The sequence below is a fragment of the Glycine soja genome, chromosome 11, assembly GCF_004193775.1.
Source record: "Glycine soja cultivar W05 chromosome 11, ASM419377v2, whole genome shotgun sequence".
Taxonomy (NCBI): Eukaryota; Viridiplantae; Streptophyta; class Magnoliopsida; order Fabales; family Fabaceae; genus Glycine; species Glycine soja.
In genome coordinates this window covers 46981114-47267510 of record NC_041012.1, presented here as the reverse complement: position 1 = coordinate 47267510, position 286397 = coordinate 46981114, and the positions used below count along the sequence as shown (strand labels likewise).

The 286397-nt window shown below is 31.6% G+C and overlaps 31 protein-coding genes, 1 long non-coding RNA gene, 1 other non-coding gene and 3 pseudogenes across 47 annotated transcripts; 22 read left to right on the top strand and 14 right to left on the bottom strand.

The window, feature by feature from the left end:
* Window positions 1–444: 444 nt before the first annotated feature.
* LOC114375705 lies at window positions 445–3370 on the top strand. The gene is made up of 4 exons (XM_028333552.1): window positions 445–2185; window positions 2389–2643; window positions 2824–2943; window positions 3039–3370. Exons 1-4 carry the CDS (start codon window positions 1121–1123, stop codon window positions 3099–3101), a joined length of 1503 nt encoding a protein of 500 aa, XP_028189353.1. The 5' UTR covers window positions 445–1120; the 3' UTR covers window positions 3102–3370.
* Window positions 3371–7595: 4225 nt separating this feature from the next.
* LOC114374645 lies at window positions 7596–10261 on the top strand (annotated as a pseudogene).
* A 4569-nt stretch (window positions 10262–14830) lies between these two features.
* Window positions 14831–16989, bottom strand: LOC114377521 (E3 ubiquitin-protein ligase RMA1H1-like). The gene is made up of 2 exons (XM_028336065.1): window positions 16760–16989; window positions 14831–15865 (listed from the first exon to the last, which is right to left on the bottom strand). Exon 2 carries the CDS (start codon window positions 15819–15821, stop codon window positions 15072–15074), a length of 750 nt encoding a protein of 249 aa, XP_028191866.1. The 5' UTR covers window positions 15822–15865; window positions 16760–16989; the 3' UTR covers window positions 14831–15071.
* Window positions 16990–20683: 3694 nt separating this feature from the next.
* Window positions 20684–25328, top strand: LOC114373818. 2 transcript variants are annotated; one of them, XM_028331361.1, is made up of 8 exons: window positions 20684–21070; window positions 21161–21301; window positions 21740–21832; window positions 21925–22051; window positions 22468–22577; window positions 23552–23632; window positions 24496–24578; window positions 24707–25263. In XM_028331361.1, exons 1-8 carry the CDS (start codon window positions 20774–20776, stop codon window positions 24921–24923), a joined length of 1149 nt encoding a protein of 382 aa, XP_028187162.1. In that variant the 5' UTR covers window positions 20684–20773; the 3' UTR covers window positions 24924–25263. The 2 variants fall into 2 exon arrangements, with proteins under 2 accessions (XP_028187162.1, XP_028187161.1); XM_028331360.1 differs by having other exon boundaries at window positions 20705–21070; window positions 23549–23632; window positions 24707–25328.
* A 14731-nt stretch (window positions 25329–40059) lies between these two features.
* LOC114373363 (non-specific lipid-transfer protein 13-like) lies at window positions 40060–40637 on the bottom strand. Its single transcript, XM_028330835.1, has 3 exons — window positions 40455–40637; window positions 40210–40322; window positions 40060–40069 (listed from the first exon to the last, which is right to left on the bottom strand). Exons 1-3 carry the CDS (start codon window positions 40635–40637, stop codon window positions 40060–40062), a joined length of 306 nt encoding a protein of 101 aa, XP_028186636.1.
* A 6339-nt stretch (window positions 40638–46976) lies between these two features.
* LOC114376995 lies at window positions 46977–50762 on the top strand. Its single transcript, XM_028335353.1, has 3 exons — window positions 46977–47282; window positions 48478–48765; window positions 49319–50762. The coding sequence occupies exons 1-3, from the start codon at window positions 47142–47144 to the stop codon at window positions 50501–50503; spliced, it is 1614 nt and encodes a 537-aa protein (XP_028191154.1). The 5' UTR covers window positions 46977–47141; the 3' UTR covers window positions 50504–50762.
* A 930-nt stretch (window positions 50763–51692) lies between these two features.
* On the top strand, window positions 51693–57511 carry LOC114373362 (callose synthase 12-like). The gene is made up of 2 exons (XM_028330834.1): window positions 51693–52714; window positions 53191–57511. Exons 1-2 carry the CDS (start codon window positions 51693–51695, stop codon window positions 57395–57397), a joined length of 5229 nt encoding a protein of 1742 aa, XP_028186635.1. The 3' UTR covers window positions 57398–57511.
* On the top strand, window positions 55050–55130 carry LOC114377735. Its single transcript, XR_003659172.1, has one exon. It is a non-coding gene; the product is annotated as a small nucleolar RNA J33 (small nucleolar RNA).
* Window positions 57512–58548: 1037 nt separating the features above from the next.
* Window positions 58549–60393, bottom strand: LOC114373815. The gene is made up of 2 exons (XR_003658467.1): window positions 59983–60393; window positions 58549–58847 (listed from the first exon to the last, which is right to left on the bottom strand). It is a non-coding gene; the product is annotated as an uncharacterized LOC114373815 (long non-coding RNA).
* A 2010-nt stretch (window positions 60394–62403) lies between these two features.
* On the top strand, window positions 62404–81169 carry LOC114376080 (two pore calcium channel protein 1B-like). Of its 2 annotated transcripts, none has more exons than XR_003658902.1 (24): window positions 62404–62945; window positions 63952–64095; window positions 64219–64326; window positions 65037–65132; window positions 66131–66261; window positions 67178–67238; window positions 67450–67616; window positions 67728–67833; window positions 68032–68109; window positions 69543–69604; window positions 71210–71282; window positions 71382–71447; window positions 71557–71697; window positions 72587–72644; window positions 73424–73531; window positions 73866–73932; window positions 76525–76693; window positions 76837–76901; window positions 77466–77556; window positions 78283–78385; window positions 78939–79016; window positions 80156–80193; window positions 80495–80603; window positions 80721–81169. XR_003658902.1 is itself a non-coding variant. In XM_028333999.1 (24 exons), the coding sequence occupies exons 1-23, from the start codon at window positions 62820–62822 to the stop codon at window positions 80589–80591; spliced, it is 2217 nt and encodes a 738-aa protein (XP_028189800.1). In that variant the 5' UTR covers window positions 62407–62819; the 3' UTR covers window positions 80592–80603; window positions 80721–81169. The 2 variants fall into 2 exon arrangements, 1 of the variants encoding a protein (XP_028189800.1); XM_028333999.1 differs by having other exon boundaries at window positions 62407–62945; window positions 78299–78385.
* Window positions 81170–85284: 4115 nt separating this feature from the next.
* Window positions 85285–86197, top strand: LOC114376086. Its single transcript, XM_028334004.1, has one exon. The coding sequence runs from the start codon at window positions 85412–85414 to the stop codon at window positions 86063–86065; it is 654 nt and encodes a 217-aa protein (XP_028189805.1). The 5' UTR covers window positions 85285–85411; the 3' UTR covers window positions 86066–86197.
* Window positions 86198–86529: 332 nt separating this feature from the next.
* On the bottom strand, window positions 86530–90967 carry LOC114376085 (mannan endo-1,4-beta-mannosidase 2-like). The gene is made up of 5 exons (XM_028334003.1): window positions 89993–90967; window positions 88729–88926; window positions 87725–87847; window positions 87202–87413; window positions 86530–86923 (listed from the first exon to the last, which is right to left on the bottom strand). Exons 1-5 carry the CDS (start codon window positions 90350–90352, stop codon window positions 86530–86532), a joined length of 1287 nt encoding a protein of 428 aa, XP_028189804.1. The 5' UTR covers window positions 90353–90967.
* An 8673-nt stretch (window positions 90968–99640) lies between these two features.
* LOC114374916 lies at window positions 99641–100783 on the bottom strand. The gene has a single exon (XM_028332641.1). The coding sequence runs from the start codon at window positions 100401–100403 to the stop codon at window positions 99876–99878; it is 528 nt and encodes a 175-aa protein (XP_028188442.1). The 5' UTR covers window positions 100404–100783; the 3' UTR covers window positions 99641–99875.
* Window positions 100784–106524: 5741 nt separating this feature from the next.
* Window positions 106525–112040, top strand: LOC114377172 (probable serine/threonine-protein kinase At1g54610). Its single transcript, XM_028335578.1, has 8 exons — window positions 106525–107631; window positions 107766–108050; window positions 108501–108818; window positions 109030–109257; window positions 109570–109667; window positions 110055–110169; window positions 110945–111418; window positions 111605–112040. Exons 1-8 carry the CDS (start codon window positions 107209–107211, stop codon window positions 111773–111775), a joined length of 2112 nt encoding a protein of 703 aa, XP_028191379.1. The 5' UTR covers window positions 106525–107208; the 3' UTR covers window positions 111776–112040.
* A 449-nt stretch (window positions 112041–112489) lies between these two features.
* LOC114377171 (probable L-type lectin-domain containing receptor kinase VII.2) lies at window positions 112490–114822 on the bottom strand. Its single transcript, XM_028335577.1, has one exon. It carries the CDS (start codon window positions 114772–114774, stop codon window positions 112648–112650), a length of 2127 nt encoding a protein of 708 aa, XP_028191378.1. The 5' UTR covers window positions 114775–114822; the 3' UTR covers window positions 112490–112647.
* Window positions 114823–115132: 310 nt separating this feature from the next.
* LOC114377173 (probable L-type lectin-domain containing receptor kinase VII.2) lies at window positions 115133–118272 on the bottom strand. Its single transcript, XM_028335579.1, has one exon. It carries the CDS (start codon window positions 117996–117998, stop codon window positions 115926–115928), a length of 2073 nt encoding a protein of 690 aa, XP_028191380.1. The 5' UTR covers window positions 117999–118272; the 3' UTR covers window positions 115133–115925.
* Window positions 118273–128839: 10567 nt separating this feature from the next.
* LOC114373361 (transcription factor bHLH162-like) lies at window positions 128840–129836 on the top strand. The gene is made up of 4 exons (XM_028330833.1): window positions 128840–128980; window positions 129302–129478; window positions 129560–129637; window positions 129747–129836. The coding sequence occupies exons 1-4, from the start codon at window positions 128840–128842 to the stop codon at window positions 129834–129836; spliced, it is 486 nt and encodes a 161-aa protein (XP_028186634.1).
* A 6579-nt stretch (window positions 129837–136415) lies between these two features.
* On the top strand, window positions 136416–138099 carry LOC114373360 (annotated as a pseudogene).
* Window positions 138100–141299: 3200 nt separating this feature from the next.
* Window positions 141300–144127, top strand: LOC114375351 (proton pump-interactor 1-like). Its single transcript, XM_028333128.1, has 8 exons — window positions 141300–141374; window positions 141706–142003; window positions 142270–142461; window positions 142763–142888; window positions 143009–143170; window positions 143257–143451; window positions 143706–143804; window positions 143907–144127. Exons 1-8 carry the CDS (start codon window positions 141370–141372, stop codon window positions 144039–144041), a joined length of 1212 nt encoding a protein of 403 aa, XP_028188929.1. The 5' UTR covers window positions 141300–141369; the 3' UTR covers window positions 144042–144127.
* On the bottom strand, window positions 144060–148260 carry LOC114375350 (O-acyltransferase WSD1-like). Its single transcript, XM_028333127.1, has 5 exons — window positions 148021–148260; window positions 147313–147882; window positions 146305–146658; window positions 144688–144825; window positions 144060–144528 (listed from the first exon to the last, which is right to left on the bottom strand). Exons 1-5 carry the CDS (start codon window positions 148204–148206, stop codon window positions 144370–144372), a joined length of 1407 nt encoding a protein of 468 aa, XP_028188928.1. The 5' UTR covers window positions 148207–148260; the 3' UTR covers window positions 144060–144369.
* Window positions 148261–152726: 4466 nt separating this feature from the next.
* LOC114373359 (early nodulin-like protein 2) lies at window positions 152727–154136 on the bottom strand. The gene is made up of 2 exons (XM_028330832.1): window positions 153944–154136; window positions 152727–153317 (listed from the first exon to the last, which is right to left on the bottom strand). Exons 1-2 carry the CDS (start codon window positions 154134–154136, stop codon window positions 152902–152904), a joined length of 609 nt encoding a protein of 202 aa, XP_028186633.1. The 3' UTR covers window positions 152727–152901.
* A 5017-nt stretch (window positions 154137–159153) lies between these two features.
* On the top strand, window positions 159154–169743 carry LOC114376906 (transmembrane E3 ubiquitin-protein ligase FLY1-like). The gene is made up of 15 exons (XM_028335227.1): window positions 159154–159333; window positions 159512–159767; window positions 160999–161071; window positions 162122–162249; window positions 163488–163603; window positions 164823–164883; window positions 165551–165617; window positions 165735–165812; window positions 166304–166461; window positions 166548–166607; window positions 166804–166897; window positions 167154–167321; window positions 168104–168432; window positions 168893–169009; window positions 169321–169743. The coding sequence occupies exons 2-15, from the start codon at window positions 159606–159608 to the stop codon at window positions 169420–169422; spliced, it is 1713 nt and encodes a 570-aa protein (XP_028191028.1). The 5' UTR covers window positions 159154–159333; window positions 159512–159605; the 3' UTR covers window positions 169423–169743.
* A 1228-nt stretch (window positions 169744–170971) lies between these two features.
* On the bottom strand, window positions 170972–174004 carry LOC114376203 (ADP,ATP carrier protein 3, mitochondrial-like). The gene is made up of 4 exons (XM_028334193.1): window positions 173850–174004; window positions 172749–173198; window positions 171857–172228; window positions 170972–171579 (listed from the first exon to the last, which is right to left on the bottom strand). The coding sequence occupies exons 2-4, from the start codon at window positions 173178–173180 to the stop codon at window positions 171280–171282; spliced, it is 1104 nt and encodes a 367-aa protein (XP_028189994.1). The 5' UTR covers window positions 173181–173198; window positions 173850–174004; the 3' UTR covers window positions 170972–171279.
* A 2205-nt stretch (window positions 174005–176209) lies between these two features.
* Window positions 176210–178017, top strand: LOC114373358 (squamosa promoter-binding-like protein 3). Its single transcript, XM_028330831.1, has 3 exons — window positions 176210–176308; window positions 176353–176492; window positions 177552–178017. The coding sequence occupies exons 1-3, from the start codon at window positions 176210–176212 to the stop codon at window positions 177787–177789; spliced, it is 477 nt and encodes a 158-aa protein (XP_028186632.1). The 3' UTR covers window positions 177790–178017.
* A 6314-nt stretch (window positions 178018–184331) lies between these two features.
* Window positions 184332–190934, top strand: LOC114374653 (putative E3 ubiquitin-protein ligase RING1a). The gene is made up of 10 exons (XM_028332320.1): window positions 184332–184696; window positions 184843–184885; window positions 187261–187319; window positions 188527–188608; window positions 188760–188880; window positions 188978–189019; window positions 189297–189800; window positions 189884–189991; window positions 190295–190522; window positions 190607–190934. Exons 1-10 carry the CDS (start codon window positions 184423–184425, stop codon window positions 190637–190639), a joined length of 1494 nt encoding a protein of 497 aa, XP_028188121.1. The 5' UTR covers window positions 184332–184422; the 3' UTR covers window positions 190640–190934.
* Window positions 190935–198837: 7903 nt separating this feature from the next.
* Window positions 198838–200361, top strand: LOC114375235 (zinc finger CCCH domain-containing protein 2-like). The gene has a single exon (XM_028333007.1). It carries the CDS (start codon window positions 198948–198950, stop codon window positions 200121–200123), a length of 1176 nt encoding a protein of 391 aa, XP_028188808.1. The 5' UTR covers window positions 198838–198947; the 3' UTR covers window positions 200124–200361.
* A 3542-nt stretch (window positions 200362–203903) lies between these two features.
* Window positions 203904–219039, bottom strand: LOC114374596 (phospholipid-transporting ATPase 2-like). Its single transcript, XM_028332257.1, has 25 exons — window positions 218863–219039; window positions 217526–217749; window positions 216832–217045; window positions 215234–215350; window positions 214982–215074; window positions 214688–214862; window positions 214424–214590; window positions 213774–213878; window positions 213440–213537; window positions 213195–213337; window positions 212205–212301; window positions 211957–212066; window positions 211708–211872; window positions 210392–210546; window positions 210234–210314; window positions 209954–210074; window positions 209185–209291; window positions 208751–208882; window positions 208308–208461; window positions 206339–206456; window positions 205865–206038; window positions 205740–205791; window positions 205373–205500; window positions 204909–205059; window positions 203904–204476 (listed from the first exon to the last, which is right to left on the bottom strand). Exons 2-25 carry the CDS (start codon window positions 217648–217650, stop codon window positions 204138–204140), a joined length of 3321 nt encoding a protein of 1106 aa, XP_028188058.1. The 5' UTR covers window positions 217651–217749; window positions 218863–219039; the 3' UTR covers window positions 203904–204137.
* A 2823-nt stretch (window positions 219040–221862) lies between these two features.
* LOC114374634 (probable aminotransferase TAT2) lies at window positions 221863–225016 on the top strand. 2 transcript variants are annotated; one of them, XM_028332302.1, is made up of 7 exons: window positions 221863–222217; window positions 222915–223257; window positions 223350–223466; window positions 223891–223950; window positions 224141–224296; window positions 224407–224500; window positions 224605–225016. In XM_028332302.1, the coding sequence occupies exons 1-7, from the start codon at window positions 221952–221954 to the stop codon at window positions 224721–224723; spliced, it is 1155 nt and encodes a 384-aa protein (XP_028188103.1). In that variant the 5' UTR covers window positions 221863–221951; the 3' UTR covers window positions 224724–225016. The 2 variants fall into 2 exon arrangements, with proteins under 2 accessions (XP_028188103.1, XP_028188102.1); XM_028332301.1 differs by having other exon boundaries at window positions 221864–222217; window positions 223350–223568.
* A 1275-nt stretch (window positions 225017–226291) lies between these two features.
* On the top strand, window positions 226292–229099 carry LOC114373357 (annotated as a pseudogene).
* A 1707-nt stretch (window positions 229100–230806) lies between these two features.
* On the top strand, window positions 230807–233651 carry LOC114375086 (reticulon-like protein B17). Its single transcript, XM_028332836.1, has 8 exons — window positions 230807–231380; window positions 231473–231626; window positions 231707–231781; window positions 231867–232008; window positions 232359–232428; window positions 232522–232587; window positions 232672–232794; window positions 233222–233651. The coding sequence occupies exons 1-8, from the start codon at window positions 230993–230995 to the stop codon at window positions 233395–233397; spliced, it is 1194 nt and encodes a 397-aa protein (XP_028188637.1). The 5' UTR covers window positions 230807–230992; the 3' UTR covers window positions 233398–233651.
* Window positions 233652–242207: 8556 nt separating this feature from the next.
* On the top strand, window positions 242208–243858 carry LOC114374774 (uncharacterized protein At4g28440-like). Its single transcript, XM_028332446.1, has 2 exons — window positions 242208–242560; window positions 243491–243858. Exons 1-2 carry the CDS (start codon window positions 242326–242328, stop codon window positions 243679–243681), a joined length of 426 nt encoding a protein of 141 aa, XP_028188247.1. The 5' UTR covers window positions 242208–242325; the 3' UTR covers window positions 243682–243858.
* A 713-nt stretch (window positions 243859–244571) lies between these two features.
* Window positions 244572–247733, bottom strand: LOC114374775 (protein NUCLEAR FUSION DEFECTIVE 6, chloroplastic/mitochondrial-like). 11 transcript variants are annotated; one of them, XM_028332456.1, is made up of 4 exons: window positions 247104–247731; window positions 246653–246774; window positions 246168–246220; window positions 244572–244756 (listed from the first exon to the last, which is right to left on the bottom strand). In XM_028332456.1, the coding sequence occupies exons 1-3, from the start codon at window positions 247334–247336 to the stop codon at window positions 246213–246215; spliced, it is 363 nt and encodes a 120-aa protein (XP_028188257.1). In that variant the 5' UTR covers window positions 247337–247731; the 3' UTR covers window positions 244572–244756; window positions 246168–246212. The 11 variants fall into 11 exon arrangements, with proteins under 11 accessions (XP_028188257.1, XP_028188248.1, XP_028188253.1 ...); XM_028332447.1 differs by lacking the exon at window positions 246168–246220 and adding an exon at window positions 245864–245898 and having other exon boundaries at window positions 247104–247730; XM_028332451.1 differs by lacking the exons at window positions 244572–244756; window positions 246168–246220 and adding exons at window positions 244839–245135; window positions 245247–245309 and having other exon boundaries at window positions 247104–247733.
* Window positions 247734–248535: 802 nt separating this feature from the next.
* LOC114374773 (nuclear cap-binding protein subunit 2-like) lies at window positions 248536–252339 on the top strand. The gene is made up of 8 exons (XM_028332445.1): window positions 248536–248671; window positions 248766–248989; window positions 249089–249227; window positions 249313–249346; window positions 249778–249888; window positions 251504–251563; window positions 251700–251806; window positions 252014–252339. The coding sequence occupies exons 1-8, from the start codon at window positions 248654–248656 to the stop codon at window positions 252086–252088; spliced, it is 768 nt and encodes a 255-aa protein (XP_028188246.1). The 5' UTR covers window positions 248536–248653; the 3' UTR covers window positions 252089–252339.
* Window positions 252340–254604: 2265 nt separating this feature from the next.
* Window positions 254605–255858, bottom strand: LOC114374472 (protein E6-like). The gene has a single exon (XM_028332113.1). The coding sequence runs from the start codon at window positions 255805–255807 to the stop codon at window positions 254914–254916; it is 894 nt and encodes a 297-aa protein (XP_028187914.1). The 5' UTR covers window positions 255808–255858; the 3' UTR covers window positions 254605–254913.
* Window positions 255859–262580: 6722 nt separating this feature from the next.
* LOC114376958 (transcription activator GLK1-like) lies at window positions 262581–267016 on the bottom strand. 2 transcript variants are annotated; one of them, XM_028335299.1, is made up of 6 exons: window positions 266165–267013; window positions 265697–265837; window positions 264909–265247; window positions 264269–264325; window positions 263991–264113; window positions 262581–263122 (listed from the first exon to the last, which is right to left on the bottom strand). In XM_028335299.1, exons 1-6 carry the CDS (start codon window positions 266663–266665, stop codon window positions 262973–262975), a joined length of 1311 nt encoding a protein of 436 aa, XP_028191100.1. In that variant the 5' UTR covers window positions 266666–267013; the 3' UTR covers window positions 262581–262972. The 2 variants fall into 2 exon arrangements, with proteins under 2 accessions (XP_028191100.1, XP_028191101.1); XM_028335300.1 differs by lacking the exon at window positions 265697–265837 and having other exon boundaries at window positions 266165–267016.
* Window positions 267017–274756: 7740 nt separating this feature from the next.
* LOC114375072 (signaling peptide TAXIMIN 2-like) lies at window positions 274757–275522 on the top strand. The gene is made up of 2 exons (XM_028332820.1): window positions 274757–274960; window positions 275176–275522. The coding sequence occupies exons 1-2, from the start codon at window positions 274848–274850 to the stop codon at window positions 275297–275299; spliced, it is 237 nt and encodes a 78-aa protein (XP_028188621.1). The 5' UTR covers window positions 274757–274847; the 3' UTR covers window positions 275300–275522.
* Window positions 275523–286397: the final 10875 nt, after the last annotated feature.

Genomic DNA, 286397 nt, shown 5'->3' with positions numbered 1-286397 from the left:
TTATACATCGAAATGCACCATTATTTAAATTTCTTTCTAAGAATAAATAATTTTCAGAAACAAATTCAGTTCATATAAATGAATCACACGCGATGTTTAATTTTGATTTAATTGTTATCGAGTTAGCATCATCGTTATTATTAATATTTTTTGGTACAACATCGTTATTGATGATTGATAACAATATGTAATTAAAATAGAGTAGTAGGCTTTACTCGAAGAAAAAGAAAAGAAAAGAAAAGGCCAGGAATCTCCGTTCAAAATTCGAATCTACCCAATACATTTCGCTCTCGCTCCCACCTTATCCAAATAGCTTCAACTGGACTCCATCATCACCGTTAATCATAAAACAATCAACGGCCAGAAATGAACTTCACACACCGTTGCGGAGAGCCTTATTTACAATGATCAGTTAATTAATTAAAACTAATAAATGACCTGTGTTAAAGAAAAAGAGTCTCAAATTTCTGTTAATTTTAGTTTTCGTTTCGTATCACGCTTTTCATCTTCCTTCTTCCCTCACTTTCTCTCCCTCCAAACAGCGTGCAATTCTTCTTCTTTCTCTGCGATACATGGAGATGTCGTCAATGGAGGATTCGCGCTCCTACGAGATTCTCTCCACGGTTCTCGACGCTTTCCTCCGACGCGGACGATCTCCACGATTACCGAACAGTTCTATACCGATTGCCCCACGAATATCTCCTTTTACGCCCTCGTTTTAAGGTCCTTTCTTCGCTCTCCATATCTATTCGTTTATTTCGCTGTTTATGCTCGGAATTCCAACAGTAGGATATCGTTGACTCGTGATTTCCGTTTCATTCGTCAATCATGTGTTGTTAGTGACTTAGATTGGTTATTTGTCTCTGTGCGAAGTTTGGATATAGGAGAATTTTTAGTTTAAGTTAGTCTCGGAAAATGTTCTGTTATGCTATTTTAGGGTTTGGAACCAAGTCCGCAATGTCTCTGAAACCTTGATCTGGAATTTTAGAGAGATTCCTGTTAGGAGTTTCGTGGTTTTGGAATTTAAGAGAGACTCCTGTTGTGTTTGTGTTTTAATTTGGTTGTTGGAGATTGTTCGGTGTTGAATTTTGCGTTTGAGTGTTTGGTTGGGGAAATTTTAATGGCTGGAAAGTTGGAATTGGGGCCTCCGAAGTCCGATATTTCCAATCCGAAGGAACAAGCAGCGAGGAAGATACTGAAAATTGTTAGATCTCAAGGACATCCGTATGTTGAGTTGCGCGAGAACGGGAAAAAATTCATTTATTTCTGCACTTTGTGTCTTGCGCCGTGTTACAGTGATGATGTTCTGTTTGATCACTTGAAAGGTAATCTTCACAGGGAGAGACTATCTGCTGCTAAGGTTACTCTGCTTGGACCAAAACCGTGGCCTTTCAACGATGGTCTTGTTTTCTTTGATACTTCAACTGAAAGTGATAAAGAGTTGGAAGTTGCAGATAGTTACCGAAACAGGTTGTTGAAGTTTAACGACGATGACAGCAGTCTTGCGATTGTGAAGTTTGGTGAAGGGGTTCAGTCAAATGCTAAACCATGTTCGATTGAGGGTATGCAAGATGATGAGTGTGCATTAGTGATTCCTAATTTGCTGATTGGAGATGAAATATTTGATCTAAAAGTTAAAGAAGTTGGCTTGGGGAAGATTGCCGCAAGATTCCTTGAGAAGTGTCATGCTTTGAATGGGATTAAAAGAATATGGTGTGAATGGTTAGGCAAAGAAAGTAATGGTGAACGAGATGGTGTTGAGGTTCTAGAGCATGATTTTGCAGTTGTGATTTTTGCTTATAATTATGATCTGGGTCGGTCTGGTTTGCTTGATGATGTCAAGACATTGCTCCCTGTTTCTGCTGGCCAAAAGGGAAAGACTTCATTGTCTGACTCTGATGATGTTAGCGATTTTTTATGCAATCAGTATGATTCATCTGCAGAAGAGTCTTCTGATTCAAACAACTCCAGCTCACGATTGACACTAGATCAATTCAACAATCATCTTTGCACAAGGTTCATTTCAAGCAAGGCTTTGAGGAAAGAATTGAGACGGAAACAGCGGCTGGCAGCAGAGAAAGTGTGTAACATCTGTCAACAAAAAATGCTTCCTGGTAAAGATGTAGCAGCTCTTTTGAATTTGAAGACTAGAAGAGTAGCATGCAGCAGTCGGAATAGAACTGGGGTAAAGACAATTTTATTAATGTTCTGAATTCTGATTTTGTTTTTTATGTTAGTTTGTTGATAGTGAGGCTTGTATGGAATCTTAACATATTGAAACTTCATTGTATTCATATCATGCATATTCTGAACTTAATATATTGAAACTTCATTATATTCATGTTTCATTTACCGATTTACACAAGTTACATTGGCATTTATATGCAGGCATTTCACGTGTTCCATACATCATGTCTTATACACTGGATAATCTTGTGTGAATTTGAGATAATCATAAATCATTTAGTCCGTCCAAATATTAGACGAGTAGTGAAGAGAAAGGTTGCGTCAGATGGCGACAAAATGGGAAAAGAAAAAGATATAGGAAAACATATAAGAACTGTATTCTGCCCAGAGTGCCAAGGTACTGGTATGATCATTGATGGAGATGGGGTGGAGCAGCCAGAATTTTCTTTGTCGCAGGTTTGTTTATTACATCGATAATTCTTTGTTAATCATCAAGCTTATCTAGTATATAATCAATCCCTTTTCTCTTTTCATTTTTTTAGCACAAATACTTTTATTCCTGGTAAATATACTCGTCTTATGTTCAGAAAACAAGTTTATTTGGAATTTATCGGATATTACCTAATCTTCTTGCAGATGTTCAAATTCAAAATAAAGGCATGTGATGCACGCAGAGATTGGATCAAGAGTCCTGAAGTTTTGCAGAATTGCTCAACTGGGTTTCACTTCCCTTCACAATCTGAAGAGATATTTGAGGTCTTTAACATTTCTGCACTTATTACATTTAAATTAGATTTTCAATTGTATAATATCTTCTAATAAATTTATTGTGATTATTGCTTTGATTTCAGGAAAAAGTGGAACCCATAAATTTACTGCATTTTTATCGTGCTGATGATCAGAGTGGGGCATAACAACCGGGCAAACGTTTCGTATACATCTGAGTATATTGGTCTTATATTTTTAAGAGTTATGTGTAACTTTTTAGGTAAATGTTGGTCGATAGACTGGGTTATATAGCCTCATAGATAGTGACCAGATTAAATTGTGTATACCTGTTGCTAATGAGTGTGTGTAAGTGCACATTGCTTGATGCTGACATAGTGACCTATGTGTACATGGTAAAGAACAGATAACGTTCAAGAATGCCACCATTGTTGCCTCACTTTTTATTTCTGGATTATTTTTTTGCCAATATTGTAGTTATTCCTTGGTAAACACTGGATTGCAAGCAAGTATTAAACAATAGAGATTCCGTGTTTGAATGAAGGGTTTGTCTAATTAATCCTATGTAAAAATGGAGTTAAACAACATTTTGAATAATCAAATAGAATTTTGACAATTATTAAAATTCTATCATTAATGTTAGGACTATGACATTTAATGCATTATTTAAAAAAAAATTCATGTTATTTATGTGTAAAAATTTAAATTTTATATTTTTTAATTAAAAGTTAATAATTAAAATTATAATAAAATTATAAATATTAAAATCTTAATGATTATTTTTTAATTCAGCTTAGGTAAATAGTTTTCATTTATTTTACAACTTCTAAGTATAATACTTCAAATATTTTTTCAACATTTTCATTATAATTTTTAATTAAAATTTATAGATCGTAAAAAGTATAACTTTTAATTAAAAGGTATAGATAAAAATTATAAACGTTAAAATTATAGCCATATATATTTTTCCTTAGGTGAATAAAGAATATAATGATTAAAAAAATAATTGTTAAGATTTTAATATTATATAATTTTGTTAGATATATATTTATGTACATAAATGATATGAAAAAGAAATTAAAGATGAAATATTAGATGTCATAGTTATAAAATTAATGATTGAATTTAAAATAAGACAATTTTCTAAATCCTATTGATTATTAAAATCAGGATTGCTTAATTTCATTTTTATTTGAAGATAGAATTTGTTTTTAAGATGAAAATTATACAATTTATGTACAACTAATTTTTATTTAAATTGAAAGAAGTTATTTTCATGTCCCTTTAGCTAGGGTGTATGTTAATAATGTTATTTGAGAAAGAAAAGGATGGGAACGGAAGAGTGAAAAAATCTTAGATGTAAATGCGTCATACCACAAGAAACAAGACAACTTACCAAGGTTGGTTTAGTTGGAGGGGCAATAGTTTGGAGAATTTAAACCATTTTGGTCCTTCAAGTATCACTTTCTCTCCTAAATATTTTTAAAGTAATAAAATTGTATAAAATGTTTTTAAAGTATTGAATGTCTATACTTTAATCCTTGAATTGGTATATTTTACTAATATTCAGGGATTAGTATAAAGAATTTTTTAATATTTAGAATGCTAATTAGCTTGATTCTTATATTTGAGGAATTTATTTAGGATAAAGAATAATATTTTAATGATGAAATTGATCCCTTATTCTAGTTTTTTGCTGCTGTTTATTCTAGTTTGGATAATGTCTTAGGTTCAAATTCCATTATTATTAATTTCTAGTATAAAAAATGAAAAGATAAAAAAAGAGAGGCATTAACAAAGAGTGATATTAAGCGGAAATGGAAATTGTCTATCATCAGACAAAAGTATATGCTCCATTAAGGTTCTGACAACATGGAAAAAAGAGGAAATGGATTCTTAAAAACGCAACCAAGAAGCGAGTATTTTGCTTGCACGTTTGATACGTGCACTTATTTGTCAGTATATATATTCACGTCAAGTCCCAAATTTATGCACAAGCAACTACCCATGCAAAATCTACATGAATCAAGTAAAGGTGTTTGGATGCACGTTTTCCCCCTCCTATTTTAGCTAGTCTATCATGGATCAAGTCCCAAATTTATGCAGAAGCTAGCTACCATATATGTAATATGTTGGTTTTGCAAGAAGTCTATCATATATGACATGAATTTACACTTAGCTGACGATAAACCGAGTAAAATAAATTACAAATTAAGAAGTCTATCATATGATACTCCAAATCAAACAAATGGCAAAGCGTGCAGATTGAGAATTTTATAACTATATATGTTGACTTTTAAACATTCCAGGATGCAGATGAATCATATGCCGGCAAGTACAAGAAAATATTAGCTGCATGCATGCAATCCCAGTTCACAAAGCCGGCGGGCACAGTTAATTTGGTGCATGGTGACTTTGTTCCAAGCTTCAATTATATGTATATATAAGTCATAGGCACAATACAATTACAAATACAATGGCATATTATTCTTATTACAGGCACCAAAGCAAGAAGTTGATATGGTTCTTAATGTTTGTGTTTCTGGTTTTTTCTCTCATGGAAACTTCATTGACAGAAGGAAGGGAAGTTTATCGCTTGAAAGATATAGGAAGATCAAGAAGTCAAGTTGAAAATGGAGGACAAATGAAAAGGCTCGAAACCCTTGCAGAGTTGCTTCCAAGAGGCCCTGTGCCACCTTCAGCACCAAGTCCTGACATTAACTGATCCATGCTAGTGTCCCATTTGTCTATCTGCATTGTTGGCTGTTACAATTTACATAAATTTTGAACTTGTCTTTATCAGTTTTTTTTTTTTTTTACAATGTCTTTATTGTTGTGTTGTGTATACAATAATTTAATATTTTGTGTTAATCTCTCTCTATTTCATCATTTATTACATTTATCTGGAGCTAACTTAATTGATTCAACATGTGAGGGTTATAAATTTTTTATATCATATTTAATTATCATGGATAAAAAAATCTTTTATAATATTTCATATTTTTGTTCCCCTTTTTTTCATTAGTTGTAAAATTTCGTATACCGTACGTACAAATTATTGTTCAAATAATATTTTTCTGAATTTATCAATAATAGTTTATGTGGACCAGTTAAAAAATGGATACAGGTACTTAGTTAACCAAGAAAGGATAACACGAGTAAAAAATTTCCCAGGGGAATTTTGGGAATTGCTATTTTCACTCCCTTTCATACTAAAGCACTCCCCTTTTCAATTTTTGTCCCCAATCTACCCCACACTAAACACTAAACACACCCCTCCTCTCCCTCTCGTGTAATTCTAAAAAGAAGAAAAAACTCCCGCACCTGCACCAGATCTACACTCTTGTATTCACACATACGATGCTACATTAATATTAATAAGTATAACAAGAAAAATCAGAAAAGTATTTTTTCATAGGGTCTTACTCAATGATCATGACGATATATATTAGCGTATGTCTTTTTTTAGGCAAAGGAATAACTTTATTAATGAAAGTAAACCTGGAATAGATGACCCAACCATGAAACAGATACATCATACATGATAGAGGTTACAAAACATATACCAGTATCACCCCTCAAGCTGCAATATTACATATTCCAAATTCTCCGCTGCTACTTAAAATATTACAGTTAGCATAAACAAATTCCCCCATCAAAACTCGCATGCACCAGGCCAACTATCCCCTATTCACGTTAACGTTGCAGCAATAGCATGTTTATAACATCTCTTAAAAGCTTCATGTATCAGACCCCGAAAACCACACCACTACATCGAATACAAACTCAGAGAAAAACACTTTTTTCTGTTGGATCGATATCACTTTTGGTAGCCAATACACAACAGCCCGAGCTTGTAATTGTCGCCGTTTGTTTATTCTTTAAGTGAATAATTGTTGTCGTTTTGTTGCCTTCTCGTGATTATTCTTTAAATGAATAATTGTTGCAGTTCTTTAAATGAAGTCAATTTTGGGCAGTGGTTATTCTTTGGGTAGTTCAATTGGGGTTTTAGAGTTTGAATGTTGTCACAGCTGCAACAGTACTGTTTGGAAAAACATCGCAGATGAGAGGGAGTGTGTGTTTTGTTTTATATATTTATGGAAAATAATCTGCGAGGGGAGTGTGTTTTGCAGGATAATTTGGAAAAAGAATGATAGAAAGGGAGTGGATTATTATAAAGAGAGAGTGGATACAGCAGCAGCCAGAATTTTTGTTAAAAAAAAAAATCTCAGTTAGATATTGTTGGTAAAGCCATGTACCCCAAAATAGAATGTCATTAATTAACACGATCATTTCTATGAAATATAATATCATAATGTTATAAATCTAATAAATAAAAATAAAACACCACTACTTAACATTCAAAATACACAAAAATTTAAATTAAATATATCATAATATATACTTAGACTTAAGTTTCAATGATATACAAAAATATTCATGAATAATAACAAATTCACTTCTAAAAAAGATATTACGAAATACCTTAAATCAATTTTTCATTTTTTTGTAAAAATTAAAATGATATCATACTAAATATTTGTTATTACCTTGTGAATCGATTTTTGGCTGATATCTCTGATTGTTTTTTACTAGTTATTTTAATATCGGTTTGTGGTTGTTCAATAGCCTGGGCCTGCAGCCCATTTCCTAAATAAATAAAAAAATCCAAGAGAAAAATAAAATTCGTGCTCTGCCCTCTGCATACTGAAGCAAGTGTTGAGTGGTGATGACTGATGAGAGTTGAGAGCGGCGAGCAATAACAAGAAAAATGATGCTAATCCGATCAAAATGCAAACTTGTGAAAATGTGTGGTGTTTCTGTTTGTGGGTCTCTCGGAATGTGCATGTACTCGACGGAAAGCGTGGTGGCGAGTCTCGAAAATGGCGTGTTTAAGAATGGGGACCCATTGAGTTCAGTGAGTCCCATTCTAAATCAATGGGTGGAAGAAGGCAGAGAAGTCACCAAACTTCAGCTCGAAGATCTCGCTTACCGCCTCACTCAATCTCGTCGCTTCACACATGCCCTTCAGGTAATTTCACATTTGCCCTTTTTCATGGACTAATTTCCACTATTAAATGTGTATTTGGTGTCCATGTAGTGATTTTCATCATTCATGGATTAATGGAATGTTTATTTAGGTTGTGTTTGGATTGAGGTAAAGTGGTGGAATGGATGGAGTGAATTGGAATAGAATGATGCCATGCCAGGTTTTGATGTTTTGTTTTGAGGAAACTTTTTTACTGTATAAAATTTTGCTACAATTACACAGCCTCAAAATTTTACGTACAGTTTTTTCATGAGGAACTAAAACTTACGTGAGAACAACCATAAGAACCAAATGAATATAGTTTACCTTAGTTTTGTTTTTGCCGTTTCGTGGATACAATACAATGAAATGGTAATTTTATTCCATTTCATTCTATTTCACTTACTATTAGATATCCAAACATAACCTTAGCCTTTTAGTCTTGGTGGTTTTTAATGATAGAGAACTAAGAGAAGCTGATAGAGAGAGGTAGAATTAGAAATCCAAGTTGTGTTGAACTCTATTTCAAGTTGCTTGGATCCTTGTGTGCTTAGTTGGTTACTGAAGTGTGTTTAGTTCTGTGGTGCGGTGAAAGAGATGCAATTATTTTTTCATGTTCGTGGGCACTGAAACTCATTGTAGCTTTCAGATTTCTATGTAAGAAAATGTGATTTTTGTGGTGCCACTACGGAACCAAACTCACATTAAGTTTGCTGTATTGCATTTGATCCCCTTAAAATCAAGGGTCAAGGAAATATGCTTTTAGTTACTTAGTTGGTGATATTGCACTTGACCCCTTAAAATCTAGAGTCAAGGAAATATGGTTTTTGTAAGGTGTTGGAGTGGATGAGCAATGAAAGGAACTATGAGTTGTCTCCGGGAAGCATTGCTAAACAGATCAACCTGATATCAAAAGTCCATGGCCTTGAACAAGCAGAGAGATATTTTAGAGGCATCCCTGATGATAAAATTGAGTTCAAGATCTATGCTGCTCTTTTGAGATGCTATGCGGAACATAATCTGTGGAGGAAGCGGAGGCTGTCATGAAATAAATTAAGGATTTACATCCTGTGAATATAACTCCATGTTGTAATATGATGTTGGAACTCTATGCTAAGAAGGGTAAATACGAGAAATTGGATAGGTTGATGCAAGAAATGAAAGAGAAAGATATCTGCAATGCTAGTACATACACGATTCGGTTAAATGCATATGTGGTCGTCACAGACATAAAGGGGATGGAGAAGTTACTTATGCAAATGGAAGCTGATCCCGTGGCAACTGTGGACTGGTATACATACATGACTGCAGCTAATGGTTATCGGAGAGTTCACAATTTTGAGAAGGTCGCGGAAATGTTAAAGAAATCTGAGCATTTAGCCAGAGGCAATACTAGGAGGCTTGCTTTTGAATCTATTCAAACTATGTATGCTATTATTGGGAATAAGGATGAGGTTTATCGACTTTGGAATATGTGCACAAGTCTTAAGAAACCCAACAACTCAAGTTACATACGTATGTTAAGCTCATTAGCGAAGCTGGATGAAATCGATGGGGCTGAAAAGATTTTGGAAGAATGGGAATCCAAATATGCAAATTTTGATGTCAGAATTCCACATTTGATGATCAGTGCTTATTGTAAATGGGGTCAGTTTGATAAGGCTGAGGCCTATATCAGGAGGCTTTTGGATGGTGGCAAGCAATTAGATGGAAGAACATGGGACCGATTGGCATGTGGCTATAAAGCAGGTAATGATATGGAGAAAGCAGTTCAGGCAATGAAGAAAGCAGTCTCGAAAAATCTAGGAGGAAGGAGGCCAGACCCCTTTACTCTGGTTGCGTGTGTTAAATACCTGAAAGAAAAAGGAGACTTGGATTTAGCCCTTGAGATTCTTAAGTTATGCATAGAGAACAGCCATATCTCAGTCACTTCCTATGGTGGACTGTCAAGTTATGTGCATAGTGAAACCCAAGGTGGGAAGAACTGCATTATTTGTAAAGGATTTGTCAAATTGTTCCCAGGAAAATAATTTATCTAACTCTAGCACTAGCCATAGCTGATAGCTCTGTTTTATTTTCCTTTTAAGTGTTTTTAGAGGCTCGGTTGCTACTTTCATCATTACGTTCCAGTGATTGAATTAGCATCCTAATATATTCACTGTCATAATATTATCATTTAACCAACTTAGATTGTGGCTCAATAGGAGGATTATATTTGTTAGCTTGTAGAATTATTTCATTAATCTATGCAAGCTCTCTACCTCTTCCTCTTCCTCTTGTGAACTCTATTTTCTCATGCAAATTAGATTTCATTAAGCATTAGGAAATTTAATTTCTTATAAATAAAAAAGTTTTGATGCATAAATTTTCGGTATCCTGAAGCAAGAGCTTCATCACTTATATGCTTACCGAGACTCTTCGTTTTAAGCAGTATGGAGAGTATTCCCTCTCAACTGAGAAATTGGATTTGGGTTCGGTAAAATATGCGTTGAAAGATCGTTGTTTGCATAAATGAAATTTAATAGCTCAACTCATGTAAATCGAGCCGTAAAGTGAATTGGATTATAAGGTTTTGTTTAATTCTCTTTTCATTCATTTTTTTAAAACTGTTTCAGTTGTTTGATTTCCTTCTCACTTTTTTTTTGGTCTTAAAAACTACTACTTTTTTTGAAATAGTTCTGTACTGCTAAACAATTAATTTCTCATATAAAATCTATTAGGTTTTTAAAATTGTTTCCAAAATAACTGTTTTAAAAGCCAAAAAACAAAAATAGTTAGAGTTGGCCTGTTTATTCATCAATTAATTTAATTGACATTTTAATTGTGCTCGATTATTTTTCTTCTTCTTTGGTAAATGAAAATAATTGTATCTATCTGTCGAGTAATTTCGCTGATGGATCCTACTGTGCAAATTTTACTTGTTACTTGTTATATCTTTTTCTTTCTACAATATAAGAGATTAAGAAGAAGAAAAAGACTAACAATAAACGGAGCTGGAAATGGTTTTAACAACTTAACTTATTTATTATATCTTTATCATTATTTAATTGGAGAATTGTATGCATTCTCAACCAGAGCAAGTATTTCAACGAAATAGGATGTAGGGGAGACTTGTGGGTTAGTGTAGTGCTATTTGAACAATGATGAATAAGATGATATTAAATATTTAAATGTGAAGAATCAATTAACTGCACGTGAATCTAAAAGGAAAATGTTTCTGTGATACCGCGTAACCTTGAAAGTCAAAACCTATTAGTGTTATGAAAAAATTTCGACACAGATTAAGTGATTTTGTTTAAAGTCAAAATCTTCTATATTAAGTGACAAAATCTGAATTCTCAAATTGATTTAAGGGCTAAAGTAAGTGGCTTCATAGACAACATCCATATCTCAGTAACTTCATATGATAGAATGGTAAGTTATGTTGATAATGAAATTCAGGATACATAACCCCTTGATTTTATTAAAGGAGATTATCAAGTGGATGAAAATGAAAACACGTAGCTTCTTTTAAATTGGAAAAGTGATGGTTGAATCTAAAAGGTAGGCACAACTGCATTATTTGTACAGGATGTGTTAAAATTTTCCAAGAAAGAATAAATTGTGTAGCTCTAGCACTAGGCATATAGCTTATGGCTCTGTTTCTTTTACTCTGATTGTTTTTAGAGGCTCAGTTCCCACTTTCATCATTATGTTCCAGTGATTGAATTAACATCCTAATTAACCAATTTAGATTGTGGCTGGATAGGAGGATTTTAATAGTTAGCTTGTAGCCATTATTCCATTAATCTATGCTAGCTAAGACTAGCTCTTTATTACCTCTTTCTCTTGTGAACTCTATTTTTCCAAGCAAATTGTATTTTATTAAGCATTAGTAAATTTAATTAACTACAAATAATATAAGTTTTTGGGGCCTAAAATTTTGGCTTCATCAGTTTAAAGTAGTAGTCCTTCTCGAGCAAGAAATTGGATTTGGGTTTGGTAAAATAAGCGTTGAAAGATCTTTGTTTTCTTAAATGAATTTACACAGCTCAACTCAAATTAAACGAGATCATGAATAATTCGGGCTTAATTGATTTTCTTCTCACTTTTAAAGACTGTTTTTAAAAATAATTTTCCAATATTCAATAATTAATTCTTCATCTAAAATTTATAAGATTTAGAAAATTATTTTCAAAAAACAAGTGTTTTAAAAACCAATAATAATAATAATTAGAGGAAGTCTCCTCATTTTTAACTATAACAGAGTTGTTTCTTCCATTAAATTTTTTTCATAAGCAAGAATCAAATTACAAACCTCTGATGACTTGTTTAAGGAATATAATTAAGTACTCAAACCAAATGATTATTGGAAAGAAAGTTAAATTTGAAAATGGTCACGGTTAGGTAATTAAACTCCATCCTTTAGTTCTTAATGATTTATGGAATCCAGTTTCATAACCAAAAGATGAGTTTAGAAGTGGGGTGGTGGTGGAGGCAATAAAAAGATGTAGCAACTTCATTTCAACATTTAGCAAATATATGCACACACCTTCTCCGTGTGGCTTTCCAGATGGTGATGGCAGGTAATTAATCGCCATCCATAATCCAGTGTAAGTTTGAAAAAGATTTTGCAATAATACGTAACCACCCTTTTAACAAAACCTATTCTAGAAGCAGTTTACGTAATAAAAAAATAAAAATATCTGTATGCCCAGTGGACACTCCAATTTCAGCCTTTAATTTGAAGTTTAAATGAAGGAGACTGCTTTATGAGTCTACGAGTCTTTCTGCTAATTAGAAGTTATTCCTCAACCACTTTAATAATTAGGCCAAGGAGTCACTTTCATTTAACAAAACAATCTTTATGATGATTTCCAATTTAAGTCCCATGTCCCATGGCCAGCATTTATAAATCATAATGTTATGTTTTTAAGGACCAAAATTGGGAAGGCTTCATAAATCATTAATCTTTGCGTCTGGTTTGGTTTGGGAACATCCTATTCTCTGCTTCACCCAAATTTATTTTCTGTTGCTGATTCAACTCATTTGGCGTTTCCTATATTGTATATACATATTGCTTTCTTTCCTCCTCGATTTTTATTAAATAAAAGGTAAAATTTAACATCAAATACATCTCACTTCTAATTGATTAAAACATATTAACAAGTGCATTTTTCCTTACTCACTTTATAGATAATAGGTCTGTCTGGTTATTTTGAGTTCTGACAGAGAATTTTAAAAGAATTGATGTTGAAAATGAAAACATTGATTTTTTAAAAAGTGATTCTAGAATAATTATTTTTTGTTTGGATAATACAGTGAAAAAAATTGAATTCTACTCACTAAACCAACTCTATTTACTACAAAATTGATGCTGATAATCAAGAAAACTTACTAAACATACATTGTTACTATTGTAAAACCTGATTTTAAAGGTTGGAAATCTGAATTTTATCTGCAACCAACTTGAATTTAAAAACTAGAAACGTAAGTGGACTTCATCCATTTTCCCCATTCCCTTATCATCTTTTTCTCTCTCTTCTGTAAAGTAGAAAGAAAAGTGATTTTCTTGCAACAAAAGCAGAGTAAAGAAGTGTTTTAAAAGGCTTACTTGGACAGGCGAACTCCTAATTTTTTAAAATTTATCTTAATAAAATTTACAAATAAACTCTCATTTGATAAAAACTTAATAAATAAACACAAAATTCAATTGTTTATTCAAAGGTAGCATAAATATCACCTAGAGAGTCTTTCTTTTTCAAAAATAAATATTCATTAAAATATTAACAAAATTCATTTTGGTTAACATTAATTTTAAAATGACATGAATTATGTTTAAATGATTTTATTATAAAAATGGATTAGTAGTAAAACTATAATTTTTTCTATTGAACGCTAAAGCTTCTTAAACTCATTAAGAGGAATCACAATTGAAATATTAAAATTGTTCCTTATTAACTTTTGAAAATCACATGTGAAATGTTGAATCAAACATGTTATTAAAATTACTTTAAATTAGAATCAATTTTTTATCATAAAACTAAACATGTAAAATGTTAAGAAGTCGGACATTATCACCTGACTTAATTTTTAAGATACAATTTATATATATGTTAGACAATTTCTTTTAATATTAATTAGTTTTAAGATGATAACTAAGTATCAAAACCTATATAGCATCTTAATTCTTCTTGCCTATTCAGGTAAGTTTGTCTATTCTAGCACAACACTGTAAAGGGGTATTAGGAAATACGACAAACATCATTCTAAAAAGTCCAACATAAACCAAACACGCATTAACTCCTTTAGGATGACTACAATGGGCTAGAAGAAAAATATATTACAATAAAATCACGTTAGGATCTCATTATAAGTATTTTAATCCTGCGACACGGAACTCTTGAATTTATTAAGACATCCAATTCCTGCCTTCACTCATAAGCAAAGCCGACCTACGCTGAATCCAAGTAAAGCATGCAAGCTAATATAACTTCCCTCTTCTGCTATACAGAACTTTGGACAGTATATCCCAACAAAAAAGAAATCTGGAAATGTAAATGTAAATGCAAACTTAGGGCGAACATAAATTTCAGAGCTTATAAAAATAATATATGAACCAAGAAGGTCCAGCACAGTATCAGTTAGAAGATGGCTAAGTTGTTTAAGCATGCTAATGAGGTTTGGTTCTTTGGTCATGTGTGTGAAAAAGATTTTGTTAAAAGAAACAAAACTCATTTTGGTGACCTCTACCTTCAAGGGTTTGTCTCATGTTTCTGGCTATGAGGATACCTTGCTTCAAGCAAAAAGAAAATAACATGATCTGTCCATAAATTTTCTGTACATATTTCAATAAACTCTTCAGAATAACTAACGAAAACAAACAGCTTATAATTTATATGACAGATTGACAATAGTTTAACCTTATTTTTTCTTCGATTATAGAAACAATTTATACGGAAACGATTATCGTATGATAAGCATTTACTCAATATGTCCTTAATTAAGCCATGTACCCAAAAGGGCCTATTAGTTACAGATATCTCTCTCATTATCAAACAACTTCTGAGTATATGATGCATCTGGCAGAATCTGCATACTGCTTGTATTCTATACAGGGATGTATTGCACAAAAAATATGCAATAGCAGTCAGAATAAGAGAAGGCACAAAACAATGCAACAAAGAAGGAAAAAAGTGATTCTATTGAGTGACCTATCAACTTGCATTAAATGCCTTCTGATCCTCGGATTACTGTTCCTTGAAAGATCATAAGAATTCGGGTATGTATATGTGTTAGTCATCTGGTTCCCAAAGACCCTTGCATATATCATCTCACCGAAGACTCCATATGTTGTATCAAAAGCATTTGCTAGTGAACCACCTGTGTTGAACATTGAAGTGTAACTGCCAGGAATTGAGTTGAATTGTTGAGGATGATTCGGATAATGGCGATGATAAACGTGAGAAATAGGTGGGGAAACAGTTGCGGAATCAAGTGTAGGACCAAGGGGTCTTCTTGGTATGACAACCCCTACTTGGTGGTCTTTGCCTTTAGAAGGTAACACGGTTTGGCCGCGGCCGTATAGTGGAACAAGGGACGACTGTGAGATTTCTGATTTGCAGACTGGACATTGTTGCTTCTCTTCTTCATTTTCAGAAGAGGCAGTTTGTAAATTAAGCCATTTGTAAATACAGGGCCAGCAGTAGAGATGGCCACAAAGAGTGACCACTGGATCTTGCACACACTCCAGGCAGATGTTGCAATCAAAGCCACCAGAGGCATTTCTATCAGAATCTGCAATATCGTCACTGCCACATTTCCATGTTTCGAGAGACGATTTATCTTCCAAGGAATCCAACTGGGGCACCGCCTCATCAAAATACTGGTCTAAGGCCATTTCTCTTTTTATCTTACAAAGTGTTCTCTGAAGAGTGCCAGATTCTGAAAAACAAAGTGTGAGAATTGTAAGTGTCTGCTAATAGATAATCCCTCCTCCATAAAGAAGTTTCATCAACACAATAAGATCTAAAAAGTTTTAAAATAACTAAATAAGTAAACAATTTAATAAGGGAAAAAAATCCTAGAAACTGTGTAAATAAAAACAAAATTGCATTCAGAACAAGACATTCATGCTTTATTATAAAGCTCTATACAACACCGCTAGACAATCAGTGTGAATTTTGTTTTGACATCTTCAATTCCCAGAAACTCTTCAGCAAATTCTAATATAAAACCATTGGCTAAATCGTTCCAGTGGAAATTTTCAGAAATTCCAATGGCGATTAAATCTCTCTCCAATAATCATTATTGAATAATCAACGAACAATGGACCCTATACTGAAAAACAAAGACCAGGGTGCAATCCACTGAAACAATTTAAGCATCAAATCAAACTTGTTGAATTGAGAAAAATAAAATCATGAGAAGGGTAAAAAAGCAACGGTGACCAGCCAAAAAAAATACCTTAATAGGCACAAAAAAGTGAACAATAACAAACGTTGATGGCAGAAAGAAAAAGAAGGGTCAATAACTCCATGATTTTGAATATAAAGGGTCAGAAAAAGTGAATACTAGGTTTCAGTTTTCAACATAAACCTCTGCAAACGCCATTAAAAAAGATGCAACAAACAAACCGTGATTGAAAATAATAGGCAGACGATCGAGTAAAAGACAAAGCTTTCCCTGATAATTATGAAAAAGAAACATTTTTTTATTGAAGATTTGAATACCCAGATGAACCAAAGAGCCAAAGGAAAAAAAAACACAACCCAATTGAAAGCACCCCATGACAGTAGCAGAGAGAGAGAGGGGGGGAGAAGGGTATGAGATACTTACACGGATATGAGAATTGGGGAAGAGGAGGAGTTGTATGTTGAAGGGTGGAACAAGTGCAGGCTCTGAAGAAAGCGTGGAATGTGAATGAATGAATGGAAGAAGGAAGAAGGAAGAAGGAAGAAGGAAGAGAATGCTATTTTTATTTTATAGGAAATATTGGAGTCAGAGCAAGAGAAGAGAAACTTCAACAATCAACAGTAGCTTCCATCAAGCTTCTACCACTGGTACGGATTAATCATTTTTTATAAGAGAAAATAAAAAATAAAAAACCCAACGCCGCGGCTTGCCCACCGGTTTACCAATTTCTCTGATGCCTAATCCTAAATTTCTGGTTTCTTTTAACATGTAATAGTAGTATATGATACGGTGAGAAAAATAAGTTTAAAGTAATACCAGTATATATTTAAAGAGTGTAACTCATTTTACAACACAATTTATATGAAAATTATTAAAAAAATCTGAGTTGGATTTTTTTATAACACATTCTTAGTGAGAGTATTATACAAATATATGTTCTATAAGGTTATGATTGAAACTTAGGAGTGACAAAACACGAGTTAGACCTACTAGGTTAACTTGTTTTGATCTTTTCTTGAAAGTTGGATTGGGATTTTTAATTCATCAATCCTCTTTAATTCATTCTGTTTTGATCCGGTAAAAATAAGTTAAAAGAAAAATTTAGGCGGGTCAATATGTTAATCAGATTTTTATCTTTTAAAAAATTAATATTTATTTTAATATTTTATACATACATTATTAATTTTTAATTAGTTTTTTTATTTAAATAAAATATTATTCAAAATTTAAGGTAATGCATTTAATTATTTCAGTAAGTATGTATTATTTAATATTTATAAAATTTAAAATGAATTAAAGTCAATTAAAATATTATTTATTTATTTATTCTTAATATTTTAGATTTGATGGATCAAACCGCTAATCCGACCAAAAATAGAATAGATGGTTACTTTTAATTCATATATAAAATGTGAAGTAAAATACTATTTATTTTATTAAAATAAAAGTTTTTTTAACTTAAAAAATTTAAACAAATTGTTTCTTTTTATCAAAAGGTACGAGTTAATCTATAAAATTGTGTATTTTGTTTGTTTGGATATGAAATTAAGGCTCAAGGTTTTTCTTTATTTGTATGCATAGAAAATTAAAGAAAATTTTATTATAGAATAATTGTTTCTTTGTATCAAAAGGTGTAAGTTGATTTATAAAATGGTCTACTTTATTAAAGAAAATTGTGTACTAGTTACGTAAATATTATATGGAAATCAACTAAAAAAAAGTGCCTAATTGAAAAATGAAAATATTGGAAATTCTACTCTATAAACTATGTATTCTAATTCATCCTAAAAAATTATAATACTTTTTAACTTAATCATAATCTTAGAAAATCCTAATACATGGTGATATGATCACTATGTTCTCGTACTTCATTTTCTTTATTTAATTGAAATACTACTTACCTTATTCAATTAATTCTAATTGCTGTATAATGAAAATAAATTCTCATAAGAATACTAATTAAGGTCATCTCTAACGTCAATATTTCGAATTAAGCAACATATTTCAACTAAATATATCAGTGGAGTAAGTGATTTGACATTCTTTATACAAGCACTTGTTTATATAAACAACATATTGCTTGATAAATTTTAAGGAAAAAATGTTTTCTTATGTACCTTAGGATTCATAAAATTAAATTAAGTAATTTTTTTTGGCAATCTTAATACTGAAATAAATTTTCTGTATAATGCTAAAATCTATATGACATTATTATAGGATCACAAAATTAAAATAAGTAACCAATTTAAGAATCCATGCATTATAAATGCTTAAAAAGAGACATTACATTTAAATAAATCATATCATCGTTATTCATTAGTACCAAACAAAATCCCAAGGGCCTAATTTAATAGAATTTAGAGCATGGCAAGATTACGATTAATTAAACCATATTTTGTATTTATCATCTAATATTTGTCTTTAGACAAAATATTTGTAATATATAAAAGTAAATTATAAGTGTACAATATTATATTTATTTTAAATATAATTTCAAAAGTTATAAATATACAAAGTAGGTTATGATTTTAAAGCACACATAATTTGCTGCAAACATTTAAAAAATATTAATTATCTCTATTTGAATAATCAATTTTTAATTACCTTAAAACATATATATTGACCATAATTTCCTTAAATAATTCAAAATTAGAATATATATATATATATATATATATATATATATAGGCATGTTTTATGAATTAAGAAATAAAATAAAAATTTATTATAATCACCTAAATTATTATAGATATGTTTTATGAATTAAGAAATAAAATAAAAATTCAATTGTATTTCGGTAGAAAAAAATGAATGTGAACAAAAAAAATCAATTTGCAAATGGTCTAAAGTTAAATCATGTGACATACGATTCGGCCTTAAAAAATGAGAACAAAAAGGAACAACAACCGAAGACTTATCCAAGACGCAAAAACAAATTATTCTAAACAGAACATCGAATAAAGATTGGTTATCGTCGTTATCCACAGAGAAATATAAATAATACAGCAGATGATGATATACCTAACCTCACAAGTCACACCGACAAAGTTATTTTTATTAACATCAAGGTAAAAATGGTTTCATTTCGCATCATCCACGTTCTCCTCACAAAGAAATTATATTTGCGTTTCTGCTCCAATTTTTTTAAAAGTCAACTGAAACGTGCATGCTACTTAAATTTAATATTATTTTCTTCTGTTAGAGAAAAGTAAAAAAATGAAAAAAATAATCTTTTATTTGGGTAAATAGTCACTTTTTTTCTCGAATGTATAAATAAATGCGTCCCTTAAAGATAAAAATATAAAATTTAATTATCGAAAGTATAAAAAGTGTGACAAATATATCTGATTATTAACTTTCATCCGTCACAGTTAATAATAAAATAATCTACCTGACACAAATGAAAACATTTGTTACTCAAATTACATTATTATCAACATGATCAATTCTAATTGTCAGTATAGGGACATATTTATCATATATTTTTTTAATTTTTCATCTTCTCACTCAGCTAACAAATGCATCTTTGAAGGATGAAAATGTAAAATTTAAGTTCCAAAAGTTTAAAAAATGTAAAAAATATATCATAATAAACATTAATAATAGATTTTGACTAATTATTATAATTTTGAAAAATTTATAATGGTTGTAACAAAATTATGACAAAGCTATATCATACCATTGAAACAATGAAAGTGAATTTTTATTGCTTTGACGGATTTTTTTATTTTTCTAGGATTAAATTTTATACTTGTCAACAAATTACACATTCAAAGAGAAAAATAATTATTTACCGTTTAAATTTTCTTTTGTTTTCCTCCCTCACTTTCTTTCCGCATAATCTCATTATAAAAACTCACTAAAGTAAATTTTGTAGAGAATTTGAGTAATTTATATAACATTTTAAGTTTAAGTCTCGTTATGATCGTTATAAAACTTTGGAAGAAATATACTAAAACTATTAGCATTCCTCTTACTTAAAACTTATTGTTTAATTTACATCATCGCATCTTTATAAATATATCAATAAAAAGAAAAAAAAATCTTAAAATGATTTATTCAGCAAAAAAATTAAACAAAGTACGAAGGTCATGTATTATAAATATAAAATAGTTTTACATTATATTCAATCACAATTTTTGTTGATATAATTTTTAAAACAATTATCATAAAAGTAAAAAAAAAATTAACATACACAGTAATTAAATAACGACTTAAAATTATATCATAGTCCTATTTTTTCATTTCATTAGAATATTATGAAGAATTTTGGCCAAACATATCAGAAAAGATTTTAACTCACTTATTTTTCTGACCTTCCTTCAACTGTGTTAAAATTATTGAGATTTCATATGGGCCATAATCTTAATTCTTAAACTTGGGCTGCTTCGGATAGTGTGCAGTGACAACACATCCTAGAAGTGAAGCGGAATACGAATGAGCATAAACATGGTATCATCGGTTCCTTGGACAAAGTCCTTCTTCCCGTTGTGGTTCTGGAACAAAACCCGCGTTCTACTCACACACCATTACCGTTACCATCACCGTCATTCGCCACTCTCTGACACAGACATGACCGAAGAAGGGGTTGTTGTCTCGTTGCAGGAATGGCAGGGTTGGGGCACCAACTCCCCACTCCCCACCATGGTTTCCCAAATCGTTGAGGATTTGAAGGTTCTGGAAGAAGATTTGGATGCCCACATGAATTTTGGAGGCAATGGTGGAAAATTACAGGTAAGTTAGGTAACCCATCATCACTCATTGTGTTCGTGTGCTCTAAGTTTTTTTCGGTCTTAATTGATTGAGGTTTTGGGTGCTTATTAGGGGAATTTCAGAGTACAAGAAGATAAGAAGCACCGTGCCACGTATCAGGCTTTGGGTGATTCAGAAAAGAAGCTCCAGTTTTATTCGGCTAGACAGATTGCTTGTCGCATACTAGGTAGCAGGGGTTACCTTTGTCAAAAGGTTTGTAATTTTTAAGAGAAATGTTAACAACACACTTTGTTACCCACTCTATTGGTTCAAATTTGTAGGAAATCACTAAATTGTCTGAGCCTCACTTGTTTTTGGAGTTTTCAATAAATTTTAATCAGAGAGTATGACGAGAGGAGAAATTATTAGGCGGTACAGGACTACGAGGGTCCCTACTAATCTCTACATGAATCATAATTGAGTGTTGTTAATTCTTGACAAAACTTAAATACATGCCATGTATAGATTTGTCGGGGCCATAGACCCGTGCCGATTGCAAACCAACTAATTATTTTTCGTTGAGAAAAGTGTCTTAGAGAGTGTGCTGAAAACACTCGTATTTTTAAAGCGGTTTTAGTTTCAGGCATATGATGTTGCTGGATGATAGTGAATGCATTTTTGCATTTTGAACTTCGTTTTCAATCTTTGTAGTGTTGGCTTCCCATGGAGGATTGTATGTGTTCAAAAGTCACATCCTGTTCGCTCTACCCTGGAATCAGATTTTGGCTGTATATGCATCCAAAGGTTTTGATGTAACTTGTCATTTCTTGGTAATTCTCATTTTTTTGGGTTGTTTGCTTATCATAATGCATATACTTTTTGGTCATCACATGCAGGATTTCTTGAGACAGAACAACACTGGAAAGATTTTGTGGCAGGTGTTTGGGGTTGATGCGGCGACTTTGTGCCTTTTTGGTATTCCTGAACATGAGGAAATCATGTGGAATTCCCTTAAAATGGCAGGTCTGTCAGTTTATGTAAATTGGCAGTGAATGTAGATGCTGTTTGTTGATATAGTCAGATTTTGATTCATACTCTAGCATCTATTATTTATACAATTTCTGATGTCTGTTGTTTCTTGGAGAGTTTAATATCGCTGACTCTTGCTGCTTCAAAGATACTCAGAAAAATATATTATTCTATACAAAGTTGATCAGGGGAAATGGTTGTATTTCTTCCTTTCAGATAGCTTTTTATAATGGTAGTAGCATGTTTAAATAATTAAACTGGATTCTTGATATCAATTTAGATACAGGTGCATGATTTAAATTAGTAATTCGCCAGTTATTTTGGATGTAGCTGTTCTGTTTCTTTTGATATCTGAACCTGGTGCTCATTTTGCACTCAATTGCTTTGGTTCTGGATTGTCCTTATTTCAGGAAAAAGTAACGTGTGGTGCCTTTATCCCAACAAGAATGCAGTTTTAAAGTCAGTTCAAAATGTGTTTGGTGAGGAACCAGTTGCAAGAGATGAAGTTGCACCGTCCAAGGTTTTATTTAAACATTATAGTGATTGCTGTATTTTTACTTGTTGATTAACAAATAATGCTAGTGATTTTGTCTGTGCTGAAGAGTTAGGCGAGTGAATACATGAAGCAATATGCACTATTTGTGTATTTAATGTTAATTTGTTTGATACTGGTTCAGAAAACACGTGTTAATGGAAAGGAAAAAGAAATTGTTGAATATACTCCTACTACACTGGATCAGTAGAACCCAAAGTGAAGAAAAGCAAGAATGGTTTACAATAGAAGCTCCCGGGAATTCGAGAGCCTGGCCTCTCCCACCAAAACTATTCCCGACCAACTAACTGCCTCCTCTTCCCTCTCCATCTTCCTCTATTTATAACAACATAACTGATTGACTACTCTAACAGCTTATGAGGTCTACACTTCAAGGACCATCCTTATTTCTCCTTTTGTAAACCTTCCTAATTGGTGATCAGGTGCTAAATTAATTTGCCCACACTAGTTGTAGTATGATCTTTGCTGTATGATAGTGAGTTCATGCAAATGACAGGAAATAAACTTTGGCTGCCAGCATCCTAGTTGCATCTTGTGTTTTGCTTCTAGCAGTTTGTATGACAATGCAAGTCTTTTTAAGAAATTACAAAGTCATGCTTTTAAACTTGTTTTGAATTTACCGCTTGAACGCTGACTAGGAAAACTTAATACAGAATGTACAGCCAATTCATAATCTAAGCCCCAAGTTACATTGCTAGGAGGTGTGACAAAAGTTGCAAATTTATATGGATTTATTGGCACTGCAATGACAACTCATCAGTTACAAGTGTCCTTTTTTTTTTGGAATTCAAGTGTCCGTTCACCCTAAAGAGAGTATTTTTTTGTTTTACACTTGAAATGTAAATATCATTTATTTTTGTTGCTTTTTACATTTTAATTTAGATTTTCCTGTTTTCCATTTGGTGCAATCTGGTAATAGTTTTCTTTTGATTATGAAGCAGTTAAAAGTAGATACAACCCAGCATTTTATTTTGATTGATGGGACATGGAGCAATTCAGCAGCAATGTTTAGGCGCCTTCAGGTTACTTCTGGGTGGCTTTCTTCTTCCTTTTCTTAAGTTGTATATTTTCATAATATGGTTCTAGTTGAACAGCACAAAATTAATCTGCTCCATGTGTTAAGGCAGGATAAAATCTCATTATATGGAATACTCTAATGTTCTAGACTTCTAGTCCTCTTGCACATGTTAGAGCTCTCTGTCGTATTGGTACTGGGCGCATGCGATGTGTGCCAAGGAGAAAGTTAAAATATTACTGATTTAAGTATTTAACATGTTCTTCTGTTACAAGTTCAAGTTGATGACTCAGAAATTGGAAGAAAATAGAAAAGTTCAACTTTTAATGAAGCAGTGCGGACAAAAGCTAGCACTGTTTATGATCAGATACTTGTCTTTTTTGCTGAGAAAATACAGCAATTGTGGCATTAGAATTTCTCATGCCAGGAAAAAATCACCTCTTGAGCAACATTATTATGATGCCCTTTTCTTTTTTGGCATGTGATTAGAACTGTGATGTAGGTAAATATCATGTATTTATGTGAGACTTTGTTTTATCACACCTTTTCACCTTAGGATGAGAATGCCTATTTGGCAGACTGTGTAGCAATTAGTCATAATATGGAATTTTTATCTGGGATGGATCCTTAAAGAGGAAAACATCATTAAGTTCATATTTTTTTTGTTTTTTGTTTTTTTGTGAGTTGATAATGAGGTGGAACAACCACCCAAGAAGAATATAGGCTTTCATTTTTTATGACAACTTCATTGGATCATCAAAACAACATATAAGTATTTAAAGTCAATGGAATGAATTAATTTATGTTGAAACACCATCTACAATTTTTCTATGATAGTTTGTAATTTGGTGTGGAATTTAATTTCAACAGGATAAAGCAAAGTCAGTTTGGGGAGATGAGGACCTTGCCTGTATATCCCTAAATCCTGGTGCTTCTGCTATGCATAAACTTAGGTGAGTAAGAAAATGAAATTATGATTAACTGACACCTGTGCTGCAAAATATATTCTTTCTCTCTTTCTTTATCGATTTTCCATGGCATTTAATGTAATCTATGCCCATCTATTGTATTTCAATGGCAGGCCACAGCCATCTTGGGATCGTACATGTACAGCAGCAGCAGCTGCTGGTCTGCTCTCAGAGCTCCAGCTTCTTCCACAGTTTAGCTCTTTTGAATTGGAAAAACAGGCAGAAGCAGTAGAACATGCTTTAACAGTCCTATTAGATGCCCTCACAAATAGACGTCTTCGCATGGGAAGATCCATAACACGAAAAATGAGGCACACCAACATCCAATAAAAATCTAACCAAGTTTATTCTGACAACTTATACAGTAAGCATATTGCTATTTTTGGAAATGGAGAAAGAGAAATTCTCAACCATGTACATAGACTCTATGAGAAATGATGGTTTTTGGTTATGTGGTCAGGATTTTCCAACTCCTTCACATATTAAACTTTGATAAAGGTTTTAATTTAAGGCTTAAATTTCAGTCTGGAGAATGAGTTATAGATTCTACTTTCCATTTACAACATTGGATGGAAGTGTATTTTTTTGTTTGTTTTTTTTTTTTTTTCTGTTGAAAAGATAGAATTGTACTTCTAATGTAATTCAGTAGTCCATGGTTTGAATCTATCATTATATCCTTGGAAGATGAAATGGAGAAGAATGGAACATAATGGTTTGAATCCATTATTATTAATCTCCCTCGTGTCTCCTTTCTCTTCCTCTCTTTCTCCCAACTATTTTTTTAAGAAAAAACACTTAGTCTTATTATTCGGTACTTCATTGTGTTTCCTCTCATCATTTCAAATGTGGTTAATCATAAAGTAATAACAGTGGATGTAATCAGGTTAAGTAGTAAGGAGGTTATCTATCTTAAGGCGTGCCAAAACCAATCAGGTTCTTCTCATATAGTCAATGAAGAAAAGAGTGAATGGCTTGAAACAGGAATCAACATACTTTGGTATGAATTTTGAACTGCTTACGAGCAACGCATTCCTCTATTATTGAAGGGGTATCCAAGTAGAAGTGTTGACTTAGTGAATGAGAATAATGACATCTACAATATAGGCCTATATTAGTCAAGCAAAGTTATTTTGTGACCCCTTACTCTTTTTCCAATAAAGGAATGGCAAAGTGAAATAATTAATCTGTTCTCTTCCTTTTTTTCAATGTCAAACCTCTGGCTTTTTTCATGATAAAGTTAATCAGCGTAACATGCCTATCTCTTCTAAAGCTTTTGGAGTTGACTTTGAGAACCAGAACTACACAAGCCTCTCAAGCCGGTCCAAGGGACCACAATAACCTTATCCAGCCAAGGTTTTGCTGTGAGGCTTTCAAGCAATTTGGTTGCCCTTGTGCCAATGAGATTAATGACATGACAATTGATTGTGCTTCACTTATGTTTAGCAACGTAAATATCTATGGCACACCCCCTCTAGCCCATATTTGCTCTTCAGTGGAAAGAGGGGGAGGCGTATTATTTTAGTTTTGTCTGTATTCTTTTTTCTGGATTTCAAGTTCTTATATACCCTGTAATGGTAAGTAGTACCATGCTACAATTACTAATAATACACCAGGAATGTAGAGACAATTATTGAATTAACAAATTGAGAAGTGTCAGATTAACATCAACCTTTTTAAGGTGATGATGATGTGAAGTGGGGTTCTGATTTAAAAAGTGCCCACGTAACACACAAGACTCCAAGTAGGCAAAAATTGAAAGAATGGGTTAGCACTACGATTATTTTTTTTGTGTGTAAAATAACAATCTCACATTTCAAGCTTATCACTTTATCCTCTTCCACTGACCAAGCAAAATATTAAACAGACGCTAGGGATGAACGAAGAAAGTCGGCAGTGCAAATCATTCAATGATTGACTAAGCTCAGAAAATTAATTAATAAATAAATGATTGACCATAGAAGTAATAATAAAATAGTTAATAAAGAACAAGAAGAAGAAACAAATTGTTGAGACTTGAGAGTTATTGATGAGTAGTGTGGATCGCTGTTAAGTTTGGCTTCGCATGTTCAAACTTTTCGATTTCTGACGGTCATAGAGATGATGTGTCTTTGTCCATTTCTATACTCTTAAAACAAAATTTACAATATACAAAATGAAAAGTATCTTTCAAATTTTACTTGTACGTTCAAATAGAATTTAAGGCTGATAGATGTTATCCATAAGTTGAATTAGCATCCAAATTCTAAAATTTGCACTATATCAATATCGCTAAGATAACTATCTTGTCCATATTAAAATATAAATGTTGACCATTGATCCCTATATTGCCTAAACTAATGATTCGTTCTAGGAAGGGGCATCGTACTGTTTCTATTATAATTTTCTAATTGGATTCAAACGCATATGGTTTACATTGAAATCTTGAGGTGTGTCTTTTTATCATTATCATTAGAATATAACAAACAAAAAAACTACTCTGTTTTTAGAAAATAATTGTTTGTTTTTAAAATTTAGTTTTTTAAAAATAATTTGACATTTTAAAAATCAAAGAAACCATTAAATGTTTTAGTTTATTTTTTTATGTACTAATTAAACAAATTTACATTATCAATCAATTAAAAACATAATTAATATAACTTTTAAAGTATTTTTTTTATAAAAATTAATTAACTTACTATGATATGATGGTTTGTGATTAAATGGGTGTTAAAATTCTCTCCCTATGAATTTTTTATCCAATTTTTTTTTTTACAACTACAATCTTGATTTTAGTGGGAATTTTTATTAAAAGGGTGTAAAATTTATTTGATTTTTTTTATTTGAGGTCAATTTTAAATCATTATCGAAAATGAGATAAGTTGTAACAAGTGTTACGACTTTTGAGCATGCGCGACGATTTATTATTATTTTTTTTTTACTTTTTTAACTGAAGTAGTAAATTTTTCTACTTCAGTTTAATTTTTTTTACGACCTAAAAGTCCTACATATTTTTTTTTTGAACTTACGAATTTGAATTCATAAGTTTTTTTATGACTTTGAAGTTGTATTTTTATTTTTAATTTTTTTAAAAAAAATTTATATTTAAAGTTTTTAGTTTTAGGATTTTTTATTTACTTGTATTTTTTTTTTGTTTTCAATTTTTTTAAAAAATTGTAAATAATTTTATTTATTTAATTATTAAATAAATATTTTAAATTTTATTTGTTATTAGTTTTATTTAATATCTTGTATATATTTTTTTGTATGGTTTTATTTATTATGTTATATATATATTTTTTAATATTGTTTTATTTTATATATTGTTTGAGTAATATTTTATCTAAAATATTTTGTATATTTAAAATTTAGATAATTTTACATATTTAAGATAATTGCATATAAGTAGACGGTTAATATAATTTCTACATTTTATGTTTCTGTTTAATTTATATTGTTCATTTTATATTAATGTATAATGTTGTTTTTAATTTAATAACTTATTTTATTACTAAATTATTCGATGTTGTTAATAATAAATTCCTTTATACAAAATAAATAATATTATTTCATAAATTATAACTTGATATTAATAATAAAATATTTTAATATTTGTTTTAAAATTTTAGTTTTTTAAAATTTAAGTATTTAAAATAAAACAAATATTTTAAAAAATATTTAATATCATTATGTTAGTTTTTTTATTTCATTCACAGAACAAATCAACTTAAATATCATTATTAAAAATTATATAAATTTTAAATTTTCAAATATAGTAAATTAAAAAATATCAAAAAATATAATATATATATATATATATTTTTTAATATTTGTTTTATTTAATTAAATATATAAAATACATAACATATTAAATAAAACCATATGAAAAATATATACAAGATATTAAATAAAACTAATAACAAGTAAAATTAAAAATATTTATTTAATAATTAAATAAATAAAATTATTTACATTTTTAAAAAAAAATTGAAAACAAAACAAAAAAAAATACAAGTAAATAAAAAATTTTAAAACAAAAAAATTTAAATGTAATTCTTTTTTTTAAAAAATACAACTTCAAAGTGGTAAAAAAAACTAAACTTACAACTTTACTTCAAGATCGTAAGTTAAAAAAAAGACACATATACAACTTTGAAGTTATAAATAATAAAAAAAATTAAACTGAAGTCCTAAATAAATTTAGGACTTCAGTTAAAAAAGAAAAATAATAAGCCACGAAAAATATTACAACTTCTACCTCAAAATTTGTAAAATTTATCACGATTTATCTTTTTTTTTGTAATAATTTAAAATCTACCCCAGATGAAAAAACTGAAATTTTTTTCATCCTTTTTGTAAAAATCCCGTTTTTAGTGTACGTACTTAGTAAAATAAGAAATATTAATGAAATTAGAAGAATGTAATATATATATATATATATATATATATATATATATATATATATATATATATATTGGATAGTGTATTTTCATGGAAATGTATGAAAATTGATTTATTTTTGAAAAAAAAAAGGACCATAAGCTGACATTCTGTTGAAAGACTCTAATAAATTTTTGTGGAGCTGAATAATTGGCACAAGAACCTTTCAGTTAACAAATTATTGGTCCACCCATGCCATCATCGTGTATACCTCCTTCAATGGTTTATTTTGTTTCCAAGATGATAAATTTGCCGTTGCCCCATTGGTATTGGATGACGTTATTACCTTATCCAAACTTTAACCTGCTTGCTTGTTTCATTCTGTAAGGGAATTTTCACAAGCCATGCTAATTCTGTTGGTTCTCATCCTTTTAGGGACGCTACAGTTAGGAATTGGGACCATCATTTCATTCCCTTGTATGCTACGCAGAAACACCTAAAGCATCGATATACAAAAATAATAATGATTATTTGAACACTAACAGTTTAACATTATCTATTATTATTCAGATAAATTCTCGTGCACGTATCATTAATAGAGACTAATTCAAATTATTTAATGATGCGTGTTCTGTCATAAAAAACTTATAAAAACAGCTTGAAGATTGCTTATGATGTTAAATGTTCTTTTATTAATTAGATAAATTATCGGGTAAATATCATAGAACAATTCAAATTGTTTTTAATAATATGTGATCTAGTCACAAATATTTTAAAAAATAATCAAATGTATGAAATTTGAATTTTAAATATGTAATCCTATTAAATATTAGAAGAAAAAACTTTATTATCTATAATGAAAAAAATCTCACTAAGAATAGTTAGTCATCAGATTAATTATCGATAAAATAATATCTTGTATTAATAATATAATGAAAAAAATAATTACAAGAATATTTGCTTAGGTCGAGGACTCGAGGTAAAAAAAGTTATTAAAGAAAAGACAAAAAAAGATAGACACCATATTTTGTTTTGATAAATCAATTTTAAGACAATAAAACATATAACTTGACCTAAAATGGGGAGATTAGAATATCTATTATGAAAAATTATCCAATTAATAATGTGTTGCAAGCAATCATTATTAAGGATGTAAATAGCATAAAGTATTGAAGGGCATCAAGGAAATTCCTACACCGAAAGGAATTGAAGAGTAAAGGCCAAATCGGCTGGAAAGTTGAAGGGATCAAAAGTTGGAAACATCAATTTTGACGCATCAAGCAGCATCATGTACCTGTGGAGATACTATGTGATATGAATATGAACCCACACACACTGCATTTGATTAGGTCAAGTTGTGCGCATACTCCTTGGGTTGTTCACGAATTTCAAACCATGCTTTTTGCTAGTGGAGAATTTCGCATTTTGAAAGTTGAATTGGAATTAAGAAGGTGCTTGACCTGAAAAGGATTTGGTCTCGGGTTCTTAACTTCTTATAGCCCCCCCAAAATGACTCTTCGCTGATTGATGAATATGAGTCAAGATTATGTTACTAGGTTAGGCTTTTTGAGTAAGTGAAGAATAAAAAAGGTATAAGCTCAATGTTAATGAATGTCCGGTTACAAAAACTACAAATATATAGTAAAAGAACTATTTGTTAAAAACCTAAAAAGAAAAAACTATTTATTAAAAATATAAATTATTTTATATTTATTTTAAATAAATTAATTAATATTTAATGAAATATATCAATATTCCTTAATTCAGAAAAAAAAATCAATATTCCTTAATATGTATGCTAAAACACTCTTGTTTTAATAAAAATGACATCTGACTCGTTTATCAATTTATATAACAATGAGTAAATTATCAATTTAATTCCTGAAGTTATAACGTTTAATTAAATTGGTCTTTTAATATAGTAAAATAATAAAATAGGTCATGAAATTATAAATTATTGATTAATTTATTCCTTAAAATTATAACTATTGATTAAATTGGTTCCTAAAATTAAAAATGAATAATAAAAATAATTCATGAAATTATGAATCATCAATCTTTTAATCATCTTATTACTAACTGATGGCATCTAACGTCATTAAAAAATCTTGAATTGACACATTAAGTGTCTAACTATTATTCTGGCACAACATGTAGTTGTCTCATTGCAAGAATAAAAATGATCAAAACATTAGTAAAATCATAATTATTTTTTGTCTTTTTACATCTTTTGATATATTTTAATTGGGGAAATGTCATCATAGTAATTCCTAAAATCAAGTTATATGAAACATGCATAATTAAATGGTGGAACTCAACCTTTTTTAAATTATGCAACCTAATTTTAGGGTTTACTATGACAATATTTCCTAATGGGTATATTAGAAGATTAATGCAAAACTAATGAGCAAAAGACGAATAAAGATTGAGGAATGAAAAAAAAAATCCAATTATTATTTCTTCAATTTGGTCATTTTTATTCATGTAATGCGGTTATACATATGTGCCTAGTTGGCTTTCACTTAGGCTCTTAGCTAATGATAATTCAGCTTATTAACAATATTAAATGACATAATCGAATAAACTAAATTGATGATTAACAAGTTGAGGAATTATTTTGCAACATTTTTAATTTTAGGGACGAATTTGACTGACCATTCATAAACTAAATTAATTATTACAATTTGAGAAATTATTTTATCATTTCATTAATTTTAAGAATTGATTTAAAATACTATTATAATTTCAGGAACTAAATTGGTGAGTCACACTAACAAATAACAAGCTACAATCGCTTATTGGTGCAATATTAACGGCGATCTGTTTGGTTTTCTTTAAGTAAAATATTTTTCTTTTTTGCTTCTTATAGGTATTTTTCATACGGGCAAAGAACCCCCTTGTAAGTTGACTATTATAGCTCACAGGAAATCCTTCATTCAGACTATGGAACATTCCAGTCATACTTTGCTTACACCTTCCTCCTTGTAAACACCTTTTCTCTTTTTTCTTTTTTTTTCTTCCATTTTTCATCTATTTAAGCAAACCATAACCTAACATAATTTTCTAGAAGCTCATATCACACATTCAGACTATGTAAGGGCAACACCAATGAGAGGCCATTTAACCAAATAAGGGCATTCTGGTCCTCAAAGAAACACAGTCATCACAATATCTTTAGACAACGAAGATACAATAAAGTAACTGGGGTTTAATTTCACAATCATGGTCAGATCCACAAATTTTAACAGACAATATTAACGGCTGGCGTAACATGGGCGGTGGCGAAATCCTATAAATGGTTGTATGATTTTTTCTACCACAAGTTGCAAGATATTTATTTATTTCGGAAAGAATATTCCATAGATAACACCACGCAGCCATCACATAAATTTGCAAATAACACAATTTTATTGGAAAGGCAAACATGGCTTAATCCATTTACCGATTCAATTAATCCAACGCGTATATATCATATTCGTTGTTTGCAAATTAATTAAAACAAGATGGCATCTACACCAATCTTCCATCATTCCCTTCAACAAGATGATATCTACACCAAACTTCGATCAAAACAAAAAGGAAAGAGAGAAAAAATACACCCAATTCTTTTTCTTGTTTTCTTCTTTCATTTCCCCCCCTGTATTTTTTTTAATTGACATTAAGGTTAACTGGTACACAAATCCAATTTCGAAAGAATCAACCATTTATGCAAACATCAACATTTAGTGTTAGTGGTACAGGATTTGATTACTTGAATCTCTCCAATAAAATTTTGGGACCAACCAAATTTCATTACGAAAATTAGTCAGTAAAGATGATAAATAATAATAATAAAATATTTATAAGAAAGGATAAGCTATTGACAAATTGAACTTTCTTTGGATGTGTTTGATTTAAATGATGAAAATAAAAAAAATTAAATTTAAATTAAAATAAAGTGTAAAAAAATGTAAATGTCACAAAAAAATTTACAAAATTTCTTTTTAATATTATTTCTCTCATTTTGGGGACTACGAGTAGCCACACCACATTAATATTAAAAAAATCGAGGATTGGTAAAAGACAGAATAATGGGAATAAACAAATACATAATAATAAATAAATAAAACACAAGCAGAAATCTAAAACCTTTTACTTTTTTATTTCCCAGAAAGGGCAATGAAATAATTCCGTAAAATTACAATTTTTTTCTTTCTATAATTCTCCAAAGACTAAGAGGGGGAAAAACAGAAGTAAAAGACTTGAAAATTTTCCCATAGATGATTTTTTTTTCCTAAAGGGCATAACTGAAAGGAAAAAAAAAGGTAAAGGGTAGGGATGAGTTAGAAGGAGTGAGGCCCCAATTGAGTGAGAAGTGGGGAACCTCGAATAATCATCATCTATGGGCAGTTACGAGGGTTTCAATGAAGCGCAATCCATCAAATCTGGGAGCGAATTTCTCCGTAGAAGATGAATTCTGCGACGAAGAGTTCTCACGGCTTCTCTCATCCTGCAAAAAAAAAAACCCACATCAGCCTCACACAGCATAATCAAATCCACCGAAATTTAAAGTGTATGTTTTTTTTTATCCGTAAAAATGAAAGACATACAAAAAAGTTTACAATAACTATCGCTGTTCAACCACCAAATTAGGGTGTATGATTGAATTTAAGTCAAGAACTTTTATTTCCGAAGCAACAAATTCTTCTTTTTTTATTATTTTTGTACATTGAAATTCGCAATTGTGTATTGAAATTTGAAAAATTCTTTCCCAACTTGAATCTAAAGATAGCCAGACGAGCTAGAGGCGAACCTGATGGGAAGAAGAGGAGAGAGATGCCGCGGTGGCTGAAGCGGCGGCGGCGACGGAGGCAGCGAGGACGGACTTCTTCATCTGGAATGGTGAAGAGAGAAGAATCTAGATGAGTTTTGGGAGAAAGTGGTGTTTAGAAAGAGAGAGAAATTTAGCGTTGGGTTTGTTTAGAACGGTTTTGACGGCATATATATAGGCGAACTCTCCGAGATGTTGTGGTGGAAATCACTGAATTATTATGCGGCAAATATACCTTGTTTTGCTTTTTTTTTTTCTTTCTCGCAACTTACGTATTTGCCCTTCCATCATACGTGTTGTTTTTGTGTTTGCAATTTCAACTCGTCAAACTCGTGTTTCACATCTTTTGTCTTTCCTCAACTTTTATAGCCTTCTTTTTTTCTGTTAATACTTTTTACATAATAAAAAATTAAGATGATTATGTAAAAGGTTTGAATTAGATATGCGACTCAATTCGACTTTTTATAAAAATATTTCATATCTTTGTTTTTCTGAAATTTTTACCTCAACAAATTTTTAGATTCAAAATGACTCCCTTCTTCTGAGATTAATTCTACAATCATGGTTCTTATCCCTAAAAATTAAAACCCAACCACCATGAGAGACTTTAACTCATTTTCTTATGCAATGTCATTTATAAAATCATCTCTAAAACATTGGACAGCAGAGTCAAACTTATTATTGGAAAGTGTATTTCCTTTGGAGAGACAAGATCCATTTTTGATAATGCTCTTGTTGGCACATAAATCATTCACCATATGAAGTGTGAGAATAAGGAAAAATTAGGTGAGATTACCTTGAAAATTGATATCAACGAGGTTTTTTTCACAAAATTGAGTGGAATTACTTATTGAATGTGATGACCCAAATGGGCTTTATCCAAAAATGGATTGATTGGATAGCCTTGTTTAAAATTCATACAATTTTCTATAAGGGTCAATGAAAATTCTATAGGACAAATTTTATCTGAAAGAAGACTTAGATAGGATGCCTCACTGTCACCTTATCTTTTTATTATTTGCACAAAGTGACTATCTTCTCTGCTAAAAAAACATAAGTGTAATGGTGAGCTTCGTGATATAAAAGTGTGTAGAAGGATCAAACCCTCTCACACCTCCTTTTTACTAACTATTGTTTTTTTGTTTTGCAAGACAGATTATTAATTTTTATAAATCTGATTTTTTTTTTTCAATTCCAACACTTATCCGAACCTCAAGCACCTCATCATCTCTGGTCTGAGTGTTATAGAGAGCATTGGAACTGGAAAATATTTGGGTCACCCCTCAATCATTGGAAGGAACAAGAAATCAGTTTTTTGAGTTCATCAAAGACCAATGTGGAAGAGGATAAATCACCGGGGCGGGAGGCACCTCTCTAAAGCGGGTAAGGAGACTCTAATTAAATGCAACATAGACACTGCTATTTTTACGAACCAGAACTTGTTTGGAGCTGCCTTCTGTCTTAGAGATGAACATGGTTCGTTCCTAATAGCCAAAATAATGCACCAGCAGGGAGAATCCAAACCAGAAGTTGCAGAAGCCTGGAGTTTTCTACACGCACTATAAAATGGCTTCATGGAAAGAACTACAACAAAATCGACTTTGAACTCGATTGTAAGCATGTGGTAGATATAATTAATCAGTCCAAACATGGAGTTCTGTTCGGCGACAAGCCAACCACGTCGCTCATTCTCTTGCTGGAACGTCGTAGTTCTATGCTAGTAGCCATGTTTTCCATCAATTACCATCATGTATTCCTTCATCTATTATTAATGATATGAACCAAATATTCCCTTGTAAAAAAAAAAAAAAAAAAAAGAAGATAAGGATGGTTAAAAGATATAAAAATTATTTATTCCTAATAAATTAGAAAAAATAATCCGCATGAAGTTGGTGATGAAAGAGGAAAATTAGTTTAAACTATGAAATAATGAAAAAGATAATAGAACTTAATCAATAAATAGGGGGCTTCGTAAAAAACAAATCAATAGATATGGGAGAGAGAAAAATAAATCTTAAGATGAATTGTTTAGAATGAAAAATAGCTGCATATACCTCAATAGGTGTAGTCTAGTTGGTAACATGTTGAGTTTGTGAAAAAAAATATAGGTTTGATTTCACAAAATGTTTTCTTGAAAAGAAATAAGAAACTTTATGTGATTAAGTTTCAACTAATGATTAATCTTATAATTGATTTAAAAGGCTAAAACTTGTAAAGATATTCATAATTTTAGTAAAAAGTAAAAGATCCTAATTATATTGTTATAAGAAAAAATACATGGAGAAAGAGTATAGTTTGGTTTCACTTGAAAGAAGAAAATTAAAACAAAATCAAAGAGGGTAAAGAAAAAAATGAAACTCTTACAAGTTAGATAGTTATTTCATTACAAACCAATATGAGTTGGATCTATTGATCGATATTGTCTCAAATATAACTATTTTTAAAGGAGAATATAAATAAGCAATAAAAAAATTATTATAAAAATAATATAAAATAACATGATAATTTTTAATTTTACAGTAATATAAAAATTCACACGGCCAGTATATTTAAATTAAATTGTTAATTTATAAAATTAAAATGATTTAAAATTGAATTTATAAACATTCACCTAAAGAATAATTTTATTTAAATTTAAAGCATTGTTATAATATACAAGAAGTTCATATAAAAAATATATATACAAGAAGTTAAAATTAATGGTGTTTTTAATTCCTTAAAATTAATTCGACAAATTAAAATTATTTTTTTAACTTTAAAAATCCCAAATATTGACAAAGAATAAAAAATTATTATTTTTATACCCTAACTTTAATGGTATAAAAATTGTAAACTTATCTTCAAATATAAATAATAAAAATCTCTTACTTTTTATTTTAAATATAAATAATTTTAACTAACGAAATGTTATTTAATAATATTATTCTCAAAAAATATTTTGTTCAATAGGGTGAAAGACTCTTTTTATGTTTGATAACAAATTTCAATGAGAGACAATTTAAGAAAAATATTACTTTTTAATTAAAAATAACACAATTTATTGAAACTAATTAATATCCTTAACAAGAGTAAAAAATATTCCATTTAAGTTTAATGTTTATGGATTGATAGTGTAAAATAATTTTTATACTATAATCCCGTCATAAATTATCGTTTAAATTATTTTATGATAATTATTTTAAAAGTTAATAAATTTACCATACATAATATATCGTGATTGAATTATATTATAAAAAATTTTACACTATCAATATATAATTTTTGTCATTTTTTCTTTTTCTTACCATCCACATCACAATAACTTTCTTTTAAGATGTGAACTTTAACTTTAAAAGTCTGTTTAAAATGAATGAAAATAGAATGAAAGAAGACTAAGAGAAAAAAAAAACAAATGACTTTTCTTTTGTTTGATTAAAAGAAAGTGGAAGGAAAACAAGAAGAAAAATTTAGTTTTAGAAACAATTTTTGTTTCCTTTTACTTTCCCCTAATTTAAATTTCAAATTTTTATTTTCTTCTTTATTTTTTTTTTCTTTAGTGAGTGGAGGGTAGTTTGGTAAATGAAAGACCATAATTTAGAGGTTTTGCGCCGCTCATGGAGGTTGATATTTTGTAGATGACGTTACTTAAAATCAGTCGTCATGGGCCCATTTTTCAGTAACGAATGAATCAAGAAGCGACACGTGGGTGGCACTGTTGAAACAAACGAGGCATCACCGCTGTCCCAAGTTAATTTCCAGGTTCCATTCTTGTTCCATAATTTATGTGGTAGAGGCATTGTGGGGTGGTAGATAGAAAAGGAAACGACAAATTATTGTTCAAGAATAAAATAATTCATCACACATTTATGAAATTATTCTCAAACAATTCCAGTCCCTTTCATTTTACATTTTTATAATTTATTATCATATAATAAATGTGGTTATTTATTTTTAAGGGTGAACTAATTTTTAAAGTTTTTATTCAAGTCTTTGTTTATAAAAGTTTCAATTATGAATTACTTTTAACATGGAAAAGTTTATTTAATTTAATATTTAGTATATCTTTGATCATTTTTATCATTTTTTTATTTGTGCATATATGCAAATGGTAAAGTGTAAGACTTGCACAATAACTCATAAAAGTGGGAGACATTGTTTGATATTTTCATTTTATTAAAAACAAAAGAAAAAAAATGGTTTGATGATAATATTTTTTTACCAAAAATATTGTTTTAAAAAACAATGGTTGTGTTTTTGTTTCTAAAACATAAAAGTAGAGAACATGGGCTCATGAACGCACACCTCTACTTGTTTTTGTTCTCATGTTTTGTTTTTAGTTTCCAAATCAATGAAAAACTTTGGAGGTGTTTGGTTTGGTTGTTTTCTATTTTCATTTTTACTGAAAACAGAAAATAGTGATGAAAATGTGTTTGGTTGGATTTTTAAAAACATTTTTAATGAAAATGAAAACATGAAATAACCAGAAAATGAAAACAATAAAATTTCATTTTCAGTATTTTAACAGAAACTTCATTTAAGGTAAAATGAAACTGCGGTGACAAAGAATATAATTTTAAGTAAATATAAAAATACAAAAAGACAAGAAGTCAATATATCATAAATTTTTTTAGTATTTTTATTTTATGAAAAAAAAAAGTCAAATCAAACATATTTTCAGAATTCTAATCTTTTGAAAATGAAAATAGTTTTCAAAAAATAAAAACAGAAAATGAAAACAGAAAATAAAAAAAGTCAAAGAATTTTTTTATTTTTATTTTTACTGCATTCCGAAAAAGTTTGAACTATACTATATGTGTTTATATACTGTGTTTTTATTTTTTTCTACTTGCATATATTGTGTTAGAGATATAAATGTGGCTTTATATCTACCCGTTTTTAGGAATGTTCAGGTAACAAAAGGATCATGAAGAAGGTTTCACTTGAAGAAAAATAAGGATCATGAAGTGATTGGGGTTTGATGTGCTTGAGATGCATTGTTAACTATGATCAAATTATAGTATAGATTTTGTTTTTTGGACTGAAGACCTCAGGCCTCTTGATGAATGGAGCTTTTAAGACATTGTGAACAAGGAGTGTGATACTTACAAAAAGACAATTCTCAAGTTAATCAGTGGTAATATTTTTGTCATAATAATACCTGTAATAAATGCTTACCTACTATATACAATGATTATATTTATAAAATTTCAGATAAGTTTAATTCCTTAACGCGAAATTAGTTTGAGTAAATTTCTCTAAAAATATTTATAGAAAAAAAAGATTTTTTTTCATAAGTTAAAATAAATTTTTTATTAATTAACTATTAGTTAATTTATAGATATTTTCTTTTTTTTAGAAAAACTATATAAAATAATTTCAACAAATTAACTGATGATTAGTTAATTAAAAATTTATTTTAGTTTACGAATAAACTATTTCTTTCTTCTTATTTTTTTAGAAGTATTTTAAAAAAAAATCCATCTAAATAGACCATTTGTCTTTTTATAGTAGCATAATAACTTTACTCAGTACAAGGATATAATTTGATATAATTTAAAATTTTGCATCTGAAGATTCTATATGTCTGACTTCAATGAGCACTATTTAATTTATAGGCTTGGACCCATTATTAGGATTGAGTCTCAAGTCCATGCTAAAATAGGTTCCAACAAATTAATTAGCATAATATTGTTATGCAACATGTTTTAGTAGGTAAGAAAACGCATGACAAATTTATAGGCTCTATGAAAATTTAATTGTTATTTTTCTTACACCAAAAGGAAAAAGGTAGGAAGGCTCTTATTAAGGTGCAGCGTCGGAAATTGGTGTTCACACGTTTAAATTTTAAATCCACATCATCATCTCCTGGTATTTACCACTAGACTACAAGGGAATTGACTAACCAATAATTTTTTGTTTGAGAAACCAATAATTTAAAGTGATGCAATCTAAGGCGATAAGCACAAAGATTTGAGATAAAAGCTAACTTTTTTTTTCCCCCAAAACATGGATAACTCTATTTTATATTTTTTGTGTATAGGGGCAATGAACCCTGTGTTATTTTGAGGCTACCTTTCCATGAATTATCCTTAGCTTAGCTACATATTGCAGCAAGACATATCTTATCTTTCTTCTACTATTTTTGCTGACGCGACAAATATGTAGCAACATTATCATTCAACTTCACATTCTATTCTAAGGCCTCTAGTAAAATCTTCAATAACCATCAAACAGTGTTTACTAGTAACTTCTACATGTACCCATTCATTTGTCCACTTTCGAACCTCCCTTGATTATTGCACACCATCATAATATAATATCCTAACGAACCCTGCCAAAAGCAGAAGTTCCACCAATCAGTCAATTAAACATAATTGAACACTTTTCTTTTCAATTCAGACAACATAATAAAGATCAAGCCAAAGAAATATTTGTACACTTTTTTTTAATGGTTGGTTTGAATTTGCTTACTTGGAGCAATCGATGCTATCAGAGACGGGAAAGCTGAGGGTGGTGTGGCACATAAGGGGAAGATTTTGTATCTTGGAGGGGACCAATGCTGGTGTCATTCCCTTAACCATAACCTGAATGAGAAGACATAAGATTGATAGAGTGATTAAAAAAAAATCTCAACTTCAATCTCTCTTATTAAAAAAATTAAAAAACTAACTATTAATATTTGACGATAAAAAAAATAAAATATGACCAGAATGCACCAACACAATTATCTTCTTGAGGGCATAGCATAATTTGGATCCCCCCACCAGGAATTCCAAGCAATTGGGGAAGTACTCAAATATACGCTCACAAGCAGAGACAACAGAGGGAAAAAGTTCTTTTGCCTCACCCATGTGTGATACAATAACCAAACACAGTACTAGGATACGAGTCATAGCCATTGTGCTGGACGTACGAGGTTAATGTTTAGATGGTTTTTTTATTAATTTATAATAATTGAAAACTGCTATTATATTGGTGAATTTGAGTAAAGTTCCATCTAGACTTGAAAGTGTAATGGGTTGATATATTAGTCTTTCCCGTTAAGAAAATTTTAAAGAAGTCTTTGAAATTTTTAATTACTTTGTTTGAGCCGTACGAAATAAAATTTTCATATCGGTTCTTAGGAGGGTTCCATTGGTTTACCTTTCGTATGAGTTCCTAAATTTAATTTGTTATTTTAATCCTTAAAATTGTCAATATTATCACTTAAGTTATAACTTTTTGAATTAATGTAAGTGACAAATTATATTTTCAAAAGCATTTAAAGTTTTGTTTGATTTGGGGACTAATGTGACAATGCTATATACTTTTAATAAATAAATTAATTGTCCAAGTTACCAACAATGGTATGATAGCAATTTAGTAGGTAACGTATTCCTTAAACATATGTTCAAGAACAAATTACTAAATGGTCGATGATCACCAATTCATAACTCTAACCAAATTCTGAATAACTTACATTAAAGTTTTTATTCTAATCAAATTTTGATTAATTAGAAATCATGAGATCTAGAATCACCTAATAATTTTACATGGTCAGTTATTTGATATTAAAATCCCTGCGTGTAATGAATATTTTTGAAGAAAAGTAAAGTTTTTAAATGGGTTTCTTAAGCTCGAGATATTAGTCTTTCAGTGTTGACAAAGAGGGTGCAGCCATAGACGATACACATGCCAAATTTATGTTCCTTAAAGTCCTCAAAATCATTGAATTATGCACTTTCCCTCAACGTAAGCAAAATGCCATGTAGGCTGTAGTTTGTGCTATAATGCAAATAAATAAAAGCTCCAATTGCTTGCACCAAATGCAACTGCCACTGCAGATTTTTGTAGATTCCGTTAGCCACTGCGCTTTCCATGATTTCCTGAACTGGGCGGGTGGCACAATTTAGGGGACCATGAAATCATCTTGAACCTGTATCACACGGCAGAGGTATGTGCAGAACATGGAGTCACATATCCCCGAGATTTTGGATCCCAAGCAGCACCAATAATTTAACATTCATACCCAACTTGGCCTATTGTTTGACATTCTTTACTAATAATTCAACGTGAAGACTCAATGATTGAATGCAAGGTAGGCTCATAGGATTTAATAAAACAAAGACAATATTTTGATCTTTACAGGACCAATATTTATATTTATCTTCTTTTCCCTCTTTTGCCATCGCATTGGTTGTGTAGTGGTTATTGTGTTCGGAAGAACAAGACAAGAACCCCTTAACCACTGCATTATGAGTTATATTATAGCGATATGGATATGTATATGTCGGTGATGGTCGGTACACAATAATTCGAGGTTTCTCACTACAAAAACAAGTAGTAATATTTATTACTTTATGTGTGTGCATAAAAAAAAATAGTATTATTCATTATACTTCATCTATATAAAATAAATGATCAAGTTGGAAAAGAATATCGTATTATGTACGATGAGATGGTGAATTCGTTCACGTCAAAGAAACTAATCCGATAACTTCATACTTTACAGATTACTTTGGTATGATATTATTCAACTTGAACAAATGATACTTTCTTATGGCGCATGTATAACTGTAAATAGCACATTTAAAATTGAACTATAATGTCCTTTTCTTTAACATATTACATATTTCACACTAATATGACAAAGAATGTCAGGTAGTAAAACTACTTGGATTAACTAGATACAATTGACCACGGATGATGGCATATGGGCACACATTTAATCGGTAGGTATTATGTCTATAGTCAAATTGTCCATAGCGTTTAGCTGATCAGCATGGAATTAACATAAGATTACATGCATTATTGATGAGACAGAGACAAGACCCGAGATGGAGCTAGACACTATTAAAATACTTCATTCATTGTGACTAGGTAGAAAGAATTATAAATTACTGAAACGTATAGAGTTCATAACTCGATGCAATCCAGCGAAAACTGAAAAATCTATGAAAAGAACCGAAAACCGAAATTTTTTTATTGGATTGGGTCTCTTCATAAGCCAACAAAAGGTTTTTCAAGAAAGGATATGAGCTGACAGAAGCGGAGTAACAAATAATATGCAAGTTTGACATTTGCAGGTGAGGAAGCATCCCGCAGAGATCACAACCTCACTACAAAATGTAAATATCTTGTGGACAAAATAGAACATCATCTGCGTATGTTCCCATTTGTCCAGAAATGAGGGGAAAAAATGTAAGTCCACATCAACATTGAAAATGTCTTAATGATTGATCTAGATGCAACTCCAAAGTGCTCATAGTTGACTATTGAAATATTGTTGAGATATTTAGTATAATAGGGAAACATTGTCCATTTAAGAAAATTTTGTTTTCTTGTTTCTGTAGATAGATTATTCTAATCCTTGATTCTAGTCCCTAGATTTATGAGATTAATTCTCTCAACCTTGTATCTAGATATGATGATGTTGTTATCGAATAAAATCATTCTTTAGTCTCTTCATGTATTGAGATTTCACATTAATTACATATATGAATAAAGAAAAAACAGATACGATTAAAAAAAATAAGGGTTTGGAAACTTTGAAGATTTGAACAATTCTTTTCTCACAAATTAACTTTTAAATTAAATTACGCTCAAATTAAAGATGATATTAAAATTTATCCTAAATTTGATATTGGATCATCTTAGACTTTACTAGATAGATAACAATTAAACTTGTTATTTGCTAATAGTTGTTATCACTCTTAAGTGACTCAATCTTTTTAAGAAAGAGAAATACTAACGACATACATTCTGATACTTTCTTTTGGATTTCTTTTGGATGTTTTTTTTGTAATTGATTATAATTTATTGAAAATCAATAATTTTGATAAATTTTTCTTCTCATTTAATATAAATCAGAAAAAAAAAATAATTGAGAAACAAAACCTATCAAAATTAATAAATTTTAATCAATCACAGAGTTACTAGCATTTCTCTTCTAAAAAATTATGATACGTAAGGGATAGATGCACAGAAATATGATAAAATGTAAGAGATTCAAGTCTTTATATACCATCTTAATCCCATGATTACCACTAAGTTTACACAGCGCAACATCCAATTTTATGCTTGCCTAAAAGCTCACACCAACACAGAATGGATATGAATCCTCTGAAGTTAAAAATGAACTGCATCCAAGGATTATACGAATGAATGTAGCACTGAATTCGGTTTGGTTATCATGGGGCTGTAAAATGACCCAACACTTTAAGCCCAAAATTAAGAGCCCATAGATAAAGTGGGTTCAGTTATAATAGCCCGCATTTAAGTGGGTTGCAAAATAAGTCGACTGGCGTTTCATCAATTTGTAAGTAGTGTATTTTATCTTTTTTGTTTTTATTTTAATAACAACAAGTACTTTAAAAAAAGTTAGTAACACATTATTTAATATACTATAATACACTACTATTAATTAAAATTCATTCAACACTATAAAATTATGAGTGAGACTCAATTAAAAAGTGAGAGTCACAAATTTTTTTATTTTTTAATATATTTTAATTTTATCATAAAAAATTTATAACAACTCACATATTATTTAACTAATTGAGTTAGATTTTTTTTCATAACTAATAACGAAGAGGATGTTAAAAATATGTTAATAACATTTCTTTTTAAATTATTGATTTTTTTATTTAAAAAATTACTTATACCATAAATTAATTTTCAAAAAAAAATTAATCAAATGCTTTTAACCTTTTTTTTTTTTCTTTCCAACACGTTATAGTTGTGAAATGTGAACAAAGAATAAGAAGCAATTCTTGAGTCTCTTTACCTCCCTCAGCCTCACACATATGTTTTCTGTGCACCACATTTTCTTTGAGGAATGAATCCCATGGTCAAGATTCAAGACATGAAGACAACACTATAATCATCTGCCACCTTACCGAAGGTTCTGGCCGCGGCGCTTTCATCTGTCGTTGAAAAAGTGTGTGGTCTATACACTGGCTACTACCTTTTCTTTTTCTTTTCTTTTTTTCGTTTGGTCGTTCATAAAACATAAGTATTTTTTAAATTACAGTAAAAAAATTTCCCCTTCATAAAAAAAATCCCCTAACTTTTTACGCATATAAAATTTATACTATTTAATTTTTAGCATTTGATATAAAATTATGATTTTAAAAGAAATGATTTTTTTTATGAAAATATTAATGAAATAAATTATACAATTTTAACTTTTTTTGTCTTAATACTTTAGTTTATTAAAAAAATGATTAATCCGAAGTTTAAGAAAAGAAAAAATAAAACACGTAATTTGATTATTTGTTGCAGGGATTTCGTTGTTGGTTTATGGGTGTTGTGAATTCAATTTCTAGTGATTTTTAATGGCACGTGGTGACATTTAACAAAAGAATTGCTAGTTGCCAACAAGGAATGATCCTAAGAGATAGGTGGTGTGTCAGTATGATACCGCGTGCCATGCTCAATCAATTCTTCTGACAATTATTATATTTTGGCTTACTCTCATCCAAGCATGAACCAACACACATGCAACACATCTACAAGACTTTTTTTTATTTTATTCAACAAGATATTCCTACGGCCAAAAACCATAAAGTATCATAGCCAGCAATTTTTTTTTTTTTTAAAAAAAAAACTATAGCCAGGAATCAAATATGTTTAAAGAGCTCAAATTATTTATCATTTGTCACACCTTTTTATTAGATTTTTAATTTATATAAGATAATGTCAAAAACATTAAAAAAGAATCACGAAATCTCGTGCCAAAATTAAAGCATAATTACATTTTTCATCTTCTAATTATTAATATAATTTTGAAATTTTAGTGTTTGAATTTTTAATTATATTATTTGAATCACGTGTATCCCCTTATTTGTCATTATGATCATCTGTTCTCAACGATTAAATATCATCTAACCGAATATGTTACTGAGACATTGATCAATGGCGTGATACTTGATATTATGATGACTAATTTAACATATTAATTAATGTAAAAATTATAAATTTAATCTTCCAAGAAGTATTATAACTATGTAATTTTAATATTTCATGTCTCAATTAAAAATATTGACATGATAAACCAAAATGAAAACAAGTTAAGGAAGAGTGTTGAAGGTTAGATTCAAAGTCTCACTTAACACTCCACAGCTTATAGATACATTCATAAATTAGGAATAAAAATCGCACAATTATAAAACTTAAAAAATAAAAAATATTAAATGAGGTCAATTATCATATCATATGTCATAGATCAATATTATATCAACAAATTTTATTAAATTATTAATAATTAACCGTTTGAAGAACTTGATTTTAAATATAAAATATGTAAGCGATTTAAATAATACAATTGAAAACTAAGAGTTAAAATTGCACGATTATAACTTTTGGGAGATTACAAGAACAATGAAATTTACACATTCCATAATGTAGTCGAAATATAGTACTATAATTTACACACAATTTATACAAGACTAATATGTTGTTTAATGATACAATTTATAGATATTATTAATAAAATCTTTGATAAAAAATAAAAGAGAGAAAAATAAAATGTAGAAGCTATTATTAATAGTTTCTGTTAGGCAAATCAAATACCGGCGGTCGGCAGACATTTACACACGTGTATAAGTTAGTTATAACTTTATGTGAACAGATATGACGATAAAATTATTTACTAATTTAGTGTATAATTGAATACTTTTTTCATAAATATAAATTGCCTTAAAATTTAGGGTTGGTTGGATTTGTTTAAAGTATGATAATCGACATGTAAAAAAAATCATATGGAATAAAGACACAAGTTATTAGATATTTTTTATTTGATAAATAATACGAGTAAAATAATATAAAATTTATTAAAATACTTAATATTAATTATCTTAATATAATTTATTAGAATAAAATAGAAAAATTAGAAAAAAAATATAATATTTTATTTTTAAAATGATTACAGTGGTCAATTATTATTTATTTCATTATTAAAAAGATAGAAATATGAATATATTTATCATTTTAATATTTTGTATATTAGATAAAAAAAATTTCTCATAATTTTTGAATAACAAAAATTAAAGATTTTTATATTATTCTTCCGTTTAATTTGTGTTATGTTCTATTTTTTTTTAATTCAAACATAAAAAAATATATTTATCCTCGAGACAATTTCAGACTCAAATTTTAGTTAAGTTGCAAAGTGATGATGATATTAACAGAGATGATACTGTACTTTTCTCAAACTGTGAAAAACTCCATTAATTAATAACAGTGATTCGTCACGTTTTTGTAATTCTCCTCTCACCCAATCTTGCAGATACAAACGAAAGTTCCTTTTTTTAGCAGACAAGTAACATTAACACTCTATCTCAACTCCACAGATTCCTATATCTTTCACATGACACTTCTCTCTCTGCGTCAAACACACCTACCTTCCAGTTTGAGCTCCGGCCATGGCGTCTTTACCTTCGGGTCGCAGCAACGGTGGTTCCAACGGCTTTGATTTGGGTTCCGGTGACATCCTTTATTCGTACGACGAGGAGGACTATACCAACCACGATTCTTCTAACGGCACTCACATCGATCCCACCAAGGTAACATAAACACACCCATGACGACTTTCCTTGTTGACTTCGTGCTTTTCACTCTTTTAAGGCAAATTTCGGATTGGGGTCTGAACAAATGGCGAGGGTTTTGGGAAAGTTTTCATTATTGACTATATGTTTTGATCATGGGTGGACGAATTGGTTTTCTTTGCTTTATTTATTTCTCTGTTGGGTTTTCAGAAGCTTCTTTCGTTCACTGCTGCAAAGGAAATTTGGTTATGTTTTGTTCTTAGTATGTTAGGGAAATGAAGGTCTTTGTTTTTGTTGAGTAGATTTCAGAGCCATTTGGTTGGGTTCTGCATTGATGCATGAGCTGGTTAATTAAGAGCACGAAGAAAAGAAATATATCAACTGGTTGGGTGTGAATAAAATGAAGATTTTTTTTTTCTAACATAGTTTTGGTTTGGGAACGGTGGATTTTCATTTTCCATGTTTCTTCATGTATGCCTCTACTGGAATTTTTTTTCAGTAAAGGTGTTTTAGGCATCGATGCGATATTGATGAGGCTAATGAAAGAGGATTTTGTGTTCAAGTGTAGAAAGGGTAGTTTTTTGCTAATAAAGCTCCTACCCAAGGGTTTGGTAAACTGACCAATGAGGATGAATGGCTGTATGTTTGATAAACACATTGGACTTTTTCTTTTAACTCATTATTGATTGGTCTATAAGGTTTCGTGTGATCCATGTAGCCAATGTTACCCGGTGGATGAGGCTTTTGTTGTTATTCTATTGATTGGTCAATAGAAAATGTAGTATGCTTCTGGCTCATTTAAATGTTAATAGTAGGTCCATGAAATATAATTATATCTAGCAAATTTATTGGCCAAGATCAAAGTAGAAAAAAAGAAAAACAAGTTTAGGAGGGAGACTTGTGTCAACATGCTTATTTTAGTGTGTTTAAAGCAGATGAACTTCTTCGGCGAGGATTGACAAGCATTACTTGTTTCCCTTGAGAAAAACAAAGTGTCACAGGCTAGTTGTGTTTAAGTTGAAATTGTGGATAATTTGAATTTCTATTCGCTTAGAATTGTTCTACTTGCTTTATTCTATATTGTTTTGACCATTCTCAAATTTAACATTTCTTAGATGGGATTTTGTACTTGCAATCATAATGGACCACATGTACTTTTTATGCCTATCATGTGATTCTGGATCTCAAATCTGGAAATTCTACCTTTTTGCAGGATTCTCATGCATCAAGGATGGGAAGAACATCAATAGTTCCTGCTACTGCCTATAGTCCGTCTGAAGATTCTTTGAGCCAGGATGTGATTGCAACTGTCGAGAAGAGTATGAAAACACATGCTGACAACCTTATGCAGTTTCTTGAGGGACTTGGTACTAGGCTGTCACAGTTGGAATTATATTGTTACAATCTGGACAAATCAATTGGGGCAATGCGATCTGATTTAACTTGTGACCACGAGGAAACAGATTCAAAACTGAATTCTCTTGATAAACACCTTCAGGAAGTAAGTTTTATAATTAATTGATAGAATCCGTAATGTCCTTCAAGTTATCTTTGATTTCTCCTTTTTTTTATGTGCTTGATTAATAGCTTTATCTTAAAGTAAGAAATTATATCTCTGGTGGATGAGTAGCTAGAAAATCATGTTCTCATATGTATGGTAAAATTTAAAATGAAGTCCAAGGCTGTTGTTGTTTTTAGTCTGTACTAGAAGCTATTGGAAAATGTCCTCTCAATCTGTTAACCAAAATGTTCATCTTGCGTGATTTTGTCCTTCAAGGTTGTCCATTACAAAACTTTTCTTTTCAGTGTTGTTGTTGCTAAATTGAGAATCATTTATTGCTAGAATAATCTATTTTTCCTTGCTGCTACTCCTATCAACTTGAAAACTATGCTGTTCAGGTAGGCAGCAGTATACTCAGTTGTAAACATTGAGCTCAGAGATCTCCTTTATTAACATGTTGCATGAAGCTGTTCACTTTATGGCTGGTCCACTTATACTTTGAGAGCAGACATCATTTTGCCACGTATTTAATTTTCTTGTGTTGCTTATGTAGGTACACAGGTCTGTGCTAATTTTGAAAGACAGGCAAGAGCTAGCTGAGACTCGGAAAGAATTAGCCATGCTTAAACATGCTCAGAAAGAATCATCTTCCTCAAGCCATTCACAGTCAATTGAGGAGAGATCTTCACCTTCTTCCATGGATCCCAAAAGAATTGATAATGTATCTGACACACAGAACCAAGAGCTAGCTCTTGCCTTGCCTCATCAAGTTACCCCCCGGCAACAGCCTGTGGCATCCTTCTATCAAGTGCCTGCCCCAAATGTGAGACAAGCCACTCAACGACCTCATTATTACTTGATGCCCACCCCTTTGCCCAATCCACAAGCTGTGAACCAGCTTCCTCAGAATCAGTATTGGCCTTCTGATCTACTGTATCGAATTCCACAATCAACATCATCATCTCAGGCAACCCAATCCCCACCCGTGCAACAATTTTTGCAGTATCAGCAGCTACAGCACCAACAACAGCAATGGCTTCCACAGTTACCACCACAGCAGGTGCAAGTGCCACCTCCACAACCACCCTCAGCACAGTCTCAAGTGAGACCCCCCTCGGCAAATGTTTACACTCCATATGCTACCAGCCAAGCTACAAATCCTCTGCCCACAGAAACACTACCAAACAGTGTGCCGATGCAAATGCCTTATTCAGGAATTCCACCCCAAGGATCTAGCCATGGTGGTGGTAGCAGCAGCGGCGATGCCATGCCAAATGGATACAGCGGAGCTGGTAGAACAGTTCCACAGCAACCTCTGCTCCAGCTCATGAGGGGTTCTTTTTCAGCACAGCCAGCTGATGTGTATGGAACTAGTGGGGCCCAGTCCCACACCACGCGTCCTCCGGCTAGTTCCTACGATGTGTATGATGGCGAGAATGCCAGAGCACATTATCCACCCCAGCCTTCTCATTATGCTCAAGCTGGATATCCTCCAACTAGTGCTTCCCATCAGAACCATGCACCACATAATCTTATGGTCGGGAGTACTAGCCAGTCACAATTTATTCGTAGCCATCTCTACAATGATTTGATCGAGAAATTTGTGAGCATGGGATTTAGAGGCGATCATGTAGCAAACATTATCCAGAGGATGGAGGAAACTCAGCTGCCTATAGATTTTAACTCTGTAAATGACCGGTTGGATGTGCATAATCCCCAGAGGGGATGGTCAGGGTAAAGAACTTGTACTGCATATACCGTTTGAACAATGGTGTGCACCAAATTCTGTTTGAACAATGTTATCCAGCATGTCCTGTATGAACAATGTTGTCCAGGACCAGGATGCTCCGTTCAAACTCTCAAATCATTGCGTGTTTTAGTATGCATGTAATAGTAAACCTTGATGTAATGTGCACGGTATACCGTATATAGTGAATGGAATTGGGTACTACACTTGAAATCATTTATTCAAAAGAAGGTTAATCATTTGAAATCAACCTGTGCAAAGTAACACTAGACTATAGCGATGTTAAATTAAAATTGTCCGTGTAAAAAGTGCTTTTCTTTCATTCATACCCCGTTTCTTTTATTCTACTGACTACTTCTTTTTGTTTCTTTTTACATTTGATTCAACTGGTGTGGTATGGTTAACGGAGAATTAGTCTTACGTCATCAAGTTAATTAAGAGTTTAATGTTATAATTTTATATTATTATTTAATTACAAATTACAATTAATATGATTTTTAAAATAAATTTATAAAAATCAACAAATGTTAAATAATAATTTATGAATAAATGACACTATAAAATTATTTTATAGTATTTGGGGTTTGTTTTATTTTTTTCTCTTAATTTTAATTTACTGGGAAAGATTTTTATGCTTTTAATTAGTTATAAATAGGTTAAATTACTTGGTTCATCTTTAAATTATTTGTGATTTTAGGTAGGTTCTTAAATTATTTTTGTAGTCCTTGAACTAAAAAAAGGTTTTTGCAATTAGTTCATGACAACTTAAAACCATAGAAAATGTCAATTTATGAAAAATTTCAAGACTCTAAAAACTTTGTTGAAAATAATTATTATGATCAAAGATTCAATTAAGTTTATTTTTTTAATTTAGAGATTTATTTAAAAATTCTCAAATAGTTAAAGAATGAATTGAGTAATTGAACTTATAAATTATTTTAAATCTCTATGAATTCATTGTAATTAAATTTTATTGGTTCAGTTGACATGTTAATTAAGTGGCAACCACAAGGCATAGGCACAGAAAAGGAAAAAGAAAAAAAAGAATCCAACTTCTTAACTAACTAACTAACCCGCCTTTTTTTCTTTCCAGGCAAAGACAAACCTTGTAGTAGTAAACAAACACCTCCCGGAACCAGCGCAGTGTTCCCTGCTCTTCTGGATCCACATTCCCCATCACATGCCGATCACTAATCGCCACCACCACCACGTTCAGCCCTACAACATCATCCCCCTCCACTCCCCGCTCTCCGACCATCCATCCCTCCGCTTCCCGGAGGTCCGCGCCGCCGCCGCCGCCCTCCACTCCGTCGGGGACCTCCTCCGCCCCCCGAAATGGCAGCCAGGTATGGACCTCCTGGACTGGCTTGCCCTCTTCTTCGGGTTCCAAAACGACAACGTTCGCAACCAGCGCGAGCACCTCGTCCTCCACCTCGCCAACTCCCAGATGCGCCTCTCCCCTCCCCCCGAAACCCTCGACGCCACCGTCCTCCGCTCCTTCCGCACAAAACTCCTCCGCAACTACACCGCCTGGTGCAACCACCTCCCCACCAAACCCTCTGTCTGGCTCTCCAATAACAAAACCAACTCCTCCGATGACGACCGCCGCCGCGAACTTCTCTACGTCGCCCTCTACCTCCTCATTTGGGGCGAGGCCGCCAACCTTCGCTTCCTCCCCGAATGCATCGCTTACATCTTCCATCACATGGCCATCGACCTCAACAAAATACTACAAGACCAATATCATAACCAACCCTCATCAAACAACTTCCTAGAGCGTGTTGTGAAACCGATTTACCAAACCATACTCTCTGAAGTCGAGACTAGCAGGAACGGAACCGCGCCTCACTGTGAATGGCGAAACTACGACGACATAAACGAGTTTTTCTGGAACAAGCGGTGCTTTAAGAAGCTCAAGTGGCCTATTGATGTTGGAAGCGACTTTTTTCTTACCAAACGCGTGGGAAAGACTGGGTTTGTGGAACGGCGGTCGTTTTGGAACTTGTTTAGGAGTTTCGATAGGCTTTGGATCATGCTGGTTTTGTTCCTTCAGGTTGGTTTAATTGTTGCGTGGAAGGATAGGGCTTATCCTTGGCATGCATTGGAGGAACGTGACGTGCAGGTTCGGGTCTTAACCGTTTTCTTCACGTGGAGTGCTCTCCGGTTTCTGCAGTCTTTGCTTGACATAGTCATGCAATGCAGGTCCGGTACGATACACCCATACTTTTATTACTTTCATTGCTTCATGTATCCGTATCCGATGTATATCAGAAACCAATACTCTTAGAAACTTCACCAATGTGTATAGTTATGAGGATTTAATATAACAAGATGTGAGACATAGAAACATATATGTATAATATAAAAATCATAAAAGCAATGTCCCTAATGAAACAAAAAATGGAAATTGTCATCTTTATTTATGATCTCCACAAATGAATGAGATTGATATTATGTTTTGTATATATTCTTTATGTAGAGATAACACAAAGTGATTTACGATGACCATGATTTGTAATTTTTATATTGTTTATACTTTAGAGTAATATCTGAATTATATGTTCCTAATTTTTATTATGTCTTGTATATTCTCTCACATAAAATAGTCTTTATTTTTTATGATAATTGTTTCATCATCGTATGTGATATATATGTACTGTATCTGTGGATCATAGCAGATTGGTTTCAGTGGAGACAATTGGGCTTGGAGTGAGGATGGTGCTGAAAACCATCGTAGCCGCGGCGTGGTTCGTTGTGTTTCTTGTGTTTTATCTGAAGATATGGGAGCAGAGAAATCGTGATGGGAAGTGGTCTGTTGAAGCAAACAAGCGATTGATAACTTTTCTTGAGGTTGCTTTTGTTTTCGTGGTTCCGGAGCTTCTGGCTTTGGTCCTTTTTGTGCTTCCTTGGGTTAGGAATTTTATTGAGAACAGTGACTGGAGGGTCTGTTATATGGTGTCATGGTGGTTTCAGACAAAGACTTTCGTCGGTCGTGGATTGAGAGAAGGTCTTGTGGACAACATTAGGTACACCTTGTTCTGGGTTGTGGTCTTGGCCTCCAAATTTTGTTTCAGCTACTTTTTACAGATTAGGCCAATGGTTGCTCCATCAAAGGCAGTTTTGGACCTTAGGGATGTTAATTATCTGTGGCATGAGTTTTTTCATAATGGTAACGGGTTTGCTCTCGGGCTAATCTGGATTCCTGTTGTTTTGATTTATCTGATGGATATTCAGATATGGTATTCTATATATTCATCTTTGGTTGGGGCAGGTGTGGGGTTGTTTTCACACTTGGGTGAGATTCGGAGTATGCAGCAGTTGAAGTTGAGGTTTCAGTTTTTCGCTAGCGCGGTTCTGTTTAATCTAATGCCAGAGGAGCAGTTGTTGAATGCAAGGAAAACATTGAGTGGCAAAGTTAAGGATGGTATTCATAGGATGAAGCTAAGGTACGGGTTTGGTCAGCCATATATGAAGCTTGAGTTTAATCAAGGTGAGGCTAACAAGTTTTCATTGATATGGAATGAGATAATTATGTGCTTTAGGGAAGAAGATATCATATCTGATCGAGAGGTTGAACTATTAGAGCTGCCAAAGAACCCTTGGAATGTGAGGGTTATTCGATGGCCATGTTTTCTTCTATGTAATGAGTTGTTGCTGGCTCTAAGTCAGGCCAAAGAGCTAGTTGATGCTCCTGATAGGAGGCTATGGAGGAAGATCTGCAAGAATGAGTTTAGGCGATGTGCTGTCATTGAAACATATGACTGCATCAAGCACTTGCTTTTTCAGATTATCAAACCTGACAGTGAAGAGCATTCTATTGTGATGGTTCTGTTTCAAGAAATTGATCACTCTCTCGAGATTGGGAAGTTCACTAAAGTATTCAAAACCACTACACTTCCTCAGCTACACAACAAGTTGATAAAACTCATTGAGTTATTGAACAGAGAAAAAGTAAATTCTAAGCAATTGGTGTACACCCTTCAGGCCATTTATGAGATTGTTGTCCGAGATTTTTTCAAGGAGAAAAGGAATACTGAACAGCTTAGGGAGGACGGTTTGGCTCCACAAAATCCATCTTCTTCTGATGTTCTACTTTTCGAGAATGCGACTCAGTTGCCCGAGGCTATCAATGAGAACTTCTACAGACAGATTCGGCGCTTGCATACTATTCTTACATCTAGAGATTCAATGCAAAACATCCCAGTTAATCTAGAAGCCAGAAGAAGGATTTCTTTCTTCACCAATTCACTTTTTATGAACATGCCCCATGCCCCCCAAGTTGAGAAAATGATGGCTTTCAGTGTTCTAACCCCTTATTACAGTGAAGAAGTAGTTTACAGTAAAGAACAACTCAGAGTTGGGAATGAAGATGGGATATCAACCCTGTACTATTTGCAGACTATATATGATGATGAGTGGAAGAATTTTATGGAGAGGATGAAGAGGGAGGGGATGAACAATGAGAGGGATATATGGACTGATAAACTTAGTGATTTGAGGTCATGGGCATCCTATAGAGGCCAGACACTATCAAGGACTGTTAGAGGAATGATGTACTACTCTAAGGCCCTCAAGCTTTTGGCATTTCTGGATTCTGCATCAGAAATAGAGACCCAAGAAGGCGCACGCGAACTTGTTCCACTGAATCAAGAAAACTCAAATGGTTCTAACTTGGAAAGGTCACCTTCCCCTATGACTTTAAGCAAAGCAAGCAGTTCAGCAAGTTTGTTATTCAAAGGGCATGAATATGGCACTGCTTTAATGAAATTCACGTATGTGATTGCTTGCCAGATATATGGAGCACAGAAGGAAAGAAAGGACCCCCATGCAGATGAAATTTTGTATCTAATGAAAAACAATGAAGCCCTTCGAGTTGCCTATGTTGATGAGGTTCCCACTGGTAGAGATGCGAAAGAGTATTATTCTGTTCTCGTTAAGTTTGACCAACAACTGGACAAGGAAGTGGAAATTTACCGTGTGAAGCTGCCAGGTCCAATAAAACTAGGAGAAGGAAAGCCAGAGAATCAAAACCATGCCATCATCTTCACTCGCGGCGATGCTGTTCAGACCATTGACATGAACCAGGACAACTACTTCGAGGAGGCACTTAAAATGAGGAATCTCTTGGAAGAATACAGACACAACTATGGTCTTAGGAAACCTACTATTTTGGGAGTGAGGGAAAACATTTTTACCGGTTCTGTTTCCTCCTTAGCATGGTTCATGTCGGCTCAGGAAACAAGTTTTGTCACCTTGGGACAGAGGGTTTTGGCAAACCCTCTCAAAGTTCGAATGCATTATGGCCACCCTGATGTGTTTGACAGGTTTTGGTTCATAACTAGAGGTGGCATCAGCAAAGCCTCAAGAGTGATCAACATAAGCGAGGACATCTTTGCCGGCTTTAACTGCACACTTCGTGGGGGTAATGTCACACATCATGAATACATTCAGGTTGGAAAAGGAAGGGATGTTGGATTGAACCAAATATCAATGTTTGAAGCAAAGGTTGCAAGTGGAAATGGGGAGCAAGTACTAAGCAGAGATGTGTATAGATTGGGTCATAGGCTTGATTTTTTTCGTATGTTGTCATTCTTCTACACTACAGTGGGGTTCTTTTTCAACACCATGATGGTGGTTCTTACCGTATATTCATTCTTATGGGGCAGATTGTTGCTTGCTCTTAGTGGCATTGAAGCTGCTATGGAAAGTAACAGCAACAACAACAAAGCACTTAGTATAATCTTGAATCAGCAGTTCATGGTTCAAATTGGACTTTTCACTGCCCTTCCAATGATTGTGGAGAATTCCCTTGAACAAGGGTTCCTTCAAGCCGTTTGGGATTTCTTGACAATGCAGCTCCAACTTTCATCAGTTTTCTACACATTCTCAATGGGCACACGCAGCCACTTCTTTGGAAGAACCATTTTGCATGGCGGAGCAAAATACCGAGCCACGGGGCGCGGTTTCGTTGTAGAGCACAAGAGTTTTGCAGAAAACTATAGACTCTATGCTCGCAGCCATTTTGTGAAAGCAATTGAACTGGGACTAATACTAACAGTTTATGCATCACACAGCACTGTAGCAACTGACACATTTGTTTACATAGCCATGACATTCTCTAGTTGGTTCTTGGTTGCATCATGGATCATGGCGCCGTTTGTGTTCAACCCTTCTGGCTTTGACTGGCTGAAAACTGTGTATGATTTTGAGGACTTCATGAACTGGATTTGGAACCGCCAAAGGGTGTTTGCTAAAGCTGAACAGAGCTGGGAAAAGTGGTGGTACGAAGAGCAAGATCATCTTAAGGTAACTGGCTTTTGGGGAAAGCTTTTGGAGATAATTTTAGACCTTCGGTTCTTCATATTCCAATATGGTATTGTCTATCAGCTAGGCATAGCTGCTAGAAGCACCAGCATTGTTGTTTACTTGCTATCTTGGGTTTATGTGTTTGTTGTATTTGGGATCTATGTGGTGGTAGCTTATGCTCAAAACGAATATGAAGCAAAACACCACATCTATTACCGGTTGGTCCAATCCATGCTCATAGTCATTGCCATACTTGTAATAGTTGCATTGCTGAAATTCACTGAATTCAAATTCATGGACATTTTCACTAGCTTGGTGGCATTCATTCCCACAGGATGGGGCATGATATTGATTGCTCAAGTGTTCAGGCCATGTTTGCAGTGCACCATAGTTTGGAATGTTGTTGTTTGCTTGGCTCGTTTATATGATATATTATTTGGGGTCATTGTTATGACCCCTGTGGCTCTACTATCGTGGTTGCCAGGGTTTCAGCCTATGCAAACAAGGATTCTGTTCAATGAAGCATTCAGTAGGGGACTTCGAATATTCCAGATTGTTACGGGAAAAAAGTCATTGTGATTATTTAAGGGTATCTTTTTGTTCCATATGTTGTATGGTTGTAATTGTTTTTGTATGCCAATCATTTACTGATGGACAAGTTTAACGTGACAAACATAAACCATTTTTTTTTCTGTTGAATGAGATTCTACTACAATTATTACAACATGAACTTTGTGCTTGTCATTTTGTTTAACTGAATTTGTCTGTCTTGTTTTTTTTTTTCGGGGTATTAAGCTGAATGAATATTTGATTGTTGATAACTTTTTTTGTGTGGGCAATTGATAAGATAATGATAATATTTTTATGGGCAAATATTTGGTATATCTTTATCATTTTACAATGCTAAAAATTAACAAAATATAATTTGTCCCAAAAAAATAAAATAAAATTTTATAGATTTTTAACATTCAAAGTACTTTGTCCAAAAATAACATTCAAAGTCCTTTGTCCAAAAAAAAAACATTCAAAGTACACACAAAGGTTCAGATAAAATATATCATAATATTTAGATCTATGTTTCAGTAATACACAACAACATTTATTAATAATAACAATTTTAAATTTAGAATAAAAAATGAAAAACATTTTAGGCTAATCTTTTTTCAAGAAAAAAAACAAAATAATGTTGTAGTATTAAGCATTTTTATTGATTTATTTTGAATTTTTTTTTTGCCCGTTTTTACTAATTTTCTTTTGCCGATTTTCTAGTTCTTAATTTGACGGTTTACCCATTTTTCTCTGGCTCAATTATGTAATTTATTATTTGAGATGGATACTTAACAGCTTAACTGTTTTTTCGGTCTTATTGGCTAGCTTTTTTTTTTTTTTTGAAGATTTATTGACTAGCTAAGTCCAGTTATTGGAACACTACTTTTTGTAACTTTTTTTAAAAAAACTAAATTAATTTCTGAAACGGAAATGGCAGGATGCATTTTCATAGGCGCCTCCCCATGTTGGCTTTGCTTTTTGAATTTGTCATTCTTTTTCTTTAGTGGTTTGCCATTGGTGATTTGAATATTGAAGCATTTGTGGGAAGAATAATGTGTATAATATATATATATATATATTGGATGGAGTCGGGAGCATTTTTTTATTAGAGTCGGGAACATATAATAATAATAAACTAATGAGAAAAAGAGAATGTAAATATAATAGATGATATAATGCAATGAGAAAAAAATAATTATTGTGTATTAATGAGATGGTTTAGAGTGGGTGAATGTTGATGAATCATTATTCATTGTTCAATAATAAATGGGTACTGGCAATTGGAGTGGGGGCAAATTACTAACCTGTGCCGTTACCATTTATCTGTGTCTGTGAGACTCTGAGACAGAATTGGAATGGGCTGATGAGCCTACTACTTCCGGTTGGGGAATAAAGGCAGTACTTCATAATGGGGAGAGCAGCCATCGCTTGTGGTTGCAATTTCATCATAACTATCAAGTTTTTTTTTTTGTTGAATTTTCTGGACAAAGAAACCCCAAACAAAGATTAAAAATTACTTAATCATAAAAACATAAATAAGATGATAAAGATAGTCCCGCTTTAACAAAAGAGTAAGCCAAATTATTTGCTTTCCTCATGATGTGTATCACCCATGATTGTTGAAATTTGTGTTTGTTCTTCACAATCTCACTCACAATTTCCTTAAACTGACCGTCGTAGTTTGTGTCATCTAGTATTTTCACAACATCTAGGCAATCATAATTATTAAGTTTATCTAAGCTATAAGTTACTTAAGTTATAAAATATAATAAACTAATTTATCAAACACTTTTAATTATGTATATTTAATTTCACATTGAGATATTTATTACTATATTATATATTTAACAATAGATATTTACTTATATTTTAAATAATATTTAATCTATCAAAATAAAGTGTAATAAAAGCATTAATTAATTTTTTACTTAAATATATTTTTATTCTTTTAAATTTGAGAGTTTATCATTTTTAATCTATCAAATTTGCAAAATGCATGCATTTTTCGTTCCTTTTGTAGTTAAAATATTGTCACAAATAATGCATCTAAATGGTAAAAATTCTGCCAGAAAATTCTAAAAAAAAATATTTTGAAAATTCGAAGGACTAAATATAAATTTAATTTAAGAGATTAAAAAAATAGACTCTAAATTTGATTGGTCAAAAATATATTTAAATCTCTAATTTTTTTATTTACATATATTTTTTTTCTAAACTTAATATATCTTATTAGAAAACTTTCAATTCAAACGATTAGTCATATTTTATGATAAGTAATAGACCCTGATGCCTCAACTAAGGATAAAGTAGTTTGTCCTTCCTAAAGTTGACATAAATGAGTGTGACAAGAGAGCATTATAAGAATTTTGGCTATTACAAGCGACTAAAAGCCTACTGTAATAACGTACTTAAGTCTACTGTAAATCAACGGCTTATAAACAACTCATTATTCCTTAGTAAAACGCCCGTCGGTAATATATATAGATAAAATGAAGAAAGAATTAATTATGAGACAAAAAATAAAATAATTAAGAATATATAAGTGTATAAATATAATTAGATGAAATTAGGGTGAGCTCAAAAGTCTGATTCTATATAAAGATTGATTTTGATACCTCCGATGATAGCAGCGGCACAATCTGCATGTGCCCCGCAGCCTTGTTCACTTGCAGCCCTTTATATAGCTTTGTTTCTTCGTCTTCTTCCCTCGTGGAATATGCCTTGTCTTCTCTACATAGATATGATCGAAACCTTAAATGTCTCTCATTCATATTTTTTGCTTTAGTTGTTGTCACTGTTAGCTATCTCCACTTTTGTATTGGTTCTCATTCCACTATTCCAGAGATATCAGGAAGCAGAATGGAAGGATTTCCCTTTCAACAACTCAGTCATGCCATGTGGGGAGCAGAGACAAGTTGAGAGTACTGCATGTATGGCGTGGTCATGGCATTTATTTTTTTTATTTATTATTATTTGCCTTCAATCTCACGTCACGTTGTCCACTACAATAAAAATAACATCAAAACTCAAAAGTAATATCTCATCTTGTCATCTTTAAATCCTGGGCCCAATTAGATATGTCTTATTCTTATCCTAATCCCCAAATTTAATAGAATATTGAATTAATGTTCACGTAAACCTTTAATTTTAAGATAGCCTTATTTTGTGAAATTAATTTAATCACAAATTTTTTAAAAAATTATGTCTAAGAACTTAAAGTGAGAATTTTAATATAAAATCAATTTCATTTCCATTTCGACACGCGTTCAAAAGTAAACTTAATTTAACTAAAAATAAAAACAATAGTATATATGTTTTGCGAAATGACGTTTATGATTTGTTATCGTACGATTCAATTATACTAAAAACGCTTCTTCAAGAAATGCAATGTAACAAAAGTCGCATTTCATGACTAGTATATATATATATATATATATATATATATTGTGGAATTAATTTTCCGTCATACACTGCCGACAGGACTTGGATGTAGGAAAAGAAATAAGTCTTTCATAAATTAATGGTGAGCTAGTATTTGAATCTTTATTAAAAGAAAATATCTACATTATATTTGAAATAAAATTATCTCTTAATCAAGCAATATTGACAGAAGTGTTAACGATTTGTGTCACCTAATTAAATAGTCTAAAATTTAAATTCTGATTAATCCTTAAATATAAAATAAATTATGTGAAAAAAAGAATAATTATTTTATATATGCTTATGGTCCCTAAAAAATTACTCACCAAACAAAAACTAATTCGTACCATGATATCATGGTTAAAAAAAATGTCTCTCAAGAGATATTACTCGAACTTTAATCATAGTCCACAACTAAGTTAGTTAAATAGAATATATGGGTTGTTGTAAACTAACTCCTCTTATTAAGTGTGTTTAATTATTACAAATAAACAAATTCAAAACTTAAAAATATTCTGAGTGTCATGAAAATAAATCTCAATTAATTCATTTCTTTAATGTTATTATTTTAAAAATAACATTAAGTTAATTTAAATGTGAGCACCAACTCTTATAAATATCATTAATTTAAGATAGTTTAAAAAATATATTTTTTATATGAAATAAAAAATTAAATGAATTTAACGAACATTTTTAGTCTGTGTTGAAATAAGTATTTTTTTTAATTGAGCCCATATAAATAAAACAACACTACACACATAAATAGTAAAAAATGAATATAATATGGTTTAAAATCTCTTGTTTGCATGTATGAAAACATCTCAATAAATATTTATCATCTTAAGTATTTTGGATAAATTTGAAAAATCATTCTTACTTAAGTTTTTTTTAAAAAAACACCCCAATACAATTTTTTTTAACAGACTTAAAAAGACTCTTACTATTACAATAATTACATGACTTCCATCTCAATTTTTTTTAATCCAATAAAAACTTATTTATTTATACACATTAACTAGAGATCAAATTCATGATCACATACCTAAAAAAAATTATTTATCAACCATATAATGTGATATTGATACATTCATCTCATTTGAGTTAGTGTTTTTTCTTATCACAAAGACTCTTTTTTACAATAGTGATGAATGACTTCATTCACTAATATAACTTAATCTTTACCTATCTCCATATTATGTTACCGTGAATTTTTTAATTTCCAAGTGTCATGCGTGCGACATCCAATGATATGTTTGGAACACTTGTCTCTATTGAGCAAATTACACCCAATCCACTATCACAATGACGCCAGGCATTCTGATAAGGAGAGACATAAAACAATTCTTAATTCTCTTAAATAAAAGACGAACTTATAATTAGTACTACTACTTAATAAAATCAAGGATCTGCCAAATTAGTGTTCTAACATATTTATTATAAAAATCAAAATTATAAAAAAAAACGCAAAGAAAATCGTAAAAAACGTAATTTTATACATTTTTTTATTCAACCAGTTTGAATGGAATAGTATTAGCATCTGCCTAAAATCAATAATAAAAATTCAGGTTTGTGTAATAAATATACTAGCAATCAAAATTCAAACGTGGTAGTAAATGGGCAAAACAAAAAGGACAGGGAAGGTGTGAATTGAAAGAAGGTGGCAGGCACGGTCTTTGACTTTGCAATGTAGAATATCCAGTGTTGAAGCAGGCACGCGATACGTGGAATAATCGTGGACAGCTTGGATCGGAATCAAGGGTGTGATGTGGTCACACCCCAATCACATCACAATCATCACTTGGTTTCTCGATATACTCAAAGAATAGCACTGGTGTATGCAGGATCTTCCTTTCCATATGGTCGTTATTTCGTGTGCAAAGAGCGTGATCCCAAAGCATTCTTCAACTGGATGAGGATCATAAATAGTAGTAGCAGCATATTCAAGATGACATAGTTGTAATAATAGTGTTTTCAGCGCGCATCACTCTTTCTTTCGCTTTCTCTCTCTTCCTCGTTCGCTTCTCTCCCCGAAATGGAGCAGTCTCTGCTGAGAGGCGAAAGCAGTGACCAGAGTAACCGGTCGCGGGGAATATTCCGGCGCTCCGATGCTATCACCTACGGCTCCAACTACGAGAAAGCCGCTGCGTTCATCGATCTGGTTCGTTCACGTTCCTCTTTTGCCTTTTCCCCAAGCTATTTCTGTGAACTCATAGTGACGATATTGTCTTTTGCAAACTGTTTATTATTATGCTTTAATTTAGCTGTTAACTGTTTTGCTTTGCAATTGCGAGCGAGTTTAGTATCAGGCATTGTGCCGGAATCGATTATTGAACTTAGATAACTAGATCTTGTTGTTAATTTGCTTGTTACTGTAATTTATGAATGAAATCTGTGTCCGAATTTCTGTGACGGACTCGTTATTGAAAACATCTTAAGAAATCGCCAATTGAATCTGTTTTGGCGACAATGTCAGTGTTATTTTTGAAGTAGAATCGCATCTTCTCTCAAGTTTTAGCTTGTCTGATTCCGCATTTGAAACCTCACTTACGCGCGTCAACTTGAAGCTACAATTTGTAGCTTCTGCATCCTTTAACTGTATTTGACACAATTTTGTGATAGCATTTTTGGAAATACGCTGAAAATAGGAGATTCACGTTTGAGATGTAGAGGCTATAACTATTAATTTCTGAAAGTCACATTTGAAACGTGGAAAATCACATCCGGAACATGAAACCAAATATGAAACATTTTGCATGAAGCAAAACCAAACACACAGTTTTGTCAGCGTCCTTCGAATTTGGAAAGTCTTGAATTATAGGGGAAGTGGTTCTGTATGTTGAAGGTAGTGTCATTGTTAATATTGCTGGTTCGTAATTCAAGAGCTACAAATTTACGAAGGATATTTGTTTTGAGGGAGATGAATAGAAGTAGGAGATGTCAAAATGAAGAGGAAGATGAAAAATATCAAAAGTAGACGAAGTAAAGTTAAAAAAAAAAACACGTTTCTCTGGGTGGGTAATGATGCTTTCTGGTGATATAATTAACTGAATTATTTCTTGCATATATTCTACTAGCTTCCCCCTTACATTGATATATATTTATTCATGTACTTTCTTTCGGGTCAGTTAACTGCTTGTTTTTCTGGTTGGAAATGCTTTATACAGGCTGAAGATGGTGTTGGTCTCCCTGAGGAAATTCTCGACTCACCAAACTTCCAAAATTACATAAGATTTTACTTTATATTCAATAAATGCAATCTAATCTGGTCTCTTAGTTATTTTGCTTTGATAGTCCTGAATTTCCTGGAGGTTAGTAGTGACAAGCTCCTTATGAACTTTACTTCCTGTTAATTTTATTTGAGGCTTTCAGGCTAAAGAAAATGAAAATAAAATAGAAAGAAGGTATTTCATAATTTACTTTACTTGGTACAGAAACCTCTATGGTGTAAAAAGCTTACCACAAATTCCTGCAACGATAGAGAGTATTTCTATTTGGGACAATTGCCATATCTAACTGATGCAGAATGTCTTATTTATGAGGTAAGAGTTCAGTGCTTCAGACACCATTACTTTTTATTGGGTAAATTATTGACGAACCTTTTAGTTGTTGTTGTCACTTTGAAAATGGTGATTACCTTTGGTAATATTTGTCAATCACAAGGTGAAATTAAGTTACTTATTTGGCTACATTTTGAAATTAAAGTGAAACAGCTAATACTACCTGTCTATGCCATTATCTTATTTACTTAAATGTCTCATTTTGGATATTTTGGTATGTTTAATTGTTAAGTAAGGATTCTGGGGTGATAAAGCAAGTGTAGGCTCCAAATTATCCTTCCACTGTGTACATGAAACATACTACATCATTTTGTTACTTTGATGTTTTTCTTTTGTTATTTATGCATATCTGCTGGGACTTTCTTTTTTCTTTGGTGCTTTGGTACTTGGTAGTAGTTGTTTCAATGGGATTTGTTATTTATGCACATCTGCAAAAACTTTTTCTCATTTTTTAGCCAATTTGGTTTGACGTGTCATTTTTTCCCTTCCTTTTAAGGAGGACTTCTTATCCTCTCATCAGGTGTACATTCTATCTTTCCTTTCTAAGAAGTTTTTCTTCTTTTATTAAGAAAAAATGGGAATGGTATGGGAATATTGGTGTGATCTGTGTGGGGTTGTTGAATTGTCCTTGTATTCATTTCTCAGCTATCTGTATAGTTTATTGCCTTACGTGAGCTTTTTCTGTGTAACAGGGAATAACTCTTGTTTTGCTAATCATACATACATTCTTCCCATTGTTATACGAAGGATCCCACACATATTGGAAAAATACTATTAATCAATTGAAGGTATGTTGCTTCAAGATCCTACTAAAGAATATAATACGGTAGGAGAAAACAAAGCTTTATCAGCTCTATATGTCAACAATGTTACTTTTGAGGACCAAATTTTGAACTAAGGATTTGGCCTTTGGAAGTTAGGGTTGCTCAAGACCTAACCTGTCCCAGGCAAAAGCTATCAGGGCCAGGTTTGGGTTCTGAAATTTAGACTTAACATAGTTTTCTGTCGGGATCAGGTCACACTTTGGGTTGACTTGGCTCGACCAAATGTTACATATTATTTGAAGAGATAATTTCTTGTGTAAATTAAGGATAAATTATAAAACTTCTTGACTTAAATTAATACATTATGCATAACATGATAGTGTTTTTACATTTGATACAATTATATGTTTATAAAATATTTGTTTACACACACATATTTTGAAACATCTCTAGTTTTAGTTCCGTTCTAAATTCTTAAGACACTGCCATGCATAATTTCTAAATTTGTACATTCCATATTTTGGGTCTGCCCTATCCTGACCAGATCACCAGTTGTTTTGGGCCAATATTGACCTGGTCCAATCCAGCCCATGGCACTCCTACTAGTTGGCTTTTCGATGTCCGGACTCCAAAGCTCCAAATTATTTCTCAAGAAGATTTTTTTTCTTCTCAATTTAAAGAATGGGTTGGTTATTGGTGTTAAATTTTCCATATGCATTCTAGAGGAGTAAAGATTCCTAATTCTCCTATTAAATTTGGAAGACAAATTAGTAGAATCAAACATAAATAAACGAGGTTCTAGTTGAGGGGCTTTTCTGTCAAGATTCCTAGGTGGAAGTTCCAGACAGTTCTAAAACCTTGAGTTCAGTTGAATTTTTGTTTTGGGGGTTGGTTAAGAGTAGATAATAAGTAAGAAGGCCTTTGAAAAAGAGGATATCCCTCACCCAAATTTCTTCATAAAATCTAATCCAAGGCACCCATATCTGTAGTTTACTAATAAATTAATTTGTTGGTATTTCCAGGTTTTCTCTCTATTAGTGCTTGTTGCTGATGTGCTGCTCTATGCCCTTTTCTTGTCTCCACTGGCTTTTGATTTTCTACCTTTCAGAATTGCACCTTATATCAGAGTTGTTCTTTTTGTTCTGAATATTAGGTATTGCCTGCCCTATCTCAACTTTTTGTTTTCCTTTGGAGTAAATATACTATTGCTGATTGTATCTTTTGGACCTGTGTTGAAATTTTTAATAATCATTGTTTTACTGCTTCAAATTTATAAACTCTAGTTATTATATTTGCACAAGACAGGACTGGAGGATAATTGAAGGGACAAAGATAGAATTGAGTAGGATATAACATATCTTTCATGTACTCTATCTGTTATGTTGATAATTAAATGTGCCCTTCCACCTAGTAGGTGTTGACTGGCAGCATGTACTGTTGTTTATGATATTGAAGATCCCTTGGCTATCAAACATTTTGGATTTTGGATATTGAAGAGGGTCTTTGTCAATATACATAAGAGTTTGCAGGGTAGATGTATTACAGAATAGAATTTTCCTCAGTGTCTAATTTTATAATTTGTTCTAGTGGGAGAGTCAGTTCAACTTTTTTCTGATATCAATTTTTAAAAAATTCCTGTTACTGAAAATTTTGTTTCTAAAATGGAGGGACATTTTTTACATGATCAGCACAAGAAATTGATCTGTTTTGTGGAGGCTTAGTGGGGAGCTAAAATCTCTGTTTTATGGAGACCAAGTGATCAAAAGTTTGATCCTTGCCACTTTAATTATTTAAACTATAATTTAGGACAAATTGTGCTTGTCTTGTACTTTTTACACACTTCAGTCCTTAAGGGCTTTCACCATTTCGTGTGAGGTGGCAGGTTAAGCTTTAGGTTGATTTGGTTCTCTTTTCAGAACTAACGTTTAATAATTTTTTATTTGATGTTACTTACAATGGTTCACATGTATTACAATTTGAAATTCTTGTATGTTCATTATTCAGCCAAAAGCAAAATTCTGTACAACCTATTTTTGATAGCCAAATTCTTCATTTGAACTTGATGTCAGGGAGCTACGAGAAACCATCACTATCTTGGTTGGGATGCTTGACACATACTTAAATGTCTTGGTTAGTTCACTTTCATGTTGTTCTCCTTGGCCTTGCTCTTTGTTGTTCCTGTTTGCAACTCTTACTATCTTACAACAATGTACATCAGTACATGCCATTTTACATTCAAAATTTATTTTCTTTCACTTGAATGCTACATTAGGATTATTTCAATTTGTTATAATCAACACTCTTATCAGACTGTGTGCTGTCAAATTCTCATGCATTGCAGGCTTTGTGGCTTCTGTTTCTTCTTTTTGCTAGTTGGGTGGCATATGTGTTTTTTGAGGATACAATACAGGGGAAAACAGTATTCACTTCCTATGGTACTACGTTGTATCAGCTATTTCTTTTATTTACCACATCCAATAATCCAGATGTTTGGGTTCCTGCATACAAGTAAGAGTTTGAATTTTATAGTTTGAATCTGCCTGTCTAGATGATTTTTGTTCTTTCTATTTGAGATATCATCAACCATCAATGCTCATAATTTTTTTTTTGGCTTTTAAGGTCGTCACGTTGGTATTGCCTGTTTTTCGTACTCTTTGTGCTGGTGGGAGTTTACTTTGTTACAAACTTGATCCTTGCTGTTGTTTATGACAGTTTCAAGAGTGAGGTAAATTTGTTCATACAATTACTTCTTTTTATATAGATCTAATGATGAAGTTAGGTGAAAGTATTGAACCTGTGTTGATCTTTTTCCTATTTAGCTACCCAACCTAGAATATATTAGAAGAGTTTTGATGTATATCAGGTACTCTAGGATGGGTATTCAAACAAATGACAACAATGCTCAAATATTCTTTTGTTGTAGCTTGTAAAACAAGTTTTTGAGAAGGATCGTTTGAGAAGAACTATGTTGGACAAAGCTTTTGATCTCTTGGATACGCATGTAAGTGTAATTTTCCATGTTTTAGTTGACTATTCCGTTGTCAGACATAGCTACCGCGCAGATGTCAAAACAACTATGTTTTATTTTTTCAATGATTTTGATATGTGATTAGTGATAGCTATAAGAGCATGAAAGTTCTTTATTTTCCCTTATTTCTTCTGGTGGGCTTTGCTTTTATATTCTTTGATATCCAGTAGAAAATTTGTTTTTACTCCCTTTATGTTAAAAGAGAAGAAATATAATATTATTCACACACACACACGCACACACACACGCATATAAGAAGTTCATGGGAGAATAAATTAAATTTATGAAATTAAGATTGACCTTTATCTTTAATAACAACATAATGTTCAATCTTTCTGGTGAGGAGGACCAAATTGTGCATCAGTTGTAGTATATGCAATAACTGAGAAATGTCTCAAGGAGGTTACAACTTGTAAACTGATAACTGTAAATGCTCTCAAGTTTCATTTTAAATGACATGAAAATTAGAGGCATTTATTTGATTTCTACCCATTCCAACTCTGAATAAAATATCATGAGAGATTTTAAAGTGATTTGAAACTTGACTCTTTATATTTGTTATTGTTCAGAGGAGTGAATTCTGGTTTAGATTATAAAATACAAAGAATAAAAGGAGTAAATGCTTTTTTTTCTTTAGTTGATCGAGAAATTAAACATTGTCTGAAAATATTCTTTTTTTTATCTCAGAAGTCAGGATATTTTGTCTGATGTGTGATGACTGATGAGTATCAAGTTGGAATTTACTTTTCTCTTTCAAAGAACCACTGAAATTATAACTATAAATCGTTGAGAGAAGACTGAGGAAATGTTTTGAGCAAACGATCACTCTGGTCCCTGAATTTGAAGGGCATTGTCATATTAGTCCATGGTAGTTGATTCAAATTGTGAATCAAAGGACCTATTTTCCGAATCATGAATCAAATCGTATCTGAATCGTGAGATTCATGATCAATAAAATATAGTATATGCAACTAACAAAGACATAAAAGCACAAATTCATGAAGGAATCAAAATGTAGATGTTTTACGTGTGAGGACTAAAATGAAAAAAAAAAATATCAAGTGTAATGACCAAATTTTTAATTTAACCTTACTAAAATGATAATTGTTTAGATGCTAATGTCTCTACTATTAAATTGATCATGTGTGCTTGCATGCCTATAGTACTCAATATGGTGTTAAATGAGACTATGCTATTAGTATAGCATCAGGAATAAACATTGTTCTAAATAAAGATTTCATTCTATTATATGAGGATGAAAGTAATTGTTCTTATTCAGGTCTTCTTTTGTTCTGAATTTATGACTGCATCTATTGATTCTTTTTCTCTGCTATAGGTTTCTTTTGTGACTGAGCTACTTATTTCTATTGATTCTAAAGCTGTTTGAGATTGTTTTGTGGTCACAGAAAGTTAGTAGTCTCAACAAAAATCAATGCATTAGGCTCTTTGAGGAGCTGAACAAGTACAGGTATTACTTTATTCCCTGATGTCCATTATGCTTTCAGATTTATCATATTATTAGTTTGCCTCTTGCTCATAATGATATTGGAACTATCAGAATCAGTTTGGTATTTGTGAAAATTTATATGTATTTCTAGATAAGAATGAGGAATCTGTCAGATTTTCATGTCTCACCCTTTTATAGGCTCTGTTAATCTTTTTTCTAAACTTGGAAAGCACATGCATAGAGGGTTTTCCAGAATAGCATAGTTTTAGTTGATATATGTATGTCTTCAGTATTTAACACATGTTAGTTTGCCAAGATGGGTAAACTGGGCATCAAGGCTTTGAGGAAAATTAGGAACATTGAAGTTTTCTGTTAGCTTCCCATGCAAATTACTAGGATGACAGCTAGCAGATCGAACCCTTATTTTAAGCAAATCTTACATTGTCTAAGGCTAGAGAAATTCCATGGTTGATTTGGTTACGTTGCAATTGTTGAAGCATGTTGGAAAAACTACCTAAATTGTGGCCACCGGTAGATAGAGGGAGTGTTTTGAAAGTCCCTCATGACGAGTAACTGTGGGCAAAAAGGGACATGTTGAAGTCTCACATCTACTAAAGATAGTGCTGAGATAAACTATATAAGTGAGGAGTAATCCTCACCTTACAAGCCGGTTTTGTAAGGTCGAGTTAGACTCATAACTCATTTTCTAACAAAGTACAAGTGCAAGTAAGAAGTCTCACATTAGATAGAAATGGACATGTTGAACAACATATAAGTGGCAAGGACATATTTATATTAGATGTAGTGTCAAGTTCACTTAAGTGGTTTTTTCATGACCAATTGATAAAAATCTTCTTGGTGTTTTATCCCCATTGTATTCCATATCAAGTGATATCAGAGTCGATGGTGTGACTTGGTGACCGACTCGGACGAGTATTGGGGCAAAGCATACCATGTGAAAGAGATCCCCTCGAGAGGGAGATTGTTGGGATGCAAGTGTGAGTAAAACTTCTCACATTGGATAGGGCTGGACATGTTGAGCAACTAATAAATGGCAAGGACCCATATACCTAATGCCTTAAGGTTTTGAGTTGGATGTGGTGTCAAGTTAACTTGTGTGGATTGCTTGTGGCTGATTCATGAAGATTTTCACTGTGTTTTACTCCCTTGTATTTCCTAATAGTAATATTTCTTTCCCTTTTCCCATTATTCCCTCTCTTGAGTCAAACATGTGCATACAGCACTTCGTATCAATCACAAAATATGTTGTAAAACAACAATTTTTGGTTTAATGATTACGAGAAGAAGATGCTCTGCCTAAATGATGTATTGCTTGATTTGTTTCCATTTCAACTTCATAGTATTGCTGATGAAATTTAAAGAGTTACTCAGTAAGCCACTTGTTTGGCTTTCTGTATATTTGTTAGTAGTGCTGCTTATAGCTTGTCACAGTGGCTTCTGTTTTGGTTAAATGGTAATGAATTTTGTTTTCTTGGTAAACTGGCACTACATATTTTGTGATGCTAGAAGTATCAGTTATTTCACTTGTGGTTCTCAACTTGTAGCTTTCCATTATCTTCCTCCCACTTTATGAAGGTTGAAGCATAAATTTTGTGTTTTCTTTAGGACTTTGCCAAAAATCTCTCGGGAAGACTTTGAATTAATATTTGATGAGCTCGATGATAGTCATGATATAAAGGTAATATTTGTTCTTTTGTGTTTTGGCTATCTTTTATGCACATACTGATGTTTATGTGTGTAGATGCATGTTTTAATGTAAATATATTTTTTCTTTCAGATTAACAAGGATGAATTTGCAGATATTTGCAATGCCATTGCTTTAAAATTTCAGAAGGAAGATGTTGTAAGTTCAAAGACTCCAAATTTAAAATATTTGGAAGTTCATCTAGGTGTACTGTAACTAGGAAGGTGAAGATTTGTAGCTTCTGTAATACTTTCCAATTTGGTTGCAGATGTCTTACTTTGAGTATTTAGCATTCTACCATTCACCCAGCTCAAAGAGATTAAAAGAATTTGTGAGGAGTCCTATGTTTGGATACCTAGTGTCCTTTGTTCTCGTGATAAATCTGGTTGCTGTTATTATTGAGACAACGGTATGGCATGCTTTCCCTGCTAAGCAATTTATTAATTCATGTTAACCGCAGCCTGTTGTTTCGCTTGATGTGACTATATATGTTAAATATACTTGCATTTTTCAATAATGTGGTATGTAGGTGCTATTTTTCTTAAAAATCAGTAAGAATGGTGTTTAATGAATTCATTATGTACTGCAGCTTTAAGTAAAGCCACAGTTCAAATGGATGATTGTTCTACTGATAGCCTGATATCAATCCTAACTTTTTTTCCAGCTTTAGTGGTCATGTGAATATTGTGAATTTTTCTATTCTCTAGTCCTCACACAAATATCAGCGTCCATGAACAAAAATGTTGAATAAGAAGCTTAAGCTGTTGTGTCTATTCAAGACAGTTTATTTTGGATAAAAGAATTAATTCATTAAAGAGAGGAAATATTAGTCTCAAAAAACATTTTCATGTGTAACGCTACTGCATCTGTAATTTTGCCATAAATTTTTGGTAACTTTTTATCTCTTGCTTCTTTTTTTATTACACCATCATTTAACTGTGATATTCAGGTAGATTATATTTGATAAATTTAGTAGTAGCTTATATGGACTCTGGAAACTAAAGAACTGATGGTTTGAATGAAATTAGCAAATGTTGTCTAAGTATGTTTATGAAAGATAATGACACTCTTAATAGATATACAAAATGCACCTTGGTCTTGTGATTTTGAAGCATGAGATTATATTCTATAGCAGATTCTGTTTTGGGGTGTGTGTGTCTGTGCTTGCAAGCATGTGCACAAATGTGTAAAGGCCTCATCTTGTTTTTTCCTAGCTTATGTATGTCGTTATGACTCAAACTTTTGAAGGCATATGTGTATGTACATGTTGATAATTTTGTATTAATTTACAATTCCAGCTTGATATAGAAAACAATTCTGCTCAAAAGGCGTGGCAAGTGGTTGAGTTCGTTTTCGGTAAGGCATCCAAACACTGTATTTTCTTGTTATATCTTAATGTTACAGTGTGAATTCCTTTTTGTACTGTACAAAATATTGCCAATTCTTTAAGCAAAAAATCTTTTCTGATAGCTTGAAGTGAGCAGTTAAGCTCTCCAGACAAAGTTTCTCTGTTTCACTATTTTCATATGCAGAAACAATTTTAAGTATAATTAATTAATTGTATCATTTTGAATATTTAAGTATGAGTTTCATATTAGTGGCAAGAGATATTTAAGAGGCAGGATCTTCAGTATAGTATGGCTTTTTCAAAATTACAGAGTTAATAAAAGACTAGAGAAAATAACGAATTCCAAATTTTGTTGATTGATAACAATGAACTATTTTTTATTGGTTTGGCATACCAAATACTTATGATTTCTGATATAGAATGATGTGTTTTAATATTATTATTTATTTAAAAGTAAAATATGTGAGACAAGGTGAGAAAAAAAGTTAGGATTAGAAGGGGGTTGATAAGAGATATGGGTTCTGAAGTACTGATGGAAAAATGACGACTGGCATGTAGAAATAACTGTAAAAGAAAGTGATGTGAAGGGTTGAGAACTGAGACTATTTTAAATCCTAGTTAATTAATTCCCTTGGTAGTTGGAGATGAAACATCCTTTTATGGAAGAAATGAGCATTCCAAGGTCAAATTACTTGAAAACTAGATAGAGCAAATCTCTCTAACCAATTTAAAATAATTTGTTAAATGCTCTTACTCTCTTAGCTGATCATTCCTTGCTGTTTTTCAGGGTGGATATATGTAATAGAAATGGTTTTAAAGATTTATGCATTTGGATTTGAGAACTATTGGCGAGATGGTCAAAATCGCTTTGATTTTATTGTCACAGTGATAATTGGTAACTAATTTATGCCACTTGTTATTTTCTGTTCTTTAAACAACATATGGTTGAATGCATGCAATTTCTTCTTTTGCCTTTCCCATGAAAAAAGGTATATTTGCAGTTTGGTCTAGTTCAGTTAGAATACAACTTAAATCTGATCCAATCAGATAAAAAGCAGTTTGGATTAGATTGGATTGTTGCTGCTGTATAATCTTAGGTGTCTAGAAGCTGCTATTCTAGTTCATAATGTGTTGCATTCAATTTAGGCCCAAGAATTGTATTTTATATGGAAACTCCAGTTTTTAAGGTCATGCTATGTTGCACTGATTGATAATTCTAAATTTTGCAGCCATTGGAGAAACTGTAACTTTTGCTGTAGCTGATGATGATCTTCCTTTCATCTCAAATGGAGAATGGTATGAACTTTTACTATGAATGTTCATATGTTTCATATTTCTGTTTTTGGTTCATAATTCCAAATTACTGCATGAACATAATGCTTAATGTTACGCATTTTGGGATTTATTTCACCAAACACTCTTTCAGTCACTTTAGTGGTCTATTTCCATTTCAGATGTGAGATTCAATTATTATTACTGAGTTTGTTGAAGATCTCACATTGACTAGTGATATGGCCAAATTAAAGTATATAAGTGAGAGACAACCCTCACCTTATAAGCCAATTTTGTAGGGTTGAGTTAGGTTCAAACCCACATTCTAAGAGAGTTATTGACTAATGTTAGAGAATATTAAAGATGGATTTGTGCATTTACTAAAATTGAAGCTTTAAACAATTTCTATTATTAGTTTAATACCATATAAAACATATAAAGCTGAATATTGGACTCATCTTTTGTCCATTTGTCAAATAGTGTGAATTTTAAATGGTATGACAATATATGTTAAAACATTTAAACTTGGAGTTTTTTTTTGTTGAAAAGTTTTCATATCTTGATTTTTTTTATCATGATTGTGTGGCGTTGAGCTGTTATAATTCTATGGTTTTTCACTTAATTATACAGATTTGATTTGTAACTGTCTTTCCTTTATTTGGATAGATAATTAGGATATCTAGATTTATTCATATAGTTTGGCTTTATTCTGGGAAACTAATTATGAGCCTTAGTTTATAAAATGTATATACTTATTATACAAAGAACTATTCAAAAATAAGATTCCTGATTATTCCTTTCAACTTGCTATAGATATTCCAATTTGAGAGTCTTTTTTTTTCTTCTGCATCGGCCTTAATTTCTTAGTAATCCTTGGTGCCCAGCCTCTATTGTGAGCCAGAACAGCCTTCATTGCAGGTCCCGTTTCTTCCTTTGACTCACCATCAATGTGCACCCGTACTCCATAGAAATCTTGCCTGAGTCAAGCCACCAGCCACCACTGAAACCCCTGACTGGCAATCTATCAGAGACAACCCACCAGAGAGGGCAACCAATCTATAAACCTAATATGAACTAGGAACCAACATTTGGAATAATAATACCCCGGAATTATAAGGGGTACTTTGTAAGGCTGTAAACAGTTCAAATTTTTGAAAAAATTGAACCAAACCGAACCAAATCCCTTTGTGAAAATGGATTGCTAAACCAAACTGTTTTTTTTTATAAAGTGGATCAGTTTGTTTTTTCCAAATGGTTCAGTGTTTTTCTGGGTTCGGCTTGGTTCAGTTTAGTTATCTATTTCACACTCATATATGATTCGGCTTGTTCAATTAACCAAACCAAATGGTTTTTATAAAGCAGTTAAATTCGGCTTTTCCTCAAAATGGCTTTGTTTTTTGTAAAATTGTTCAGTTTGGTTTTGGATTAGTTCAATTCGATTTTTTTTTTTTTTGCACACCACCACACCTCTTACTTTGCCCATGTATCCTATTCCTAATGTTCATCCACTAATTTTATTTTATTTTCCAAACTTCATCTTCTAAGCTGTGCAGCACGAACTTTGGACACGACACGGACACTCTAACAATGCTAATGTCTAAAATATAGGACACGGGGACACATCATACACACACAATGAGAAAACTCTAATAAAAGGAAATATAAGTTCTATAACAAAATATCTAAATTGATAACAAGCCTCAACAAAGGGCTAGAGACATTATTTTTGGTACTACTTTGTATTATATTTTATGTATTTTTTCTAAAAGTTAAAAAGTGAATAATTTTTAATAATATTAATGTGGATCCGAAGGTGTTGGTTTGAGTGTTTGAGCTACGTAAAGATGTCGGCTTAAATATCCAAGCTAACAAAAAATAGTTTTTAATTGGACACTCGATTAAAAGGGCTAGACATGTGTTAGACAAGTGTCAGTGTTGATGTCAGAAATGTGCCCGATACAACGACGCTTCGAACAAGAGAAGTGTTAGTGCTTCATAGGTTCTAAGTGTCCAGTCCTCACACGTGGGGGTGTTGGTAGGATTCCACACCAGCTGGGTATTTGAACAAAGTATCCCTTATATATGTTGAACAATCCCCCCTCTTTGAGTTTACTTTTGGGTTTGAGTTAAGCTTAATCCATTCTTAATTCTAATTATGTCGGTATTTATGTTGCTTTCATTATCATAGTCACGAATTAAATATAATTTTCCATGGCATCATTATTATCTTATGGGAAAGAGGCATTGTTTTCAGGTTCTCATTATTGATCCAACTCTAACACTAATTTCTCATTGTGGATTATCGTTATTATTATTTGTGCTTTCCTTAAAGGACATGGTTTGTCTAAATGTAATAGATGCTAATGTTAACCTATGTATTTTGGTGTGCCATATCAAGTTTCATTTTCTTTAAAAAAAAATAGGATGTAGCAATTCTTAAAGTTAGAATTTAAGAAAAAGAAAAGTTTGATATAGGATCCATTTTCTTTACTAGCACGTCTGAAAGATAGTATATTCATTTGAAGATGGGAAGTTGTGCCAATAATGTTTGGCCATTGGTTTTGTAGCATTTATTTGAAGATGCTATTACACATTGCTTTCCCTGTCCCCTTACAGGATTCGTTACCTTCTTCTTGCAAGAATGTTGAGATTAATAAGGATCCTAATGTATGTCAAGCGATACCGAGCCTTTGTGGCAACTTTCTTGACTCTCATACCAAGTTTGATGCCATACCTAGGGATCATATTTTGTACCTTGTGTATTTATTGTTCAATTGGTGTACAGGTGAGTGAAATGCTAGTAGTGGTTGGTTGATCATTTTCTACATAGATTTACAAGTTAAATTGAGGATTTATTTTCCTTTTCTATGCCAATGATCCAATTCTTTTTTCTAATAAAGTTTCTTCTCTTCTACTTTGTATGTGCAGATTTTTGGTGGAATCGTTAATGCTGGAAACCCCGAATTGGAATTAACAGCTCTTGCTGAAAATGAGTATCCTTTGATAATCTATAAAATTGTCTCCTTTAAGCCTGTCATGGTTGGTTTGATCCAGTAATAGTTACTCCCTCCGGTCTCTATTATAAGCAACAAAAGTCACTTATTTTTTGGTCTCAAATATAAGCAAAAGTTAACTAACTTTGCCTTATTTTATGAGACTATCTTCAAAATGTCCTTCATTTAATAGGGCCAAAGACTTTTTAATGCTTGATATTAAGTTCCAACGAAGGGCAGTTTAGGGAAAAAAAAGCTTATTTTTGTTGTGGGATTAACAGAATTTAATGAAATTAACTAATTTCTTGATAAGTGTGAAATCAATTTTTTTTTTTGCTTATAATAGAGACCGGGGGGAGTTTGTATCTTCCTTCACACCTGAGCAAATTTGAAGCTCATATTTTCATTATGTTCACTAAACATGGCATTTTTTCTTGAGGGTGAAGGTGGGGTTTGGTCAACATCCTGGTGTGAATTTAAATCTTGGCATATATATTGCTTCTGAAATGGAACCATTTCTAGGGTATATATTGTTCTTGGAGTATCATTCTTGACAGAAAATAGCTATTTGGTTTTCAATTTCAATGATTACCCAAATGGAATTGTGACACTTTTCAATTTTCTTGTCACGGCAACCTGGGACGAAGTTATGACGGTATGTGCTCTGTCACCTATCCTTTTTTACTTGCAATGTGATCTTTTGGTTTTTCATAATGGAATAAGTCTATTAGTTGTTGCACTGGCGGCCATTGTTATGCGATATATATTCCTAAGTTTGCATAACAATTTGTCTCGGTTAGTTTTCTGGTCCCGGTAGTATTTTATTGAAAATCAATAACAACAAAGCCTTATCTCACTAGGTGAAGTCGGCTACATGGATCACTAGACGTCATTTGGCTTGGTTAAAGACTAATGTTATCCTTTGACCTCTTCCTGCAATGTTCTTCTTGGCCTCTCTCTCCTCTTCTTCATAGGACTAAAAATAATATGCCAAATATTTGAATTTAATAAATTTAATTCATCAGTAGGTCCCTGAATTTTTGGGAATGTTTAATTAAACTAAAAAAAATTGTAATTATGACCTTGATTTAGTAAAATTTTTGCAATTGAGTCCCTGGAGTTTGTTTATGGCAGCATGAAACTATAAGAAAAATAACAAATTTGTGCATTGTTCATTCGGTGCTGGGTTGTTTGTAAAGCACTATTATTGAAATTAACAACAATCTAAAATACGTATAAATTACTTGCTGCATTTGAGTAGTGTCATATTATAGGATGTTTATTCACTTCCGTTAGTTGTTGCAATCAATTGTTATATGAAATCTTTATCTACGTTATTGTCAAATTATGACTTCAATATGCACTTACCTCATAGATTCAGTGGTTTTCTGTTTCAGAGCTACAAGGAATTAACTGGGACTTCTTGGACTTATTTGTACTTCATTAGCTTCTACTTAATTACTGTTTTGCTGCTTTTGAACTTGGTATGGTTTACTCTGTCCTTATTTGATGCATTATAATTCCATTGTCAATTTTATGGAATACAAATTTTATCTCAGGAATGAAAACATTGTGAAGTTACAGTGTTTCTCATATGGACATGCACAATTCTAATTCTTTACAATTAATACAACTTCTAAAATTTATTTAATAGAAAACAGTAATAAGAAATCTTTTTGTTGAGATCCCACTTAATAACTTATAAAGGCTCAAGACAATTCTTACCTCATGAGCTAGTTTCTAGGATTGAGTTAGGCCCAACCCAAACTCAAGATTGCATATTATGGATCTGATATTGAGCCACCTGAACAGTCCAAAAATCTACATGACTCCACAACTCTTCCAATATCAACTTAGGCAATTCTTTCCTCATGAGCTAACTTATGGGGTTGAGTTAGGCCCAACCCAAACTAAAAAATATTTTTATGAAGGGAATGAAATTGCCTGGATTTTTATACCACAGCCTAAATTGTACCGTCTTAACACATTGTTTATGTTTAATAAGTTAGAAATGATCCTGCCTTTCCTGCATTTCAGATTATTGCTTTTGTCTTGGAGGCATTCTTTGCCGAAATGGAACTTGAGTCATCAGAAACTTGTGAAGGAAATGGCAAGGTTTGTATTTAATCATGAACTCTTACCAATAAGGAATTATAAATTGCGGAGTCTTTTAAACAGCCATGTTTAAGCATTAACTAATAAATGATATGTAGTTCAGTTAGAAAATAAAATTTTAAACGGTTGCACCTAATTGTAGAGTGTTTCATATCAAATGCAATGATTGGAAACAAATACTGTAACCTTTGTAATTCTTATCATGTTTTTAAATCAGTGATTACTTCTTACTACTCCTGGAAAATAGCAAACTTATTTTTCATTGTTAGTTGTGACGAAAAAAAAATCAGCACTTGTGAGTAAAGATACTCACACATGACCACTGACTCCTCTGTCAGCCACATGAAAACAAACTGAGCTTCACTGCAACTTTTTCTGAATTGCTGTAATTATCCTCATGCCTCACCATATGCAACAATCATTATCCTAATATTATCGATGGATGTGTATGAAAGATGCTTTGTTAATTTTCGTGAATAATGGGTATCAATGAAACTTGAATTTGAACTCAGAATATTTTTACTCTTACTTGGATACTGCTTATTACTTGATTCTAAAGCAATGTCCACATTACAAACTTTCAGTGCTCCATAGATAATTTTGTACAGTCTCTTTTTAAATGTAAAAGTAACTTTTTGATTTCTACATGATTTGTTTCTAATGGGAACTGAGATCCAAGTAGTTTAGGAAGGACCCGTTGATGGAATATGAATTGGTGTCAATTATTATTTGGAGTGTGACAGAAAATGACTTATTTTGTGTACGTGATTCTGTAGTAGTTTTGTATTAGAAACTGCATGATAGTAGTTATTCATAGAAAATAACTGATGATTGTTATGTATTAGGATTATTTCTTATAGTAGGGAAAGTGTGTTGTTAACTTGTTATTTGCTGTTTGTGGGCAGAGAAACACTATTTGTAGGAGACTTTTGTCTTTAGAACAGCAAGTGTGTTGTTATGTTATATGTGATTTCTATGTTTAGTATTATACTTTATTGGTTTATTAATTGGTGTTTTATCAGTTTCTGATTGTTCTTAACGCCATTAGTACATACACGTTCAGATTGGTTGTTAACTTTACATAAATAGCTTTAACAAGATGTTCTAAATCTCACTCTATATTTGCCATCTCTGTGCAGGAAGTTGAAGGAGATAAATATCGAAAGCGATCTATTGGGTATGTATATAGCTGTCAATGTTTGTGTGCACAATAAGCTGCTTCTTTTATACTGATCAAAGACTAACTCATCCTAACAGGCTGCCTGAAACAAAAGCCCTTTGGCTTGAAGTGTATTCAACGCACAGGCCATTATACCTTGTGCCTAATTTAATTTTGAGGAATGAATTAATGATTGACTTCCTATCAACTTAATCATGATCTAATACCTTGTGAAAGACAAATTGAACCTAGAAGCTAATGTTAGTTGAAGTCAGATTGATGGTGGTCTTATACTCTTAACAATATTGGTTTGCTGCAGCACAAAAACACGAAGCCAGAGGGTTGATGCTCTTCTTCATCATATGCTGAGTGCTGAATTGTGTCAAAATGAGCCTTCCAGTACACAAACTTCATAAATCATTTTGCAGGTAAAACAGTTAAGCTTCACAATGCCATTCTGTAATCTTTGTTGTTTTATTTATTTTTAATACTAAAAAGTCGGGTGAGTTGAGTTCTGGGACTCATGTAATCTTTGTTGTTAACAGAATGCACGAAGGAGCCCACCTCATTCTGATCTTTCATGTGGTTTGCATCTCGTGTGGGTGTACCGTACGGTAGACAAGAGAGCATGCAAACATATAATAATTTGCATTTCCCTTGTTTGTGGAAAAAGCACGTTATCAATTCTGTGCTGAATGAAATTATTAAATCATAAAGTGGCAGGATGCTATATTCCACGGGACTACTAGATATCTGTCTTTTTTATTTGGTACATCGATATCTATCTTGTTAGTCTGTGTTGTAATGGCAACTTTTTTTTTTTAATCTGCCAGGGTTTGATTTTTGCATTTATATACTATCAATACAGTTTGGTAGCTGCGCAAACTGTTTGTAAGTTATCTTAACGTAGCTGTTTGGTGCAACCGTTCAAGGACATATGTGATATGTGCTTGGATTTGATTTTTCTTAAGTAAATAGTAATAATTTAGTAATATATATAGTGAGAAAGTAAACGTGGTTGTTGATTTAAAGTTAATTAAAATTATAAAATAAAAAATACTTTAATTAAATTAACTATTGATATATCTTTACTTTTTCAATTTATGCATTTGTTCGTTTTGGAGTAGTTGAACGCATTGTCCTCAAAAAAATAGTTAAGCAGTATAGGATTTGAACCTTGTCATGGTCGTGGACATCAAATCTAAGCCTTGGGAATCAGAATTCCTTCACTTTAGGAGTTTGGAATAATATGTATATTTATTTTTTTCATTTAATATTATTTTTATAAAGTAATATGAAGATTTATAAGATTTGTAAGCAAATATAATAATAGTAATAAGGACAAGTATAATACTTGAAGGTAGGAAGAAATTATGTCTAAAATTACAAAGAAAAATTCAAGTTTAAAATGCTAAGAATAAAATATTAAACTCAAATAAGAGAATGACTACATAAAAAGAGCCTAGAGTCTTGAATGTCACTCAAAGGCTTATCTGTGAGCTTTTAGATATTTTTAAGATTTGATAGTCTAAAAAATAAATAAATAGAAAATACATAATGCATTATATCCAAAACTATAAATTATAGTTCTAGAAATATATTTTCAGAATAGATATATTTATTTCTAGAAATATATTTTCGGAAAACAAAAGTGCTGTATATCTTCAAGGAAAAAGGATATAATGAATAATTGGGAAGTAGAATGGGGTTATGGGAGTGTACTTAGCAAAAAGGGGGATAAATAGCAAGAGCCAAAGATTTATTACCAGGGGTTTTATTTGCAACTGCAAGTATATCGGTCCACCAATTAAGCCGAAGCCCATGAGGAAAAGCCACAAAAATTTCAGGGGCACTGCTACTTACCAACAATTTCACAATTTTTCAATTCTACCCTTTCGTGAAAGGATAGGGATCAACTAATCCGTAAGCCTCACATGAATTAGCTTGAGACTTACGGATTAGTTGATCCGTATGAGGCCCAATCCAAAATATTTTTTTAAAAAAAATATGTGTTACAAATTAATTTAAAATTAATGATCCAAGTAAAAATTAAAACAGTAACTTTTAGGTTATTAGCACAATATTTTAACCAGTTAAACTAATAGGTCAATTATGTTTTAAAATAAATAATTTTGTTATACATAACACTAAAAATTTTAATGTATATTTAATACGCATGTAAATTTAAATAATAATTTTTGTGACAATTAATTTTGATATAACTCATAAATTATTTAATTTGTATATTTTTTATAAATAAAAAATATTTACTATTAAAAAATTTAATATATTAATAAATTAAAAAAACATATTTTTGAAAAAAAATACTTACAGATTACGTGATCCATATGAGTATGAGTTAATTCGTATGACTCATACGGATCACGTAATCATATGAGTTAATTCATATGGATTAAATGATTCGTAAGTATTTTTTTTTTCAAAAATATATAATTTTTAATTTATTAATAAATTAATTTTTTTAATAATAAATATTTTTTATTTATAAAAAATATATAAATTAAATAATTCGTATAAGTTATATCAAAATTAATTATCATAAAATTTATTATTTAAATTTATATGTACATTAAATATATATTAAAAATTTTAATATTATATATAATAATATTATTTATTTTAAAATATAATTAACTTATTAATTCAGTTGGTTAGAGTGTTGTGTTAATAACACGAAAGTTATAAGTTTAATTTTTCTTTAATCATTAATTTTAAATTAATTAATAATACATATTTAAAAAAAATGAAATTGGACCTCATCTGGATCAGCTAATCCGGTGCCAGTGCCCAAATTTCAGCCACCCATTGTAGCGCCAACTTGTCCCGCCATGAAGCTACCTCTTTTTCGATCCTATTTACTTCAATGTCTTCTTCTCTTTCTATTCCGATTCCAATTAAACAAACACATCCCCAACCAACCAATCCATTTCTCAGACAATGGTGTCTGTGGGCCTCGGCAAGTTCTACCGCACCAGCCTCCCCCGCCCTCGCATACACCGATGTCAAGTTCAACGACCGCCGTGTCGACCCACCAACTCCCGTCAACGGCCCACTCATGTCATGGGCCGCAGAGGCCCACTGGTCCATGGGCGACCTCAGCTTCTTGATAGGGAAGCTTGGCGGTTGGCGGTGATTTTGATAGGGAAGCTTCTTTGGAGAACGAGGGAGCTGAAATGACGTGGTTGAAGACTCGGAGTAGCAGATTGGTTAAAGGTGTCGAAGCTGTGAAGAAGACGGTGGTTGAAGCGGCAGAGAATTCAAATCGCAAAACGAAGAAGATTACAAGTGAAGCTGCTGAGGAGACGGTGTTAGAACTTCACCCAGATTGGCCAAGCGTGTGTCCAATTAGATGAGAATGAAGATGCTTCAACAATCCATCATATATGAATTATGATGTTTTAAGGAAATTGTGAATATGATCTTATTAGAAAATTGTGTTTTTCTTTCATATCAATCTTATGTATTATTATTTATTGAAATGTCTTTTTTATTTTACCTTTTTTTATCTTTACTTGATTATCATATTATTTCTTGTATTTATTAGTAATTTTCCCGTCTCTGCTTATTTATCCCAAATTTATGACATTTAATAACTATTCAAGAAGAGTTCATTTTCAAAATATAACGTGGATTTCATATTTTTTATTATAATTTAAATATATCTCTTTAATTTTTTTCATTCTTTTTTCTTTTAGACAATTAAAATTAACATTGAACATCGCAAACAAATTTTATTTGACCTAGTTTACTCTTAACTAGTTCGTTTATAATCACTCTGGAGGGGAAAAGGCAGAAGAGAAATAAGTGACAGCAAAAAAAGACGAGAAAAACAACTTTTAGCCACAAAATTTTAAAATACATTTTAAAAACTTCATGCAAGTAAATTTTGTGATTTTCAACCATAACAAAACTAACAGCCACAAAATATAATAAAATTAATATCACATCATTATTTAACAACCAAATAAATAACATAAACTAAATCTTAATAGAAAAAAATTAAGAAATGTTAAGTTCTTAAAAAAAAAAATTAAAAATTTAGAAATTAAAAACCGTCAACCCTTATTTTAATTTTTACATACAAATCATCCAAGTGTATGATACATGTGATATGGGTGTGTCTTGGACACTTAGTGTGTTTGATTCATAACACATGACAAACACTTAATTAAAAGATAAATTTTTTATCATATGAATTATTTGATATCCAATAGACCAGTAAAATAATATTTAAATATCATAATTTATTCATGATTTTTTTATTTTCTAAAATATTATCCCTCCAAAAACAAATAAATGTTCCTATTTCAAAAATAAATTTGAAATAGTAAAAATTATACGAAATACCAAAAATAATTTTCGTTTCCTGTGATTTATTTTTCAGAAATAGGAAAAATATTATTTTTTTGGAGGTAGAATATTATAGGAAATAAAAAGTCCATGAATATAATTATGTTATTTAAATATATATTTTTCAGAAAAAAGAGATTAATTTTTTTAGAGAAAAATATTATAGGAAGGGAATCTATTTAATAAATGAGAGATATTTTTTATTAAAAGTCAATCTATTAATCTAAATAAGAAAAAGATAATAAATAAGTTGAAAGAATCATTAGAAAGTATTTATTTAAATTAGGTAAAATTGAGTAATTAATTACACACACGTTAGAAAGATCGGAAAAATATATTATTAATGCACATTTAAAAAAAAATCTAGAATAATATAAAATATGGGATCATGTTAGGATGATCTAAAATATAATACCATGAAATTATACCTGATTTAAATTTTAAAACTTGAACCCGTAAAAATAATCTTCCAGTTAAGTGAGATGAATAGAGTGATAGACAATTACAATTTACAAGAACAAATCTAGCTGAGTAGAGGAACATTACAAAAAAATTATATAAAAAAAAATGTTTTAACGGCTCCAAAAAAAACCCTCTCTCTTTGGATGAAGAAGCCCAAGCCCATAGCAAAAGGCACCAAATTTTTAGCCGTTGGAGCGCCAACCTATCCCGCCAAGGGTCGTGTTCCCGCCTTCACGACCTCCTCTTTCTCACTCCCCTATTTAATAAACACACCCTTCAGACACTCTTATCTCAACACTTTTTTCGCGTTCTCCAATCCCCATTTCGCAAATTCACAATCGCCACCATTCCCAACCCTAACCCTAACCCTAACCCTAACCCTAACCCTAACCCTTCTCAAACAATGGTAGTTGCTCTGGGCCCCGGGAAATTCTACGGCACCAGCCTTCCCCGCCCTCGCATCTACACCGACGTCAAGTTCAACGACCACCGCGTCGACCCACCCGTTCCCGTCAACGACCCACTCATGTCATGGGCCGAAGAGGCCCACTGGTCCATGGGCGGCCTCAGTTTCAAGCGCCTCCGCCTCCAGGGCAAAATCGAAGGCAACGTCGAAAGGCTCCGCTCCCAGCGCGAGAAGATCCAGGCCCGAAGCCCAAGCCCACCGGCCCGCTCCGATCTTCGCAGATCCAAAAGAGCTGCCTCCCCTCTGACTCCACCGGCTCCGGTCATGACAAAGCGTCGAAGGTACATGGATCTGATCCAAGAGGAAGAAAAGGAAGAGGAACAAGAGGTTGTGGTTCGGAGGAGCCGTTTAGTGAAGAAGCTTGGCGATGATTTCGACAGGGTTGCTCTGGAGAACGATGGGTATGATACGGTGGCGTCGTTGAAGATGACTCGTGGTCGGAAATTGGTTAAGAACGGTGAACCGGTGAAGAAGACGGTGGTTGAAGTGACAGAGAAATCAAACACCAAAGCAAAGAAGAGTGTTGCAAGTGAAGCTGAGAAGAGCCCTGGGGCTAGAACTTCTTCCAGATTGGCTAAGCGCTTCTTGTAATTAGATGTTGCATAAATTGTGGTTTTCCTTTTACTTTGTGTAAGTTTCAAGATTTAGGGTTTGTTCAACAATTGGTACTTTGCAGTAAAGAGAAATACATGAATGAAAGGGCAGATGACATTATATTTGCAATTGTTTCATAGTTCTCTGCATAAAATTCACGGAACAAATTGGATTTTTTTTTATAATAATTTGACTTAATTACATTCATAACTACATGGGTCTTCCTTGTAGATTTTGTTTATCAGTATGACACAATTTGAATTGAACTTTGTTTATAAGAATCTGTAAAATGTAATTCAAGCTATCACATGTACTCAACTAATCACTCCACTCCAATAATTTGGTGATGAAAAAGTTGAAACCAGAAGGATATTGTACAAAACCCTGCCATGTGACCCCCAAGAAATAACCATACAGCGATCTCTATTCCATTATGTATTCTTTGTTTTGCACTGTTTTTGTTAACAATGTTCTTTGAAACCTACATCCAGTTGAGTCCATCCCTTTGCATTGGCCAATCTGCAAGACTGTTCAATAAATATATGGGGAGTTGACGAACTTTCCCAGGGAACCATCCCATATTCATCAGAAAATTCCTTCATTCCCCCAACTAGGAATTGCCAAACCAGAGCACCAGCTCCAGATCTATTTCTCTTAGCAGATTTATAAATTATGTCCAGAACAGCTCTATGCATTTTTTCCCGGTCGGACATGGAAAAGTTCTGATTCGTTTCTGATAGTCCAAATTCAGAGAACAAGACAGGCTTCTTCAATACTTTGTCACCATCTTCAATGTGCGAAAGCATCCACTTGGAGACAAATTTCAGTTGATCTTCGAATACTTGCTCATGAAACCTATGAAAAAGTTAATAAATAAATACATGGCAAAGTACAAAAAATTAGCTACATAAATCTGGGTGTGTAGTCCTAGAATTAGATACAATTTGGAAAACAGATTCTAAAAGGCATATGCATAAATAATAGTTGATCACTTAAACATGACAATCTTATGAGATAACCTTGAAACCTTCCTTCAGAAGGTTGTGCTCTGCAGCATTTCTCTTTAGTCCATTTTTTGAGTAACACTTAGCAAAACCCAAAACTAAAGAACATAGCATTCATGGAATTCTTACCAATGGTCAGGATAGATGTGAACAGAGGCGAAATCAATATTTGATATTTTGGAGTTCCGAATAAAATCAGACCCAAGTCTGGATGCCCAAAGCTCAGGGTTGACAGTTGAACTTTTTGGATCATTTGGACCATAAAAACCTTCGAGACCCACAGTCAACAGATGGTTCTTGTCAATCATTTTGACAAAAGTTGACATTTCGTCTATCCATCCCTGCAATTTTATCACAATTATGTAAGGCGTATACATATGTAAATAAAACAGAATGAACACTGCCTCCTTCCTTTTTCTATGAATTTGAAAGGAAGCCTTGACGCAACTATTAGAATTGCTGCCATGCCACTAGGAAGTCACAGGTTCAAGTTGTGGAATCAGCCACTTGTAAAGGCAAGGTAAGAAACTAAGGATATCGAAGCCTTCGTATCAAACTCAGCCATTATTGTAGTTTTTGAAAGTTATTGATATTGCTAGCATACTTCTTCCATAAATATTTCAAGGGGTTAAAGCACAGGTAAAGGACTTACTTGTAGAGTGTCACCTGAAGGATCAGACATGCAACGAGGTTCATTAATCAATTCCCAACCAAAAATGGTAGGGTCATTTCTATATTCAATTCCAGTGATAGTATTTTTCCTTGTCAAGACAGTCTGCAGAAAAATTCAAAGTATAAATTAATCTTAAGAAAAGATTCAAGGGTCGCAATCATGCAACTATAATCGAAATGATCAGTACAAAAAAATAAATGTTGGTCATACAATTTAGAAGGTAAAGGAAGGGGCAATTTTGATCCAGGGAAGCAGGGAATACATGCTTCATATAAAGTCATGAATCATGGGTTACAGATGAAGCCTCAGAAATAATTTTATTTATTTATTTGTTGAATTAAAAATAAAAGTCTTGGATGGATCATCTGCAGTTTGAAAAAGAACTGCACCCTGTGATTGTTACTAATATCACCATTCATGCAAGTTTTCCCCTCCTTTTAATACTAAAATTAAAGGAATGATTGCGATTATGCAGTTTTTTCAAAACTGTGGAGGTCAGGAGAAACTTGGGTGGAAAAATCAGACATTTAATTAGTACAATGGCATAACAAAATTGTCAAGAACCAATTATTACTTTATGTTATATTTCTAACGCCCCCTCTTACAAGCTCCATATTTATCTTTCCCTCCCTTTCTTTGATACCATGTCATGAATCGCCTATTCCAAAAACTTAAACTATTAGGTGAAAGCACATGAATAGTTTTCTTAATTTATATATTTCTAACAATAACTACTTGTCTAGGGGAGTGTATATGTCTATTGCAATTGCAACTGCTATTCTAATAGTTTTTATTTAAAATACTGTTTTTTTTCTTTGTTAAAATCAAACTATTGATTTAGAAAAAAAAAAGTTTAATTTAATAAGAGTGGCAAAGGTTGCCAGATGACAATTAAAGGCCTTTGTTTGTACCAGAAAGGCAGGATGCAGGGGAAAAAAATAAAGAAAAGAAAGATAGATAAATAGGCATGTGTGTCTTCATACCTTGATGTAATTCTTGAAATAGGTACGGATAGATGGATCAAAGAAGAAAGAATCGTTGGACGAACTTAACCCTACCCCTTCTTGCCATGCCCATTTGACATACTGACTCTTCCCACCATATGCTTGCAAATTATTCACTAAGCTTAGAAGGAGCCTAATTCCATGTTGCCTTGCTTCTGCTATTACATAATCCAAGGCCTGTCACCAATCACCCATCAATCCTCAGCATGATGTTCATTCATAAATAATAATACTGAACAATAAACAACTTGCTTACCAGTTACCGCATGAGCAAAAAGAATTACCAGTTGTAATACAACATAAGGCTTTTTTCATTTAATCAAGGCATAAAGAAAGGGCTGATTAAGTAAGCCATACATCTCCAAAAGCTTCTTTCAGATACCTTTAAATTTTGTCATGTCTCATTAAATGATTTTTTGTCAAAAATCAGAAACACCACCGACACTATTTTTGGGACAATTTCACTGTTCATATAGAAATATCTAGCCAATGAACACTGGTTTTAGGAGCATAAATATAAAAAACTTCGTACCCATTGCCCAGAGGCTCTTCGCTATGCGAAGGTATGGGGGAGGGATGTTGTACGCAGCCTTACCCTTGCATATGCAAAGAGGCTGTTTCCGGATTCGAACCCATGACCAACAAGTCACCAAGGCACAACTTTACCGAAAGAATAATATTTCATTTGATTCTGCTTATTAGATACTAACCAAAAGGGATACTGCGCACTACTTTTTACTTTTTTATTCTATCGCTTCCCAGGATCCATTAACTTGAAAGTTAAAACTATTAATATTCAGCTCTAAAGACACAACTATATCATGATTCGTGTCATATTTTACAACTATCACAACCCAAGACTATTCCTTCCACAAATGAAGCCTAATTTTGTAGCCTCCACCGCAGAATGATACAATTACAACCACACGCTGATCCCCAGTTATGCAAACACCAAGATATACACAATCACAAACATTCAACCCCAATTTCAGGAAGAAAAAAAACAAAAACTGAGAAGGCTGCAAAAAAATTGAAGGGAAAACATAACCCCAAAAACCAAAAAGCAATTTCCTACAACATCAATTCGACACACGCACGCCAAAACTAAACAAAATTGTGTCGGTATCCCACATGAAACTCAAAAAAAAAAAAAAAGAGAGACACAACAAAACACAATAACCAAAATTCTCGTAGCAACATGTTACAAAACTAGAAAACCACGAGGAACATACAAAAAAATTACCTGGAAAGCTTGTTCATCAAAACGACCAGGGGAAGTTTGAAGGGCATTGTAGTCTCCATCATTGAAAGCCCAAGTTCTACACACGGTGAGACCCATCTTAGCACCAGTTTTCATCATTTCCCGAACCTTGGATCTCGAATAAACATCCACGGATTGGACCATTAACCAGTAAGAGTTCCACCCATTGACATAAAACGCTTTTTCATCCAACACAAACTGTGTTCCATTTCTCTCCACAAAGCTCAATTCTGGGCCTTCCTCCAAAAAACTGAACCTTATGCCCCCAAAAGACATGTAAATGAAAACCACAAACGATGCAAAACCCAGAATGGGATAAAAGAGGCTATTTCCAAACACCATTATTTGGGGTCCGAAATTCAACCGATTGGGGAGGTTCCCGGGTAACCCTTTTGGCCCTTTGATCAAAGGGTCACCAATTCAGTGACTCTTGATGAAGATTGCTGAACCTCACACACCCCCACAAGTTAGTTTGATTGTTCTTCACACCCCAAATGGTTAAAGTGTCTAGATCTCTCTATGAGAAACTGACAACAGTGTGAATGGACTTGAAAGGCATTAACTTTAATGAGTTTTACAACAAAAAAGAAAAAACTCTCACTGAACCCAATGAGAATGCGTAAGGAAACTTTGGTGGGTTTTCAAGTTGCCGTAATTCGGGGATTTATATAGGGTGAGCTGAGCAGAGGATAATAACTACTACTACTGTGCATGAAATGATGAAATTGTTATGGTTATGGTTGTGCTCCAAGTTCAACCCCATAGAAGGCAAGGAACTGAAAGAGAATCACATGTTTATCTTCTTTGAAATATAGTCCAAGTTAACAGCGATGATTGGGGTTGGAAAAAAAAACTAGAGTGAGAATGACGGTGAGTGTGTGGTGAAATGTTTGCACTGAGTGAAGGAACCTTATACGGACACAATGTTATGTCCCCACTGTTCTTGACCCAACCTTTATTCGGTATCAGTAACATCCTAATTAAGGAGAAGCATCATTCAATGTCACGTATGGCCGAAGCGTTTTACTACTACCATGTTAATCAATGCAGTCGATAGAATGAACTCAGCAAATTAAAATAAATATTACTTCTCCTTGTTCCCATGTGTCTATATTACAGTTTTTTTAAAAAAATATATATATTTTTTTGGGTTGAAAGATTTCTTCAATGTATTTATTGAGTCTTAATTCTGCATTAATGTGATGTCTTTAAGCTTCTTTAACGTATCCTAGTTATTAATTTGAATTTAAATTTTTCGGCGACCATACGTATTTACGTTTTTTTTTGGGGTACAAATTTACGTTTTTAAATATTAATATTACTTTAATCCTACTCAAACTAGATTTGGATTCTTTATATAAAATGTTACATTGGACTGAAACTAGAAAATTTCATTTAAAATGGGCAATTTAGTTCCCTGTTAAGAATTAATCATTACAAAATTGGTAAATAATTTGCACTTATAATACAATAAAAAAATATCTATGTTTACCCAAATAAAAATAACTTAGTTGATAAATAAAAAACAATATTGTTGACAAGGTAAAATGAAATCATCATATGATGATTTTAACTGGTTAAAGAGCATCTTCAATCAGAGTGCTTGGATGAATTATTTAATTTAAGTAACATTGCTTAAATTTTTTCCCATTAGATGAAACAGATAAAAGTTTGTCTTTATAGCTTCAAATTGTCCTTGACCAAGACATATTTGTCTCGGCCTCAACCAATACATCTTTAACTTAGTCTCAATCGAGACATCTTCAACTCAACATCACCTAGAGCATCTTTGACTCAACCTTAGTTAGGACATTTTTTACTTGGTCTCGACTAGAGCATCTTTGGTTGCATATTTTTGTAGCCCTCAACCAACACATCTTTTACTCAGCATCGATAAGCTCATCTTTAGACCATTCTTGCCCAAGGCATCTTCGACTCAACCTCGTCAAGAGCATTTTTGGCTTGGTCTCAGGAAAGGCGTCTTTCGCTTGTCCTTAGTGAAAGTATATTTAGCTCGATCTCATTCAATGCATTTTCAACTTAGCCTTGGCCAAATTAATTTCAATTTAGCCTTGGGTAAAGTAATTTCAACTTGGCCTCGGTCAAAGTTATTTCACCTTAACCATGGACAAACACATTCTAGCTCAATCTCTAATAAAGTATCTTCAACACACCCTAGGCCAAAACATATTCATCTAAGCCTCTAGTTAAATTTTAAAATTTAAAGCTCATAGGTTGACCTTAATCCAAATGACCTTATGGTCTTTTTTTGTGTGGGCCTTTTTACCCAATGTACTTTTTGGCCTTGATTCACAAAGTCTCAAAGTAAAGTTTTAATATGACATCGGTTAGAGTAATTTAACTTTAACTTTGGACGAAAGTACAAAACATCTCTAACTCAAAAGTATCTTTAGCACACCCTAAGGCAAAACATCTTCATCTTGCCTTGAGTTAAATTTTCAAATTTAAAGCTCATATGTTTGCCCTAACCAAGAGAACCTTATAAGCTTTTTTTATGTTGGCCTCCTATGGACTTTTTAGCCTTGATTGACATGAACTAGGACCAAGTAGGGTAAGTTGATATATTTGAACAACTCTAACTTAAAAAATGCTATTGTCTATTAATATTTCAATATGTATATTTATACACTATTTTTTGTTAATCTGTAGAAATTGAATTCAGTACTAAAGAATTTATAATATGCACACATTTTGTTCGACTAAATAAATTAAATCAATCCTTGATGTATATTTATACACTCTACTTTTAAATTTACCATTTTTACACAAGTTTTTCAAAAGAAAAGTGGTTGAACAAGAAGATATTCTCAATACTCCCATTTTATGTGTATAGAAGCAATATACACGTACATGTTAAGATGCAGTTCTATTCACAAAATATTTCAAAATAAAATTATAAATATTACATGATAAAATTTACTTTTAAATAATTTTTTTTTACTGAAAATGTGATAGTTTCTATAAAAAAAATTATTTATTTCCATCCTTGCATTTAATAATAATACTGTGATTTTTTTTGGGACTTATATATATAAAGATGAAAAATGATTAAAAATATTTTTAAGGTTTAAAATTATTTGTAAAAAAAAAAATTCTATTTTGACATCAATCCTAGTTGAGTTTTTAATATTCGGATGCTGATGAGGTCAGCATATCAAAATCATACTTTTCTTTTGATAGTTACATATGATAGATAGCACGAATTTGCTCCAATTTTTCCTTTTTGGAATGATTAACAAGGGTTCAATTTGAACAGTGTATAGCTTAATTTCTTAAAAGGAAAAGACAAGTATGAAGAAAAGTGTGCACGAAAAGCTCTCAGAGATATGAATAATTGCTTGAAAGTTTTGGGGTATATGCTACGGCTGAAATGTTTGAACCACTTAATTATTTAAATATTTGTTTAGTTTCTGTGCTAGAAATTATGATTGTGTACCTAAACCAAAAAATGCGTCTTTCATTCAAATGCATATACATCTGTTTCTACAGAAACAACGCTGGTGCCCGGCAATCTATAAATTTATGAAAATAAATCTTCATTTTAATTTCTAAATACCAGATATTTTAATTTACAAATTTTGTATTTTAATGTAACTTTATATACCTTTAGTTAATTTAGTGAAAATAATGAAAAATAAAAGGTTTAAATATATTTTTCATTCCTATAATTTAACATTTTTTCATTTTCATTTCTATAATTTTTTTTGTTTAATTCTTATAATTTTTTATTTTACTCATTGCAAAATGTAATTGTTTTATTTTTCCTCTTTAGAATACTTTTGTAAGGATTAAAACAATTTTTTAAAAGAATAAAAATGAAAAAACATTATTAAATTGCATAAAAATGTATTTAAACCAAAATAAAGTGAAAATAATCAATTCTTAAAATGTCAACATAGAAATGCAGGTTTAATCAATTCGATATTATAATCTAACAAGGGAAATGATTTTTTTTCGCCCATTACGTTTTATCACAAAGCCTCGCACATTATGATTATGAACTGTAAATAAATAAGAGAATCATAAAAAAAAAAGAATTTAACATCTATGCACTCATCATATAAAATAACTTTACACCATCATTTCATCATAAATCATATTTAAATTACTTTAACATAATTATTTTAAAAGTTAATAAATTTATTATATTTAATAAATTATGATTCAATAATTATCTAAACCTTTTTACATTGTCAAGTACATAAAAAATTTTCTCATAAAAATTTAGTTGATGTGAAAGATTATTTGTGATTTTTTTTATGAAATTAGTTGCAATTTTTTAAGCACGACTAGTCTTTATCTAGTGAAACTAGTTGACAACTTTCTTTCAGTTTTAAAAAAAAAGTTGAAAACTTTCTTAACAATAGAAAAACTACCTAATTTTTTTTTAAAAAAATGAGAGTTAAAAAGTCTGGAGGTATAAATTGAAAATTAGTGATTAAATTAAAAACATTGATTAAAATTATTTGATTAATTAGCTATATAGTACATAAAATACTGATGTAAAAAACATTTATATGTTTGCATGTATATTTAATGATTAAAATTTTAATAAATTCATTATTAAGTAAAGTAAATTTGATAATAAAAAAAACAAAATGTGTACATGTAATTTATTTAAAATAGATATCATAATTATCGGAAGGTACAAAGTTATTTTTAAAAATTAATAGGATAAAATGAATAAAAAATATAAATCCTAACTTATAAGTCATATATTACTTAATTAATAATTTATTAAATCAAAACTTTTGATCAAATAGTTTTTTTTTAAAAAAAACTTTATAATCAAGCTAATGGTAGTTTTAATATTTTTGTTAAATAAGCTTCTCAAATGGCTTATAAATTACCAAACTGTCCTACTAATCGTGTATGAAACTTTTGTAAATTGCAAGGAACAAAGCTCTGCCTTCACGTATGACCAACCCAGTCGTTCTAAACATGGTCCAGCATCACTATCTTTATTGATTTGGATGAATTTCTTCGAGTTAGCATGTACCAAACTAATAAAGGTGTGATAATTACCAATATAAGTTAGCAAAGTAACATAATAAACAACTAAATCTCAGTATAATGTAATTAACATCAATCTTCGGTTTCATCCTTTTACTATCATGATTAGGTTGTAATAACTAGAAAAGCTAAAAAGTTCTTAATCTTTTTTTTCCCATAGAAATAAAGAAGAAAAGAAAAACGGACAAACGAAACTAAAATGAGAAGTCACACGAAGCTTTTCAATAGACAAGGAATATTATTGTAAAGGCGCCATGTATATATGGGAAGCCAAGGATCGTTCTCAATTTATGTCACTTGTTTAGGTACAATTTATTATATATCTTGGGATGATTTTCAGTTTGAGGTTGAATGCGGGGCACCACTTATCCATCATAAACTAATCAGATTATCAGAAGCCAATATTGATGTTACATGGAATTGGTTAATGTCTTTTCAGTCAAAAAGACGGAGTTAGAAATCATTTTGCATTGACCCAAAAGAAGCATGATTCATTTTTTTTATATAAACTTGAAAATTAATCATATTCATATAGAATCAACCATGATATGGTTCATGCACTTATTATGAACGATTATAATTTCCAATTACCACTTATGCTGAGGTTTTTTTGAGTAAGCTTTTTAGCATTAGTTGAAAGTCCCTGCTATATATATATATATATATATATATATATATATATATAAAATGTGATACAAGAATGATTAATTTTAACGATTTAATTTATGTCATCCTAAAATATTTAAATATATCATCATCTTGATTATTTATGTCATTATTATCATTGTCACTACACAAGTCATACGAAAATGATTATTTTATGTAATTGTCACTACATATAAATGACATATCATAAGAGAATGATCATTTTATGTGAGAATGATTAATCTCAACTATCAGATTAAAAATAAAATATTAAGATTAAAATATTTTAAATTTAAATTTTATTTAATTATAATTTTTTTAAAAAAATTATCAAACATAAAATCAAATATATTAAAGATTTAATTTATACTATATATAGAAGATAAACTCAAGGAATATTCTAATAGAAAATCAAAGATTTTTATAAACAGAGTGATTCTCTCTCTATGTATTTTAACATTCTAAAAAAATGTCATCAACATAAATGTTTATCATATTTAGCAAGAGAAGAATAAATATATACTAATAATATAAAATAATTTTATATAATCATGTTATCATAAATTATTATATATAATAAATTTATTAACTTATAATAATTATTTTAAAAATCATACTAATAACCTTCGAAACAAAATAATCAATAATTAATAATCATGAATATAATTGAGTAAATAACACAGGTTCAATTTTGTAGAGGAGGACATAAGTTTCATTTTCATATAGTAGATCTTTAGAAAAGGGAAAAAAAAGTTAATCAAGTCTGCTACCAAAGGTGGTTAAAAAAATAGTCAATAGTCTATTACAGTATGAAACAAAAGAAAACGTCAATGGTCATCTTCAAAGGATATGGCTATCTGTCTTGACCACATTGTGTTATTTCTTATCAGTTAAGAGTGCAAAGCTAGAACGGTAACCCAAATGAAATGTCTTGCTTTCAACCTCAAGCCACATACCTACCCGCTACGTTTGCATCATCACTCTGGTGATTTGGTCTGATTTATTAGGCATTACTTTGACCATTGGGTCAATCTCTCAACTTCTCATGTCATGTTCAGAGAAATAATATGAAACGTATAACCAAAAAAATAAATTAAACAATTGTGTGTTTTTTTCATTGCCACTAATGAGTAATATCTTTTAATGCAAAATTTATAAATTTAAGTATACGTTTTAATTATATAATGAGTTATATCTTTTAATGATCTAAAATTAATTATTATTACTTCTAAAATAAGTTTTGAACCAACAAAGAAACTTAGTTCTAAGAATAAGATATTGTTTAAAAATTTACAAAAAAACAGATGTTTTTTCGCTGCTTATGAGTTATTTCTCCGCATACTATCCCTCACATCCACTTTTACAGTAAAAAGGAAAAAAAAATAGATATTCAATTTAAGTTTCTTAATCCTTCTTCTTTTTTATAAGTAAAAAAGGAGGTATGAAAGGGTAATTTAAGGAAGAGTTATTATTGTAAATATATATATATATATATATATATATATATATATATATATATATATATATATATATATTCACGTTTTTTGTTCATCTCATTTTTATCTAACAGTAACATTTTTTCTTTTTTCTTCTTACTTACTATTACTTGTCATGTCTGTTTTTTCTTTTCTTTTTTCTTCTTATATTTTTCCTTTCTATTACTCAAATTTATCTCAAAATGAGGTGGAAGTTGATATTTTACCTTTGAAGAAAGATGCATGTGTGTGTGTGTGTTTTCATATTCACATAAAGCTATTCCTTAAAAAAGAAAAAAGAAAGGACTGTAGCAGATTAACGTAACAACCACAGGCAACTAATCTAGAGGTTTAAGTCTGCACCTACTGTTAAAGAGTAGTACATTACTGTAGTTCGTTAAAAAATTGTTAGTTCAATTATATCTAGTAGTGAAAATATGTTTTTAATCTCTTAATTATTTAAAATTTTTGTTTTCAGTTTTTTTAATTAAAATTTGATTGGTTTTGGTTTTAAACTATTTTTCCATTATATATTTTCTAAATTAATTATACAATGAGTTTTTTTATTTATGAAAGTTCTTTCTTATATTCTTTGAGATCTATGATCTTTGGCTCAAATCCAAAATTTTAGACCTAGAAAGAAAAATAATAAACAATGTGATAAATAATACAATAAGTAAAAAGGGATTGAGAAAAATATGAAAATAATTATTAATAAAGTATTTACACTGTTAGGATATAATAAAAATATTGCTCTCTCTTTTTTTATTCATAAAAACAATATTTCTCTTCACATTTCACAAACACCAACCAAGTTACTATCAATGGACACGGGGCAGCAGCTGCAGCATATATATGCTCCACTATGCTATGATGTCGTGCTCGTGCCACTGTCCTTGTAAGTTGTAAGGTACCTCCAGTTTAACAAAGAATACAACAACTAGAACTTGTACAAATGTGCATACTTTTATCTGGTTGACTTTTTGTTCAATAAATAATCTGCACAGATATTTATTCCTTCTAGATACGGATTTTGGTTGTGTATGATTTCATTTCAATTGTAGTTGCGGGTCTGTCTTGCTTACAGAATAATCAAATTGATAAGAAGAAAATATGCAATCTGGTCGGTTGGAAAATGCACAAGAAAATGTCAAAATTCAAATTCCATGTTATTATATAAATGCTTTTTATTTTATTTTGTAATTTTCTCACGAACTCCTAGTTTCAAGGTTCAAACAAGATTTTATGTCCCGGAGGAATAAACAAGCTCCTCCCTTTACAAAGAAAATTAGGGGATTCCATTTTTCCTAAAGGTTGGTATCTAATTGAGAGAAAATATTTATTTATTTTTATAAAGTGTGAGAAAATAATTAAGTGTTGGATGTCTTTCAAAACAAACATTGACCTAAATGTCCAGCGAGCTGAACCCTGCAAGCAACTTAGGAACTTGAGAATTAGGGGGAGAAGAAATTAAGACAGGAATAGGGATGAAATTTGGTATTATTTGGATTTGGATGGGTTGAAAAAAAAAAAGTGTGAAAAGAGGAAATGGTAGTTAATCGGTCTCGCCTCAATTTCCCCATATTTAGTGCCGAGAAAAGGGGAAAGGGAATGCTAGTTTTTTTTTTTTTTTCTTTCAAGTTTTAATAAATAAATTATAAATAATGTTTTATAACATAAAAAGGTGAAATCATAATAATAAAAATAATTTTTTATAAAAAATTATTAGAACAAAAGATTAATTTTTCTAGATTAATTATATAATTTTATTAATTGATTGATTTTTATTTTTCTTCTTATTATTTTATCCCTGGAAACAATAGTTTTTTTTATTCATCCTTAAACTAATGATAGCCGAATAAGTTGTTAATCTAAATGATAATCAACTTGGTATTCTTAAACAAAATATGGCATTTTGTTGATGAGAAAAATATAATTAAAATAAAAGAATTTCATTAAAAATAAAAATAAAATATAATTAAAAGAACATAATCCTACTAAATGACAAATATTAGTTATCAAAAAATCAATAATAACATAGTAAAAAAAGAAATGCAACGGTAACTGTTTGACAATGACTAATTTGATCGCATTGTTGGTGAAATCATGCAACTGAGCGGTCAGAGATGCATACTTGTATGCTATGAATCTATGATTTAGTGATTTGGAAGTAGTTCGATTATTGATTTTGCTTTCCTAAAAAGGATATTACAACTATAACTCCTCTAGTTCAACTTCAATAGGAACTACTGTATTTCTGAATTCTTTATGCTTTATTGCCTACAAACTTCAGTTTATTGATTTGACTTTTGAAGATTGATATATTACCATATTGAAAAGCTCACTAATTTCTTTTTCTTTTTTTATGCTTCAAAGCTTTAAACTTGCAAGCTTCTAGCAAAAATTTGCTAAATTCACTAGAAACAAGACCAACCTCCAGAACACATACCTGGAAAAAACATTGTTTAATTTGAGATAAAGCAAAAGACAAAATAGCTTGTAAAATTAATTAACCATGAATAGATTACACTAACGTACGATTGAATATTGTTAATACGGATCAGCGGGAATTTCACCTACCTAATCTAAATCTCACTAAATGCTAAAAAATAGATCAAGACACTTGACCAAATCACAACAACCACATTCTGCAAATCCCCACATACCAAAATCCTACAAACTAATCACTGCACCAAACTCACACACCCAATTCAGTCAACACCTTTCCCATTCGTCCTCCCAAGAACAAAGTACCCCAAAACAGCACAAACAGCAGCCACAACATTCCCTTCTTTCAGCAAAACCTTCATCACAAAACCAAAAATCTCTTTTGTAATCATTCTCCCCTCCGCAACCAAAGTTCTCTTAGGCTTACCAAAGAAAGCCAACAACACCACTATGGCGATCCACGTGACCAGAACCGCAGGCACCACAACAGCGAGAGCTGCAACCATCCAAAGCACCCCAAAAACCGCACCAAGAAGCACCGAGGCATAAAGTGCTGGCCACCATGAAGTTGTTGATGACTGATCAGCTTGCAACTTGTACCACGAAATCATGGACTTGAGGAAATTCCACGAAGATGTGAAGAGCAAGCCATAAACAAGCACAAAAATGCACACCCAAGTTCTCCTTTTGCTCATGATTTGAAGCAGTAACACATAAGAGGAAGGTGATGATGTGTGAATTGGTGTAGTGGCTTGCTGCTCCTCTTCTTCTTCCACTTTTACCATGGACATGGCAACAAAACAACCTCGGAAACAAAACACCAATCTGGTTTTGTTTTGTTTTCTCTCCCAAATTGAAAACTTTTTCGTACTATTCCATTGTTCTGCGCGTTTTGGTTCTTTTCTGGAATCTGGGTATCTCTCGCTTTTTTTTTTAGCACGCTATCTCTCGCTTTGGAGAACATGAAAATGAAGAGATACTGCAAAAACATTGTCGGTAATTTATTTTCACGCGCGCGTGGAGTACACTTTCTTCTTGGTTGCGTCACGTTAGCGTGGTCCCACGCGCTTGGAGAGTGGGGGAGCATCATGGTTGTTTTTTTGTTTTGGGCTTACGGAGTAAAGCGCATGTCGTTTATAGGGCAGGAGGTCAAGAACGACAGGTGAATCGATTCTCTGATGTCTATTGCTGTGGCGCTTTGTCTCTCCAGCTTTTTCCACTTTTCCATTTTTCATTTTTCAGCATATCGATTTTGGAACACATTTCTTCAGGTAGTATTTAGTTTTTTTAGGTGAGTTTGAGATAAAAATTTTAAAAATTGATGTGAATTTTATATTTTCACCCCCTATTTTAATTTTAAATAGTTTATCTCTTTTCACTTTCGTACATTTTTCATTCATTCAAATAAAGTGATGCCTTGGGGAGGCAAAAATGAAAATCATGTCAAGCATGCCCAATTTCCCTGTATCTTCTCTCTTTGAGGATCTTTTGTTGTTTGCTAGTTGCTACACTACACTGACAGTAATGACATCAAGGACTGTGCTCGATATAGTGAAAAAGGAGGGGGGGAAATACGATTTCGCTAATCAGTATTCTTTAATTGTAAAGATACTGATTAAAAAATATAAAAAATATTATAAAAATTATGAAAAAATAAAAAAAATTATGAAAAATATAATTTTATGTATTTTAATAAATAAAAATTCCTTTAAGTTCTTTAACTATGTTTTGAGTACTGATTTGTATTTGAAAAATAATAATAATCTGCGAATGAAGTATAACACAAGTAACTTTAATTTTTATTATAATTTTTCTTTTTATGGATTCTCTTTTTCTACGGTCTGCAGCGACAGATAATTGATGCCTCAAGGCAGCACAAGCGAGACATGATCTGTCTTCTATATAATGTGATAAACCAATTAATCTACAAGGAACTTAATTAAAAAATTATGTTTATTTGATGGAATGAAACTCAGTTCCAGATTTGGGAATATCAATATCTTAGAAGTTGCATTTGACATAGTGTAAGGTATTATTTTTTTAACATGTTACTGGTATCAATTTATTTTCGCTCAAAGTAATAACAAATCTTTGTGAATTTTTATAGTGTAAGGTGTTATTTAAGTTAAAGTATTAGATTGAAAAATGTCTCCTAAAAAGGATTGAATCATGTAAAATTTCTTATGATATTCTTATTTATGTGCATAAAAAAATGGTTAAAATATATTTTTGTTTATGTAAATATCGAAAAGTTTGAAATTTATTCATGTAGAAATTTATATTTTTTGTTCTTATAAAATTGAAATGTGTTATTTTTTGGTTCGGAGTCAAGCTCGGACGAATCTAATCCTACACAACATTTTTAAAAAATTAAATTATAAACTAAAATATATTTTTCGTCCTTATAAATATTAAAATGTTCGAAATCCGTCCTTGTAAAACTTTGAGTATTTTTTTATCCTCGAAAAATTGAATTATGTTATTTTTTTGCCCGAACCTACATGTCATTATTTCATTGGTTCCATTGATGGCTATGAAATTAGATGTTAACTCGTTGCTAAGTGTACCCATTTGTCACAAGTAGTAAAATAAAATGGAAGTTCGGGTATTGAGTTCACAAGGACTTTGTTTGTATTTAGATTGGTGTAAACCCAATTTTTAAGCAATTAGAAAGAGTAAAAGAGATAAAGAATTGTAAGTGTGAGATTGTAGGACAAAGGTAAAAGATAAGAAAAATAAACAATAATTTGAATGCAAAAAATGAATTCAAAATGCAATTATGTTAGGGTCTAGTATACCAAAACTACTTGTGATGTAGTGTTAATAATTTTTCTCTATCTAATGTTATCACATTTTCCACCCGCATCTACTAAGATACTCTATCTTTGGTTCCTCGCATGAAGAGTCTAATTTATTTTTTTTTTCTCTCAAATTCCTTTGCAAAGATAAAATAGTAAATTGCAATAAGATTAAATATGCATGAAATAGGCTAAACAAATATCACTTTATTCCTAACAATGATTTTATTTAAATGTTCTTTCCCAATTCTTAGAAAATGATCATTTTTCAATGTATTATCTCTTAAACAATACATGAGCATGGGTGATCAGACCATAATTAATAACAATAAAGCAGAGAAAAGAACAATAAAAACTATAATTACATTAAATAGATAATATGAAAGAATTACATTACAAGAGTTTGGTCTGTCAGACTCCCAATAATGGAGGGTTTAACCTCTCATTGCCATGAGAGGTTTTACCCTTTAGGGTTGATGTGGATAGAAGAATGAGATGGATGAATAAAGGAATAGAAGGGAAAATGACTAAAGAAGAAGGACTTGTCCCTATTAGAGATGCTCAGGCTTTGGATTATTCACTAGAGAGTTTTGAGACTCGGTATGTCTTTTTGCTTCCTACTCCTTTTATAGGTCTAAGATAGCTTAAAATTCACACGACCTCACGCTAAGCGTGCCCTTCTAGGCTTAATGGGTATGACGGTGTGATCACGCGTTGAGTGCGACAGCATCTGAGCTTAGTGAGTATGGCGGTGATCACGCGCTTAGCGCAGGATTCGTGCTAAGCGCACCTTTGGGTTTCCTCGTGGGTCTTGTTCTCGCTAAGCTTGAGTTGACCACTAAGCGAGAAGACGCGTTGGGCCTATCTTGTGTGCTAAGTGGGTTGTCCCAATTTTTAACTTTTTTCTTCAAGTTTTTGCATCAATTTTCCTTCAAAGCACTGTAATTTTCTTCTTTTGAATCTTGTTGGTAAAAAATTAACATGATATTAAATTCTTCGTTATTTCATTAAAAACAACAGTAAAGTATAGGAATTATAATCACTATTAGTCCAAATTGACTATCAATTAAACCCAAATTTTACAATTATCAATGGGTAATTTTTTGGAGTTAAAAGCCATCACAAAATGCAAAAAAAAAAAAAAAACCATAAATTTGCAAATTCTTCTTCCTTAACCTTATTCTTCCCTAACTTTTTGCATTTTCTCATCCACTAGGTTTATCCGAGAGAGGTGAATTCGAAAGTTAGGTTGTTGAGTTTGTTGGCGGCATTTTATTCCAATAGAACATTAGAATTGATATTCGTAACATTGAGTTTGAGAGTGAATGTGTAGGTTTTCAGAAGGAAGAGGAATTCAAAGAAGAAGAATAAGATGACAGGGTCAATAAGGTTGTGTTTATCATTGCAGTTGAACAAAACATTTAAAAAAGAAAAATAAAAAAATTATTTATTTGAATTCGAAGAAGATGAAAAAAGTTAAGAAAGAAGGAGATTAGAAAAGAGAGATTTACAAATTTGTGTTTTTTTTTTTTTTGTATTTTGTGGTGATTTTTAACTTCCGAAAGTCACTCACTTCTATAGTCATTCCCATCAATAGAATAAATGAAAGAGTGACACGTAAGTTTGAATACTCAAACCTACATTCGAGCCAAAACGTAATAATTTTCAATTTTTCGATAACGAAAAAAACTCAAAATTTTGCTAGACGAATTCCAAATATTTTGATATTTATAAGGATGAAAAACATATTTTAACTAATAATTTAGTTTTTAAAAAATATTACATAGACTCGGATTGGTTCAAACTTTGCTTTAGGTAAAAAAAACAACACACTTTAATTTTACGAGGACGAAAAACATATAAAAAATTTATAAGGGACAAATTTCAAACTTTTTAAAATTTATAATAATGAAAAATATATTTTAGCCTAAAAAATTAAGACGATGCTCTGTTTGAATAAGTTTCTTTATAAATATTTATGAAAAAAGAAAATAAGAAAAATAAATTTATTTTAACTTATAAGATAAATTTATTTTCTTAATAAGTGCTTGTTAAGAAATTTATTGAAACATAGTCCTAATAGTAATATAAATTATAGAAATATGATAATTCATACAATAATTTATATATTTTTTTTGTTTTTATCTTTTTCCATCGTATCATTTGTTGTATATCATACTTCTCTCTCTTATCATTTATTCCTTTCATTTGATGTAACATCTTTTTCTCTTGTATCAATCTTTAAGAGATAATTATCTGTTGCTTATTTTATGTATTTGTTCATAGACTCAGAGGGGAAGAGGGGATTTGTTGGAACAGAAGTGTGAGTAATAAGTCATAAGTTACGCATTGGTTAGAAATAAATTTATTGAAAGATGTGTAAAAGATGCCTTATGATTTAAGATTCTAAGAGAAGATATGGTGCTTAATTCTCTTGGTCGCCATTGCATAAGCTTGTTAACTCCCTAATAAATGTGATTGATTATTATTAGAGTGTAAGTATAAAATGTGCAAAAAAAAAAAACTCAGATAATAACATTTATGGAATGATAATAATTAAGTGATAAAATATGTAATTAAACCTTTATGTTAAAAAAATAAAGTATTTTTTTATTATCATTTGACAATACCAATAAAGCATTAGATTTTTTTTTCTATTATACCCCTAACCATTTATTATGGAGTGAGAAAATCAAAGAGAAATATAAATGAGAGAGAATATAATTATTATGATAAGATATATATTAGGAATTAAGTAACACTTATCTTGATCTTTTTTATAAAAATCAAAATAGAATTTTAGTTTAATCCTTTAAAAAAAATCTAGAATCTCTCATGCATTAATAATTTTTGTCACAAATATTTTTAACAATGAGTAATTTTTTTTAGTTCAATAAATAGTAAGTAGAATACGTTGATGTTGTAAAACACTTTGAAATCTAACTTTGTCTTGTACAAGGAGAATCTTAGAAACTTTACTTTGATCATTTACATACACAACCAATAAAAATATTAAATGATAAACATATTCATGATGAAAGATTAAATAAATAAAATTAATAAATACATTTTTTAAGAAATAAAAGCATTTTTTTAATAAAACTAACAGAAACATTTGAAAAAAAAAAAGTACACCTAAAAAATATCAGGAATAATTTTGAAAAAATATATAAATTTAAGACAAATTCACTTTTATTTACCAACTTAACTAATTTTTTAATTTTAGTGAATTAGTGAAAGAAGTAATTTTTGAAAAATTTTATTTTTATTTATATGTTATTTTCAAAGTTTAAGACAACATTAATTATCCATTTGTCAATTATACCTTTGTTTTCTACCTAATATGTAATTAATTTACCCTCAAACAATTATTGTAGAGTAAAAATGAAAAAAAAACTCTAAAATTATTTCATCAGAATTAAGAAAATTTATTACATTTATTAGTTTTAGGTAAAAAGTTTGAAAGAGATATTAAAAGAAGTAAGTTTAGTGACAATATTTTAACATTGTCAAATCATTTTACTTTATCATTTAATCTTAAACTATTATTACGAATGTATAATAAATTTGTTAATTTTTATATAATTATTTTATTTTAAAAATTATACCATGTATCATAAGTTGGATTTTATATTAGTTTATATTAAAAAAATTAACATATTAGTTATAAAAAACATTTATGTGTTCTACTTACTGTTTAAATAATTACCTTTGAAATTATACTAATAAATAATAATAATAATACGTAACTGAGTAACAATATAAAATGGTTTTATATTATAAAAAATCTAACATATTAATATTAATATCAATGATTTCTTTGTAAATTTCTTCCTAAACTAAAATATTATTAATTTTTGTTGAATGTTTTTTTCCTCCCTAAACTAAAAAATTACTATTATCAACTGTTTGTTGATTTTTATTTCTTAAAAATCTGTTGAAATTCTTTGAAACTTTATTTGGTTTTTCCTTAAAAATTTGAGTAAATAAAATCTTGAAACAGTTCATGAACTAATATACATATATTAAATATTTTATTATTTTTTATTATATAAATAATATTTTTCTAAGAAAAAAAAAACTAATCCGTCAAAGGGGGAAAAAATGAAAAATTCTTCCTTCCACACCGTCAATGGCAGACTCTTGGCCCTCAGAGAAGAGAGAGAGAGAGAGAGAGAGAGAAAGAGAAAGAGAAAGAGAGAAAAGGGTCTGTTGACTGAGCTTAGTCGGCAAAAGCCGTCGTGTAAGGGAGATAATGTTTCTCTTTAATTTATGAATACGCGTTGAAATTTCATCCTTACACAAGCCCAACACTTTCTTTGTTGTTAAGCTTGTCACCAACCATTCCATTCCATTCTTACCCTTAATCCCTTTCTAACTCAAGTATAAATTTTTCCCCTTACCCATTATTTTTTGTCGATCAATTTAATGATTCATTGTCTTCAAGTGGTAGGATCACCATCACCCTCTATTTTTGAATGTTGACAATTTATTGGGTTAGTGTTAGTGGAGGATTTCTTAATTGCGTCTTTGATTGGAATCGCTGACTCTGTAATTGGGTCAGTTTGAAAGTTTCAAAAGAGGGCAGAGGAAGCGTGGATTTTCTTATTCTTTTGTTTTTAAGGGTTCAAGGAGGAGAAATTCCCAGCTTTGTTATTGGAGGGGGATGATGCATGAATATTAGCTGGTCAGTTGCATGATGGAGTTGTAGGTGGAGGATAGTGATCGTGGTTATTGATTGAAGGATAATAATATATTGCATAGTAGTTGAATTTGTATAATAGCTTTGTGCTGCAACATGGGGTGCATAGCTTCCAAGAGTGCAGCTGTTGAAGACAGCAGGGAAGGTGTGGCAAGGGAATTCACTTCATCCAGCAAAAGGGCGGCCTCGAAGATGAAGGCTTCCGTATTGAATTCGGAGAAAAGGATCGATGGGGTTTGGGGGAAAGATAAGATTTTGGATGGTGCTGATATGAAAGTTTCATTGATTGACAAGGGATCCAGTGGTTCGATGCGGTCGAGTAATAATAAGAACGGGAAGAAGAAAAAGGAGAAACCTGAATTGGCTGTTCTTGATCATCCTGGTCTTGGAAGGGTTCCAAAGGGTTTAGAAGGAGAGCAAGTTGCAGCAGGGTGGCCAACTTGGTTTTCTTCTGTTGCTGGTGAAGCTGTCCAAGGGTGGATACCGCGGAAGGCGGATACTTTTGAGAGGTTTCATAAAGTAAGTTATCACCTTGGCTGCTTAGTTTGTGATTGCATTATAGTTCCACTGTTGTGTAGTTAACTGATTATTACTACCATCATGTGAATGCATTAATGTTGGCGATTGTAATGTAATGGCATTTTACCATGCAGATTGGCCAAGGAACCTACAGTACTGTGTATAAGGCTCGTGATTTGACTGACCAAAAGATCGTTGCGTTGAAGAGGGTACGCTTTGATAATTGTGATGCTGAGAGTGTCAAGTTTATGGCAAGGGAAATCCTTGTTCTGCGTAGGCTTGACCATCCAAATGTAATAAAGTTGGAAGGCTTGATAACATCGAAGACCTCTCGCAGCTTGTACCTTGTTTTTGAATACATGGAACATGATCTTACAGGACTTGCATCAAGTCCTAGCATTAAGTTTTCTGAACCACAGGTAGTGATGATATCTTTTTATTCTTGCGGTCTTATGTTTTATATGGAGTCAAGATTCTTCTTGTTAAAATGTAATAAAAGTATAAAACCATTCATGGGTCTTCACATAACAACTTGAGCTTTAGGGATAATTGGTCATTGACATGGTATCAAAGCTTTCTAAACAAAGTTGTTAGGAATTTGATATTTGCTGCCCATATTCTTCTAAACTGAAAAATTGAATTTCCACACATGGTAAAATTGGGCTTGTGCACTGTCAATAATTCAAGCATGTTAGAGAGGTAATAAAACCAGTAATGAGCCTTTGCCTAATAGCTTAAGCTTTTTGGATAATTGGGCATAGTATGTTGGGAAGCATTTATCCTTATTGGAGTTCTTTTTGAAATAACTGTCCTTGCTCTTGACTATGCTTAGATGTCTAAAACTCTAAGTGATGTTTCTTATACATCAGGTTAAATGCTACATGCAACAGCTTCTTAGTGGATTGGATCATTGTCATAGTCGTGGTGTCCTCCACCGCGACATAAAGGGCTCAAATCTTCTCATTGACAATAATGGCATCTTAAAGATTGCAGATTTTGGTCTGGCAAATTTTATTGACCCCCATCACAAGGTTCCATTGACCAGCCGTGTAGTAACTCTGTGGTATAGACCACCAGAACTCTTACTTGGAGCATCTAATTACGGAGTTGCTGTGGATTTGTGGAGCACTGGTTGCATACTGGGGGAACTGTATCGTAGCAGACCTATATTACCTGGAAAAACAGAGGTATGCAGTATGCTACTTCAGAATCTAGTTTTCATCATTTACTCACAATAACTGCCTTCACTTGGATTTTTCAAGTGGTCTCTTCACTGATATGCACAATTTCAATTGCCAAAGCAATATATTCCATCTTAGACTGGCTGTTAAAATTCTCAAATTGATATCGTACAGTTATAGAGCTAGGTACCTGAAGTTTAACTTCTGTTCATTGTAGGTTGAACAATTGCATAGGATTTTTAAACTTTGTGGCTCACCATCTGAGGACTATTGGTGCAAGCTGCGGACGCCACATTCAACAGTATTCAGGCCTCCTCACCATTATAGGCGTTGTGTTGCTGAAACATTTAAAGAATATCCATCTGCTGCCACAAGGCTTATCGAAACCCTACTTTCTTTAGATCCCACACTTCGAGGAACAGCAGCTGCAGCCCTTAAGAGTGAGGTAAGTGCTTTTATGTTTACAACAAGTGGAGTACTTATGTAACCTGATTGAGATTGGACTTCATCCTTATACAATGTACTTATACTCATTGTGTGAGATTTGAGTACCATTTTCTCAGCTTCATGTGTGTGCTTGTGATCATGAAGCACTTTTTGCTGTTTCCTGCCTTTATGTACCTAATTGAGTAGAAAATAATAATCTAAATTCTTATGCAATGTTGTTATTCAATATATTGAAGGAACTTGTTTCCTTTCTAACCTTCTAGGAGGCCCTTGATTATCCATTTTGATATTCCCCCCCCTTCATTGACAGTTCTTTTCATCGGAACCCCTTCCTTGTGATCCATCAAGCTTACCAAAATATCCTCCCAGCAAAGAGATTGACACTAAATTGTGGGAAGAAGCAACAAGGTACCTGCTGTAGGATGATAGTTTTATATGTAAAAAAATGTTGAGGCAAAGACAATTTAGTTATATTATGTTCAATAACTAATATTATATGACGTGATTTTAACTTTTCTCAGGTAATCAAGTTGATTTTGTATTGATTGTTAAATTTGAATGTTTAAATCTTTGACATGAACCAAAGCAACATCATTGGTCACTCTCGTACATGACAAAAGAAATATGCATATGTTTGATTTCTAAAGCTTTGTAGGCATGCAACTTTAAATTTGTGTTTCATGATTAATGTTGAATTTGCTTTCTGCTCCACGGGCTTCATACGTTTGTGATAGAGGGAGCCTTTGTTACCTAAGACTATTGTTAACAAGTATAGATTTTTGTTTATCATCTTAGGCATGGAGCTGATAGGGAAAAGGAGCAAAAATTTAGACCAGGAGGTCGACAAGAGAAAGAACCTCAGACATTTATATTATCCAAAGACAGTGCCGACTCCTGCATATCAATGCAGGTAATTCAAGCAAGATTAAAACCAGTTTCTCCTTATTCGTTTTAGTTGAAATCAAATTATATGACCTGCATCTGTTGGGTACCTTTGGGCACAGTGTTATAACTTATACCAAATAGTCTACATCTAATGACCATGAAATTGGGGGGGACAAGAAAACGAAAAATCTGGAAGATTTGTACGTCTTTTGATTCAACTTATTGATCAGTTTGTTAATTTTTGGTCTGTAAAGGTTTAATGCTTTGCTTTTCGGTGCTCTTTGAGTATGACCTACAGACCTAGCCCCTGCTAACTATATTATGACGATTTTAGAACACAAACCACAGGAGGCTAGTTCAACTAATTTTTGAGTCAAATGGGCCCTCTTCATATTTAAAAATAAGGTGCAGAGGAGAATAATAAAATAAAGAATCTGAGAGTTAGAATTTTATTAGGGCTGGTAACAAAAGCAGCAAGAAAGATAATATTTTATTGACTCAACATAGGGAAAACTCCCGCTAGAAAGCAATACACTGCTCCAGATGTTTCAAGCAGTCTGGATCCACTCCTTATTTAATTCTAGCATTCACCAAAAGTCCCGTACTTGCATTTACCAAATGTCCCTCTAGTTTCAGTGGTTTAACTGCTTCTTTGCTAGCCATAATTGAGATTCCTTTTATATTTGTGCAATTGAATAGGCCAAAAGGAAAATGCGTCCATCTCCCCCCTTTTGCCTTGTCTACTGCCTTGCATCCTGTCACTTTTTCATCTCAGTATATCATAATTTTATTTGACGCAGCAAGGGCAACGCCTTCCAAACTCAAGGAGCCGGAATGAGTTCTTCAATCCTCACAGAGAACCTGTGTCTGGACATTTGGTTTTTCCACAAAAACAGTCAGAAGATCATAAAGAAACGCTAAATTATTTCTCCGGCCCTCTTTATCAGAGGCCTTTGCATTCAGGTCCATTGGTTCCAGGTTATGGCTGTGAAATGGTTGGAAGGGAAGCCGGTGAACGGCGGCCTCATGTTTCAAACAAAGTCAACCTACCAAAACTATCTGGGTTAGTGGCATCTAGGACTTCTTCATTGTCTGGAGATCAAAAAGAAAATCCAGTTCCTTCGAGGCCCCGGGAAACAATTGAAGTACAAATATCTTTGGAGTCAACTAATGGATCAGAGTCAAGAAGAAGGCATGATACCAAACACCATTCTCAGAGAATTGATCCCAGGAAAATTGAAAATGGAAAAGTTTCAACTGAAACCTTAATTCAGGTTAGTTTTGTCTATTATTATTCTTTCCTTCCCATTTCTTTGTCTTTTTGCTTTCATAATTGTCAGCATTTGTCAGTGAATGGCTTTGCTAGCCATCAACAATTTTTTGTGTCCCTAGTTTGCCACATTTTTGTAATTTGTATTCATTTGTTATTTATCTTGGGATTTTGCTGGTCCCTATTTCAGGATGGGCATGGATCCATGGGAAACAATATCTACCACCTCTCTGGTCCGTTACTGGTTTCTTCAAACAACATAGATCAGATGCTCAAAGAGCGTGATCGAAAGATCCAAGAATATTCAAGACGAGCAAGAATGTACAAGTCTGGTGAGATAGCTCATGCAAAGCAAAATTAGGATGATTCATAGTCAATTACAATTTTTTTTCCAATTACGCAGCTAGTTACATTTTTTAATGACCGTGATATTTATCTCAAAATTATAGAAAGAGAGGTAAAGGGTGGAAAGTGTGTTCATGCACGCTTCTCTTGTTAATTACATATATAGTGTAAATTGCTAATAAGAATTTGATGTTCCTTCCATTATTCATGTTTTATCCTTATGTACATGCGATCCAATTTTGAAAAATTGAATTACTAAAGCTCCATTTGTTTGGTCTCAAGTTTTCAACTGCTTGAATTCCTAATCATTTTCCCAGCCCGGTAGCTTGTTGCGTGTGAAGCTAAGTAATTTAGTTCATGTTGATTTCATCATGATTGTTATTGAATTCTATAATTCTATACTTCCTAACAGTAATGATCAATTTTTTGTTTTGAGTTTTTAATAAAAAAATTTGTTACATTGGATCCCTAACATATTAAAATTTTTGTTTTGAGTTTCTGTTATCAATTAAGTAATAACATGATATCATTTCAATGATTGATATATATTGAGAAGATATATTTAAAGACTAGATGTGTGATAAGTTTTTTCTTTTAAATAGGACCGTTGTTTCAAGAATTTCGTTTCATAGGTAATCAAATTAAAGCAATTGAATACTCATTCATCTAATGAATACCAGACCTTTTTTAGCAGAATTTTATGTGACAAAATCTCATTAACAAACTCTAAGAAATCAAACTCCAAAGTCATTCATCTTTTGTTTTGTTTTGTTTCTTTTTTGGTAATGAACACAGGTTTGATCCAAACAAGCTAGACCTTGAAATTCTCTATTCATTACAACAGGATTTGGATAACCTAAAATCGGCAACTAGTAAAAAGCTGAAACACTATCTGTTTTCTCTGGTGATTTCTGATTCTGATCCTGGAAAGGTACTTGAGCCACTTCCAGATGTCCTAGAATTAAAACTGAACATCTTAACTTCATCAAAAGAAGGGTAACCCCTGTATGGTAAAGCACATTCAGCTCTAGACCACATAGCAGCTGATTTTATTTTTCCAAGAAAACTCATCTCTATGTTTTCTTCATCAGACTCAGTGCTGTCAATTTCCACCTCCAAAATTTTCACAGCCTGCCTCATAGTTGGTCTGATACCAGGGTCTGAATTTGAACATAACAGACCCAAATAAAGCAATCTCTCAGCTTCCTCTATGGTGTATCCGCCTTTAGCCTTCAACCTTTCATCAACAGCACTGTGCAATTGGCCTTGCATCATTAGGGACATCAACCATTCGATTAGCCCCGGTTTATGTTCTTCAATAGGTCTTCTCCCACAAACTACTTCCAACACCAATATTCCAAAACCAAACACATCAGACATAGTTGACGCCGTTCCTGATCGAATCACTTCAGGAGCAATGTATCCTACTGTCCCTATTACTCTTGTTGTGCTGACCACTTGTCCCTGATGATCATGCATACGAGCCAATCCGAAATCTCCCAGCCTTGCATTCATGTCCTTATCAAGTAGAACATTGTTTGCTTTAATGTCCCTATGCAAGACCTTAACTTCCCAACCCTCATGCAGGTATAGAATCCCTGCGGCTACATTTTTCAAAACTTGAATCCTCTCTTCCCATGTCAGCATCAATCTCTCTTCACACTCAAATATCCTTTTGTCTAAACTTCCATTGGTCATGAAGTCATAAACTAGAATCAAGTTTCCCCTTTCTTTTTTGCACCAGCCTCTCAATCCTACTAAATTTCTGTGAGTCATTCTGCCAAGGCTTGAAACCTCTGCCAAAAACTCTCTCATCCCTTCTTCCCTTTCTTGAGGGATTCTCTTGACTGCAACTTCTACTCCATGCAAAACCCCTTTATATACCTTCCCGTTCCCTCCGACAGCAATCACATTCTCTTCAGAAAACCGCCTTGTTGCTGCATCAATTTCATGGAAACCAATCCTGTGAGGCCAATACTCCAATTCCCAATCTTCGACTTCTTCTTGTGACTTTCTTCTGCGGAGAATGAAAAACGCTACATAACCCCAACCAATTATTAACACACACACAATACTGGTGACACCTACAGCTAAAGCTCGTGCTCCAGAAAACCACCTTTTATGATGAACAAATGAAGGCAAATTTTTTGTCACTAATGCATCACCAATTGAAAAATTTGAATTACTAAAACTCCAAGCAAGAATCTTAGCACTGTCTATTATCCTACCTGTTGCTGCGGTGAATCCAACGTATATTTCATCCATAAGAACCCCTGAAAGGTTAACACTACTGCTGATAAGAGGCACTCTAGGCTTCTTTTGTCCTGCCCGAGCCATAGTGATGTTAAGCTGGGAGTGCATAAATTCAATCCATACCTGATAGTTTTCTCCATTTTTTATATCCAACACCTTAAATTCTTTGTCACCTTTTCCACCCCAATAACCAGCCTCATGCGAAGTTGAGGAACAAAGCGAGTTTATGTCAATACCAACATGATTGTCACTTATATCGTTGAACTCTTCTTCATTTTTAACCGGATCAAACTCGACTCCAAGAACGTGGTTCTGAGGATTGCCTTCATTGCTGCGATTGAAAAGACCGATATATTCCGCTGAGGTCGTGCCATTTACACCTCTTGATGGCGTGAATAGGAAGACAAAGCCATGACCAGTGATAAAGTTTTTAATGGGGACAATTGAGAAAATGAAGGAGGTCGCAAAGGGGAGAAAAGTGGAAGAGTTGGCTAGTTTGGTAGGTATTTTGTGAGGGTAAAAAGCACGGCCTATGGAGAAGAAACTTTGATTTGTGAGAGTAAGAATGGAGGTCTGAACAGAGGCATTTCCATATAGGATGATATTTGTGGAGTTGAAGTTTGTGTTATAGACAAATTCGGTAGTGGAAGCTGAACTGAAAATGGTTACAGTGTGAAGAAAAATGAGGAGCTTTAGTGGAGACATTGGCAAGGGACTGAAAATGGAAGAAAAACTTTGCCAAATTGAAATTGGTTGCTGCATATATATGAATCTTCAGCTTTTGTTAACCCTCCAAGAGTATATAGGAAAGGTAACGGTTGATTCCGGCCCACACAGGTCATAAGTCATTGTTATTTATTGCCAGTCAACACATCAATTCATACATGTTCTGGCAATTTTGCATTTATTTCGTAGGCCCACACAGGTCATAAGTCATTGTTATTTATTGCCAGTCAACACATCAATTCAAAAATTTTCTGGCAATTTTGCATTTATTTCGCAGGACCTTTATTAAGGTGAACCACATACGTAACACTAATCGCCAAACCAGCCTTAGATATTTGTCTTATATACATGTGATACATAGGTGTGCTTGGCAAGGAAAAGTAAAGAGAAGGAAGAGTTGAAAGTGGTAATGTATTCACATAAAAGGTTACATATATTGTCATTTTCCAACTCCAATACACTGCTCTTTATTTCACTCTCGGTCAAGAGGCAAAGAAAATGAAGAGAAAAAAAAGTTTGGGTAAAATGAAGAATAGAAAATTATTTTTTCTATGGAAGTGGGTTCCATTAGCTTCATTTTTCTTATCTATCATTAGGACAGCTTAGATCATGATTCTTTGTTACATTACAACACGTGTATCTGTCGTTGAAAACAAAAATCGTCTGACATAATAGTTGCCAAAAGATTTTGTATGCTGTCATCATGTAGAAATGTGTCAGAATATAATGAAATAACTAACTAGCGTACCCCATTGTCCAGAGGCTCTTCGCTATGCGAAGGTATGGGGGAGGGATATTGTACGCAGCCTTACCCTTGCATATGCAAAGAGGCTGTTTCCGGATTCGAACCCATGACCAACAGGTCACCAAGGCACAACTTTACCGCTGCACCAAATTAATTTTTATGTTACATTTAAGATTTATCCAAGAAAGAACTTTGGACATAAGCAGTATTCAAAGAACTAGAACACCAAAGAAAATTTAAAAAAAAAGTTAGCACCCCAAATTTATGTAAACCTTAGCGGCCTCAGTCATGGAGACTTGAAATCACTATTCTAACAAAACTCAAGACTTTTGGAGTGACAAGTGCTTGCACTTTACAAATGGAAATGTTTGTCACTTGACAACAGCAGCCTTGGCTATGTTCAATCTCAACATTAAGAAAGTGATTGAATCAATTTCAGCTCTCACCTTCCTTCTGAGACAAACTCTGGTTCTAGCTGCGGACTGGGACAAGAGATGCTCAAAGATGCAGTAGAGTAAAACTTGGTCTGCAAAATTTCGTCAAAGGTGGGATAATTTACATTGGCAGAACTTGTAGAACTCTTAGACCATGATGCTGCTGAGTTTATTTTTCCAAGCAGAGCCAAATGGATGCAATCTTCGTTACACTCAGTGCATTTTATTCCCTCCAATGTTTTCACCACTTGCCTCATTGTTGGCCTAACACCAGGGTCTGTACTCACACATAACAAACCCAAATGAAGCAGCCTCTCAGCTTCCTCAGCATTGTATCCACTTTGACCCTTCAAACGTTCATCAATAGCACAACTCAATTCCCCATTCTCCATATGGGAAAACAACCAATCAATCAGTGGTGGCTGATCTGCTATGATGGGTCTTCTCCCACACACCACTTCTAAAACCAATACTCCAAAACTATACACATCACACGCAGTTGACGGTCGCCCGATTCGGACTAGTTCCGGAGCCATGTACCCCAGGGTCCCTATCACTCTTGTGTCAGCCACATTTTCCTGGTGATGCAACCTTGCAAGCCCAAAATCCCCCAACCTAGCATTCATGTCCTTGTCAAGTAATACATTACAAGCTTTGATGTCCCTATGCAAGACCTCAACATCCCAACCCTCATGTAGATATAAAATTCCATCAGCTACGTTTTGCAAAACTCTAATTCTTTCTTCCCAACTCAAAAGCATGGTCTCTTCACACTCAAAGATCCTTTTGTCCAAGCTCTCATTCACCATGTAATCATAAACCAATATCAGTTTTCCTCCTTTTCTTTTGCTCCAACCTCTGAAACCCACTAAATTCCTGTGTTTCATTCTGCCTAGGCTTGAAATCTCTGCCAGAAACTCTCTCATTCCGTGCCGTGTCTCGTGATTGATGCTCTTCACCGCAACTTCTACTCCCTTCAAAAGCCCCTTGTACACCTTACCACTTGTTCCAATCCCAATCACCTTCTCTTCAGAGAATCCACTTGTTGCATCACAAATCTCCCGATAGCTAATCCTGTGTGGCCAATACTCCAATTCCCAGTCTTCAAAGTTTTCCTGTTTTTCTCCCCTTCTGTTTCTGAACAAAATGAAGAAAACCACCAAAGCACAAAAGCCACCCACAAAAAAAACACCGAAAGTTACACCTATTATGAAACCATTTGATCTAAACACCAATCTCTTTGGATGCACATACAAGGGCAAATGCTTGGTACTCAAAACATCACCAATTGAGAAATTAGAATTGCTAAAACTCCAAGCCAAGATTCTACAATTGTCCACCATTCTCCCTGTTGCCCCAGAAAACCCCACATACATTTCATCCAAAAGGACCCAAGAAAGGTTCATAGGCTTACTAATCAAAGGCCTATGAGGCTTCTTTCTCCCTGCTGGTGCCATGGTAACATTAATCACTGAGTTCTCAAACTCAATCCAAACCTGATAGTTTCTACCATCAGAAAGCTTCAAATCCTCCAATTCCTCACCTTCTCTCCCACCCCAGAACCCTGCAGGCTCCGAATACACCGAAATCATCGAATTCAAGTCCACACCCACATGGTTATCATTCTCCTCGTTGAACTCCTCGTTCCTAAAATCATCAAACTCAACCGCAAAAACATGGTTGGAGGAGTTACCTGAAGTGGAGCGGTTGAAGAGGCCCAAGTAGTTCCCCGAGAGTGCTCCATTTGCGGACATCACGGGCGTGACAACAAACGCGAAACCATGAGCCACAGGGAAGTTTTCACAAGGAGCAACGGAGAAGATGAAAGAGGTTGCAAAGGGAAGAAGGGTTGAAGAAGAAGAGTTTGGTGGCTTCATGGGTATTTTGTGAGGGTAAAAGGCACGCCCTATGGAGAAGAAAGTTTGGTTTGTGAGTTTGAGAACCGAGTTTTCTATGGTGGCATTCCCATAGAGTTTTACGTTGGTGGAGTTGAAGTTTCTGTTGTAGACAAATTCAGTTGTTGACACAAAACTCAGAAATTGAAGAGTTGAAAGAAGGAAAAACAAAGTACGAGGAGACATTATAGTTGGCCACAACAACAACAGAATTAACGAGAAAAGGGAACAAATACGTCTAAGCCTAGTTTAATGATGCTGAATCTAGCAATATAGTTGGAGTAACATTAATAGAACATCGTGTTGAATATTCGTGAGATTTAGATTCATTGATTTACCAGAACATTTGACACTGATTGGTGGGTGGCGGCGAGAGAAAAAGCTGAAGTGGAATTTTGATGCAATTGCAAAGTGGAAACTTAGCAGTGGCAACATTAACAAAATAATGTACATAAAAGAAAAAAAAATGAAATTAGTTGTGGCCACCAAAGTCCAGGCTAGTAGTAAAATAAGTCAAGTTAGTATATTCTAAAAATAAATAAAAGCACTGACAAAGAGTAAACGGTTCAAATAATATTTTATTTTCGACAAAGATCCAACGACGACCGTCCGACCTATGAAGTCACCTCATGGAAGAGTAATAAGTGGGTTAGTTAAAGGGATTTTTATTTTTCCTTTTTCAAATATGGAGACTTGTTTACCTTTTGGGTTTGTGTTTGCCTTTGGTTGAATTCTTTAGATTATTATTTAATAGTAATATATTTGACAAGTGATTGAAAAAAATCAATTATTTTTAACTATTGTTTTAGAATTTTGTTTTTAAATAGTACTCCATTAACATGTTAATATTGAAAAAAATTTGTATTATAATGGAGTTTAAATTTTTCATGTAGTGTTTTTATAATATTTTAAAGCATCGTAGGAGTTTTGAGTGCTTGATTTTATTACATAAAATAATTTATATGTGGCCCAAAGAAGAAACAAGTAAATATGCAAACTTCAAAATTGCTAATTGTTTTGTTTAAAATGTAATTGATTAAAGAGTTAAAAATACATTTTTTCTCGTTTTTTTTTTCTTTTTAACTTAATTGTTTTTTTTCTCGTTTAAAATGTAATTGATTATGTTTTAAACATGAGAGGCGAAAAGCAAATATTGTGATATTTTGAGAAACAAAAATATATTTAACTTAATATTAATTATATGAATTGAAATATATAACTATTATAAAACATATAATAAAAAACATGCGATGAGTAATTTTTTTTATTGACTAATATTATTGATTTTTGTTATGAGAAAAAATTTAAATCACGACATCACTTCTTTTTTTTTTTCTTTACCATTAAACTAATCTTATAATCCCATACATTATGATGAGTAGTGAAATATGATTTTGATTATAAAAGATTATTCTTATCATTTTGATTATTTCGTACGATGAGATAAGCTTTGAAGAAACCCTCAAATTAACCCAGTGCACAATAACTTGTATGCGTGTTCAATTTCAATATGTAGCTTCGTAGAAAGTGGTTTGGGATCACTTGATATCTGAGTTTGGCAGGCACAGCTCATTCATTTGAGTTTTGAAATAATAATACATGAACAAACATATAGTATTAAAATTTTGGATTTATGAAAACTAATAGTAGCACTACATGTGGTCACAACTCAAAGACATCTTTTTCTTTATTATTTCATAGATAAAGTTTTTGTTGTTTTTTTCTTTATAATTTTTCTTTTTAAAGAATTATTAACAGAAATAAGCTTTTTTCCCCCTGACCTCACTTTTCAGAAATTTGCGGTCATTTTTTAAATAAAGAAACGATTTTCTTTTTCTAAATTAAAGAAACGAAATCTAGCTACACGGCAATGCAAGGTGACGAAAATATTACTCAGCAAAAAAAAGTTGACGAAGATATTTTTTTTTGTGAAGGCAAAAATAATAATAATAAATGGATCAAATATATGGGTCGATGGATTCCAAAAACAGAAAGTTTTAGTCTTGGGTCTACAGCCCATCCTAATAAAAAATAATAAAATAAAATCAGCACATAAATTACCCTCTTAAAGAATTTGAAATAAACGGATTGATCAGTTAAATTTTGTAGTTTAAACAAGGTTTAAATATTTTTTTAATTATTGTAATTTATTTTTTGTTTTTAATTTTTAAAATTTTTAATCTTTATAAATTATGTTTATTTTATTTTTTATTTTTAAAATATTTTAGGTAAGGTTTTTTGTTCAAGAACAAAAAACAAAAACACTAAATTATAAAAACTAAAAAGATATTTAATCTTAAAAAAAATGTATGAAATTTTATCTATTAAAAAGTATTTTATTTTTTTATTAAAATAAATAGTACAAAACAGGCTTTTATTCTTCAAAACATTTAAATGTTTTCGTAAAAAAAAAAACATTTAAATGTTGGTTTTATAAAAATTTAACACATTTTTGTCTCTACATTTATCCCAAGATACATGCTTTTGTCTCTAATAAAGGATTAATTAAAATGACACAACTTTTGATAAATGTAGATGTATTTATACTGTAATTAAATAATTTTAAAATAAATTAAAACAATTTATAATTAGAGGTATTTAAAAATAATCTTAAATTTACGAATACAAATTAGAGGTATTAAAAATATATATTAGGTGTCTCGTGGCAGGGGCTGTGCACAATCAAAGAGGGGCTTGCTGACTTCACTATGACCTTCCCCACCTAATCTTCCTCCATATAGGAGAAGCCCCAGAACTACGCTTGAAGCTTCATTCAGATCGATTCCAGTCGCCGCTACGCCACATCAATCCGTTATGGCTCGACCCTCTTAGCAGCTACGGATTCTCCGGGCAGCCATATTTGCGTGGAATTACATTAGTACATTAGTTCGGGCATGGAGAAAGCTCCAAGGATTGACCCGCTCATCTTATCACATGTTCCCATCTCGTTAATAAGGTTCACTTGATGATAAAAGTAAGATAAAAAGAATAAATCCAGTTTAAGTCTTTTTGTTAACAAAAATTAATATATTAACAACTAATATTTATTGATATGTGTTGTGATTGGATCTATGGTGTTTGCTAGCTCAGTCTTGCAGCCGTAGTGTGTACTATGATTGTAGGCTGGAGATGATATATAATGGACTCTTTTAGTTGCTAAAAATGGAAGATTAGGTCAATGCCAAGGGAGTAGTATACTACACGAGGCATAAGTTCGGGCTTTCCATACCCTCACTTGCATGAGAAAGATATTGAAGTTGGTATATATAATACACACTAAAGAGTAAAGAGGAAGATAAGGAAAAGTAACTCTTCATAAATGGAGATGAAGCCATGGTAGTTCTTTATAGGCAAAGGACATGGAGGTGAGGCCCCACACCAGCACATGGCTAGAGTTATTAATAAAGTTAGCTGAAAAAAAATAAGTTAGAGAATCTAAGTATTGATTTCACCAAAACTAGAAATACGATGTAACAAACTTCAACCACCTTAATTCTCTCTCTCTCTCTCTCTTTTTAAACTATAGAGGATTCCAATCCAAAATAAACAAAATCATAGTTAATCAACAATTATTTTTTAGCACTTCCTTAGGATTTTTCTACTGTCTTTATCTTTCTATAATGGTTTTTCATCCTCAGCTCCTCTACTCCTTCCACTCAAATGTGGTGCAAACTTCCGAATTTAGTCTAACACTCTTGATACGACAAATGACCTTAGATCTTGATAAATTTATATTAAGTAAACTCATTTAAAGGAGTACATCTATTCTAATCCTCTCTCTCTCTCTCTCTCTCTTAATTCACTTGGATTTGAAATCATACATGAAAGAGATTTGGAAGAACCTATATTGTCTAATCAGTATGCTTTATTTTATTTAATTTATTATTTTGGGTGGGGTCTTTCACTTTAACTTTCTTATCTGCCCTCATAACTTTTTTGTATTTTAGTCCAACCCCTCACAGAACATTTAACTTTAAGTATGAGGAACGTGTAACATGATCCACTGAAAAAAAGACAATAATGAGGTAACTGACCTTGTACCCTTAAGTATAATATAAAATAAACATGTGGCTATTATTCAAGTTTTCAACACCTCTAATTTAGTTAGATGGTTGCACTCATAATTTTAGTTATTTATAAATTAGCCGTTAGATAAAAGGAGTCATTTGTTGAAGTTTGGCTGAAAATTAGCACGAGAATCGTCAAAACCTTCACACCATTTGACCACAGCCTTCCACAGGGTCTATAATAAAATTCACACAATTCTCCCCCAAAAGAAAATTTCAAAAACTGAGGAGCGTATAATTACAGTTTCACAATTGATTTGGGCACCCAAAATTTTTTTACACCCAATATATTTCATTATTTTTAAAATTACTCCCGGAAAATTTACGAATTTGTAATTCATATGGATCCATTATGGATTTGCAATCCATATGGACTCACACGGATTATCAATCTGTATGGGATCATATGAATTATTAACACGACGTTTTAACCAATTGAGTTAAAATGCCAATTATGTTATTAAAATAATTAATGTAACTATATATAACAGTAAAATTTCTAATATATATTTAATGCACATGTAAATTTACATAATAAATTTTGTGACAATTAATTTTGGTGCATTAAATATATTAGAACAAAATTAATTGTCATAAAATTTATTATGTAAATTATCATGTGCATTAAATATACATTTGAAATTTTAGTGTTATATATAGTGACATGAATTATTTTATAACATAATTGACCTATTAGTTCAGTTGGTTAGAGTGTGTGAAAGTCATAGGTTTGAATCCTACATGAGTCATTACGTTGTAAAACATTTTAAAAAACAGTAAACCGTACACCACAATCCGTATGTTCATAAGGATTTCCATGCGTATGCTTGCGGATTACGAATTTACAAGTTTATGGATTATGAATCCATAAGTTTGCCAGGGGTAATTTTGGAAAAAATGAAAAAGTGCTGGGTGCACAAGCAATTTGCTGGTTATGCAAAGCAATTCCCTTACAGTTTTGGCGGTGGTTGCATATGGACCATTTAGCCCATATCCTTCACTTTTCAGTCCAAATGATATGAACAAGAATTAAGGCCCAGGAAGAAAAACAAATAGATATATGAATACCGTAACTTCCATGTCAGTAAAGCACTAGTGGTCTAGTGGTAGAATAGGACCCTGCCACGGTACGGTTCTTTTATTATCCTTCTTTTTTCTATAGAATTATGGTTTGTGAATAAAAATAATGTAAGGTAGAATTTAGGAAAAAATAAAAATTATTTTTAGAAGATCCATATGACATGAAAAATAAAAAACAACTGTCGGTTAAGTGGCGAATTATGTAAGGTCTTGTTCCCATATGAGACGAAAGATGTATAGGTAGAAAGTGGGATCAATGTAGCTTTGGCCTAGAGAAAATAAAGGGTATAAAACAAAATAAATTGTGAGGTATATCCGGATACTGGTTCTGTCAGCACAAGCATGACCTTTGTTATTATTATTGTATTCTTTTATGGTTTAGATATATACCAAATACCAATAAGCGCTTGCCAATGTATGACAGGTTTGAACGACAGCCACAAGTTCATTATTACATATTAGCATAATCAACTTATAAAATAATTAATCAAGTTGGATTTTAATATTGTTCGTTCTTTTGCACGAAATTATTTCAGGGGAGCATACTTATCTGGAAGTGTTGGATAGCTCAAAAGTCTTAAACACTAAAAGAGGAGAAGTAAAAGTGGTAATTGAATTGAATTGAATTTTCGAGCCGAATTTGAGATGGCACGGGCCAGTGAAGAATACAACAAGTTAATTAATCGTTACCCGAAGTATTTGTTGGAAAATCAGAGAGGTTACAAGTCATAATTAATATTATGTGCTTAGCTCCTAGAAAAAGCACGAGGAAAAAGAAAATGCACTTAACACCTTGGAGGAAACAGAGGTACATGCAAGCTAAGTGGCTCGGTATGGCTGACAGCCATAACGACGCCACTGCCTATGGTTTACTCTTCACAAACACGAAAACCTAATGCTTCAATGCTCACTTGCGATATACTATAAAATATTCCTGGCCTTCACTGTGATGCACGTTGCTGAGGTTGTGTGATTGGAGATCATGAACAATTTTGCCCTCACTAGAAATTTTTTCATATATCATAGCATATATATATATATATATATATATAAAAGACTATGTCAACGTTTGATGTGAAAAGTAATAAGATTGAATTTGAGGAAGGTGAATTTGAAATTGGGAGTATGATGGAAGCTAAAGAAGATTTTTCATCAAATTATTGATGATTTTTTTTAATCAGCCAAATAATATTTTAATATTGGTACAAGGATACCATAACCCATATACAAAACAGAAAGAAAAAAAAAGGAAGAAAGAAGACCCCTGCTAATTATGGATAGTTGCCATTTACACCCAATGCGAATATATAGAGACTATCCACAGTAATTTGCCTTTAACTACTCCCTGGCAACCGTGCGGTGACACAGCCCCAATTGAATTTCCATTCAAAAATTCAGTGAATTGAATTCTATCTACCAAGAAAGACTATAATGAAGCCAACCAGATCCGTACGTTCTACTCACTTAATATCATAATCAAATTGAGTCTTGGCATCAGTCATTGATGAGCTCATAATATTGATTGATGCTACCATATATAGGCATTAGCCTCCTAATTGACATAGCAAAATGCGGAAATTCCAGCCTCACTTCAGTATGATAAAGTGCCCTCCCAGATACATGCATGCATACCTTTTGCTTGCAACCTCAACAGTAAAACCAGTGTACCACTGTAAGAGAGAGTTTCAGTATATCAGCTTCCTACAAAAACCTAAAGTCTTGCTACAATTCTTACAATGCATGCACAATCGTATCACCCCCTCTTTTGCATAACAGATCTCACATTATTAGACCAATCTTATAATGAGAAGTGAAACCCCTTCAGCTTTGCTTTGTTCCATTGCCATGACCTCACACCTTCACCAATTCCATCATCTTCACACTACAGCATTGGCCACCATTGAAAACCACATCATTTCTCTGCTTCCAGATAGTCCACAGCGTTGCCAACCAAACTTTTGACCACATCAAATTTTATTATATATTTGTTTGATGAGGTTTAGGGTTTATATTTGACCTCCCCTCCCCTGATTATGGAGAATGGTTCTCGCACCCTTTCCGACACCTACGTTCCCTTTTCAACCTTCTGCCCAATTCTTCCACGTTCGTAATATACGTTGAAGAACTTCAATGTCAACTTGTCAAACGCAGAAAAGCCATGCATTGCGAGAAATTATCAGGTGTTCTTACTTGTTCTTTATTTCTCAATGATAGATTAAAAACTAATACTTGTTCATATTTTTTATTAATTTTTATGTGACATGCATTAAGTTTTTTTAATTTATGAAAAAGTTAATAATATTTGATTATGTGTCAAGTAAAGATTAATGAAAATTATAAATTAAGTGTTTGTCCTACGATTGTCAAGTAAAGATTATGTGTCTAAGACCATCTAATAATTTTAATTTTAATAGTAGACTGGTGACCTTTAATATGATTAAGGTGAGCCATTGCGCTAGTATATTATATTTACTCTATTCTTATTTATAAAATATAATATGATTAAGGTGAGTCATTTGCGTTAGTATATTATATTTACTCTATTCTTATTTATAAAATATAATTTTAAGTTTTTTATTTTTTTATTAAGATTTCATTTTAATTATTTTGTACTTTAATTATTAATTATTAAAATATTTTGAATTATTCTTTTCTTTTTCGTATAAAAAATGAAAGAAGATGAATAAATGATGTAATCTTACTTTTTTTAAGATATTGGATAGAAAATTTCAAGAAAATTAGATAAATTTTAAACTATGCAACATTTGATTATATATATATATATATAAAAAAAAGATAAAGATTGGATAGATTTTAAGTGATGAATAAGTGATGCAATCCTACACTTTTCTACCCTTCCAGAGGCCTAAGAAACATAAAAGGATAAAAGGGAAGTGATCATATATATATATAAGATAAAGATCTCGTTTTAACCGGTTACCGGTTTCTGTTTCGGTGTTTATCAAAGAAACTAACGACGCACGTGTATGTTTCTCTTGCATTGAATGCGTTTCACAAATAACCGGTCCGTGACTGTCTTACTTTTTCAATTAAGAGATCAAGTCAATGTTTGACGCTACCTATTAGCAAGGTCACGCCATGCCCACCAAAAGCAAAAGTGTGCTTGTCTTACTTTTAGCATGCATAGTTTTTCAAGTGGTGGATTACATATTTATTCTTAATTTTAATTGAATGAATGAAATTAATTTTAGTTTATAGGAATTTTTAAGTAAAATGATTTATGATTGTGTCTGATCATATTGATGTAGTTGGCTATGCAAGGGAGGGGTAAATTTGATCAAGGTACGTAAGAGAAGTTTGTAGGTGCAGGTTTCAGACTTGATATTGAATGCAGGAGTGGGATATTCAGGCAATGCTGCAGTGACCTTCAATAATCGCATGCAGAATGTAGGGTCTGAGGATATATTGACTTTTATGTAGGGTCTGAGGACTTTCTTTGTATACAGCCTAATTATGCAGAGGCTAGGCTATTCATGTAGATGGGCTAGGCTATTTTATGCGTCAGAAAAGGTGAAGATATCTATTTAAATGCTTGAATTCAACCAAGGATATTCAATAAATATTTTTTCACATGTTCGAACTTAAAATTAAATTTTTAATTATATATTTAAAAGATAAAATTATTTATTAATTATACTGCATTATGCAGGTAGGTATAATCAATTTTACTTGACAATAACTAAATATTTATATTTTTATAAAATCAAATTTGACTGTAGCAAAAAGTAATGGGTAAATGATCAAATTCTTTCTCACAACGTGTAAGATGCTGCCAATTAATTTAATTCTTAAGAGTAATTAAATGACAAAAAAGTATCTGAAAGGATAATTTAGTGATTGAATTTTTATTCTTAAGCATGAGAGGATGGTTATGCTAGGAATATATAACTTGATTGAATATTCATAGTCAAGCATGCATGGGAGGATGGTTTAGGGAAATAAAATCCCAATAATTTTCATTTATATTGTTAAAACCGTTTTCCGCATTCTTGTGTTCCGTAAAAAGTACCCAAATAGAATTTCATTGTTTATTTGTTTAATCACTTTGTTTAATTCAATTATATCATTTATATTTTCCTTTATCAAACCAATCATCATTCCATTTAGCTTAGATATTAACATTTGAAATTTTAGCTAATATTACGTAAGTCTCTCAAGAGACGATTTAATACAGTACTTGTCAAAGATGAAATAATAATAATAAAGTTAAAAATAGTTACATGTATGAATAAAAAGTATAGTAAAAATAATTTATTAATTTTATTGAAGATTAGTGTTTCACCAAAAAATTTAATTGACAATTTTTAGTGATGTCTCATCTTATAATAATGTATTTTTATCCCTAAAATTCAAATCACAAATCTTACTTAAGAATTTTAGTACAATTTCATTTAGACATTGTAAAAAAAAACGACATATATATAAATTAATGTTAAATAGAAGTCTAATATTTACGAGTTAAATAAAAAGAGAACATAAAAATTAAAAGAAAGAATTCAACTAGGTCAACTTCACTCTAACTCCACATATTAAATTATTCGGGTTAAAATAAGCCAAGTAGAAAATAACTCACTTTTGTAATAATCCAATCCATGAATGAATTAATCATTGAGTAGTGATACATATACATATTATTTTTGTGGTATTTTTTTTATCGTATCAAATCATTTTTGTGTTATATGAGTTCAAGTAAAGAGAGATAAAAAGAAAAATGTAAAAAAAGTATGACAAATGATACCATTTTAATTAATTTATTTATTTTTGTTCATTATATGAAAAACAATATACTAAAAAATGAAAAAAAAACTAAGAGAAAATAATAATAAACATATAATGATACAAGTTGACTCACCAATTGGAACTCCGGTTTATAACCTCGGATTCTTCTACATTATGTTAATTATCAACAAACACATAAATCTTAACCTTTCAAATTGAAGCACGGATTTTTCTTTTGAAATTAATCACCGTTGGATTCAAAACTGCACCTCATGCAGTTCAATTGTATGGACTATAGGGGATCCAGTTTCTTACGCCTCTAGTTGTGTTTCAAAATTTCGTACACACAGTGTTTCTCTGTGGGGTGCCTGCAAAAAACTATGAAGCCATTCGTCATGCGGATTCAAAACCGGTGCACTGCTCAGAAATGACGTTTTCAATTTGGTCTCTCCGATCTATCGTACACAAAATTTATGTAATTAATGACTTTTGAAACATTATTTATAGGAAAATGATTTTTGGGCATCCTTTAAGTATTTATATAAAGAAAGATAAGCGATTATATATAATTAGATATGTAATGTATGAAGGAGAGAAATATAAAGAAATTAGAAGACTTGATGATGCTAATGTTTGTAATTCGTGAGATTTTAAAATTGAAAATCAAATCTGATTATTATGATTAGTGATAAATTAAAAAAAATATTATATTGATTAGTAGTATTTAGAAGAGGACCCAGAAACTTGATAAAAAAAATTAAGAGATTTCAAACCGGAACCCATTTTCCAAGGAAAGGATTTTTTACACACACCGCCTTTTGAATAAGACAGTGATAAAAAAAACAAGAATAAAATAATATGATAAATGTTTGGATAAAAAAAAGAAAAAAAACAAATAATGATACTTAAAAAGAAACATAAAAGGAAGTGATCATATATATATAAGATAAAAATATTAAAAGTTTCTTTCAAACTAGCGTATATATACAGAAATTAAGGAACTGAAGAAGTACCTTAGGTTAGCCAGCTAGAGTAGAACGCCGGAAACTCACCTCCCTGATCTGTTATGCCATCTATTGCTGAACCCCAGATACTAATAAAATTGGTCGCGAACAAAATCTTAGAGTATCAGCAGTTTCAATGGCTGATCATCAGCAGGGAGATCAACCTTCTTCAACCAAAGGGATCGAAAGAAGGATTGTAGAAAAAAACAGGAGAAACCATATGAAGAACCTCTGTTCCATGCTTAACTCTCTTCTCCCTAACAACAATAACACCAGGGCATGCTCTCTCTCTCTCTCTCTCCCTCTCTTAATTTGAAACATGCATGGATGGATTTATATATTCGAGGAAATAAAAAAAAAGTAGTGCTTTTCTTAAAATATCATGTGTGTTGATTGAGCATGATTTTGTATTGTGAACACATAAATCAATTGATATAAAATTGTTTTAACTTGATTAGTTGTAATCAGTTTTAGTCCAGAGAACTTTACTTATTGGAATAGGATTGTCTCTTGTAAACAAATATTCATCATCATAATCCTAAAAAAGGAATTTTTTTGTTGTATTGATTGAGGGTAACTTTCATTTGATTTGATGCAGGGAAGAGAATTATCACGTGTTGATCAAATAGACGAGGCTATCAACTACATCAAGAACCTAGAGACAAAGGTGAAGATGGCGCAGGAGAAGAAAGAAAGCTTAATATTGCAAAGGAAAAGATCTCGCAGTGGCGGTTCGAGTAGTACTTCTGAAGCACCGAAGATTGAGATTCATGAAGTGGGTTCCTCGCTACAAATCATTCTGACGTGTGGGCTTGATAACCAGATCATTTTCAGTGAAATTATTCGTATACTGCAGGAAGAAAACATAGTGGTCAAGAGTGTCCATTCTTCATCATTCGCTGGAAACTCAATGTTGAATGTTGTGCATGCAGAAGTAAGTTTGGTTTACAAAGAAATTAATTAATTAATTAGACCTTCAAATATTAATTAATTAAGGAATTAATATTGATTTTACCATTTTTGTTTATTATGGTTTTGTGTAGATTCAGCAATATTCATTTCTTCTAGAAACAACCGCAATGAGTATTGAGAAATTGAGAAGGATTGTGGACATGCATGGAGGAAATTTTTAGGCCATCCCTCATTTTATTTCGTACTAGTTAATGCACTATTATTGAAATATATTATCATCAAATGTTTTTGGTAATTTCCCTTTTGATCATTAGTTAAATTTGTGGGGTTTGAATTTTTTTTTATCTGTTAGAACACGTACACACCGGCTGAATCAACTGAGTTAGTTCCCTTACTTCATATTTGTGCTTTGAATCTTGAATTATTGATATGATTAAGTGTATTGCTGGTAAGACATATGGAACTGAGTCACTATTCATGCAATCATATGCATTGTCTGCTATAATCGGTTGAAATTTTGGAGCACCAATGCTCGTAATTAAATTAAATTTACAATAGACGTACTACTGGCTACAACCTAGGCCACCATGATATTACGGTAAATTGCAACCGGTTATACATGTAAGTAAAATTTTAAATATTATCAAATAGTAAATAACACATATTGAAAAGGATATTCTAATTGTGTTTTTGGTAGAAAGGAAAAAAATAAGTAAAAAAAATAAAATATATGAGATCTAGAAAACGGGGAAATAGAAACAAGGAAGATCAGAAATATGAAAGACAGAAATAAAAAATTAATAAAAAAAATCATTTGACATCATTTTGTTTAACAAACAATTCATTTTTTTAAAAAAATTAAACCATCAATTTGTCTTCTTCGAACACATATACCATTTGGCCTATAAAGTTATAGACAATCGATTGTCTTCTTCCAGAGTATGATTGCACTATTACAAATGCTCTTAGGTCACATCCAACAAAGGTACTTATATAGTTATACTCTTTTTGCTTATTAAGAGCTAGTGCCTATTAAGCATGTGTGTCAAGGTGTTTATATAAGCGTCAGTGCTAAATTTTTATTATGGCTCATGCAATATACTTCTTATGAATAAAAATAATAAGTCTTTAATTGAGATTAGTAATTAATATTGATGAAATATAAGCATATGGAGATATTTGTATGATCTATTAATTTAGTAAAAAAAAATTGTTAGATTGGAAAGAAGACTTAAATTATAAAAAATAAAAATAAGTGATATATAACGATAGGACCTGGTTAAGATGTATAAAAAGCAGTGCTATTCTTTCCAAAACAAAACAAAGTGCTATATAAAAATTAGACCAAACCGACTGATTAGACTAGGTAGAAAACTTGTGAATTGGCCAAGTGTTCAATTTAAATAAACGATTGAACCAACTCAGACAAGTCAAAGAATAAAAAAATTGGCCAAATTAAACTTGACAAAAAAAATCGATTCATAACGGTTCAATGAAAAATGTTTAGTATAATGCTTAAAAAGTAAAAATAAAACTAAAGTATTTATCATTTTATTTTTTATTCTAGATATAAAGTGGACATTGTTAATAAATATTATTGTCTACAGTTGATATTTTGACCCAAGTATTGTGATATATTTTATTTGATTTTTCTTTTATGTATTCTGAATATTTAAAAGCTAAAAAATTATGTTTTTAATTTTTTGTGTTATAAAGTTACGATATTGAGTTTTTAATAATATGTTATATATTATTTCATTGAATAAATACCTTGACCAGTTTAATTACATGTACAATTTTAAAAACATTGGTAAAATCTAAATAAGATAGACGGTGTAATAAATATGTTCTTAGGGAAACTCCAATAAAAGTTTCTCGATCTCCTAATTAATATTTCAACCGTAGATAGCAACTTAAATAGAGAATTGTATCATTAGAAAGTAAGCAACGTACTACATGTGACCCGCTTATTCAGGGTTTGCTCTATGAAGCAACAAGTTCTCTCATAGAAAAAGAAATGTGGGATCATTTTTTTATACCTTGATATCATTTTCCAATCGTGCAGAAATTATAACCAAACAAATGCGCTTCATTCGTAGAAGATGACCTAATTACATAACTAAACGTAGGTGGCAATACATGGCATATTCTAAATAAGGAGCAAGATATGCAGGTTCTGGACTCTGGAGTGGGGTCCTCACGGCCCTTAAAAAAGTAACAGGACAACGACCTATCAAGTTGAGCCGTTAAGTTAATTATATATGCACATTTGCCCAATTTTAATGCTACATGTGATAGATATATTCATGCATGGACTTGGACCACCCAATTCTTTTAAGGGGAACATGCATGCATGAAAACGCAGATTTACAATTATATATAGCACGTGTTTCACTTGGAGGGAGCGTGTTTCACTTGACAGAAATAACAACCTGTATATAGTGTTCAAGCAAAATGAAGTCAATGTTTCACTTGGACTAGTCCAAACCCACATCGACCTTTAATTTATTTGATTCACTGGATCCCTGGATTGACTAAGCAACCTAATGAAGTTAGGCCATCGAGCTTCAAGAAAGAAGGAGAAGAGATTAACACTCTGTGTTGTTACATAGCCATGGGCTGTTACATGTACAGTGTAGGGAGTCCCAGGGTGCATATATGGTTAGGCAAGGAAAAGAAAAACAAAATAACTAGAGCTAATTACTAGAGTGGGCTAGGCGTGTCAACAAGGGTCAGGAAGAAAGAAAATAATTTAAAAATTAATCAATCATCGCCCAAATTAATACATAACACATAAAATATTATGATTATAATATTAAGAACAATAGGTTAGAATAAATCAAATAAAACACTCAAGTTCTTAGAAGATTTCTTGCTTAAGATCAAATTTTTTTAATAACCAAACTTTCCACTTCACGATCTTAGGATCCTAAATAAAAATTCTTAATATTTTATGAGTAATTTTTTTCCAAAAATTTCCTAATTTTGTGAATTAAAACTTTGGACATTACAGTTGCAAATAACATAATTTTTTTTATTAATTTTTATCAATAAATTGTTATTTTTTTATTAATTTCTTTACTTTAAATAATTAAAAATCATATAAAAATATATTCAAATTTTTATTCAGATAAATGGATTTACCCGTAATTCACTAACCAAACTCAATTAACTTGCGTATTAAACGGATCAATCCAAATAGGTCTCTTTTTCTCAATTGATGATTAATGACTTCTACAAAGTAATTAAACCTACAATTAACTTTTGTTTATGTAGTTAAGTTTTATTTGATCTATTCTCCTAGATGATTAAGCATTAAGTGTAGTTTCTGGTTAATGGTATAATTTTTCTTTTGCCCAGATTGGTCTTGGTGATTGATTACTCTCACATTTGAGGATTTCTAGCACTAGTTTGGTTACAGCTTTTGAACTGTATTTCTTGCTTATTAATTTGATTATATTTATTTTGTTTGATATATATGACTCATCTTAAGCTATAGATGGTTGGTTAATACGCATATTTTATAAGAGATATAAAATTGAGTTGGTGACGTAAGATAAAAAGAAAAAATGATATACTTTGTAGATTCAAATCTTCCACAAATAAAAAATAATAAAATAACAATTAATATTTTTGATAAAAAAATATGTGTATCTTTCATCTTGTGGCAGATGTTGTTGTTAATTAGTTATTTAAGAATAGTTAGCTTGTTTATTTATTAGTTTAATTGGTTAATTTGCTAATCATTAGTTACTACTACTAATAAACTTCATAAATTAATCATGTATATATCACACTATATTTTATATTTTTATTTTCTTCATTTTTAATCAATTCTAATAAAACCTTGCTATTTTCCCTAACGTCTGTTCGTTCCATTTTATGCGATGTAAATTTTATTAGCATCGTGTACATCGTGTCCCTTGACCTCATAAAGAGCTTACTAAATTTGTTGGCATAGCAATTTCCAGGAAAGGAAGAGGAAAACTCTGTGATGAAAGTGAACGTCGAAATACTCTTGGCATTTTGCAAAGAAGCCTCATAACGTTTCGACATGAAAACGACAATTCGAAAAAGAGGCAGCGTATCAATTCGAATCAGCCATGGAAGTGAAGGGTTGAGTGGTCAATTATGAATGGACAAACTAATATGCAGACAGCTACATACCTACAAAAAATAAAGTCTTTCACGTCAAAATGGAAGTAGGATATTTAGTTTTTCTGGAATGATTGTTAAAAAATATTATTCATTACGGTTTAAATACTTTTTTTTTTCCATAACAATACAATGAGTTTAATATTTATATATTGATATTCTAAAATAATTTTATATTATCATTTAATTATAATTATTTTTTGTATAAATTTTAAAATAATTTTCATAAAAAATAATAATTTGTGATTAAATAATTATATGAAGATAGAAACAATTATTCTTGTCTATCCTATCTTTCTTTGTTTTTAGAGAGGAATGATTCCCTGGTCTGAGAATCGCCATTCACGCACTATTCCTCCTTAATTTGTTCAATGTTCGTTTTAAGTGAACAATCCAGGTAAACTTTCTTCTAGATTAACTCCTACTCGATGGAGACCATTCATTGAATTCATGTTATTAAGTCATCATTAAAATGGTCCCTACTCCCTAATTGCTTCGAAGCTGAGTTGTTTGACTTTTTGGCTTTTAGGGCGGCGAGTGTTCTCACGTAGCTGGAAAACATTTTATTTTACTACATAGTTGAAAAACATGAAAATTATTATTATTGGGGTCGGGGTCAAAGTAAAAATAAAGATATTTGATTGTAGAAATAGATAAAAGAAAAGGATTAAAATTTTATTCAGATACATGCATAAAAATAAGCCGAGAAAACCATGCACTACTAAAAAAGTGAGTAAATATTAATAATCACCGGACAAAGTTGGTTTCACACTAATACTCGCACGTAATGGTGTTTAAATCTAAATTAATATAAAATAAAAATAAAAAACTGTTCAAAAAATTGAAAACCAAACCAAATCATTTTTTCATTTGTTTTGATAATTTTTTTCTCAAATTGATTGATTCGATTACGATTTGTGTTTTTGAAATTGATTAAATCAAATCAAATCATAACACTTGTATTATTATTTATATTATTTTAATGTTATTCTTTTATGTATGTAGCAAGTTTTACAATTTTTTTAGTATTATATATAAAAAACTTATATAATGCATACTATACTATTTCTCTTTCATGATTTTTTTAATAATGTTTGATTTAAAATAGATGAAAATTTACCAATTTTTATTATAGAAGATTTAACATATTAATAAATTTGATAGGTTGTTATCAACAATTTTTTTAGTTTAATTTTATTTAAAATATGAAAAGAAAGTATATAAAATTTAATAAATTAAATAATATTTTAGTAAAAATCATAAAAACTAAACCAAATCAAATCATAAAATATTGATTTGATTTAAATTTTATTTTAAATAAAAATTAAACCAAACAAAATCACATATTTTTTAAGTTTAATTTAGGTAACTTTTCGATAAAAAATTAAAATAAATTGAGCCACAAACACTACTAGGGAGAAAATAAAAAAGTTACACACACGTTTTAATTTTTTTTAAACTACAGTTCTAACTGTTTTTATGACTTCACTTATTTTTTTTATTTATGACTTTTAAGTCATCAGATATTTTTTTTATAACTTTTAAGTCGTTTATAGTTTATTTAATGTAAATAATTTTTTTAACTTAATTATGTAATCAATAAATTTTTTATTTTTACTTTTTTTAGTTTTATTTAATATTATATATATTTTTATATGGTTTTATTTAATTTCTTATATGTTTTTTGAATATTGTTTCATTTAAGATTTTATATATGTTTTTAATAATTTTTTTATTTAATATATTTTATTTATTTAATATTTTTTATGTTTTCCCTAATGTTAAGAATTTTTATTTGTTTTATAAATAAAATAAAATAATGCAAAAGTATAAAAATATCTTAATTTACAATATCATTGATCATCACCATCATCAATTACATTTCTTAATTTAATTCTTTTGTATTATTTTTTTAATTTATAAAATAAATAAAATTCTTAACATTAGTAAAAAAAATATAAAAAATAAGAAAAAAAATCAAATATAAAAATATATTAAATAAAATAACATACAATTTTTTTTTAAATAAAACCATTTAAAAAATATATAAATATACTAAATAAAAAATATTTGGAAAATATATAAAATATTAAATAAAATCATATAAAAATATATAGAAAATATTAAATAAAACTAAAAAAACATTTATTTATTAAATAATTAAATCAAAAAATTATTTATAATTTAACAAAATAGGAAAAGTTAGAATCGTAAATTTACGACTTTTATATATAAAAAAAAAAAAAAAACAAACAACTTTAAATCATAACAAAGGAACTTACATGAAAAAAATTAAAAAAATGTAACTTAAAAATATTTACGGCGAATTCCGTTAAATAAAAATAAAAGTCGTAACATTAATTATAATTTTCAATTAAAAATTTATAAAAAATGTTACTACTTACCCCACCCAAATGATAATATAGAAAAAAAAACCTTAAATCGTTTTGCCCAAATGTGAATATAAACTTTTAACTTCGCCGCAACGAGTCCCACCTCAAGCATACGCCAAAACCTGCGAAGTGACGTTTATGTTTTTCACTGAATCATATAACAACATTATTATTATGTCTAAGTACTATAAATAGTTAAATACATAATTGTCTTATCATCAGAATCCTAAGAATTTCAATATTAATTGTCAAATGGATCAACAACAACGGGGAAGCCAACCTACCAAAGTCGAAAGAAAGATTGTGGAGAGAAACAGGAGAAACCAGATGAAGATCAACCTCCATTCCAAACTCTACTCTATTCTTCCTAGCTATAATCCCAAGGTCTGCTTTCTCTCTTTCTCTCCATATATATGCATTGCATGCATGGAAGGAAATCACGTAACTGTTTGTCTTTTCTTCTTTTTTCTTTGTGAAAACAAAATATATATATAGGAGTGGTCGAAGGATTTGTGAGACCTAAAACAAATTTAAGAATGAGATTTTTTATTTACTCATAAGATAATTTATTAAAATTATCATTCTTTAATTTAAAATTAATTTTTTAGACTTTTTGTATTGTAAAATTATCCATTAAATTGTGAAAGTGAAATCATAATCAAATAAACTAAAGAAGCAGGTGAAAACACAAAAATATAAGAGACGATAAAAAAAGAAGAATTAGAATTGAATAGGAAGATAATATAAATAAAAAAAAATTAAGTTTCTTTAACTATTAACTATTAATTTTTTTTCTAAACTAAATTTCTTATTTCAAATATAATTTTACAATAAATATTTTTAGGTATATTAGTACTAAAAAAAATTTTAAGTCATTTTTTTTTTGGTTTAAAGTCCTTACTTGTGCTGCTCTATATATATATATAAAGAGAGAAATTTGCATACAGTTGCAATGATATGACAAAATCTTTGTAAAAAATTGTGGACAGATTAACGTGTGTAGCTACTTACAATGCAGCAAAGGTTTTCAGCCGTAGAGTCAAAGTTTTAAGAGTCATGGCAATGTATTACATATTAATCGCATATATGTATAATTTTCCACAATATTAAAGATCAGAGATCAAAATTACAAATTTACAATCACAACTGCCAAAATCTTGGATACAACTATAAAGCCTTAAAATACTTGATATTGTATTGCAATTACAAGGATGGATCACAATTTAAAATTAATCATGAATATATATATTAATATGATGTAATATTTTTGTTTAATTCAGGTAACGAAACGATCGATTGCCTGATCAAGTAGATGAAGCAAGAAACTATATCAAAAGCTTAGAAACAAAAGTGAAGATGGCGCAGGAGAAGAAAGAAAGGTTAATGGAAAGGAAGAGAACTCGTAGTGGCTGCTCGAGTGCTTCTGAAGTACATGGAAGCCTAAAACCGCCTAAAATTGAGATTCATGAAACGGGTTCTTCGCTTGAAGTCATTCTAACATGTGGGGTCGATGAGCAGTTCATTTTTTGTGAAACTATTCGAATATTGCATGAATTCAATGGCTGGAGATTCAGTGCTTCATTTTGTGCGAGGGGAGGTATATATATATATATGTATTATTATATATTAAAATTAATGTTCTGCGAAAAATTCAATTAGCCCATACATATTGAGAAATTTATAAACATTTTGCTCTCTTTGCTTGTACTTGATACAGGTTAGGCAATTTTTGTTTCAATTTGGAGCGACCAATGTGAGTGAGAGACTGAAAAAGTTTATATACGGATCCATCAGTGATGTGGAAATAGAGCCTCAATTGTGGGATTTTGAAATGGGTACTGAGGTGTGGGAGCTTCTAGGTCCTATAATAGACGACGGTTTAATTATCACCAATTCTGTTGTAAAAGAAGGAGAGATTAACATCAGCAACAATTAAGGCTAGGGTAATGCTCTGATATGTAAGAATACAGTATTGTTCTATATTAAGTGCATGACAGTATTGGCCCTAATAATTATATTTCCCAACAAAATTAATGGCATAAACAGCATTTTTCCCCCTCTTTCCTCTATTTCAAACATCGTATTAGGTGTCAATATTTAATTATCATCATCAGATTTCCAAATTAAGTACATTAACTACCAGTTCTCGTTGTTTTTTACTTTAGTTTTAAACTTTAATCAGTACTGTTTTAGAACCCAAACAACCCACCTAAAATTAATATAGGACTCTCGATCTTAATTATATTAGCTATCCAATAAAGAGATGCTATGAACTCAGTCTCAAAGACTAAGGCTTATAATATCAATCATGCATCTCATCACTAGCTATATATCATAAACAAATATCTATGAATATTTTTGGTTCAAACCTCGAAGAATGAAACTACTATATGCTCGAGTTAGTACTACCTATATATCCTGAAAGAGTGACAGGTGATGCCAAACATGCTAGAGTTTTGTAAAATTTGGATTTTCATTCATTAATTTCATTTGTCAACAAATAATAACAACATAATATATATATATATATATATATATATATATATATATATATATATATATATATATATATCGAGGTGGTGATGATATCGACAATGATAACGATGATTATCATGATGATAGTGATAATAACAACAATTATGATGATAATTTGTTATGGTAGTTATAATAAGGACAATGACAATAATAAAAATCATGATAACAGTGATGGTGATGATTGATAATGGTAACATAATTATAGTGATAATTATAAAAGTGGTCATAGTGGTGGTAACAATAATTATAATGATGATGAGTTAATTAAAATATTTTAGGAAATGATAATTAAATTTTTTATATATTTATATATTGTTTGATTAATTTTTTTTAGAGATTTAATGATATTTTAAATTTTAAATATTTTAATCTCAATCCTTTGTTATTTTTTAATCTTAATCCGGTGATTATTATTAATTATTTTTATATTCTCACAAAAGTTGTATTATATATATATATATAGTGTTCACTGGTTCACTAAAAAAAACACATACATATTTTTCTTCTAAAAAATAAAGCATGACATATACTATTGTTGTTGCTACTGCATGCTCCTCTACATGCTTACTACTACTATTACTGCTGCTGCCAGTAATTTCATACTCGAGATAGAGAAATAAAAAGTAAAACTTAATAAGACAAATTAATATGCAATTTCAACAAAAATGGTTCGAGCTTATTAATGATGCCACAAGAGATATATAATAACAAGTGATATAATCAAACTACATATCTCATTTAGAACAATAAACAATGCACTATCTCAAACTCTCACTAACCTAAAACATCAAAATGTTTAGGTTAAATTAGTTCCTCTATTTTTTTTTTTGATAGGATCCTCTAGGTTTTTTCAAATTTAATTAAATCCTTTAATTTTTAAAATAAATTCAATTAAGTCTTGACCATCAATTCTATCTAAATTGCTAACAACATTTGATTACAAGGAGACGTTCATAACCTAATTAAACTTATTTTGAAAATGAAAAATATTAATCAGTGTCTTTATAAAATATTAGTCAAAAAACTAAAAGAAAAAATATTTTTATTGAAATGTGTAAAATTATATTATTTATGATTTTTTTATACTCTCATATGATTTCACAAAAAAATAAATTTTCCTTAATTTTAGTTTCTTAATCAATGTCTTAAAGACACTGGTTAATAAAATACTTTAAAATTTAGATGACCTAATTAAACCTGAAGAAAAAAAATTAGAGAATCAAATCATAAAAAATAAATTAGAGAAAAAGAAAACTAATCTGACCATAGACTTAAACGAACTCATATAGGCTGCAAAATTCTAAAAAAATATCTAATAGTTAAGTCTTTAGTTAGTCGTTTTACAAATATAAACTTTATAGCAATGTCCTTAATTCAAATATGAAACTCAATAATTTTTGCTGTGTCTATTTCACACTCTTTCAAGAATCCGCATTCCTCTTGTCATAAAAAAATTAAGTCAATTTAATATTTAAGGGTCGAGTTTAATTTTTAGGTATTGTTAGTGTAAATTTTTTACAGTAAAAAATTATGATTAATATAATTCTTAAATTAGATTATTATATAATCTAACAGATTTACTATACAGTCAATTTGTAATGGGATGATAATATAAAACATTGCATATATTATTCTACCTAAATATAGGAATAACGATCTGTTGTGTCAACTTTGGCAACGTATTGTTTCATTTTCATATATTGAATATACTAATTAACCAAACCTTTGTTTTGTATTGTTCTAACTTATGAGTCTTTCCCCGTATGCAATGCATTTTCTTTTTCTAATTTTAAAATCATATTTTGGTACGGAAAGTAAGGGAGAAGAAACACAAAATGAAGAAATTAACATCGTGTGAACAAACAGAATTGAAGATTACCAGGTGGTAAATATCACAAGTCTTGAGCAATATTAATAGTCTTTAAACCCCGTCACGCCCTTAATGCCACTTTCTTGGGAAGGAAACTCCCAAAATAAGATTCCTAAGAAAGTGTACAAAATATGTAGTTGTATTTACTTGTATATTATGCAATATTCTTAAGAATAATATTCATCATGAATTACTTTAAGAAAAAAAAAACTTTATACATAATTATCGTATGCGAGAGTTTTATTCTTACTTATAACGATGGGGAAGTTTTATTATATATTCCCACTTATTAATAAATTAATATTTCCAACAATCTTTTATTTTCAAGAAATTAAATATATTTATTCTTTATTATTAAATATGAGAAAATTTTATTTTTGTGTCACTTTCTCAAAAATATTTAAAATTTCTTATACCAAACCGTCAAATTGTGTTCTAGCTAGAAGTAAATATTGTCGCTCTTTATTTAAACCCCCACTACCTGTATCTTAGATGACTACAGTTGCAAGGCATCCAATATTAATAGAGTCAAAAGTTTATTAAAAAAAGAAAGTCAAAAGTTTGGCTGTTGGAGATTTTATTTCGTAAAGAAGTTTATAATTTATATTAATTTGAGAAGGGATAAGTAATACAAGAACATTGAGATGTTGATTTTTCTTGGCGTGGGGTGCAAGTGCCTTGACCACATGTAGCTAATAGTACTTAAATGGCCAGGAGCACCACTTCAAGTCCTTATCAGCTTTTGTATCCATAAAATCAATTATCCATTGAAAGTCCTGAGAAGTGAAAGCCAAATCCCTCATGAGGTGAGTCTCTTTCCTGTGAGTAATGTTGCTTTTCATTAAGAATCATGATTTTTTTACAGCATCTTTGTAGAAATTGAGAAGTCTTTAGTTCAATGATATATACTTTTTTTCATCTCTAGTACACTTTTATTTAGGACAATTCTTTTTTTTTTTATCTGTCGAAATTAAATTCTGATATCAGGATGTTCACAGTAACTCATACACACTGAGGTATGTTCGTTTAGTATTTAGAGCAAATTAATAAAGCTATTCTTGACACTTTGCCAAGTTTAGTTAAACTTCTTTAGGATTAACCATAAGTTACCTTTAACCTTTATTACATCTAAACCAGGAAACCTAACATCATGGAGGAAATGGAAAGTATGTCAGATCCAAACCCATCACTGGAAAGTGATGAACAAAACGATTTCTTCCCAAGTAGTGAGTTTGAACTGGGACCAGAACTTGATGGAAGAACACATCTCATTGACGATTCTGGGCATGTTTCCAAACTCGTTCATCGGTTCTACTTTGTCAAGCATTGGCCAACAGACCCCTATTCAATATCTTTAATAAAAAAGAAAGAGAGCGTGATTGAGAAAATGAATCAGGATATTCGTGAAATGAATGAAAGGATGGAAGAAAAAATGGTATGAAAGAAGGACAAAATTTAGATGCAATTTTTTAAAGTGTTTTTTGTGCAGTTTTTCAATCAGAATATTAATTTTATCTTAGTAATTCACATAATAAAAGATTTTCATTAAAAGTCAACATAAATTATTAAGATAAAGCTCTAATTCTTATTCTTATTAGAAAGTCAACATCAAAGAATTAGTATACATTCCTGATCGTTGTCTTCTATGCGTGTTTGTGGAGATAACAATGATGTCAACAAATTTATTCTGTTTTGTAACAGTCAGAAAGGAACCATATATGCTTTAGGTTGGAACACTTAAGACATTGGCAAAGGGAATGGAGAAACTGTATGGACAGAAAAGGGAAGATACTAAACCAGTTGCATGTCGCTCTTGATGATTTGTGTTTTGTAAGCCACTCACCAACGACAACATCTAACAAGACATGCTTTATGGGGGAGCTTGACAATCATGTAGGAATAATTAATAAATCCATTTACACACTACAAGTAAAAAATTATGCAATCTCGATCAATCTGTATATGATAGGTTGTTAACTCTTTTTCAGAAATTATTACATAGTTTGGGACTGTATTTTTTTTTTGTCACAATTTCCATATGATATTTATATATAATCACATTTTCAATTTACAAAAAAGAGTCAACATATCATATAAAGATTGACCGGATTCCAGTCTTTGTTCATGTGATAATTTCTTGTACGTCACCTTCTTGTTCTGATTTTCTACTCTTGATGACAATGCATATGTGCAGATGCTGATTTCCTTGATGCTACACGGGAACAAAAATTTTGCGGAGGAAAAACAAATTCTGAGGAATGTAAACATTCAAGAGAGAGATGGTGCTTCATTTAAGTCACTAGAAATGCTTAAGGAAACTGTAATTTAAAGAACATTCCATTTTTCTTCCAACAAATATCTTTTACTAAAATAAGTATTGAAGTTGGGGCATTCCTTTAGTACTTATGGTTCTTCTTGGAATGTTGAACACTTGAAACAGGTTAGATGCAATGATTACTTGAATAACTGGCAGAAGCTCCTGAGAGAAATTGAACAATTCGAAATCCAATGCCAAAGAGCTTCTGGTTCTGGTAATGCTTATGTGAAGGGAAAGATTTCAAACTCTGAATCCTTGAGAAAAACTATAAAGGATGAAATTAAGGTAGTTTATAATTAGCTTTGACTTGAAAGAAACTTGTTTGTGTCATAAAGGTGTTACCTCTGACAAATATTTTCCATTTTCCCTAGCATTTATGTGATGACTCTTCGGAAAACAAAAGAAAAATGATAGCACCTGGAATCGAAGTTATGCATTCAGAAAAAGAATTAGAGGCCATAGACAGGCTAATAAATTCTCTGGAAACAAAGTTGACAGAGAGGCGCCAGAAAAAGGGTCAAGCATATCAATCAATTTCAAAATTGAAAGAGTTTCATGATGGGGAGGTATGGTGTTAATATAGACACATTAATCTATGCCTTGAATATCCTGTAACATTTTACATAAGCCAATGTAATCCGCATATTTTTACCTTTATATATAACAATATGATCAGAATTTAGGTAGAAAAGGAAGTCCGTATCTCTGATTGAAATTTTAAGTTAGTTCTATTGGTTAGTATTACCTATGAAGCTTCTCCATAAATGTAAAGTTTGTTTTCTTAAACAATTTATCTTATATGTTAGCTCGCTAATTTCAGGTTATCCACTATTACCAGTATAGTTCGCTCATTAATAAAGTCCATCAGCTGGCTAAAGAGAAAGATGTAGCAGCCCTTGATGAATTCTCACGTTCAGAGGTTGGTATACTATTATTGTATTCCCAATATGTTATTGCATTATATATGCTTATTCAAACAAGCTTTTGTTTGATTGTGCATTGGTTGCTTTTGACGTGTTAGGTTAGAAAATTTATGTTGGAATGGAACAGTAATAAAGCTTTCCGAGAAGATTATGAGAAGAAAGTTGTGCAATCACTCGAGAGACGACAACTAAGCAGCGATGGGCGAAGGAGACAGGATAAAAACAGTACATAATTCACAATACATTTGCAGTAAAAAAGAAGTCACCATACATTTCCTCTTAAAAAAAAACACCATACATTTATTATTGTCACACGTCACACCAATTTTTTTTCCTACTCCTTTCACACCAGAGAAAAGGGTAAATTACTGTTTTTCAATCTGCAACACTCTTTTTCTCTTAAACGCAACCAAGACGGCGTTTTTATTGAAACCAAGATCGGTAGGACGATAATAAACCTTTTTTTTAAGAACGACATCAAACCTATGTAGGCTATAAAACATATATTTCAAATTAAATACGCGACAACATTGTAGTACGAGATGACTTCCATGCTTTGATCTATAATCTAGTTTTCGCAACATTTTTTGCTGCTTTCAGTATCATCTCCAGAGAGGTTTCGAAACATGACTTGAGCTGGTATTCGTCTATGAAGCCTTCCTCTACTCCAAATCCAACTCGCAAATATCCCATGTAACTTGTTATAGTCACTGTGATGCTCTGTAAGCCAATTAGAAGAAATATATCGCTACATCAGTATTACTATATATAGGCAGTAAATTTACATATAACAAGTGCTTAATCATGCACTAAATTTTATTATAATGTGTTTGACAACAAGGAACATGAACAACAAGATCATGAGATCTGCGCACACACCTGAGATAAACCAACAGTCATGAAGTATAAGCCTTTGATAGGATGGTTAGCCAAAGCCACTTTTTCCATTGGTCCAACCATGTGTGAGATGCTTAAACTTGTATTATTCAATATCTTGTACACGTAGTTTGTAGCAGCCTGCAACACCAAGTAATACAAAAAATGACAAATTTTTGTTATCAGTGATTTTAACTAAATAAAAAAAATATAGAAGTTATAAAGTTATAAGGTTGGTTTAGTCCGAGCTCGGCCCTCAAGTTTTTTCTGATGGGATCGCTCAAGGCCCATAACTAAAAGGGCCTAAAATTTTCTAGATAGTTATAGAGTGAGGAGGAGAAAAAAATTCAATTCCTTTTAGTGACAACTCTATCTTGTTTGCTTTTTTAAAACTCCTTTAATTCTTAAGTATTAACTTTTAAAAGCATTAAAGTTAAAAAAATTAATTTTTACAAAAAATAAATCTTTATTCGCTTGTAATATTTTATATTTGTATGTATTGATGAGTGGATGAAATATTTTTTATATAATAAAATGTGAGTTCAATAGTCATGCACTAATGTTATAAAATGATTTTATAATATTATTCAATTACAAATAATTTTTGATATAACTTTGAGGATAATTATCATAAAAGTAAATAAATTTATATGAGGTAATCTAAATGCTCCCGAGTAAAAATGGAATTAAGTAATCTCATCCTAAGTGGCTTAATGAAATTACATAAAATTTTTTGCATAAAAAAATCTAAACAAATGGGTGCAATTTTATTGAGGTGCATAGTATGAGGTTGTTTAATCACATTTGTAGCTGGAGTTAGTTAAACAATTCAATTTATCATATATGTTGGATTGAGATTAAATGATATTATAAAATTATTTCATAATCTTAGTGCATAACCTATTATTTCATAAATTAAAATATATTATTTTTAATGAAATTGTGTTTATATTTTTATGAAATATATTATTATCATGTTTGTACAAAAGGAGCCGTGTCTATTATTTAGCCATGGGCCCATAAAATGTAAAAGACTAGCTTTGGGCTTTTTGGTTGGAGGGAGTAGGGAGATAGAGAGGTTCTAAGTTCAAATACATCTTACAAAATGAAAACTAATAACTAATATTGGACAATAAAAAAATTAAATGAAAATATGGCTTAATTGCATTTTTACCTCCTGACTTTTTTTATTTATTATTATTGTACTTTTTATTCCTAATTTATTATTTTTTAACAAATTTTAATCATAACTTTTTAATTTTTGGACAAATTTTATTCCTAATTTCTTATCTTTTGGCAAATTTTACCTTCAACTTTTTATGCTTATTAATAGATAAATGATGAGATAAAATTCGTAAAATTCTAAAAAGTTGAGAATAAAATATACTAAATTAAAAAATTAGGATAAAATTCATCAAATATTAAAAAAAATTGGAAATAAAAAATACAATTAACATAACCTACAACATAAATTCACCTTAATTTTTAGCTTATCTTACTTGTAAACCAGAAAGAATATTAAAAGACTATAATTTGTTAATTAGTTCGTAAAAATTACTAGTTTTTTTTTCAGCTCGTAAAAATTACTAGTAATAATAGAAAAATCATGATCCTTCAGACCTGTGGGCCTCTGATTTTGTTCAACAAGCGCAAAAGCACTCCGGTCAACGGTACGGCCAAAGAATTTCTCTTCCTGTTGATATTTTTGTTGGCTTCTAACACATACTCAAGTGGGTTCAAGTAATTGGTATCACTTAACATAGGCATGGGAACATGCATGAAGTGGAATCTATTCCCCCAAGGTGCCTCGGAATTGGTATGATCCATCATCTCCGCAGATTTGTAAGCTCTAATTTTCCTGGTATTGAGCAGCACCAATGCTGTACTCTCTGCTCTGCTTGATTTATGGTTCTTTGCACTCATGTATAGTTGAATGCCAAGGAAAATTACCCCAACCAAGACATCATTTACGCTCTACAATTAACAGGGAAATTAAATTAAATTAATTAATGATATATTTTTTCGAAGAAATACTACATACATCACGAGTTTATATTGTTTTTAAAATTTTGGGCAAGAAAAGGACCAGTTACGAAAGAAAAAAACAAATTGTCAGCTTATTACTTTTATTTCAGATCTTGGCCATGTAACATCATATAAATCATCGCAAAACAAAAATATCCTACTAAAATATATGTTTTTTTAAAATTATCTTATTGATGTAAAGATGATTAATGTTAGTGTACATGGGAATTGAGCTCAAATTGATTCAAACTAACAAAGTATAAGTTATTAAAATAAAATATCAACCAAAATTTCCTTATATGTTTATTTTTAAAAAAATTGTTACGTATTACAAAAAAAAAAACTTAATAGTCACAAAAATTATAAATAGTGACAAAAAAATTGTCAATAATGTTTTAACTTCTTGTAATATACTTAATCTTATTTAAAATAAAGGTGAAGGAAATGTTGAAAGGGAATTTAAATTTATTGATAATATATCTTATTTTAATGCTCAAAAAGGTCTGTGTAATTAAAGGCAAAAAAAAATCACTGATACCATTCTTCTAATTGAAACGTTCAAAGTGACATTTAAAGCATAAAAAACAATTACGTTGAACGTACCACTTTGAGTTTATCTTTAACTTCTTTGATGTTACCCAGAGAGAGAGAAACATCTGTGACACTCATAGGTCGAAACCCTACATCTTTATGACCTGACCTTATTGGTGTTTGATCATCTGGAATCAGGCTATCTTTTAACAGACTCCATCCAAAATCGAATGCACTCTTAAACACCATAGAGACAGTTTGAGGTAATAATTTTGGCATGATTTTGGTACTTTTTGATTCCACTGATCGGCTCGAAGGAAATTTTATAGGAACAGAAGGATTCTCAGCATTTTGCACGCATGAAAGCAAAGTTGTCATGAAAGAGTAGCCATCTCCAAGTGCATGATGGAGCTTAAATATAAAAGTTCCCGCAGCATTGCTTGTTGGATACTTGAATATATGCATTTCCCAAAGCGGTTTATCTAGTGGTAACTGTTCCATAGCTATTTTTGACATGTATTCATCAAGACACTCGTCGTATAATTTGAGTGGCATGGCATATGTAAATGTAGGAATCTTGATGTGTTCCTTCACATTAACATCAACTTGTTTCCATCCTTTGTTTCCCTTCTTGTCCATAACCTGTTCAATAATACAAAATAATCATTTTTTTTAATGAGAAAAATAGTTATGTGTCGATCCAATCAGACAAGTACGTAATAATAACACACACACACACACATATATATATATATATGTTTCAATTTAAATTATACGTACCAAGATAGAAGAGAAGCGCGTGGAGATGGGAAGGAACGCGTTCTTAAGCAGAGGTTCGGCTCTTGAATCATCAATGGGAATCTCAGATTCAAGAACACCAAGAACGAATACGTTTATCAAAGAGCTGCTCAAGTAATCTGCCATAGGACTCAGAGGCGTTGGAACAACTTCCTCAAAGCAGTTCATTTTTTCTTCTCAGTAATTTGTTTTTTTTTAGCTAATTAGTCTGCAAAACATGGAAAGCACGAGTAGGTTTCAGAGTTACGTTTCGCAGTGGCATTTATAAGCATGCCCTCAACAAACATTTGATGTGACAGTAGTAATAAGTGCCTGTTGTGTTCAAGAAAATAAACTATAGGGGTGAATTCTATTTATATATAGAATATTTTTGCACAAACACATGAAGAAGTGAAAGAATCTATAAAGGATACAAATCATAAAATGAATAATTATAGGTGATTAATTAAATTTTTTGATAAAATTAATTTTTATAACATATAAAATTAGTTATCGGTAAAATTAATAAATATTTTATTTTTTTAATATATAATCGTATTGTTGTTTGTAAATGATATGATTATGTTAAAATAAAAAATAGACTTATTCAAAAATATAATCATTGAGGTAATACTACTAAACCCTTTTAAAAAAAAATCTTGAAATAGACTTATTCAAAATTTATTTGAAAAATATAGAATTTTACATTATGATGAAATCATAGGTTTAAGTGTTATATTATTCATATAGCAACTTTTTATAATATTTTTCTAATATTACTTTTTTAGTTTTTTTATCATGTCATTTATCTTCTTCTTTTTTGCAAAAGCTTATATAAATGTGTTGAAAGAAATATAAATACAATTTCTTTATATATATATTTGAAATGTTGGCAATAATTTCTCCATATAGTATTCGTGTTTGAACTTTGATGGAAATGACGGGTTTCATTCTCAAGCGGTTTGATGTTCAGCTTGCAGCTCGTAATCATGCAATTCACGTGCCAAAATAAAATTAAAAAAATTCTTATTTGGTACATACGGAACTTTTTTTCCACGAATTAACATGAAAGCCACAAGTTTTTAGTTGATTGAACAAAATAAATAAATACAAAACAATTTTGACAAAAATCATAAGTGTACGTATTACACGAATTTGTTAGTAAATTAAAGCATTTTCCTAAAATTAATCCCAGCATACTATTCATTCAAAATTTCGTTTGCAAGCAAGACGCTGATTGATTAAGCAAGAATATTTTTAGAAACTTTATTAAAACGGGATCCTTTTAAAATATATTATCAGTCTGAGGTTCTTTTCACTAAGTATACATAAAAACTGCCAAACAGACTAACGATTTTAGGTATCACGTAACATCCTATATAAGATTAAGGAAAGTTAATCCCAAGTCATGGGATTTACCTTATATTGTTTTTTTCTATTTTATGGGACTCTAGCTAATTCCCTATGATTAAGATTATATGAGTGTTTCTAAAACAAATCTTTAAAATAAGAAATAAAATAATAAATGTAACGTTTTTTATTATTTGTAGAGAACCCTTCATGACACAATGATTTGTTTAGTGACAATCAACTATTACAACTAAACCCAACAAATATTTCAACTTGTGGTGGAAATCATATGTATCAATTCGTTGGACTATTTCAACTTTTCTTTTATTAATTAATGCTGAACTATTACAACTAAACCCAACAAACATTGGTTTATATTTTAGTTTGAATCAGCGTTTAGTATATTATAAAATATAGTAAAATATAATGTGCTTACTACATGATTGAATAGGAATTGATTTGCGAGGTATATAATAGGTCCGATGTAGGTCCAATAGCTGTATAGATCTAGTATTAACTCTGGCCTCACAAACTTGCATTTTAGGCTGTGCTTGGTTTAAAAAAGAGATAATTTAAAAACTAGAATAAAAATAGTACTTTTTGTGTCCAAGAAAATAGTTTTTTTTTCTAAAAATTAAAGAAAATTATTTTTTTGCCTAAAAAATCATTTTTTTTTTTGCAAAAGAATTGATTTTACTACAACTAAGAAAAAAGAAATTTATAATTTTATTCTCTCCAAAATCACACAAATCAAACACATCCATATTTCTGTCTTGAATAACTTATTTCTCTCTTTGCGATCAATTAATGTATGAAAAATATTTTGAATGGTGGAGAACTGAAGTTTGTACAGTGGAATAGAGAATCCAATTCCTTAGACGTTCCTCAGTAGGATTTTGATTCCTTGCTGTTTAAACTAGAACCGCACGCTCGTTGAATGCGTGAAATGACTCTCAAAATCTCAACTACTCATAACAATTTAATGCTAATTTTGACTACTAGTTACTATATAGCTATCACAAGCTACAATGAATTTGATGAATGAGATAATGATCAGTGTTGATCGATTGTTACATATTTAATTCACGATATCGAATTTAAATTGTGAAAATACTGATATTTGTTTTAAATATTTCTTTTTTATATAAGAAAAGTTAGATAAGTTGAGTCTTGTTAATTCACTGCATCCGTCTTCATTTGTTCTTCTTGCTCATTTCAGTTTTATTTATTTTTAATATAGCTTGGGATGTGTTAGTGACAGGGCTTTGAAAGGTGCCACTCATGCAACCTTAATTTTAAAAAAAAAATCTAAAGAACTCACAAGAGTTAAGGTAACATCATGCTTAATAATAACTTACATAAGTATTTATAAATTATTTACCAATAAAATTTTTATATTAACAATACGAATTAAACACATATCTTTATATGATATGACTAGACTAAATTTAATTGGTTGGGTTAAATGTTTGATATGGAAAACTTTTGTCTGTTATCATTATTCTAAAATAAGATTATTATAAGTGATAAAAAAAATGAAACACCGTGTTTTAAAAATCACTTCGAGCGACAGCATACCGTGGCGGCAAGAGTTGTTGACCGAGAAATAGGTTAGAAATATATAATCTAATATGAAAGGTCTAAAATAAAATGATCCACCATATTAATTCAAGGATAGGATAGTGGGGCACTATAAACCACTTGCATCACTGGCTCACTACAATAAATAATATTCATAATTTTTGCAAGCAAAAATATGAACATCATTTGTACAATTCTTGAGATGTAGTATCTCAATTCCCTACAGAGTCAATAATTTGGCTTGTCTTCCCTAACATTTTAATTGTAACATCATGTTTCATTTGATATAGGGATAAAAAAAAAATGGATATGAAAAGTTCACAAATTTGCAATACACTTCCACACATAAAACTCAATCGTGAAATTTTCAGTACTATTTTCATTCCCATACCAAAACACAGCACAAACAACTAATTATTACAACAATATAAGTACTTTCTCATATTCTAAAGTAAAGCCTAAAACCTTTAAAAAAATAAAAAAAATTGCTAACTAGAAGTCTAGAACCGATACTACAACCATGTTGCCATATATAGTGATTTTACTCAATCTGTGAATCTAGCACAATGTGTAACGATGCTACAGCCACGACTATATGGATTAGCCTGTCCACGACGCTTACATGGGGCATTATTTTTCTTCAAAGCATCATTGCTTATGTACCTTCCTCTTCGAGCTAGGTTTCTTCTATTTATAGAAGACTCTTCATGGGAACACTCTCCCAACAAGCCGATTGTTAAATGTGCCATGATCAGGAAAACTTGAAAATTGCTTGTGTCCCCTATGCAAAATGGTATGTGATTCTGATGACTTAAACCCCATGACCAATGTGGTTACCCATGCATGTACTAGAAGAAGAAATGAGCTTAGGTTTAATAGAGAGGAAATGAGGTGATAACTAGTGAGAGAAGTAGGCTAATTACTTAGATTCTAACTTGATATTTTAGGTTAGTGTTACATGTGTTATGTTTATGTCCGTTTATTGCTCCTTATTTCTCTTTCCCTCGATAAATATACAATTTATGATTCATGAATATGAAATTTAAGTTTAAAAATTGTTTAGGTTGGTTTTGGTCTTAGAGTCAAATTCTTATTATACGAGATAAGATGATATCTAAACTAACTCAGAAATATTATGTTTGGTTGGTTGTGTTAACAGAGTTTTATTGTTTTTATTTTTTAGTTTGTTTGAAAAAATATTTTTACTAAAAATGTTTTAAACTAAACAGCCCCTTAGTGATTCTGTTATATGGTCTCAGGTCGTGTTAATGAATGATACCACGATGCTTCACAAAAGCAATTTTCTGCAAAGAAAAATAATAAAGTAAAATAAAATAAAATAGTTGTTTCATGGATTACTTGTAATCGTTTTGCGATTTGTACAATGATAACATCCCAAAATACAGGAATGGGTAACTCATGAGTTTCTGCAGGGACAACAATGGAGCTCAATGAGTTAAAATTTACCATTTACCATGATTAAAAGTTGATAATTACATAGATAAAAAGCGATAACTATATATAATCAATATTAAAAGTTAATATAAATTATTCTCTATTGTGTTTGCATAATCATTAACACGACCATTTGACATATAATTTTTCACATACATAAAAGCAATTACTGTAGTATTTTAGTTGTAGCTCTTTCATCTTCGACATTTAATGTCACTTTTTCCTTTCTCAAATTAACTATACTATTAACAGTTAAAATAAATCATGCGTTAATGTAAATTATAATCATATTCACTGATAAAAAGAAAAGATTATAATCATTCAAAAAGGTTTAAGGGGCATCACCATTGAACTAGAGCGACAAAAAAAAAGAAAGAGAGAGACAAAGTTAATACACCAAAACGCAAACGGCAACAAACTAATCAAAGTTCAGAGGCCCAAACAAAAGTCTCCAGAAACCAAATGGATCCAAAATCTACCAGAAAGGACCAATAGCAATCAAACTAGGCCAACTTGCTGAAGAGCAAACCCACCCCAAGTCCTCAACACTAACACCGAAAGCGACACCAATGCAACCCTTAAACCTCGTACGCTCGTAGAACCCGAATGTTTGGGCGGAGATGCCACCGGAGAATTTGGGCCTGACGGCCTATTTGCTATAGGTGCCTCAGCTTCCGGCTGAGAAGGGGGCTGACTATGTTCGTGTGTATTGGCCAAAACGACAACGATTAGCTTTTGACCACTTTGGCAGTTTTCAAGGTTGCCACTGATGAAGAAAAAAGGTCCTGGTTTGTCTAAAGTGAATAATGAATCACCCTCGTCCATCTTTTGTATGGGGTTGTTGGAGTTGCATGAATCGTAATCATCCTTGTTTACCACCAAAACCGAATCAGACCCTTTCTTGTACTTGAAATCTGCATTTCACCACCAAAAATAAATATATGATTAGGTAATAAAACATGGCCACTAATTGCAGATTAGGTGCCACTCAAATCACGATTCAAGAACTTGAAAAACCTAAAATAACTTTAAAAATGAGACATTTTATTTATTTATAAAATAGTTTATTAAAATTATTATTGTTTTATTTAAATTTAATTAAATATAAAAATAAAGAAAATAAAACTATTAACTATTAAATCTTTTTTTTTAAATAAAATTATGATATTTATGAAGAGTTGTTGCTCATTAATTATTACTTACGATATTAATAAAAAGATTAACGATTACTTATAATATTTTAATTAAAATTTATTTTCAAATATAATTTTATAATATTTTTTTAAAGTATATTAATATTAAAAAAAATCTGGAACCTTTTTTTTGGGTACAAGTTTGGGCCTTAAGTCGGTCCCTGCCACTCATAGCTAGATAAGTGTGTTGTATGAGAGCATGTAATATTAATATCATATGTTAATTTGGTTCGTTCGTAAGATCTGGTTTGTGCATGTAATTAAATTGAACAAAAATTGTAATGGTGTACACGTAGGTACGTGGTGTTTTAGGTTGAAACACAAGAGGGAATATTAGTTTGACTTACAGAGAGAGTCGTTGACGTGAAACCTGTTCCTCTGTGGCCAGTGAATGTAGTCTTCTGAAGGGTTGATGACCCAACCGTCTTTGCCACCAACGCGAAATGTGTAGGATGATGTTGAAGAGCCGAGAATGAAGATGGATATGATGGTCAAAGCAAAAAGGCCAAGAAACCCGTCATTGGAGTACCTCATTGCCATAGCTCAAAATGGAACTATAGCAGATGAACTGTATTGTACTATATATAATGAGGTGATTGTTACGATTCGATTAGATTATGGAATCCAAGTTGCGCATTCCAAGCTGAAGGCGTTATCGAAATTAAGATTATACTATTCATTTCTGTTTAACTGTTATCAAGGGTTTTTCAAATTCTGTTTTTTTTTAATATTTTTTAAACTATGTTAAAAAAAATTAAAAATTGTGATTTTTCCAAGAAAAAATATATTTAAAATTGTAAGGGAAATTTATTAGCATATTTTCTCAACTTATTATTTATTGTATTATTATATAAAATTTAGAAAATGTGAATTAAATTTTAAAATATCCGACATCCATACTCTATTTAAAAAATATTTGAACTATTCAAAAATAAAAAAAATAATAGTAACGTAAATTTATACCAGGATCATATTTTAATTTGATATAAAGATGGATTGTTTGAGAATATCTCATTACCTCATCTCACACTCGTACAAACAATATGTACCTCATATTATCTATAAGAGTTTAATATTTTTATTATGTTAAAAGTTTAATAATTATATTTTAACATTAACAGTATAAAAATATTTTATATTATCAATCAATCAAAATTTATAATTGAAATGAGTTTTAAAATACTTATAAAAGTAATAACATATAATACATGACGATTAGTGAATAACAATATAAAATTGTGTTTACTTTATTATCAGTATATAAAATATTATAGTATATTTTCTCTTAATTAAATAGATAACCAACTTGTCATTGGTTTAAATAAAACTAAACTTACATTTAAGTCTCTTGAATAAGATTTTAAGTTTAATTGTTGTGGTGGGAAAAAGTATCATTTTATATATATATATATATATATATATATATATATATATATATAAAGTGTTTTACATCATTATTACTAAGTATACGATAAGTTTGTTAAAACATGACTTCTAAAAAAACTTTACACTATATATCAATCTTTATTTAAAACCATGTGTGATAATTCAGAAAAAAAAATATAGATGGGTGATTACATTTTATGGACTGTACATTATAGAAGACCAATCCGATAAAAGGCACAAGATGTCATGCAGACTTTGTGGATTTAGCGACAAACTAAGCAAAAGCTGCTACAAGGGCCCCACTATTGCCAGGGCCTAAGTTGCTAGTTATACCCCAAGCAAGTAAAAAACCTAATTACCCCACATTTCCCAACCTCGTTTTGCAACTCTCTTACCCCTTTACCCTTTCTATCTTCTTCTCTCACTCTCGCTACCTCTCTCTTTTCTCCCTCTCTGACCCATCATTTTGCCATTTTCTGGATACCTAAGATTCTCCATCTTCCTCCCATTCATTGGAAACCCAACAATTTCTCTATCCTTTACCAATTTCACAGCTCACGTAAAATCCTTGAACTCCATGTTTTTTTACAAACATATGGAGGGCCATGGATTGTTGGCCCATGATTGTGTATTTGGTGAAAAAACTTGTTTTCATTGGGTAACGACCACCAAATACATAATGAAAACAAGGATTGTTGTGTATCTAGTATACATAACGAAAACAACTTGCTTTAGTTGTGTTATGGGATGTCTAGACTCTAGGGGATTTTCGTCCAAAAAAAATCTAAAAAGGTGGGGACCTCAAAATAGTCGATTGGGGGTGTCAATAGTTTTCCCTTGCTCCAATCATGGGCTTGGCATGTGTTTGAACTTTGGATGACCCGTTACAACAATCCAACTTAGGTTTTAAAAAGCACATTGGACTTTGTGCGGCAGCAAACTCACGGATAAAATAAGGTATTTATATCCTGCATTCCTATTGCATAGGACATTTTTTATTACATTCTCAAAAACTCATTTGGAAATATAAATTTACACTCAGAATAATGGACTTTTCAAAATATAATATACGCTAGCCATTAAATAAACACACACTTAATGCCTTAGGCTTTCTCTTTAGACAAGGGACTTATTTGTTCTTTAGTTAGAGACTAACTAGGTATTTTTGTTCCTTAAAAAAATAATACATTTTGTTATGATCACATTTTTATGAGAAAAATTATTATTCTAGGTCAAACTCTATGAGAAATAATGCCTTTTGTTGATATACTCTCTTGTTAGAATATTTTAACAACTCACGTCAAATTATTTGAAATAAAAATTCAACTATTTCTTTTGTGATAATGAATTTTAGGAATAATTGATGATTTAATGTTTATATTTTTAAAACTCATTTATTTTTCTCTTCCACTTATTTTCTCTCCTCTCCTTGGATATTTTTTAATTTTAATTTTAAAAATACAAACATAAATTAAGTGAGACAAGGGAAATGAGAGAGAATGAGCGGGGGAAAACCCAAATCCTTTGTTGCCTCTGCAAAGAAATTCTTTGCCAATTAGAAATATTTATATTTATCACATTCGCCTCCCCTTTCCTTTTTAGTTACTATTTCAATCAGTTGATTCAGATTTTGCAAGACTGTGGGCAGAGAGGATATGAGTTAGTCCATCATCACTCTTTCTATAATTCTATTCATTCATAGATCCAAAACCAAAAGAAAACGTCTATTCTAATTAATCTGGACTTTCTTACCATTATATTTTCTTTTTTCAATACAAAAATGGAAGTTCTCATTCTCTTCATGGAACAAATGAAAGAAAGATTTACATATTTCCAGATCAAAACAGAACTAAATAAAAAAAAGATATTCTCATTCTCTTCTTAATGCTATCGGACAACGACATCTTAACAATCGAATTACCTGCCTTATTGTTTGTTTCGTTTGGAATGATTAATATTAGTGACAACACTTAAATGTCAAGCTTTGAATGGAAGAATATCCCAACCTATGTTAGTAAGAGACTAATAGTATTTTTATGTACTTCTTGACATTCCCCCCCTTAACGTAATAATCAACAAGAAACAAACTTTCTTCTTACCAAAAAAAGAAGAAACAAACTTTCTGTTGTACCTCTATTTTTATTTTATTGGGGTAACCCAGTACTAGCTCTGATCACATCATCACCATCTGATGGGTTGCGTAAATGTTGATCAATTGACAAATACAAACACGTTATGTGATGTATAAAGTGTGAATATTTCATTTATAATAAGTTCAAGCGGGTGTTTTTCTTTTTGGTATGAATAATCATAGGCACAATCCTGAGAAGTTGAAACAAGAAACCATTATTATATAAGAAACAAAGACAGAAATAATTAAAGTATATAAATCAATACGGAACAAAGACCCGTGTAAAAAAAAACAGAGACAGAGATAATAAATCAAATATATATATATATATATATATATATATATATATATATATATAAACTACTTTTTAGGTGAACTACATATCTTGAGTGCACTTAAGATGAAACAAATTGATGTGCATCGCTAGACTTACTAGTATGGACATTTACTTTTTATTTGTGTTATCAAATTAACATTTTTTTGTTAATGCAAAATGATTCATATTATGATACATGATATCGAAAATATTATGATGGACAGTTAGCTTGTTCTATAAACTTCTAGTCTACTTTTCTGTTTTCAATATAATAATGTCATGAAACTAAGATTTGCTAATTATAATAAATATGTTTAATGTCTACTGTGAAAGATTATGATATAATTAGGTATGATAATCGGTGGGTCGAAGTTAGATTTTGCTTATCCTTCTTCTATCCCCGACTCTCTTTTCTCCGTCTCCATCTCTAAAACTTGATTGGGGTGTAAATTTACCCCATTCTTGTTTTCGATGGGGTTGGGTTTTAGCCGCCCGCCTTCAAAATGCGTATAAAATCTTATAAAAATATAATTTTTCATAGAATGAAAAAAAAAATAACAATCGCAACATATTTTTAGATGGTATATGACAACATAAAATCTAATTCGACAGTAACATAAAATTCAATCCAATAATTTTTTATTGATTTTAGTATGTTATATACATGCAAAAATATTTTTATAAATTAATTATTAACGGGACAAATTTGAATCGGATATTAACAATCTCATCCTTAATCCTGAATTCAACTTTGACTGTCATGAAAATCCGAACCAACCCTAATCCCGTCATCTCGAATTTTTCCATTAAAATTGGGATGAATTCCGTGGGTTCGGATCTATTATCATACCTAGATATTATCTTATTTTGAAGTGTGTTTTGGGTGGTTTTGTGCTTTTATTCCGCTGCTACAAGAAGAAGCAAAGCTTGCAAAACAGGAACATTTGGTTACAGTACATTACAAATATTGTCATTCATTTGGCTCATAAGAATAATCACCATGTTGCATATATTTAAGACTTTTTTGGTTAACAATTTATGTAAAATTATTAACTGAAAATCAACCATTGAACTGGCTGATTTGACAGGGCGTCAAATAAAATATATCCTAGGTGTTTTTGTGTTTACATGGATTGGAAATAACATGCAAAAGTTGTAAAAAGTTGTCATCCCACCATACTTGTAAATCTTCCTTTAAATATGGTGGAAGTGGTACGATTGGTAAATTGTTTCAATACATTAAAAAACATTTATTTATTTTAGTATATTAAACTGATAATTTTATGTTAAAAATAAAAAAAATATTATTAGATAAATAAATGGTTATTTACATATCTGTGATAGAACTTATTGAATTAGAAAAAATATATACATAAAATTATAATATTTATTTATAATTTTCATTATAAATAATGATAAATAGTAGAAAAAATATACTCTTTTTATTTTTATTTATAACACTTAAGTTCACATTATAATTTAATAATTAATTTTTAATAATTTAATTTATTAAGTAGTTATATTATTGTGTAGTTATAATGTATAATAAAAAATTCATTATAATATATTAAATTTAATTCAACAAAAATGTAATAGTATAATAAAAATATATTAAATTTTAAAAAATAATTTAACTTAAATTAATATTTACATCCATGATATATTAATTTAAGTACAATAAAGATAATACAAAATATCAAATTTAAGTAATAGAAAGGTTGCACCTGTGTACGCAGTCCGATCAAAGACTGTGACCTCCATTTTTACCAAAAATCCAAAACCCAGCAAATTCGTCAACCACTTCTGCGACAATTCCTCAGAAGCAAAAAAACTCTGCTCCAAACCCAAATCCGAAACCTTAATTTTTTTACTGTTACTATTACTGATCGTTGATTAGTACAAACGTAAGTGTTAAATTTGGTGCAAAACCAAGCTGGTGAAGGCATCTTTTTTGCTTCTAAAAATTACATTTTGGTGACCAATTAAGTCGTTGGTCTTTCACTTTCTGCATCTGATCAAGTTACTCCTGACCCTTTTGACTTCTTCTGAAGCAACCCTTTTTATTATTGCCTCCTTTTTAAGCTATTTGCTATGGTGGGTCTTGGCTTCTTCCCCTGGATTCACTCTCAACTGAGAACTGGGTCCTTGAATTGGAGTTGAATTTTGGGGATTTGATATGGTTGCCGCTGAAAGATTGAAGCTTTTTCTGTGTAAGAGGAGGAAAGGGCTTGGAATTTTGTTGCAGGTTGCATTTTGGTGGTGGGTGGTTCTACTGTTAGTTAATCCTGTGGCGGGTCTCAGACCCTTGAGAGAAAGAACTAGGCCCTGGGATGATGAGGTTTGTTTAGGATCTTGTCTTAAATTTCAGTTTTTTAATGACTGTGGTGGTAATTGGAGAATGTGATGCACATGAATTTGATTTTTTTTTTTTTTTTTTGTAATGTTGATGATTTGGTGCTTGCATTTTGATTGTTGTTAGTTAGGGATTGCATTAGCTGCTATTTCTTTATGCAGTTGTTGTGATTTGTGGAAGTAGACTAGACACTAGGAACATGAAATTTGATGTTTGATTTTGTTAAAACTGATGTTAATTGAATGTGTTTAGAATGTTTGAATTTGAACCTCGGAAGAAGAGTAATAGGCGTTTGTTTAGAATGTTTGAATTTGAACCTAGGGATTGCGTTAGCTGTTATTTCTTTATGCAGCAGTTGTGATTTGTGGAAGTAGACTAGACACTAGGAAGATGCAATTTGATGTTTGATTTTGTTAAAACTGATGTTAATTGAATGTGTTTAGAATGTTTGAATTTGAACCTAGAAGAGTAATAGGCATTTGTTTAGTTTGTTTACAATGCTTATTCGTGGTGTTGGAAGAGAATGGGCAAGGAGAAGAATTAGGAAAGTGCTGCATTTTATTTATAGAAATCTATGTCAATGTGTACTTTAGTTATGCTTTTTGAGTGGTTTACGTTGTGTTTCTATCTTAACAGAAAATAGTCATACATTTTGAGTTTATCTTTCTTGCGTAAGTGTAACTAAGGTGTCCAAGGATGATTTCCCCCCCCCCCCCCCCCCCCCTCAAATTTCATCAACCACAAGTCCAATCATAATTATATCAATGTATATGTTATCATAGATCTATTAAATTGGCTATCAATAATAAGCAATCATTATTGGTATTGGGCATTTGTAAAATTTCTTTTTCTTGTCCAAGTAATACCTTGCTGCCCAGTTTTGTAGTTAAACAAATTTTCGGAACCTGTATTCAAAGTAGCTGAAGCACATTGAATCATGAAGTGGAAAATAAAAACTATAATTTGCCATTAGGTTTATTGTAAAGGACAGCATGATATTGTTGTGCTGCTTTTACTGATTTATTGGTACATCCAAGGATTTTCACTCAATTTTAAGGCATTAGCCTTTAGCTTTACTGATATTTAACTCTCCTAAACACCGATTTATGATTCAAAATGATTTGAGTTGACAAATTGGGATTGTTATGATTGAGGCAATATCTGACTGAAGGAGAACTCACTTATTTGCATATTATTGAAATGTCACTTCTCTCAGGGGCTATTTACAAGAAAGGAGGAGAGCAATTTAGGTCCATTTTCACAATGGAACATAACAGGAACTTACAAAGGTTTGCATTTTTTACTAACATAAGTGTATGTGTGGTTTTCTGTTTTATTTGAATCATAGCTTTGGTTTATTGATGTTTAGTGTAACCAGTTGAAGTATTGCCGAACATATGCTTCACTGATGTCTGTTAAGACGATCTATGATTGGATAACAAGCTAAATCAGAGCTATCAAGAAGTTACTGGTTTAGAATATTATTGTGACTTAAAAAACTAGGCTGCATGCCGCCTCAAATTAACTAATTGGAATTAAGACATTAAGTATTTCTGTGCAATTTACTTAAATATCCTTCATTCCTAAATGGTGTGTTATGTTTGAATAAACTTCGTTCATTGTTTTTGTTGAAGTTAAGGACTACATTGTTGAAGGGTTTGAGATACACATTACATTAGAGAAGTGTTGAGTTACTTTTCTCAGCCACACATTATATATATTTATATAAAACAAAAAGAGTACAATAAGAAAGAAGAAAAGACAGGTTCCGACTGGGGAACCTGCTCCTACTTAGGCTTTTCAGAATCCACACTAAAAACAGCCTTTTCTAAACCTGTCAAGACTACTCTTACAAAGATACAACTAGTACATAATACAGCTGTCTACACCTACACCAGCTGTCTACACAATATAATACTTTAACACTCCCCCTCAAGCTGGAACATATAAATTAAATGCTCCAAGCTTGGAACATGAGCTGAAGCATCAGAAAATTCTTCTTTTAAGTTAGATGCTGCGGTGAAGCTTGATTGCTTGATTGAAACCCATGACTGAAACTCAGATGCTAGGCCATGATAAACTTCCTCAGACCAAAACAAGGAGGGATCCTCAAATTCAGGTAACAACACAATGGAGCTGGCCTTCAAAATGATTAGTACTGATTAGGAGACAACCAATTGTTATGACATTAAGTATTTCTGTGCAATTTACTTAAATATCCTTCATTCCTAAATGGTGTGTTATGTTTGAATAAACTTTGTTCATTGTTTTATTGAGGGATAAGTTTGTAAGTTTGTTGAAGTTTGAGGATGTTTATATTTTGACCTTTTGAAATGCAGGGACTTGGAAGTTTTTAGATATCACAAATGGATCTTCCAGATTTCCTGACATCAGAAAAACAAATGGAAATTCTGTAATTGAATTAGCTAGTACACCCACAAAGATAAGTGGGGTACATTATGTTCAGGTTAGATGTTGAAAAAAATTGCTAATTTCACAGGAATTCAGCTTTCTTATGTCATATATTTTCTTATTTCTTATTTGTTCTATTTAAAATTTTATTTATTTATAATGTATTTATTTGAAATATTATTGGCTTTAGCTGTTGCCTGAAGTTAGTGAAGTTCCTACGGAACATGTCATTTTGATATACTAAAGAACTAAATCTCACTTCTCTTCAGTTTTCCTAGCTACATATATTATTTAATTTTCGATTTTGTTCAAGATTTGTTCTGTAGTTGTTATCACTCCAACTTCGTTTACTAAACCATAGTTTATGCCATTGAGGTGTCAGCATGTCGGTTTTGTATTAGGTTGGCCTTTTACTAATGCTTAGATTTTCTATTAAATGGAGATGGAAGGTTATAATGTATGTGAAGCACTTCCTCAATAACTCAAAATTGAAGAAGTCTGACCTTGATTAAAGTAATCTATCTGTTTTGTTAAATCTTAATGACAGAAGTTCTATTGATAAATAACTTTCTAGACTAGTTTGTTTGAAAATGAAAAATGTAAAATTGATGCCACAAGTGCATCACGTGCATGGTTTTAATAATACATTACATCTATTATTTGTCTATACCTTCTAGGTTTTCACCTTCTGCTATCTCCATCTCTCCGTGTGCACACGTGTGTGTGTATGAGTGTGTGATAGAGAGAGAGCATTTATGTGTTTTTTTTTTTTCATTGTACTTTAAAACACATACTAAAAAAACAAAAGAACTCGTTACTCTGGATAAAATAAAATGCTTCAATTGTGTTTCTTTTTTGGCACATCAACAGTGCAAACTCATCTAATGGCCCTTTGCCCATTGAATGAAACCGTTTTGTGCTAGATAAGACTCTGTTCTGTTGTTATAGTGAGCTTTTATACATATTTGGACAATTATCTGCATTCATATTTCAGGGTTAGAGAGGCTTATAATCTGTAGAAGTCCTAAAGCTTTCAGGGGTCATGTTTACTGAGTCTGTCTCTGTTGCTGAATCAAGTGTTTTTTTCATATATGCATAGCATAATCTGGCAATGAAAACTGTATTTTGTATATCATAAACCAAATAAGTTACCCTTTCATCTCACTATAGAATAATAACGTTATATTAGCAAAATTTTTTAGATTTTCAATCATGTCTTTATTAGTGTTTCAATAAAATAATCCTTATTCTTCTATAACAATTTATTCCTCTTTTTCATGTTTTTTTAATCAGGGGGTAGTTATATTCCATGATGTGTTTGACAATGAGTATGATGTTGGCGGTTCTCAAATCAGAATAGAAGGTGTATATATATGGCCTTTTAGACAGCTTCGAATGGTAGCCAACAGGTAATTTCATGGATATCATCAATGTGATGTGCAGATGAAGTTTATATTGAGCTCAAATTGGCTTATATTGTCATGAGTATTTAAAATTTTTAATTTCTTTTTGTTCTAATATGGTATTTCATCTTAAATCAGCTTTCATACTTTGTTTTTGTTGAATATCTTTTGGGGTTTCTAAATTAGATTTGTATGCATCATTACTAAATATTTTTTCCTTGTTTTAGAAGTCAGCAGACATAGACTAGACTAGGCTGTCACATAGACTAGGCTAGGCTGTCTTTTCCCCCTTTCTCTCTCTTATGCTTTGTACTCTATAAATTGTAAGCTGAAACATGAATATCAAGAGTCATGTGAGTGAAATTTCCTCACACTTAAATTCAAGTGTTTTATTTGTTTAATTTGTTTATTTGATAGACAGTTTCTGTTTGCAATGAAATTGGTAGGCCAAGTTCTGTTGAGCCTGCTGAGGGAGATGGCTTGAGGCTATTGAAGGTTTATGTTAGAAAAAATAAAAGATTGAGTAATTCTGTAATCTTCATTAGGCTGTTGTTTTCATGATATTAAGCAGTTATGTTTGTGTTAATTCTGCATTAGGTAGTAGATGTACTGTTCTCTAATCTGGTCTATAAACCATATTGTAGAGAGAGAGAAAGAAAATAAGGCATTTGGGTAAATTGTAATGAGATACACTAGAATGTGTAGTGACCCTCATCTTAAAATTACTAGGTTAAGTACATAAAAGCATGTGAGCCAAGCTCATATGCATATGACTTAAGTACTAAAACCCGTATTTACAATAACTCTTGACACTCCCCCCTTATAATGAAGCATAGATAGTTATCATGCCCAACTTATTACAAATAAAATACTGTGCACCCAATTCAAAGCTTTGTAAACACATTCCAACCCGTTGAGCTTTTTTCAAATTACACACAACTGACAACACCTCTCTTATTTTATTCCTACACTAACCCTTTCAATGTTTAAAAACAGTTTACTAACACCCTTTATTATAATAACTCTTCTCACTGAGTACACTACAATGTGTAGTGACCGTCATATTTATATTTCTAGGTTAAGTACATAGAAACGTGCAGGCCAAGCCCACATATATACAACTAAGTACTAAAGCCCTTTATTTTAATAAATAATAACTCTTTTACACATATTCTTGTAAAATATAACTTTCTTGTAAAATATTCTTTTGTTTCGTCCTGTTCAGTGGAAAAGAGGGAGAGTTGAATCAGAATGAAGATTATATTTTATCTAATCCATATCATCTGGTAACAATCTTTCTTCTTGCATCCTTGATCATTTGCGTTTTATAATTTGATTATTTAGTATACAATAATCTTAACAGCACATCTGATTTTGGTTTTATAATAGTAAAGAAATGTGGTCTTTCAAAATGGGGTTTTCTTAACAAATATGCACAGGGATTGGGCAGCTTTTCTCCATTGATGTTTTATCTTTTTCACTATTATTTTTTGTTGAGAAAAACTCAAGTCTCATATCAGCTAGAGATAAGGCCACAATAGAATATACAAGTGGGAGACAACCCTCACCTTATGAGCTAACTTTTGGGGTTGAGTTAGGTCCAAACCCACATTCTAAGATGGTATCAGAGCTTATCCTAGATCCATTAAACGGGTGACCCATCATGTCATGCATGCACCAAGCCCAATAGTGCCTGGGCGTGAGAGAGTGTGTTAGAGATAAAACTACAATAGAATATATAAGTGGGAGGCAACTCATATCCTATGAGCTAGCTTTTGGGGTTGAGTTAGGTCCAAACCCAAATGCTAAGACCTTTTTTCACTACGGAGGATTCCCTTGTGTTCACATTATTTGTACTTTTTTCCTTTCTTTAAACAATTTTCTTCTTTTATTATAAAAAATAGTGAGCATTCAGAATACTTATTTGTTTTATTTATGGCTTTTTGTACACAGCTTGGAGTTTTCTCATCACAGGTACTGCAAGATTCTTCGCGAGATAAGATGTTGAGAAGAAAACATTGTAATTTTTCTAACATGCTAGAATACCTTGAATGCGTACCTGCCCCCTCCTTTTTTTATTTGTTCTTGTAGTTGTTCTATTATTGACTTGCTATTTTCCCTGTACTGGTTACTGCAGCTCTGATTCATGACATGGAGAAACATTGTAATATTGAAATTGCTGCTCAGATTTCACACTTGCCATCACAAAATAACGGTATTTGTGTTCTCCAAGCATATGAATACTTTTTGTTCATTTTTGTTTTTATCTTCCACAATGAACCTGTTGAATGTTTCTATGGTTTTCTTTTTGGTGCTCATTCTGTTGTAGTAAGGAGTCTGTGAGATATGAACAATTGGAAAACTCTTCTACACTGATAATTCTCTCTATTTTTTGTATTATTTTATCTTCTTGTTTAGAAGGACTGGTTACCCTCTTCTCGTGCACTCTTTTCCTTTTCTAATGAAGTGACTTACATTATAATTATTTTTTAGTGTCCATGGTGCAAATGCATCACTATTATGAAACATTTGATGATATTACCAATTGCTGATATTGAATGGTACATGAATTGTAGAAAAATTATATATACTTCACTCTGAATTTTAACCATTTTTTGTATCCGTTGAGTGCATTCTTTTTGTGGATTAAAAAATATTATATTTTGGTCCTTTTGATTTACCTAATTGTTATTTTGTTTCTTACAGAAGGCGAACATGATCATTTTCATCTAGAAGGGTTAATGGAGAGTCCCTCAGCTAATGATGATGGGGACTGCTTCTCACCATTACTGTTAAATGCAACGTCTGTCAAAATTGAGGTCTACTATAACAAAGCAGTGAACTATACCTTGATGGTCACTTTTGTATCCTTCAATCATGAACATTCTTACCGCCTTATGTCTCTGTCTTGATCCATTATGGTGTGAGCTCCTTAATGTACATATACCAGGTCTCATTCTTGCAAGTCCTTCTATTAATTCGTCAAATGGAGCATAGCAGCACTCAATCTGTAAGAATTTACTTTGGATTTTCATTTGAAATTTCACTTGTCATAGATTTAATATTTAATGGAATTAATATAAAAAATTTCAATAGTTGGGATGAATGTACCAGACAGTATTTGAAAGTTCACATGCCATAGGTTTCTTTTGTAAATATGTACTTTGATTGTAGAAGATGAATATGATTTAGATATACCTTTACAGGGCGCTGCTAAGGTTTCAATATTAATGATTGGCCAGCAAGCAATAATGGATGCCTATCTTTGCCTTTTACATCTGACTGCTGGAATACTAGTTGGTAAGTTAGAAATTTCACAACTTGAGGTTTCTCTACAGACTATTCTCTCTCTCCCCCCTCCCAAACATACCTCCATTATGTTTGTAGACTTGGAGGGACCAGTTTTGTTGACTTAACCAGCAGGCTTTAAATTATTGAATTGATTGTTGTAATATGGCTTATCATTGTTTCAGTAGATGGAACTTAAGTGATTAATTCTTCTTTTGTAATAGTAAGATTGTTGGCTGAATAATTGTTGCTGCTTCTTGCCCTGCAGAATCCTTGTTTAATGCTTTTGCAACGGCTGCATTTTTCAAGTTTGTAGTTTTCTCAATATTTGAGATGAGATACCTCCTTGCTATCTGGAAGGCAAATAGGCCTTTGAGTAATGGGGAAGGTTGGGAAACAATGAGGCGAGAACTTTCAGTTTTATACAGTCGTTTCTGTAAGTACTCATCTAGAATTAAATTTTGTCTTGCTAAATGGTTGTATGATCTCATCAAGAGTTCTCCTTCGAGTCATTGGCTCCCTGGGATCCATGATCATGTTATGTTATTTCCTGAGTATCTGAGTGTTGATAGTCACTCTAATTAGGAGCCAGTCAGCTTTGAGTTAAACTACTTTTATTGCTGTTTTACTACTGATCAAGATTCAATTCCAGCTTTTAAGTTTATCTTTTATATCAGAATAGAAAACTGTGATGCTTGCTTGAAAATATTATGTGGATGACTAAAGTTATAATAACTGCATAATTTTCTTGAATTGCTCTTTAAAATGCCAGTATATTAGCAATGAATTTGATGTATTTTCTTACTATATTGGGCCGACATAAACCTGTGAACTTTCACCATGCATTAGCTGAGGGTCACCAAGCACCATGATAAAATGAGCTACAGAATGGAAAATATCTTAGTGTAGTATATATATGTTTTCATTTAAATTAATCCTTTTTAGTACCTTAGATTACTGTTTCCATATCCAAATATTTTCTAAAAATAATTCCTGAAGTTTTGATTTTTAACCAAGCCAAATACTGTCATGTGATCTATGTATAGCTAACCTTACCTAATGGGATAAGACTTGGTTGTTGTTGTTGTTGTTGTATATTCTCCTGTTGAAGCATGCAAAAAGAACTCGAGCTTATATTTCCTGTTTTTTCAACTAATGGAAAGAATTCCTTATATGAAAAGAGGGCCTCAAATTTAACAGTTTAACTTCCTTCTGCAGATGGGATCTTGTTGGGAGGCATTCTACTCATGTACGAGTTCCATAATTATTTGAGACCTATTCTTCTTCTTACATACTCGTTTTGGATACCTCAAATAATCACCAATGTTATTCGCGATTCACGCAAACCATTGCATCCTCATTATATCTTAGGGATAACTGTTACTCGGCTCGCAATCCCATTATATATTTTTGGTTGCCCTAACAACTTCATGCGCATAGAGCCAGACAAGAGCTGGTGTGTGTGTTTGGCTGTATTTATTGGACTTCAAGCTGCAATTCTCCTACTTCAGCACTATCTTGGGTCACGTTGGTTCATTCCTCGTCAGGTTGGACCCAACTTTCTTCTTGATACTTTCATAACCATTATTAACACATACAGAATTCCTAGATCTAGTTTCCACTTCTGAAAGACCGAGTTTAAACTTTAGCACATCATAGTAACATTATTAGTTTCATGTAGTCAGCCCCCTCTAGTGGGAAAAGGCTTTTCTTGTATATTTTAGTTGTAACTGAGGTTCCATCAATCATTTGAAGCATTTCATAGACATCATACTTGCATCGGCTCTATTCTCGTCTTCGGTAATTTTACTCCATAGTACTGATTTCTTTTGTTTTTTTCATCTGATCATGGGCATGATTATTTGGCAAAGATGGATAATAATATTGTATTATCCTCATCATTTAGGATTCTAGTTCTAGGCTTTCCTAACTGAATTAAATCATGATCAAACATTTTATTTTATTTTTTCTGAATTAGCATGAATGCTTTTTCTTCATGATTTGCAGATTCTCCCCGAGAAATACAGCTATTATAGGAGGTTTGATCAGGATACACGACATGCTACTGACTGTGTTATTTGCATGACAGCCATTGATCTGTCCCAGCGATCTAATGATTGCATGGTAAGTGAATATAAATATAAGAGCAGATTACAACGACACTCCCTGTGATTTCTTAAGATTGCACATGATACTCCTATCTTTTTAACCCTTACAGTAATCCCTTGAATCGTTTAAAGCACATTATACTGATACCTCATGTTACCTAAGAAACACATTTCACTTTGTACCCCTGTAAAGAGTTACTGTAAACATTTAAATGGCGTGCAATTTCAAGAAACCACAAGGAGTGCCTCTAAATATAACCTTTTTTTTTTATCAACTCATTAAATTTTACAATATGAATTAAGTCTAATGCACAAACTGTTACACAGGTGACACCTTGTGATCATTTCTTCCACTCTGGCTGTTTGCAAAGATGGATGGATATAAAGATGGAGTGCCCAACTTGCCGGCGCCCACTACCCCCTGCCTAGAGGGCTTTCTTCACTGTTTATGTCAATAGGATTAACTGACCCTGCTCAGCTTCATAGTTTTAGTATATGCTTAAATGACCAAGTTTTACATTGTTTTTGCTTTTAATATCGAGAGAAGTGAAATCACACGGGCTTTGGTGGTCAACCTTTTCTTCTTGAGGACTGAATGTTTCTTCTTCTCATAGAAATTTTGTAATTTGATTTTGCCACCTTATACCATATGCTGAGGGTATGATTTTTGTACACAAGTTGGAAGGGCCATCAACATTAATTGTACTTTTTCTCAATACAAAATTTACTTTATTCTTCGTGATTGTCCAAGATAACATTCATTTATGTTTTTTTTATTATTAGTATGCACTAACAATGTAAAATTTTATTATCATTCAATCACAAATTATTATGTATAAAAAGTTTGTTAATTTTTATTAAAGATGTTTTATGATCAACTGACAGAGTATGCTAACTAATCTTTTACAACAGAAACTTTTACATTAACGGTTACTTGATGTTAAGTAGAATAAATTATTTGACTTAATACTTAAGTCATGAGAACATTAACGGTAGGTATATGTTTATTATTATTATTATTTGGTTTAATTATCTATTTAGTTCGTAAAGTTTCTAAATTTATCATTTTTAGTCCATATAGTTAATAAGTAAATTTTAGTCTTGAAAGTTTAATAAATAAATTTTTTAGTTCTTAAAATTTATATTTTAATTCTGAAAAGGTCTTTGTCATTATTTTTTTTTTTAATTCCGTTAGTTAAAGAATTTTAACGGTAGAGACCTTTTAGGAATTAAAATATAAATTTTAAAAACTAAAAAATTCACTTATTAATTATAAGAACTAGAAGAGACAAGTTTAAAAACGATAGGTAATAAATGAATAATTAAATCTTTTTTTTTTTGTTTGCCGTATCTTTTGAGTCCAATAGTTATATAAAAAAGCAATTTCAACAAGAACATGTTTACAACTTAAATACAAGATAGTTTGCATTATTGTGCTAATCAGTATTTTTTCCTTCTAATTGCAATCTGTCAATAATTTAGTAAAAAAAAATTACATAACAGCCGATAATGAATCTATTTAATTCCATCCTTGGTTGGTTACATGTTCGTCAACATTTTTCATTACATCTGTCGTACGGGCAAAGCACTTTTGATATGACCACATGCACTGAAGATTAAGTATGCTTGTTCTAATCGTTTACGATCTGTAGCACCAAATGTCTTAAATATAGTTGGTTATCCTGGCTGTAGTTATTGTTACTGTAGTTAGTTAACTAACTTAGTTAATTAACCTCTCTCTTTGTTTGTAACAGGTATATAATACAGTTTTGAACTCTGTTTGTAATTCATTATTTTATTAATCAATAATATCCATCATTTTGTGTTTCTTTCTTTTTCTCTTTTCAGATTCTCTCTTTCTTTTGTTCATCAAATATGTTGAGAATGAACTTCATGAAAATGAGACAATGGTGCAAGACTGTTAAGTATGGGGCCGACAATTTATGTTAAATCTTACAACCAATGTCACCATCAGATATAAGCAAATAAATTTGAGCGAGGTACACAACTTTCATTAATCATTGGACAATTAACACCTTACAGACAAACATGAACAAATAAAACAGTTTCGATTACTTCAACCAAAGGTCTATCAAACTACACGATTATAAGCTTAAGACATGTAATAACCAACTAAAATTCAAGTTTTGCAAAACTATGTTTTGTTAATATAGAGCCCTTACATTCGGGGAAACTTCAAAACCACTATTTTTCATCCAAATTATTCAAAGCAAAGGGGAAGCAACATCATTGCCTCAGATAGTTGTCGTCATCATTATCTGTATATTAACCTCCACCGCCAGAACCGTATTTCTTTCCGAACAAGATGAGCTGTAGCTTATCATAACCAGCAAGCACTCCAGCACCTGCAACAGCACGTAATATGTTTGCACCAGCACCTTTAAAGAGTGACTTAGTACCCTCTTTTGCGATGATTATCTTGAATGCTTCCAAAGAGCTCTTGTATTTTACAGCTTCTCCAGATGTCATCATCATTCTTCTACGCACAGTATCAATGGGGTAAGAGGCCAAGCCGGCACCTATTGTGATCCCCCATCCCAAAAGAAAACTAGCAAAGAAACTATCCTGTTAACAAGAACAGTAACTAAGGTAAGTAAACATAAGAACATATTGAATAGCATCGTTTTTGAATTGTGTTTAAAACTAAATCTAGTTAGTTAGGCCAATCAACAAATATCAAGTAGCCCGAAAATTATAAGCATTCATATAGCAAGTACCTTTAACTAAGTTTCTTAAAAAAAAAAAAAGACAAAACATAAATCCAAAAGAAACTGAAATGAAGATGAGTAGCTATTTCCACACAACAAATTAGACCAGATTTCAAATTCAAAATTTGTATTACCTGCAATCCACCAACCAAGACCACTGGTTTCAGAGAATCATACATTCCAAAGTAAAGACCACGGTACACTATGATTCCAACACATGAGATGTTGAAACCACGATAAAGGCCAGCAATACCATCAGACTTGATAGTTTTCCTGTAAACATCAACCAAGCCATTGAACTGCCTCTCACCACCCTTCTTTGCAGCCTTTGCATCATTTGCTAAACGTGTTCGGGCATAGTCCAAAGAATAGACAAACAACAGAGAGGAAGCCCCAGCAGCCCCACCAGATGCTAAATTCCCAGCAAACCATTTCCAGTACCCATCTTTATCCTTTTTGAAATTGAAAAGCCTCTTGAAATAATCCTTAAAAGCAAAGTTGAGAGCCTGAAAAAAAAAAACAAAAAGAAAGCATTTAAGATACAGAAATAACATATAGATAATGCAGACCAAACAGTCAAACACCAAATATAAATTTACATTCATCATATCAAAATCAAATAAAAGAGGGTAACAGTAGGGAGGCAAATACAAGAGAGCTATGGCTATATGTTATCCGACATCCTTTCCCACACAACATTAGCAACTCTGAAAATAAAAGAATGATTCATGAACCACACTCCCAAAAGACAAAAAGGACAATAGATATGCAGAGCCATTGGGTTGAATGTGGCTTTGTGCAAATAATATAATAAAACCCCCGAATTAATCCAGGGTAAATAATGACACAGAAGTAGGTTTGAGTTTTGTACACGTGAAGTAAAAGGAAAACAAAAACATTAGAAGATCATAATCAAACATTTACAGTTGGAAATGGAATAATAAATCAGAAATCACATGCTGACAATTAACTAATCACATCAAACAAGTTAACCTATAATCCAACTTCAGAGGAAAGAAAAATCACCTGAGTAGGGAAGTATCTGATAACATTAGCAGTGTTTCCTCTCCAAAGAGCAATCACCCCTTCATCCTTCATGGTTCGACTGAAACAATCGCCGATTCCCTTGTATGGTTCAGACAACCGACCACTCTTGATCATTTCATCCTGGTTTTGGATGAGCAACTTAACTCGCTCGATTGGAGCCGCAGCCGTCTTGGACACAGCAGCCGACACTCCTCCCATCATGAAATCCAACAAAAATCCAGACACTCCTTTCTCAGCCGGTGCATGTGCCATGACTGGAACCAAACCCGAAGACTGCAAGCCTCCATTGAAGTAACTACCAGTTGTGGAATAGTTTCTTGAGTGAGTAGGGGCAAGCCTAGACAACAAATAAGACTGTCCAGATAACTTCTGAACTACTGATGGATGCCGCGAGTGCAATCCATCCGCCATCGCTGCACTTCAGATTACCTAACAACATTCAAACAAAATTCATACCAGTGTGACATCAAAAAGAAAAAGAAAACACTTAGGGTCTGGGTAATTTTCTTCCCCCTTTCTAGTTTTAAAAACCGTTTTCTAATACAATTTCATGCTAGTATGCTACTTAGCAATTCTCATACAAATTCTATTAAAATTTGAAAATGTCTTCCAAAACAAGTGTTTTAAAAAACCAAAAAACAGTTTTTGAAAATAGAAATCAAACACACTCTTATCCTTTCTAATACACTTGCTATAATTCATACACTCAATCTATGCATCTAAGACATATAGATAGTACATACACCTATAAATTCTACATCTTTGTAGCAGATAAGCAGCAAATGACACAAAATTCGGGATATCTATCCAAAATCCGTTACAGTTTACAATTTAGCTTCGCTGTCAGACTCTGATACCTCAAATCAAGTCAAAATTAAAATAGAAATGATAAATATTGGTTATAACTAAGTAAATGAACATGGATGAACTAACTAAAATTACAAGTAATAGAAACAAAAAACAGCGATGTGGTAAGGTTAGTAACAATATATGCAGTAGATCCAAAATAAAAGAATGCAGATCTTAAAGAGTAAGAAGAAATTGAAGTAGCGCAGTTATTGAAAGTGGAAGGAGTAATACCCAAGAAGGGCGTGGAGAGAAGCTTGGTGTCTTCCTCAGATCGTTAGGGAAGGGAAGGAAACGACACTCGCCGAATAAATGGGAGCAACACTGAAATACTAGGGTTTTATTTAATCATTATTTTACCCTTCCATCCCTTCGGTAACAAAACAGTAGTAACATTTTTAGATTAATTTCAATGTATTGTGAAAAGGTTTTAAATTTTAACATATCTCGTATCAGATCACCACAACTAAACTTCCTTCTCACACACTAATCACAAGTCAAATAACAACAAGTTCCAACGTATATTTAGAAGATGATTGAATTCTTTAAGTATACCCAAAGATATTCAATTGTCTGGATTTCTGAAATAGTTTAATTTTTATATAAGATAAGCTTTTAATATTGGATTGATGTATGGATATTAAATTTTGTCTTTTGCTATTTTCATTCTCCCTTTTATTAGTCCATTCCACTTTTGTTTTTTTTTCTTCCAAAAAATACTCCGAAAATACACCCCTTTTGCGCACACCAATAGAGTCTTGCATTTCAGAAATTCAAATCGCATCATGGTTATACATTCTGTATTTTTTGTACAGACTAACAAAAGAATATAATTGCATTCAAGCATGAGAAAATATGATACACTATGACTTCCATTAATTACAGTCCTAAACTCCCTCGAGTGACCAATTCCAAAGAAAAGATAATATGATGGATGATGCATATTTTAATTGGCTTTGTATTCTTTTAAGAAGAACAAAGAGGATGGAAAGGACATTTGCTCGTCGTGTCATGCATCATAGCTCTTGCAAAACTTCTCTGCACTAGACATCATCACCGTGTAAACCTCATTTTAATCAACATAAACCATGTAATCTAAGCAAAAACATTACAATAAATAGGAGCGACTCTTTTGATTGACTTGTCTGTCAAAAAGAGGGAAGGGAAAAAAAGTTAAAATTTAAACGGTGCACGTTCATGATAACCAATCATTTGTGAGCATCTCCAGGTATATTCCATGTAACTTTGACAAAACAGAAAAATGATAACACTAATGGGAGATGAAGGAACCTATGCCCCTAAAGCCATGTAACTTTTTTGGTTTATATCTACACCATTCAAACCAATTGACTAGTTGAAAAACCAATAAGGCAATAACATTGTGCAAAAAATTGGTCTATTTCAATTTTTTTTAATCGTCTACTTTTATGATAAAAATAATTATTTGAGATTCAATTAACTTAATAAATAAGTCCAATTAGGTTATGCCTTTGACAGACTAGATCTCGAATCCCTGACAGATCACCTGACTTATTTTTACTTATTTTCATATATTTATAAATTTATCTGACCACCAAATAAGATATCACGTGTCATACAAAATTGCACTCACTTTTTTGGCCCATGTTTTACATGATTCCATTATTCTAGTTATACATAAACACACTTTAATTATAAACACTCCGTCAATCCTCTATTTTTTCTATCTCATCATGTAAAAAAAAAATGTCTTTGAGTTAGTGATAAATAATAAATGTGCACGTGCTTTGGAATTAGTGAGTATGTGAGCACCTATAAATTTCAAATACAATACCTACACATTTGTTATATTACATTATCAATCAAATTAATTATTTATTTATTTTTTCTTTTCTTATCACTCTTAACGTTAAATGTGTTTTTGTTTTATTGAAAAATTAAATTCTAAGTTTAAAATTTATTTTAAATATATTTTTTATTTTATGTTAAAAAAATCATAATTAATTATTAATAGAGATTAAATATAAAATAAATAATTTTAAGAAACTTATGTATTAAATTTAAAATTTTATATTAAATTTTATTTCTAACTTAATTTTATAATAAAAATATTCAAATATAAATCATATTATTTTAATATCAATTTTAATCTGAGATCTATTCACACATTCTAGGAAAGTGTACAAGAATCATTTTTCAAACATTTTAACATGAGAAGACTTATTTATTTACTGAGAGGACCTGGTCAGCCTCAGTGATCCACACACGCACATCATCTTCTACTCTTCCTCCCCTCCTGGCACAACTGTCACGGTCACACCACTTGATTTCACGGTACACGTAGAGAAGAGTCATTGTTTGAGTCTCACTTTCACACCCCTCGTCACCGTCTTCTCTAGTCCCATGTACCACCACTACAACACACACACACACAAAAAAAAAAGTCATTAAGAGAGGTGGCGAGAAAAATATGGAGCACTTTGTTGTGGTCCTTACTCTGTCTCACTTTTCCGCCTTTATATATAATTCCTTTGTTATCACCACCCTCAAACTCAGCTTCTTCAAACTTGCAAGTTGCAACCATTAATTCTTTCATGGAGGGGTTGGGGTCAAAGATGGTGGTGAGGAGTGACAGGTTGAAGAGGGATGTGGCAGATTGTGGTGACAACAACCAAAACGGGTACGTGGAGCAAGAGAAGAAGATAAAAGGGGTGGTGAGTTGTGCTGGGAAGAAAGGTGGTGGTGGCAATAATAATAGCATATATGCGGTGTTGTCAACGCCGATCTTCATGAGGCCAAGCAGTACCACAGGAGGCACAGGGTGTGTGAGTATCATGTAAAGGCTCAGGTTGTGCTTGTTGATGAGGTTAGACAACGGTTCTGTCAGCAATGTAGCAGGTTTGGGGAGCTAGGTTCGACTTTTATGTTTTCTAACTTTTTCTCCCTTTGTGTTTTCATGTGTTTTTCGCGTTTTATGAGTTTCTTATTGTTGTTAACTTTGGTCGTTTTATGATAAAAAAAAGGACAAAACTTAGATGTACTTGTATGTTTTTTGTGTTATTCTTCCATCAATCCATCATAATTGTAGTTTTGTTTTCTTATCATGGGTAATAAGGGATTACATTAAATGTTTGTATAAGTTATGAAAGTGAATATCAAAAGTAGCTAAGGAACTGCATCTTAAAACTTAGCATGGAGTTGTTGTTTTCACTTTTTAAAGTTGGATAGTCTGGAGACATTGGATGCAACTTGAATTTGAGTTTAACTGGTTGTTTTACGATATAAAAGGAAGGACAAAAATTAGGTGCACTTTTAAGTGATTTTTGTAGTTATTGTAGCCAAAAGATGCAGTTTTTAAGTGATTTTTGTAGTTATTGTAGCCAAAAGATGCACTTTTTAAGTGATTATTTTTGTCGTTATTGTAGACAAAAATCATCAGCTGTTGAGCTCAACACGATCCAAAACCTAAGATGTGTGATAGTCTTTAGTCAACACTGTCTTTAAGGACTTATCAGGGTGGCATTCATGGGCTTTTTCCTATTGTGCTGAACTTAATCTAACTACGGTTAGCAATGGCTTGATTCTTTTACGTTGCAATTCTAATCAAACACGTGTTACTTTTTGAAGTGATTGCTTAATGTCTCCTTAAGAGTTAAGATACTGCAGCATGGGTAAATTATCCGTATACAGTTATAAGATATTTTGGATTAATGCTATTTCATTTATTGTAATTAACCGTATATTAAAGTTTATATTTGGCATATATGTGAAGCTGTAATGTGTGTTTAGTGCAATCAGAGTCTACCTTGCCCTCTTCCATCAAAATTAAGCTATAATCTTCTTGTTGCTTTCTTCCTCTTTGATTGGTTCAAAATTGGCTAGTGAGGTCAGGTATTGCACCATTTTCTAATGGTAATTCTGTCTGTGTATCTAAACTAGCTAACAATTGTTCTGCAGATTCCACGAATTAGCTGAATTTGATGACACAAAAAGAAGTTGCCGCAGAAGTTTGGCCGGATACAATGAACGGAGGAGAAAGAATTCAGATCAGTCTCAAGCAGAAGGGTCAAGCCGCAACAAAGGCACAGGGCACCCTCAATTGAAGGACATTACTTGTGGTCAGGCTGATGAGAGGGGGAGAATTCAGATAACAATCCACGAAAATGCTGCTTACAAACATTTCCAGATAAGATGAGATATGCTTTGATCTGAAGTTTGCTCTCTCTCTTCTGTCATCCAGGGGATGTATTTGTATTTGTCAAACTATTCCTGTGTCACACTCATGCTGAAGATTGCATTTAGATAAATAACTTACAAAAAATAAAACCAACATAATGGTTAGCATCAGAAGAAATTTATGCACTTCAGACCATTATGTTCAATCATTATGCTTGATATATCTTAATATTCTTTGGCACCATTATGCTTTGGTGTTGTGCTACATGGCTTGCTTGTGTTGTGTTACATTACATATCCTTATGTGGCTAACCAACTAATTTTCTCTCAATCGTTTGGTTATATGTTACAATCACTAATGCTACTGACATTGGTTCTTTGTTCACTCCAATTAACTAGTATGTTTGTGTTCTTGGTTAGAGAAAGTAAAACTATATGTATATTTTCTCACCTAAATATAGCTTTGTCCAGAGATGTTGAATGTGGGAAGGCATTTTCCTTGTGGGAACACTAGGGGTCAAGTTGGCTATGAGAATCCTGTTTGCAATTGGCCACGCGATGAGAGTTTCATGATGTTTGCCGTTTTTTTTTTTTTCTCCTTTTATATTCGAGTTTAGCGGTAGAGAGTTTTACCGTGTCCCCACCATTGAGAATCAAACCCAAGAAATGGCCTAAGGAATCCAATTTAAAACTTTTCTTTTTTGTTTGTTCTATCAAGTGAGTCAACATTTCTAATGAATGGTCAACCAGGTATTTAATAAATGAAAAAGGTTTGAAGGAGCTTTATAAAAATCCATGTTGTTCATAATTCACATGCTTCACTGCTTAATGTTTGCTTCAGCGGATTATTCTAAGGATTTTGTAATGAAATTATTATGCAATGCTCGAGAGTTTACCGCTAGATATTAGTTTTTTTTTCTTTCTATTTTTAAGTTCAACAGTAAAAAAAAAATCAATTTTAAAGTTTGTAAAATGTTATCCTAGTTATGTGTACAATTTGAATTGTTTATAGCAGACTTAATAATCTATTGATTTCTATGCTACGTTTTATGTTTTATTTAGATTAGTGAATTATTATGTTATATGATTAAAATTTTCTTCAGATTCACATCTCTTCTCGTGCGCGAGACACCCCCCCTCTTTTGGTATAGTAGAGTTTTTTTATGCACTATTGTTAGTTTTGTGATTTCTATTTTCTTTTTTTTAATCATATTTATGTGAAATTAAATCGTAGCAATAGAATAACTATAAGAAAAAGGTTCTTACACACATGAAGCAAGTTTTTTTTTTCTCATGTCCTTATTTGTAAAGTTTCTAAAACTCCGTTTTGTTTGATGGTTGGAGAAAAAAATTGCTTTTTAAAAAATGTAATTCTTACTAGGTTCAAATTAAAGTCATGTAATTCTTATCTATTAGAACTTTAGTCACAATTCTCTTTTATACTAATGAAACTCTTTTCCTCATCTATTCTTCTCCTCACTTTACACGATGTTCAATTTTTTTATTTGTATTCTTTATCTTATAATTATATTTTAATAATTTTTATATTACTATAGCTTATAGGTTATATACTTCATCATTTGTCAACTTTTTAAAAATATTTTTCTTTTATTATTTTTTTAATGGAAATTTTCTCTTTTATTGTTGGAACGTGTGAATCAGCTAATTTTAGAAGCTGCCACATTGGCATATATATGCATCGTGCAACTGAACTTTAATGACAAGACTCTTTGATAATACCATGCCGCCCCTTTTGTTAATGGCTACAAGAAGCACTTTTGCCTTTCTCTAATTAAATGGGACGATAGTTCAAAACGGTGTGGTCCTGATCGATCTGTTTTGCTGAATACAACAAGATATATATACCGTTTGAGAAATGCAGAACAGTCTCAACTACGGATCTCCAATTTTGCTTGATTAAGGATTGAACTTTGGAAAAATAAATGGGATTTACTTACCAAAGTACAAAATACAGATCTTTCTATAGTAGGATACTGCTTTGATTCTTCTAATGGCATATATCCTTAAATAAATATATTCATTTACAGTAATTAATTTTAAGTTTAGGTGAGTGTATGATAAGGTTTAATTCTTTTAAACAAAAGCTTCTAGTGGTAATTTTGTCAAGACCAATTAGGTCAAATAAAAATGCTAATGAGATTCTTTTATACTCTCTATAATTGCCTGAATTGAAATTCATTAAAAATCATAAATTTTGATGTCTCACTTTTAAATAAGAAGAAATAATCATTAAATTAAATGAGAAGTAACCCACCAAAATTGATGAGAGTGTGGAAAGAGTATCTTAACATACTTTTGTTATTTCATCACTCCCTAATAAAAATTGATCAAAGATGAATCATTTTTATGTTAACTATATGGTTCTAGTTTCATGATAAGGGTTACTCACTAAAATTAATAATTTTGAATAAATTTCAATTAAACAAAAAGAATGTCACATAGTATTGTTAGAATTCTTTATTATTTCATCATTTCCTAATAAGAATTTGCCAAAGATGAATCCTCTTTGATGTTAAGTACACCATTCTAATTTTCTTTTTTTAATATATTATAAAATATGCTAAATATGTATTTACATGAATAAATTGATCTAAGCATATTGCAAAAATTTATTCGTTGAATTTTAAATCAATAAATATATAATTTGAGAACGTATCATAAAATTTGTTCTCAGTTTTGTACTAATGTATTTATTTTAAACACTATAATTATATTTATATATATAAACTATATCCTTAGAAATTCCCAATAGACTCTTAAGTAAATATATTTTACAGAAACTCTTAAGTAAATAATTGAATAATATATCGTCCCATTGTGATTTTTTTGGTAGATTATTTCGTTTAGAGTGTGTTTGGATAGAGAAATTTAAAATTCTGAGAAATTTTAAATTTTAAGAATTTCAAATACTTCAATTGAAATTATTTTATTTTCAAAATTTTGTGTTTGGATAAAAAAAATTAAAATTATAAGAATGAAAAAAAAAGACATGGTTGGAGAATTGTTTCTTGAAGAAAAAGGATGTAAGAAGAGAATTTCAATTTCTCACCTTTTAGAAGGAAATTGAAATTCCAGATTTTTAATTGTTTAAAATTCTATTTTAAAATTCTAAAATTTTCCATACAAAACATCCAAACAATGAATTTTAAATTACAAAAATTCAAATTCTCTAATAAATTATTTTATTCAGTTAAAATTTTTGTTCCAAACGCACTCTAAAAGTTTATAATTATGTGTAAGAATATATGAAATCTTATCTACGTAATATATCAATCATCGAAAAGAGGGCAAAAACACCAAAAAGGGGCACTTTTACAAATTATTTATCAAAAATGGGCTTTTTTGCAATTATTTTCGGGGGGTCTGTTTTTTTATTGTAAAGCGCCCCCCACCCAGGCGCCTCCACTGTGCACGTGACATGTGGCACAGGGAGGTAGCGCCCCTGACGCATGCACCTTTGGTAGTGCCCAGGGGTCAGGCACTACTGGTGGCGCCTCTGCTGCAGGCGCTACGGCTAGCGCAGAGCAGCCAGGCGCCTGCCCCCCCCCCCCCCCCCCCTCAGTCTCTTCTTCTCACACCCCCCCAGTCTCTTCCCACACCCCCCACACTAAAATTTTATATTTTTTATATTGTTTATCAAAAATTTAAATTTTGTTTCATCTTTCTTATTAGTATTATTTGTTATTTTTTTATATTCCCACACCCCACCCCAAAATTTCAATAAGATTATTTTTTATACACTCTAAATTGTATATTTTTTAATTTGTTTATCAAAAATTTAAATTTTTTTTCATTTTTATTATTAGTATTATTTGTTATTTTTTTATGTTTTATTATTCTCTCTTTTTGAAGTATATATAAGTACATTTTCAATAAAATACATTTTCACCTAAAATACATTTTGAAATCCTAAAATGTTTTAAAATGCTTTTTGATTGGGTCAATTCTTTTTTGATTTGGCCATTAAATTACGTTAGAGATCACTTTTGATTTATGTGTCATTAACATTATGGTTATTTATTTTTATTTATTTTAAAAACATTGCACAATAAGATTGAAACGACAAATAAATAAAAATGATCTCTAACGTAATTTAATGGCCAAATAAAAAAATAATTGACCAAATCAAAAAGCATTTTAAAACATTTTAGGATTTCAAAATGTATTTTAGGTGAAAATGTATTTTATTGAAAATGTACTTATATATACTTCAAAAAGAGAGAATAATAAAACATAAAAAAATAACAAATAATACTAATAATAAAAATGAAAAAAAATTAAATTTTTGATAAACAAATTAAAAAATATACAATTTAGAGTGTATAAAAAATAATCTTATTGAAATTTTGGGGTGGGGAGTGTGGGAATATAAAAAAATAACAAATAATACTAATAAGAAAGATGAAACAAAATTTAAATTTTTGATAAACAATATAAAAAATATAAAATTTTGGGGTGGGGGGGGTGTGGGAAGAGACTCGGGGGTGTGAGAAGAAGAGGCTGGGGGGGGGGGCAGGCGCCTGGCTGCCTTGCGCTAGCCGTAGCGCCTGCAGCAGGGGCGCCACCAGTAGTGCCTGACCCCTGGGCACTACCAAAGGCGCCTGCGTCAGGGGCGCTACCTCCCTGTGCCACGTGTCACGTGCACAGTGGAGGCGCCTGGGTGGGGGGCGCTTTGCAATAAAAAAACAGACCCCTCCTGAAAATAATTGCAAAAGAGCCCATTTTTAATAAATAATTTGTAAAAGTACCCCTTTTGGTGTTTTTGCCTCGAAAAGAGATTTCATTAAAAAAAAAAACTGGGTACAAGCGGTACCCACATAACAAACAGTTGAGTTGATAACCTCATTGTTTTTTCTTAAAAAATAACCACTCCAAAATCTTTAATTTAAATGGTGAGTAAATCTTCTTTTTTACTTTCTAAAAACACAAGCATGATCGCTTTAATTTTTAAAATTATTAGTTTACTCCTACTACTGTACAAAATATGAATAAATAGTATTTTTAATTCAACTAAAAATTATGCTGTAAAAAATAATTCAATAAAAAATTATAATGCAATAAAGTCTTAATTGAAAAATCAATTTAATACAATTTTACACAATTAAAAAGTTTAATTAATGTCATTTTATATTATTAATATAAAATTTTAACTCAAGACAAATGTTTGTATATGACAATTTATTTAGTGTAAGATGTATAATAATATTTTTTTTTATTTGATTGAGTATCTCACAAGTATAGTTGTGAAGCTAGTTTTCAAGTCGAAGGTGATAATTAGCTAAAAAAAAAATTCTTAAGTAAAATTCCTCCCCTTCCTTCCATTTCCCTCCCCTTTCCTCTCCATTAAAATTTATCTTCCCTCCTCTCATCCTTTAAATCAAACAATCCATTACTGACAATTTTTTTTAGTTAAAGTGACAACTTTAAAACTTAAATTCGGCGTTAAAAGTAAATTTAGCATGAGATTGTAGTTCAATGTTTTCTTTTCTTTATTGTGTATACTAAAGATATTTTATCTCTTTCAATAAAATATTTATACGCATTCAGTTAAGAATTAAATCTTAATGGACATGCTTGAGAGATTCAGTGTTACACTTTGTTAACTAATCAATTTTATGGTCAACATTATTATTAATCATGGTTGAGTTAGCTTTATATCATTTTAACATTAAATTGAGACAATTCCCATTCTCCTCACCAAAACTTTTACTTTCAAAAACAAAAAGCTCATTATTCTTTCCCAAACGAAGAAGCCAAGCTTCCATGGCCTAATCCCAATCCAAACCAAAAGAAATTTGCACAAAGAAAAAGAAAAAAAAAAAAAAGACCTTGGAATAAGGCAGAAAAAAAGGGGGAGAAATAAATGATACGGTGCAACGAGTGTGGGTCAGACAAATCAACAAACGTAGGCAGCAACAAGAACACATACACATTATGGGGAAATTACGAAAATAGGCTTCGAGACCGGACACCTTCTATTCTATGTCCTTGCCGCAAGCCCTCAACGCACACACATGACACAACCAAGCTGGCTCCTTCACCTTCTACTTTTATTATTAATTAAAATAATAATCTTATCTATTAGACCTATTGTTACATAACAATAAACACACCTCGCACTATCGTATAAAAATAAATTATATCCACAACCAATAATAAATTATTGCTCTTATAACTTTTAAGATAAGATAATAGTGTGATTCTTTTACTCAAATAGTAGATGAATAAATCATTCATTTTATCTTTGACCAACTATTCTCGCTTAAATAGTCTCTAAAATAAAAATATATATAATTTTTTCCCTAAATATTAAAAATTGTTAAATATTTTTCAAAATATTAAAAATTATTTCTAAGTATTAGCAAAACATATTAATTTAAAAGACTAAACTGATGAATGTAGAGAACGTACTTATGTAATTAAGCAATTTTATTGTTTCAGGCACTATTACATAGGGAGAGTATTCACCAAAAAAATTAAAACTTTGGAGTAAATTGATGGTTTATTTAATGCATAAATACTATATAATAATAATAGCTCAACCATAAATAATCTCAATCTCATTCTTGTTGTTTCTTCCGCAGCACACACATTGCATAGCATTCGCGAATCCCTCTGTCTCTGAGCAGCAATGCCAGCCCAGAAGCGCTCTCTGCCCGAGTCACTCGACGAAGGGGACACTTCGCAGCAGAACCTCTTCCATTCTCGACATGCGAAGCAACAACAACAACAACCAGACCAGCCGCAGGAACACGACGAGGATGAGAACGAAGAAGAAGAAGAAGAAGGAGATGAAGAAGAAGGAGAAGAAGAAGAAGAAGAGGAGGAGGAGGAGGAGGAGGAGGAAGAAGAAGAAGTAGAAGAAGCGGCGCAAAATGACAACAACGACGAGGAAAAACCACAGGGTTACGTATCATTTTTTTTGTTCGTTTTGTTGCTTCGTGATTACGTGTTATTTTCGGTGACCCAATTGGTTTTCTCAACTGGGTCGTGCTTTGTTTCGCCTTTGCGTTTCTTCGTGTGCTCAAGTTTTCTTCTTTTCTCTTGGCAGATTCCGACGATATCCCATCTTCTGGCTCTGAAGAAAAACCCGAGTACTCTCTCTCTCTCTCTCTCTTTTACGCACTCTCTCGTGAACGTGCATTGCTTCGAAACTTTTTGTTTTGTGTTTTGTTGTTCAGTTTTTTTTGGATTTACGTTTTGATTCCATGCCTCTGTTTCTGGATCGTGGCTGCGTGTGAATTTTGCCATTTCTGTGTCTGGATGTGATGGGTTCCCTTTGACTGTGTAATGGGGTGATACTTGTTTGTGCGGTTTGAGTTGTTGTGTCTGAATTTTCTGCATCCCCCCATTTGATTTGCTGTAGTTCGTTTGCATGTTTGGAATTTTGTCTTGCTTACACTTGAAACTTGTTCGTTCCTTGCCTGCTCAAAAGAAGTGATTGTTTTAGCGTAGCTTTTTGTTATTGATTCCAAAATATATGAATCCTTAGTGTCATTTTGTATGGCGTTGGATTAAACATCAATCAGCACCTACAATTATGTGTTTTTATTGCTACAGTTGCAAATTTGGAACTGTATTGGTTTTTGTAGGGATGGTAGAGTACAGTTCAAGTCATGTGCATCAGAATCTTTTATGTAGCCATATATAAACTACTATTGTGTTGATTTGTCTGGCAAGAGTTCAAAACCAAAATGTTTGAGGCATTGTCATGTATCGTTTGGCATGGTAGCAGTGGTCAAGTTTTGAATATCATAGGCAAGGTTTTAAATTGTGGTTGCAGCTGCTGTTTTGTCGTGATCCTTGACGTTGTGGAAAATTGTGGACAAATGAAGTGAATGTGACCACTATTTGTGGTCACAGAGAGTCCAAAAATTGATCATGGGTGTGATTCTAATAAAGACCTGATAGTTTGGTTAGTAGTTATTGTTGCTTCCCTGAAGCAGTATTTCATAATTATTGTTGTTACTTAAATTGATTGACTTGTCCTCTGCATTTCGTTAATGTTTGTCCAAGGTTGTCAAAGGAAAAAGGAGACAGGGTGGGGGCCTTGAGGCATTAGAAAAAGAAGGAAACACCATATTTTACTTTTTTGCATGATTTTTTTTAATGTAAATTAATTCTAACTCCTAAGCTGCTTGCTGCTAATGCCTAATAGCCCCAGAGACTGACATGTGACAGGCAACTGGCTATTTTTTAACATTCTGGATATGTTACTTCACTCCATAAGAATAACATTTAGGAAGTTAGATTGCTAGGATATTTGGATTTTTCTCTGTAGTTAGTCACCAATAAAGTGCTAAAGGCATGCTTTGCCTGACCCTTTTGTAGCCTTGATTTGGTTCCTTAGATACACCTTTGTTATGTTCCTTCAATTACACTGTCTTCTAAAAAAATGAAATTCATATTAGTTTGATGCTTTATCATAATGTTGACTTATGACATGTTCTTGATTCTACTGAGCATTTTAGGATGAGTTCTTGTTTGGATTAACTTGTTCTCAACATTGTCTAGAATATAGTTATATGTGTATTTGTCAGTTTTCATGAAATTTTGGATGGATGAGTACATTCACCAGATAAAAAGAAGGAATTGGTTACATTTATACAAGGAGTGATTCAATGCTTGTTTCTGTTGCAGTTCATATCCTCTAACCATCAATAGAATGGTTTATGCCTCATCTATCAGTATCTCCTAGCTTTTACACTATCATTCAATCTTAGATTTCCATATAATTGAAAATAGTTGACTTTTGTAATGTTTACTTTTGTGATTTTTAATTGGTTAATAGTATAAAAATCTTTATATTTACATTAAAATCTATATTAAATTCTTAGTTGCAATAGCATTAGTATTGTCCAATACAACTGTTAAAAATACAACGATGCTGTGATTTTTTTTCTTGGAAGAACCATTTCATTGATAATTTCATTGGAATGCAAAATTTACTTTGATTTATGACTTATTATAAAAGTGCATTTAATATGTGTGATTCCCTAGTCATAATCTTTAACAGTCTTAAAAGGATCATATTAATTTTGGCGGAAAATGGTTGAAAATGTCACTTGTCATTTACAATAGGGAAGCATATTAAAGTTCCAAAAATGAAAACGTTTACACTGGATATCTACAATACTTCAATCAAGTTTGAAAACTGCATTTCTGTCACTTCTGATATTAACTGTTTTGTGAAAAGTGTCTGCTAAGGGTGAAATTTCTTTATTACAGTAGCTTAGAGAATTTCGATGATCAAGATATGTAGTGGCCATTTTCTAGTATTACGTATTAACTGTGCCCAAGTCACAACCATGAAAAAGCAACCAAATTTATTTATTTGTTTGGCTATCTAGGGACTTGAGATTTTTTTAACTACCCAACTTGTAGGTGTATGTCATACATCTTACTATAAATTGTTCTTTCTATCAAGTTTATGTAAATATATGCTTATTGTCCTTTTTTTTTTTTGCAGATTTGTGTATGTGGAACTTCTGGAAATTCGTAAGGATGTCCAATGTCCAATTTGCCTTGGTATGTTTTTGTTTTCCCTTTCAAGATGGCATAATTGGCAGTTAATTAGATGTGATTTTGAATTTTGCTACAGTCAAAATATGCCCAGAGCTATGTAGCAGGATATACTTCTTGCCATTGTCAATTCTCATTTCTCTGCATGAAATGATGTGTAGGGAGTGGCAAGTAGTTAATGTTTATTAAAAGATCCTGATGTTGGATGCTTTTATGTTCAGTTAGGAGAGAGGATATAGAGTAGGAGTATTACATATGTTATTTTTCATAGAAGACACTAGTAGAATTGTCACTTTTCTTAGGTGGATGATTGGGTGATTATGAAACTATTGTTCTTAGTAGTTTCATATTTTCTATCGTTGCTGATACTATTACCTGCTTTGTATTTAAAAAATTCATCATATTGGAAAAATTGGTATCAATTTATGCTTCTTATCTTGTGAGCATCAGATTGTCAATTATCAATTTATGCTTCTTATAATTGTTGAGTTTTCATCTTTTACAATACTTTATAAAGGAAAATAGTCAGGCTGTTAATGTGTGCTTCTGTGTATAGATGTTGATAGAGATACAGATACAGATGTATTGTAAAAGAAGAACGCTTTCATGCATTAGAGTCTAATGAATGATTTTAGTGAGTTAGATACAATGATGAAATGTATCTATAATATGACTGGAATAAGTTTCAGTTGGAATCAATATGCTAGTTTCATCTAATTCAAGAACTCCTACCATCATTCCTAATTTTATTATACCTAAGATATAGATTTTAAGCCCCCCCCCCAACACACACACAATTCCCAACTCTAGTTTGTAAGTGATTCTTTGAACTTAGTTGTACACTGATTTGACAATTCCTAGACCCGTGTTGCTGTGTTAAGTTTTTTTTAGCATATATAAGATTCACAGCTCTAGTTTGTAAGTGATTCTTTTAGCTCTTAGTTGTACACTGATTTGGCAACTCCTAGACCTGTGTTGCCGTGTTAAGTTTTACTTTAAAAGATAAAATGTTTCATATATTTTACTTGAACTAGATGTGTTTTTTAGAAGTTAACCGTGATATGATTGCCTATTGTTTTGGGCACCTATAATCTTAATTGTGGTTTGACCATGCAGTTTTGGATTTCATTATGAATAAAGTTGCAGCTCAGTTCATGATTAAATTATAGCAAACATATCTAGTTTGCTGAAGAACTAACTACTGCTTGAACAGGTATTATTAAGAAGACAAGAACCGTTATGGAATGCTTGCACCGTTTTTGCAGGGAATGCATTGACAAATCAATGCGACTAGGGTAAGCCTCATGAAGCCATTCCAGGCGTTTTATTTATATAATGTGCTACTGATAATTGCTATCTAAGTTCTTTATGTCTTTATTGTGCTCATCAGAAAACATGTTATAGTCTCTGTATGCAGCCACATTTATTGTTTTTGTATTGTCTCAGGAACAATGAATGCCCTGCTTGTCGCACACATTGCGCCAGTCGTCGTTCCTTGAGAGACGATCCAAATTATGATGCCCTAATTTCTGCTTTATATCCAGATATTGAGAAGTACGAAGAAGAGGTATAAGTTGATTAGTTTATCACTTCATTTTTTATTGTGTTTAAGGTAAACCTGTCGCAAAATTTAACTAGTGATACCATTCACTGTCCTATTGCAGGAGCTTGAATTTCGTGAAGAGGAGAAGAACCGCAATAAGCAGGTGAACATTAATTGACCAAACATATTTAAGCATGCTTTCAGCATTCAGATGTGTCTAAAATACTTACACTAGTGATAACTTGTAACACTTTTACTTATTGATGTTGAAACGTTGACAATCTCCATGTCTGCCATGACATACCAACTCCTAAATACATATCAATGAATATTTATTTATTACTGAGGTTTATGCTTGTGCCTTATTAGTTTTGATTCGTATCATTCGTCAGTCAACATTATCTCAATTGTCAAAATTTACATTCTAGCTTTTCTGGCAGATTCAAGCTTCAATAGCAAAAGTAGTTCAACGGCAATCTGAAGCATTGGTTAAGAGACGTAAAGATACACCAGGTACATTTGTAACAAGATCACAGCGTAATCAACGAAATAGGAGACAAACTCAAGCAATTGAAGGATCTGAAGATAATGAGGAGGAAAATGACAATAATGAAAAGAACTCATCTTCAGATGATGAACGGAGTACAGAACACCGGCAGAGAAGGCGAAAGAGATGGGCCAGAGTTCGCTCCTCTCAACCCTCATCATCCATGACAAGTCCTGATGGTGGATGCAATGATAGTGATATGGATATAAGTAGAGAAAATCGTGGAATTTCTTCAAGGCAGGTATCAAAACATGGAAAGCTTACTTGGGGAAGGGGTGGATTTAGAAGTAACACTCGGCATGGTAGTGGTGGCAGTAGCAATAGCAAAAGTTCTCGCAGTAGTCGATTATCTAAGTTTGTTGATCATCTCCGCAACTTGGATGAAAACACTGATGAGGTGTTACTACTGAATGCTTCTTGAATATGATTCTATTCTTATTTCAGTTCAGTTTAATAAAAATGTTATATTTTTATTCACAGTTTGATGTCCATCTCATGCTTGTTTCTCTTGACCAACAAAGTACATCAAGTTTGCAGCAACCTTACCTTTGCTGTCGACCAACTTTGTCTGTCAGGCACCTTTACGAAGTAAGATTCTCTGTCTTTTGATCACTTGTTTCTTCTGGCAGTGATAGTTCTTGTTCAACTTGATCTAAGTTTGTGTAGCCTCCACCATAAGACCAAGTATTGTTTTACCCCATAGTTGTGAATTCAGTACCTGACTTTGTTTTTCTTGCTCCTTTGTCAGATGCTTTATTAATATATAGACCGTGTTATTTTCTGTCCCATCTTGATAAAAAATACAATGATTGCATAATATGCTTTTTGTTAATGAGCCAAAGTTAGTTTTCTTGCTTGATTGTCTAACATTTATGTATTTTTTCTGCATAGCACGTTGCTCGTCAGACACATTTGCCAGTTGAAGGAATTGAGATACTGGCAGTCAAAGGATGCTGCAGTACAAACCGTGACAAGTCAACCAATGAGAATTCAGCCCTGGCATACGATGAGCTATCAACGCTGGTTATTGATCCACACAAAGATGAACTGGAAATTTTGCAAGGACATGAGACTCTGTCAGGGCTTAGATCCAAATGCATATCTAAGATGGGACATTTGGTGAGTGTTAAGGGGTTTTTTTTCCTCTGATATTATTTTAGGTAACTACTTAATTCCATTCCTTTTCTGTTGTTGTTGTTTCAGATTATTGCATACAATCAGAAGGAGGTATCATAGGCTTGGTTTGATTGGCGGACTTGACATTGACAATGCCATAAATTTCTTTGTTATGTACATAAAAAGAACAATTGCCTTTTGCATCCTCAACCCTAAAAAAAAATAAAATTCTATAGTATACTAATGTTATGCAAGCATTGTAATATCTTTATTTTTAGGTTTACCTTCTAAAATATTAGTTAGGTTTCAGTTTTACTTAATTTCTAGTCTTATTTATCAATGTGTATCCAATTTGTCATCATGATGATTATCGTTGTCGAATGGAGTAGCATTATGGTGGCAAATTTCATCTTCATAGTGGAAAATGAATATTTCTAACCAAAGGATTTGTTAAATAAACATTAATTAAGAATCATAAAGTGGTTTGTCTACAAAAATGAAATACAAATTCCAACTTCAAGGAAAAAAATTCCATTCACAAAATGAGACTAAACAAAGTTTAAAGAGGTTTTATGCATATTGTCCTCAATTGTCTCGATGCAATATATGTATGGTGTTAACAAAATTAATTTTATGTAATTGATTTTGATAAAAATTGATTTTAAAGTAATGGGATTTTATGTTTGAATGATTTTATTATAAAATTAAATTAAGAGTAAAATTTAATATAAAATTTTGAATCTAACACAAAAGCTATTTAAAGTTGTTTTAATTTGAAATTAATTTTGGAGTCATAATTAGTTTTAAATTCTTTTATGTAAAATGAAATATGTAAAAATGTTTTTAAAATCAATTTTGGGTTCAATATAAATTCTTTAACTTAAAATCAAATACATATGAAAATGATGCATATGTAAAATGACCTTTATGTAAATATGTGCATTTATCATTTATATTATTCTTTCATTTTATCATTTGAAGATGTGTCAAAGTTTAGAACAGCACTAATATTTGCGTTTTTCCTGCTGATTTTGCCACAATATTAGTACCATGTTTAAGGGATTGATCTAATTTCTTGCATCCCAGAGACACAAAAAAGTGAAAATTAAACTGTTATCATTCATAAAAAAGACATTACAATTTTATATTAATAGTAAACATCATATAATCAGAGTATCCTATAAGTATAAATAGTTACTGGCTTACTGTATATTATTAGTATACCAAATGTAAGTACTGTTGGAGGATTTGTAAGAAAATATTACATTATTTTACAATTTTTTATTTTTTTTTACATCTACAAACTTATTTAAATGGGATAGTTTCTAAACACAGAGCATAGTAGGAGTACAGACAGGGGATGACTTGATGATGCTATGCTCACTCTCAAACTTGTCAACTTCTCTTAATTTTGTAAAAATATTATCTAGACTTTGTAGCCCCCTTCATTTAATATTTTTCTTTATTCCTGACTTTCTTCCCTTATATGCTACGCATTCATTTAATATTTTCCCTTATTACTGATTTCCTTTTCATTTGGTTAAAATATAATTTTCGTTTTCTTTTTTTTCAAATTTATACTTTTAGTCTCTTATTGAGACATTTTATTCTTTATTTTTTAAAAATTTACAATTTTAATTTTTGTGATCAATTTCAAACATTGATCTATGCGTCCGACAAACGTTAACTAACACATATTTGTTTATTATCCATATGAAAAATATTTTTTTTAATTATTTAATTACTAAAAAGCTTAATTTCTTAAAAAAAGAATTAAAAAACTACCAACTCAACTAGTCTGAAATGATCAAATGGACTGAAATTATAGATTTTCAAAAATAAAAGACGAAATAATTCAGTTAAAAAGTTAGAGGGATTAAAATCATAATTTTTTTGAAAGTGAGAAAAAATTTTAATTAAAAAAATAAAAAAAACTAAAATCACAAGTTTAAAAAATAGAGGAATAAAATTTACATTTTAATGTATTCGTTATTGATAAAAAAAAATATATGTTGTGTATTCATTTAATATTTTCCTTTATTCGTGTTTTCAAGCACCAACGATTAAGGCATTATCATTATCACCAGGGTCATATATCTATAAATTTTTTTTACTTCAGCCAAATTTTATATGTGACTCTTGTTCTAATATTAATATATTTTATTTATTTTAATTTTATTCTTTCACCTTTCTGTAAAAATTGTTAATTAAAATTTAATGATCAAACAATTTTCACATTTCATAGTAATTTATTCTACCACTATCTTATAATATAAATGATCTCAAATTGAATTTAAAAAATAATAATTATATACTTCTAAAATAATTTATAATATATCTATTGTATACATATTTTTTTAATTTTATAATATATTTTCCTAAAAAAATAATAATAAATAATATAATAAAATATATTGCCCAATAATTTAAGTTTAAACTAATTTTATAAGTACATATATAAAAAAAATATTAAGAGTTTAGTGAGAGGCCTGAGGCAATGGCCTAACTGGCCTTACCACAGCCACGGCTCTGATTATCACTGAGCTATTATTTCCGCACATTTACTTTATTTATAATTTGTTTCTTCAAATATATAGAGATCAGAAATGTCTCCAAGTTGATTCATATCTTGTGATAACGTTTTTGCAGGTTTTATATGAATCTGACCCCTGAAAGCACTGTTGTCAAACTGCTGTATCCAAATTCCAAACTCAAAATGGAAGCAAAGCAATTGCCGCTAGCTATTTGCCAATGTATTGAGAAGTTCTCCCATGGATCGAACTGTCACACTTGTATTTTCCCTATTTCTAATAGCATAAATTGCTCCCATTAAAATCTTCTTTCAATACTCTATCACTTTTTCTTTTGTTTTAAATTGAGCAGATATAATATGAGAGGTCTTGCTTTTCTGCAGGATTAATTTTCTGAATGGAGAAATAGCAACACGTACACCCCATTTTGAAATAAAAAACTATTTAAAATTTTTATCAAGCCATTGTAAAATAATTTTTATTTCAAAATGTTTACCCTCTCATTTTCTATCTACACGTATTATTAAGATTATTAAGATGTGAAAGATCAGTTTAAGATACATGTTACATATGACCCAAAACTAATTATGTAAACTTGTTAAGATTACTGAATTACGCAAATAATATAGAGTAAATAAGCATGAACGATTAAGAACAAGATCACTAAAGCCTCTACTTTATGTCTCAAAAATACTTTTAATTATCATTTTTTTACTTGTAAATAAATTGAAAGAATTTTTATTAATTAGCCTATGAATATTTCGGAGTAAATACTTTTCTTCTAATAAATAGGCTACTTGTCGTACAATATATGATTCTCTTTCTTTTAGTTAATAACTACATTATTAATTAATCAAATTTAAATAAATATAGTAACTTTACTAAATAAGTTTAATTAATTTAAAAATGACTCATTTTAGATCAATTTGCTTCAGGTCCACATATAAGATATTTGTGAATAAAGAGTCCATATTACAAGCTTGTCGCTATTAACTACCATTAAGTATTAACTATAAAGTGTCAATGTAAGTTAAACCAAGTGGGAAAAAAATGAAATTAAAGCAAGTGAGCAAAATAAAGAATTTCACAATGGAGAAGTTAGAGAAATTATGGTTTAAGTCCTCCCAATCCTTGATCAAAGTTCAAATTTTTATTAAGAAAAATATTTACATTTAATATTTGATCAAATACGAAGTAAAACTATTTCAAAAATACATATGAAAAAGAAAAACTTACATGATGAGATTTCTTATTTTTCTTATTACATTACTAATCTTAGCAGTTATTTATCTTTATTCTTTTTCTTTCTCTTTTGGTACCTACACAGTACACACCCTTTTGAGTGTCAATGAATATCTCCAACACATATTCTTTCTGGCTAGATTTCAGAACAAGTACTACTCTGCTCAGCACATATCTTCTGACAATAAAAACATGACTGCCAAAGAAATCCTCCATATATAAATCGCCGGTAATTAAGAAAACCTGATTTTCATGTGATGCCAATTGCCAAAGCCAAATTATTTAAATTTTCTCCTGCGAATTAATAGAGATACAAGACTTTGACTTTAACCTTTCGGATACTGTTATGATTAAAGAGAATAGTTCAGTGTAACATTTCATGGGCCAAAATCGATTAACCACAATCCCTATTCAAATAAATAATAACACTAATTAATAAAAATAATCGCACAAATGAATATTCAAAATACCTACTTAAACCTAATTAATTCCCTTGTATTGAAATTATCCCAATAATGGAGTAGTATAAATTAATTCATTGAATTAGCTCTCTAGCTAGCTAAATTAGTATTGGGGAAGTGATCAGTATTAGCTCTCTTGGGTGTAAAGCGGACAAATTATCAAAACCTTCTCACTCTGCTATTCGTTTTCATACTAATACAAAAACTTCAGCTTCTGTATTGGTTTGATACTAAGGAAGTGTCACGTATGGTTTTCCTCTATTATGTGTATTATATTTTAAGGGAAAAGCAGTATGATGATTTTTTTTTTAAAGCAGGACAATAAAACAATGGAGTAAGGAGAGAAAAAGGTTGTGAGTTTGAATTTTTCAACTTGACATTTATAACAAAATTAATATATTAACATTTAACGATAAAAAATAATTGCATCTCCCATCAAGCAACTCATAAATTCTGATATTTAATATTTTTATAACTTTTCATTTCCAAAACGACATATCATCTTTATTATTTTAAACAATTTAACTAGTATTTTCATTATTATTTTAATTTCAATTTAATATATTTTTATGTCAATTTGTTTAAATATATAAGCATATAAAAGTTTTATTTTACGTAATTTTTGCATTCCATAATTTGAAATGTGAAGAAAAAAGCCTAAAAAATTAAATAAAAAAACACTAATATTTAATTAAATAACTTTTCTAATACATGAAGAAATACTATGTATAATTAATTTAAATAAATAAAAGCACTTTAAATTAACAATATTTTTTAAATATGTGAAGAAAACAAAGTAAGATATGATTAAATGTAGTTATTTTAAAATATATAAATCTAATTGGATTTCATTAAACAGAAGAAAGCACTGCTTCGATCTCTCCAGTGCTTTATTTGTATCCTACAAAAAATACTCTCTGATGGTAAAAAAGTGGTACGTTAATTGCTTGACACTAGTATAAGACCAGCATTGGAGATGGATTAATGTGTTTATGTTTTGAAGACTTATTATTATCTGAGTGCGTTAAAGAATATTTAATTTATAAAATTTAAAATTATAACATATTATATTTTTCAATATCTTAATGACTTAGATTTTCTTTATTCAGCAGTTTCTACTTTCGGCTGTGTTTTAATTGACATGACGTTGTTTGCATTCAATGAAATCAATGAACTTGTCACAAGATCAGTTTTTTTTTTTTTTCTTTCTTCTGAATGTCACAAGATCAGTTTGAAACTATCAATATATAATATAAATGTATAATACAGATATAAACAAATATTTTTTACCTTAACTGGTCAACAATAAAGAATCCTTTATATTGCACAGACGGATATCCAATAAATAAATGTGATCGATGACGAACTCAGTCGAATGCTAAAACAATCAAATTTATCTAATATTTGAAAGGAGTGTAAGTGGTAAACTTTGAAGTTTAGAAATTTGCTCTGTCGTAGGTAGATTTTTTTTACTCTTTAACTTCTGAATATAGGAAATTTTCAAAATAAAAATGGTCTTGTAACAACTAATGTGACAAAATCAATAGTTCACACATAAGGGAGGAAATTCGGCAAAAATGTATATAACATTAGGGAACAGGAACTTTTTTTATTATTTTTCAAAAGCATTTCTAACACATAAGTAACAAAAGGGAGACTCTTTTTGCAAATCTAATTTTGAGCCTCTGAACTTTAACTCAAACATGTACCAACTTGTTACACTGGTACACAAAAAACATAACGTAGCAATATCTTGCCAGCTAGAAGAAAAAATATTTAAATTATGAAAGATTAGTTGTAGAGAAATTTATTCAAATTGGACCTTAATGAACGTATAAGCAGCAACAAATCGTGTAACTTGGCTCCATTTCAAAAAAATAAATAAATCATGTAACTTGGATAACTTATTTTGCTGAGTGATGGATACATTGAAGTCTTAATTGAATGTAAATAGTTTCTGAGAAAATAATTATGTATGTTTTTTCCTTTGCAGGCAGGTACAATTTTACTGTAATAATAGCCCTTCAGAAAGTCATGGTAAAGACTAAAAAGAGCTTCTACCCCTTATGAATGTGAACTTTCTGTTTCTTTTATTAATCAAGGGCATGACTTCCTCATCCTTGATCCTTATGAACACTTAATTAAATTACCTGTAAATTAATATTGATTTTATAATTACAATCTATGTAACATAGTATATATATATATATATATATATATATATATATATATATATATATATATTCCCTTTGTTTCTATTTACAAGATTAAAGTTTAAAAATGATATATTAATAAATCATTAGAAGAGAAGGAAATATTAATGATAATAATAATTTTTAAAAAATTATTATAAATTTAAGATAAATTTATTACTATTAATTAAATTAATAATTTTTTTTTAATTTTAATGAATTAGATAATATATATATATATATATAGAGAGAGAGAGAGAGAGAGAAACAGAAAGTATATATAGCAAAAAAAAATCATACAAATGAATCAAACTGCTTAAACATAACTCCCTTTTACTGAAATCATCCCAAAATAAGGAAGAATTATTAATTCATGAAATTAGCCCCCTTAAAGTAGCATGTCTGGAAATGAAATTAGTTCTTTACATGTAGTATTTACCTAAATTTCAGCTTTTCCATCGGTTTGCATGTATTCAGAAAGTGTCAGTTAAGATTTCCTCCATTATGTGGATTTGATTATTCTTTATTGGGAATGAAAGTGCAGAAATTTTTTAAAGCAGGGATAGGCCTTAAAGTTTGGTCCGGTTCTTTTTTCCTCTAATTCAGAATTGTAACTGCCAGATGACCATTTGACTAATTTGTTTAATGTCCCTGACGTTATTTGCATTCATTGAAATGAATGGACTAGGACTTATTAAAGGTCACCTTGAAACTGATATAATAACATTACTATTAGCTAATACAGATAAGAGAAAAGACAAATGGCTTTACCTTAACAGGTCAATAATGACATGTTTAAACTCAATTTTAAAAGCTAATACCTCAAATATCTGCACTTGCATTTCCTTCCTTGTCGACAGAGTTTTAGATCCATTCAGTGTTTAATTGAGGAATGTGTAACCAATTAATAATATACTATTACTTCTTTGATTGTATTAAGCTTTTTGGTCATTAGTCTGAAAGGAGGAGATAGGTCTGTGTCCATATAAAAAAATAGAACTAATGATTGGTTAGTTCACGATTCATACTTTAGTTGACGACATAATACTGTATCATATGAAAATATAACCATGACTAAATTGTAATATATGCATATGTGATGAATGATGATGATCAAACGTCAAAATCAAAGTACTTTTTCTTATACAATTTATTATTCAATCGGTTTAATTAATTTTCGATGGCTGCAATTAACTACGTGGCCTATCCAGCAGTATTATATAATTCACGGTTTCTTATCCGTCATATGTTATCACATCTCTTTTAAGGTTCAATCACTTCACTCCTTCAGTAGTTGAACCATTATTTTATAAATAGAACATGATTTTTAATATCCGTTTTCTTAATATGTCGATCTCATTATCACGCGTTATAAATTAACTTACACTAGTTCTAATAAAACACACACATATATACAAGGTAGAGAAGTCTATCTCCTTTGATTTTAGCTGGGGACAATTGGTCAAATTTTTTATGAATACTTCTTTTGAGTCAAAGTAGAAGATAGGGAAAAAAGAAATAGAATAAAGCTAAGGGAAACAAATGCAATGAACCAACAATGGAATTTATAGTCAAGTCGAAGAAAGTCCCTTAGATGGAGCCCTCTTGGGCACACCCTAACGTGATCTAGAATTTTCATGTTAGCTGTGATGCCAGCATTTACAGAATGTAATCCAAAACCCTTCAAAAGATATTTGTAAATAGAGAGCTTGAAAGACAATTACACATAGCCAAAATTCCTGTCCTCAATGAATTATCAAACTGCCACATACCCTCTTTTGCATGCTGATCCCAAATACTATGTAGCCACGCATCTCCTTCAATGTCCCCACACCCCAATCCTTGTCATCCTTTCTCTCTCCTCAACCACCCTATATAACTCACCCCTTTGTTTCCCTACAAAATAACACACCATACACTCACCATTGGGAAACACTCTCTTTCTTGTTATTCACTTTCTCTTTCATTAGGCTAAAAAAAACACACACACAAGGTGGCCAAAATGAGCGGTGTCTGTGCTGAGCAGCACAAATTTTACCCTTCTCACCAACTCCTTTCTCCAAAGAAAGCCCTCAGAGAAATTGACATCCCTCCGAGGAAGCTCCTCACTCGCCGTGCCGCCAAATGCGTCGGTGGCACCGACGTGTACTCTGAGGAAACCATGCAGCAGAAGTTCCTCCCTTCCAACGATTCCGACGAGGACGACCCTTACTCGTCGGACCACTTCCGGATGTTCGAGTTCAAGGTCCGCCAGTGCACCCGCAGCCGGAGCCATGACTGGACCGACTGCCCTTTTGCACATCCGGGCGAAAAGGCACGCCGCCGTGACCCACGGCGGTACCACTACTCAGGAACAGTCTGTCCGGAGTATCGTCGTGGAGGGTGCAGCCGTGATGATGCATGCGAATACGCTCATGGCGTGTTCGAATGTTGGCTGCACCCTTCCAGGTACAGGACAGAGGCCTGTAAGGATGGCAGGAACTGCAAGAGAAAGGTGTGTTTTTTCGCACACACACCTCGCCAGCTGAGAATTTTACCGGTAACATCTTCACCCTCTTCAAATGACATGCCATGCAAGAAGAACCTTAAACAAGTGTTAAACCATGCTTCAAAAACAAACAACAACAACAACTGTTGCTTGTTTTGCCATTGTGGTGCTTCTTCTTCAGCCTCTCCAACCTCCACACTCTTCGGCATGTCGCATTTCTCGCCACCACTATCACCTTCCTCGTCCTCTTCACCACCTCCTTCTCCGTTGAAACCCAGAAACGCGGTTTCTCCTATTTCCCGTTACAGTGCTGTGAATGTGAACCCTCATCACGTGGTGAGTTACAAAGACGTGTTCACTGAATTGGTGAATTCTTTGGAGCGTTTGAGTTTCAACGAGGGTTCACCTGTTTCCGGTGCAAAAGCACCGAACTTTCCTTGGCTTGATGTTTCTCTGAACTGTGAGGAACAGCAACAGCAACAACAAAACCCTTTCATAGTTCCTTCTTTTGGCTGCGAAGATCAGCAGCAACAGAACCAGTTTATTTTTTCACCACCGTCCATTCAGACACCGACAAATGGGAAGTTCTGTAGCAACAGATTCATGGGCAACGACAACAACAACAAGGTTGTCGGTGGTGCTGACGTTAATGGCCCAGATCTGGCGTGGGTGAATGAGTTGCTGATGTAGAAGAGTGAAGATCGATGGTGACAAAAATTAATGGTAGTGATCAATGACTCAAAAAAGTGTAAATAACGCAGAGAAACGTAAAAAAGCGTCTCTGGCGTATCTATTGTTATTGTTAATTACTATTGTTTAAGGTTTCATTGCTTTCTGAATGTTGTTAAGTTTGTGACAAATTATGTAATTTGAATTTCATCTCCTTTTAATGTATAAGGATTAAGTTAATATTTTGACTTCTTTTATCAATGTGTTTATTAGTTTTTTCAATCAGCAAGAATCTGCGATCTTTATTTCTTTTTCATCTATCTTAACCATTCAATTAATTTTATATTTGCTAGAATATTTTGACTCATTGATGGTGTTGTTCTGTGGTATAGAAAAATATATCAGCTTTATTTTATCTACTTAGTGGTGGTGGAAAGTATCACGTGGTAAACCTACCCTGAAGAAGCTAATTCTTTGGGATGGGTAATCATGATAATTTGGTGTTGTGTTGGCCTTTACAAGTACAGAAAGTGGATTCCAAGACATGGCAAGAATCCAATCTTTGTCGTGGCAAGACATCATCACATTGAAACAATTTTATAATTTCTATTATTGGCTATGGATAAAGATAATTTCGGAAATTTGAGATTCTTTGAGCATCATTTCGTTTAGATTGAATATGGAAAATTTTGTAAGCGATGGACATTTAATTGTGGAATCACATGTCGAGCACGCAAATTGTTAATTGGTGAAGTCAATTGAAAATCTAATTTGAGACGCCCGAAAGGGAAAGTAAAGTATCTTTACAGGTGTAAATTTAAACATTGGCGTCCTTTATTTAGTAAAAGATTGTATAAAATTCTTTGACGGTCATTGTCGTTTATTCAGAAAGGAAAAAAATAGAAAGAAAATTACAAGGTAAAATCTAGCACGTTTTGCTGTTTTATTGCTCTATTGCCTAACAAGATATGTTTATCCAACTGCAAACTCTTCCATAATGTATGAAAGGTTAATTACGTTGTTTATAATGGATAACCAAAATGATACGCTAACAAACAAATTTTTCGCAATTGACCTGTAGCATAACCTCTCGCCTGAGTGGAATCGAATTAAAATGCAGTAGTAAAAACTGTACATCTATAAGATTGGCTGTACCTTGAAGATGCAAAAAAAAATTGTCCTGTATCAGTGGAAAGCATAATCGGTGTGTGTGTGTATGCTTTGAGTTAAAGAGATACTTTTCTGTTGTCTTATTTTAAAGTTTAAGAACGTTTTCCAGTCTTTAATGTTTAATCTATAATTGTAAAAAATATAGACATTTTTTTCCCCGTTTTTTATCTGTATTTTCACAGACAAAAACTGTGAGACTCTGACGACAAACTTTCATTGATAAATAAAATTATTTGATTTCATCAATTGTAATAATTAAACCACAAACTTTCATTGATATGTTTGTTCCAACTACAGCTCATTATTATTTTTTTCTGAGTTTTGGATAAGATTTTGACATTCTTGTTTATTAATATATTTAAAAAGGCATTTAGATAAACCTAGCTAGTAAACAATCCAGTAAAATTGGAACAGGGATACATATATGCTGTATGTAATATATTCATGGTGAAAACAATTTGAAACATTACAAAGTATAGGAGAATAGGACGGTGTCCAACTAAATTTTTCGGAGAAAAAGGAAGTTATTATGTTTTTATAGCAATTATTTACCGTTTACCTTTTTCTTATCTCACCATTACGTTATTTATTATTTATATCATTCTGTATCTTTTTCCTTTTTTTATTTCTTTTAATTACAGAGATAAGCTTTGTCATTTGCTATTGGAAGGTTTTGGTCTAATAGGTTCTTCATTCTTGTCTTTAGAAGAATAATACAGTCAGCAAAAAAAAGAAAAAAGAAGAAGAATATGTGTTCCTAGTTATCTGACGATTTGACGTGATCATGCAACGTAGGCGACCTGACATGGAAGATCTAAACTGTGCTTTAATAATCGTTTAAGTCCAACACCATTTTTTAAATGATTAATGGACCATTTCGTTTAATTATTGTTTGCGTGGAAAGTTTGCTTTTAAAGAAGGAAAGTTTTATTGGATTAATTTTTGCACCGACAGACTTCATCTTCAAAGAGGTATGTAAATCAAGATGAATAAATAAAAAATGACAAACCAATTCAAGTTCAACGTTAAAAGTATAGACCATTTCATGTTTAATTCAAATATAAAATTGTAAAAGAGAAAGAAAAAAAAGATAATATATTGCAAAGTATTTTTATGTTTGTTATTATCAATGCCTGTATTTAAGGAAGGTGGTCTGGGATTACTTTTTGACGCCAGAAAACTCTACATATGATTGATCAACCATGGTGGTCCCGGCGTTGGAAAAATGGTAGAGATACTTTAAAAACCCTTTAGTACTTGAGTTAATTCATAGTAAAACAAGATGCAGACAAAAAAGTTAAAAGTAAAAGGCTTGTGCTACTGAAGTGAGACCCCCTAAAATAGAGATGCGATGAGTCGACAGAAGCCAGTAACTTAGGTCAGTAGAGGGGCCTACAACGCCACTAATGCAATTCAATTTCATGAGTTTAATTTAGAGATCCAAAGTGCATAATGCAATTAATGCAAGTACGCGTTGTCAACTCGCTATCCGTCCTTAAATTATAAGCGTTGTTAACTCGCAATTCCTCCTTAAAAGAAGGACACTAATTCGTAGCATTTGTTGATAGCGTTTTAGGATGCAATCATGCAGACTTATCCGAAAGATAACTCGACAACTAGGACAGTGGGGGAATGACCCATTGTTGTGTTTGGAATAAATGGCGGGATTTGCTGGTTTGTGAGTTTGAGTTAGGTGGTGATGCATAAACTCACTCGAAATGGTGACCAATAAGAAAATAACCCATGCTAAAACGACCTATTATAGGCTTTGAAGTCAAATTAACTGCCTTTGCCTTTAGTCGTCAATTCGATTTTTGTTTATAGGAGAAATTTAGCGGGCAATTGTGGGATAAGTTGCCATCTCCTTGTGAATTTATTCAACCGTGAATGAGTAGATATAACTGTGGCACCTTGTGAACGGGGGGTGCTTTAGGTGATGGGGCAATTTTATGCAGATCTATAACTGCATGCAAAATGCCTGCACTGTTACTGACAGATTCTCCATTCTCGCCACGACATGCAGTTTGATTTATTTGAATAACACGTCAAATCTTATTCATCCTTAAAACTAAAATATCAGTCAATTTAATTTTTAATCTTATAAAAAAATTAGCCCCTACCTTCCGTAAAATTTAGTTCCCCAAAATTAACACCTTTCAATTTAATTTAACATTAAAAAATTTAATCAATTAAATTTAACAATCATTGTCAATTTAATCCATAATTTCAAGGACTAAAAATCTAAAACAACTCATAATTGTAATTTCAGAGAACAATTTCAGAATTACTTACTCCTTATTATCATCGCTACCTTGCCATGCAATTTGCAGCAGAGATCTGACCACGGTTGGTGGGGGACATATACCTTACGTATTAAGTTCTCCCCTTGTTCAGCTTTAAAATGGTCACCAAATTTGTATGCTTCTGCCATCTGCAAATTAGTATGTTGACATCTCTGCACGAATTATCGTTTTCCAGATGCTTCCATGGAAGAAAACTGACAAAGAATTTGGCTTTCTTTCACCTGCCCAGTTTCTTCTTGAATGGCCATAAGATGTATTATTCTTCAATAAATGCAATATAACCCTAACTGGAGAACATTATAAGGTGAAGGTGTTGCAAAGGGGGAAAAAATCAAATGTCTCCAACCAGAAGTTGGAAAACAAAAATAATATCAAGTTAATCAAATAATCTATAAAATCGTGAAAATTCATTTTCTTTTGGCTTTATATAACCAGTTATCTTATGGCACTTTATATAACATTAGTATACACGGAACTAACATTGTACTGTTAGTTTTGATAAAAAAAAAAGGATATACAACTAAGATGCTGCATCTGGAGCTCTTCCAATTGCTCCTTAATCTCAGTTGTCCTTGCAATTTCGAGTGTAGCTAGACAGTGATAATCTTGATTGTGACTGGAAAAAATCAAATGGTGTTCCTGCTCCAAAAGATCTTCTGGTGGCATTTGGAGAATCTGATAACAGAGGTTCATACACAGGATTTCTGGTTTTGGGTTGTGTTATTGACAGGGTAGAAACATCTTTCTCTACAGATCTCAGCTGAGGCTCAATGGTGCCAAGAGACAAAATAGGCCCACCCAGACGTTCAGCTTGTTGAAGTGCATTGATTTTGCTCGGTCTATATGTATATCGGAAGTACTTGATGGCTAGAATTGGACCCATCCCCGCCGCAACCATGAGCTGTATGGAATAATGGTTTCCATCAAAGAATACTCAACGCATTTTTAGCAAAAAGAAAATGTATGTTGATTTATTTCAGAGGAGGTAAAGAAACATTTAAATTTTATCAGGAAAAAAAAAGGAACACAATGTATATGGATTGAGTACAAGGATTTGAGACAAGATTCTAGTAGATTGTGTCAACCTCATGATCTAACATGGGAAAGGAAAATAAGGAAATAACAGGGTTGTGTTTGATTTGTTTATATTTTAGTTGTTTTACTGGAAATTACAAAATAATTTTTTTTAATGTTGTTCCCAATTTTAAAGAATTTACAAAAATAAAAAACAAAAAAATCTTGGATGCATCCCTGGACCCTGATGAAAGTAGAAAGTGAGAGGAAATTGATAGTGAAGAACTCCATCAAGTGCAAGAGTTAAAAAGCTACTCACAAAAATTGCTATCCAATATGACGGTTGTCGACACAACCGAAACATAATTGTATACATCCCCGATGAAGGAAGTGCGCTGAAGATCCAGTTGATGACATAAAAGGCAGCCAAATTACCCCATATAGCCATATATTGCAATATAGTAAAGGAACTGCATAAAAAATGATCAGGTAATCAAACCAGAGAAACTTCCCCAGCAGGTTGAAGCAAATGCTTTCAAACTAAAATGACTCTTTTCCTAATTTCCATGTCAACCAAATAACAATTGCAACCAAGAAAAAAACAGAAATCCCCCACACCCTCCCCCACCCCCCACCCCCCCCCCCCCCCCCCCCCAAAATAAAAAAAGAAAACTCTTTTTTATTAAAAACGGAAACAGTATGAACCAGGTAGTTCTTTAAATTCATAACTAACTAAAAGTAAAAGTAACAGTTGCATCAATAGCTACTAATATTAGAGCTTACTTGGTCTCCATTGTTACTACAAAAGCCTGTATCCATATACACCCGGAAAGTGCAACCATTGAAACCTCCTCCATTTCACTTTTATCATAAGCGTAGGCATGTATGCTTATCACAAATACAACTATTGCCTGCAAATTACAATCAATACCAATGAGAAATTAACAGGCAAATATAAAAAGTTCATGGAATGGAACTAAATAATTGATTTACACCATATAACTTAAAGATGCCTTTTTTTTCAGGAGGAACACGTCAGTCATTATTCATGATGATGAGCTTCCTATGAACTCATCATCTGAGTAATTTATAAATAATTGGTTAATATCAATATAAATATGCCAAAACTACACTCACAAACAACACTTACATGGAAGAGAGATCGCCCAAACCATCCAGCAAATGTACTAGGATTTAGAAGCCTGTTCCAATATTTGTAATTAGATGACTTTATGGCATTTAAACAGCAAGGCTAATAGCAGCATAATTACAAACCTTCCTGCTTGGCAATAAAATAAAATTTGAGGATGCTGCATCACAGTTTTCTCACTAAGATCTTTGTCAAGCACACTGACTAGAACAGGAACACTAGTATAGAAAACATTATAAGCCATCAAGCTAACAGAATTGAAGAGGCTAGTTCCAGAGACACCTGAAATAAATGAAAAACTGAAAAGGCAACCATCAGTACCTTAAAATTTTTAGAATAGATCTATATAAAGAAATTGGAATGCCTATCTAGCATTAGAACATTCATAATCATTAACAATAAACACAGAAGAATAAAGAGAAAGGAAAAGCAACAGACATTGTTTTCCTTCTTTTTTTCTTTTCTGGGCTACGTGTGGGTGTTTGTGTAATTTATGGTAAACAGCTACCCAAGCCTTTCCGGCAGGGGCACCTAATTTCAAAATAATTTACTGCGTATCAGGTAAAGAAAAATGAAAGCCATTGTTCAATGAAACTCACAGGATTTGGATGAAGCATATCAGTAGGGACTTATAGAATGAATATTGAGAAAGAAATGCTGTACGGTTGTAAGAGTAGCGGCCATGGACCAGAATTAATCTCTTCAGGAATCTAAACTCTGAAAATTAACAGAACAACCATAACATCAGAAACATGAAATTTTGCAGTCATAAGCAACTAATGAAACAATGAGAGACACCAATCTGCCTTGTATAATTCCAACCACTGAAAAAGATTTAACTTCCAGAAGAGTGGTTAAACAAATTATGGTTAAGAAATAACAAGCAAAAGTTAATTATAAAGGTTTAGATACAGACCAGCATCAGAAATTGAACTATATGTGAGAAATATCTGACAAATTCAAATGGGAGAAACAGAATGTACTTAGACAACCGTGTAAAAGAACTAGCATACACATCATGATTGCAACTGCAAAGAGCATAAAAAGGCTTATAAATGCAGTCCTAACAGCGCTTCCAATTTATTTCTTTTCATTTTTCAGGGTTCCCCAAAAAATAATAGAGAAGCTAGTCAACATTCAATGTAGATTCCTATGGGGCGGTGGTTCGGAGCAAAAGAAAATTGCGCGGGTCAATTGGGAAACCGTATGTCTCCCAAAAGACAAAGGAGGTTTAGGCATAAAAGACCAGCGGATGTTCAACACAGCATTACTAGGAAAGTGGAGATGGGAAATATTTCAACACAATGGAGAGCTGTGGACCAGAATATTACTCTCTGAGTATGGTGGGTGGAGAAATTTAGATGGCCATAGAAGAAGCAGTTACCATTCACACTGGTGGAAGGATCTTCAGCTGCTTAATCAACAACAACAGACAATAGCACTCAAAAGGCAAATAGAATGGAGGGTGGGCTGCGGAGACAAGATCAAATTCTGGGAAGACACATGGAAAGTTGACGATAGACCATTAATGGTAAAATATGCCAGTCTGTACCAAATTTCCAATCAACAACAGCAAACAATCAGCCTTATGGGGAGTCACAATGATGAAGGATGGGAATGGAACTTTAGTTGGAGGAGAAACCTATTTGACAATGAAGCTACAATGGCGGCAGAATTCATGGGTTTGAAAGGCTGATCCGAGTGGAAACTGCAGTGCTAACAATACAGCAGCAAGGAGCAGATTCATGGGTTTGGAAGGCTGATCCGAGTGGAAATTATTCGACAAAATCAGCATATGACATACTGCTGGAGGCAAAAAGGGGGGAGACAGATGACGGGCCTTTTGTGGAACTGTGGAAACTTAGGATACCACCTAAAGCAGCGACGTTTGCATGGAGACTCATTAGAGACAGGTTACCAACAAAGGCTAACCTGAGAAGGAGACAAGTGGAATTAACAGACTCGAGGTGCCCACTGTGCAATAATATGGAGGAGAATGCAGCACACCTTTTCTTCAACTGCAGCAAAACAATCCCCCTCTGGTGGGAATCATTATCCTGGGTGAAAACAAAGGCTGCTTTCCCACATAACCCGAAGGAACACTTTCGGCAGCACACCATTGGGAACGCTGGTGGTACCAAGGCTACAAGATGGAAGTGCTGGTGGGTAGCCCTCACATGGACCATATGGCATCACAGAAATAAAACAGTATTTGAGAACCAGACCTTCATCACAAGTAAAGTGCTGGATGATGCACTTCTCCTACTATGGTCATGGCTGAGGGCCATGGAGAAAGATTTTACACTGCACTACAATCAGTGGTCCTCTCAGCTGAGAGAAACCTTTGGGTAAATAGGACAGGAGGGTAGTTGCTAGGATTCTCTGTAGTAGACGCATGTCTGGTGTAATCCTAGGATTGGGCTTTGCTGGTCCTTAATATGAACCTTAGGAAAGTATTAGGGTCCAGCTGTGTATCCCTTCAACATATGTATTTTCAGTACCCCTGGTACTCTGCATATAATATAATTATCTATTTTTGCTGAGCAAAAAAAAAATGAAAAGGCTTACTTCCAATACTATAATCAGCTGCTCTTGCTGCCTGCAATCCTTCCCTGCCGCTGATGCCCACACCAATATCAGCTTGTTGTATCATCCTTACATCATTCCCACCATCACCAATAGCCAATGTTCTATAATCACATGATTTTAAGATCTGTACAAGCTGCAACAAGTAAAGGTATACAAGACAAATCAGTGCTATTATTTTCTGATAAATTAGAGAAGAAATAATACAAACAGCAGTAATATGTTCCAGTTAGGGAAAAACATAAGATGTTGGTCTTATTGGCCCCTTCTTCTTGCAATAAGTTAATTAAAAGGAACTAAGTTAGCACAAGCCTAGTATAAAAAAAGGATGACAACTAAAAATGAAAGGAATGTAAAGCATAGCTTCATAAAACAACAGAAGGCAAACATGTTACCGTATGCAGATAAAATGGTAAAAAAAATACCTGTGCTTTTTGTGATGGTGTCACACGACAACATATAGCAGTCCTTGACAAAACTGCCAGCTCAGTGAAAGCTTTACGATAGTGGGTAAGTGCAATCTCAAGTGCCCAGCCATCAACAACAAAAGCCACATCCTGTTTGAGAGAAGAATGATCAGATAAACTCCAAAACCTTTCAAATCATCTTGATCTGAATACGTGTTTGCTAAAAAAATGTCCTAGTCAAAACACCCAATGTATCTGTACAAGAGGCCTATCACTAGATTTTGTTTTATTTTAGATATGAAAAGAAATTTACTAAAGAGAAAGGGTAAAAAGGTACAAGAGCAAATAATAAGATATCCTCCAAAATATAACCACGAAATACAAAATCCAGAATGCTCAAGAAAAACAGAATCAGTGAATTCTAAATTGATACAGAAATTTATAAGCAGTACCTTGGGTTCTGAGGTAGTTATCCGCATAGTACGGAGCACTCTCTCTAAACTCCTACAAACCTCCTCCTCTGTTTTGCCATCAATTAATAGAAGCTGTCCCTTTGGTTCTATTAGTTTTGGAAGGAGGGAATTGTAAGGATAAAAGCTCTCCAGTTATTACCATAACAAATTAATAACCTTCCAATGAAGGATGCATAACACTAATCAAACAATAAAATTTAAAGCAAGTTGTGAACAAGCACATACCCAAGCTATTCGAAAACAGGATTATATGCACAACATTTAGTTAGGTTAAAGTTCAAAAAGTAGTCTTCTTTATGCTGGCAGCCCAAGCTGTGAACCAGATGCTGCGCATTTTAAAGCATCCTGAATGGACTTCTAGAAAAAATGTTTTATAATATTTAATGCAGCATAAACCACCATGGTCATACCCTAGAATAGATTCTTCAAAATTTCAATATCTCACTGGAATTTTTTACTGACATTTGAAACCAAAAAATAAGAAAAGCCTCAAAATCTTGTATTTGTCCATTTTTAACATTAAAATCATCCCTTCAAAAAATAACACAGATAAGAATTACCAACACGAAGTAGAAAGTGCATATCCTATGGGTCAAAATAGACAGGGTAAACAAATGAAAGAAACTCATCAGTCAAGGCAAACTTCCATCTTTGTAGGGGGCAGCCCTACCCAAATGAGATTCTCCATGACATACATACATACATACAAGAAAACTACAATATGCTACATGTCTCAAATCTGAATCACCTGGTGAAATAAAATTACATGACAGAGCAATTTGTATTGCAGTATTCTGCTTGTCTCCAGTTAGCATCCAAAAATTTATTCCAGCTTTTCTTAGTGTTTTGATCGTTTCAGGCACTCCATCCTAAGAGGTACCAAAAAAATGATAATGATCATCATATAAAATCACAAGTGAAATTCTTTCTTTAATTTTTCCTTTCTATCTAATGTACACAGCGATTCAGTAAAATTGCAGGGATATCTATATGTTACATTGCTATCAGCAAGTACAGCTAATATTCACCTGTAAACGATCCTCTATTGCTGTTACACCAAGAATTTCCAAGTCATGTTCTACTCTTTGACAGACCTCAGCCACTCTCCACTGTCAAACATAAATAAACTGAGAAAGAGAGTTTTTGAGTTAAAGTACATAAAATTGACAATAAGAGTGCCCTTTACCTCCCTATCAACCAAAGTGCTACTGGCCTCTTTAAACATCAAAGACCATTCTCGATATTCATCTCTCTTTAACTCACGCCAAGCCAAACATAATGTACGTAATCCCAAGTGAGCATATTGCTCCACAGCTTCAATGAAATGTCGGGTCTGCTTCCCTGCAGTAAGCAATGGTGTCAAACATACAACTAAATAACTGTTCAACAAATGCATGCATCAGAGCATTTAAAGTCTGGGTTCAGTTAGGTTTTGGCCCTTTTACCAGACAAACTATCCTAATCACTTTGGAGAAAACCAACTTCATGAAAGCAATGTTTTATGATAAAACCCAATATCATAATCCAACCTAAATAATAATTGGTTAGCATTATGTGCATGTGTTTACTAGAATGAGATCAATAAATCTTAACCACATAACTATATATGAATGGTCAAGATTAAAATTGAATAAAATCAATTTTAACCATCCATGATCCATGTATGTGTAAGATTTTTCGTTCTCATTATAACATGTGAGGACACTTCCCACTTGATAACAAAGCCTTATCCCACTAGGTGAGGTCAGCTTCATAGATCATGCAACATCATTCGACTCAATTAAAGACCAAAGTTTCAGCAATGTTATTTATCATGAGATTGATGCCTGTTTCCTATGGTTCTTGGATAGATTACAATTGAGAAACCACTTAAGGTCTACACCAGGAGGGCAAAGGCCTAAGTGCCTAAAGGCTAGCACCACTTTATGGGAATTACTATTGGGGGAGGCAGGAGTTAGTTATAGAAAGAGAAAAGGAGATCGTATCTAATACAGGAGAGGGGGGGGGGGGGAATAAGTGGGGACTATGTTTTGAGAGTACAGTTGACGAGAACCAAGAGGCATGTCTTTGGCTCGGGGGCTTGTAAATCATATGATCAATTTTGGTTAGATCAAATTTGAAAGGTTAGTTCCAATCCATGCAAATAGGTCTGAGTAAAAGAAAGGAATAGTTAAAAAAAAGGGAAAAAAACTAAAAGAATGGACAACATTTTAGCACCAAAATTTTCAAGGATTATAACAAGAAAATTGTTGTAGCAATAGTGCATGACTAATTAATTAATCTTGATATAACACTTCCTACTCATCTGAAATCACTATACTCTACTCTGACTCTGAGTCACTAGCAGGCCATATTCATACGAAGAAAAGAGAGTACAAGGAATCAGGAAGATAAGGTACAAGCGGTCAAGAAATGAAAAACATGAATTGAAAGAAAATCCCCATGTAAATATTTTTTTAATATCCTAAAATACAAATAAACAGGAAACATAAATAATCTTACCAGCATGGGCATATGGAAGAATAGCCTCATCTGCTCCTTTCGACAAGAGAAGGATCTTTCCATTTTGGCAATCTTTTAACACTACTGACATTCTTTTCCTATCAGAGGTGAACTCTAAGGTTTCCAGGACTTCATACTGAAGTATTGAAGTGTTGAACTTGACTTCTGAAATATTAAAGAAAAATATTATATGAATTCAAGTAACCAATTAGTCAATTATGCTTTCAAAAGTAACAGCAAGCACAGTACCAAGAATATTTCCACTCTTATTAAAGTAAACCATATGCAATCGAGCAGCAGCATGAACAAGGGCATCCTCATCCTGAGACTGCGCCTTATACAAGATATCTCCAGTTTTGCTAAGTATGGCAGTACAAGAAAACAATTACAAATTAATTACTGTTACTATTAAGGGCTTACTAAAAATATACCAAGAAATATGTTAGTCTTAACAGTTGTCATATCCAGTGTCCTAGCAAGGATAAAGGCAGAATCACCTTTGTGTAGGTATGACAGTATTACATATTGCCATAACTGTAAGAAATCGTACAACATCAGAAGAACCACTGGAAACAGCATTAAGAAGCTCTACATCTGCACATCACAAGATGTAGTTATTCAGGTGGTGAAACTTGCAATCAATTACAATTACAAAAGAAAATATATCTTCACAAAACAGTCAGTGAGATTAAACAAAAAAGTCAATTGAGTGTATGCATAAACAATACAAGGGAGAAAATAAGGAATGGAAGTGAATTCCCTCGTGTTCATAAATAAATATGAATCATTTCAAGTTCTTCATGTACTAATGCAGACAATCTTCAAATTTTACACTTTCTCCCATACATTCACATTATGTACCAGAGGTATCTTCCAATGAAAAGAAATGGCTGTTCCATCTTTTCATGTCGAATGTTATTAATGCCTATTAGTTGAGAAACTAAGTCTTCTATTTCAAAAAAAAAGTACATGTCTTAAAAAAGAAAATTAAGATTTCTTAAACTAAGTGAATCAGGGAAACCATTGGAGTTCTGAATACCTTGAGTATGAAAGTAGGTTGCCTTGATTAAAGACTTTGAGAAAAACCATCAAACACAATTTTGTTATGCTAGAACGAAATAAGTGTCAACTGCCTTTTCAATTTATTTAGTATGTAACTGTACCCTTCAGTATTGTTGTTGAAGGAATCAAAATACATAATCCTTTTTTTTTGGCATATCACAACATCATAATTGCCACTAATACAACATCTTTTCTCAGATTATCAAGTTCACAAGATCAATGGTGTTGGTCACGCCTAAGATACAATACACACTCAACACAAGAAGCCAACTTATTCAAGAAATTTTAAATATATCAACTCAGAAATTTGATATCTGGATGCAAGGTTGTAAATTCCAGCACACTGTCCAGTTAAGGGAAAAGTTTTAGTACGACTATTACATGTTAACAAGGCAACAAGAAAGAATTCCCCCAACCAACCAGACCTTTCAATGCATCTCCATTCTCATTTCCATAGAAATTGCCACTAATACAACATCTTCTAAATATCATCTTATTCTCTGTGAGGGTGCCTGTTTTGTCGGTCAAAATGTACTCAACTTGTCCCAGGTCCTCACTTATCGCGGTACTGTCAAATATAACAAACATCATTAATAATAATAAATAAAAAAGTGTGCCGATGTACAAGATCCTCAAAGTAGTTATTAATCAGGATCCTTCAGTCACTCACTTTGTTGCATGGGATGGAATACTAGTCTCTAGGTCAATCATTTGATGGTCCCAGTCAATAAATTTTGCATACAAGCTCTTCACCAAATCCAGAGAAACCTGACAGAGATGGAACAGTTGGCTGTAATGCTGTATCAACTTTAGAAATGGTCACCCACAAAATATTTACATATGATTATCAGTCCAAAATCATAAACTTCTACTGATATTTTCATGAATGCTCTCTCAAAGGACTAAAACTCTGCTTTCTATGCTATGACTGTTATCTAAATGACAAGCATGTTGTATCAATAATCATTAATGTATATAATGCCAAACCTTTAATGCCAGCTCACCTTAATTGAAATGGGTATCATGATGGAACAAAGAAGCTCAAATCGCAAAGGAATGACCAACAGTTCATACCAGGGACCTTCATGAGGGTAAAGAACATACCATAGCTGTGAAAAACAAACAAAAATGAGGATCTACCTACATGCATCTTGAAGATCACATCACAAAACATGGAAACTTCAATAGAATGATAAAAGATAAGGCATCAAAACAAGGCAAAAGTCTAAAAGAAGATTGAGAAAAAAAATCTTTAATGATATAATAGCAAGATGACACGAGAAATTACAACACTAGTGGTCATTCTAAGAAAAGAAAAAAAACAGCATGCCTGAGCATCCATTGAAATAGGGACTAAAAGATCACGAGGATTATCTCCTAAAATAAAATAAAGGCCTACTTATTAAGAGTACAATTTACACTCCACCACATGAAACCCAAAGGAAGCAACAAGCCAAGTCGGCCTGCTCTTGGCAGAAACAAAATCAAAATTGCAAGGGGTGCATGCTCCTTCCATGGAAGCACAAGTAAATGAAAGGACAATATAGCAAAACAAAAATAATAATGACGAGTAAACATATCCTGATAGGTATAAAATAAAATTTTATACAATTATCAGTGCATATGAATCTTATGTTCAGAAACTATCACATACCTTCTTAGCTTCTGTATCCTTCCAAACATTACCCGCTATCCCAAGAACCAGAACAACAACAATTTGGAATATAAATATAGCACCAGTCAACTTGTCAATCATGGCATCCATAGCAGTGAGCTTTGGTTCTGGTATACCTCTACACATGCCCATTTTGGTTTCATTGCCTGAAGAAATACAACACATTCCAGATACAAAATTTAAGTGTTGATGAAAAAGTATACACAGTTCCAAGAATTAAATACATCATATGCATGGACTTGCCTGTATACACAGCCACTCCACATGCCCATTCAGTGTTTCTCAAGTAACATGACTGAAGAATGGTGTTTTTAATGGTTAAAGGGCATATATCATTATCAATAAATGGGGGAAACAGCCGCATGTTTGCATCAAATCTCCTGATGTCTTTATCTGGATAGGGACACTCAATAACACCCTAGAGACACACACATACACACAGAGAGAATAGAGAAATTAAGTAGTTGACCTATATAATTAACTCTTGATAAACTTCTAAAATTCTACCAAGCATAGTTACTTTAGATAAGATCTTGCCTTAATTTTGTGCAATAGATCAACATCGATTCCCACGCAAGCAGAAGGTATGACTCGTGTCTTTAGATCAGTTTCCCCATCCAGCGCAGCTGTCTGAATAACATGTCATATCATAAGGTCCTTAAAATGTATATAATGAAATGTCTGCCCCAAATGAGAGAAAAAGAGAAGAATAGTGGAATGACATTCCAATTTCCCTGCAATGCTGCAGAGAGAGAAGACCAGTTTTAGCATGTTTCACGACATAATTACCTCTATATAGCAAACTCCTTGAGGATCAGAGGTGCCAATCAAAACAAGGTCACAAGGCACTTCATCATTTTCACGTAGCCATACTATATTACCTACATGAATATCCTGGGCTTGGATCTGCAATATCACCAAGGCAATCACCCCCACCCAGAAAAAATCATTAGATTTACAGATATAGAAGAGCACACCATATAATTTTAAATGATAAAGCTTGTGTGACTATTCCTACCTACAACACATAATACAGACCAAGTTGTATGTGAGATAAGAAGTAGAAGCTTGAAGTCTATTCAGCTTTGGAAAAAAAGCGCTTTTATGATATAGCCTTTTGTAAAGATTTTATTTTCAGAAGCTACTATATTAGCTTCTAAGCTAAAACAACTTTTATGGTTTTTCCTTTTTTCCAACTTATCTAATTATCATAATTTTTTAGAAATAATTTTTAATTGATAAAGCACTTTTTTTTATCTAAATAGGCTTTAAACAAAGAGACCCTAAATGGCACACACAGGTTTTTGGCCATATGTCTAATTAGAATCACCATTCCATATAAATTGATCCTTCAAGCAGGTGGTCTAAGGAGTATTCCTCTTATAGATAAACATGACCATTGGTTCTTACAGGTAAATAAATTCGTTGCGGGCAAATGTGCTCAAACATCAGGATTGGCAACAAGTACATACATTGACTAAAAGATGCATGCTAGAGATCAAATCATCTGTAGTTGGGTGAGGGATGCAGTCAATCATTGTTGCTTATGGCCCCATTAATTAGAATGAAGAAACAGTGGTAAGCATCCCATATCTATGTTAGACCACTAACCTTTTTATAGTCCATGTATTTCTTAAACAATAAAAGTGATGAAAATCAGAATTAATATCCTGACTCTATTAATAATTGCGGTTTATAGGAACATAATCTTTGATTTAGAGGAAACAAAAAATCCTCTATTTATGTGTAATTAATGTAATCAACCTATATAAACACACATCCACTGTGTACTGTGATACACGGACTTCACTCAACTATCCCTCTGTTTTCTCCTATTTTAACAAAAAGTTAAGTTTTATTGTGCAGTATATGTATAGAACATTAAAAGGTTAATATGCAATTAATCATTACAGGAAAGGACGGACCAACCAAATATGCACTAGTCTTTGACCTTTTTGAATAAAAATGGGGATGGAAAAACAAAAACAAAACAGGAACAGGGAGAACATAAAGTTTGAGAAAATATATACAAGTATGCATAATTAAACTGGTAGCAGACACAAAAGTATACCTATAAACAATATCCTGATGTTTCAAAATTTCAAAAACCCCAAACAGATATCTCATATCTTATGTATATGATTTTGATTGAAGTTAAAACCATCAACTCAAATGAAAGAGTAACAATATCTTGAAAAGATAAACAGATTATACTCATGTGTAAACGATAAATGTCAAAATGATGTATAGTTATTGAAATGATGATCAACGGCGGGAAACTGTAAGTTAAAATCTTTCCTTACATTTTTTACTGTTTGGTTATTCTGTTCTCAACTCCTAAAAAACACAATATAAATATATTAAAGAAAATTAAATATGCTTCATACATGTTTCTTGATGCCCTTCTTGACAACCCAGACTTCCTTCTCATTTGCTTTATTGTCTGAAAGATATCTATTGTAATCATCCCATGCCTCTTTTGATGCAGAGACAGCAAAAATAAAGATAAGAGGACCCCATGTACTGACAGGATTTACCGGAGTAATGAGAGGCCATAACTGCAGGCAAGCTATCAGCAAAAAGTACTGATTCATGAACCGGCTGAAAAAAGGGGTAAAATCAGATGGATTAACGAAATTTATGTTTAATTAGAAAATGAACATGAAAGTTTAACCCGCAGGAAAAACTCATTCTGTTTAATAGAAATATAGGTGCCTTGGTCATTCATAACACTTAAGGAAGCTTGAAGAATAAAAGAATATAGGATGAGTTACACGAATGCCAAATTATAACTGTTTGGATCCTCCACATTAATTGCATGATCCTCTAATCCTCTGAACTCTCCCTTTCTAGTGCTTTATATGATGCAAGTTTAAAAACTATGAAATCACACAAAAGATTCAACAAAATAAAATTCTCCTCCTTGAAGCCAAAACTTTGTTATTCAATATCAAAGATATAGGAGGAGATCACACTGTACAACCCTGAGGGTGTGCAAATTGCACATGCATGTCCATCAAATATCATGACACCCATAAAAAAAAATAATGAGCAAATGAGCAGCATCAGTAGAAAGATTACCTGAACTGTTCCCATAAATTTTTTGGAAGAAAGTTTAATACAGTATATTTTCTGTTTGATATACGATTATCACAGTAAATATCGTGAGATGATTCATCATCATCAATGTAAACATAACGCTTCATTGTTGAATTCTGAGTATCTGTTGTGTATGGATTATCTTCTACAACTTCATTGCAATGCTCAAATAGAATGATTCTGAAGAAACCTGAAATGCTCACATCCTGCAAGTAAGAGAGAAAAAAAAATCAGATTTGCACATAAAACTTGTTATCATGAAAAATAGAACCAAGAAAGGATATCACCAAACAAAGATAACAAGATCAATTTAAAAAAAAAACATTTTACATAATTCTCAAAAATAAATTGAGCATCTCAATATGCAGGCCACATCAGCATATTAAAATCTTAAATATCATGCTATTGTTGACCTATCTAAATGCAAAAAATACTATCATAATAAATATTCAGCATGCAAATCAAGATGTGCTGAGTATATACCTTTACCTTAAGCTAATTATTATACCCAAGCACAACTGAATGACAAAATTAATTGAAAGCAACTGGGAAATTTAACATGCAAAAGTTACTGAACAATCTTATAATCAACTAAAGATCAGGGAAATGCCTCACAGTGAATGAACAAAGACAGCACCAAAGTATACTAATCCACTGCATGCTATTTCATATCATATAAAGTACATTTAATCCTTTTTTCCCGGAGGAAACACATCACTCAAAGGACCATCACATTGACAACTTGCTGCCAAGGAAGCACATGCTAATTTGCACCATTACTATAGCAAAATAAAAATTGAGTTCGATTCTTTTTCAAGGTGCCAACTGTTGTCCGCTGAGGAAGAAATTCCTACAAGACGGACAAATTATGCTAGCAGAAACTCAAAAAAAAAAAATCACAAATTCAAAACCGAAACTAACCCCGGGGATCAGCTAGACTAACTCTCAGGAAGATCGTAAAACGCCAATTTTTAACTCGGTCCACAAGAATAATTACTATAGTAAAACGATATCAAACTTTTCGGTGCTCATTTCAACTAATTTCCTAATAGCAAAACTCAAACTTCCTAATACAAACAAAATCAAATCAACAATTAACTAGTTTTACCCGTCCTAAACATATATCAATGAAATTCAAAGGAAGTACCATTCAGCTATGAATCTACGAATAGTAAATCGATATAAAAGCTTCTCGGTGCTCGTATCAACTAATTCCTAATCGGAAAACTCAAAGTTTCTTATACGAATGAAAATGAAATCAACAGTGAAGTTGTTTTTCTCATCCTAAACAAATAACAATGAAAAATTGAAGGAAGTACCAATCAGCTATGAATCCACGAAAATCGAATGCGATCGAAATCGGATTTCGAAATCGCAGCGCCGAAACTATGCGTTCGCTAACGGTACAGAGAAAGTAGAGGTCTGTGATGATCATAGACCAAACCTGCGAATGGCCTCTTTTTCCCTTTCTGTTCTGCACGGATACGAAACTGTATACGCGTGGTTCGTATAAAAATACATATGGTCGATTTCAAAGTTTTCTAATGGGCTGTGTTACAGTTAAATGTGCTTTGGGCTTTGGGTATGGTTTGGATTGGAGTGGTGGAGCAATGGTCCTCCTCCTATTCATACTTTCTTAATTTCTTTTCACACTCCTCATTTGTTAGTTATTTTATGAGTAAACGGTCACATTAGTTCTTGAATTTGGAAGTGATGTCATATTAGTTCTTGAATTGAAGGAAATTAAAAAAAATCCCTTTCAAGAACTTATTTAATTTAAAAAAAAAAATCGATAATCACATTAGTTCAAAATTTTCAAAAAAAAAAAAAACATGTGATTAAAATGATAATGTTAATATATATTTATTGACTAAAATATCAATAACTTTATCGATTTATTTGACATCTCAGGAACTTATTTGATATATTTTTTTAACTTATTGTTTTATATTTCTAAGCTTTTCTTCAATTCACACACCCTCCCTTTCACTTTTAGAAACCTTCATCCTTCCAAGTTGCCTCCCACCCCCACTCTCTCTCATTCCTCTTCTTCACACCCCTTCCTCACCCCCACTTTCTCTGAATGAAATGTTTCTCCCTTACTCATTGTTCTTCGCATTGTGAGTTCTTAATTTTGTCTTATTTTTTTCGTGTGTCGTTTATTCAACCAAAAATAGTTTTTGTTGTGTGTACTAGACTTTTAATTATATGTATTACGTATTTAACTTTTATTTATGTAATGTAGATACAATATGACACATACACGAGATACCAAATATATAGCAGAAGTTGTTCCCAAGGAAGAGAGACGGTAGAGCTGAGGCACACAACCACTACTTCAGCTCGCAGACATAGAACAGCAACCACGTAATAAGAGGTGGTGCTTATGAACGCTCCAGTTTCCACGCAAGCCTCTTGTCATTCTTCAGGGAATTAAAAATAATTTACAAGATGAAGGGATCAAATTATTTTAAGAGTATTCTTTTATTCTTATTTTTCATTTTCTTCAAATCTAAAATGAGTAATTCATTTTTAACCACTAGATTAAAAAAATAAATGAAAAGGAGAATATATATATATATATATATCACAGCAATCTATATATGTATTAAGTTTTGTCATATATGAATGAAATTGATCATTTTCCGGCCCCTAAAGTTGAATATTTCTTTTAACTCCTACCCAGAGTAATCGACCCTACAAATGAAGAGTCAATTTATTTCTTTTGTTTTTTTTTTCCTTGGAATTATACCGCCTTTATCTTTATATTAAAGAACTTAGGCTACACCTTTCACATGGTTAAATGTTTTTTTTTTTTTACCAATTCACGTAGGTTAGAAGATGGAAAATGATCGGCAACCTTTATTTAGTTTGTTATGTGAATGAAATTGAATCGACCCTTAATTTAGTTTTAACTTCCTTTGTCACTGTCAAAGAAAAAATAAAAACTTCCTTTCAACCCTTGCCAAAGGCCAACTTTATAAATGAAGTAAGAGCAACTTTTATTTATTTGTTTACTTATTCTGCTTATTCTTACATCACCTTTTTTTATTTTTTATTCATATATTTAATTTAGACCGCACTTTCCACGAAGTTTACATGTCAAAAATTTCTTGGGAGTCCTGGCTGTATATGTAGTTTTAATATAGAAAAGAAATTGAATCGATTCCTCTGCAATCTAGCTTCCTTTTTAGCTTATCTCCTAGCTACGTACAACATAGAAATTAATGCAACAAAAGTCTCTTTATTTATTTAATTTTGTCTTTTCAAGGATCACTTTATTTTTCATTATAGAACGTCCTACTGTTAGGCTACAATAACTATAACTACTATACTGCATGTGATTTGTATACTAACAAACACTGTGACAAAACCTAGCTAGACGCGCACAGTTTCAAGGATGATAAATGTTTCCTCTTAGAAAAAAAGTACGATAGGTGTTTAATCGAGCAAGGATCTTCCCCTGCCTCTGGTACACAAGTTTGCTCTCTTCAAGATCATTTAAATTAGATTCTCTCTCCAATGACCACTCAAAGACTCGGATCTTGCAGGATTTTGACTGCATGAAAAATTTTCTGGAGAAATTCTTAATTATGTTTAATCTGTTAGATAAAGGCATTGAATAATATTTTTATTCTGCTTAATTTGAACTCATTTCATCATGAAAAAGGCTATTTAATTTTTTTCTAGGGCAAGAAAACAACTTAAAAAGAAGTTTAAATAAACTTTAGAAATATGCACAATCTACAAATTAATTTACCTTAAAAGGACATTTCACTGGAGAGAAGTTTTTAGTTTATTAATTTGGAATCTGGAGATTTTTGGTTTTCTGTTCGGTATCTATTTCAATAAATAACATTTTCAGGAAAAAAAAATGTTTTTTCGTGAATTGTTTTTAGTTAAGTTTTCACAAAAATTGTTCTCGTGAAAAGGTAAACATCTAAATTTTCTGAATTATTTTTTTTATTGTGATAAAATATCATGTTATTTTTATTAGACTATTTAATATAATAAATAATTAAAAATATCACATTATTCTTTGAATTCCAAAAAATTTATATAAATATTTTTAAGAATATTTATGATCAACCAAATAAATTTTATTTTATTGCATAAATCATTCAATCTCATTCTACTTAGTTTAAGACTAAAGATTAAACAATATTACTTATCATGAGATCTATTTTGACCAAATTTTCAAAGTCCTTCTTGGTCTCCTTTTTTTCTTTTTTTTTTATCAAATTAAAAATCATATAGAAAATGTACTCCTCTCAATCATGTCTGCTTTCCTAGACTGTTTATATATATATATGTAACGTGCATAACGTTGAGTTGGTCTCATAATTGGTACCATGCTCTGGTACTTTCTCCTTATAATTTACTCATCCACTGCGAGGCAATCATTAATATGGAGAACTCAAGCGAAAAATGCAATTTTGAAGGGAACAAAGAGTTGAATGCTTCAACCATTACTGTGGGAGGAATCTATGACATGTTGTTGGACAGCATCAACCATGAAGACACCAGATCCGTTGTTCGTCTTGGTCGTGTAGATCCCACTGATAACCCATTGTTTCGGACTACCACTGTGGCTGTTGATGCTATTACAAGAGCCGTTCATTCCTTTAACTTCAACTGTTACCCTCCCACTGTTGGCTTACCTGAGGCTAAGAGGTTTGTTCAAACTTTCCTTCTACTCAATCATTGTACAATATAATAATAGTAATTACTTTATTAATTTGTGTAATACTAAAAAAAGTAGGATATATATTTTCATCAAAGTCTCAAGCAAATGGTTAAATTGAATTGAGATTGTTTCAGCTTCATAACAGTCTTAAGTTTAATGATTCTAATGCACCTTTGTAATTAAAATACTACTTAAAAAAAGAATTTTATCATGTATAATAATTTGACTTAATTTGAGGATAATTATCTTCAATAAAAAATATTTATGCTCTTAAACCAAACAAAAAAATGAAGATTTTTTCAATTGAATGGGGCATTCAATTCATATGATGCACGTAGAATTTATTAATTGCTAATCTACACTTAGTAGAGAGAGGAGATAGAAAAGATAGAGATATAGATGTGATAGATGATATGATAAAAAAGAAGAAATATAAAAAAAAAAAAAGCATCAATTCAGTATTTATAGTGTGCAAGAGTTCATATATTATTACTCATATAACATAACGAGTAACATTCAAATGTTTTCAGCTCAATTTGGAGGATTATACTCCTTTGCTGTTAGATTATAGGTATAACTGTATCTGGTAATCCAACAAATGAGACTAGTAATTAATTTCTTGAACCAAAAATCAATTTAAGATAATGTTTATTTCTTATTAATGTGCTACAATTTTCAAAGCAGGGCTGTTGCAGATCATCTCACCTCTAATCTTCCACACAAGATCATATCACCAGAGAACGTTTTTCTCACCATTGGTGGCACACAAGCCATAGATATAATTTTACCTTCCCTAGCACGTCCTGGTGCCAACATTCTCCTTCCAAAACCAGGGTACCCACATTATGAACTTCGTGCCACTCGTTGTCTTCTTGAAATTCGACACTTTGATCTTTTGCCTGAGAGAGGATGGGAAGTTGACCTTGACTCTTTGGAAGCTTTGGCAGATGAGAACACTGTGGCCATTGTTTTCATCAGTCCTAGTAGTCCATGTGGAAATGTGTTCACGTACGAACATTTGAAAAGGGTATATATAATTATAAGCTCAAACTTGAAAACATATGTATTTGAGTTGAGAAAAAACAAAAGGTTGTGATTTTTTCATGACTCTTATTTTAGGTTGCTGAGATTGCGAGCAAACTTGGAATCTTTGTGATTTCTGATGAAGTTTATGCCCATGTTACTTTTGGAAGCAAACCGTTTGTACCCATGAGGGAGTTTTCGTCAATAGTGCCAGTTATTACCATTGGTTCTTTCTCAAAACGATGGTTTATTCCTGGTTGGAGAATCGGTTGGATAGCCTTATGTGATCCTCAAGGAATTTTTCAAAAAACTGGGGTTTGTTTTTTGTTTTTGTTAAAAAAAAATTGTGCTTAATAAGTAGTATTTATATAAGAAGGGTTTATTTTTATTTGAAAAATTGAGCAAAGATAGACATCTAGAAATTATTACATAGGACTATTACACCCTCGGTGAATCTCTATATGATACAGTTAAATTATTCAATATAAAAAAAAAGTTTAAAAAATATTGATGATGTGTTATGTAGAGATTGACAGAGATGTGACAGTCTGAAATTATGTAATAATTCTCAGTAGACATCCTAATATTTTACTAACTATATTATATAAATAATCCATTTGTTTTTTTTCTTTATTAGATTGTGACGAAAATAATCGACAATCTAGAGATCACTTCAGATCCTACAACCATCGTACAGGTAATAAATGACCAATGGATAGTGTCATAAACAACGTACAAGAGTGACATAAAAAAAATATTTTAAGATTACATCATTGATTAATTTCATCAGCAGAATAAGTCAATATGCATATACATTTAAAATTTAACATGTGTTTCTCCTTTAATTTGTATATAGAGTATATTTTTGACAACTAGATAGTTTGCAGGCATCGATACCTGGAATCCTTGAGAAAACTACAGATGATTTCCATTCAAATAATCTTAATATACTGAGGGAGGCTGCAAACATATTCTACGACGGATGTAAGGAGATTCCTTGCTTGACATGCCCACACAAACCGGAGGGAGCCATGGTTGTAATGGTAAGTGGCTTAAAGAATTTTACGATTTTCATCATGCTATATAAATTCATATAACATGGTATCATCTTTAGAAAAGATTAATTAATGAAAAATTATGGACTATGGAGTAGGTGGAGATTAACTTTTCACAACTTGAGGGCATTGTTGATGATGTGCAATTTTGCACTAAGCTGGCCAAAGAGGAATCTGTAATTCTTTTTCCTGGTAAGAATGTTCTCTAGTCCTTACAATTTCATTAACTCTAATTTGTGAGAAAATTAATGATGGTGTGATGAAAATTTCTCATTGTTGATCAATAATATTTGTAGGTGTTGCTGTTGGACTAAAGAATTGGGTTCGGGTTAGTCTTGCTGTTGACCTTTCTGACCTTAAAGATGGCCTTAGCAGGATAAGAGAATTCAGCCTTCGACATGCAAAGATGTCCTAAGTCTTGTCATATGAAAGGTGTATAAGGGGTGGTGGTGCAGGGGTGTGTTCACTTCTTAGGTGTGTTATGTAACAATAAGATATTTATGTGGCTAAATAATAAATTCACGTCCTGATACAATAATATATTTATTGGGGAGTGCCTTATGGATGCAGGGGAGTTGCCATATGTGGCAGCGATTGTATAATTTGTGCTTTCTTTAGTGTCTTGATCTTGTTGGCTTAGCTTTTTCCTCCTGTAGCATTTCACATGGCTACTTTGGTTTTGCAAGTTATTGGTGTGTGTCTCGATTACTGGTGTCTTGTTCATACCTTATGTTGAATTTAAGCATTTCTTATTATTAATGGAATTTTAGTTTATATAAAAGAAATCTTATGACATGTAATTTCTTTGTATATTGGACGGGAAAATAAAATAGTCAAGGAATGGTGTATAGAAAGGTTGGTCCACTTAGAAATTGTTAAGTTAGAAATGCTATGCGGTCATTGTGGTCGGTGGCAGGGTACTACTTAAGTTGTACTCTAACTATCATATTTGTAAACACGCACGTAGATAGGAGGGGTGCTTGGTTTGATCTTATATATGAAGGGGTGTACTGTGTTTAACAAAGGGTACCTGTAAAATTGATGTATTGCATGTTTGAATTAATGTTGGTAACTTACTTTTAATCAACTTTTCACATTAAGATGCAAAAAAAAACAACTAAAAATCATTTATGTGATTCATATTTGAATTGTGTGAATCAATATTTAAATACCTAGTAAATTTATTTTGACGAAAAAAAAATACAAATATAACTTTAAGAGATGAAAATCACTCAATTATCATATCTAGAGAACTTAAAAATCCAATTATTAATTATTATTTCATTTTTTTTCTAGGATCACCAGCCCAATGAGTAGATTTTAAAAATATTATAAAATATGAATAAGTTTATTTAAAAATAAGACTTCTTATAAAAAAATTGTGTTTTAAAAAAAATATCACAACCGTCAATATTTAAAAAAATACTTAAAATTGTGATTCAAAATATAACTTTGTATATATATTTTTTAAAATATAAAATGTTTGAGACCGTGTTTTAAATCACATACTATAATATTTTTTAAAGAAAATTATAGTTTTAAAGTTGTGTTTTAGAATACGATTTTTTTTATATAAAATCATGTTTTAAAACACGATTTACCCATATCTTGCAATATTTTCAAAATCTATTTATTTATGTAATCTTTTTAAAAAAATATCTCACTTTTATAAATTTGTCGATATTAATAATAGAAAAAGCTTATAAAGCCAAGATTCATATGGAACCCACAACATGTAATGCAGATTTTCTCATTACATTACAAATGAGTACAAGTATGGTTTATCTTTCTCAATTGGAATCTTTTCTTTTTACTAAATTTTGTTTTTGTTTTAGACCACAGATATTTTTATCTATTGCATATCTAGGATTTAGATTCGGAATCTCCGGTTAAGTTGAAACGAATCTCATACTGTTGATTTACGTATATACTTTCTCTAAAATCACTTACATTGGTTCACCAAACTCAGGCGCCATATACTGGGCGAAGAGAATGGAGAATGGAAGTGAGAAGTGGAATTTTCAGGGGAACAAGAAGCTAAATGCTTCATCCATTTCTGTGAGAGGGGCATATAACATGTTGATGGAGAGAGTCAACAATAGCCGAGACAAGAAACCTTTGGTTCTGTCGTGTAGATCCCACTGATAACCCATTGTTTCGGACTACCACTGAAGCTACTGGTGCTGTTTCAACTGCTGTACACTCTTATAACTTCAACTGTTACCCTCCCACCGTTGGCTTACCTGATGAGAACGGCCTATATACAAATTTTACCGTTGGAGCAATTGACATGACAATTTTTATATAAAAATCTTTGCTTACATAAGCAACAGTTCCTAAGAATTTTGAAATAATTGTAGGACCTTATCTAAGGATTGTACTTTCAGAGAGAAAATTTGGTGAAGTTCTTGAATCTCATGTGGTATTATTGTAAAGCCAATAAAAGTAAGATAAGCAACTCTGTCATGGTTGTATCATTGGAGATGATGCTCTTTAGTAATAATTAGTAATCAACTTGGAGTCAGCACAACAGTGAGTGCAACTTAAAACAAACTTTGAATATGAGAATTTTTTACTTTAAATAAGAGAGCTGTATATTGAATCTTTTTGCCAACATATATGATCATTTTGCGTTACAAAAACTAATAACAAATAAATTTTTGCTCATAGATTTAGAGCTTGAGTTTTAATAAACTAGTGGATTAAGTTTGCCAGGTCTTAGTTATGTTAATGTGATTGAAGTGCCAAATCTATTGAATGACTAAATCTAAACTAAGCTTTTAGATTTTGTGATATGAATTTGACATTCAGTCATAAGATGGATTTCATATTTGTAATTTCTCTTCAAAGAAAGAGTCCATGGGTGACATTCAATGTTCTTTTATTTCAGTTCGCTAAGTATTTGGCACTCCATCAAATGAATATGCATGTGTAATATATGAAGCCAAAATGAATTTTAAGATTTTTATGTTGGTTTGGTATGGTAATAATGAACTGCAATTCCCAAAAGCAGGGCTATTGCAAATTATCTCTCTTCTGATCTTCCATACCAGTTATCACCAGAGAATGTTTTTCTCGCCATTGGTGGCACACAAGCTATAGATATAATCTTACCTGTCCTTGCACGTCCTGGTGCCAACATTCTCCTTCCAAGACCAGGGTACCCGCAATATGATTCTCGTGCTAGTTGTTGTCTCCTCGAAGTACGTCACTTTGATTTTTGGCCTGAGAGGTTGGGAGGTTGACCTTGATTCCCTTGAAGTTCTAGCAGATGAAAACTCAGTGGCCACTGTCCTCATCAATTCTAGCAATCCATGTGGAAGTGTGTTCACATACCAACATTTAAAAAGGGAACACACACATAGTCTTGTGCTTACGTTGTTTAAGAGTTGGAACTGAAATGTGATCGATCATTTTTGAGAGCCCTTGTATTGTAGGTTGCTGAAATTTCTAGGAAACTTGGAATCTTTGTAATTTTTGATGAAATCTATGCCCCTGTAACTTATGGAAACAATCCATTTGTTCCCATGGGGGTGTTTTCTTCAATAGTCCCGGTCATTACAATTGGATCTTTATCAAAGAGATGGTTAGTTCCTGGTTGGAGAACTGGCTGGATAGCCACATGTGACCCTCATGGAATTTTTCAGAAAACTGGGGTTAGTTTTCTCCTTATCATTATCATTTTTTTTTTTCATTTTGAAGATCAAATTGAATAAATTTTTTTTTAGCTTAGATAGATATATACATTATCCTGATATTTGACTGACTATATTGTATGAATTATGCAATTGACAATTGTTTTCATTCTTTATCAGGTTGTGAAAAAAATCATCAGTTATTTGGAGATCACAATTGACCCTCCAACCTTCTTGCAGGTAACCAGTGCAAACTAGCAAAAGCAAAATACAAGAGCAACAGAAAAATTCTTCTTACGTACCCCATTGCCCAGAGGCTCTTCACTATGCGAAGGTATGGGGGAGGGATGTTGTACGCAGTCTTACCCTTACATATGCAAAGAGGCTACCAAGAGCAACAGAAAAATACTTTTACAAATTTACATCCTTGTTTTCTTCTTCTGAATAGATCAGTATACATGAACTCAGAATTTTATAAATGTGCATACTTTGCATGTCCATTTCCTTTGTTTTTCATTTTCTTTTTCCTTGAAACAATAATTACAGCTAGTAAGTTTGCAGGCAGCAATACCTGAAATCCTTGGCAAAACAAAAGATGAGTTCCTTTCAAAGAATCTTAATATATTGAGGGGGGCTGCAAACATATTCTATGATTTATGTAAGGAGATCCTTTGCTTAACATGCCCTCACAAACCAGTAGGAGCAATGTGTGTCATGGTACGTGGCATTTAGAGTTTTAAGGTTTTCATATGTTATTAGTAGTAGTTAGTACTTTAACACTGGATCATCATTACAGATGATAAATTAATAGTAAATTGAATGGAGCAGGTAGAGATTAACTTTTCACAAATTAAGGACATTGTTGATGAGATGGATTTCTGTGCCAAGCTAGCTGAAGAGGAATCTGTCCTTCTTCCAGGTAATAATTTTTTCTAGAATCTCAGTTTCATTAATTTATCATGAATAAAATTAAAGTCATGTGATGATGAAAATTTCTCTTTATTGATCAATTGTACTAGGTGTCACGGTTGGACTGAAAAATTGGCTTCGAATTAGTTTTGCTGTCCACACTTCTAATCTTGTAGAAGGCCTTAACAGGATAAAAGCATTTTGCCTTATATATGCAAAGATGCCACGAAGTTATGTCTCATGGTAGGGTGTGGAAGTTGTTGATTTCTTAGGCATATCTTATCAAAGACCATATATATTTGAAGATATTCCTCAAATTTTGTATCTTATTAATACTTATAAAGGTTAACACTCGCAGCAGAATGTGTTCATATCACTTGCAGTGGAATAAACGAGTGTTCATAATACAGTGAATAAGAAGATCTATTTTGTCTAAAGAATGTTTCTTGAAACGTAAAAATTTTCTTACTGTGAAGATTCTAGCCATATTCACACCAAATTAATCATTTGTTATCAACCATTTGAGAAGTGGACCAACTAAAAAATAAAGCAACTTAGTGGGTGCAATCATGGTGATATAGGAATGACTTATGTAATGTTACTTCTCTCTTCCTCACATCACATGTCTTCTCATCTAATACTCTTCTTTATGAAGTAATGTATAGTCTTTTCAAATGCATGTATATTCTCTTACTACGAATTGAGGTTTAATAAACTACTAAATATCAAAAATTAATTTCAAATATATTTTATCTTCAAAATTTAATAGTAAATTTTATATTTTTAATATCAACTCACTGGTTTAACTTTACTTTTGATCACATTCAATCTATCATTTAAAAAAAATTGAATATTTTTAAAAGAAAATATTAATAATTAATAATAACAATATAAAATATTATTATGAGATGAAGAAATAGTAAGAAAAACACTTAGTAAGAAAAGTGAATTACTTAAACATTAAGCTCAATAGGTGTTATGTTAAAAAAATGCTTAATTAGACATTAAGCTCTAACTTGTAACATTTTTTTTAGAGTATAATGATTGTATATTATTATCGTAAATTTTTTATACTATTAATTAATCAAAAAATACTTTATATGAATTTTAATATAATTATTATACAAAAAAACAAATTTATTGTAGAGTAAATTACACTTGCACCCTTGTTTTTTTAAAAAAAAAATTGCACCCAATATCTCTCCTTTTTTTACCTTATAAAAATCTCACATTACACTCAAATTTCGTCCCTATTAGATACCATTTAATAATTCAACAGAAAGTAAACACATGTTGCTAACCAAAATTTATGTTTAAAATACCTTCATCTTTTTTCTCTCTAATTGGACATAAACTCACCTTATTAATAGGTATGTGTTAACACCATTTCTTATTCTTTTTCTTTTTTAGTTCAATTTTTTTGGTATGTGTTGGGTTTGGTTGCTGTGTTTTTATTGGACATGTTCTCAACAATGTCAATTGATTGAATTTGGTCATTTACTTCAAATTTTAGTGTTTTGTTCATGAATTTGTGTTTTCAATTAAAAGATACATCTTCTTCAAATGTTAACAATAATGAAATAAGAGTCAAATAGTAAAGGAAAAATTGATATTGTCTTTAAAAAAATTCATTCAGAAGATCAATTGTTAGTTCAATTGATACTAGTTAATCACAGTAGAAAAGTAAAAATAATGTAAAAAAAAAGGAAAAAGAAAGATATCGAATACAATATAAAAAAACAAAGACAGAAGGGTGTGTACACTAAAAATGTTAGGATAAATTTGTTATATCTTGATAAAGATAAAAATATTGTAAAAAAAATAAAATCGGTTACAATTAAAAAAAAACAGAGAAAATAGAAGTGTAATTTACTACTAAGATCATTTATAACGAGATATCATTGCACAAAATATTTCTATTTATTAAGATTTTAAAACCGATAATTTCTCCAACGGCTACTACCCAAATTGCCCGCATTCAAATTCATTCCAAGTAACAACGCTTCACTGCACTGAAGCGCCTCACAAAACCCTCACCGAAACCACAAGAATCATAATTTCATCTCAATCCTTCAACCTTCCCTCACTCATCACAATCACAACACAACAACATAACATAACTCTCTTCTTCTTTCAATTCATGGATTCTTCTTCTCATCAACAAAACCCTTGTCTCCTCATCACAGACAAACCAACCCAACAACAAGAACCTCTTCTCCCTCTTCCTCTTCCCCTGTCCCCTCTCGCAACCCCCACCAGATCACCATCCCCCGCCGTCCCTCGCAGCACCACGCCGCCGCCGGAGTTACCGGATTCCGCCGGGGTACGACGCCGCTGCAAAACCAGAGCACCCCAAACGGCGTCCCCAAGGAACCCTCGCAAATCGCGGCGGCGCTCCGAGCTCGAGATTCGAGAAGAAAAAGATTCAACCTTTGTGGAAGAGGTCGGAAAACCCAGAACGAGAAGACAAACCGCGCGAACTAAGAAGGAGAAACCTAACTCCGTTCCACCTTCAACCCCATCTCCAAGTATGCATTTTTACCATTTTCTCCCTAATCCCTTTGGCTTCTCTATGTTTGATCATAATTTTTTATTATTTCTGGGTGGTTTTTGTTTTCAGAGAGTGAAGAAGAGAATGGTGGCGATCTGGACCATGTTGGACAGGTGGTGAGTGATTTGATCATGTGGAAGGATGCGTCAAAGTCAACCTTTTGGTTTGGTTTTTGTTCTCTTTGTCTCTTGTCTTCGTGCTTTACTCAAGGACTCAACTTTAGGTCAGTACTTTATGCGTTTTTGTTTTTTATTTTCACCCACGTGGAGAAAAAATCTGAGTTTTTTTTTATAAAAATTTCAGTGTTTTCTCGGCCTTGTCGCAATTGGGGATTCTCTTATCGGGTGTTTCGTTTTTCTCGAATTCGATTTGTCAAAGGTACGATTTTTAGTTCGAGATTCATAGGTGGTGTTATGCTTCAAGCTCTTTCTTGCGTATTTTGTGACTGGTCTTTGTGTTTCAGAAACGAGGTTGAAGAAAAGAGGGAAATCAAGCTGACAGAGGATGACATTTTGCGTCTTGCGAAATTAATTCTTCCTGCTCTGAATTTTGCAATTTCAAGGATGAGAGCGTTGTTCTCGGGAGAACCATCCATGACCCTCAAAGTAATCCTCTAAGTTCTTTTTTAGATATAGAATTTAATTTTGATTCTATTTGATTGTAAAAACTTTTGTACTTTTCAACTAATTCAATAGCACCTTATATTGAAGTAATTTATAGGTTTTATGTGAACTGATGCAAAACGTTCAAGAACAAATAAAACAAGCTGAGAATGATAGTAAGCGATAAGAAACAAAGCAACAGATTTCACTATATGAGCATGAATACAGAAAATATAGATTGTTCACACACCCCTCCCTCCACCATATCTCACTCTCAAATTCTTAATATGTCAGGTCAGGTCCATAATTTTTTTATACCGCCTAAGTAATTAGTTGGTCTTTTGCGGTTGCAGGTAGTTCCTTTCCTTCTACTAGGAGCGGAGTACGGCCACTTAATTACTATCCGGAGGCTGTGTGCCATTGGTGAGGACACCATGAACTCTATTTCTTTTACACTTACAGTTTCATTTCTGCCATATATCTTGCTAAATTGATAATGATTATATATATGGACAGGATTTGTTGTCAGCTTCAGTGTTCCAAAGCTTTATTCTTGCTACACTGTTCAGATAAACCAGAGAGGTATATGAGTCCACCTACTTGCAGGAAACTTCATTTGTCTGTCCACTTTTTAGTGCTTAATAGTAGAAAACTTTTGTTATGCAGCTGAGGGCTTGAAATCATGGTTGTTGGACACATGGAGTGCTTGCACTCACAAGAAGAAAGTGATGGCATCAGCACTCATGACCTTCTGGAATCTATCTTCAATAAAAACTCGAATTTTCACTGGTAAGACCCTAGTAACAGAATTGGCTGCAGTTGACAGCATGAACTATAATTTTCAACAGTTGCATTTGAATCAGTGTTCCATCTTGTTGGACGCCAATCCAATTCGAGAGGATGATTGGGTTCAACGAGCATTAGAAAGTAGGATTTGGCTAAAACAAACGCACTCTAAGCAATTTTAGCATAAGCTTAGACCATTTGCACTATTAAAATTCCATAGCCTTCTGCAAAATTATACTGGTAATCTCAGATTACTTGGAAATTAGACTAAAAATTTGTCTCGGGATAGATTGTTTTGCTTCTGAATAGATACACGTTTTCCTGTTGTACAATGAAACATAGAGGATGGTAAATCCTGTCTACTTAATTTTGCATTTGGGTTTGGTAACTTTGTGGTGATTGATTCTTGTGCAATAATTTTTCCATGCAGTTTTTATATTGCTCGTACTATTCAGATATTTAAGGCAGCATGTGGTACTACAATTAGAAGACGGAGAAGCAAAAGTAGGAGAGAAGGAACAGCAGAAAGATTCAGCGATGGCAGAACCAGAGGAGAAGGAACCACAACAGGCATTAGTTGTTAAGGAACAAGGGCGCCAAAACTAGCACCTTAGCTCTTTGTTATGGGATGTTTCTTTGTCCCTATTTGTTGAACATTCATAATCAAGAGTCAACAGTCAGTCAGATGCCGTAAACTGATTCAAGTTTGTCACACAAGTTAAACTTAATCCATCTGACTTCCCATTTCAACATGTAGTATTGATTTTCAATATTCAATTGTGAGAAACTCATTGTTTCTGTGCTAGCATTGAATTCTTCACTTTAATGCACACCAATCGGTAGTGTTTGGCCCATCTTAATTTTAGCTTATTTTCTCCTTAAAAGGAGAAGCTAGGCCAAATATTTAGATAAAAGTAGCTTATTTTATAGTATAAATTGCGAAAAAGGAACTTTTACAAAAAAGCCTATTGGATATTAGATTGTAGATGCATATATTATTTGTATAGATTTCCTTTATAATAGCAACAGTCTGACTCAACTAATATGCAAGTAGAAAAATGGCTAAATATTTAAGCTTTAATTTGATCCCTTACGTTTAAAATGTTTCATTTTGATTTAAAGTTTATTTGTTTCTCCAAATTAGTCATTTTGTTAGTTTTTTACACGATTTTGGTCAATTTGGTGATACGTGAGAAACGGTAAGAGATCTAAAGTCAACTTAAATTGATCCTGTTAGTGTAATAAATAAATGAATGGGTCAATTTAATTTAACAGAGACACTATAGTCTAATAAGGAACCAACTTCAAACCTTTTAAATTTAAGGGAGCAAAATTAAAATCTAAAACGTACATAAAGGAATAAATTTCTAATTTAGCCTAAATAGGTAACGTTTCAAAAACTATAATAATAATCATAGAGCTCCCACCAAAAAAAGAAGTGATTATCGAGCTAATGAAGCCATTAATTCAATGGTTTAATTGATTGTGAGTGATTTGATAAATTATTAAAAAATAAGTAAGAAAAATAAATTGAAACAAAAAGATTATGTTATATGTTACATATTAAAAAGTTAAATAATAACAATTCATATAAATAAAAAATTTAAATAATAACAATTCATATATAATGTTTATAAATTAATATATACAGATTAATGGCATTGTATTATTGGCTCGCTTGAAGATTCACTTTATTGTCATTGTATTATTGTATCACGAAACTTTAAGCGAGACGATAATACAATGTCCACGTAGGGCGGCGGTGGAGGAGGTTTTGGAAGCAGGAGTGGAGAGAGAAAGGTGTGTGAGGGAATGGGTTGGACGAAGGGAAAATTTGTGGGGAGTGTGTAAGTAATGGCTTATCTGCTTTGTATTTTACATTGCTAAGCTTGGATGGATTATACCATTATCACGGCTTTTCAGATTTCTGATTTGGGGGTGGATGTTTTGGTTCCAGGTGCAGTGGTGATAGCTGATTCTTGCATCTTTTTATTATTTTTTTCTGTAATTTATGATGCTTTTAAAAAACTGTAACATAAGTTTAGATGCTAAAAAGTAATATATGCTGCAATATTGCCCAAAATAAGAAATTTCTTTAACGTTTGTGTTTAACATTACATAGGCTTTAAAACAAGAAAAATAGTTTATTGTTTTTCTATGGACTTTGGCTGGTAATTTATTGTTTTTTTCAATTCCAAAAGCGATTTTGGTATGAAAAACTTTCTTCAAAAAGTTAAAAAAATAGTTTCATTTTTTTTTTCCAAATGACTATATACTTCATTTTTTAAAACAATAGTCTAGAGTCTCATGACAGATGCATGTATTAGTTTTTTTTTTACAGAAGTATTAGCTCTTTATTATGTCCGGTATTTCTTTTCCTGCGATGTTGGAAACATTAGTGGGAGACTTAACGTAAGTGATAGTGTTGTAAATTGTAACATAGTTTTTTTTTTTTCTAGGCAAAAAGAAAACATTTTATTAAAGGGTACCAGAAATACCCGAATAAGAAAAACATTACAGAGACAAGGATGCTTAGTACAGTTTACTCCGCATAGACAATTTAAATTACCCCATACATGATATATCCAACCAAATACGTTGAAACCAAGCTGTGACTATAAGTACCTTAAGCATGACTTTGGTTGCATAGCCCACTCCTAGAAGGAATTATTGAATCCCTGCAGCTTTCCTTTTAACCAATACCATGATCTGTTCCTTCATTGAAGTTGTTGAAAGCTATATCATTTCTATATAACCACAATGACCATATGGACTTCCTTTCCTTCTTTTGTTCCCTACTATCAGACCCAAGTGTTGCCTCATGTGAAGCCGGATCCGATGGTAGTGCTAACTGGAACCCCAACCACGCATATCATTTCATCCACACCAGATAAGACGGTTTACACGCAAATAAGAGATGAGAAGTAGATTCTTCCATTTGTTTACGGAAAAAACACAATGTCTTCATGTTGATTAAAAATTCCCCTCTTGAAAAGATCCTTCTTAGTAGGCACCCTGTTAAGAATAATTCTCCAAGCCAACACCAGAATTTGGAGGGTGCGGGCATTTTCCAAATACATTTAAAAACATCATCTTCCTGGTAAACTTGTATATGCTTCTCTTACCGTATATTCCAAGGAATTAATTCCCATCCAAATCCTTCTTTTTCCAACCCAACAGCATTAATACAATTCAAGAATTCCTGCAACAACCTTTTTTCCCATTCAAACTAAGATCTTCTCCACCTCAAAGTCCCACACCCAAGCCTCACCCTCCCAATGACCCATACCCCTCACAACTGTTTATCTGTTCCGAATTTGAGTAAATTCTTGGAAAAATCTCACGTAATGTCCTTCCCCCCACCCATACTTGATCCCAATAACCAACCTCTTCACCTTCCCCCACCAACCACTTAATCTTACTCGCAAACCAATGACTTTGTCCTCTCACTTTTGTTACACCCCCTCCCCCCCAGGTCCCTCCACTCCACCCTTTAGACCCCTTCATGAAATGTCCCTCTCTCACCTTCCCATTATACTCCCCATATTTTGATCTCAAAACCTTAATCCAAAGACTATTTTTTTCTTGCAACATTCTCCATTTTCATTTACCTAGTAGTGCCCTATTGAAAACTTCCGAATCCTTTATTCCCAAACCCCCCACACTCCTTTTTTTTGGCATACGTACCTTCCTCCAACTTACCCAAGCAATTTTCCTAGATTCCTCTTTTTCCCCCACAAAAAATTTCTTTGCAAAGATCTCAAGACATGCACCACTTTCTTAGGGATTTTAAAGAAAGAGAGAAAAAGGAGTGGGATGGATGTAAGTACCATATTGACAAGACAGATCCTTCATCCAATGGATAAGCTCTTGTGCCTCCACAAAGAGAGTTTTCGCTTGAACTTTCGGATGACCGGATGCCAAGTTTCGACTCTGGGGGCTTGCAGCAATTGGGATGCCTAGATACACAAATGGGAGATGCATAGTTTGACAATGTAGTAAATTTGCAAAACTACCAAGTTCATCTTCAATCACAGCTAATCCCGCCAACTTGCTTTTGCAAGTAAATTGTAACATAGTGATGTTGGTAGTTGTATTGTATGTAATCTGGGGGTTTGGCATAAATGTGGGTATGTATAAAAAAATATATGTTGTGGTCAGGTCTACATTTTAAATGTTACATCGACCAATAATAATGTTATTGTTTTAAATATACTCTATTTAATTTACTACAAAGGATTTGTACGGATCTGCACTAATTAACGAATACATATCTTTCCCTCAGGAATTCATGAATACATACATATATAATTCCCTCTCAAAAGATGTTGATCAAAGAAAGAAAACAATGTCCAAGCATGCATATATGCATGTGTGCAACTAGGGTCCTTCATTAATGTCGAATTATCTTGCTATCACCTTTGGAGCTTCTTGATGACGACATCTTTGTCCTGGCTCACAATCTCTTCTATAATCATTAGCTATTGGCAGATGACAGGCCACATTACTGGGGTGTCTTTTGCTGCATCCAGGAAAAGTGTCACGCTGCATTGCTCCATGGCCTACCATTGATGCCTCAGCATCTTGGACCAAAACCGCGGACACCAAAAGAACGCAGAGAACAAGACCCATCACCACCTTTGACATAATTGCCATCGCTGTTTAAATTATTTAATTTCTTTTTATGATGATGATGATAAATAAATTAATTATTGCGAGGTTGATGAAGAGGTAAATATTGTGATCAACTTGGTTTGTTTTGGAGGGTTGCATGCATTTAAATAAGACCTTGTTTACTTTCTTTGCCATTTTCTATAGATAGCCATGCAATGACAATGTCAACTCATTGCATCGACAATGAAGGAAAATACAGGACATCATTCCCTAAGAATGGAAAATTCAAGAGATCCCAATAAGTCATTTTGAACCATATCAAAATTACCCCAAGAAGTGTGAGCTATTTTTTTATTTTTTTAACCATTGGAATTGGAATTTTTTTTTTCCCTCTTTGGTGAGATCCTGGTGTGTATCCCCACAAGATTCTGAAAATTTTTAAGTGTGATTAAATTTCTATCAAATTCAAGTTTTTTCCTCAAATTCAATTGTGTGTTGTTAATTAAATTACACCCATTAAATATGTAATTTTTTATTTGACTAAAGTCCACGTAGGTATACTACACCAGCATTACCGGCTAGAAGAGAAAAATAAATAAATGAAGAACTGCGTAAAAATCATATTGAGAAAATATTTGGAAAAAGGGGTCAGCAATTTGATTTGCCTATGATACCACTCGCGATGTCTTTGTAAGCACAAACAAGTATTAAGCCTTAATAAAAAAACTTAAATAACAAGAAAATATCAATCAACAATATTATAATATTATAATGTATTACTTAACTATAATTTGTGTTCCCTAAAAAAAACTATAATTTTAGTTGGTCCAAACACCTTATATACTAACTCAGACTTTAAGACGTTTGTTAGAATCCATCAATTAGGTTATCAATCAATAATGAATGAAAATGAAATTAAAGATAACTTTAAACCATTATCCTATAGTAAATCGTTGAAAGAATAGAAAACTATGGATATAGATAACCATGATCCAAATTGGTAATTTTGTTAGTTTTTGAAACTATATATTTTGGTCAATTTGGTGATACACTAGAAACCGCAAGAGATGTAAAGTCAACCAAAATTGATACTGTTAGTGTAAAAAACTGATGCATGAGTCAATTTAATATAACAGAGCAATATAAGGAACCAACTTCAAACTTCTTAAACTTAATGGCCAAATTGAAACCTAATTAAAATGTAGATAAATGACCAAAATTTTGATATAGCCTTAAAAAGAAGTAATGTTTTAAAACTGTAATAATAATAATAATCATTGAGCTCCCACCAAAAAAAGAAGTTATTATTGAGCTGATGAAACTATATTAGTTTAATATATTTAATTGTAAATTATTTGATAATAATTAAAAAAAATACTTTTAATATTATATAATATCATAAGTAATAAAATAATCTAAATTATATAAAAATAAACCAGAAAATTAAATTGACACGAAAAGATTATATTAAATGTTATATAAGAAAAATAATAATATTAAAACGTTAAATAATAACAATTCATATATAATATTCAAAATTAATAATTCATATATAATCTTTGTAAATGAGTTATTATTTTTTTGTAACAAGTTGCTTATATTATTTCATTCAAAAAAGATAGAGTAAATTAGTAAAATAAAATAAAAAGATAGAGTGAACAAAATTTGGAACGAAATCATAAATTTGTAAACTAGCGAGAATCTAGACATCCTAACCAATGAGTGGATGACTTGATTTACTTTATGTCATAAATTTGATTTTTTTTAATTAAAAAATGATCTTTATAAATGACTGGTTAAAATCAATTTTCAATTATTAATTTCTCTTTTAGTTTATACATGTTTTTTTCCACTAAATTAGATAAACCAGTTTATTCTCTTTAATCTTTGGCTAATAGTAGTCATCATCCATTAAGGTGATCATGGATACTTCAATAAATATCATCGATTATTGTGACAAAAAAGCATACATATTTTTAATAACAAAATCAATAATATAATCATCACATTATGTTAATTTCATATATGTGAGTGTAATTAATGATAATTGTAAAATTTGGGTTTAATTGATAGTCAAATTTGATTATGAATGATTGGAATTCCTCAACTTTACTGTTATTTTTAATAAAATAATGAGAATTTTAGTGTCAGTTTAATTATTGACCAACAAGATTCAATAGAAGGAAAATTAATACAAAAACTTGAAGAAGAAGTTAAAGACAGGAACATCTAATGCGCAAGACAGACCTAACACGATACCTCGCTCAACAGTCAGCCCAAGCCTAGCCCAAAGAAGGTCCACAAAGAAGTCCAAAGGCGCACTTAGTGCAAATCTTGCGTTAAGCGCGTGATCGTCGTCATACTCGTTAAACCCATACGTCATTGTGTTAAGCGCGTGATCACCGCCATACTCGTTAAGCTCAAAATAGTGCACTTATTGCGAGGTCGTGTGAATTTTAAGCTACCTTAGGCTTATAAAAGGAGTAGAAAGTAAAGGAGAAAGACACACTGAGACTCAGAGCTCTCTATTGAATACACATAAGCTAGAGTATCTCTAATAAGGGAAACCCTCTTTCTAAAGCCATTTCCCCCCTCTCTTCTTCTTCCATCCCCATCAATCCCTAAAATGTAAAGTCTCCCATGACAATGAGAGACTAAACCTCCATTGTTAGGAGTCTAGCGTTCAAACTCTTGTAATGTAACTCTTTTTTATTATTTATTTAAAGCAATTCCAATTTTTATTGTTTTTTTATGTGCTTTATTGTTATTGATTGTAGTCTGATCATTCATACTCATGCATCGTTTAAAAAGAAATGCATTGGAAAATAATTATTTTCTAAATAAATGAGAAAGGTCTTCTAAATGAAATCATGTTTAGGAATATAGTGATGTTTATTTAGCTTATTTCATGTATCTTTATTCTTAATGCGATTTATTATTTTTTCTTTGCAAATGAATTTGAGAGAGAAAATAAATAAATTAGGCTCTTTCATGCGATGAGGAATAAAAGTTAAAGTATCAAAGTAGATGCGGGTAAAAATTGAGATAATATTATATAGAAAAAATTATTAATATTGCATCGCAAGTAGTTTTGGTATGTTAGGTCCCAACACATTTGCATTTTGAATTCATCTTTCGCATTTAATTTATTACTTAATTTTCTTGTCTTCTTATCCTTTACTTTTTTTCCTTTAATTTTTTACTTACAATTCTTTTTTTTTTTTACTTTATCAATGGCTTTAAAATTGAGTTTGCACCAATTTCAATACAAATAAAGTCAATGTGGACTCGACATTTAAACTTCCGTTTTACTTTACTACTTATGATAATTTGGTACACTTGCTAATGAATTAATAATTAACATGAGTTACATTACATATATTGTTTCCTCAAGAATTCAATAATATATATATATATATATATATATATATATATATATATATATATATATAAAATTCCCATCAATTAGGTTATGAATCAATAATGCATGAAAAAAAATGAAATTAAAAATGTCTTTCTCCCATTATTCTATAATAAATTTCTCAAAGAATAAAAACCTGTGAATTTAGATACTTACCTAAAACAAATAAAGTTTATAACATTTAACTTATTCATCATGCTTATAAATCAAACAAATAAAAAAATTATAATGTGTCAACAACAATCATAGTTGTAGGGTGTTGCATTGATGTATGTTGGTTTTGCGTGATCTAATGTTAACATTGTGATCTATGGTAATAATGGTGAAAAATTAATGTGATATAAGTAGGAGGGAAATAATAATTGTGGGTGTTATATATAAAAAAGATTTTATACAAAGGAAAGAGATAAGAGTTTATATGTGGTGTCTATGTTGTAACAATAATATGAAAATAAGTTAAACTAAACAATGTTTTGTTTTATAAGTTTGAGCTTAATCTTGATTAAAAACATAAAGAAAGTCTAGCTTGAGACTTTTACCTATTATAAGCCTTTTTTAAAGGGTTGGTCGAGCCTACAATATATTAGCTTAACAAACAAATTAAAAATTTAAGTATTAATGTCTCAAATAATGAATACTCTCATTTTCATTAATTAAGTAGTTAAACCACGCAAACTAGTGTAAGTAACACAAATTATAAGTATATATATATATTATTTGTGTCATAATATGATAATTAATCATAATGATATGACAATAAGTTGATCTATTAAATAATTTTTTAATCATGGATTCAATAATTCTTGGTTTTGTCCATTTCTTGCATTAAAAAAAAACTAATAAATACTGGTTTAATTGAATTAGATTGATTTCTTGATTTAATCATAGTATTGATTGAGTCTATTTTTAAAAGTACTTGTAATACACAAACCAACCTTTGTGTATATTAATTTCCAACAAAATAGTATAGCTAAAATAAAATTATGTTTATCCAAAAATTATTCAAGTAATATCTTAAAAACTTTAATTTAAATTGTAATTTGATCTCTTATTTATTAAAAAATAATGAATAAAAAAACAAATTACAACCTAAAACAAAGATATAAATAGGGTATGATAAGACTTCTGGATCAAAAATGGACAATGTTTATAATTTTTAATGAGTAAAATTAGGGGATCACGTGACTAATTTAGTCAATAAAATAAAATAAACTCAGAATATGTTTTTCTTTTGTTTTCTCACCATATCTTTTGATGAGCAATTTAGCATCATAAGAATATTGTGTCAAAAATCTTTTGGACCCTCACACGGGCTAACAAAGCCCATACTGAACGCTTCCCACAACTGGAATCAAGCCCATCTCTTATTAAATCCCCAAATCCGAAATCAAAAGCAGAAAGAAACTAGGGTTAGGGTTTAACTTATAATTGCGTGATCGATTCCGATTCGATTGATTCTCTTCTCTCTCACGCGAAGCAGAAACACGAACTAAGAATCCATGGCGACACCAACGACGACGAAGAGAAAACCGGTGTTCGTGAAGGTGGATCAGCTAAAACCTGGCACCAACGGCCACACGCTGACGGTGAAGGTGGTCAGCTCCAAGCCGGTGAAGACGGTGACCACTCGCGGCGGTCGATCGTCGGTGCTCGCGGCGCGCCCGTCGCGCATCGCCGAGTGCCTCGTCGGAGACGAAACCGGAACCATAATCTTCACAGCACGCAACGAACAGGGTAAGATGATGTTTCTTTTTGTGTCGCCTCTGTTAATCTTCACGTTTTGTTGTGATTTTTCCCCTTTTAATTTGCATATATTTGATGTGTTGAATTTAAACTGTTAAAAAGTCTATGTAAAGTCGTTGACTTTATGCTAGCTTTATTTTGAGTCCTTCAAATTGCAAACATTTGGCACGTGAAGATTTAGAGTTTTAATAACACTGAAAAAAAAATAGGTAAAGGGTCTTTATCATGTGTGGGAAAAAATGTTATTGCAGTGAGAGTGTAAAAGTTTTCCTGTTTAATAATTACGTTGATAATAGATTAATCTTAAACTCATTGGTTTTGTCTTGTTTGAGTGTAACTCAGATTGAAACTCGGAAAGGTTAGGTCAATGTTATTAATGTAGATTGTGCATTAAACGATATCAATGTTGTTAATTCAAATATAAGGTTAGGTCAAGGTTTGTTTTAAATTGCGGTCAGGTTGTGGTTTTGTCACATTATCGCGGGGAATTGCAGACTGTTGCACCTGATGTAGCCAACTAACAAGGTCGCACTCACCCCAAAGAACGTTGCAGACAGCATCCTGGTCGTGGATAGTTTTATAATAGCTTGGGTTAGGTTAATCTTGTTTATTGTTATTGCCCATGTTGGAACACAGTTTGTGCCTAACTAATGTTTCCCAAGTTTGAGGATCTATTGTGGAGTAAGTGATAGTTTGGTGTGGTAGTAGTCATTACATTTTCTCTCCCAAGTAAATGTTTTTCATGTGTATTTTGTTGCCACTTCTTTTGTCTTTGCTGCAAATTTAAATGTTGTCATTCTTGCTTGTTTTTGAAGAAGACATCTGTTTGGTGAATAATTTTGAAGTGTTTAATTTTGAATTAGATGTTTCATTGGTTCACATTTGTATTGTAATGGTGAATAATTCATTTACTTTGTGCAGTGGACCATATGAATGCTGGTGCAACTGTAATTCTGCGTAATGCAAAGATTGACATGTTCAAGGGATCTATGAGGCTTGCAGTTGATAAATGGGGGCGTATTGAGCCTACAGACCCTGCAAATTTTGAAGTTAAAGAGGATAACAATCTTTCGTTAGTTGAATATGAATTAGTGAATGTTGTTGAAGAGTGATTTTATCTTCTGAGAGTGAATCTTTGGGGTTTACCAGAGGTTTTAATTTTTATTTTGACCATTAAACAATAGACTGCGGTGCAGTTTTCTTATGGTACAGTCTTTGCTTATTTAGTCTTAAGATTGCTGTGGTTAATGCAAGGAATTATATTTCAGATCAGTTTTGAAATGTGGCAATGCTTGTGCTTAAGATGCAAAAGTAAATATTATGTGTTTCCTCAAATAATACTGTATCCAGTCCTTTTTGAACAAATCATTTGGGCTTTTGTCATTCAAATGCATTTCAAAACCATTATGTAGCATACATAACTGTTCCATTATGCCCTTTTTATGTGAAGCAGCAAACTTGGTGATTCAGTCTCCACTTTATTTCTGGATTATAAAATGGGATTCATGGTGGCCGCAGGCGTTGTTTTTTGAATTGTGTCAAATGCTCACTACCCATCCTACAAGATTAAACGGGGTTAAGCTACTCTCCACTTTAGGACCTAATTTCTTACCGGAAAATATTGTCAAATTGGATCTAAGTTGGTGGTCTGATTGATCTATAACCGTGAACTCGCCACTTTAATTATTGTTAACTTTCAAAACTGGGTTGATTATATAATTTAGTTTAAAAGCTGAATTTCAAGGTAAAATATTTGAAATTTACGAAAGAGGGCAAAATTCGGTAGAACACTATTCGTAAAGTTATTTTTGTGGCATCAATAGTTCGAAGACCCATTTCAAATGTTGGAATTGGTTGATCTAAAATTAGATGTTTCACTAGTTCATTTTCTGTCCACTTTTAACATTGGAACAAAATGTCCAAGCTCGTGACCTTTACCAACTTAGCGTTGGTCATTTTCTGTCCGAATGCCTTTATTAATATACGAGGTTAGCGACCAAGATAACCAAAACAAAATCAGTACTTGAAAAGAAAGGTAATGAGAGTCTACAGATAAGAGTTCAAATATCCACGGCACAAATTCTATGAAGTGGCTACAATAAAAGTCCAACTTCAATACCCACAAAGTAAATTTTGAGTATAATCGGTATTGCATTCGGTAGTTATCACATCATGACCCCTCTCCTTCTGAAAGTTAAAAAGGATAAAATTAAATGAGAAAACAGAAAATCACTGACTACCTTTATAACAATACAAAAAACAAACAAGCTATACCAAATATAACACCTTATATACCATAAGAAATTGGATAATTGATAGACAGAAATCATGGATTTAGACTAGTCAAAAGGGAAGGATGCATAACAAGCATCAATTGGTTGAAATAAAGAACTTTCGCTAGATGCTGCAATCCAGCATTCCTTAAAAATCCCTAGTTGATTCCATACGAAATTTAATAACAAGGATAGACATTACAATACTTTATCCAACGTCACAATACAATTTCAACTTATTTTGCCTTTAGACTCTAACATCCGGGTGAATAAAATGACAGCCTTTTATGCATCTGAAATAAGAAAGAACAGAAGTCAGGCGATCTAGGTTTTTAAAGTTCCTTTCAGCCTTTGGGACTCAATTTGTCCATCCAATGGCTCAGTCAAAACACTGTCTCACGAACCAGATTTGTACATAAAAGATTGCTTCAATCTTCAGAACACTTATCACACATCATCATTGCAATCTGATTAAACAAAAGAGAACAGTAAACACCTCAATTATCAATTGACCCTATTAAGTGTGATGTGTAACAAAATTCAATCAATTATGGGTTTTAATGACAGAATTTCAGAAGCAAAGTCACTGTGTCACACAAGAAAAAAGTATATTTCAAACAGTTTAGAAGAAACAGAAAATAAACTATATTCTAGAAAAACTTCTTACAAGAATGTTGAGGGGTATTTATCTTAATCTTTTTATATATAAAAAAAAGTCATTATATTTTTATATAAACACAGAAACCACCAAAAATTATGCCAACCGTTTCTTTTATTCCAGACCATTCTACTCAAGATGCATAAACTTTTAACAATATGATTCATAAATAAGAGACAAATATTATTTTCTAAAACACAAAGTAAACTAGGAAGAATCCAGCTTAATAACATTCACCATGCCAACTTAAAAGAATCCAAGAGCAACAAACTTTTTGGTGATAGATATCTAGCAAATCTTCCTAATAAGAATGGTTTTTTTTGTTTAAAGCCCAACATCAAAAGAGGTCCATGTCATCCCAACCTTGCTTCTTGATCTTCAAATAGTCTTCTCTTTGCCTACAAACAAAAGGAGTATGTATGGCTTCACTAAAAGATTTAGTTGCATGAGTGGGGAAAGTAGAAGATTCAGGGCATAACTTAAGCCATCAATCTTGGGTAAAAGATTAATGTTTATATAATGATATGAAGTATCATGTAGATGGACCACCTTTTTCCTATAAATATGAAGAACTATATTTCATATGTATTTTGACAGCATTCTATTATCAGATCTGACAAGACTCTATCAAGTTTAACCCAAGAACAGAAAAGAAACACTAACTTACCCGAAAATTAAATTGAAGAAAGAACACAAGGAATCCTACAGATGTTTAGCTACCTAATTCAAAAGTAAAAATCCATTTGTCAGGTAATTAAAATGATCACAGACTAGGTGATCCAAAGAGTGGGACCACATAATATAATACTCTTTGACTTTGTAATCCTAATTTTTTTCTCCACATAAACTATAAAATATCTTCCAAGTCCCCTTCTCATCTAACTACACTCAGTAAACTCCCAAGTCAAAACCAGCAAACAGGATAAAATGAAGAAAGTTTTGACCAATAAGACCAGTTTCAATTTATAACCAAAACCAAACTGAAGAAAAACAAAAGCTAAAATGCTAAACTAATCATACAGTGCTCCGACAGAAATCTTCAAAATCATTTCCACTTAACCGAAGCAAAAATATTCAGTAAACAAATGCAAATGAACTGAATCTTTCGTTATAAGACGATACATTACAATGCAGTAGGAGCACAGACAATACCTTCAGGAAGCCAACCGTAGCTGTGGCGAGAGACGGATAGCATCGAAGTCATCAAAGCAGAAGCAGTTGCAGTATGGTACGGTAACATGGATTCCACACAAAAGCTCAATTCAACGGGACACCTTCTCACACAAAATCCCATCAATTCATTATTTCATTTCCAGCATTAACACAAATCCAAGTAACAATAAATTCATAACTGATAAATAAATATTTCAATAGAGGTAACACCAGCTCCAGTTAGTTCTAACTTACATATAGCTTCTGATAATAACCTAAAATGCATTGTTTTCAAATTCCATTTCTTAAATAAACTTAATCTAACTTGTTAACAAACTTCAAAAGTGATTTGAAGCTAGGAAAAATCTTAAACACTCTACATTAATAGCTAATAAACATTTAATTCAATTGAAATAACACTTAATTTGGCGCTAATAAACAAATAAATTACCTGAGTGTAGATTGCGAGAGAGGTTGGTTGGAAGCGACGCGGAACGGAGACCGAGCCGCTTTGGCTTCGGAGCCGAGACGGAACGCGGCGCGGCGAGAGGAACACGAACGGAAAATCGATCTCGCGGCGGCGCCGGCGGTGGATGCCATTTCGTTATCGGAAAATTTTAGGGTTAGCGAAGGTTCCACACTCTCACTACTGGTGTAGGGTTCTACAACACTAAAACCCTGCATGCATCACTTTTCGGTAATGGGCAAAAAAAAAACACATGAGCTTCTTCTTCAAACTACACCTCCCTTTTCGCATCCTGCACCTCCCAATTTTAAAATAATCACAAACTACCCTTTTCAAATTATACCTTCTTCTTCCTCCTCATTGTTCAACTCCACCACCAATGAGCTTCTTCTTTGCAACCACGAGATTCCACCACCAACTCAGCTTTGAACTCCACGAGGTTCTTCTTCCTCCTCCTTTGCATTCAACTCCACAAGCTTCCTCTCTATCTCTCTATTGTATGTAGCGATTCTCTTTCACGAGGGGGACAACAGAAGTGTCATCCACGTGCAACTATACAACTCTAGTGAGATAGTCAATGTGAAGGTATGCCATCTTCTCCCCTTTTTTGTCAAGCTTTTTGATTTATGGATCACCTATTTTGGAAGAGAAATAAATGGGAATTGTAACCAGAATAGGTATTCTAGAAGCCCAAATTTATACTTACGAAATGATCATTCTAGAACCCAGATTGACTTTCCCGAATAAGTGTTTCAGAATACATAAAATATGCTTTTGAAATGTTTGTTTTAGAAACATGTTTATTGACTTTGTATTCCCTAATGCATGATGTTAAAAGCATTTAATGGAATCCCTAATCCAAAATTATAATTTATGGTTTCCAAAAAGCCTCTTCCCAAAATCAAATTTATTTTGCAATGGGAAGGAAGGTATATCTCATCAAGGGTATTTTTTTATTTTTCATAAAAGTAGGAGGTGCTAGATACACTTTAGGAAATGTAGGCTTCAAAACCCTTTTGAGCATCCTTTAAGTCCAAACAATAAAAAAAGATTTAATTCCAAAAATAATCTTTTTATTTATTTCAACCCATTAAATTAGTCTTCCTATATTTTAATTTACTATTGAAGTTTTTTTTCTTTTCAAATTCGCTATTTGAGTCTCCATGGCTAATGAATGTGAACAAAAAATATTGATTGTTACATGTCATTATCTTATTGGTTATTAATTTTTATTAATCATTTTACCAAACAATTAGATAATAATAGGTGATTGTCAACATTTTTCGACAACGTCCAACTTTAGTAATGACAACTCAAATAATAAATTAGATTATAGAAGAATCAATTTAGTGAGTTGAAATAAATAGGGGACTATTTTTTCAAGTAAAACATAAAAATTGTTATAATTAACCGGATCCAACATATCGGGTCGAACCGATTCGTTTAAACGTTGGTCTTTTTGGGTTTTCATTCTATGCCCTAACCCTGTCTATGAACTCCTTCGTCTTCTGAATTCTCTTGTTGCAGAGTAACACATGGCTCTGTTATTCAAGGTACGATTACACTACAGTGACGATTACGTAATTTGATTGAAGAACTTCGTGTTTTGTTTAACTGGCTAATTTTGTTGTTCGGTGAGTGTTGTAGGATCCGTCGAAGATTTCAGCGTATCGAGATAGAAGGTTCCCCGGAACGCAAGAGGAGTTTGAGCACGCGCTTGTGACCTCAACCACCGTTTACGTGGGGAACATGTCTTTTTACACGACGGAGGAGCAAGTTTACGAGCTCTTCTCGCGTACTGGGGAAATAAAAAAGATCATCATGGGCTTGGACAAGAACACCAAAACGCCCTGCGGCTTCTGTTTCGTTTTGTAAGTCTCAATTGCACTGAAAACACAGTGCGCACTGTTAATTGCAGTTATTCAGTATTAATTGATGATACTGAAAACATAAGCGTATTTTTTTGGTAGATATTATTCTCGTGAAGATACTGAGGATGCTTGCAAATACATAAGTGGGACGATACTTGATGATCGTCCCATTCGAGTTGATTTTGATTGGGGATTTCAGGAAGGAAGACAATGGGGTCGTGGGAGGAGCGGTGGCCAGGTGAAAATCTCTTGTGCCTGTGTTTCTGTGGCTATTTTTTTTTTGTTCTTGGCTAATTGTGAACTTCTTCTGTTGTTTTGTGCAGGTGCGGGACGAGTACCGCACTGATTATGATCCTGATATCCTTTTAGTCGTTTAATATAAATTTGTCTGTAGTTTGCTTTTTTGTATGGTTTGTTTGCTTGATTTTCCCCTTAAAGTTTAAAACGATGTAAAAATTGGTTTATTAATGATTAATCCAGTAAGAAATGTATATAATCTAAGTTTTGTGTTTTGCCTTAGCTAGCTATTATGATGTTTTCTAGATATGTGTGCTAACATAATAGAGAAAACATTAGTTCTGCTATGATTTTAGTGATTTGTACTTGATATGGAATTATGAATGCTCTCATACCTTTAGTTGTTCTTGAACTGGAAATTTTACTGCAAAATTATTCCTGAAGATTGTGAGATATTAGTTTTTATTTGCTTTCATTTATTGTTTTGATTGATTGGATCAGCTATAAGTTATTATACTGGTCTCCTTTTTAGTTTCCTTAATTCTGCATACGTAGAGGTGGCTACGGGAAGCTGGTTCAGAAAGAGTTAGAAGTACAAAGGCAGCTTGTAGATTATGGTGCTGGTTCTTTGGGTTCTTTTCCACCAGTTATTCCAACTTCCTGTAAGTGACTCCAAACTAAATTTTGCACAGATCCTCAGCTATTAGGAGTAGCTTTGCTTCATCATTTCACTTGTTTTGAGATCACTAAAAATTTAATTCAGATTTTTTTTTTTTCATTTAGTTTGGTTTCTGGAATGCCAAATTATGTGGTACTTAACAACCTGCTGGATTCTTAAGATATAACTAGAATGTTACTATGCAGTTTGCATGGAAAATCTATTCAAAATTGTCCCTCTTTTGCTTAGTGGTAACTAAAATACCATTAGGTAGGAGGGGAAAAACTTAATCAGAAGTTGACACATGGCAGAAGTTTTGGACAGATTTTATATGTACTCAGATATAGTTCTCAATAGCGCCAAATGGCTGCACTTTCGGAATTGCATTACAGAGTGGCTGGAGCATGCTACAAAGGTTGATTAGTATCACAGTTTCAAGTATAGCTGCTATTGCGGCTGCAATAACTGACAAATTAGTGGAAAATCATGGCTGGAGTGGGCGCCATTGGAGTGGCTCACAGAAAAACCCATTTTAACCATGAAACAACATTTCCAGCATCACCTAGCATTTTCTGGTCAGCTGTGACAGTTGGCCATTCCCAGTCTCTTATCTACATAGTTTCTGATCCTTTAGATCCTTGGCCATTTTCTGGCAAACCTGTTAATGTTTTAAGCCAACTTTGACTTTTGCTGCCCTTTGTTCTGTCCCTGTGTTCTGTTTCTTAATCCCTCTAAAAAAGTTCTTTCATCTCACTTTCTTGCGCTCTCTTCCAAGTTTTACCCTTTAATTTTTTTTATTATAATTGATCAGAATAGTGGTTATCCTGCTACCCTATCCCGGTGTAGCATTTTTAGGGTTGGCTGCTACATGCTTTTATTTGGGATTGACATCTATGAAATAGATAAGTAATAAGTAATACTAAATTTCTAACTGAAAAGTGTGTCCTATTGTGGTTTAATGTTTTGACGCATTGAGCCATGCCCATGTTTACATTGCTAGTTGGGCCTAACGTTGTTGTGATCTCCGTGAATATGCAACACATGAGGAAGCTCCAACTATATGCATTCTTTTGATTAGCCTGTTCAGTGTCCACTCCTGCAGCCTCTTTATTGTGCAGTAACCTGCAGTATGAAGAAATTGCTCAAATTGATACTTTCAATAGCCAATATCTTCTGCATTGTATTTCTTTTCTAATGATTAATGTTCACTTATCCAAATCAGAAATTCGAATTGTCATTGTGGATAAATAAGTTGGGTTGCAACTAACTGTCCCTCCAAAGGAAGCAACATAATGGCTTGCATGTTGAATCTATTATGCATTAAAAAGATCACAATGATTTTTGCCAAGTTTCAGTGCTTATTTATCAGAATATGCTAGTTTTTATCTTAATGGCCTTTGGCATTTTTTTGTACAATCTTGTCTTTAATTTATTAGATACCCATCAGGTAATAGTACAAGCGTGTGTTAAGTCTCATGGGGAACCAGCTTCCCCTTGTTTTGTTGATTAATTTTTCTGCTATCTAATTTCCTGGTACAGTTTATGATTTGTGGTAATTATCATTTGCTATGAGTTTGTACTCCTGTGAATTAAACCGATCAGCAATCTTACTATTGTAGATGGTAGACATGGTGGAGGAGGTGGTCATGGTCATGGTGGTTCCCATCGACATGGTAGAGGTAGTTTCATACTTTCATCTCAAAACAATGTCTTTTGTTCAGCTATTTTATACTTTTTAGAAGCACTTATAAGTGTTACTGTCACTGTTTTACATGCGAATTTACTATTATTTCATTTGTCTCTTTGACATGATAGATTACTATAGGAAGAGACACCGAGATGATGAGCGCCACACACACGAGTCCTCAAAAAGAACTTCAGATCATGAGTCTCGAAGGAACACTGACCATGAATCTAGACCGGTATTTTCTACAAACCTTAATGATACTTCAGGCTAATTTTGATCAATTGTTTTACAACAATTCCAATTGCGGTTCTTGTATTGTCACATTGGTTGCATTAGGCTGTAGAACATACTTCAATTGAAGACATGATGCTTTGTATTATCATATTTCCTCGTAGTTTGTCATTTAATTTGTCGCCATCAATTACTTGATTTGATGTGGCAGGAAAAAAATCCACGGTTTCGTGAGAGTGGTGATTCTGATGAGGACGAGGAAGATGATAGAAAAAGACGGGCTTAACCAGAATTTTATACTTGATCTAGTTGTTTTAAATTTAAACATTTCTACTGACATGATTGAAGGTGGATGATTGTTTGTATGATGTATATTATTGCAAATTGCAAAGATCTCACTGTTAGTTTAACCTTGCTTGAAATTCTAGGCTGGTCGGCTGCATATAAAAATGACAGTGCTATTTAGTGTTTTGTATCAATTTTTTTGTCTTGTGCTTTTTGTCTACCAACATATTAATAAGATTTTGTTAACTTTTATCTGATCGTATGCTCTATTGTTAGGATGTGACCTTGATCAGGTTTACTTGATTTTATCAATAGATGCTTGCATGAAAAATAACTAGTATTTTAGGATAAATATTTTTATAATTAAAATTCATAATAAATATTTTTTTAGATTTACAATGAATAGTATTTGCTTGAGAAATCAGCTGAGTAAGGTGGCAGATCCAGGGATTTTTTTTTACTAAAATGGGTGATTTAGAGAAACAATATAAGGATATAGTGTAGTTTTGAAACAAGTTAGATGGGATGTTTTTGTCACATAAAACATATGAGGCACTTTGAGTGGCGCTTGTATTTTATATTCAATGTAAATGTGACAATCCAGACAAGACACACACACACGTCACTCAGAGTGATGTCTCCCGTTACAAGATAAAATATAAGTTCGATGCGGTAAAAATAATTCCTGTAATGAAAAATTGTTAACAAAGAACACTCTAGGTGTAAATTGTTTTTGAGAACCATCCATTTTCGTGAAATTAGAGGAGATAAAATATAAAAATTTAAAATATTTACTTGTACTTTTCTCAAAATGAGGGAGTGTATTTGAATAAGGTCATTATAATTTAAGTCTGTCACTGGCAGAGTAGTACAAAGCCACATCTGAAGTAGAACGCTGCACGTATTATATATGCTACTTGTCCACTCATAAATATATGAAAAGGGTTACTAGCACATTTTTTCTAACATTTATTAATTAAATGTTTTTACAAATAATTAATTAAGTTTTCACTTCTTTAATTTTTTCATAGTCCCTTAAATTTTTTTTACAACTTTTATTAATTTTTGTCAGGATTTTTAGTCTTTTTAAAAAAATTTCTATTTTTAATTCCTCATTTATTTTTATTGTATAAAATTAGTCTCAAATATAAAATAAATAAGGGACTAAAAATTGGTAAAATAAATATTAATTTTAAGTAATAAAAATAAATAAGAGATTAAAAATAAATAAATTTTTTTAAAAGGACTAAAAATTTTGACAAAAAATTGATGACCGAAGGACTAAAAATTGTCAAAAAAAATTGAGGAACTAAAAATTAGAATGTAAAAAAGTTGAAGGAATAAAAACTTAATTAACTATTTTAAAAGTCACAAAATTACGATGAAATTCATCTAATAAGTTAGAAGGGAGACTTACACAATGTTGAGTGTTGATAAACTTTAACTAATAATAAATTAAGAGATATGCTAGCGATACTTTTTGACATTTTCTTTTTAATACTCATTTTGAAATTTGTAATAATGATTATCTCTCTATCAAAATTAATGATTTTTAATAAATTTTAATAAATATACAAAAAAATGTTAGAAAGAGAATATTAAAGAAAATGTCATTAAAATTCTTCAACACTAAAAGAAAAAAAAATCATGCAGTATAATTTTTTTTTACACCATCGTTCAATCATAATTTATATGTATGATAAACTTATTAATTTTAAAAATAATTATCTCAAATTAACTTTTTTACATCTTGACATTAAACTCATAATAAAATATATTCAAAAGACAACCGGATCAAGTAACTAATTTTAATTCGTACTCATTATTATTTCAATATTATAAATATTAAAATCATATAGTATATATCATTATTAATATATTTAACAAAAAAAATTATATTTTTTGAGAATTTATTTAAATTAATCATAAAATATTTGTGTGATATATTTACTAGATAACATAACTATAAATTTTAATATTGGAATAGTCTCCTATCATGATATAGTACCATAAAAGTCACTGAACCATACATTTCCCTTTCCCTGTGGAGTTTTCTTTGGATACCCACATAAACAGCAGTTACAAAAGAAAAAGAACACAAGAAAAGAAAAAGGAGAGGTAAAATAAAAGGAAGATCTTAGAAAAAAAGTGAATAATGAGCGCGGCAGTTCTATGCTTTTAGCACAAATATGTAACTTGCAAGCATTAATGATTATCACTATAATAATTTCAGAAAGCATGCACAAATCATGTTTTTCCATGACCCTTTTCAGGGTATTTAAATTCTTGGTTTCATCTTTAGCAATACTTTCCGTTCTCCCAAATTAATTTAAATTACGTAACAATAACACCAGCAAAAGACGTGATATAACTGGGTTAGAGTCCCCTTATATATTCTACCATGCTGATGTTAATTTTTGTCTTTGATATCTCATTTGATATAAATTCCAACGAATTTTAGTTATTGAATTTTAATAATTGATTACAAGGATAAAGAAGAAATCAAACGCAAAAATATAGTCATATAATATAATAAGTCATGAAATTTTGTGCCTTCTAATTGTTACATGAACACAGAACGGTACATAGTTTCCAATTGGAAAAAATACAGAAAAAGATCCACACTGCACAAATGATAACACTGCATACTCTCTCCATCACTTTGATCAACAACATAAGAAACAGCAAGATCAAGGATGAAACTAGAAAGTAAAGCATCACAATTATCTAATAACTTAATATTTTCTTTCAATGGGTAACCCTTGTGTGTGTCTCTCACTCTGGCTCTTTTTTACCACACAAAAATGCAAAAAAAAAAAAAAACACTCAAGGAGTGTAGCCTTGTTCTTCCTGCTGCTTCTCGTACTCTTCCATGGTGTCAAACTCATTTGGATACTGACTTTTCTCATAGTAATTACCTTCGTTTTCAGTAGCGCTCCCTCTCCCTGATTCGTACCCATTAAGGTTATAATTCTCTTTAACACTATTCACATGATAGTAGTACTTGCCATTCTCCAAGAACCTCGTGTCACTCATTCCTTCTCTCTTCTCTTCATAGCCATTGCTGATATAGTTGTTGTTGTTGTTGTAGTAATTTTCCTTGCCATTGTAGTTGTTATTGTAATTTTCCTTGCCGTTGTTGTTGTTGTTGTTGTTGGAGTACCTATTGAAGTCGTCGGAGTAGCCACCAATGTAACTGTTCCTGTACTCTTCCTTAGTGTTGTCATTGTTTTTGTACTCCTCATTGTTGTTGTTGTAGAGATTGGTTTTGGGGTAGCCAGTTTTGTAGCTCTCATGATTGAAGTCTTCATTGAGAAGCTCATTTTGAAAGGTCGTGGTGGTGGTAGGAGTCTCCTTGGTGGGAGGGTATTGTCTATAAGAGCCTCTACCATAGAGGCCATAACCCTCTCCACTGTCAAAAAATTCAGGCTCAGGTGCTGGCCCAGATGGTATTGTTGACCCAATTTCTTGTTCAGCTGAAGGTGCTGGTGTTGGTGCTGATTCTGGTTCTAGTTCTGGTGCTGAGGCTGGTTCTGGTGTTGGTCCTGGTGGTAGTGCTGGAGATTCAGCATTTGTTTTGTCAAGAGGGTCTTTGACATTATAGATGGTTCTGAAATGGGAGAACAAGCTGAAGAGCTTGCCTTCTCTGGCTTGAATTTGGGGGGAGATAACAAGCACCAAGAGCAAAAAGAATGAGAGTTGGTTCCAAAAAGAGGCCATAGTGTGGAATGAATAATGATAGTGAGAGGGGAGTGTTAAGAGAGTGACTTTGTTGGGGTCATTTATATAGAGAGGTCAAGATGCTAATAAAGCAAAGGGCGGCTAATTATGCGGGGATTGTGGAGGGAAGAAGAATGGGTGTGGGGTATGATAATGACTTCTATTCCATGCTTCATGAGCAAGGTTTCAGAAATTAGATAGCCAGCATGGGGAAACACAAAGATATGTACATTGTGTAGTGCTGAGACAGCACTATGGTCTAAGTCAGAAAGTGGCATTTTATTTTTGTTCTGTTATCATTGCTGAGCCTCAGATGACTTCTCTTTTGCTATGTGAATTCCAAAATTAATTGGCGGCCGATTCTGTCAGGCAACTATGCTAGTTGAACAAAAAGAAGACAATTGTAAGTGGGAGTGTGAGACTTGGAAACGGGAAAGCCATATCACTTATTTTCCTGAAACATTGAAATTGAACATGAATTAGTCCTAAAGAAATACTTATATACTGTGTTTTTTTTTATTTAACATTTTTTTTACTAGAATTTCTGATTCATGAATTAGTCCTGAAACATTGAAATAGGTTAAACTGATTCAACATTTTTTTTTATTTAATAGAATTTCTGTTTTTTATCCTTATCTTTAACCAACTTTTCTAAATGTCAGGTTAATAATTTTTTAATACTATTTGATTATTACATATTTAACCCCAATTCAACGACAATTAACTCATTAAACGTTAAACTAATGTCTTCAATTATTCAATGACGGGTGTAATTTAAAAAACTAAATTACTTGTGGTTGTGTAGCACCTTTGTTTAGATTTGATGATGCTCTACGTTCATGCAAAACACTACTACGCTAGAGAAATTACAGAAACCAAAAGAAAAGTTGCGAGCAATTCGGGTGGTGTTATTTATTTGTTTGTTTATTTAAATGAGAAATATAAGTGCAGTGCAGGTTCTAATTAATCAAGCAGATTTAGTTACACCCACCCGGTGGACTTTGTAATTAACCACTGATTCTGAAAGGCATTGAAAAAAGATGCAAGACAGGCTACGACATTTTGCTTAAAGAATAATCAATTTCATTGGCCACGATGATTCTAGGCCTCTGCCTCATCAATTAAAGTAATGGGTATACTATACAGCAAGCGTTGTCTATGGAGTTTGGAAGCAAAATTGCTAAAGTTAGCTCAATGACTGGCTTGATTAGTTGAAAGAAGGTTTCCACTTTTGATATTCGGTTTGCTTTGGAGTAATGTTGAAGGGACGTTTTTTTTAACTATGGCGTGATTAGGGGAAGAACCATTGAAAAACAAAGGTAAAATGTGCACACATCTAGAACCGGAAGTACGCAACATGAACAAGCCTTTTGGGATATGTAGGTTATAACACTTTGACTTTATATTTGATGTTTGACCCGATGACTCAGGAGAATTTATGGAAACATGACATATTTTGTGACTTTCCCATTGACCAATTATATTATAAAATAATTAATATTATTATATATAATATTAAATTTTTTAATATATATTTAATTTACATATAAATTTACATAATAAATTTTGTGACAATTAATTTTAATATAATAATTAATTTGTTTACATATATAATTTATAAATAAAAATCACAAGTTTAATAAAAATTTATATATGTGAAAAAGACATTATTAACATAAATTTATTAATGTGTTTTTTGACCTTACTATAATTCATTTTGATCTAATAATGTATTTTTTTACATATATAAATTTTAAATAAAAATCATAGGTTTCATAAAAATTTATATATGTAAACAAATTAATTATTAGATCAAAATTAATTATCACAAAATTTATTATGTAAATTTACATATGCATTAAATATACATTAGAAATTTTAGTATTATATATAGCAACATTAATTATTTTAAAACATAATTGACCTATTAGCTTAATTGGTTAAAGCGTTATCCTAATAACCCAAAAGTTATAGGTTCGATTTCTATTTGGTCCATTAATTTTTAATTAATTTGTAAAATATAATTTTGAAAAAAAAAATAAAAAATTGTATGGGCCACTTACGGATTATCAATTTTACAAAAGGATAAAATTAAAATTACGCGTGTTGTGCTGGGTGTACCAGCAATTTGTTGGGTGTGCAAAGAAAAACCCCACACACAATATTGGCTCTATATCATTTAGGCATTGAAAGCCCAGGTTTTTATTGGGCCAAAAAAGGCTTTTATCTGTCCGTCAAATTTATGAAAGTGGAGACAGCAAAATTGGTCTATTGCTATTTCTACTCTCCTTAATTGCTAATACACTCCCATTTTGATTTTTTTTCCAAGACTGCCCCAAAAAATACACTCCCCTTCATCTCTCCATAAGTCTCTATTTGATGAAAGAAGCCTTCTCCACCACAGACACAAAACATGGTGACGAAGGGGATGGTGACGATTGAGTCGACAATGCAAAGGCTTGGGTCTTGGAAGATTGATCGTTGGTGACAATTTTTCAAAGAATATTTTTTTCCTAAAACTTTATGTGATGAGATTCATACTCTCTCCCTGAGTCTTTGCTGGTTTGATACAAAATTAATAGAACCTTCTTCTTCTCCACTTTATTCCTTGACTAAAGAGTGTAAAGGAGGTACAAGATGTGGCATCATGACCCCGACAAGCGAAATTGGTGGAATTTTTTAAATTTAGCTCAAGAAACAGGATCAGTTTTTGCACTGTTGTTGTTGGGGTTTTTCCGGAAGCAAATTCACGTGGGGGTGTGGATTGATGGTTTTTCTTGATTTGGAGCAAGCTGGATTAGTTAATTGATTTAATGAAGAAAGGTTTTATTACAATCACTGGACCAATTTCTGGAATGCAGTGGACGATAATTTTGAAACGCAATTTGGGAGCGATTTCTGGAGTGCAATATGGTCTCACGATTTCTTCTTCTTAGATGATTAAAATTTATGAAAAATTACAAAATTAAAAGAGAAAATCATTAAATATGATGTAAGGTTCATAAATTTTTGTATTTTTAATCAATTTTAACCTATACGAGAGATTGTTTAAAAGATTATAGAAAGTGTATTTTTAACATTTATCATTAAATCAGTGAAAAGAAAGAGAAAAGTATTAAAATAAAATTATTAAAAAAATTATATTTGGTCATTTAACAAATGAGAAGTATTTGCAACACATTGGTATCGAAACACTTTTTTTATTGATTAAAATTTATTAAAAATTAAAAATTTAAAAAATCATTAAATATAATGTAAAACCTAAAAAGTGTTATACTTTTCAATAGATTTCAATTAATAAAAGAAAGTACATTAATAAGAATGTATTAAAAAAATGTTTTTAACATTTCTCTAAATAAAAATAAGAAACAATTTAATGATTTTGTTTTATTATTGGTTGAACTCCAAGATTAGGTGCATGTTTATTTTAACGTTTTGAGGAACATTAAACAATCGTTCAATTAAAAGTAACAAATTGTTACTTACTTCTCACAAGATGACACTTTAAAATTGGTACAAACTTACCGTAATGAAAATACAAACATGCCCTAAATGAGTGGGCTAATGTAAACGGGTCCTTACTTAACATAAAAAATTGCAAGCCTTTAAAGCAAAATATGGGTCCACCAAAGTTCCTCTAATCCTCTCAAATCTCAATCTCTATTCTCTCAATATGTGGCTCTCACCAGTCACCACCGCCTGGAATATTTTTTCTAGTTCGGCAAACAAAATATTTAGATTATAGAATGGTTAAAGTGCGGATGACAAAATTAACGTTTTAAAACCAAACATGACAGCGTTGCCAATTACCATTAACCAACTGAATAAATACATGTTATTTTGGATAATAAAAAACTTAGAACGTTATGCAAGAAAATGACGTTATCTGCTTTTATTATTATTATAGATGAGCTTAGAGTAATCTCTCGAGGTCCCAATAATTGAATTCCTGATCATACATTTAAAAAAGAAAGTTATTTATCAATCATACTAAGCTATATATGTTTACTCATAAAAAAAATATAAAACCATGTTTATTATGTCTTTTACTATAGAAAAAATTTATGAAAAAGTAAAATTATTTTGTAGGTCTCACTTATTAATTAAATGTTCTTTTGATTTTGTAGTTTTTTTAAATCAACAATAGAATGTGTATTAGAAATAATATATTAGAGAATAGTTTGCTAACACTTTAAATAAATAATTGTCAAGAAATTATTAAATAATATGAGATCATCGATCATAATTTAATTAATCTTCATATGACATATAGTTGAATGTTATTAATTTTTTTTTTATAAATTTAAATTCTTAAATACATGCTACATAAAAAGATTGACCACAATTATACATACAAGATGGTTTGAAACCGTCTACTATCCACTTAGAAAAAATTACAAAATAAAATATGCAAAGTTGATTGAATATTATCCTAAAATGTTACCAAACCAAATCAACCATTTTTCAAGGAAATTGTATAAATTGTAGTATTTAATAGATCTAAGGTTATATTTAGATAAAAGTTTGAAAAGTATTTTTAGTAAATTTCAATGTATAAAATATAAAAGATTAAATGCGTTGTTTTGAAAGTAAATATACTTTTAAACTGTCTTAGTTATTGAAATCTATACATGCAATCTTCTTCTGATCATGACGGAAGAATTTTTTTTTTTAAGCATGACATAATTTGTTCAATATATCAAAATAAACCATGAGAAATTACAACCCTTCTCATTTAGGCTTGAGACACTTAAAGACATTGGACATTCAACTCCTAGCAGCAAAACCCCGAAGACATTAAAAAACAAAAGCAATCAATAAAGATTTTAACACCTAACCAATATGAGTACACCTAAGAAACCACAAAGATTATTCACAAATAATTCCAAAACTTCTGTCAGCAATTCCATAAATAACTACCACCTCATATTACAATTAAGAGCTTTAGAATTCTCTTCCTCATTAAAAACTTCAACAACTAGTTGCAGGTTATCATTATTAACCCTTAATTGCTCCACCTCACCGGCCAAATTAAAAAAAAAAATAGATTTAATTACTCTCGGGTTGCCTATCTTATGTTTCCCCATCAGTGTTTCTCGGAGATACATCATAAATATTAGCCAAGACATCAAGCAAAGTAGCATGAACTATACTACTTTTTTCCAACTTCACGAATTTGAAAACTGCCCATATTAGTATTATCCGAATATTACCACCTATAGCGCCTTTGACTAGCAATCGAGATGAATGAGACTTCGCAACAATGTTTTTTTCTACAAAAATTAGATACTTTAACATAAACAATGAGAAATGAAGCTGCAAATTTTACATCTAATAATAAACCAATACCATAATCGAATATTCTTCTTTTTAAGTAGTATCGTTATTTACATCAACACTATATCCAAACAATCTTTCGATTGCCAAAAAATAAATAATATATTCCACATGCCAAAGCAACTATCTAAAATTTCAGTCAAACAAAGGAACTAGGGGTATTTTTAGCTTGATTTGATTCAATATTTTATTAAAAAATATCCGAATCAAACTTAAAATATATGCAGTTCGGTTTAGTTTGATTTTCATTTAAAATAAAATCTAAACTAAATCAAATCAATATTTATGAAAATATTATTTTATTAAAATTTATATATTTTTTTCATATTTTAAATAAAATTACATTAAAAATTATTAATAAAAATCTATTAAACTTATTAATAGGTTAAATCTTTTATAATAAAAATATGTAAAATTTTATTTATTTTAAAAATAAAAAAAAAGTAATATGCATTATATAAATTATATATATAATATTATTAAATATTATGAAACTTAAGTGTTACACACAAAAAATAAATAACACTAAAGTAATATAAATATTAGTTAAATGTTATGGTTTGGATCGATTTCAAAAATATAAACCACAAACTAAAATCAAATTAATTGGTTTAAATCATTCAAATAAATAAAAAATATTGATTTAGTTTGATTTTTAGTTTTTAAGCAATTTTTGTTTTTTTATTATTTTGGATAACACTAAAGTTAAAAATCATTACTACCTGATAAAAAAAAAACTCTAGAGAGGTAAAAATATCTCTAGATGAATATATAATGTTGGTTTATCGTATAAAGTATGACTTTTCCAATTCTTCCCCAGGGAACCATATATCAAAATCCAACAATATCATCCGAATAAAAAAAATATTTTACACAAAATACGAGTTGCTAGATGAATATATAATGTTGGTTTATCATATAAAAATAAAATTAATAACTTGTTAAGGACGCGAGTTTTTAATTAATGAATCTAAAATTTTAAGTAATAACTTTATGGATAACAATTGTTCAGTACAATCATGAAGTTAATAACATTATTTGTTTTCCTGACTTAGGAGATTAATTAGTAATTAGGAGAAAGTATTAATTAAGTATGGTCTTTAACAAAAGAACCTTACTTCTTAAATCTTAATTTTGTAGGATATTAGCAATTAAAGTAGCATACGTGCATGATACAGATACAATTCATTCTTCCTCTTGTTAATGTTTTATGGTTAAAAAATAAATAATTTATATCCATTAACTATGTAATTTACTTAATGTAATAATTATTAATCTCACTAGTAATTGCAATTTGCAAGGGTCCCAGCCCCATACTTCGGTACTTGTATTCGCCTTTGCAGCTCTTACTGAAAAAGGATCCTTGCCATCCCTATCAGCTTCTAATTAGTTAAAGAACAGGATAGTATATATTTGTATTCTTGTACTTGTGCATATATGAAAGCTGAAAGTAAGCCATTTACTAAAGTGTCTACCAAAGAAGGAAATCTTACACTTACATAACTCAATTATATATTCCTCATCATATATTAGTCTCATATGATCTTCTAAGACTAATACAAAAATCACAGCCTTTATAATCTCACATATATTTCACAAAAGGGCTAAACTACTTGGCTGGACATAGCACATGAACAAAGAAAGTTCCAAAAGTTATATATATAGTCTTCTCTCCCCTTTTAATTTTTGCTAGATGTGAAATAGGAAGCAAGCATGCGCATAATATTCTAACATGCAAGGGAAGAGAGATGAGAAGTCGTCGAATTAGGGTTTTATGGCCATCACACCTCGCGTAAGAGGAAAATCACCTCTCTCTTAGAATTGGCACTCAAGCACAAGAGGGAGGGATTTTGGGAATCCCTTGTCTTTGTAATTCACCCATTACACCATCAAGTGCTGGAGCTTTAAGGCCAAGAGGTAGTGGCAGCCATGGTTTTGATAAAACATCACTAATAGCTGCGTCTATGCTCTCCTTTGACTGTCAAAACAACACACGACCCACACACACACACGTTAGATTAACCTTGCAATATTATTAATTCTAGCTACTTCTCGAAATATATCTCTCTTGTGTTGTGTGTGAATTTCTTCAAGCATTTCTTTGTTTTTTTCGTAGAAAAACAATTTGTTTTATTGTTAAATGTTAAAATGAAAAATGAAATTAACTGCCAATGAGAACGACGCGAATCCAACAAATAGAACTTTGTATTTAGAGACACGGACGAACACTGATGCGTGTGTACACGGTGTATTTTGAGAAAGAGAGGAAGAGATAGAAAGAGAAGTAAGAAAATGACAGGAGAGAAAAAAAATTAAAGAGACACTGAAGGAAATTTACAAAAACTGTGATTTAATTTGTACGCATGCAAACATTTTCACATCTAAAAAACTTGGGTTTAGAAATATATCATAATTCATATGTAATAATCTCGAGCGAGTTTTGTTTTTCTTTAAGACAAAATATTTTAATTTAATAATATGTTTACAATTTTATCTGGTTATTTAAAAAAACATTTCGGTAAAATAAACCCTTAAATTATATAAAAAGTTGTATCATAAAAAAATTAAGCAAGATATTTATAATTTACTACTAATAGCACACTCTTTTTCATTGTCATTAGTTAATTTTATGCAGGTATTATCAATATTCTAAGTCTACAAAGTCTATTTCTCATCTAATTTTAAGTTACTAATACAAAGTATTTACACAGATCTTGTTGCTAATTTATTTCTACTAAAGACTCTGATGGATTATTTTAAATAAATTTTTGCTATTATTTAAAAATACTTTGCATATCACATAGGCATACAAATTCAATAATGAAAGTTTTAGTGTTGAAATTTACCGGATGAAAGTCGACAAGGGGTCGAGGTGGCGGTTGGCTGGCCGGGATGCCAATGCCTGGATCTACAATTTGGTACATTGCATGGCGTGGTGGGATTCCCGGAACTGTTTGAGACCCAAATCTCTGCGTGTTTTCGTTGTATTTCCTCTATAGTTAGTGAACCAAACTTGGCAACATTGTATAATGCATACAGTAAAAGTTGTTGGCAAAAGGATCCAAATTTGGAAGGAGAAGACAACTTGAGTGGTTCCAAAAGAGTAATTAAGGCTAATAGTTACCGTGGTTGTCAGAGGTTGTGGAAAACACGGTGTTCCTGTGGTTGGCGCGTTTGGAGCCTGTACCAAACAAGAATATATATATACCAATTGATTTAATTAGACAAACATAAGAAATATGGGTATTATATATAGGATTGGCTGTTTTGGAGAAAGTTTTTGAGTGCCAATTAACTGTTGCTTTTTCTGTCATACATATTCAAACACAATGAATCAAGAATACTGAATACGGTTGGCTAGTTCAGTTAAAAGATGTGACAACTTAAGCCTTTTAAGATAATTATTTCATGGTATGAGAAATTTTATGACTAAATGATTTAAAATTCAATTCTAACATTGTATCCAAAGAAATCTAAAGAATTTTGTAACTATCGTATTTTTTAGTCAATAATTGAATGTGTTGAATGAGGGCGAGCCCTGGTGCAACAGTAAAGTTGTGCCTTGGTGACTTGTTGGTCATGTGTTCGAATCCGGAAACAGCCTCTTTGCATATACAAGAGTAAGGCTGCGTACAACATCCCTCCCCCATACTTTCGCATAGCGAAGAGCCTCTGGCCAATGGGGTACGAAGTTTTTTAATTGAATGTGTTGAATACTAGAAGAAAGAGAATAAAGGAGAATTTTCAAAGTCAAAAGAGTTAACCAGTTGATGTTGGTGCCAATATAGAGGGTCTGGAGACGGCGGAGACGGAGCGGTTCGTGGTGGCCATGCAGGCGGCGATGGCGAGTATGGTGGATGTTTAGGCCACATGTGCATGAAAGACTGGTCCATGTTGTGATGCCCCCATACATGTAAAGGTCTAAAGTGGTGCATTGGTGTCATGGGAGGGAAACCCATGGTTGGTGCAAGCCAAGGGTTTACTTCTCTCTTGCTTCCTCCTCCTCTACCTGCACCTGCTGCACCCAACAATTGCTTCCTTTGACTCCACCTTGCTGCTTCAGCTTCACGCGCTAGCAAATGCTTCCTGTGCGATCTATATTTCTGCCACACACCAAAACTACACATTTGAATCATGTATATAATGCAAGATCCGAGTCTAATTAGCATGTCTAAGCACAAACCAAATTTTACCTAGATTTTTTTGCTGTCACATGCATATTATAGCATATATTCGAAATTAAAAAGTTTCCATATTAAAAGCAAGTAATAAGGTATATCTTTATTTTTGGTTTTGGTAAAGGTTAGGCTCTGCTGGTTTATTATACTCTTTCTAGCAACTTTGTTAATTTTCATTTGAGTATTACTTAATTGTAGTCATTTTTTTTCAATGAATTCAATTTGTTTATCAAAGAAATAAAAAAGAATAATCTATTTTTTTTTTTATGTTTTTTAGGTTGACTCTTAATATTGAGTTTTGGGGCATGAAATTTATAGAAGGATTGAAAATCAAACAAGCTAGGTAAGGGGTCAAAGTTGAAGAATATATCTACTTGAAGGTGGCTTGCAATGTTATGGCGGGTGAGGCAGTCAATTCCCATAATCTCCAAAATCCTAGAAGGCACAGCCTTATCCACTCCAAGCTGCTCCACTGCTTGCACGAATCGCCTGTGCAATTCTGGGGTCCAATCCACCTTCACATAACCCAAGAAAAACAAACACACACACACACAACAAACCCATTATTACTACAATACATACATCAAAGCCAGTTCCAAAATTCTAACACTCACTGCATCCCTCTCTCTCTCTCTTTTTCTTTAACTTAAACGGTACCCGTGAGTTCTTTTGACACACTCTGCAACTTTAGAAAGAACCCATAGAGACAGATCCTTAAGGGTTGGCCTTAACAGCCCATGAACTTAATTTCCTAAAACTAACCTACTTAATAACGCATCAGCCTTTTCCCTAACCCAAAAAAAAAGAGAGTTCAAGTAATTTATATAGCAACAACAACTTACCTTAACCTTTCTCTTCCCTTGATTATTATTCCTTGATGCATGATTTGATGATTTTCTTCCTTTCTCACTTTCCTTAGGGGATGGATTCACCACCACCTCTGATTCATCACTCTTGCTTACTATCTCCTCCCCTTGACTCGAACCCGAATCTGAAGAAGAATTGGATGCTATAATAATAACCTCATCATCTTGTTTTTCAGTAGTAGTAACTATATTATTCCCATCATTGTTGTTATTTGCCACTGAAACTGACGATGAGGCTATCTCGGAATCCTCGGTACTGAGGGAGAACTCAGCAAGCATCTCAGGGTCCATCTCCAGATCCGGCAAGACATCTCCATCATCATTGATTCCCATGAAGAAATCATCGAAGTTGATGCTTTCAAGCAAGTTCCCTTCTGAAAGGTCAGCAAAATCATCGGTTCCAATTGAGACACTCTCCAATATCTCTCCTTGCCCTCCTTCATCTCTTGTGCTCCTCAAAGGTGACACCGCCAACATGAATATTAATCCTAGAATTTCAACCTTGTATTGGATTTATAAATAGTAATAAAAACGAAAACACTTATATAAAAGTGTATAGCTAGCTGGTACTGTATAGGATGATGAGCAGAATTCAGATATACTGGTGCATATATGAAAATCCAGAAAGCTGATGAGGGATATGTAAAAGAAAGATGAATGGGGTTAATTAAATAATTTGAAAATGGCTGTGTTGCCTTTTTTGGAAGCGGCAAGGGAGTGTGTGAAGAAAGAGCTGGCTGTGATCTCTCTCCACCACAACTTAGGTCGAGTATCAAAAGAGAAATGCTTTCATGTTTTTGTTTGGGCGTGTGCTACTTGCAATGTTGGTCTGCATCTACTAATATATTTTATTATATGATATATTTTTGGTTTGTGGATGCCCTTTTTTGGGTCTAGAAAGGGAATTTCAAAAACAGAAACGATCCATGGACACCTAGTATATTATTATACAATAAGAAAATGAAGTATAAATATTTTTTATATGGAAAAATAATTTAAGTAAATTATTCCTGCGGACTCTCGGGGATCAGAATATACCTTATGATTGAATGAATACTTATAAAAATCATTCATCAATAGGATCAGAACATTTGTTGATTATGTTGATATATTATTACTCTTTTAAAAACACAAATGAGATTATGAACTTTTGGTAATTATAGTTAGAATAATGCTATTTTCAAGGAATTTACACTGTTTACAGTTGATTTTATATTCTTTGTCTGTCTAATGTCTATGACATTATACATCTTATATGACGAAAAAGTGTGGCAAAAATTGTAACATTACTCAAGCGTCCAGTAATGGATATATATGAAGAGAAAGTCAATTGAAGCTATTTCTGTCACTGTGTTGTAAGATGTAACAGTTTAGTGGAAATGAAAGGGATGTAGGGCATGTTGATGTTAGTGGACAAATTGACCCGCTGTATATATTTTCTTCTCTTACAGATAATGTTTATCTTGTTTTCATGATAATCAAATATTTGAAAAGCTATATATATATAGTTGGATAAGCTGCTCATCATATATGGCTTCTCTAACCACATACCTAACTAGTTAGGTAGGCCCATATTGAACTTCTAATATTGCCACTTTATGATTAATTTGCAAAGAAAATTATGTACACCACGAATCTGAATTTCGTAAATTGACTATACGAATGTTTTCAACTTATATACAAGAGTTTAGAGTTCGTTTTGGTTTGAAATCTCGCAAAATTAATTTTAAAGAAACTGATCGTGAATCGCTAAATGTAATTAAGTCGAGTGTTTAAATTAATTTGAACAGCATATTTTACATTGAAATATTTATTTATTTATACCAAAAATTGAAAGAATGGGTTTTATAACTTTAAGCCTACTTTTGGTAAATCTTCATTTTCTCCCAAATCTTGGCACATGACGCGTTGTATTAATTCTTGAACTAAAGAAATACAATAATTATCTTTTTACCTTTAGTTAAGGGTCATTTGTGGTATGACTCTATGGTTGCACAAAACCCATATTACTTTCAACTCTAGTACTCTAAATTATGAAGAAGTTATGGACATTATCAAATTTGGGAGTTAGTTATGAATTAGGGCTAGATTTAAAAATATCTCAACAAGTTGTTATGAGTAGTGACTAAATCTTATATCTTGTTTATTCTCTTTGTTGAATATTATGTAAGTAGGATGACATGTTAACTTTTATTTATTTATGGAAATAAACGTGCTTAAATATTACAGTGACTTATTTAATCTTCATGTAATCAGGGATACCCTTTGTAGTCCATCGTTAATATATTTTGTATCAAAAAATTAAAGAAACGCTTGCATTTATGTTTTGCTAAGAAAATGATAAAAAAAACTAGAAAATAATAAGAAAGCGAATTATGGAAGATAAAAATGTAACAAAATAAGTAGATCTTTTTAATCATTTGGTACTATAAAAAAGAAAATATAAATAAAAATATTAAATCTTCTCTCTATTTATTTAGTTGGAAGATGAGGAAGAAGTAAATATATATTGTTTGAAAGGAACAAAATATCTCTAATTTTTTTTTTAAAAAAAAAACGCATAATTTATAAGTTCTGAGGTATGAGTGAAAATATAGAAAAGTTTCTTATTTTAGAGAAAAAAGCTTGAAGGTGAATAGTCAGCAAAAAAAAAAAAACTTGAAGGTGAATTTCAAACCTTTTTCTTTTCTTCTATATATACCGATTTCCTTTTATTTTTTGCAGAACAAGAAAAAAAAAGTTTATGAGATATGTGCTTTCTCAGCTCTTTCTCTCAACTTTCTATTATTCCCAACATTCTTTAAAACCAGGTTGTCTTCTTATATATATATATACTTTAGACTAGACTAACATGACAACTAATTTAATAAATTATGCTCTATTAAAGCGCATTTGATTAATTAAATTAAACGCTTGAGTAAAAATTATAAAAAAAAAAATTATATCATATAAAAAGTAGGTCATATATCTTAGTAAGTCATATATCTTCAAAAAAAGTAAATTTTCATAACTTGTTTTCTTTCTTTCTAAATGTCACTAAATATTTAACTGCTTATATCATATATCCAGTTTATGCCTGATATCTCAAAGGCATCGAGATTCAATTTAGGTGATGGGTCATTCACTTGAAAGTGAAAGCATGTGCGGATGAAGGGACCATTGCGGGGGAACCATTTATTTTTCCTTCAGTTAATTGACATACTTTGTTAGTACTATACAAAAAAAGACACAACTGTCTTCACTAGGCCGGATAAGGAGGGATGTATAAAAATTAGTCGGTAAAAAAATGAAATTAAATTGGTTTGGAATTATTTTAATCAGTTCGATTGTATATTTAAACAGTCAAATTATTTAAAAACTAGTTTAAAAACAAATTAATTTTAAAAAAATAATGATAAATTGAACTAGTTTTTAATTTATTTTAAATTAGTTCAAAGAGTCAAATCAAATTTGAATTGATTTTCAAAATATTTTATGAATTATTTTTTTAATAAAAAAAATATTTAAATAAAAATCAATTTGATTAATTAAACTAATTTTATAGATATAATTTGATTAATCGAATTAGTTTTATAAAATATTACACTTATTTGTTGTTAACTAATTCAGAAAAAAAAAATAATTAATTTTAGATTTGATTACAATTTCATTCAATACAAATCAATTTTATTTTTTTTACACTGCTAGTGATAACTATCGGTGAACGTGGACATAAAAACTGTGTTGGCTCCTCAAAGTAGAAAAAAATAATTATTGCTACTGATCAGTCATGTAATAACCAGGAATCTGATTTTCAACAATCGAAGGGTACCGGCGTCGTTCTCAAAGAGGTCCCCATATTTTCGCACACATACTAAGACAATCCAAAAACAATGGCACTGACATATATAGGCCCACCCTCAATAATTCAACTCCGAAGTCTATTATATCCTCACACAAACAATATATATATCCCTGAATTTAAGACATTTATTCGGGCATTATTTGTAGCCCTCATAACTTTCCCTTTTCAACTTTGAATGATGCAATAATGATATTTCTACAATGGTCACATGAGATATGTTACGGTAAAATATTCACTCTCTATAACTGAAATTAACATCATACTATATATCAAGAAATTATATATTTTGCCTTATGTATATGCATGGAAAACGTAGCCGTGTTTTGCTTGCTTTTATTAATGTCCTAGTTCAACAGTTGTTCATACAATATTCAAAATAATGTTTCCATAAATGGTAGTGTACATAATAGTTTTAATTTAAAATGTTATAATAAGGAGACATACCAAGAGGACTACTATAGAAGCCTAAACACAAGCAAGGCTCACCAAACCTGAACTGCAAATTAAACAATTTCAACGACTCAACTAGTCTCTTAGTGCAACGAGGAGATTTCTTTGAAAATAGTTATCCATTAAGTAGGAAAAGTGATGTTAGGATATTTAAACCCACATTATTGGAAAGATGGGAGCTCATGCTAGATTTTTAACTATTTGTGCCAATTCCGAATTAACTACATTCTATATATATATATATATATATATATATATATATATATAGTGTATACAGCTGCAATAATCAAATATATTGTTTTACTCTTATTTGCATTCTTTTAATTTTGAGGTGATATCTTAAATTGCCATAAAATCTTTGGTACAGTATATTGCTTGGCCACACAGCAAATTGACAAACAAGTTAATTTATGTACAATGAAAATTCATAAATAAGCTTCTGAAATTCAATGTATAAAATTAAGAACAGACACTAGCACAGAAATAATTGAGCATTCAACTTCAGAGAGAGAGAGAGATGTGTGGGATATACAGAGTGAGTAACAAAGCTTTTGAAAATAGATAGAAAACGATATTCGGAGGAGGCACAGCCGCGCAACAGATAGAATCTGTATGTTGGTGTGATTTGGAAATGATATTTAAAGATCTGGCCCTGAAGGCTTCAGCGGGTAATGTGGAGATGAACCTTTTGTCTTTCATGCATGGAAGCATTCAATGCAAGTTTTGTGGTGACAGGTATTTTGTTTGGATATTGGATCCGTATATTTGTATGCGTTTACACATATCTGTATAAATCTATATGTATACAAGAAGAACGACATAGTGGCACCATCAACTTTTATGTAGCCAAGTTCCTTGTTAATTTGTGGGGCATGTGGCACGAGACATATGGAATCATAATTAAGGTTCTAGTGATTATACCCACAACTACTTCATAAACAAGTATATAAACTGCTCGGTTTTTTTTTCTTCTTTCAATTTAGGTTTTATTTCAATCATAGTCTAAAATTGGTAGAGTTGTAAGCCAAAAGATAAGGTGCATGTACATTAAGAATTAAATTTTTATCACTAAGGTTTATGTGACTTAAATGCAAAGTGGAAGATTGTATTTTATTAGATAAATCTTAGTTGAATTGATCCATTAAAGTTATTTTGTTTCAACTTTCAAGATAACTTTTTTGTTATAGTTGGTGACAATCTTCACTATATATATAGAAAAGAGATCTAGTGGAGAAACAACACACGAGGGAGTGTAAAAAGAAAGATTGTGAAATAAAATCATTTTGTTGAGAGAAAAGTGTCTTTGTGTGAAAGTGTTATCATTTCTGGTAACCATTGAGTGTGGGGTACTCGAGTTTGTAGCGTGATATACTGTTTGAGGTGAGTTACAATTTTATAATCATTTTTGTAACAGAAATATTTCTTGAGTCGGTTTCGTGGAAGGAAGAAATGTCGAACCATGTTAAATTCTTGTATTTGTTATTATTTTTCTTATAATGTAATATTTGCTGTGTTCTCACGCTTCTTTGTGAGTTTGGTAATTTTATTTGAGAAAGTATTGATTACCCAATAAAATTTATTGTGTTCTCACAATATTTTGTGATTGTGAATAATTTTATTTGAGGAAGTGTTTTTATCGAACAAAAATCACCATAACAAGTACCACGATATCATATATATATATATATATATATATATATATATATATATATATATATATATATATATATATATATATATATACGTGTTTTGTGGGTGTCGTAATATGTTAGGAACATATTTCATATTTATTTTGCATGCCAGACTTAATAATCTAAGGAATCATTTTTTTTATGATAAATGTTCATTGTGAATTTATTATTTTGTTTGCGGAAAGATTCAAAATTACAATCTCTTTTTTATATTCTTCTCCCAATCATTTTTTTACGACAGAAATCAGTATGATAGAGATTCATTGAATTATGTTACCATGCTGAGAAAAGTCTGCATACAATTTTAGTTAAGCTTAATTTCTCTTTTTGTCCCAGCATAACAAAGGATACATATTTCTGACTACTACAAGTTACTGCATTGCATTTATGATTATGACTCGAGAATAAAGAAAAAGAAAGTTAAAATGAAAGCACATGCAACTATATTAATTTCCCACAACCAGCTACCACTAATGCACGTAGTTATTTTTGCTGCTAATAAATAAACAATATAAATTAATGTATAAAACCCTACAAAAAAATATTGAAATACAGAATAAATTTTCTAGATATTATTAAAATATATTTATTATTTCGAAATTAATTTTAATTACGAGATTTTTTTTTTCAAGATATTGCTAAAAAGCTTATTTTTCAACAAAATAATTATTGTTATTGGTAGTGATGATTGAGATAAGGTTATGCTTATAAAGTATTGTCAGGGTTAATTGGATTCCACTGTCTACAAAATTCGTTGTGAATCTATTGATTCCTTTGCTAATATTTTCTGCAGACTTTGCTACGATTTTGGAAAAAATATTATTATTATTATTTTAAATTTATTGAAAAATTCAAAGAAAAATTTAATATTTTTTTGCATTATTCTTGTACAATTTTTATTTTTTACAAAAAATATTTTCATATAACGATTTTGGAAAAAATATTATTATTATTATTTTAAATTTATTGAAAAATTCAAAGAAAAAATTAATATTTTTTTTGCCTTATTCTTGTACAATTTTTGTTTTGTATAAAAAATATTTTCATATAAACTCTCTAAGTTTTTTTATTCTGTAGCAAAATAGAGTATCATAAAAAAACAATTAATTAAGAAAGAAAGAATATTTGAATAGTATCGTTAAATGCTTGAAGTCACCAATTATTTTATAACCTCCATCCGTCGTACTGATGCATCCCTCTCCCTTCCCAGCTTCCCCAGGCCAATAAGGCAAGTGCTAGTTTTGGGGTTACCCCACTCGATAGTCCTTAATTATCTAATTAACATTATATTTAAATTTGTTTTGCAACAAAGCCAAATATGTTGATTATTGATTAATTTTGATTTGTTTAACTCTTATCTTGAACAAAGGTTTAGTGACGTTAAATATTGGATTGATTTAAAAATTGTCATCGGGTATTATTCGTAAGTAGAGTGGATTTTGATATTTTTCTTGCAAGGTAATGCACTTGATTTTTAATCCCGAAAGGAAGCAATACAAGGTTAGATTGAGAGAAAAAGATAAATAAATAATAAAAAAAACCAAGTTAACCCTAGCCCCTGGGAGTACTATCAAAATAGTTGGTCAAAATATTTAAGTAAAACGATAGAAATGAAGTAAAAAAAAATAAAAATAAAAAACTCAGTCTAGCTTGAATTAGTTGACCTATCCTGACATGGACTTGCTCTCTTATAATGGGCTGACCACAGGACGAACTAGTCCATAAGTCCTAAAACATCATGATTAAATTACAGTTTTAAATATATTTTAATTTTATTAGAAAACAAACATTTGTCTATATTTTAAAGTAATAATTAACTTTAAATGTTTTATTATAAATTATCGAATTATTTTATTTAAAACTAATATTTTTTTACTCTAATAATATATAAATAAGTAAAGAAAATATAAAACAACAAATTATTCTGAAAAGCTTACAAGTTACAAGTCGCACAAAATTAGGATAGACACCTCTAAATGCTTAACTCGTTGTGGGCTAATGCGCTTTAGGCCCAACCTCTACCGAAATCCAATAAATGGTTGAATAGGCTTGTTTGGTCACCTTAGCCCATATTTAAATTACTGTTCAAGAATAAAGATTTTCCAACCTAAACTACAAAAAGTATCTCTTGACATGGTAAAAAAAAAATCAGCATAAAATAAAGACATAAAGATTGTATGTATAATAATAAAATGGAAAAATTAAAGCAGCGAAAAAACAAGTTAACTGAGGATAAATAACAACATATATATGTATGTATAATAATAAAAAATAAATAAATAAGGCCAACTTCAACGTGAGAAATAAGGAAGAAAGAAGACGACCAAGTGGCCAACTAAGCATGTGAATGCAATTCATGAAACACATAAGGAAACTTCCAAGACAGTGAATTGCCAAAAGTAACCCAAACAACTCTCTTAGTGGAAACAGACAGCGAGGCGTAAATTACAATATCGCGGAAAGGGCATTTCAGTCTACAAGTGAATCTTCCAAAACGCTACTCGGTAATCGGTATCTTAGTATAAAAATCGCCGTACGCGTCACGGTGGCTATTAATTAATTTGAAAAATGAACACCACACGGTGAATCGCTTATATATCCCAATTTTCACAACCCCTCATATTTCTTCACATTCACAGAACACAATCAATTGCATAGAGACAAAGACAAGAAGATGGGAGAAGAAGAAGGTTGCGAATGCAGGCCACTGGGTTTCTTGCTCGGATTGCCCTTTGCTCTTTTGGCTTTGATTTTATCTCTTGTGGGTGCAGTTATCTGGGTTCTTGGGTATGTTTTTCTCTCTCAAAGTTTCTTTTTTTCTTTTTTCTTTATTCAGTTATTTTACTTCTTTTTCTATAAGAAAATCTTGTCTGGGCCAATTAATGCCGCACAATGTGTCTTTTCTTTTGTTTTATTTAATGATTTTTCTTCCTTTTGCCCCAATTTTTGTTATTTTTTTATTGCGAACTGAATTGTGTGGTGATGGGAATTCTCTTATGCAGATCTATATTGAGTTGCTTGTGCCCATGTTGCATTTGCTGCGCTGGATTGGCTAATTTGGCAGTGAGTCTTGTAAAGCTTCCTGTAAAAGTTCTTAGATGGTTCACTCGTCAAATTCCTTGCTAGAGCATAATCTTTCCCCTTTTTGATTCTTTTGTAGCAATACTTGGGTCCTTGTATTGCCTCTTTTTTTTTTTTTATCTTTGTTGGGATTTGCCTATTGTTTGATTCATTGGATTTGTTACGATCATCAAGCGTTTATAAGTTTATTCTTTCTTGTGATCTAAATTATGCGTTTCTCTCGTTCTGTCTAAACAATAAAAATAAAAATATTGATGTTGGTATTTCATTCATGTATGACAAACTACATCTATATGATGAATTGGAGCGCCAATCTAATTAGTGACAGCACGTTGGAAAGTTGGAAACAACCGTTGACTCACTTTTTAATTTTACCTCCCTTGAGTCCAGTCCTTCAAACTTGTTGCTTGTGTTGCAGTTGCTTGAAATTTAGAACTGAGTTATGATAACATGATTGTGTGATCATTGCATAAATGGAGGAGAAAATAATGACTTATAAAAATGTAAAGAAGTATTGTCTGGATTCAATCTGTATACTTTCATCAATGAAAAAACAACCATATATACTTTCAAGCCAAACATATTATATTGAATCTGTACCACGCACAGACATATATACTATGGAGTTTATAGATAAGTGGTAGGTTTAGGTTGTTATTCGCATAGCTGCGCCAAATATCGTTTATGGTGTTTTTAGTTTTTAAAGCCTTAGCAAAACACGTTAGTTTTAGTTCTTGTATTTTATGAAATATTCAAGCATTGGTTCTTATATAGGGAAAAAATATGTTAGCTTTCAAAAACTAAAGTTTGGATTTTTTTTATTTTTAAAAAATAATACAAGAATGTTAAGAATAATCCTATCAATTTATTCAAAACTTATTGGGTTCAAAACTCAGAGATTTTAACTTTTCTTTAACTTTGAATAATAATTTGTTTTCATTCGAAGTTCAAGATCTAAAGATGAGGTTAACGATCTTCATCATACAGTCATGATCTTACAATATTTATTTATTTGTTAAAATACCTTTTCATGTTTCTTTATAGTTTTAGTAAAATTTAAATCTGTTTAAGTCTATTTTTTAAAAAATATTTTGATCATTTATGTTATAAATTTGAGTTAATCTGATTTTTTTGCTAGTTTAAGAGTAACGTCGTTAATTAATTTAAGAAAATAGTGAAATATAAAAGTTGTCAGTTTAATTTAAAACATAATGGTGATTATTTAATTTATATAAAGCAACATAAAACCAACACAAATAAAAAAAAAATTAAACCGAAATGACAATCGAAATTCTTTATCCAAAAATCAAATTGTAGAAGTTTAGAATCCAATCACCAACACACAACCAACATCGTAAAACCCACAATCACAATTTGATTTCTTTGTGTGACCTGGTCCTGGAGATGTCGTCATGATGGTGTTGGCGTCAATATGATGACCAAAATTCGAAGACTTGCTTAAAACTCTTATCACTCGCGCCATCACATGCGGTTGTTGCCCAAATGCGTCGCTTTTTTTGAATAAAATGAACAAGTGCTACAGGAGAGTGATAGAACACTGGGCAATGGAAGAAAAATCCGTTTCTGGGAGGAATATTGGGTCCCCGGTCATGTGGCAACAAACTCAGTCAGTATTGTATTGGCCAAAGCATATATATATATATATATAATTCGATCGTGACTACCATTAATCCAATTTATTTTTTTATAAATAATGAAAAAGTTAAATACAAATTATCCTGTTAAATACATCATTTCATTCATTTGAATGCAGTAAAATTTTATATCACTACACCAAGACCAAGCCCTATATACATGCTTAGAATGATTCAGATTGCTTTTTTGTTAATGCTGATGGTGCATGGGATATGGAACGAATTCAAGCTGTTCTTCCCTAGAACATTGCACATAAAATTAAATCAATCGATGAAGCCTCCATGCTGACTTGTCTTTAGACAAGATATTGTCTCCTGGTTGAGGGAGAATGCTCGTAGCAATCATAGTTTTGATAATTACAAGTGGACCGTTGTTTTTGGGAGCGATTTTGGATCGTTTATGGTGGAGAAATGAAATTGTGTTTCGAAATATGAATGGACCACCACACAGATGGATTAGTCATTAATTAGTGGCAAATGTATTTGGCTTTTGATTCATGACATTATCAACAACAAGGCTATGGTAATTAGTACCCTTCAACCTGCACAATCAGACCCCATTGTTGATATGATATTAGGAAGATGCATGGATGACATCACCCCAAGGAGGGTTTTTCAAAACTCAACTGTGAAGGGGTTTATTTTCATTCGGCTGAAGTTGCATCTTGTGGTGTTGTGCTTAGAGACAGTGCAGAGTGCAGACAAGTACAAAAGGGGGCTTTCTAGACTTATTGATCACTGCTCGATCTTGGAAACGTAGTTATTGGCCATTCGATCTTTACAGTATGACCATGGGCCATGGCTCATGATTTGAAGGTGACTAACGTGGTTGTAGAATCTGACTGCATTGAAGCTGTTAAACTCTTGGATGGCAAGAACTATGATGGGGACCAATTCAAAAAGCTCATTACTGAGATTTGAAAACTCACATTAATCCAAATAAACTGGCAGACTCTTTTGCCAAAGCTGGGCTAGACTTATTGACTGATATGTGTTTTTATACTTCTATTAATTCCTCTCTTTGCTGAACACTCCTTCATGGAGGACGATAATTTTAGAAAGAAAAAAAAAACATGTTTTCCATTAATGCATTTCCGAAATGCATGTCTCGCTTTTCTAGTGACACCCACAACATCCTCGCCACTACCAAAGATTTGTTGTCTGATGACTATCGACAACAAGGGATTTGTTGTTCAAAAGCATCAAACCGAAATCCCTTGTTGCTTTGAACCAAAACGAAATCCCTCCTAGGGATTGTGGCATTATTCTTTATATTTTCTTACCTTAACCTATTTTCCTTTGCCTTTTTAAATTTTCATAAAATTTCCATCTATGAAATTTTTTAATTGATGTAGAATTTGATCCATAAAAGGACGTTCTTCACTAACAAGCTTATTCATTTATCTATTTTATAAGGGTGTACATAAATTAATCCAATAAAATTGAAAAAAAAAACAATTTCAAAAATAAAAAATTGAATAAACAAAAAATCCAACAAATGAAATTTTTTTTGGATTTGATCCGATTTCAAATTTGATTTTTAAAATCGATTCGATCCAATCCAAACCAAACATGTATATATGTATGTATTTTTATAAATAAATTGACAATATCACTTATGTTTATATTTTTATTTCTTATATGTTTGTAAAATTATCACATAATTTATATTTATTTATAAAAATATATTAAATTATTGATATCTTTAACTAATTATTTGAGTTAAGATGTATAAACATGATTACCAAATTAAATAAATTTATTTTTGATATAATATATATTTAAAAATTATAATATTATTAGTTTTATAATGACATATAAGTGAAATACTTGATATTTTAAAAAATTATTATATTTTTTATCATTGAAATTTTGAATAAATCGATTGGATGATAAATTAAAAAATACATTATAAAAATTATCTTTGATATTACTTTTCAAGATAAATACATTATAAAAATTAACAAATTTATTATACATGATGATTTGTATTTAAATCTTTTATTCTATCTATACATATATTATATATTCAAATATGTTACGAGAATCTAAAGTAAAAATAACATATATTTAGAGAGAAAATTATAAATTGATGGTGTAAAATAATTTTATATCATTATGTAATAATAAACCATCATGTATGATGAGTTCTTTGTTAAAGTGACCAAAATTAGTGGAGGGAGAATAAGAGGAGAAAGAAAAGAGAGACATGAGAAAAATATATTTTATAACAGTTAAAAGTCATCAATATCTAGATATTATTAATAATCTTAACACCAAACATAATGATGATTTTAAATCAATTTAAAAAGATAAAGATTAAAATAAACTTTTTTTAAAAATGACAAAATTAATAGTTTATTATTTTTTTAGTCCTTAATTTTTTTTTAAAACATGATTTTGATCTCAAAACTTTTTTTTTTTATCTATTTTAGTTCTTTAACTTCTTTACCTCATGAGTTTTGGTCCATTTAACTTTTTTTTCATCCTTACTTTTAGTTTATTAAAAGGAATAAAAGTAAGGAGGACAAAAATTTGAAAACTAAAAGTAAGCATGAAAAAAAAAACTATAGGACCTAAAAATAAATAAAAAATTCAAAAAAGTTTAAGAATTAAAAAAAATTAAAAATACAAGACAAAAAGATCATTTAGCCTTAATGTTGGCTTTATCATTGTTTTCTCTTTCTGATAAAAGCTTGTTATATGTTTCTGATGGATTACTATTTTAAGTATTCATTGCATTGTTTGAAATTTTTTATTCGTTCATTTGATAAAAAAAAAATTCCCTTTTTGTCACACATGGTGTTCATTTATGACTTCCCGGAAATCTATGAGACGACAGCATGGAGGCATGGAGATTTTGAGAGCTTACACTGTAATTTTGAGATAGCATATTTGATATCAGATCTTCTTAAACTTGTTTTTCTTTCTAAATTCTCCCCTTTTTCATCCTGTATTTTGTTTTGCTTCATTCAGTGATGGCCGTCAGGATGGACGACTACTTATGATCCCATTTTTAGAGGGACGTCAAAATTATTTTTATTTACTTTATAAAAGTATTTAAATAATTTTTCGTATTATTTTAAAGTTACATAAAAATTTATAAAAATAAGAATAGATTAATGTTTCTAATCAACATTTTTAAACTCAGCAATAATTTATTCTCAGCAAACAAATACCACGAAATTAGCCGTATACCTGCATGAAATCAACAATGTTAAAAAGGATAAGGACCACAATCCCCATTACAAATTAGAAAATACTCCTTATTCAGACCCCTCCTTTTCCATCATGCTAACATGATGTACTACCATAAAATGATTTAGTTGCCAGCAATGAATCCAGCAATTACAAATTTTGAAAGACTTCAACGTATACAACATTTGTGGTTGAACTTGAAGTAGATGTTCAATGAGGCTACAGCTTCTGTAATTTTTTTTAAAAAAATATATAACTGGTGATGCAATCGAATTAGACCGACATAAGCACGGGCCAAGAAAAACATGAAAGAATGTGCATAATCTATGAGCACACAATATAAGAAGATCAGAGAATTTCATTTTTCTAAATGTTTGTGAATCAATCACACGTGGACATGAAAATAAAATCAAATGGAATTAGCCAGTTGAATCCAAATTGAAGCATCCAACACTGGATTCAAAAATGGCGTGTAGTATTGTTGGAGGATGGAACATCTTCTACCTTGGATGTTATTTTTAAAAGGTGCATTATTCTTGGAAAAATAAGCAAATTGAGTACTCTTTATTAATTGACTTTAGAAGTTACATAATAGAAGAATGAGAAAAAGCTTCTTGGAAACAATAGAATTATGAAAATGCTGAATTATAATTCGTTGTAGCAACATGCCATTTATTTGCAACAAAAATGAAGAGTCAATTAATTATGGACATGTATATCAAAATACTTTAGCACGTTAATTTATTGAACGTTAATTAAAGATTGCAAAAGACTGATGTGGATTTTTATCCCTACTTAATGCTATATAGTTGAATAGAAAGAGATGCTTATTGGAATTAAGCACCATTTATTATAGTCTTATACAAGATATAACAATGCCTTATGCTTATCCCTGACATTCAAATACAATAAATAATATTTTTTTTCTTTTCTATACGGATAGCTTGATATTTACGTGATTCAATGCCACATTATGGGCGGAAGAATGCATGCAAAATTGGAGGAAAAAATTCTAAGCAGAACTACTTCGCTTTATTAATAAAAGATACTCATAATAGAACTGTGGCATTGTAGCAGTGCCCTTTCACATCAAATAATGATGCATAGCAAAAAGGTATATCAAATTGTGCATATATCGTAATGTTTGTCTCTAGTTTTTTAGAATCTATTAGGCGTCAGTTCATTCTATTATAAATTTTTTAGTAGTTCCAACTAGGAATTGCAGTTTTCCCTTAGCATAACGGCTTTTCTGTGTGAGTCTACATAATTACCTCTAATTTAATTAGCGAGTTTAAGGGATAAATATGTAACATTTATGCAAGATGTTTAATTACCTTGAAAAGTATACTTGATTTGTACTCCTATTGAATATTGCATGTGTTGTAGACATAGAAGTTATGATAAAAATGGTATGATCGTATTGTGTAGTTGGCTAAAGCTTTATCAATTTTATGGTGCATGACAATTTCTATCGTTTGCTATTCTCTATCCTTAAGAACCATAATATTCACAAGGATATCTTTCTATACATTATTCGGTTCAGAAGTTCGTTCGAAACAATTTGGGAATGAAAAACTCTTTGAAGAGCTTCCAAACTGACAGGGATAGTTGGAGTGGGAGATAAAAATCAGCCACAACATTATGGGAAGGAGGGGAATCAATGTGTTCTTACTGTTAAACATGATCCTTGTATAAGCAATTTATGACATATGGATTCTGTGTACCTGTGCATCGTTTGCAGTAATTTTATTCGCCATCAGATGAAATCTAATGGTTATAAAAGGTTACAATATAAAATGAATATTTTTGTAGTTGTTTATAAAAGGTGAATTTATTTGCTTGAGAGGCCGGATGATTGTCATAGGAGACATTCCAAACTCTTTGTAATGTGGCAAGTGAAGTGATGTTGCATGGCACAATAGAAGTGCTTAGTTACTATGTAGGAATCATGCCTCATGTACATTGTACGTTTTGGAAAAATTATATCTAGACTAAAATATGTTTTTCATCTTTATAAATATCGAAAAGTTTAAAATTTATCTTTGTAAAATTTTTTATATATATATTTTTTGTCTCATAAAATTGAAAAGTGTTGTTGTTTGGCTCGGAGTTAGGTTTGGAAAAATTTGAACTTACATGACATTGTTAAAACTTAAATTATAGGTTAAAATATATTTTTGATTCCTATAAATATTGAAATGTTTGGAATTCGTTCTTACAAAATTTTGAATACTTTTTTTGTTCTTGAAAAATTAAAATCTATTACTTTTTGGCTCAAACTCAAGTTTGGGTATCTGAATTTACGTATCACTTTTTCATTGGTTTCATTGATAATTATGAGAGTAGTTGATTTCCATGGGTTAAAAGCTGCCATAAAATATAGAAGAAAAAACTCCTTCCCTATCTTTCTTCATCTTCTTCAAATTTAAATATTTTGTTCAACTCCAATGGTCAGCACTACCTTATTGATCTTGTCATCTTCTTCTTCTTTGAATTCTCATTTCTTCCAAAAACCTAACACCTTCACTCCCAAACTCAACCTTACGAATACTAATTTTAATATTCTATCAAAATCAAATGTCATCGACAAATTCAACAACATGGCTTCCGAATTCACCTCTCTCTCAGAGCCAATAGATCACGTGAAGTGCCTCTTGAATTAAAGGGGAAAGAGGTTAGGAAAGTGAGATTTACAAATTTGTGAGTTTTTTCTGTATTATATGGCAATTTTTAATCCCTAAAAATCACTTACTCTCGTAGTCATTAATGAAATCAATGAAAGAGTGACATGTAGGTTAAGATTTATCCAAACCTATGTTTATGCAAAAAAGTAATAGATTTTCATTTTTCGAAGACGAGAAAAAGACTCAAAATTTTGCAAGGACAAATTTCCAACATTTTGATATTTATATAGACGAAAAACATATTTTAGCATATAATTTAAGTTTTAAAAAATATTATGTAGGCTTGGATTCCAAGCCTGACTCCAAGTTAAAAAATAACACATTTCAATTTTACAAGAACAAAGCACATATCGAAAATTTTGTAAGGATAAATTTTAAATTTTTTTATATTTATAAGGACCAAAAATATATTTTGATTTTATATCACTTTTTTCTTTATTTTTTTTATCTCTCCCAGTCCCATATGCCATATGTTTCCACCTATATCCATCCCATTATGGAGTAGTGTTGATCAACACTCTGGATTTTGGGCTTGGCCCAATGAGTTACTAATAATAATAATAATAAGCTACGCATAACACCGTTTCACTGGAAAAAAAAAGAAAAGAAAAAGGCATGAACATATAATTATTTATTTAAAAAACTGTCAGTATTGTAATAAAATATACATATATACTATAAATTTTTTTGTAAGACTTTCATTTAAACTTGGGAAATTCATCCATCCTAAAAGAATGTACTAGAAGTTAGGGTGTATGTAGTATGTGTTGGATTGACTTTTATCTATTTTTTAACCCAATCCAATCAAACTTAATTAGATTGGATTAAATTTTTTTTTTATTTTGTCAACACAATTTAATTTAACTTTAATTGAATTGAATTGGACTGAGTTGATTATCAAATTGGACCATTAAAAAAATTTCACCTCTTTTAAGTCTTACAAAAATTAAAAAAATCCTCAAACTCAAAAATAATAAAAAATATTTTTTTTAAAAAATAATAAAGATATTTAAAAAATGGGTATTCATAAAATATTATAGTATTCATATGATAAACATAAAAAAATATAAATATATACTCATAATATCATTCATAAAATAATATTAATACCTAAAATTACACAATTTAATTTTAATCAAATTTATTAAACTAAAATTAATTCAATTTAATAACTCAATTTAACCCACAAAAATTTAATTAAATTAAATTAGATGAATTTACATATTTAGTTCGATCCCCTTACAACCCTACTAAACCTAGATTACTTAACTACTAGGGAGACCTACTAAACCTAGATTACTTAACTACTAGACAAAAGATAAATACTCCTATATTCCAAAATATCTGAAGCATTTTTATAGGTATCTGTTAACTCGTTGGTAAGTATATAAAATTTGTCACAAGTAATAAAGTACTTGGAAATCCGAGTGTTGAATCCAGAGGGACTTTATTTGTACCTAGATTAATGCAAACTCAATTACAAGCAAGAGATAATAAATTTAAAATAACAGATAAAGAAAGATAAAAGATGACGTAAAGGTTTAAAAGAAAAGATAAAAGATTTAAAGATAAAAATAGAAGACAAAGAAAAAAGATAAGATAAGAAAAGTGAAAGATGAGAAAGATAAAAGATTAGGAAAAAAAATAATTTCAAGATATGATAATATTGGAACTTGACTTGCTTTGTCCGCCTAAGATATATGAGTTTATGATTATTTATCTCCCAAATCCCTTTGAAAAGACTCGACAAATAAAATACATGAAGTATGAATTCTAAATATTTGCATGAATGCATGAACATAAAACTATCATTCTATGTCTAGTAATGATGTTCTTATGAAATCCTTTATTGTTATTATATTAGAAGTTTTCATCTCCTGAGTGTCTAACCCCTAAAACTAATTAATGCATACTTTCTTTAAACGTTTATTAGAAGTTACTCTCTCCCGAGTATCTAACCCCTACAAGAATGTAAAGATGAGAATGCAAGATAATATAGAAAAGATCATAGAATAGACAAAACTTGGAAAGAACTCTTTTTACATTAATAAATATGAGAAGTACATCTCACTTAGCTTTTTAGGTCTGTCAAGCTCGAATTAGGGATTTAGCCCCTCATGACTATTTAGGGCTTTACATTAAATGGAATATAAGATGGAATAAAAGGGGTGAAAGAAAAGAAGTAAATGAAATTTCTACTAAAGGGGTTTCCTAGATTTTATCGTCTAGTTCTTTATTTATAGCTGCTGTAGTGAACTTGCACCTGATATTAATTTTTTTTTTTATATTTTCTCAATCTTTTTCTCTTTTAACTTATCATTTTTATACTTGTAAATCATATATAATAAAGATATCAATTTTTATTATTTAAACAAAAAATAACTGTTAAATAAATATTTTTAAAAATATTTTAATATAATTTTATTATAAAAAATAACTCATATTTAACCGTTATCTAATATCAGTCTTGACTTCATTATCCAAGTGCTGAGTCTAGCAACAGTTATCATTTGTTTGTCGGCATAGACATAATCTAACTTTTAATTTTAGGTAGATTTACTTGTAATTATATGACATTCTGTTTCCTTCTTCAGTTCCGTGTGCCCGTGTGGAACTGTTTTGCCCACCTAATATGAAGCTCTTTTATATTTTTAATTAATATCGAGAAATGATTTATACAGTCATAATTATGATATCAATTTTGTTAGGGAAACAATAGCCACAAAATATTCATATATTAAGGGTATGATGTTTGATTTACTTCTTACTTTTTGGGATTAATTTATTTCTAAAATTATTTTTACTTATTTAAGAATTAATTTTTCATCCAAATCTATTAAATTTTAAAAATTAATTTTCAAAGTAAGTGCTTTGAATACTAAAAAATAGGAATAATTGAGAGATTTTTTTTCCATTTACCTCTCAATTTCACTCTATTCTCTCCCTCCCCCCTCTAGCTACTAGGTCTATGAGTAACTTCATTTATTTAAGTTACAGTTTTGAAAACTAAAAAAAATATTAAAAAAAACAAACAAACACACTGTTATTCTTTCTTTCCTTCTTGAAACGAGTAAATTGAATATCCATAATCTCTTTTATGGAAAAAAATAAATATACGATGACATTATTTTTTATGGGTCAATATTATAGTTGTTAGTTTTTTTTAATGCAGAAATTTGAACTCACAAAGCTAAATTTTCCCTTTTACTTCTCTTTCATTATGAAATCAATCTTATAATCTTTATATGATGACATATTTAAAATCATTAATTAAAAACAAAGTGAATAACCTATGAATTTGGAATGGGGTATATACGTCATTCTACCATGTTATATAGTATCACTTTTTCTTTTCTAAGGGAGGGCTCCACCACACTGAAAGGGAATTGGATATATGGGAAACAAAATTAGGGAGATGTCAGTATGAGCATGGATCCAGCATTGTTGTATATGGATTACATCTTCATCTACAGTCTACAGTGATGGTAACTTCTGCGAGTTGTAACATCTTCATCCATGTTTTAACGTATTATATATACAGGCTTTTCCCAGCCGTATTTTTCAACACCACTTTAAATTTGGGCAACAAAGTCGAGTCAAAAAGGA

What these genes read in the sequence shown, in the direction of transcription:
- LOC114373362 (XM_028330834.1), top strand. Translation starts at nt 51,693, where the DNA reads ATGCCGATCACTAATCGCCACCACCACCACGTTCAGCCCTACAACATC. An exon ending in GACATAGTCATGCAATGCAG is followed by an intron (nt 52,715 to 53,190) that starts GTCCGGTACGAT and finishes GGATCATAGCAG; the next exon opens with ATTGGTTTCAGTGGAGACAA.
- LOC114374774 (XM_028332446.1), top strand. Translation starts at nt 242,326, where the DNA reads ATGGCGACACCAACGACGACGAAGAGAAAACCGGTGTTCGTGAAGGTG. An exon ending in CACAGCACGCAACGAACAGG is followed by an intron (nt 242,561 to 243,490) that starts GTAAGATGATGT and finishes TACTTTGTGCAG; the next exon opens with TGGACCATATGAATGCTGGT.
- LOC114376995 (XM_028335353.1), top strand. Translation starts at nt 47,142, where the DNA reads ATGGCGTCTTTACCTTCGGGTCGCAGCAACGGTGGTTCCAACGGCTTT. An exon ending in CTCACATCGATCCCACCAAG is followed by an intron (nt 47,283 to 48,477) that starts GTAACATAAACA and finishes ACCTTTTTGCAG; the next exon opens with GATTCTCATGCATCAAGGAT. An exon ending in TTGATAAACACCTTCAGGAA is followed by an intron (nt 48,766 to 49,318) that starts GTAAGTTTTATA and finishes TTGCTTATGTAG; the next exon opens with GTACACAGGTCTGTGCTAAT.
- LOC114375351 (XM_028333128.1), top strand. An exon ending in TGGGGGAGCTTGACAATCAT is followed by an intron (nt 142,462 to 142,762) that starts GTAGGAATAATT and finishes GCATATGTGCAG; the next exon opens with ATGCTGATTTCCTTGATGCT. An exon ending in AAGAGTTTCATGATGGGGAG is followed by an intron (nt 143,452 to 143,705) that starts GTATGGTGTTAA and finishes CGCTAATTTCAG; the next exon opens with GTTATCCACTATTACCAGTA.
- LOC114375705 (XM_028333552.1), top strand. Translation starts at nt 1,121, where the DNA reads ATGGCTGGAAAGTTGGAATTGGGGCCTCCGAAGTCCGATATTTCCAAT. An exon ending in CAGAATTTTCTTTGTCGCAG is followed by an intron (nt 2,644 to 2,823) that starts GTTTGTTTATTA and finishes ATCTTCTTGCAG; the next exon opens with ATGTTCAAATTCAAAATAAA. An exon ending in AATCTGAAGAGATATTTGAG is followed by an intron (nt 2,944 to 3,038) that starts GTCTTTAACATT and finishes CTTTGATTTCAG; the next exon opens with GAAAAAGTGGAACCCATAAA.
- LOC114373363 (XM_028330835.1), bottom strand. Translation starts at nt 40,637, where the DNA reads ATGGCTATGACTCGTATCCTAGTACTGTGTTTGGTTATTGTATCACAC. An exon ending in TCAAGAAGATAATTGTGTTG is followed by an intron (nt 40,323 to 40,454) that starts GTGCATTCTGGT and finishes CTTCTCATTCAG; the next exon opens with GTTATGGTTAAGGGAATGAC.
- LOC114374775 (XM_028332451.1), bottom strand. Translation starts at nt 247,336, where the DNA reads ATGCAGGGTTTTAGTGTTGTAGAACCCTACACCAGTAGTGAGAGTGTG. An exon ending in CTCTCGCAATCTACACTCAG is followed by an intron (nt 246,775 to 247,103) that starts GTAATTTATTTG and finishes TTGTGTGAGAAG; the next exon opens with GTGTCCCGTTGAATTGAGCT. An exon ending in CTACGGTTGGCTTCCTGAAG is followed by an intron (nt 245,310 to 246,652) that starts GTATTGTCTGTG and finishes TTGTTTAATCAG; the next exon opens with ATTGCAATGATGATGTGTGA.
- LOC114374634 (XM_028332301.1), top strand. Translation starts at nt 221,952, where the DNA reads ATGGAGAACTCAAGCGAAAAATGCAATTTTGAAGGGAACAAAGAGTTG. An exon ending in GGCTTACCTGAGGCTAAGAG is followed by an intron (nt 222,218 to 222,914) that starts GTTTGTTCAAAC and finishes TTTTCAAAGCAG; the next exon opens with GGCTGTTGCAGATCATCTCA. An exon ending in ATCTGTAATTCTTTTTCCTG is followed by an intron (nt 224,501 to 224,604) that starts GTAAGAATGTTC and finishes TAATATTTGTAG; the next exon opens with GTGTTGCTGTTGGACTAAAG.
- LOC114375350 (XM_028333127.1), bottom strand. Translation starts at nt 148,206, where the DNA reads ATGAACTGCTTTGAGGAAGTTGTTCCAACGCCTCTGAGTCCTATGGCA. An exon ending in CGCGCTTCTCTTCTATCTTG is followed by an intron (nt 147,883 to 148,020) that starts GTACGTATAATT and finishes ATTATTGAACAG; the next exon opens with GTTATGGACAAGAAGGGAAA. An exon ending in ACAAAATCAGAGGCCCACAG is followed by an intron (nt 144,826 to 146,304) that starts GTCTGAAGGATC and finishes TTGGTGTTGCAG; the next exon opens with GCTGCTACAAACTACGTGTA.
- LOC114373818 (XM_028331360.1), top strand. Translation starts at nt 20,774, where the DNA reads ATGAGCATAAACATGGTATCATCGGTTCCTTGGACAAAGTCCTTCTTC. An exon ending in GAATTCCCTTAAAATGGCAG is followed by an intron (nt 22,052 to 22,467) that starts GTCTGTCAGTTT and finishes TCCTTATTTCAG; the next exon opens with GAAAAAGTAACGTGTGGTGC. An exon ending in ATGAAGTTGCACCGTCCAAG is followed by an intron (nt 22,578 to 23,548) that starts GTTTTATTTAAA and finishes TTGATTATGAAG; the next exon opens with CAGTTAAAAGTAGATACAAC.
- LOC114374916 (XM_028332641.1), bottom strand. Translation starts at nt 100,403, where the DNA reads ATGTCCATGGTAAAAGTGGAAGAAGAAGAGGAGCAGCAAGCCACTACA.
- LOC114375235 (XM_028333007.1), top strand. Translation starts at nt 198,948, where the DNA reads ATGAGCGGTGTCTGTGCTGAGCAGCACAAATTTTACCCTTCTCACCAA.
- LOC114377173 (XM_028335579.1), bottom strand. Translation starts at nt 117,998, where the DNA reads ATGTCTCCTCGTACTTTGTTTTTCCTTCTTTCAACTCTTCAATTTCTG.
- LOC114374773 (XM_028332445.1), top strand. An exon ending in TGCGGCTTCTGTTTCGTTTT is followed by an intron (nt 248,990 to 249,088) that starts GTAAGTCTCAAT and finishes TTTTTTTGGTAG; the next exon opens with ATATTATTCTCGTGAAGATA. An exon ending in ACCAGTTATTCCAACTTCCT is followed by an intron (nt 249,889 to 251,503) that starts GTAAGTGACTCC and finishes TTACTATTGTAG; the next exon opens with ATGGTAGACATGGTGGAGGA.
- LOC114376080 (XM_028333999.1), top strand. Translation starts at nt 62,820, where the DNA reads ATGGAGCAGTCTCTGCTGAGAGGCGAAAGCAGTGACCAGAGTAACCGG. An exon ending in TTGATCTCTTGGATACGCAT is followed by an intron (nt 68,110 to 69,542) that starts GTAAGTGTAATT and finishes TTGTGGTCACAG; the next exon opens with AAAGTTAGTAGTCTCAACAA. An exon ending in CCTGGGACGAAGTTATGACG is followed by an intron (nt 77,557 to 78,298) that starts GTATGTGCTCTG and finishes TTTCTGTTTCAG; the next exon opens with AGCTACAAGGAATTAACTGG.
- LOC114377521 (XM_028336065.1), bottom strand. Translation starts at nt 15,821, where the DNA reads ATGGCCTTAGACCAGTATTTTGATGAGGCGGTGCCCCAGTTGGATTCC.
- LOC114376906 (XM_028335227.1), top strand. Translation starts at nt 159,606, where the DNA reads ATGGTTGCCGCTGAAAGATTGAAGCTTTTTCTGTGTAAGAGGAGGAAA. An exon ending in CATAACAGGAACTTACAAAG is followed by an intron (nt 161,072 to 162,121) that starts GTTTGCATTTTT and finishes TTTGAAATGCAG; the next exon opens with GGACTTGGAAGTTTTTAGAT. An exon ending in CTTGCCATCACAAAATAACG is followed by an intron (nt 165,813 to 166,303) that starts GTATTTGTGTTC and finishes TGTTTCTTACAG; the next exon opens with AAGGCGAACATGATCATTTT.
- LOC114376203 (XM_028334193.1), bottom strand. Translation starts at nt 173,180, where the DNA reads ATGGCGGATGGATTGCACTCGCGGCATCCATCAGTAGTTCAGAAGTTA. An exon ending in TCAGATACTTCCCTACTCAG is followed by an intron (nt 172,229 to 172,748) that starts GTGATTTTTCTT and finishes TTTTTTTTTCAG; the next exon opens with GCTCTCAACTTTGCTTTTAA. An exon ending in TCTTGGTTGGTGGATTGCAG is followed by an intron (nt 171,580 to 171,856) that starts GTAATACAAATT and finishes TCTTGTTAACAG; the next exon opens with GATAGTTTCTTTGCTAGTTT.
- LOC114375072 (XM_028332820.1), top strand. Translation starts at nt 274,848, where the DNA reads ATGGGAGAAGAAGAAGGTTGCGAATGCAGGCCACTGGGTTTCTTGCTC. An exon ending in GCAGTTATCTGGGTTCTTGG is followed by an intron (nt 274,961 to 275,175) that starts GTATGTTTTTCT and finishes TCTCTTATGCAG; the next exon opens with ATCTATATTGAGTTGCTTGT.
- LOC114374596 (XM_028332257.1), bottom strand. Translation starts at nt 217,650, where the DNA reads ATGAAGCGTTATGTTTACATTGATGATGATGAATCATCTCACGATATT. An exon ending in GCACTTTGGTTGATAGGGAG is followed by an intron (nt 210,315 to 210,391) that starts GTAAAGGGCACT and finishes TATGTTTGACAG; the next exon opens with TGGAGAGTGGCTGAGGTCTG. An exon ending in CATATTGGATAGCAATTTTT is followed by an intron (nt 204,477 to 204,908) that starts GTGAGTAGCTTT and finishes TATTCCATACAG; the next exon opens with CTCATGGTTGCGGCGGGGAT.
- LOC114373359 (XM_028330832.1), bottom strand. Translation starts at nt 154,136, where the DNA reads ATGGCAATGAGGTACTCCAATGACGGGTTTCTTGGCCTTTTTGCTTTG. An exon ending in TCACGTCAACGACTCTCTCT is followed by an intron (nt 153,318 to 153,943) that starts GTAAGTCAAACT and finishes GGTGAAATGCAG; the next exon opens with ATTTCAAGTACAAGAAAGGG.
- LOC114373361 (XM_028330833.1), top strand. Translation starts at nt 128,840, where the DNA reads ATGGCTGATCATCAGCAGGGAGATCAACCTTCTTCAACCAAAGGGATC. An exon ending in CTAACAACAATAACACCAGG is followed by an intron (nt 128,981 to 129,301) that starts GCATGCTCTCTC and finishes GATTTGATGCAG; the next exon opens with GGAAGAGAATTATCACGTGT. An exon ending in TGAATGTTGTGCATGCAGAA is followed by an intron (nt 129,638 to 129,746) that starts GTAAGTTTGGTT and finishes GGTTTTGTGTAG; the next exon opens with ATTCAGCAATATTCATTTCT.
- LOC114374472 (XM_028332113.1), bottom strand. Translation starts at nt 255,807, where the DNA reads ATGGCCTCTTTTTGGAACCAACTCTCATTCTTTTTGCTCTTGGTGCTT.
- LOC114377171 (XM_028335577.1), bottom strand. Translation starts at nt 114,774, where the DNA reads ATGCAGCAACCAATTTCAATTTGGCAAAGTTTTTCTTCCATTTTCAGT.
- LOC114373358 (XM_028330831.1), top strand. Translation starts at nt 176,210, where the DNA reads ATGGTGGTGAGGAGTGACAGGTTGAAGAGGGATGTGGCAGATTGTGGT. An exon ending in AGAAGAAGATAAAAGGGGTG is followed by an intron (nt 176,309 to 176,352) that starts GTGAGTTGTGCT and finishes CAATAATAATAG; the next exon opens with CATATATGCGGTGTTGTCAA. An exon ending in TTCTGTCAGCAATGTAGCAG is followed by an intron (nt 176,493 to 177,551) that starts GTTTGGGGAGCT and finishes ATTGTTCTGCAG; the next exon opens with ATTCCACGAATTAGCTGAAT.
- LOC114375086 (XM_028332836.1), top strand. Translation starts at nt 230,993, where the DNA reads ATGGATTCTTCTTCTCATCAACAAAACCCTTGTCTCCTCATCACAGAC. An exon ending in ACTCAAGGACTCAACTTTAG is followed by an intron (nt 231,627 to 231,706) that starts GTCAGTACTTTA and finishes TAAAAATTTCAG; the next exon opens with TGTTTTCTCGGCCTTGTCGC. An exon ending in AAAAACTCGAATTTTCACTG is followed by an intron (nt 232,795 to 233,221) that starts GTAAGACCCTAG and finishes TTTTCCATGCAG; the next exon opens with TTTTTATATTGCTCGTACTA.
- LOC114376086 (XM_028334004.1), top strand. Translation starts at nt 85,412, where the DNA reads ATGGTAGTTGCTCTGGGCCCCGGGAAATTCTACGGCACCAGCCTTCCC.
- LOC114374653 (XM_028332320.1), top strand. Translation starts at nt 184,423, where the DNA reads ATGCCAGCCCAGAAGCGCTCTCTGCCCGAGTCACTCGACGAAGGGGAC. An exon ending in GACAAATCAATGCGACTAGG is followed by an intron (nt 188,609 to 188,759) that starts GTAAGCCTCATG and finishes GTATTGTCTCAG; the next exon opens with GAACAATGAATGCCCTGCTT. An exon ending in AGAAGAACCGCAATAAGCAG is followed by an intron (nt 189,020 to 189,296) that starts GTGAACATTAAT and finishes CTTTTCTGGCAG; the next exon opens with ATTCAAGCTTCAATAGCAAA.
- LOC114376085 (XM_028334003.1), bottom strand. Translation starts at nt 90,352, where the DNA reads ATGGTGTTTGGAAATAGCCTCTTTTATCCCATTCTGGGTTTTGCATCG. An exon ending in TTGATGAACAAGCTTTCCAG is followed by an intron (nt 88,927 to 89,992) that starts GTAATTTTTTTG and finishes GATTGGTGACAG; the next exon opens with GCCTTGGATTATGTAATAGC. An exon ending in CTTCAGGTGACACTCTACAA is followed by an intron (nt 87,414 to 87,724) that starts GTAAGTCCTTTA and finishes ATAAAATTGCAG; the next exon opens with GGATGGATAGACGAAATGTC.
- LOC114377172 (XM_028335578.1), top strand. Translation starts at nt 107,209, where the DNA reads ATGGGGTGCATAGCTTCCAAGAGTGCAGCTGTTGAAGACAGCAGGGAA. An exon ending in CTGCAGCCCTTAAGAGTGAG is followed by an intron (nt 109,258 to 109,569) that starts GTAAGTGCTTTT and finishes CTTCATTGACAG; the next exon opens with TTCTTTTCATCGGAACCCCT. An exon ending in TTGTGGGAAGAAGCAACAAG is followed by an intron (nt 109,668 to 110,054) that starts GTACCTGCTGTA and finishes TTATCATCTTAG; the next exon opens with GCATGGAGCTGATAGGGAAA.
- LOC114376958 (XM_028335299.1), bottom strand. Translation starts at nt 266,665, where the DNA reads ATGTTGGCGGTGTCACCTTTGAGGAGCACAAGAGATGAAGGAGGGCAA. An exon ending in ATTGGCACCAACATCAACTG is followed by an intron (nt 264,326 to 264,908) that starts GTTAACTCTTTT and finishes TGTTTGGTACAG; the next exon opens with GCTCCAAACGCGCCAACCAC. An exon ending in CACAACCTCTGACAACCACG is followed by an intron (nt 264,114 to 264,268) that starts GTAACTATTAGC and finishes GAAAACACGCAG; the next exon opens with AGATTTGGGTCTCAAACAGT.